This window comes from Aethina tumida, chromosome 2, assembly GCF_024364675.1.
Source record: "Aethina tumida isolate Nest 87 chromosome 2, icAetTumi1.1, whole genome shotgun sequence".
NCBI classification, from domain to species: domain Eukaryota; kingdom Metazoa; phylum Arthropoda; class Insecta; order Coleoptera; family Nitidulidae; genus Aethina; species Aethina tumida.
Window position 1 is genome coordinate 37260156 of NC_065436.1, and position 269763 is coordinate 37529918.

Here is a 269763-nt window from a genome sequence, read left to right on the forward strand (position 1 = left end):
AAATATTTCAAATCGTATCATTTTGTTTGAATTAATATTTTGAACTCCTTATATACAAGAAACCAGTCAGCAATATCGTTATAAGAAATGAAATTGACAATAAATTATGCTTAATAGTATCAAGTTAGGTAACTCATACTAATAGAACAAAATGTATTTAATATATGCATTAATTTATAAATAATAATTAATTTTTAAATAAAACGAAAATCGGTTTAATGTTAATGACTTTATTGTTTTGTCTGAATGTGATCAAGTACAATGATATATGATTAGGTAAGTCCACGTCCACATTTATAGTTTAAGTAAAAAATATGATTAAAAAATTAAAAACGATCGTTACATTTAAGATTAAAACGTATCAAATGAAAATTATAATTATTACACACATATATTTTTCGATGATTATTCTATTGTACAATCTACAACAACATCTATACATTTTCTTTTTGGAAACCATGAAAATTACACCTTGGGCTTTCTTGACCGCTTGTCGAAGACACTGTCATTGTACAAACGGTTAATCCTTCAAATATTCATGAAGGAGCGAATTTACATTTTTGAGGGACCCTCAGTGAAATTTCCATCGTAAGATAATGAAAGGGTGGTCAAGTTTCCTTTAATAGGGGGTAAGTTTCTTGTTTGAGGGGGTCTGTTTTAGGTTTTAGTTCAAATTGGCAGTGGCCCACATGGTTCGTTTCTTACTGACAAATGTCGCAATACAATTGTAATTCAGCTCAATCAATTACTATTATTCTAATTTCATCGATCACAACCTCGATTTTATTTCAAATTTTTACCATTATTTCAGTTGCGTTTGACGTTTGTCTGTAAGAATGCGTCGAATTTAGATTTTTATTTATTATAATGCTGGGTAAATGTGAAGATGAGTATCTATTATTAAGTTTTCATGAATTACTAGGTATTAGATGAAATATTATTCAAAACGATTTTTATCCTAACGTTGAGTTCTTCTTCTTCCTTTACTGCCTGTTGCGGCGAGCGGCTAAAAATAAACAGAAAACATTAATTAATAATAATACACAGTAATTAATTATATAAGTAAATAGAATATAAACAGCTGAAGTTGATTTCGATTCCAAAATTTGACAGGCGTTCAATTTCAGATTTAATTCAGCCTGAATTCCAAGTTTGATTAAATCCGAAATTCCCAAAAGCAGCAACTTCTGACGATTATCCGTTCCCATTAATTCAATAATCCGTCCCCCACATGTGAATATCCTTTACACGCATCAGGCACATTAACACGATGCGTGTTTGATGTAATTATAATATAAAATTATGTCGGTAAGAAACGAACATTTTGACGGTATTAGTGAAATTTCGCCACATAATACGGTTAGTTGAACCTTTGAAGTCCGGATACAGCTGTTTAATTGGCGACCCTATTAGCGGTCGACTTCAGTTAACTCATTAACTCAGACTTAACTTTAATTATTTCCAACCCCCAAATATGCCTTTGCGAGGCGCGCTTGTTTTATTAAGCGACTGCTTAAACGAGAGGCACGCTTTTATTATTTTTTTTCTCTGGTTAAGAGAAAAAATCCGGTAATTGCACGATAAACACCGCCGTTATGTTTGGGGGGGTGTTTTCTCTAATTAACGGAATCAACCAGATCCGAACTGACGCACATAAATTTATATTAATTGTTGTGTTAATTAAATGGCAGACGAAACAAATATTTTATTAAATCAAAATGCGGCCAATAAATCATGGATTTATTAATTTATTTAAATGGAAATGCTAATAAATGTGATCAAAGGTAAAAGTTGTGAAAATGTTTATTTAAATTTTATTAGTTTTGATTAAATATTGATTTTTGTTGGGCAAACAAATACATAAAAATTAAAATTTTATTATTAAAAATATATCATATGGAAAATGAAACGAGAAAGATTGATTGGAAAATAATATTTATTATGCATTTGCAATTATTTTATTATTTACTGAGAGTTGAATTAAAACAACAATAAATACTAGTAAAGTTGAATTAAAAGGGCCAACAGTGAATCACCTGTGATCGACGTAAAGTGTATTTTCGAATGGATTCACCGACAATGAGACGAATTTCAGCTGACGCTCCGAAAATGGAAGTTTCATTCACTCCGGTTACACAACATCTTAAATTAATTCCCATTCACTGAATAATTCCATCAAATCGACGCGATCCTATCCGATTGGATCGAATTCCGAATTCTACGACTGTCATAAATAACTTGGCCAAAACTCATTCATTCGACAGAAAACGAATTAATTACTACTGTTGGTAGATTCATGGGAATATTAATGGAACTGATTCTATAATTTAATTGTAAATAAACAAGTAGAAAATTGATCGTTTAATATTATACCGCGATGAACGGATAAATTATCGTCAATATAAATCTTATTGAATAGTCGTAGCAGAGAAGTGCTTTTTTGTATACTTATCATTTTTTTTAATATCTATAGTTGTTCGGATTTATTAGTCCGACGTTTGTTGGAATTATTTCCTAACGTTTCGTTGACATTTTCAGAAGTCTGATTTGGTATGTGTCACTTTGACATCTGATTGACATCTAAATGACAACTTAGACAATTGATGTTCTAGAAATTTCATTCTGTTTGTTGGCCGTTCTAATCTGCTAAGCGATTTTGGTGTTTTTGAGCACTGGTGTCCATATATTATCGAGCTTCAATGTTTCTTCTTTTCTGTTGAAGATGTTTCCCTGTTTATGGATTTCAGTTGCTTCCCTAATCATTCTCTTGTGATATACAGTTGTCGTGGCAAGTAATTGTGTATCTTGGAATTTTACCTTATGTTTTCCATCTAACAGTGCATGTTCAGCTACAGCAGACTTGTGTGTTTGTCCTAGGATGCAGTTCCTTTTGTTTTTGACTAGGATGATGGTTAGATACCGATCGCTGTGTGTAGATTTTCGGTAAACTGTATGGTTTAAATGTTCTCCCATTTTTTTAACAAAAAAGGTATTTGGTTCTCCTTTTCCAATTCCATTGTGAATTTGAAAGGTGGAAACGCTTCTAATTTGACTAATTGTTTTTGAATATCCGCTGGTATGGATGATTTCATTATTAGCAGATTGGTGTTTCTTAACTTTCTCTGTGTTGGATCTTTAGCCAGTTATCGATAGCTTTTCGAGTCCAGCAGATCTTCCCTCTTATTTTTGTAATCATCGGATTTTATTATAATTGTTGCATTTCCTTTATCTGCTCGGAGAACTATGATAGTTTTATTCATGTTCAGAGTTCAGATCTCTCCACCTTTTGCAAGTACAGACGTTTCTTCAGATGTCAAAGTATGATCTGTCATGTTTATGACTGTGCGAGATGTATATAAATTTTTCGAATTTCCTTTTTTGTTGTTCGGTCCTTCGTTGAAGCTCATTTTCTATACTTCTATATGTTGTAGAGGTTACTTTATCCCAGTCCGTGTATCTTATCAAAACATAACATCCATACTGTTGTTATACCAACAAGGAAGATTCAACTTAGTCTCAGGTCTGCCAAAGATAGGAGAGACCATCATTGCTCTTGCGTGAAAGTATACATCGGTAACATAAAGGATTAAAAAACACAGACGAAACTGCATTCTAGGACAAACATATAAGTCTGCTATAGCTGAACATGCACTGTTAGATGGAAATTATAAGCTAAAATTCCAAGATACACAATTGCCTGCTCTGACAACTGGATATCACAAGAGAATGATTAGGGAAGCAATTGAAAAGAAGAAGTTTTGAAGGTTGATAACATATGGACACCACTGCTTAAAAACATCAAAATCGTTAAGCAGATTAGAACAGCCAACGAACAGAACGAAATTTCTAGAACATCAACTGTTGTCCAAATCAAACCTCTGAAGATGCTAGCCACTCGTACTAGCGAAACGTTAGGAAATAATTCCAACAAACAAACCAATAAATCCGAACTACTATAGATATGGAAACAGTGGTCACGAAAGCCTCAGCATTTACATTTTTTAAAGATACATTTTATTTAATTTATTAATTGAAATTGAGATTTATGTGGTTATTGTTTTAAAAGGCCATTTAATAAACGAAATATGAAGTTTTAATTATAATAATTCTGCTTGTGTAACTACATGTAATAGAAGAAAAACAGATAAATTACCACCAGCACATTGGCATTAACAGAAATGTGGCAAACTGGGGTCGAATAATTTAATTAAAGACCGCATTACAAATAGTGGTATTCGTTGAATTATCCACTCGATGGTCAATACAACTGCCCGAGCTGCAAATACGGATTATGGCCAGACACTAAATACTGAAACTAGTATTAGGAACTTTCTCACAATTCCCACATCTGCAATTGCCAACCAAATAAATGGAATTATCTCAGAAACTACAGTTTTATGCACACTAAAAAGAAAAGAAGGAAAGGAAACCGAAGGACACTACATTACCTTTACCTTTCGTCGGTTTTGCGCCCTTGGGCTTGCACTTCTTCGTGATCTGTCTGTTTTGCTCGCAGGACGCGTCGCTGTTCGGCTTCAACTTGTCGTTCCTCGTCATCTGACTTTGGGCGTTGCACTCGCCCCACGCTCCCTTCTCGTATCGACACGCTGCAACGACAAAGCAAAAATGAATCACAGATGATTTATTCATCAAGAAACGTTTCGTCACATTGACCAAATTCCCAAAAGTCGAAACACGAGCCGAGGGAAAAGGTAAATAGCTCGCAACCACGTATTTTACATATTATTGGAATGAAATTTGACGTTGTGCACGGCAAATTTGACGACGTAATACGAATTTAACGACCCTTGAATTTCGCCATCGGCGCACGAGGAAAATTGCGCGCCGGAATGCTTCTTTGATACCTGTCTGCGATATAAATTTAATTTTAATATTGTCATCACCGATTCCAATTTCGCTTTATTCAATTATACACTCGCTCACTACGTTTTTTGCCACGTTGCGACGGTTTCGTCAATCGTAACTTCGTTTTCGATTTCGAATTGCGTTCTTCATTACACAAGAAATGACTGATGCATTTTTCCATTTTGCCTCTCCGATGTTAATAAACACGAGCACTAGTTTAGTGCACAAAATTATTATTTAATAAACAATAAAAATCGATTATCGTTTTATCAGGTGTGAATTTTATGAAAATATCTGTAGTGGCTTATCTAAATTGGGTTGTACAGCGGCGGGATCATTCATCTTTGAAAGTGCCAGATTATAATGCCCGTAATAAAAGTCCCGAATAAATAGGCTCCAACGTATTATACGCACGAACTCTTTTTTTACCTCGCATATGAAAATTGATGTTTCCAAGCTTTTCTGGACGTGCCTAAAATGTATATTTAATATACCAAGGAAAATTTAATATGTTTTAGATTAATCTTCCTTTCTTTTTTTTCTCTCTCTCTCTCCCTCTCTTCTTGTTCTTGATAAACACGAAAAATGATAGAAAACTTTAAAATCATCCGGGAATGGAATTTAATATTTAATTACGGTAGTAGTAGGACAAACATATTTACATTTTATGTGCCATAAATATGGATCAACTTTATTAAAGACTTGGGGGGGAAATCGAGATTCCCGATCCTGAGATGTTTAGAAACTTCCCTTAACTTTTGATGAATGCCTCCTACTAATTTACTTGCTTTTTAATCAAAATCTTTTAATTAATTACTCACACAACACGTGCAAACTACTTATTACTTTTTCAGTCGACGTCAAAGATAAAACAAATCTCAACTAGTTAAAACTTAAATTTTTGCTTAAAAACAATTTATAGAAAATAATGTGCTTCCGATCCACCACCATAAAAACATTGAAATTTGATCTCTTTGTTATTGTTCTTCGGTACAAAGGTTCATTTTATCATATCATTGAAAATCCAATATTCCTTAACTGCTTTTTCTCACTTTGTAACGCAACTTTTGCCCATTTTCCGTCGTAACAAGTGAAATAAATTTCTAGTGCGGCGCATCCGAACGATTTTAAATAATTCTAACCGCCGTTCGAGTCGCATATTTCATAATCAAACGAGTATCAATATTTATGAATCGAATTCATTATAATAGAATATAATGTCAAAGCCATTTAATTTATTGTGGACCCGGGGGTAATATAAAACGAACGTTAATCACACAAAAACGTTCATCCCGGTCTGGATGCAATATACCTAGTCCCGAATCGATAGTCCGATTCGTAACAAAGTTATAACAGAATTAGAAGGCATAAAAAGGCCGAGTGCGCTGCCATCACGTCCTTAAAATTGAATCGCCATAAATTTTACGAATTAATCAAGCCCCTCGTTCCCGGTTTTCGCTTTTATTTTTATTTCGCACTCGAACCCTTTTGTCACTCGAATTAACTTTCATTTTTACAAAAACCGTTTCGAATCGTTTGATTATTTGAGTATTTTTCTCTTAAATTCTTAAAAAAGTAAATTGAGGCTCAACGTTTTTGACATTGTGTTGTAAAACGGCTTCAAGGAAATGAAAACCCGAGCCGATTTAATGAGAAGAAATGAAAACGCCGAGTAAACTTTTGTGAAATATTTAAAAGTGGAATTATCATTAATTTTCTTAATTAACTGAATGTCTCAGGTATTTAATTAGGTTTCGTGGAACTTGAAAAATAACGGGGCAGAATTCGGGTTTGAATTTCCATTAAATGGTTTTTCCCTCATCCAACTTCGATGATCGTTAATCTTAATTAGTTGCCTTTTAATTCTGTTTACATTTTCTGCTAATTAATGCACTTTGTCTTTGTTTTTTTGTTGCGATGAATTTATTTTAGTAAAGTGGATTTAGCTGAGAATAAAATTCGAGTTGGTATTAAAATAATAACTCCCCCAGTTTAATTTAACATAATAAAGTTTGGCGAGTAAAGTTATTACTTTGATATAGGCACCTAACGTAGCATGCGGTGTCGATGTAAAGTTTTCCATTTCCTGGGAAATTTATTAGACTCAAACTTGACACAGTTCATATTAAATTCAACCAATTTTCCGAAACTGTTACTGGTTTTTGTGTCGAATTTTCTTAACCAATTCATACGAATAATTAACCTGCGGTTTGTGTAAAATCAAATTAAACTCCCACACCATTAAATGTGAAGTTATCAAGACAAGTAAATGGATCCAACAACATTAGCCAGCTTAACTGTTCCAGTTATTCAGGTTCGAAAATGAACTCGTGAGATGGTTCACTCCCCATTTGTCACTTAGGGAAAAGAGCAAAGAACAATTTCTAAACATGCAAGCCCACAAAAGAGTGGATGCAGGGAAATGTGTTAGAGAAACTTTCGAACGTGCATTAGAGCAAATGGTGCGGAAGCTGTCGATATAACATGGGAATTGCTAGTTACGCGGAACAAAGTGTGCTACTTGTTTAAGAACAACAATTTATCCAAAAATCGATCCAAACAGTCGTTTGTTCTTCCAGCACAAATTTAAAACAATATTTTCATAATAATAATGAAGAATGGGATGCAAATGAATGAAACGAGGGTAAAAAAGGGGGTGTAAAATGCGAATTGAAAATTCAATCAGCCACCACCTATGTGTCTTCGTTAACATATTTAATTTCCTATCAGTTTTTGAGTACGGTTAAGTGGAAATTTATGGATGTAATCCACAGCAAAAGCCATTTTCATTAATTTTTCGCCTGATCCCCCGCGGATTATACGGGAAAATTGAAATTGGCCAAGTTTCTTTCTTTACCTACCGAAAAACCAGTTCAATTAAAGTCTCGTTTTTTCCTTTTCATCGATCAAATTTTCAATGTTTGATGATGTATTTTAATCAAAACAACATTAATTCGTATTTATTAATTGAAATCAGCATGATAATGTAATTAGTTTTCGGCTGAAAGTACGGAACGTTAAATTAAATGTTAACGAAACGGAAAATTAATTATAATTATGAAATTGAAATTATTTATGTAAAACTGCAATTTATATTAAAACATTCAAGTGGTAACTACACAGTTTTATAATTTTATTCAGTTTATTAATTATCTCAGTTAATTACAATTGTTATTCAAGTTCGCCAATTTTAAGTTTATATTAGAAAAATTTTGCTGTTGTGAAACTTTTATTTTTAATCTGAAAATATTAAAACCAACGGGATAGTTTGTTAATGAGAAAAGTTTCAAATAATCCATTATGAGTTCATAAAACTTAATTTGATAAAAATAACTTGGAGGAATGTATACCTATTTAAGGGAAAATCCCACTTTTTCCAGAAATATAAAACTTTAATATTCAAATATATGTTATATTTTCTTTTGTCGATCGTATTAAATTTAGGTGAACTTAATTAACAGCAACAAGCAAAAAATCCGAAATAAAAATTCCTCTATTTTCCGACAATAATAAAACCATCGTGACGAATGGAATGTTGAGTAAATTAAAATGTTTTTACACACCCCAACATTTTTTATAAAATTAGCGAGATTCATAAAATGTTATGGGTTTTTAGAATTCGGTGCCACAATTTATGATAATTAAACGAATTTAAATTTAATTTTTGACTTCGTTTAATTTTCGGAGAAAGCCTGGTACATGTTTATCTATTAGAGATTAAAGTTTGGACATTTTCCTCTAAAAGTTGTCTGAAGAGACGTGCCCGAGAAGGCAAGACGGGCATGGAAATAAACTAAGACCAAGACACCGAAGTTAATCAACTCGGAATGCCGGACAAGGAACTTTAATTATTTCTCCATGCTGCTTCGGCATTAATTGAAAATATATTGCGACACTTTGAAAACAAACCCGACTCGAAATTGAAATTGTTTCCGTGTTTGTTCACTCGCGGCTCAATCTTGCCCGATTTACATTCACTCATTCGCTCGCTGTTAATTCCGAAACTTTTCGTAACGCCAACTCAATTTTAAACGGATGAACTTGATTAGACGATTTCTTTTCGGATGTGGAGTGTCAAAAGTGAACGTGAATGGGAATATCATCTTCCAGAGTCAAGTCGTGTTTGCTTTTTATTAGATAACACCGTATAAATTCATCCGGAGAATCGAGCCGTTCGAGGTAATGGGAAAAAATAACAACCTCGTTATTTTTCCGCACCATCTACCACCACACTTAAGACGTGTTGTCGTCCGACATTTCGCTCGTGGAATACTAAACTCGAATTAGCCGTTTGTTACCTTTCTTGCATTTCTTCTGTATGGTCTTGGTGGATTCGCACGTCGTCTGGTTGCCCTTCTTGAGGGTGAGCGTCCTCGATCTCTGGTTGGTCTTGGGGTCGCACTCAGACCATGCTCCCTTGCCGTATCTGCATTCCTCTGCGAACAGAAAACAAATTCAGAACAGCTAATACATTAAACAAGACAAAGTTATCAGTGCAAGAGTAAAATCTGGCGGTGGCAATCGCGAATGGCAAGAGCGGCGTGGAAATGGCGGCGGTGATTCGTTGAGCGTGAAGATTGTGTTGTAAGGGGGGTCCTAAAGAGCGCCAGAGCAATAACTTCCAAATAAATAACGACTAACCAGATGCTGGAGTTTGTGTGATGTGTTGGAGGGTTTGCGGTCTGTTTTTCTCTACACTGTGTCTCTGAGAAAATACTCTTTTTCAGTCGAGGCGAATCTGACTGAGCGACCTTGGTTTTATTAATTGTCTGTTAACGTTTTTTACTGCTGTATTTCTGAAAGATTCAAGTCTAAAAATAGTATGCCGCCTAATTAAATTTTCAAGAGCTAAATTTTAATTTCATGTAATGTTTATTGGAATGTTTTTATCTTGAGATATAGCAATATTATTATTGTTTTTCATATGATATTTTTTAAACGTCTATGTTCTAATTCAAATAAAGTTTTGTTGAATGATTTAATTTTTTTCTGTAACAGTTTCAATCGATTTTAATATAAATAATATATAATATATATATTATTTTTTGATTTAGATTAAAGGCTTAAATTAAATAAAATAGTGCTTTTCATTCTCAAGTTTGAATAATAATTATTTTTGATATTAATGTTTTAAGTACTGTAAGTCAAATTACAATAAAATAGTGTATCAAATGTTAAAAATAACGTTGATATTATTGTTATATTAATAAATATAAAAAACAATTTTGGTAGTAATATATGATGTGAACTATAGCAAATAGATGAAGGAATTTTTGGTATTAATTATTAATTTTTATTATATTTTTGTTTATAGGATATCAAATGTTAATTTATATATATATATATATATATATATATATATATATATATATACCGTACGAAAAATGCTCTTCGTGTCTGGATGTTGTAAGAGATGGATGCACGACAAAGAGAGAAAAGTTTTGCCCGGTAGTAAGAATCCCTACTCTCAGAGACAATGCGCCGTGCTGGTGCGCGCCGGCGCACAATGTAAATTAATCTTTGCGAATGCATTTAGTAACTCTCCGTATGCGTAGGGATGTAGTTCGAGTTCTTCGGATGCTCCATTTAAATTCCGTAACTTTGTATAATTTTCAATCTGTAAATTGAAATATTTTTTGAGGGTATATCAAAAACAAAAATAAGTATTCTAAAAATAAACTACTTTTTTCAAAATAAAAATGTATCCCAAAAATTAAATAAAATATACTAAAAACAACGTCTGCGGAGACGAACCGCATGCTAAACGCAGCAAACCCAAATGATCCCCTCCAGTCAGTTCGGCCCGCCCACATAATTGCATGTATATCTTTCCTTTTTGTTTACAAAGGGGTATTGATGTTCCGTCTCAATATGCGAGTAGACACGCTCATCATTTTTGATACGGTATATATATATATATATATATATATATATATATATATATATATATATATATAAATTTCTAAATTTTAATTTCATTGGAACGTTATTAAAAATTTTACCTTGGGATATATCATTATTGTTTTTCACATGATATTTTTAAACGTCTATTTTCTAATTCAATTAAAATTTTAATCGATTTTAATATAAATACTACAAATTATTTTTAGATTTAGTTTTTAGGGCTTAAAGTAAATAAAATAGTGCTTTTGTATTCATAAGTTTGAATAATAATTATTTTTTATGTTAAAATTTTTCAGTAAATATAAGTTGAATTACAAAAAAATGTTAAATAACGTTGATGTTATTGTTAAATTAATAAATAGAAAGCAACGATGTTGGTAGTAATATATAATATGGACCATAGTAAATAGATGAAATTTTTAGTATTAATTATTAATTTCCAGAGCTTTAGTCTACGTTGCCAGAATTGTTTCCTAATATCTAAGGTTTTGTTTTTTTGGTATAGTTTAAATGGAAATATCATTTATTGGTTTTGTTTTTGCAAGAATCTCTGCGAATAATTTAATTACGGTGCTTACATAAATTCGTATTGAGATTAGTAGGACTTTGGGCATGAATAATCTAGTAAAGTTGGAGTAACCAACGGACTTGGACTATCGATCGTTTCGTGTTGGTTTGGGGTACGTTAATAAACACTTTAAATTATTACTCTGTGCTGGTTTTACCTCCATAATTTCCAGTTTGACATCCACTAAGCTGTACAAACAGATTGTGTGCACTCGACAAGTTTGGACACCAAATTATCATGCAATCTTTCGACTTTCTTTAGTGAATATCTCCAAAAGATTTTATTACTTCACACCTTGGCATCCAAATTTTCAAACATTTTAAACTTATATCTATATTAAAATGATCTTTTTATATCCCTGACTTAAAGTAGAGCATAAACATTTGGAAAGTAAAACATTTTGTGAATAAAAGGATGTGAGGGATTGATGAAACAGACGAAACAGAATAGACAAAAAGGTCGGGTAAATTGATTCATGGAAATATAAATTATTTCCGGGGCGTTTGTGTTCTTATTGCAGCCAGTTTGGTAATAATCCGTCTTGAGCAAGTGGATGCAATTTGTTTTCGTACAGTCTGAGACAAAGCCATAAATCTTCCGATGCAAACTTCATTTGCAAATGTCTTAATAAAATCCAACGTCGTTCCGATAAATAACGGAAATTTCGCCGAAACTCGCTTATATCCGAATCTGTTGGACTTTAACATTTCTGCTTTATATCACAAACAATTTCTTTGCATTTTGTCGTAAACTGGCAAAATTATAAATCGCCCGTCCCAAATATCCATTCATGAAATTAGGAGAGTGGCGTTTTTCAGTGAACGGATAAATTTGAATGGACCGGATGATGTATGGTGTTAATTAATAAAATTAAATTGTTTTTGATAGTGCAATTACTCACCGAAAAGCGTCTGCGAAAGTTTTCTTTGTCTTTGCGTGGCTCGGGAAAGTTAATTAATAAAACGCCGTTCGGAATCGTTGTCATAAGTTTCCCCGCTGTTTAATAGTTCGTACAAACTTACTGTTTCAATAGATTTTAGAGCGGATACGGTTTACGCTGAACACACATTTTGTTGACCCACCTAAATTCACTCTGTTCCATTTAACGAACGCCGCTTCGTAAATTGAACATCAGTTGTGAAATGATTGTCCATTACTTTATTTCATTTTCAACAATCGCTCGTCAATACAAGCGCACAAACCGGACAAAGAAAAACCTTCTTCGAAGACGTCAAATCGATACGGAAATCTGACATGTCCACTTCGAAAACCGAAAACTTTTTAAACTGTCCGACAAAATTTATATCGGCGTGGTCATTCGAAAACGTTGTTTTTGCATTACCCGATACATTTGCCAAGACGGCTGAATTATTAAACCGAACCGAACGGCTTGTAAACTTTTTCGGCATGAATGATGAATGGACACGTCTCCATCGGATTCATGGTTAAGTAATTTTCCGCGTGTGTAAAACTTTTACGACGGCAAACTTCATGATGGCACATTTGCAGGTGTGTAAAGTTGCCCACCAAAAATCCCTTAATTGTACGTTGCATTTTGCATCAATCGGAAGATGCGGAATAATTAACGACGACATGATTCCATTGTTATCACACGTTCATGTTTCATGTCGGAGCCTCGCAGAAATTTATCCCAGCGGCGTCGACGAAACAATCGCTGCTCCTTGATTGATTGACGAAATTATTGCGGAACGAACTTCGACACAACAAGACTGCTAAAATTGCGGAAATTTATTTGTAAAGGAAAAATGAAATACACACATATACGTCAAAATTAATTGGATTCGTTGCGTCGGACACACAAATGAGTGTGTTAATAAATAACTAGAACACAATTTGGTTGAATGTTACATTTCGGTTATAAATTAGATTATAAACATACGGAATTGTTAATAATTTATTTTCGTACCAAATAGATTACATATTTGTTCGGGAAACACGAAAAAATAAAGTTTGGCATTACGTGCTGTTTTCAAACCGAATCGAACACTCCGATGTTTGCATTAATAATTTTGTGTAAATAATTTACCGTTGTAAAATATGTATGTGCATTTGTTTCTATTGTGTTTTTCTATTCTAAAATATTCAATATTAAATATGTTAAATTTGGGAGGAGTGAAACAATTGCTGCTTATTTGATTTAGATTTTTTATGATTGCAAAGTAGTTGTATTGAACCAAAAGCCAAACTAAATATTTTTCATTCAACATTAATTAGAATTTATTAATGTTGTTAGATTTTATGGCATTTGTTTTACGTTGATCAGATCAAATATTAAATTATTATACCATACATGAATAAATTGGGAAATAAATGATTCAAATAAAAAATAGAGCATTAACAGATGTAACTTATCTTTTATTGAGTATATTTATTGGCCTTTAATGTTATTATTATTATTATTATTATTACATTATATTATTTTGTAGCTTCTGAAAAGTTACAATTAAACAAAACTTAAGCATAATAATCAAAATGAGGAATAATTATTGCTTTATAAATTAATATCCTCTAATATTGAAAACCATTCTCTTAAATAAATAAATCTGTTGAATGAATAAGACTTCAAAAATGTTCCTTGTGGAACACCAATTTCATTTATTAATTTGAATAAAACAAATTTTAAGTTTGACTTTTTGATATCGGTTTGTTAAGTCATTTTAAAATTCAAATTTAATTCCACCAAAGCCACCCCTATTCAACTTATGTAACAATAATTTTGTCTAACATTTCAAAAGTTCTTTTAAATACAATGAAAATTGATAATATAATTTTATTATTTTTTATACAACTAAATCGGGAGTATCTTTTATGAAAACCAATTTGATTATTTTCAATTACGTAATTTTTGTCATAATATTTGATAAACTAGTTCTTTTTAATTCTATAAATAAGTTTCAGTACTTTAAGAATAATTATTTGTTTAATATTTATAAAGATTAAGACTTTCAACTTGTCTTTTATTGAGTATATTTAATGGTTTTTAATGTTATCCTCATTATTACATTATATTATTTTGTAGTTTGTGAAATTGATTAATTTATACAAGTTTCAAACAAACAAAACTTAAGCATAATAATCAAAATGAGGAATAAATATTGCTTTATAAATTGATATTTTCATGTTTAGGTTAGGTTTAAATCTAAAATTGTAAGCCATACTTCTAAATAAATAAATCTTTTTGGAAATTATATTTAAAACATAATGATAATCTTAAACATAAATTTAAATGTCTATATTAATACTTTATCAAAGATCCATTTAAAGATTATAAATAATTCCTGATTTACAGTCTCAAACATGTTATTAATATTTACTAACAATATGCAGTATTTTATTGTTTGGATATATTAAATGTATCTTACATATATATATATATATATATATATATATATATATGTGTGTCTTATATATGTTGAACAAATAAGACCCCAACAATGTTCCTTGTAGAACAACAATTTCATTTATTAATTTGGATAAAACACAGTTTTTAAATTTGACTTTTCAATATCGGTTTGTTAAATTATTTATTATTTTAAAACTCAAATTTAAATACAGTTCCACCAAAACCACTCCAATACAACTTTTGTAACAATAATTCTGTCTAACATTTCAAAAGTTCTTTTAAATACGATGAAAATTGATAATATAATTTTATTATTTTTTATACAACTAAATCAGGAATACCTTTTTTGAAAATCACGTTGTTATGATTATTTTCAATTATATTAATTTTGTCACAATATTTGATAAACTATTTCGTTTTAATTCTATAAAAAAGTTCCAGAATAATTATTTGTATTGTAAGCCATTCTCCTAAAAATATAAATCTTTTTGGAAATTATATTTAAAACATAATGATAATCATAAAGAAACAAATTTATACTAGGTCCATTTAAAGATTACAGATAATTCCTGATTTACAGTCTCAAACATATTATCAATATTTACTTGATAATAATATCTTATGTACAGTATTTTATTGTTTGGATATATTAAATATATCTTACAATATCATTTATATGTATGTTGAATAAATAAGACCGTCATACTGTTTCATGTGGAACACCAATTTCATTTATTAATTTGGATGAAACAGTAAATGGTTAAAATTAATTTTTTAGTATTTTGATTTTGCCCCTACTTAAAATAAACAAAATTTGTTACGAATTTTATAAAAAAATTAAGACTTTATTTATTATTTATCTTGTATGGGTGTATTTTATTTAGATTTATTTATAAAAAATTAAATAACATGTTTTTTTTTTAATTGTTCATTCGAGGAAATTGCCAATATAATTTTATTATTTTTTATGCAACTAAATCAGGAGTATCTTTTATGAAAACCACTTTGATTATTTTCAAATAATTTTTTTTTTTCAAATATAACATATGTAGTTCTATAATAATAGTATTCTAGTTTTATGGAAATTTCTTAGTTGTTTATATAATTCTTAATCTTCTTTTTTCATAAAAATAACTTTTATATCTAATAATATAATAATCTTTAGTAAGTTTCAAAGACTTATCATCATCCATTTTTCCATTTATTCTCAACGAGAATATTTATTCTGCGTAAAATCATCATTTAAAAATTCAATCAATTAGATTTTTATCGGGACACAATCATGACAAACTTGGATAATTTCTTGAATAATACAAAAAGTGTGGGTGCCTTCAAAATCGGGGCGAGACCATTAAAATCATTTTACTTGAAATTATATTAGGTAGGCCCGAAATTGATATTAAGCGAATCGACATGAAATGTTATTTTAGGAAATTGAAAATTCGGAGGGTTCCCTTTAATATGATTCGGATTCGATTTCAGAAATATTACTTCGGCAAGGAAATACATAAATTTGGACAACCATAAAAATTGACTCTCATCAACATCACATTTGTATTAATAAAATCGTATCTGTGCGTTTTGTTGCATAAAAAACGCATCAATGTTTGTTTGTTTGCATTTTATAAATAGCGGAATTATAAAATCCTTTCCGGACGGTCGGGAGGATAAGCCGTATGAATTTTACAGTAATGGGTTCGTTCAAATTGGCCATAACATCAAAAATTCTATTTCGGTTTACCACCTGCACCGTTGTCCGCCGCTCCGTGCTTTCAGCGTCACCAACTGAATCACGAATTAAATGTCAATAATCTGAACGACCTACCGTTTCAATATTTCAATTTCGACGCTGAATTGTCTCGTCTCGAATAAGGATAATTAATCTCCGTTATTGATTAATTCGATTAAAACGGGAGTAAACATTTAATGAACAACCAATAAAGCTTAATTTTGTCGCCAGAACGTAAAAAATATAATAAAAGCGCACTTAATCATTCCCTATTTTGTTGATTATCCTTTAATTCCCTTCCTCCAAAGGAAATAACCCAAACAAATTGATCGATCAATCAACATCACGTTTTTTTTGTGTTAGACATCGAAGTGGATACAGACGTAACACAATTTGAAAATATGACGTGTCTATCGATTTGACCGAAAGTTGTAGTTGAGCAAAACCGATATTGAAACCAAAGTTTAAGAAGAAATTTGTTTTCGTTTGTGCTCCAATGGAAGTTTGGAACATGAAAATTGTATTATTCTTGGCCGGGAACTCGGATAACATTGTAAAGAGTGAGGCGATTCTTTTTCTAACTGGTACGTGAAAATGTCAGTGTGTAGTTAAAAGTTACAAATTTAAATGTGCACATTCTTTGGTAACGCAACGACTGTGAAATTTCCATCAAAAGCGAATTATTTTATTTTACACAGCAGACAAATGAACGGTTATATTCGAGATGAAAATAATTAATTGGATGCAACTTTTTAATTTGGCGCTTGAATAATTACAAAATTCCGTTTGGTTTTCACCGGAATCAAAATCCATTCCATTTAACATTTCCATTAGTACTTAACGAGTGCATTCGATTTTTGAACGAACACAAAGTAAACTAATTTTCCCGTTAGTCACTTTTCAACCATCTGTTGCCACATCAAATGTTCATATTTAAATTTGTTTTGTTTAATCAGTTGATGTTATTTTCAGTTTCATCAAGTGCAAAATAAATACATGTTTAAAAATTCACCATGTTCAGTAAATTTATCAAACGAATCAAAGTGCACTGTAAATGCTTAAAATTGTAGTTAATTTAAAAATTAAAAATCTGCGAAATGAGGGAACTGCGCGAGTGTTTGAAGTGTAAATATGGAGGCATTTTGTAAAATTTTCGCTTTTATTTCGAATTCCATCGGGCAGAAAATAAATACACCTAGCGGAGGAAAATAGGGTCAATGAACATTTTCGTTGTAACACGGTTATGCTAATTTGAGCAAACACGAACCGGCTTTCAGTCGGACAAGTCCGCAACGTACCAAATTAGCTGAAATATTTATTTCGACTCCGGCTTGATTCCCATTCTTTATTTAAATGCAACGCGGAAAACGGCACAAATCAAGACACTCACGACTACATAAATACCATTTAGTCTCTCTTGCAACGTTTCATTAGCGTACGCTTATCTACTAGCGAATCTTTCCGAAACAACAAAGATTTATGTTTTCCAAATTAAACAACTTATCGAAATAGGAACGTCACTGGATCAAGGGGTTGATTATTCACGTTCCAAGCATAAAGGGGACTTTGTGATATGTGACGAAATCACGACGAACACGAAAATACCAGACGCATTCAGTTCGACAAAACACTGTGTCTGCTGGAATGGGAAAATTGCATTTCAACGGCGCGTAATTAGGACGTCGTCTAATTAGGTATTCCCATCACCGTAGACTTGATTGAATTATGCACCACGACACATTAATATCGCCCCGAGCCAAATATTCTAATTAATACTCGTTTCGCATAGGTTTCTCTCAGAGTTTACTTTAAATATTCTGTTCATATTTAAAACTATATCGACGTATTTGTATTTTACGAAGGCGTAGTAGATTCACGCTTCTTTTTTAATTATGAAATTCTTATAGCTGACTACTTCTTTTTCGGCTTTAACTATACAGAAATTTCAAGTCACATTTTAAAATTTTACCCAACAAACCAATTTATTATCGTATTTTAATGAGGAAATTATCCAACTAAAATATTGTAAAAGTCTATACAAGTTATGGAAGTAGAATGGGAAAAATTGTCACAGTACAGTCTTAACACATGGGCTGAAAAGTCCCGGGCCTAACAAAGAGAACAAAGTTTTTTTTGTTCAAAATTAGTTTTATTAATTAACATAATCTCCAGCAAGAGCAACGCAATCATTCCATCGCCGCTTTAACATTTCAAAACCACTGATGTAGAATGATTTATCTTTTGCCTCAAAATAGGCCTCTGTTTAAGCGATAACCTCTTCATTCGTGCGAAATTTCTTACCGGCGAGTTTTTTTTGAGGTCTGCGAACAGCCAGTTGTCGCTGGGAGCAGAATCTGGCGAATATGGTGGATGTAGGAGCTATTCGAAGTTCAATTCATGTAGTTTTGTTATTGTTTTAATTGACTTGTGACACGGTGCGTTGTCTTGATGAAACAAAACTTTTTTCTTAGCCATATGCGGTCGTTTCTTTGCAATTTCATGCATGGCGCTATATAATATTCACTATTAATGGTATTTTCCTTTTCAAGATAGTCGATCAATATTATAGCACGCACATCCCAAAATACGTTTTGATTTCGGAGTGAAGTGTTGGATCCATGTTTCATCCACTGTCACATATCTACGCAAAAATTCGGGTTTGTGACGTTAAAACATGGCCAAATACTGCTCAGAATCATCAACACGTTCTTATTTTTGGTCAACAATAAGCAAACGTGGCAGCCACTTTGAACTGAGTAATATAAAGCCAACACGTCCTTTTGATGTCATACCGCTGTCAGCTAACTCACACAACTTCACTTTTCTATCATTCAAAATGATTTTGTGGATTTTTTTATGTTTTCTGGTGTTACCGCCTCATTTGGACGTCCACTGCGTTCTGCATAATCGGTGTCTCTACGACCTCGTTTGAAATCAGAAAACCAACATTTTATTGTTGTTTCTGATGGAGCTGAGTCCTTATAACACTTTTCAAGCCATTACTTGAACGGTATTTTTCCCATCAAGGAAGCAGTATTAGCGATTAAAACACGAAATTATTTTTGATCCATTGTTTTGAAAATAACAAAAGTAGCACAATAACTCACAAACTAATTAATAGAATATCATGAAATTTTAACAGTGGTGAATGCTATAAAACTAGCATCATCTACAGTATTTGTTAGCCCTGGGACTCTTCAGCCCATGTGTTATATAGATGGAATCATTTATAATGTATACAAAGTAATTTAATAATAAGTCAAAAAGTTGTTTAAGAATTGTTAAAGTATTTATATCCAACAAATTCTAAAACCAAAGAGACTCCGTAGAAGAGAATACTTTAACAAAAGGCTCTATTATTTATGGCATGTTGATCCTTATAGCAAATTTAAGTAGTATGGAATATGTATAAATAAACAGGTCTAAGAATGATAATATGGAAAATATCACAACTCTTTGAACGAGTATTATAGTGTATCAATTTAAATCCATACACTTTTTGTGCGGAAGAATAACATAATGTCATAACCAAAGAATTGAAACTTGATAGCCTAATTTTAGATAAATTTATTTCAAATGCTTTATAAGAAGGAAAAGAACTTTTATAAAATTTAAGATCCATGTGTCCATAAGAACTATTGATTATCAAACTTATCAAACTGAGAATTTTATCAATTCATAGGATGAAACACATTCGATAATAGTTAATTTATTACTAAACTACTAAAGGCACTGCAATGTAAGACCTGTGAAAGTTGTTTCTTTGTTTATGGATTTCAATTGTTTCCCTAATCATTCTCTTGTGATATTCAGTTTGTCGAGGCAAGCAATTATGTATCTTGGAATTTTATCTTATGATTTCCATCTAACAGTTCATGTTCAGCTACATGAGACTTGTCTGATTGTCCTGGGATGCAGTTTCGTTTGTGTACCTTAATTCTAGTTCCTATTGAACGTTTTGTGGTACCGATGTATACTTTCCCGCAAAAGTAGGATATGCGGTATATCCCAGAAGCTGTTTGATGGTCTCTAATATCTTTAGCAGATCCGACACTGTGTTGAATCTTCCTTGTTGGTGTAAAAACAGTATGGATGTTGTTTTAATAAGATTTTTCCAATTCTATCGGTAACTTTACATATATATATATATATATATATATATATATATATATATATATATATATTGGAGAAAAGCTTTACCACAGGTGGGCACACTAGGTGGATCTTTATTATTAGTATGAGGTTTCATTGTACTTCTTATTTCTGAGCATTTGTGTCCATTGGCCTGTAGTTTTTTCCAAGTATTCTTGTAATTCAGCGAGGTGATGTGTGGCACATATCCCTTTGGCTCGTTCAGTTAGTGTTTTGACCCCTTGTTTTTGACTAGGATGATGGTTAGATTATGTAGACACCGATATATGTTTGTAGGTTTTCGGTGTACTGGTCTAAATGTTCACCCACATTTTTACTAGGACATCCAAAAAAGATATTTGGTTCTCCTTCTTCAATTACATTGCGAATTTGATATTGTTATGTTGAGGGTTTAGGTGTTTTGTCCATGTTTCCAAATGGGTTCGAATAATTATATAATTAGCAGATAAAGTAATAACTAGCTAGCTACTGAAGACAAAGTTAGAATTGAATTTAATCTAGGCAAATTATTTTAAAATCAGAATTCTTAGATAAGAGCTTAAAATTTAAAAATAAATTAAGTATGGAATATAAGGTTTAATGTAACAATATTCAAATAATAGTATTAACAATTCAATTTAAAAACAATATTCATATACTGAAGTGAGTAATTGCAGTTTTTGTGTATTGCAATGTTCCGAATAATCATGCTCGGAAATTCCAGTATGGTTTTTTTAACAGTGACATGACATGAATTCATGCAACTTGTGACATTTCGCTTTTGATACGGCGTCCAATTAGTCCAATATCCGAAACATCCGTATCATCCGGGATTATAGACATAAACGGGCCACCTTTGTCGTCCCATATCGACGCATATTTTCCCCGTATCTGGATTCATCCCCCGTCGTTCCCACGGGATATCCGGCCGTTCCTTCAATTCATTCCTGTATAATAGATAAATTACTATGTTAGATTTCGTGTAGGGGATGCTGCTTATCATTCACGTCAGATGATTTATGACCGTGTTAGTTATTATAATTATTTTCGCTTTACGGCTTTATATTCAGATATCGTTGACAAAAGAAAAGTTAATAACGTGTCAGAAAGTCTCGTTTATTTTATTAAACGTGGGGATCACTCGGATCGACCCGCTTCGCGTCTCGCTGTAATTAAGTGGCTCGTCTCGAAGAAACGTAGCAGCAAAGTTGCGGTCGAGGTGAGATTTACAAACCAATTAGAGCGGCGTTAGCAAAGTATTTTGGTCTTGTTGGCCCGACGGAATTTACTTCTTTGACATGAGCAGAGGAGGAAACGGCGGCCAACTATTCAGCAACAAACTAAACCGGAACGGGAAACGAACAAAGCCAACTGCATTTTAATTACACTGCAATTATTCTCCTCCCCTTCTCCTGTGGGACGCCAGTAACGTGGGGGGGGGGCGAAGGGGATGAGCGCAGTGGTGGAGCGCTCGGGGAGTAGTTTACCCGGTAATGTCTTGCCAGTGTGTTATTATATTCTCACTTGCGCCATACGTTTCGTGCGGGAGTCTGGGCCCGTAAATTTTAATTATTTTTCATTTTAATCGATTCGTTTGCTACATTTCTAATAAAACATTTCGCAAAGCGAATAAAAAATATTATTAAAAAATGCATTTTTTAATATGCCATTGTTGCAGAGCAAAAATTTTAATTAAACTGCCGAATGTAAAACAATTCGGACTGAAACTCGTTACCCACTGCCACTGTCGACTGTAACGTACCTGCAACAAAAAACACTTTATTGCACAGACATCAACATAGCGACAAACAATAAATTTTTCAAGATGCTATTGGAACCTGTTAGGAATTAAGGAAGGAACAACCAATTATAATATTTGAAAAGAAGAATGACAACGTGCAAAATAGGATAGGGTCGCAGGAATCGCCCCATTAAATGTCCCATAAGCTTCTTTTGGAATGGCTTCCTGTTTATTGGCTCCATGAAAAGCGAACCCCCGATAATTGGTATAACCATGAGACGAATTCAATTTCTTTGCAGGATTAAATTGAAGAAATATACAGATAGTTCTATTCACACTCTGGGAATTTGTATATTCTTTGAAACCTGGAGTCATTCCATATTAATCCTGAGTATTGTGGTTTAGTTTTAAATTTTTAAAACAATTTTGATAGTTAAATATAATTATGAATTTTTATATACAGCTGAGTATAAAACTTGCAATAAATATAATTGTTCAGTAACAAATGTATAGAAATACTGTAAATATCATAAGAATACATTTTAATAAATTTTTAACTGTATAACAACTATCGTAATTAAATAAAAAAATATATTAACGGCACTTAATTTGACGGTCCAAAAAAATAGTAGTTTTATCATACATATGAATGTAAAATAAAATGAATAATTTTTACATAAACATGGGGATCTATTATGCTCCTGATTCAATGTATTGAGCCTAACATATGCCATAATGATGTTTAAATTATAATGTTGAGTCCACTATGGTTTTTAAAGGGTACTATGGTCGAAATTCCACATTTCGTGATCGTCTTACATACTTTCTGGTACCAGGAGAACCATAAGATGCATAAGATGCAGGTTAGTCTAAATGGTTTCTAGCAAACTGAAGCCTTTTACGAATATGCCTCTTCTGAAGTAGTGGAACTTTTCTTGGTGTTCTGGCATGAAGATTTGCAGACGTCGTTTAATTGTACTAGTGCTAACAGAAAGTGTTAAATTCTTCTGAATTTGGGTTGCGAAGTAAACGGATCAACTTTAATTTGCCTGATTATTTGCCAATCTTGTGCTTCGGTAGTTTTTCGCTTTCTTCTACAAGTCTCTTTTGTTTGTTTTCATTTCAAGGCATTTCTAATGATTTTAGCAGAACATTAGAATGTTTTCTGAACAAACTTATAGGTTTCGATATTAATAATTTAATTTGTTCTCGTTTTTCTGGGGTACAATGTTTACTATGGCTCATTTTTTTGCAATAGACCATCAAATTTATTAAATTATTCAATTAATATAAATAAATTCACTTACTTTTTATGACTTACAAATATTTAAGGAAATTTATCAATTACAACGCGCACACTGCTGTTATTTTGGTCAGCTAAATAAGTCGAGTAAAATAAAATGTTTTTAAAAGTTTTTATTAGATATTAGAAATGGTTTTGTTTCTGTTAAATACAGGGAGTCTATCTAAGTATAAATATGAGTTATACAATCAAAAATTGTTCTTTCCAATATATTTTTTCAGGAATGTCGTTCTGAATTCAAAAATAAACAATTACAAAAAATCTAGAAGAAAAATTATCATCCATTATCAGAATAAACATTCAAATAAACCAATTTTGACGTTCTTTTAGTAATTAATGTAAATTTATAATTAATATAGACCTAAAAAGTAGCTCTTAAGAATATTTAAATATGAGTTACAAAAGCAAAAATTGTTCTTTTAAATATATTTTTTCCGAAATGTCGTCTTAAATTAAAAAATAATCAAATACAAGAAATCTAGTAGGAAAATTATCATCAATTATCAGAATAAACAGTCAAATAAATCAATTTTGACATTCTTGTGGTGATTAATGTAAACTTATAATTAATATTCCATAAAAATAGCTCTTAAGAATATTTAACTATGAATTATAAAATCAAAAATTGTACTCAATATATTTTTTCCAGAAAGTCCTCTTGAATTCAAAACTGAACAATTAAAAGAAATCTAAAAGGAAAATTATAATCGATTATCAGAATAAACAATTAAAAAATCCATTTTGACATTCTTGTAGTAATTAATGGAAATTTATAATTAATATAAAAGTAAAAAAGTAACTCTTAAGAATTTTTAATTGATTGCAACATAATGTTTGTTATGTTTACATGTTTACAGAATGTTTGTTTGATGTTCAAAGATTTCCATCAAAAGTTCTCCCTCGTGATGTACCAGCATTTATTTTATTTTAACGATGGTGTGTTTTGTTAAAAAGTTGTAGGAGAAGAAAACGTTGCGGCAAGTGAATAGATTTTTTTTTGTTCGAGGTTTGCGTTAATGAAGGTTTGATGGATCGCATTGTGGAACGTCCCCGTATTTTTCTCGCCCGCCACCTTATAATTTGTTATCGACGCGGTCGCAACGTTCCCCATTCACCCCCCATTTCATATTTCTCGCATTCGCCTATCGTTTTTTATTCCCGCATCGTTGCGATGACAAAAGGCCGAATTTTATAATGCAGCCGTTTATTATTTCGACAAAACAATATGAAATCAACACGAACAAATTGCGCTGCCATATTAATTTTATAAATCGACGATGCGCGTGGAACGGTCCCTTCTGTGATTTATTGTTGCTATTTGTTTAAACGACACAACTTTTATTTTTTAATCGACTCCGTGCTCTAATTAAACGTATTTCAATTAATTTTACTACAGCACTTTTGACATTTTATGGGACGAAATTTCGTTTAAGTGTTCCGTTCTTTCCAGTAAAAGTTGTACAATTAACAACAGCAATTGAGACATTCTATTATTCTGGAAAATGGACGTAAAACTAATAATACTCCTCATACATAATTCAACTTGAATCACGGTGGTAATAAAATAAAGCGAGTGCGTGGATAAGAGGGTAGTTTTTGTTAAAATTCAAATTCAAATTCCAGAAACAATGCACACGATTATTGACCCATTTCACATGGTCGGAATCTCGACGCGCGTGCCTTTTTCTCTCGCCCGGAATGTTTGCGGTCCGCTAAAAAACGTAAACTATGCAAATACGCTCAAGATGTCTAAACTCGGTTTTTGAACGGAGGGAAAAGAACAAGTGTGGCCGCCACGGCGCCAAATAAAATTTACATGCCTCTCCCAACTTTCGCACTTCGTATGCCAACATATTCTAGTCCTCGTCCGAAAATGATGTCCCACTTTTAATTAGAAAAGTGCATTTTACGCTGCGGAAGTCTCGCCCACACGTTTCCTTTGTTATTTATATGGAAACGTCGCGGATCCAGAAACTTTACTATTGTGAAGGGCGCTCCCATTCTTTTAATGTTAGTCCCCGTTGGAAATAAAACATTTGGAACAATTCTTGAACGTCGGAAAAACGGTGTTTTTACAAGCGCACCGGTTTGGCCAATCAAAGCGACGCCGAACTCTCATTCCTGCAAAAAATTGTAACAATGTTTCCTTTTTTAAATGGAGCGTGTTTTAAAACCGGATTTATTAGAGGTATAAACAACAACTTCAATCAACATTAACTTGGAAAATGTTGGAAATGCACTAACCCATTTATTGACGCATTCGCCATTTTTAATAAAAAACATACAAAAATGGCGAATGCGCGTTCTAATTTTAGTTCACTTTTAACTTCCAATTCCAATTTTTCCACTCTCGCTTTTTCACGGATGAACTGTTAAAACGGCGAGCAGATGCCAAAAAAGTATGATTGATTACAACTGGGGGGCTTAACTTGTCCCGAATACAGGTATAATTTTTGCATCAGAACTGCAATTTAATTTAATTGATTAATGATGTAAAATTGTACACAACAGTTTTGACCCATCGAGGGTGGAAAACAATGTGTAGCTTACTCGGGGATTATTTTATTCATTTACATTCGATCATTTGTTAAGTGCGGCATTTAATTCGAGGATTATTCTCACTCGCATCCATAAACAGTATAAACATTGCCCGTTATAAATATTTAATTATTCGATTCGAATTTTTGGGTATTAAAATGTCAGTTGAAAGTTTTCGGTGCGCATTAATAATGATCCGCGGGAGGGTTTTAAATTTTAATAACATAAGAGCGTTAACATGCGAAAATAGCGGCCGTGTTCGTTCAAAGTTCCCGAGTGCGGTTATTACCAATAAACACAAAACTTGAACGGCTTCGGAGAGTTGGATAACGCACATCCCACATTCAAGCACTCGTACACTCTGGTGCGTCTTTTTCCCCATCAAATTGATTAAGAAAATACCTCCACTATGGAGGAGGAGGAAAATGTTCTTGCTGCTTAACGGAATTAACCTCGAACAGTTTAGGTTCATATCAAGTGGCAATTAACAATGAGAACTCCCCACAATAAATCTGACAGGTATGCGCAATATCAAATTACGAAGTTATTTAACAAAACGTGCATTTCGGACCTCGAAGTTAATGCGGAAACTCGTTAGCGCCGGCACAATCATATCCACACCGGAAAATTTAGTTTCACCACCAATTTGCCAATTATGGAAATTATTATTCCGACTCGAAACTTTCCCTTTTACGTTTGATCGCGACTCGTAACCGTCACGTTCCGAAACCGCATCGAAACAGACAATACCGAATAGTGCGGATAGTTCTTCAGTTCGAGGGCGTGTCCGTTTTAATTGTTCCGACACAACATCACGTCCCTTTGTTAAACACACCCTTACGCCGACCGTATACGTCTTAATATTGTAACATTTGCCAAATTATTTCGTTTGACAAATTATGCACGATAAACAGAACGGAACAAATGTTGTTTCGAAAACTTTCCGACTTTGACTTATTTAGACTTTGAAATTTTGTTTTGTTTTGAGATTATTTTTACTACAAACAGAATTTTATTGGAAAGTTAATAAAGAAAACCAAAATAATAATTTAAAATATTTCAAATACTAAATTTTAGAAAATAATTAATCAACTGTAGTTTAAATGTATTTTTAAAATATAATTCATTGTAAGTGGAAAGGAATTTTTAAATTAAATGTATATTCTAACCGTATTCAATTTAAAATTTGAATTTCACGCCACTCAAACCGTGTCGGCGAAATAAGTGGTGCAGTATGTAATGTCTGTTTTTAAGTTGATTAGTAATTATTCATTATTTTTTCCCATTGAAATATATTTCAAAGGTTAGAGAAGAGTGTCATAATCAGTTGGTTATAGTAATCATCGTCAGTCATCAATTTAGAATAATAATAATTCACATGGTAATTTTGCAAAGTGGCGGGATTTTTAGTACATATGATTCCTTATAGTTTTTATTAACCACTTGGGGAAATTACATGTTCAGGGAGATTAAAACTCAATTCTGATGGAGGCATAATGTGAGTTAATTTATTTTATTCGTTTGTATGAAATAATATTTTAAATTATGACGTATAATTTATATTTATTATGAGATGATTCTCTTAAATGAGTTTACTAATGCAATTGTATAACATGTGTTTTGGCATTGCCCACTACTCCACCACACCATTTGATAAACACTTAAGTCAAACGTTTCGACTGGCCACAATTTCTTTCTGGCCTTTTATTCTAATTTTTACCCCTTCTCCAATTGTTGACTATATTACCTAATATCTATATTTGTTCGGGTTTATAGTTATATGTGTATTGGAATTATTTCCTGACCTTTCGCTGGCACGAGCCCTTGTTTTTGACTAGGATGATGGTTAGATAGTTTATGTAGATACCGATCAGTGTGTGAAGGTTTTCAGTATACTTTATGGTCTAAATGTTCAATCACCCTTTTTACTAGGACATCCAAAAAAGGTATTTAGTTCTCCTTCTCCAATTCCATTGTGAATTGATATTGTTATGTTGAGAGTTTAGGTGTTTTAGAAATTGATCTAGGTTTTCTTGTCCATGTTTTCATATCACGAAAGTATTATCCACGTAACGGTACCAAACAAAAGGTTTATGTTTGGAAGTCTCAAACGCTTTTTGTTCAAACTTTTCCATAAAGAAATTGGCGATCACTGGTCTGTTTATAGAATTTGTTGTTCAAAAAGAAATACCTTTCAGTAAGGCACGAACGGAAAAGATCCACTATATCTAGAGGGAATATTTCTGATATCATGTTTAAGGATTCATTGATAGGAACTTTAGTAAAAAGTGACACTACGTCGAAACTGACCAGTTTATCTTACATCAAGATGTAATTCTTTCAATATCTCAACAAAATGAGTGGAATTTTTAATAAAGGTTGGGATGTTTCCAACATGAGGTTGTAACAATCTGGTAAGATACTTAGCCAAGTTGTATGTAAGTGATCCAGAAGTACTAACGATGGGTCGAACTGGTACATTATCTTTATTTATTTTGGACAGACAATATAAACGAAAGTTTATAGAAAGTTATTAAAAATCATTACTTATTACAATAATTCTAAAAATATGTTATTGATTAATGATTATGAATTATAATTATGAACAAATTTTCTAATTTCGTGATTTTTTATATATAGAAATTGGATATTTAGAAGACATATAAATTAATTTTTATTTAAAAACAATGTGAAAAAACATGTGGTTGATCAAAAGTATGAATTGTTATACAATTTCTATAATTTATTTCTTCATCTTGGAAGGTGTCAAAGACTGATTTACTTTTATTCTTTTTTAATTAGCTAATTTATATATTTTTCCTGATTTTCTTAAGATAGTTATATAATATGGACTGTAATTCTGAAAGCTTTGTCAAAATTATGTTATTGATTAAAACTACGAACAATTTTACAAATTTCATGCATATATAGAAACTGAACATATCTGAAAGATTATTATTATTATTTTTTGGTATCAATTTAAAACCGATGTCAAAAAAGATATGGTCGATCAATAGTATGAACTGTCTTACATTTTTTTCTGGTTTATTTTTTATTCTTGGAAGATGTCAAAAACTGATTTGGAGAAACGCCAAAAAATCAGAAATATTCATTATTTATTAGTATCATTCTAAAAGCCTTGGCAAAAAGAAATATGATATTGATTAAAACTATGAACTATTCTACAAATTTCAAATTTAATTTAATAAGTAATATTCTTTTTATGATTTTGTTATGAAAATTAGTGATATCCAGAAGTCAAATAAATCCATTTTTCTTTGAAATCATACAAATTCTTCTTTTCTCCTTGGAAGATAGACCTTTCCTTCTTTACTATTGTTTAAAGTAAACTAAAACTTTCTTAAGATATTGAAATGGAAAGTATGAAGAAAATAGAAGAGTTCACTATTCTAAAAGTAGATTAACAGTACACCTAAACCTTTCTTTCTTTTCTTCACATAATAAGTAAGACATCAAACAAATGTTACATACATACATATTCGCTTGTAAGAAGAATTTTATATATTTTTGTTAAAATAACAGAAATTTCAAATAAATACCCTTTTTCTATTCTCCATGAATTCTCCAAGTCAAGAGAATCTTGTGTATGTGATGAATTATTAAGTTTTGTCCTGGTATGCAAAGTTTTGGACTGGGGTAACTAAATAGTGTTTGTAAGGTATTTCGCTGAATTCGAATCCGTAACTGTGTTTTGTCTATTAGGTCAGATTTGCGAAATATAAAAAAATAAAGAACATTTCAAAAGTGAATGGCAGTTCTCTGTGTCAATTACACAAATTAGATTCCAGTAATAATCTCCCAGTATATTTTGTCTCAAAATTCTTCATACTTTCTTTTACTTTCATTAAATCTTGATGAGGACGTTCTCCTTGTCCATTGCTCATCGCACCCAGGTTTTGTAGGAAAAAGTACAAATATGAATGCAAAAAATGCATTTTGAGTGACATCCTAGGTGTACCTAATTCAATAATTCAATAATTTTTCAATAATTCAGTAACAATATGTCTGTACTTATCAATTTTCTTTTTTCCAAGGAAAACATCTACGATGACTTTAAAAGATTGTCAGGCTGCAGCAGATTCTTTATCCAATAAACATTGTGAATAATAGTCAACATTCAATAACTTTGAATGAAATTTTTGTTTTCCAGGAGAACACTCACTTGTGGCCTCACTGTACTGATGTTCTGTGAAATCTTACATGCTAGTTAACAAACCAATGTCCTAAAACAATTTAATTTAATTAAAGCTTATATCTTCCATTTAAAAATAAATAGACCTGCAAAACCAACATTAGCACAATTTTAACGGTAAATTTGAATTCCACGCAAGCAAATTAAATCATCCACCTTTTTTCTAGTCAAAATTTTTTGTTAATTTGTGTAGATTAATTCATGTTTTTTTATGTGACTCAAAAATTGAGTGAAATGATCTGGATGTCTTTGCGGCGTCGAGATTCAAAAAAAAGTAATAATTTGCTTGAAGCAAGTTGGCGCACCGTTTTTAAAAGCGAGTTTTATGACCGAACTTTGCGTATAATTATTCATTTCACGTTTTAATACTTTAGGGCACTTTAATTTTTGCGGAATATTTTTGTATAATTTTAAGATTCTTTATTATCTTTCTTTCGCTTCGAGAGGACGTGACTGTTTAGCGACAAAAAGCCGAACCGTCTAGAATAAATACTTTCAATTAAGAATGTGCCTTTTTTTGCTTGGCAGTTGAATTTTAAACTTTCAAGCGTTTAAACACACAAAAATATCTGCCCGCATTCAAACTACTGCATAATTCCACGGAAATTACTTCCATAATTTTATTTCTACTTGTAATTATTTCACGTTGCCAGAATTGGAAAATTAATTTAAATTATTTGCCATTCGCATAATTATGTTACAGTTTCAACAATTAAATAATTTTTAATATACGGGAAATAATTTATGACTACAATTTACAAATTAATTTACAATGTACACAAACAACGCGGCTAATTACCCTCTAGTAAGAGTCTGTTTTCAGTGAGCCTTCCTTTCCTTTTCATCTTTTTGCTGTGTAATTTAATGAGTTTTTCTTGCCTTTAAAATAACACAAAAGCTTCATGAAAATATGTGAACATGTCAACAAGTTATTAAAAATTAATAACTGATTTTATTTTACCCATTTTTCTGCATAGACATGTAATTTTTATTGTCAAGTAGCTTTATTTGAATTTTTAATGCTGCATTGGCATGGAACAAGAGAAAAATACTATTTTATTTGGTAGCACATAGAGAGACATTCAAAGGAAAAAGCGAAAAATTGTCTCTTTTGATTCGGCTCGTTATTTCATATATTTTCGAGAGATTATATTTTAGAAATCCGGACTTTGCGTTGTAAACTGGAAATCTTGTACATTGGCAATAACTGCCTGTCCCTACTCACTAAATATAGAAAGACCCTTGTCATATTCAAATCTCCCGGATTACTTTACGGAGAAAGATGCTGGAGATGATGTAAATAGCATGAAAATATAAACCGAACGATATAAGCTGATTTTAGCTGTGCGCATAAAACCCGATAATTGACAACATTCAAATCTTTTATTCACTTTTCATTTTTGAATTTGAAATGCAAAATTTTTAAACAAAGCGAGTTTTTTTTTTTGCGAAATACCAGTCGGCATCACAATCACACCGATATAAAAGTAATTAAAACTGAACATGGCGAAACGATAAAGCAGACAATAAAATGAACGACGGACAATTATTCGAAACCTTTGGGTCATACAATACGGCAATGTCGGGCGCGATTGTTTTTTCCTCATTTCGAAATAAACCTTTTGCGATTTGGCACCAAGAAAATCAATAATCGAATCATGGAGTGAATAAATATAAAACAAAACAGACCATTAACGATCTCCAGAAGCGTTTGCCCATTAAAGCCGAAAACAAAACGAAAGACGCTTTTGTTTGGACAACGCCAATCGAATTATTGACTCTATAAAGCTCAGCTTTTCGCACGAAAATATTGAGGATCGTTCACAATAAATTGTATTAATAAAACTTAATTAACTACCGGATTTTCTTATTTGATGCTTGTGTTGAACTTTTATCTCTCCCTTTTATCTTATTAATTAATTAATCTAATAATGTTTATTAAATTTTAAATGTATTTTTATAAAAGTTTAACCATATTTGTCAATATTTTATTATTTTTGTACATCCATTCACACATGTGCAGGAATATCGTGTGAAATTCCCTGGTGATTAATGAATTGTGTAAAGGAATTACGTTGTTTATACGTTGATAGTGCTTATCTATCTCTAAGGACAAAGCTCCGTTTCGTATCGACAATACCCAGAAGCTTAATGGGATCCATTCTCGATAGAATAAAACAACGGAAACGATTCTATTAATGTTTCAAACTAAACTACACCTGTTTTTGCCCCGTCGCGAACAAAAGTTGCTTTTAATTTCAACAAACTTTTCAATGCCTCCTATAAAAAGGACGTTAATTGTTTCTTGTCGTGATTTTTTTCAGATTTTAATTTCACCATTCCCATTCAGAGCAAGTTTTTGCTTTTTTATGGACGAGGTGTCAACGGTCTGTGTTGTTAATAATAAAAAATTTAACACTCAGACTTTTTATATCTTGGAAAACAGACTGAGTGTTCACTTTTTGAAAAGCGGATAAGTGGATCAAGTTAAGTTGTTGAACAATACGGCATCAATGAAAAAGTTTTCGGCACAGATCTAACAAATAAAGTTGTATAATTGATCTTTGTCGGAGAAAATAGTCGGTCGGCATTTGAAGTTTAATCAGGCGAATAAAGTTGAGATGGTGGTGTGTCGGTGTTAAAAGTTCTCAGACGCTTCGAACGTTCGAATTAATTTTGGTTTACGAGTAAAAGTTTCGTAAATATTAAATACCCGCGTCGAAAAGTAATATTGTTAAGGCGAACACGTATCGGCGTAACTATAAGTACAAGTTTATGCTGAAACACTGCGAGAAATTAATTTCGACTTTGTTTGCTGTTGAATAATGTCGATCGATGCTGCGACGTGCTCGAACCAGTCAATTTAATTATTTACTTCTTAACATGTTTATCTTGTTCTCACTTAACAGCTCCACTTGTCATTTTAAACTGGTTATTATTAATTTTACTAACGGTATTTATTTTTTTTTCTCGATCATGAACTGAATTTTTTATTTCTTTAGGTTTTCTCGTAATTGTAAACAGAAATATGTCAACTATCACTTTTATTAATTAACATATAAAATCATTGATAATTTATAATTAATTTTCTTATTATTTTTATTAAAAATATTGATTGATATATGTATTCATAAAAAATTTAAATATAATTGTTGGTTTTAAAAATCATTTTTTATTTCTCCAGGTTTTCTCGCAATTGTATACAGAAATATGTCAATTATAATTAATTTTCTTATTGTTTTTATAAAAAATATTGATTGATATAAGTACTTGTAAGGAATATAAATGAAATTGTTGATTTTAAAAATAATTTTTTAATATAAAGTTTGTTGGTTCTGGGACGAATACATTTTTATTAATTAACATATAAAATCATTGATTATTTATAATTAATTTTCTTATTGTTTTTATTAAAAATATTGATTGATATATACTCATAAGAAATTTAAATATAATTGTTGATTCATCATTTTTTAATATAAAGTTTGATGGTTTCGGGTTGAATACATACAATAAATTGTTAATTTTTTATTTCTCCAGGATTTCTCCTAATTGTAAACAGATTAATTAATATATAAAATCACTGATTATTTAAAATTAATTTTCTTATTGTTTTTATAAAGTATATTGATTGATATATGTACTCAAAAGGAATTTAAATGAAATTGTTGATTTTAAAAGTAATTTTTTTAATATAAAGTTTGTTGGTTCTGGGCCGAATATACCTATTGTTTGTAAACGAAGTGAAATATATCATGGAAATGGGAATGTTCACGGATCACATAAAGAGAATATCAAATAGCAACCCTTAACTTGTAAATAATTTCATAGTATTAATTAAAGTTGAATGGGAACGTTAAAGTGGAGCTCTCGAGAGTATACATATTAATTTGGTGATGACAAATACAAAGGCTCAAATACATTTACAATTTGAGAGAATTATTGTTGTGCTTTCAGAATAAATTTTATTGGTTTTAGCATAAAACTGAAAATGCTCTGCCGGAGTTTGGTGAGAATTGTAGTTCGCAGACCAAATATTGTTTCAAGATTAGATGTACATAATATGTACGGTGTCCAATTCCAACATCAACATAATATAGAAGTTAGTTTTGTCCTGCGAGTCAAGTTAAATAAATTTGTTAATCCATTTTAATCCAACCAGATTTCAATATATAACAAAACATTCAAACTAACTAAAGTAGTACTTTATATGCAAGGAATTTAATATTTAGCAATATAATAAAACGATAAATTAAAAATTAACGTTTATACTGACAGTAGAGCGCATTTAATGCTTTGTATGTTTTATGTTCAATTATGGTGGGCAAACTATCAACATATTTTATTCATAACAATGAGCTTGATGAGTTTTGTTCCAAATTTAATAATACATTTCCATGTTTTTGCTTATTTCTATTGTAACATATTTTTACTGTTAAAATGAAACAATAATTTATAACTTTTGGTCGATTTTTGTGGAGGTATTAATTAATTTCGTTACCGGAACAGAAGGTTGTATAATGAGACGATAATAACACGAAGATCTCGATGAATTTCCGATAATTTACGTTTCATTTCGTGGCTTACGTTCCGGTTTAATAATTCGATATCCGCAAGTACGAAATGAAAGAACTCGACTCAACACAGACCTTGTACTTGTACTTTTATTTTCTTTCTCTCCGCCGACTTGAACGTTGTGTATCTCTCCAGATAGTAATCATTTTTCCTTCCATTTGCATTCCTGCTCGAGCACACAACGGAGCCCGCATCTGCATCGAACTTGTATCTGAAACGGGCGGTTTAGCCCGATCGATGATCGAGGGGCAAGAAACAGACCGTACGCCACTCAAACACTTATCAATCTGGGGTGAGGGAAGGAACGAAGGATGGGGGCGAAAATAAATGCGTTCAACTATAAAATGTCTGATCGAAATGAAACAAATGAAGAATTTCGCGTTGCTTACCACGGTTTTTGGCTCCTCGTTCGCTTCTGATCAGCACCTCGTGATCGTCCTCCTCCCAAATTTCGCCATCAGCCACTGCTAAGGTTATAAGGACGATCGCCAGGACGCACACGACCAGCCACTTCATCTGAAATCAAACAAAACAAACGTATGAAACGTATTTCCCAGGCGTAACTGGAGTTTATCGGCGTAGAAAAATCTGAGTTAATTAAGTTGGTCTGCGTTCCGGGAACGCTCGATCTCTATTTTACTTTTAACAAAAGAGAAACGAACAAAAAATTCGTACCTAAACTAATATGAATACGAATTTAATGGATGCATAGTGCATCGTGTCGTTAATCTGTGTTAAGGTTTTACCGTAGTGCAGCAAAAACTAAAGGAAAAATTACCTTCGAATGTTATGACTTTTGTTCACGCTCAATTAGTTTTATCAAGAAATATAGTGTCGGGAAAATTTGTTAAATCACAGTCTGTAACTTTGTGTAGCGAGATTAATCGGGATTCTGTTAATTGTGTGGCACGTCTGCACAAACTACCAGTTGAATTAAACAGGCAGTTTAGATGAACTCCTGTTATTCGATTTTAAGCGACAATTAGCCCTTTGACGATTACCCCATCTTTAGATTTAAACTTTAGTTACAAACTGCTTCACGATCGAAACTATTTCGCTTCTAATGGAAACATAATTCCGAAAGTTTATTCAGAAATAACGTGTTCCCTTTAATGGTTCGCGTCCCAAAAACAAAAACGTAGAAAAATGCAAATAAGCATTTAAGTTAACGAGTTACATTGTGAACGGGAAATGTTTCCATTTGCTCCGAATCCTCGTGCAAAAACAGTCGATAATAAAGCTTAGCGAAAACCGAAAATTTGCACTAACTGATGTTTACGTGTTTTGAAAATTGTGCATCTTCTTTATGGATAAATCGGTTTTAGCTGTGCCGTGCAACAATGAAGATATGAAGTTAAGTGTTTTATTAGCTGTAATACGTACAGGCCGTTGCTTTAATATTACTGCTGAAATCTTTTCGGGTTATATACTTTTATCATCAGCATCACTCACACACTTAACTTTTATCATGCGGGATAAAAGTCACACACTATATTACTTGCCAAGACCATAATAATGTTAACGTCCTATTAAAAATATCACCGAGTCCACAAAAAACAAGGATTACGTGTGGAAAATTCAATCATCAAAATCCAATCGAAAAATCAAATTCGACTGTTTGTTTGTGCCCATTGTAATGCAAAATCAATTTTTGTTCGATTGGTCTTTGGAGAAAATCGTAAAATTAAACATTACGTATTTACAAATCCAATTGCGGAAATATCGATTGTTTGTTCAGTTTTGTTTTGTTTAGTATAATTAGTTTTCTACAATTAATATCCTTGCATTTTTCAACAGCCATTATACCGATTGCTTTGTCCCATTTAAACAATAGAATTGGCAGATAATAAACTGAAATAAACCTGATTTGAATGCTGGAATTCAGGTCGAAACTAGTGAATTTACGTGGCAGTCGATGATGCCAAAATACACGATTAATGAACAAAAATCAAATGAGAATGAATATACAATATCAAACGTGGTAATTTTCCTATATTTATTGAGTCTATGTGCATATTTGGTTTCAAATATTGTTCACATAACGATTATAATTTTTTACTAATTATTTATAACTTTTTGTTTCAAATATAAAACAAAAAACCGCACATCCGCCATTTTTTGAAATACGAGTGCTACATATTAAATTTCCAGAAATATGATTATGAAACATGTTTTGTTTCAAATATAATATTTTTATTTCTAGCAATTAATCATCAATAAAGGATTTATTTATGTGTTTGATTTTCTATAAAACTCAATTACACCATAAATCATCATTACATTAAGTACATGTCAGAAATTCGAAAATCGCCTGAAATTTACGACTGCACATCGGCCAAAACAAGTCCGTCATAAATAATCAGATTAAAAAATAACATAATAACGTAAGGGGAAAAATAATTAAGGAAGCTGTTAGTGTGTGCTATGTTGGAGATTACAGCACCAGGTAACGATTACGGAGAAATTAATTAAAATTTTTGATGTCGCACTTTTTGTTTCTAGAGCTTATCTACTTTCTAAGGGAATCGCGAATTGCATTGCTAACGAGTGCCGAGGGTGCAAAGATGAAATGTCAGTTATTACTCGGGGATAATTATCTACTAAAAGATATTTTCCTTTTTTAATAAAGATTTTACTGTCTTAATATTTTTCGTAGAGAACAGTACATAAAATAAAAGTTTTTAATTAAACGTAACTGTGTTACCTATTGGGAAATAAAAAGATATTACTGAAATATTTGTTTGTTACATACAACTACGTGTTACTTACATGAAAGATTTATTTTTTAAATTTGTTGCAATATTGAAAAATATTGCATATAAAAATTAATTATTTAAAACACATTCTCAACGCATTCCATGTAGAAGAGTTTCTAATTAAAAACGGTGCAGTTAGAGGGTAGTTTGGACGTCCCGCAATCGATATTCGCTTACCTGATTGCTTCCATAATTCCTTAATTAAAGACCGAAACTAACTCTAATCTGACTTTGAAACCAGCCACAAACTAACTATCTCTTTTCCTTTCATCCAAATAAATTAAAGACGCCGCGTCGCACCGAGTTAATAAATCTTTCAAAACGTAAACTTACTGCCGGAAAATTCGCAACGTTGTTTCTGCAATTTATTCGGATTCCGTTTACCAAACGAAGCACTTAAACTCTTACGCTGAAATTCTCGTCGTCGCTACTTAATTACAAGGTATGATTCGAGTTGAGCGTTAGCCAGATCAAAAACAAAATATGCGACACCGAACAAAACTAACTAAACTTTGGTCATAATTAATTAACGTTTCTTTTGCCTTCGGCACATTAAACGTGACTGTAATTGATTATCGATCAGTGGTAAATGAGTCGAAGAAATGCGCAATATTTTCAGTCGACCAGGTAGAGATTTCGGTATTTGCGAGCGTTCAAGTCTGAGCTAATGAAATTTCCGTCTCTAATTAGAAATTATGACCGCAGCCTCATCCAGAATGTAAATTTATTTGCGCGGGGCGTCGACGACGGCGTTATTACCCCGGCCAGATACACCCGTAAATATTAAATATTGATATAATTGCATTCGCCACCGGGATTCCGAGACGCTCCGACGTTTTCATTACGATTTGCTTTAGTGGAAATTATTTCGCTTTCTTGTTCAATACAATTGATATTTATGCAGAAAATTGTTCTATGAGTGTTACTAAGAAAAAATGTTGCGGTTACAAAGTTTGGGCCAGTTTTTCAAGCACCAATTTGGCAAAAGTTAGTGAGTCGTTTCCAAGTTAATGAAATTAATGTTCGGATATAATCGCGGCGATAAATACAGGGAAAGTTGCACATCTCCAGCATGAAAACTTAGGAATTAGATAGTTGGAAGACAAGACCGATAAATCACAGATTACAAACGATCCACGGTGTGTTTTCGACGTTTCCAAAACAGAGACGCCTCGAAATGTTCCTTCACTCGTTCCCGTAGTTATTCAATGATGAATTGCACAAAACCCATTAGGATCAATTTAAATTATCGAAGTGTAAAGTGGGCCACGATTAAGTTTCAAACGGGATCTTCGGGATAATGCATGCGCCAGACTAATGGAATTACGGGTTCATAACTGTGGAAGGTGACTTGAATAACGTTAATTGCATCGTTTTTTATTCAGGACAATTATTAATCGTGTTCAAAACGAAATTTATCTGCGTGCGAGTACAAGAGGGGAGGCGGCGGGAGAGGCGCAGAACCAACAACCCTTATCCACTGTGGATAATAGAACGGGGCCACATTTGTTATTAACGTGTCGTATTTTCATGCAAGTTTATGTCCGTTATTAAAGCTCGATTGTTTTGCTTCTCAAAATCCCATTATTATTTACGCCGCTCACATTTGTTCCACAATTTATTTTGTTATATTTATTAAGTTATTATTGAATTTAATGTTAACGTAAACCGGATAAAGAATGTTTGCATTAATATTTGCATAAGGGTTGAAGTGAATGTGACAAATAAAATTTTTATGGTGCAAAATTTAAAGTAGCTTTACTCTAAATCACTTTTATGACTTATTTTACATAAATACATACTAAGGGTGTATCTAAACCGGTATGATATGAATTATTTATCTAAACCCAAATTTATTTATATTATACTTCAAGTTTGTGACGCGTTCGTTTGCGTATTTACTTTCACCAATTTTCAACATATTTTTAATACACTGCCATGATAACTTTTCCGGTTTTCTAGATTAAAAGCATTTGATGTTATTTCATGACCTTATCCGACAATAGAATAGTTTTGGGAGATTTCCTTTGTCTCCTCGGTCTTTAGCTAAAGGAATTGGTTCTCACTCGGTTTATGTGCGATATAAAAAGGCGAACAAACCACTAAAACCGGATATTAAATAGTCATGACCCATAAACAAAACCACCACTCGCTATTTAAAATAAAATTAGGTTGTGTTGAAAAATGGCTGATTTTTATCAACGGATATTCTAGAACATTTAATGTAATAAAACATTTATATTTGTTGGTTTTTCAAAATAAATGATAAAATATTTATGATATGCCTTGTTATATCTATCTTTAAATTCCTCTGATATTATAATTTCTTTCAGAAGTCTTGAATTGTTAATACTCGAAGCGAAGTACTGTTGTTTGAAATACCAGTATTGTGATGCTGGGGCATCGTGAATTTTAATCAAAATCACTGACGATAATTTTATCGGTTTTTCTCCCCATTAAAACAAACAAAAAGAGTGATAAAGATACGTATCTTTGTTATTAAAATCAGTGACACGTAGAAGAAAGGCAACTATCTGTTCGCAGGAATCTGGTCCGAACAATGACTTTTTAAGGGGTTTGTTAATGGAGCGTATTTTTTTCTTCCTGAAATATGAGAAAAAGTTTTCTGACAAAGCAGAAAATAATTCAATCGGGAAACCTATTTTAAAAATAAGCCGTTTAACTTACAACTCGAGTTATTGATTCTTCGCCTTTTAAAAAAAGTTGCTCTTAATAGGATGGCGAACCAGTTAAATGGTGTGTTTCTTGTAGATAAGAGTGCAGTTATATATCGGGAAATAAAACGTCTATTGGCGCATTTGATTTTTAAAAGGCACGATAAAATCGCCCCGTTCGAAAATTGAACTACCTCGAAATAAAGTTATTATCCGGTCTATGATTTAGACATTCGCATTCCCTAATTTCGTTTAGTTAGCTCGTAAATTAAGAACAAGACTGTTCGTTAAACCATTTAATATAATAATACCTTTTCTCCAAATTCAATTAATGAAAATATTAGTAGACCAGTCTTTTATTGGAATAAATGGTTTTAGGATAATAACCCTGTCTAGCTAATATAAATTTCTTTGTATTTTAAATATGAAAATTAAGCAGTGGATTCCACATTACAAAAATATCTAATAAAATTTATGTTTGTTTTAGTGGTTGGAAACATAAATTAAAGAAGTTTCGTAATCTGGTGCTTCGGTACGTAAAAGTTCGTTCTCCAATAAAAATATTATTATAAACTTATGTGAAGTTGCAAACCAGGTTCTTGGTCTTTTTTTCTTATTTTCTTTTATGGGAGTTTTACGAGTCCGATTGCCACTAAAATTGCCATCCATAAAAAACTCTTATATCTTCACTGTCTCTTTACTGAAACTAATTAGTTTTCGTTACATTATCTCCGTTAGCTAGTTAGTTTTGCCGTTTGAAAAACTTGAAAACTGCGTTCCAACTTTGAGCGATGTTCCGGTGGGTAAATTTTACTCTTAATGTTGTTTAATATGTGCAATAAAATAGATATGTGATCCCGGATGTGTATTTGAAATAAACATTTATTTATAACTGAATATGAGATAAAGCGGGACAAAGTAAAAATTGTGCAAAATGGGATTATGCGAGTTTTTATTGAATTTTTACGGTTTACTTAGAGGAACGTCGGAGAAATCGCGTACGGCTGACATAAAGTCATAATGTACCCCAGTAAAATCGTGGCAATTTTGCCAAAATGGCTTTATGAGCACTTTACATCAACATTGTTTCTGAATTTGCTGCATAAAATATACATTTGTGGATATGTGAGCGCCACGCACGATTGTTGCCATCAAAATTGTATCAATTTACATTTTCCATTATCCTAGCTAGCATCGTTAAATCTGCGAGGGCGATGTATCAATTTTGAATTTCCACTCGCTTCGTTTATCAACTGAATTATTAATTGTGAATTAACTGAAAAGGCTGGAAAACAATTCGCGACATTCCCGTGATCAAGTTGAAGTCGTAGGATTGGTTGTTGTCGGAAAACGATTATTTTTTAGTGCCGGTTCATCTCGGTATCAATTTTCATTTTCTGGTAATGCGCGTCCCGCATAAAACTAAGTTAAAAAATGGAGTGTTGAACTTTCGGGTCGGCATCATTATAAATTCTTTAAGGCCATACACGAAACAATATACACGAGTAATACCTGGTGCGGCACTCGAAAAAGTTGCGCGACGGTTTTAAGTGGAAAGTGCTGTTACATTATACCGAGTAAAATGTTTAGGTGTCGTGCAACTTTTATTTTCTCTTGTTTGTCTACATCTACAATGAAAAACGTGGTCCGTTTCAGCTTTTTTATGTTTAGGTTTTCCACTCACATTTTTTGTAACCGTTATGATGGATAGAAACGAACAATTTAATTAAAACGGAGACAAAATAAGTATTGCATATTCAGTATTGGCAGAAAGTAGACTTTTATAAAATTCAAATAATTTTTGTCCTGGATATTATGTTCAAAAAATGTATATTGAAAATTAACTTGCCTTTATAAATTTAACAATTACATAGTTAAGTTAAGAAATTTCGAACGATTATATTGAAAAGTTACTAAAACAATGAAGAAAATGTGTTTAGAAGTTATTAAAAATAATGGAAATGCTACTAGTTACTAAATAAAAGAAGGTTAAATGTACGTAAGGTTGTTTTATTTTAAAGTTGTTCTACATATGAGCGATAGTGTGAATAAGATATAAATATATATTATTTAACATTAATCAATTAACATAAAAAAATGTATTTAATAATACTATTGTTGATTATATCAGTTGAATAATGAGGCCATTATTTCAAGGATATTTGCTCATTTCATCCACCAAGTTTTAATTAAATTTCCCATTAGTATTCTATTATTTGTCAACTAATAAAAAGTATAAAAACTTTATGAGTTATAACAGACGGACTATTTTAGAGAAAAAATTAAACAATTATTTTTCTTTGCACTTAATATTTTATTATTGTGCCATTACTAAACAAAAAATTATAAAATTGTCAATTTACATATTCATAATATTTATAAGAGACATCAGTCAAATACTGAGAAATATTCACATTCATATTTTATTATTACAGGACATTACTTGATGGATTTAGAGCTTTACAGAATTGTATAATTAATATATAAACTGATATTTTATATTTTAGTTATCACAATTTTTCTTAATTTAAGTATTTCATATTAATATTTTATAGTAGCTATGTTTTAAACTTTTTAAAATATTATAAATTTAAAAAAATGCCATTTGCTTCTTTTTATTCATGTATAACTTAAATTAGTCGAATAGAGAAGTTATTACTAAACGCATTTGCAGATTTGTATTATAAAATTATAAACTGGTATTTTATGTTTTTCATATTTTGGAGCATTAAAAAAAGCAGAAAAATCAAAGAGCCAATTGAATAATGAGGTCATTGTTTAATGTAATTACAACTTTACTGAATTTATCCATCTACCATAATTAAAAAAAGTATTATTATTTAACTGTATTTTTAAATTGAACTGATATTTTATATCTTAATTATCACTCCGCTTCTTAATCATTTATGATTCTTACCTGTTGGATAATGAGGCCATTATCCAATAGATTTACTATTTTTATTAATTTATCTGTCTAATTTAAGTATTTCATATTGTCATTTTGTGGTACTTATATTTTAAACTTTTTAAAATACCTTACTGAATTTATCCATCTACCATGATTAAAAAAATATTATTAGTATTTAACTGTATTTGTAAACTGAACTGATATTTTATATCTTAATTATCACTCTGTTTCTTAATCATTTATGATTCTTACCTGTTTTTTGAGATATCAAAAAACTAGCACTTCGTCTGTTTCTTCCTAATCGTCACCAGTCGAATAAAGAGGTCATTACATTATCGATTTACAACACCGTAATAAAATTTTATGATATTTGTATTCTGAGCTTTCAGATATTATAGAAATTAAAATGTCACTTTCAATCTTTTATTCATATGTAACTTAAGTGTGTTGAATAATGAAGTCATTACTTATAAGTTGCTCTACTTTCTGCCAATACTGTATTTAAAGTACAAAGAGGTGATTTATCGTTGTTGTTTCCTGCAAATGTTGTGCGTATATTTCAGGGACGTGATCCGTTAATTATAAGGGGCCTGTTTGCCAATTTATCATCCGGAATTCACAACCTCAAATCCTCTTATTGTGGGGTAATTTTAATCTCCTCTTTCTTTAGTCGAATAGATCCCAGTTTCTTTAACGATTACATGACACATTTACATGGTTTTATTTTATCCATCTTTTAATGAAAGAAACTGAATTTTTATTGAAAACTATTGGTACTAGTTGGGGAATGTGCTCTCCTCTTTGATTTTATAAATATTTTTTTTTTTTCATCATAAAGGATCTGTTTATGCCAATTTATCATCGGGAATTCACAACCTCAAATCCTCTTATGGGGTAATTTTAATGTCCTCTTTCTTTAGTCGAATGGTTCCCAAGTGACGGTTACATGACACATTTATATGATTTTATTTTATCCATCTATTACTGAAAGAAACTGAATTTTTATTGAAAACTATTGTATACTAGTTGGGGAAAGTGTTCTTCGTCTTTGATTTCATAAATAAATTTATTTTCAGGCATTTAGAAACTAAATAAAACGAGATTTGGTTGCTCTCTCAGTAAGTAAAAATAGATCCGCTGGTCAGAATAATGTTTCCATAATCGGCAACCTGTGGGGTTCTAAGATGGAAGGTAGCAACACTGGTGGTGGCATGATTGCCAATTATAGTAGCAGGAGTTATTGCCCTTCCAATCCGGTTTATTTATTGGGACGTGATCGGGATTTATACAACTGAACGTTGCAGTCAATGCCGTTGTAATCTCCACGTCTTGTTTTGGCGTGGATGTGAAATTAATTAAAATGTTCTCATCTTAAATTTGATGGGTGTAATTTCAAAAAGTTCTGCAACGGCGATGTTTTCAGGTGAAACGCGATTCGGTCCGTGCAAATGTGTCTTGTTTTATCTGTTGAATTTTTTATGTCGCTTTGATGTCGTCTCGTTCCCCTTTTGTTCGATGTTTTCCATAAAAGCGCCGTTACTTCTGTTTTTTATCGGTATAAAAAATGCACGGATTAAATTACGTCATTAACAACGTACATTGCACGAGATTTATTTCAGACGTTTTTTATTATAGAAAAAAGAACGAAATCAACGGTTAAATTGTCGATAAATATTGGATAGTTCTCCTGTAATTGGAATCGATGCGATATAAATTGTGCTATATTTCTTTTGCACCGTATCCATTTTGGTATGATGCGAGATAAATCACGACATAAGGTAAAATCTGATCAATGAATTCCATCGGTGACCTTATTCCGTTCAAATATATGAGTCCACTTAATAATGTAATAAATTTGAAGGGCAAAAGATTATGGTCATTATTGTAGTTCGTGTAATAAAGTGCGGGCTTCCTTGATTGTGCAATAAATCCAACTCGCCTACAAGACGGTCAATTTGTAATATCTGATGTTATGACTATTCAAATTTATTGATGGATTTAATCGATGTTTAATTAAGTGTTGATCTATTGAACTATCAACCAATTTTAATTCTAACTGGGCATTTATTTATTTATGTCAGTTACACACTGGTACCGACAAAATTTATAGTTATTCAAGACAGAAACAGTAGAAACGATCGGGATAAAATATATGCGAGCAGACATTATTAATAACGGCGGTTCTACCTTCAAGTTTAGAATTTATGAAGACGTATTGTGCAGTATTAACAATTGCGCTACGAGAATTATTCACACACAACAACAAATAGACTTATGATTTACAATCTTTGTCCAGAATATGTCGGGACGGTAGTTGAGTTTACAAATTACGCCTCAAGCCGACCAAATAAATTTCACGTCAATTAAAATGAACTCATCAAAACAAATTCGAGTTAATTTATGGAATCTTGACGCAAATCAAAAGCGATTAATCAAGAAAATACTGCCGGCAAAAAGAGGGCAACAATTTAAAGTCGACTTATCACTCAAGCTGTCACTTCTACCCTCGAATGCTCTCTTTTAATTACTTGCAAGATCATTTTATAAATTCGATAAAGTTAACGAATATTCCTTAAGGTTTCTAATAAAGAAAAAGTGTCAAGGAAATATAAACGAACACAGGTTAATTAAGATCGAAGCCGGAAAGAACACTTTATGGAATAGAGATTTATTATGCGGCAATAAAACATCGCGGATAAAATTGGTCCGGACGACGATTTAGATCCGAGAAACAAATTGACAGGAATAAATAATGGGAGTAGCCAGTTTCCAATTACATTTAAAGAATCCGCGCAATTTCCTAAGTATTCCGAAAATGTCAGGTAACAAAACAAAAGTTTGTCGTGGTTCCTTTTTCACGACACGTTTACTTTACTTTCCTACATTTTTTATTGTATTATGTGTATGTGTACGTAATCCTGCAGGAGATGGGTAATTAAATTGGCCGCTTTGGCGGAAATTCGGGTTGCGGATAAAAGTTTCCCATACGGGCGACGAATTTACATTTTAGCACGCGTGAAAAATGAACTGGCGCACTAACAAAGATAAAAAGGTTCGGGATGTTCCTTGCCCTCATTAAGTGGAATCCTCGCGAGACGCTCCGAATATTTTTCTACAATAAATCGGCACATAACAATGAGAGGGAGCGGTTTTAACAAAATCCATTAGTGGAAATTAAGTTTCCGCAGTTATCTAAAATTCTTCGCGCTTTTCCTAGCTCTTTGCTACGAGTGGAACTGAAACGTTCCATTAAAATGCTTCAACAAACCACCACAAAAAATTTATACTGTTCCTTTTAATTAGTTCTATCTATTTCAATTATTAAATAAATCAAATGATTGATATATGAATAAAACGAGTAAAATATTTCATTCGATTTTAGAAATTTATTAGTTTATATATTCCATATCTATAGTTGTTCGAGTTTATTGGTCGACGTTTGTTGGAATTGTTGTTCTGTTCGTTGGCCGTTCTTATCTGTGTAGCAATTTTATTAAGCTTCAATGTTTCTTCTTTTCTATTGAAGTTGATTTCAATTGTTTCCCTAATCATTCTGTTGTGATATCCAATTGTTGAGGCAAGCAATTGTGTATCTTGGAATCTTATGATTTCCATATGTTCTTTAATCCTGGTCTCTATTGAACATTTTGTAGTACCGAAATATACTTTCCCGCAAGACCATGGTATAAGGTATATCCCAGAAACCGTTTGATAGTCTCTCCTATCTTTAGCAGATCTGAGACTGTGTTGAATCTTCCTTGTTGGTATGTAACATAACATCCATACTGTTTTTATACCAACAAGGAAGATTCAACACAGTCTCAGATCTGCTCACTAGCTTGATCTTTATTATTATTGGCCTCTAGTGTTTTTTCTAAGTGTTCTTGTTCTTCAATAAGGTGATCAGTGGTACATATCATTTTGGTTCATTCGGTTAGTGTTTTGATGGCCCCTTGTTTTCCACTAGGATGATGATTAGATGTAGATACCGATTGGATTGTGTAGGTATTCGATTTACAGTATGATCTAAAATGTTCTCCCACTCTTTTTATTAGGACATCCAAAAAGGTATTTGGTACACTTTCTCCAATTCCATTGAGAATTTGATACTGTTATGTTGAGAGTTTAGGTGTTTTAAAAACTGATCTAGTTTTTCTTGTCCATGTTTCCATATCACGAATGTATCAAACAAAAGGTTTGTGTTTGGAAGTCTCAATCGCATTTTGTTCAATCTTTTCCATAAAGAAATTGGTTATCAGTGGACTAAGAGGACCTTTTTGCCCTTTTTGAACTTAAGGGTAGGGTACTCATATTGCTCTGAAAATGTCTTATAGTACTCATATATTGTATTAACGTTAAGTAGGACTGTTTATGACAATACCTTAGAAGTGAGAGTGACTTCTTTCGAAAAAGATTATAAAGTAGTTGAATTAAATTTATAAACAAAAATTTTAAAAATACTCCAAAAAATCACTAATAATATTTCTGTGTATTTCATTGTGATGCTGAAATACAAAATACAATAAATTTAAGTTTAAGTTGCTATAATCATTACCATTTAACTGCATAATATACGTTGAAATGACAATTAATATAATAAATTGCTTGCTATTTTCAACGCAATTTTCGAGATGTTTAAAAATTTATAACTCGGATCCACAGTTTCCATAACTTCTCTGAAAATTTGAAACTAATCTAAGTTTCGACAAAATAGTTACAGTCATCTAAAAATAGTAATTTTTGAAAAATCGATCGGTTTTGGATGGCCATATAATCAACAGAACAGATCGCCACAAAAAATATCAGCAGTTATTTTACTCTGAAATTTGTAGATTTGAGAGCATTTTGAAAACAGGCAAAATTTTGCTAGTACAGTGGGTTAACACTAATATCTATTTTGTTCTTGAAAGTTGAGGGTTAATGAAGAAGACGACCCTTTGAACGGAATCTCTAAGTTACATAGAAGCTGAGATACAAATTTTTACTGTCTACTAAAAAATTTATTTTTTTCAAATGTCAAAAAATTCTCCTGTAGCCGGATTTGATCAAATCGTGTTCAAATTTTCAGGATCATCTTTATTTCTGATGTACTTTCAAGGAAAAAATTTGCATTTGCCCATATATATTTAATATAATTATGTTAATTGAATAAGTCTTACGTACGTAATATTTGATTGATAAAGGTAATTGACAAACAGATTATTATCAACTAATAGAGATAATATGTTTGCTAATTGACTAATTAACTAATTATCTAATCATACACGATTAGATAATAATCTAAAAAATCTAAACTGTATTAAAGCGCAATTTTAAGCAGGTTACAAAATTAATCAAACAATTCTCAAGGAGTTTATTATAGTTTTAATCTGAAGATGGAATACTGGATCGGATAGTCGGCTATTTTATTGCTAATGAAGGTAAAATAAAAAAAATTGCTGTTAAGGTTAAAATATATATTAAAAATAAAAAAGTTCCAAAAACATTTTTACTTTGAGTATAAACTCCATTTGGGATTTTAAATATTTAAAAGTTAAATTGGCCTAGACTAAAACCACTTTAAAAGGGTTGGATCTGAATTTAAATTTCAGGTAAAAATAATTCGCCATGTACACATGTAATCACGGTGCAATATAACTAAGTGCTCATTATTATTTAATTTGGATGAAGTAAAGACAAGACAGTAATGTATTATTATTATTATTATTATTATTATTTGAAAAGATGGGAAAGAAAACTAACGACATAAAATAGTCTGGTCAGGAATCCAATAAAGATGACGTGATAAACATAAATCTCAATATGCAAATTTAAACAGGTTCAATATCTCCGATGTTGCTGCATTGACCCACATTTTTGATGTATATTCTATAAAGATTTACTGCACTTTAATTCGCCGTAAAGTTGGAAAACGCGGAAAGTACGGTTCGCCATTTTTAATCGGATCTTTGCCAACCAAAAATAGACGATCCTCCAATTTGGCTTTCAGTCTCTTTGAAATGCAGGTATCCGTATCTGTTATGCATCCAGTTGCGCGTCGGATTTTGCTAAAAAATTACTTAAAAACTCGCACTGATTTGATAAAAGCACAAAGCTCGGGCTAATGGTCCGGAAAAACTTTTAAATTTGGCACATAATGCACCGTAAAAGGCACGAGGAAAAAGATTAGCGGGGAAGTTGGATGGCGCTGTTTTAAATTAGACATGCCGTACACGTTTCCATCGATTATTTATTAAAATGCAAAGTTAAGTTAATACGGCTCCGGCCATGCCACTCCGCAATATCATTAATACAGATTATTTATTGCGAACTGGGTCACAGAAATTGTTTTTTTCTCCCCGAACGAACAGTTGCCGCGTACAAAAAAGGGGACGATAAATTTAAATAACTTGCTGTTTTGTCTTGACATTTTTTAACTTGTGTATTAGCTCTTGTTTAGGGCCAGTCCTCCGAAAGTCTCGCGTTCTTTCTTTCGCGAATCGACTCCGGAATGCCTTTGTTTATAGATATTGGCAATTTCCTTCTTTTCCGGGGATGAAACGATATTACGGAAAAGGGTTTAATTAAAATGTATCGTGCCGTTTGGACTTGAGTGGATTGGATCGATTTAGTTTCCCCGCACATTTCATATCAATTTAATCCAGGGTTTTTATCTGTCATATTATTTAATAAATAGTAAAGAGAAAACTAAACCAATTGACTTGATTATAAACACTTAAAAATTGTGAATTTTTTATTTTGTTATTTTTCTGTTGTAATTATTCAAAAAAAATCTTGAAAATTAATCATGATGAAACATGTTTAATGGGGCTAATGTTAAAATTTGATTAATGAAAATGGATAGAAAGGCTCAGAGTTTGCATGTTTAATTTTCGGGATTGACATATTTTGGGAGAGGACACAGAAAAATATTCATGTCATCCGTTATCTATTAAAACTGAATTTCCAGACAACGCGAACTGGAAAATTCGACTGTGTCCGCCAAGTATTACCAGTCGGTTTTCCCCTCGAAATTTCCGAACCATTGACTGCCAAAAAACACTCTACCAAATATACCTTTTTATGGGTCATAAATCAGTAATCAAGAAACCATCGTTCTTTACTGATAAAATTTAGACAATATGTTAAGAAAATTTAAATATCAAGAATTTTCGTGTATATAAATTATTGTCTGTTTGTTTGTTGGCAACTGTAAACTGTGAAGGTTAGGGCTTTCGAGACCATTGTTTTCATATTTATAATTGTTCGGCTTTATTGGTCGACGTTTATTTGGAATTATTTCCTGACGTTTCGCTAGCACGAGTGGCTAGCATTTTCAGAGGTCTAATTTGGTTCGTGTCACTTTACCATTTGATTGACAACTAAATGACAACTTAAACAACTGATGTTCTAGAAATTTTGTTCTGTTCGTTGACCGTTCTTATCTGCTATCGATTTTGGTGTTTTTGAGCACGTGTTTATGGATTTCAATTGCTTCCCTCATCATTCTCTTGTGATATCCAGTTGTCGAGGTAAGCAATTGTGTATATTAGAATTTTATGATTTCCAACTAACAGTGCATGTTCAGCTACAGCAGACTTGTCTGTTTGTCCTAGGTTGCAGTTTCATTTGTGTTCCTTAATCCTAGTCCCTATTGAACGTTTTGTGGTTCCCATGAATACTGTCCCAGAAGCTGTTTGATTGTTTCTCCTATCTTTGGCAGATCTAAGACTGTGTTGAATTTTCCTTGTTGGTATAAAATATCACATATCATTCACGTAACGATCATCTATACCAGCGGATATCCAAAAACAATTAGTCAAATCAGAAGCGTTTCCATCTCCCTTATATGGTCTGCTCAAAATGCATAAGGACCCATCGTTAGTACTCCTGGGTCACCAACATATAACTTGGCTAGGTATCTTACCAGATTGCTACAGCCTCATGTTGGAAAAACCCCAACCTTTATCAAAGATTCCACTCATTTTGTTGAGATATTGAAAGGATTACATCTTTATGTAGAAGATAGACTGGTCAGTTTCGACGTGGTGTCACTTTTCACCAAATTTCCTGTCAGTGATTCCTTAAACATGATATTAGAAATATTCCCTCGAGATATAGTAGATCTTTTCCGCACATGCTTTACTAAAAGCTATTTCGTTTGGAACAACAAATACGAACAGACTGAAGGATTAGCAATGAGCAGCCGTCTTAGTTCAATGATCACTAATTTCTTTATGGAAAAGTTTGAACAAAAAGCAATTTAGACTTCTATTCACAAACCTTCTGTTCGGTATCGTTACGTGGATGATACTTTTGTGATATGGAAATATGGACAAGAAAAACTAGATTATTTTCTAAAACACCTAAACTCTCAATATAACAATATCAAATTCACAATGGAATTGGAGATGGAGAACCAAATATCTTTCTTAGATGTCCTAGTAAAAAGAGTGGAGAAACATACAGTATATCGAAAACCTATACACACCGATCGGTATCTACATAAACTATCTAACCATCATCCTAGTCAAAAACAAGGGGTCATCAAAACTAACTAACCGAACGAGCCAAAAGTATATGTGTCGCACATCATTTCGCTGAAGAACAAGAACACTTGGAAAAAACAATACAGGTCAACGGATCCAAACACTTAGAAATAAGACGTACAATGGGACTTTATGCTAATAATAAAAATCCACTTAGTGAGCCCACGATTGGTAAAACTTTTCTCCCATATATATGTAAAATTACCGATATAAATGAAAAAATCTTATTAAAACATGTCATACTGTTTTTACACCAACAAGGAAGATACTTGTCCTAGAACAAGTCTATTGTAGCTAAACATGCACTGTTAAATGGAAATCATAAGATAAAATTCCAAGATACACAATTGCTTACCTCCACAAGAGAATGATTAGAGAAGCAGTTGAAATCCATAAACACGGAAACAACTTCAACACAAAAGAAGGAGCATTGCAGCTTGATAAAATGTGGACAGCAGTGGTCAAAAACACCAAAATCGCCAAACAGATACGAACGGCCAACGAACAGAACGAAATTTCTAGAACATCAGTTGTCTAAGTTACCATTTAGTTGTCAATCAGATGTCAAAGTAACATGAACCATATCAGACCCCTGAAGATGCTAGCCACCCGTGGTAGCGAAATTTAGGAAATAGTTCCAACAAAACTTATTTTATTACCTGTAACAAACAAAAATGGCAATGTATATTATATTACCGCACGTGTTATTTTAAATAGTCGTACATTATTTTGCGATTGCAAACACACAAAATTGGAGTATTAGTTCCTGTTAAATTAGAAAATAGAGCAAAATTCCAGCCACACTCGGCTCTAATTTGCGTAACAACACGGCTCTAAACACGTATTGTGTAAACATAAGCATAAAGCGAGAATAACTCGGTTTCAAAATCACGTTTGCCATCCTTTATTTCGCCTCAAACGCACGACGTATCTTTATTTTTGCCGTTCCGTGAATTTGAATGCGGATTTCTTTTGCTTTACGATCGCACATTCAAAATTCCATTAAGCCCGTGTATTTCGCGGGCATAAATCAATGTTACTTATGTCTCCCGAATCTCGGGGATCACGTGATCCACGCAAATTCGCATTTCGAATGTTAAATCAACCCTACTATTTTTCCGTGCTTTAAATTTTTGCCGGATACGGACGGACACGATATATTTTCAGGTGGTTATTTTGATAACGTTACGAAAACTATAAAATAAAAATACTGATCTCACTTCACAGTTTCCTTTAAAACCTAAGACCCATAAAGAAAGACAATTGATATTTTCCCGCTTAAGTTTCCCTCCCCAGACTCGAAAATTGTCTAAAGGAAACAACTTATAACCGGGTCGAAATTAAATTCGGTAAAATTCCTCGCACAAAACGCCACTTGAAGCCGTAATTCCAAATTAAGAAACATAAAAGCCAGCATAAGTTGTATGGTTTAAATGCGTCATTTGTTTTGTTGACCGGCATTGGTAATTTAGCAATTAGCGTTCAAGAAAAATTTAATTTAATCCACCCGAATGATATTATTGTTAATTGGGTGGATAGTAGTAATTCGGGATTAAATTAATCCCGATTCTATTTCTGTTTGTTTGTCTCGTTTAATTCACAACTCACATAAACATTAATTGAATGTGCTTAAATTGACGTTTGAATTGTAAATTAAAAATCATCCCTTTTATTACTGTTTTAGTTAGCTCCAGACCTAATTACATAACATAATCAATCCACAGTCATGATTAAAAACCTTTGATAAATATTCGACAATTCGAATTTGCGTGTTCCACACTGATACAGTGGCAACATTAGCAAAGTGTTAATAATGGTTTGTTTAAAATTAATGAACTTATGCGCTGCATATTCACTAATACGATTATCGAGATTATAAATTTAATAACAAACATAGAAACATTAATATTAATCAAAGCAGTGTTCCATTGTGCCGCGATGTACCGATAAAATTTGGCCCGGCATTAGAGACCAACTGTAATATAATTTCAGCGATAATATTATGCGGCGCACAGCCCGAATCTGTTCAATAATATTCAAGCTGCACTGCCAAGATTCCGGCAACTCCGTTATATTTCTCTTAATTTCCTGCGAAACTTGGGATACATAATCAAACAGTGCTTAAATTATTTTAATCAAAACGGAATTTAATTGGAAGATGAATAATATTAATAAATATTTTAATTATTAAAAGTGTCTTTTGTATCGGATCATAATGCAGCATAATAACGATTAGTTTGTCGTCGGGAGACCAATTAACCATGTTCCAATTTAAAAATCTACCGCGAACCATCTCAAGTTTTAATTTAAATGCAAAAATGTTCACTTTTAATAGAAAATGAACGTGTGGGTTCAGAAACGTTGAGTAAATAAATCGGTGAAACGGATTAAGCTGTTGAACTACTCTTCTGTTCTGTTCATTTCTCGTTCTCTTCGCCATTTTTATTCAATTATATCCAAAATTACCGATAAAATAAGAGGTATAGAATTGAATTACAACTCCTAGTCCGTGAAAAAGCTTTCGGCTGCATTTTTATCTTTGCACCAAAAATTAATTGGACCAAATTTTTTTTCGATCACAATTTAAACGGAGATTTCGATTAAAATTTAAACAGCTTCCGTTCCCCAAGTCTGGAACACATCCTGGATGAATAATTAATCGGGTTAAAAACACAGAAATTACTACGTTCGACTTTGAACGGGGATTTCGTAGGAACCAGAAACAACGGGGTCAAATCAAATTGAATTAGATTTCTGTTGCGAATCAACGCGATCAACTGTAACATCTGCTTCAAATATTGATCCTAAATGATGCCGTTGTAAATTTAAATTAACCCGCTACCCAATTTTCGACTCAATCTAAATTTATGATAGATGTTTGTTTGTGCTAATTTAAAATATCTTCTATTCACAACAAGATGAAAAACGTTGATTATTTTTATTTGCATTTATCGCACAAATGAACACACGACCGAGCCAAATGGCCATAAATCTAACAGGTTTTGGACCAAAGAAACAGTAGCAGAATTCGTCGAAAAACAAACGTAATGAATCGGTGCGTTCCACAGCTGATTTATGCCTGGTGGTGGCGCATAAATCGAAATTATGAAGCATTTTATCTTAGGAACACACAGATCAATATTCGTGTCGTGAACAAACCGATTTATTAGTATCGTTCCGCATGAATATCTAACCAAGTGCACGAACGTCGTCCTGGTAAACAGGAGGACGAGTTCTGCAATCGCAAACACTAAGTAGGAGATAAGCACATAAACCGGGATAGATAAATTTGGATAGATTTAGGGAATGTGCTTCAGCTGGGGTAAATGTAATTTCTGGTTTATGGTCACATGTTGAATATCCATTAATTCGGCGCGAAATGATGGACTGCCGAGCAAACAGACGTCCATCCATCTTATCACACGCCTCAACATGTCCGAATGTGTTTGGTCGCGGAAAGATTACACCTACATAATTATATGGGGCGGAAATAAAAGCTTTTTCCGATAATTACAATTCGAACATTCGGATAAATAAAAGCAAAATTGTGTACAATTTGTTTGTGCACTTTTAAATTTATGAGAAAAACTAATTTGAAACTCGAATCATTAAACGATCCGACAAATTTGTTCGACAGCAAATAATCGTATTTAAACTTTTCAAATTATAATTGTCAACTATAGATATTAGTTTTTATTTCCATTCAGTTTTTGTTGTAATTATGCGCTTTGATTGTTCAAGAAAGTTGAAATGTAATGTAAAGCGTATGCAAACAGCATTGTATTTCATAGAACTCTTAGATGTAGAAACGTGAGTGTTGTCGCAGCATAAAGCACACAAATAAATAAATAAATAAATAAATAACGTTGAAGTAAATGGTGCAACGAGAAACCGATACGAAACGACTACGTGAAACCTGAATATCAATTATCTGGCGCAGGACTGTTTATCTCGGTAAATGTGGCTGATTATTTTCGAAAAATTTAAATTATTCCCAGATAAAAGCACTGCTTGTAACAACTGGGTTATAAATAGACTGTGCGGTTCGCCATTTCTGTCGATGCACAAACGGCCATAAATATCGAAAATTCCGCGATTTTACATCTTTGCAGTTTAATTCTAAACATGCTCGTTACTTTTTTATTTGTATTTTCAACATAATAAAAACGTTATTTGGACAGAACCTGATAACATAATAAACCAACCATTTAATGTCCGTTTTTATTAGCCTTTGGCAAAAATAAAAAGTTATATTTCTAGATGTATCGAAACATAAAAAATTAGATATTTTGCTGTAGACATGGAGATAAATTTTTAATTGGCTCATGTATGTTGGTTGCTTCCAATAGCCAAAAAAGTGGATCAAAGAAGCCGTAAGTAAATCTAATTCCAGAAAATACTTTGATGGACTGTTTGCTTTCAGGTTTTCTGTTTTAGCTATGTGTAGCTTTATGTACGAAAGTGCACACACATATCATTTCGCCCTCCGCATATGTATTCCAGCAGTGTCTTGTTTCATGATACACTTTTGTCCCCGTTTTTAAAGAGCGCCTCGACAAATCGTGGCAGATACTTTGTTGCGGTTCAAACTGAAAGCACCAACAATTTTATAGAGATAGTTTAGGTAAAATAAATTTTCATGAACAACATATTAGCCACGTTTTAGTGGAATTGCCGCTTGAATAAGGATATCTAATAGAAAAGGCAGTTAAGCTACATTTCCACGTAGAATCAAGCTCTTTTATATTGCTGCAGAACGTTCGGTTATGAGCTTCTCTATTATTATATTGCCTTTATTCAACAACCGCATTTCATCCTTAAAACGGTTTATTAACGTATTAACTTTACTACAACCTTATTAAATTTGATACGCTAGTTTATATTTTTAATCAATTTCTCTTTGTTCTTATGGTAATCGAAAATAGCCCCACAAAGGGGAGACATCATTCATTTCTCACAGCGACGTTTCTAATTTAGCATAAAATGTCATCGCATTGCAAACACACATAACAGTTTGTTTGCTCTTCAAATGGATATCGGGTTGCCCATTCATCTGGTCGCAACGTACAGAAACCACATACATAAATATGCACTTAATATTACTGCGCTGTGGGAAAATGACATGAAATATAATATTTTAATGTCGACTGGAAACGTGACACGAGTCCTTTAAAACGTTTATTACATGTCAATTAATTGTCGGAGGGACGCAACTTACGAAATTTAATTAAGTCGATTAATCCAAAGTGTAGATCTGAGAAGGAAAAAATAATTGTTTTGTTAAAACACTTTGAGGCGACCAGCAGAATCAGTGGGATATCGATTCGAAGTGGAATTTAGTAAACAGGGTGGCGGTAATAAATTGAGGGCAAATGAAAAGTTGGAATCGCCGAACGTTTAATCAATGGGATTGATATCGGACAAAGTGCTGATTCGTTGTGCGGATTGATTTTGCAAAATGAGGATTCAAACCGACATCGGCGCTTGTTTGATGGCAGCCGTTTATCTCCGTGCCGTCCCAGAAACGATGTACTTTAGATATCATCAAGGAAACGTTGCGGAGGACTTCGTGTGTGTATTTTTTTAGGTTACATAAATAAGCAACGTTCCGAAGGATAAAGACGCAGATAAATTTGCCAAATTGTTTGTATCAACGACGGCCGTAATAATGAATTTCACTGTTCGTTGGTCGTGCGGTTTATCCAAACAGATTTCGGATACCTTTGTTAAATCGCCTGTTCTTCCGTTCTTTCGGGCAAATGTAAACGTTGTCCTGAAATTTATAAATAGAACGCACTATTCGACCGCAAATTGGACCGAAATCTTCTACTTCGTTTCTGTAGGTTTGTTCTGAAATTCCTGAATTTTTTTTAAACACTTTTCCACAAACATACACGCGAACAAGGGGTGGAAATCGATGCCGCAATTCGGTTTTTTCATCTCATCCCGTTGAAAAGTTAAAGGGACTCCATCTCCATCTCATCCCCCAGTTTTCGCCCGCTTTCGTGTAATATGGTTTAAAACACAGTCGAATACTTTCCTTCATGGCGTTTGTAAATTTAGTTTTTTAAGAACTGATATTTTTATGGCCGTTACATCGTTTTATGGGAATAAAGTAGCATTGTTGTATATTATAACGTTCCTGTTGCTGTTGTTGAAACACTCGACACACTAGGTTTTGCAATGTAATGGATTTTCAGTATTTGTTTCGCTAACAATACAAAATGGTATAAATAAATAAATGAATATGCATGAGATTTCCACTTTGAATATTGCACCTAATGGCAATTTTCAATTTTATTAAAAACGATATGTTACTGTTGCATAAATGATTTTTAATTAAAATTATTTATATATTTATAAACAAACACAACCCCAACTAGTAACAGAGACCGACGACAAACGGTTAAACAAACACGCTTGTGGATATTAATCGCAGACCTGTGTTTTTCCCTTTTTTTACGATGGGTTTACATTTAAGATGCATCGAGGGTTCAACCGTACTTGTTTATGTTTCTCGGAGCCCATTTTATTATTCCTCGACAAGACAACATGTGTTTCGAGTACTCCAGGATCCTAAACAACCACCAGGTGGTTTGAATCTAGATTCAATGTGTTCCTGAAATATTGATTCAATCTAGAGGAACGAACATTGAGATGCTGATAATTCGGGAGCAACGTCCAAAACAAGTTTTAGTTGAGATAATTGCTCAGGAAATATTTAATTTAGGCGTGAGTCTGAAAACCACAAGTTTGTGTCGGTTGGTGACAGATAAAACTACATTTCCCGAGTTGATATTTATAGTGTACGTACAGAAATGTATGTTTATCAGTTAAAAGGGGTCATTACATTTAATTTGTCATCGACTTATCACTGTCAGCAGCGTTAATTAATGTTTGTGTTATTGTTTACCATTTCTATTTATACCATTTATTAGTTCAAGAGGGTTTTATGAAAATCTCTTGACCATTCCACCAATTTCATTGTGCAAAATTGAAAACAACGATGGAATAAATTTTAATTTTACATCGCCCGGGAGGAAATATGTGCCAGCAGTTTAAATACATAATGGAAAGCCAGCAGCAGCGCCATAAAGGTGGTGTTTAAATAGAACGTTTTCAGTTTTATTTTTGTCTGCTGGAATCCTTCATAGTTAAATGCCGCATGGAATGAATACATACCGAAGATAAATCCAAGAAGTCCAACCGAGAATATTTCACACTCGAGATGTTTATATTTTCCACGTCTGGACGACGAAATTAGTTATAATTGCTTATTGCGCCCCAATAAATCACTCTCCCAAATTAGAATTGTTTTTGAAACAAGATACATGTTTTATCGTTATTATTAAAAAAACTCATGTCTAACCTTACTTGTTAAGTGTTTTTTAAAATATTAAATATTATCAAAATACGTTTTGTTGTATGCGGAGGAAATAATATATTTTAAAATTATTGATTTCACTTTAATTTCTTTTTATTTATTTAAATGAATAGACAGTCAAATTAAATATGTTTAAATTATTTTTGTAGTCTTTAAAATTAAATAATATTACATGCACTAAGGTTAAAATTATTTAATTATTTAAATATTTTGATCTGCGATTCATTTTACCATTTAATAAATAAATATCTACTTATTCGACTTAATTATTTTACAAATTACAAATAATAATAATTTATATAATATTCAAAATAAAATTCAATAATATTTATGCAATGTAACAGAAAAAAAAAATAATTATAAATATTTTAAATTATATATTTAATCCTAAATCTAAAGAAAATATTATTTTTTTTACATAAAACAAAGTGAGAAATTAATAAAAAATGAATTACCTTGTCGAGGAGTTTGTTTTCCGGGGAAGAAACGGAGGAACGACCGGCCGACCGTACGAACGAACGAATGAAAATGATATTTGTGTGGCAGTTGAAGTTACCCCGGAGTGGCGAGTTGAGTGGCGACGACCAACACCGCACACGGTCTGAACGAACTGATGCCGATGCGTCGGTTCGGAGCACAGAGTGAGTCCGGAGCGATGCTGTGCGATGCTGTGCGAGCCGAACGAGACGCCACGAGAGATTATTTCAGCAGAACACTCAGAAGAGATGTCTATTGATCACTGTTGTCGGCCGGAGAGTGGAACAGCAACACGGCAGCAAACGCCTGCAGGGCACTGTTTCGCTCACTCCATCTCATCCCAGACCAGGCCGGGGCCAGGATTCATTCCCACTGCTCCGTGTTCGGCTCTCTTCTGCGCGGAAATGCTTTACGATCGGACAGACGGACTTTTAATGGACACGACCGCTTTTTTTATATTCCATGTACAATTTAAACGGCACCGGGATAAACAATGGCACCGGCGTTTCGTGCGTTACGTCCTCCAGGATCAATGCACCCTCTTTGCGCAGGATTTTAACCGGCAACTGTCGTCCTTTCTAGATGTTTTTAATTAGACAGCTTACGGTCAAAGTATGTAATTGCCAAAGTTGCGGGAATTTCCGTTATTGTCACTAAAATACACTTTCCAGATAGAGTCGAATCTCATTAATTCGAAACTCGGGGGACTCTTAAAATATTACGAATTATTAGTGTTTGAAATATAAAATTGTTCGAAATTTTTGAGAGAAAAAATATAAAACTTCGATTATTATTTTATCAATTATTATTTATTAACTGCTATTCTTTAAGAATGACGAAAGTTAAGAGGTACATTCATACATGTACATATTCATAATGTGAATTAATTAATCTTTCGAAAGAACTCTGTTATATTGGTTTGCTTCAAAGCACATTGCTGCTGCTTAGACTGCTCAATAACTATTTTTAAAAGAAAAAGTACTTGAAATCCTTTTTCATCATTTTCGTTTTGTAGACAGAAGATTTGTAAGGTGTCAAGTGAGGCTCTTGCCTCCTTACCTGACACTTCTGCCAAAGGTGCATCGTCCTCATCTTCATCCTTGATTTTTTCATTTGTATCTGTCGCAAATAAAATTTCGCCATTGGTTAGTGAAGCTGAGGCAGCAACATCTTTATCGACTTGAACAAAGTCAGAAAAACTCAGACCGCTGATGTCAACAAGTGGTTCTATTGCTGGTTCTTCATCATCCTTAATTATTGGAAGATTTTCCTGATCTTCTTTTATGAAACCGGATTTTTTGAAGCAGTCGAGAATCGTTTGGGGTGAACCGTTATATTCGCAGTTAGGTGCTTGTCGAGAGGTTGTAAAAAGGCTTAACAATTTTTTTGCAATAGAACGGTCTAATGGTTGCAATTTGGAAATTGTTTTTGGCGGAAAGAAGTAGAGTTCTACGTTGGACAATATAGGAGGACTGTTGTGGACAATGGAATTGTCTAAAAAGAGTAAAATTTTCCGCTTTTATGGTTTCATGTCCCCATTAACTGTTAAAAATCAATTGTTAAAAAGTTCTGTCGTCATCCAAGCTTTTTTGTTAGGACGATAATCAGTAGGAAACGATTTCACTCCTTTGAAACATCACGGTTTCATTGCTTTTACTTTCACTAAGGGTTTTAATTTTTCCAATCCGTCCACATTTACTGCAAATAAAACTATCAACCTCTCTTTATTAAAGTAAGCGTTTTGTCCGATACATTTGAAAAATAGGCCAGTTTCATCAGTATTAAAAATGCCTTGAGCATCATAGTTTTCAGTCAAAGTCTTCAATTTACCATGCCAATCTACGCAAACTGCATTATTAACACTTTCACCACAAACTTTTTTAAACACAACTCCATTTCTCTTTTTTAAATTTGTAAGCCACCCTTCACTTGCCGCAAAGTTTTTGATGCTTGGAGTAGACACGAACTCCTTCCTAATAGACACTTTTTGTCCTCTACACTATCTTATCCAAATGACCAGGCTTTCTTCCAGACAAGGAAATTCTCCTTTAGTAGTTCTTTTCCGTACTCCAGGAGCAGCATATATTTTCTCCTTGTGTTGAGAGAGTACTCAGAGGAATCTTAAATTCTTTTGTTACATCACTTTTCTTCTAACCTCCCTCTACTTTTTCGATTAACTTCGTTTTTTCAGCTATCGTCAAGCATTTATACTTTTTAGGACACATAATTAAAACAAATTTTATTTAATATTTATACAACCAACGGAAGAGTAACAGTAACTAAAATTTAACTAGATAAACCAATTCGTGAAGAAGTGTGTGTCAAACTAATCATTACAAAAACAAAGGCTCGTGCACGATGATACAAGTTTAAACTTGTCTTTCTCTTTCTCTCTGCATTGTCGAGTGTTTGACGCGTCATTTTGTTACGTAACGATGATTTTTTCATTCAAATTACCAAGTGCATAAAAATGTATTGATTTAGTTCGAAATATGAAGAGATTTTCTAGAGAACTCGATAACTTTGAATTATAGAGAGGTTTGAATTAACTGAGTCAACAGAATATCATTTTCCATTCCTCCACCGTTAATTTAAATAGTGTAATTTATCCAAATTATTCATCAAATGTGGCGTTCATTTAATTAACTCATGCGTTAATTAATGCTGATTGAATTTACAAATAATTATTAGACGTGAGAAATATCAACAAAACAGTTGATAAAAATGTAGGGTTATCATTATTTACACAATTTCAACTAAATTGTAAGTTTATTAGATCACATGTAACAAAATTAAACATCATGTTATTAATTTGCCATAATAAAACAACTAATCATTGTAATTAAATGCGGAATGATTGTATTTTAAATAATAAAATCAAATGAATTACATATGAATAGTCAAAGTTTTGGTAAAACAAATTAATTAACATAGCACAAAGGTGGAAATAGAAAATTGTTCCAGTCAGTTGACAAATAAAACGCAAAATCTCTATTTATGTGCATCCTCACTGTAAACAAGTGCACAAACTTTGAAATTTCGCAAAATCAGATTTTCTCAATCGCAATTTACATATAAATCGAACTTTTCTATCATAAATAGAATCGGGAACTGTGCAATTCGGTTCTGTAATTTAATATTTAAATAATGGAGGTAATTAATTTGCAAATTCTGTTTCGGACCGTTTATAAAAGTTTCGCTAACGACAATGGGGAATTTAATCCATACCGTACAATAAGAAATTTAATATTCGTGCATGTAAAATGCCTTTTGTTCCTGTATTGGTTAATATTCAATAATCATGCATTTCCAAACAAATCAACTTGCTTTTGGCATATTTATTTCGATTGAAACAGTAAACGTTGAATTATTAAAATGAAAGAGGGTAGTGCCGGTTTTTATGGTAATCTGACTAAGTTATAAAAGTCTTTACGTCCCGCTAATGTGTCTGTGTCCCATTGAAATCGAGACACGTAGGTTTTAATTTCCATCAGCGTTTCGCGTGTGCATGAGCGGAGTTGTTCGCAATTTTCCGGATGCTCGTTAAAAAGGATCGTAATGTGTTTGATTGAGACACGGGATTATGGGTGCGGGGTGCGTTTGTTGTGCGCTTTAAAATGGTGGAAAGCCATTTCGTTCGGTGCTCGAAAAGCGATGCGCACTAATGGTCACCGTAAAATGCTGCAGAAACAAAACCGTTCTGTTGTTTTTTATTCAATTAATTAATGCACTCACCGAAATGTGGATATCAAAAACGAACAAATATCAATCTTAACGGTGACGCTAATTGCCCAGTTTTCGTAATAAAATCGCCGTATCACAAGATTAATTACCACCGAAATTAAATTACGAAGTCAAAAATGAGTCCACGGTGTGTCACACTTCGGAATTGGCTGAAACGTGAACCCAGGGAGGGCTGAAACAATTGGCAATGTACAAGTTTATGTAACGGTGTGAATGGGAGACTGGGGTTAACTGGAGGTTATTCCGATATTTGATTTTCTAGGGTGAGTTATATTTGATGACTCTGGGTGTGTTCGTTGCAGGATCCATTGTCGACTTTCTAAAGGATTTTTAATTGCTCTATTAATATTACTCTTTGTCCAACAACCTTTCAGACTCCGACTTTCTTATAATGGGGGAAGAAAAGGGTGAAATAAGCACCGGGAACTTAGGTTTCGCAGCAACACAATCTGTTTTTGTTATTTTCGATTTGATTTCGTTAAAAACGGTTGTGTGTTTTTCAGGGTTTTGTGTAAACTGAAGTAGATTATCATCTTTATTAACACGTGTGTAGTGTAGGCACTTTTGGATAATTTAATATTGTATTTCCTGAGTCAACTGCGGATGACAAAACAGGGAAAATGCACGGCTCGTTGCACCACTTTTGTTTGTTCCAGCTCCGCGTTTTCTATACAACTTTAACAATTTATTTTGTGTGCTGTGCTCCCGCTCCCGTCCCTTTTTTTGTTCAACTTTACTTTAAATATAATTCAGAGATTTTAATTAATGGCCACAACTTTTGTTGCGGTGGATATATCAACTATTTTTCCGAAAACAAGAAACTTCAAAAAGTGTCGGAGCCCCTTTATACTCAAAATAATATACGGTTCCTACCAAAACACAACTATTATATAATTTTATTTATGTTCCCAATATTTCTATTAGTTCTTGTATTTGAAAGCACGTTAACATTATTAAAGCAAACACTAACATCAACTGAACAAATGTGACGGTAAAAAATGAAATATGAAAGTTCTGCTCCGGACTGTAAACCATCTTCATGCTCCTGAAGGAATGACATAGTGTTCCTTTTTTTTTCTGCATCGTCGTGATGAAGCGACGTCCGTCAACCTGTCACTCCGTTACTCCCATCGTCGCCACAAAGAAAATGACCCCGGTTTACACGCTGAATATCTTGATATAATCATTCAACGGAAACGCGTCGTGGATTAAGTCTTATCACGTCCCAGATAATATTTCATGCAAACGTTTATTTTCTCTGGTGGAGATACTTTTATTTTCAACGAAAATGGCCGAAAATTATATTCTTTCACAGATTAAAAACCGAAAAGAAAATGCTGGTGGAATTTAATCGAAGATTGTCGTCGTTTTACAAACAACGTTCCCAACTCAATAATTCATCATCATAAAAGCTTAAAAGACTGAAACAGTACTATCTTAAAAATGTTTGTATAAGTGAATATATTTAATTTTATTATATATATTTGTTTAACATAATATTAAATTAAATTAAAAATTACCTTATTTTATATTTAATTACGAGTTTATTCAAACTATGTAAACGAATGAATTTTAATTATATTTTAGTCGAATAAAACGCATAAATAATCTCGAAAATAGTTTAGAACAATTTTTTGTGTCGTTTGAAACGGACATTCCTATATCCTGTTTCCCGTATCGTCCTCTTTTCGGAATAAATTTAAGGACACTTCCTATTATGCAGTGGATTAAATGCAAATTTATGCAAACTAGGCGTGCAATTTCAAATTCAGATAATTTATGGACGCTTCAGTTTTATGTTATTATGATAAATTTTCTATAGGCTATTAAGCCACGTGTACTTAAACTTGAACCGAACGAAACGAATATTTAATTTAAACCTTCAATAATTCGAACCCCTTTGTAACTCAAAGTTATCACGGGTTCCCTAGAAAATATTTCGAACAAAATGAATACATTTTTAAGCACTTGGTAATTCGAACGAAATAATGTGACAAAACGAGGCGTCAAACAATCGACAATTCAAAGTTACAGAGAGGAAGATAAACTTGTATCATCGTGTACGAGTCTTTGTTTTTCTAATGATTAGTTTGACACATACTTCTTCACGAATTGGTTTGTTTAGTTAAGTTTCAGTTACTGTTACTCTTTCGTCGGTTGTATACAGATTAAATAAAAATTTGTATTAATTATGAGTTCCAAAAAGTATAAATGATTGACGATTACTAAAAAGAAGAAGTTAATTGAAAATGCAGAGGGGGGTTAGAAGAAAAGTGATGTTGCAAAAGAATTTAAGATTCCTCTGAACACTCTCTCAACCATAATAAACCACAAAAAGAAAATTTGTGCTGCTCAAACTGCTGGAGTACGGAAAAAAACTACTGAAGGTGAATTTCCTCGTCTGGAAGAAAGCCTGCTCATTTGGCTAAGACAGTGTGGAGGACAAAAAGTGTCTATTAGCGGAAACTTGTTAAAAGAGAAGGCAAAAGAGTTCGCGTCTACTCTAAGCATCAAAAACTTTGTGGCAAGTGAAGGGTTTTTTTTTAAATGTTTATTGGACAAGACGCTTACTTATAAAGATGAAAAATGTCATGAAGAAAAACATAGTAGTAACATTGCAGTAAATATGGACGGGTTGGAAAAACTTAAACCCTTAGTGATAGGAAAATCAATGAAAGCGTGGTATTTCTAAGGAGAGAAATCGTTTCGTACTGATGACGACATAATTTTTTAACAATTGGCTTTTAACAGTTAATTGGGACATGAAAAGACAAAAGTGGAAAATTTTACTCTTTTTAGACAATTGCACTGTCCACAACAGTCCTCCTACATTCCCCAACGTGGAACTCTACTTCTTTCCGCCGAATACAACTTTCAAATTGCAACCATTAAATCAAGGGATTATCCATAATTTTATGACGTTCTATCGCAAACAAATTTTTTTGCTCGTTTTACGCGAATATCACGGTAACACTCCTAACGATTCTCAATTGCTTCAAAAAAACCGGTTTTATAAAAGAAGATCAAAAAAATCTTCCAATAATTACGGATGTTCAAGTGGATGAAGATCATACTACGATGATCGATTATCGATCGATTATCCTCGACAGATACAAATGAAAAAAAGCAACGATGAAGATGAGGACGGTAATCAGAACCTTTGGCAGAAATGTCAGTTAAGGAATCAAGAGCCTCATTCGACACCTTACAAAGCTTCTGTCTACAAAACAAAAGTGATGAAAAAGCATTTCAGGCACTTTTTCTCTTTGATTCGAAGTTTTATATTTTTTCTCTAAAAATTTTCGAACCATTTGATATTCCATATACTCGATAATTCGCAATATTTTAAGAGTCGCTCGATTTTCGAATTAACGAGAGTCGACTGTATTATTAAATTTAGTTATATTTTTCTTTAACATTCTTACTTTATACTGTACTTATATTTTCTATTCCATAATTGAAGTTCGAATCGTAATATGTCACAGATTTCAACGTTCAAAGGGATTAACCATAAAAATCCGTATAATAAATGTACTTTACAAAGATTTTTAGGAGGCGTAAAGGAATGTAAATTTTTTGCGAACTCACCCTTTCTCCGAGCCCAAATATGTTTCGACAAAACGTAAAACTTTGGTTTTATGTGTGGCGGAAAAACAGATGACTAAGGCACAGAAAACGTTTTACAACCCTCCAACATTTGTTCAAAACGAACGTAGAAATGAACAATTTCATAATCACCCGCAGATGTGATGAATATTTTCAGTTGACGAGGTAAATCCCAGTTTAAAAGTGGTTAGCGGCGACTTGGAAGTAATCCGCACACTTAAAAATGAAATATTTCAGAATTAAAGGTACGAAACAACGGTTTAATGCACCACCGTGTCTTAAATTTCGGAGTTCGTGCAGAAACGTAATATATTCCCCAACACGTTCGAATGCAAATCATCGGTCCCTTTTCACAAATAAAGCAATATGTTGGATATGTCCGACAACTTTGCCATATTCGAATTGCATATTCCGGCCGAGAAATGTGCCACTACTGGTTATGACACTCCACTAATTTCCTTCCAAGTAAATCGACAATTAAGGTTCCCTGTTATTGGAATCAAACACAGTGTTTCACATTTTCCAAAGAGACTCTTCATCAACGTGATAAAAAGTAACGTGAGGTTTGGAATTGGATAATGAGAAGAGAAAAACGTTTTTATTCTAGTTGGATTTGGGAGCGAAAGGAATCTCCAGATTATTTGTTTGTGTGACGAGGGTTTTTGTAAAAACGGGACCAGTGCGAAAAGTACGGAGTTCGCATACTAAGTTATTGGCCGATGTTGTCGAGCACTTTAAAATGAAAACAGATTAAACTACTCAACTGCTTTTTAGGGCATTCGAATAAGTTGCTTTTACTTACTTATTCCTTTTTCAATATTCCGACGCGACGTCCCGAAACTTTGACGCTAAACCCGCTCTTTAAACATCTTATTTGAATTTTTATTTTACTAAATACATGATCAAGAAACCAGAATTTACAGTTACCAAAAAAGTACGACATCAGTCATGGAAAATTTATTTATAAAACGAATATTAAATAAACTAAGTGTTTTAATGTACTTTATACGAGATTTTAAAAACTTTCATAATCATATATTATGAATGTTTTTAAAATTATACTTTGACATCTGAAGAAACGTCTGTACTTGCAAAAGATGGAAACTTTGCCGTTACTCCTCATAAAATAATAAAATACCGGTAGAGGATATTATTAGCAACACTGAGGCTGCCATTAGAACTTTACCAAAAAATGTAGCCCAAGAAATCCGCATGGAAACTTATAACATTCTAATGAAAGCCACGCCACCGACAAGCAATCTTGGAGTGCCGAGCGATCAGATCTCTGAACATGGATAAAACTATCATAGTTGTCCATTCAGATAAAAGAAATACAACAGATGTAATGAAATCCGAGGATTACAAAAACAAAATGGAAGAAAGCTAAGAAACACCAATCTATTAATAAAGAAATCATCCATACCAGGGGATATCAAAAAAAAAAAAAAAAAATAGTCAAATCACAAGCGCTTCCACCTCGCTTATATGGTCTGCCCAAAATACATTAAGATAATGTACCACTCCGACCCATCGTTAGTACTCCTGGGTCACCAAGATATAACCTAACTAAGTATCTTACCAAACTGCTACAACCTCATGTTAGAAACACCCCAACCTTTATCAAAGATTCCACTTATTTTGTTGAGATATTGATGTGGAAAATAGACTGATCAGTTTCGATGTAGTGTCACTTTTCACTAAAGTTCCTGTCATGATATCAGAAATATTCCCTCCAGATATAGTGGATCTTTTCCGTACGTGCCTTACTGAAAGCAATTTCGTTTGAAACAACAAATTCTACAAACAGATTGAAGGATTAGCAATGAGCAGTCCTCTTAGTCCAGTGATCGCCAATTTCTTTATGGAAAAGTTTGAATAAAAAGCGATTGAGACTTCTATACACAAACCTTTTGTTTGGTATCGTTACGTGGATGATTCTTTCGGGAAATGGAAACATGGACAAAAAAAAAATTAGATTAGTTTCTAAAACTCCTAAACTCTTAACATAACACTATCAAATTCACAATGGAATTAGAGAAAGAGAATAAAATACCTCTTTTTAGATGTCCTAGTAAAAAGAGTGAACATTTGGACCATACAGTATACCAAAAACCTACACACACCGATTGGTATCTACATAAACTATCTAACCATTATTCTAGTCCAAAAACAAGGGGTCATCAGAACACTAACCGTACGAGTCAAAAGGATATGTGCCACACACCACCTCGCTGAAGAACAAGAACACTACGGCCATCGGATACAAACGCTGAAAAATAAGACGTACAATGAGACTTCATACTAATAATAAAGATCCACCTAGTAAGCCCACTATTGGTAAGCTTTTCCCCCATATGTATTTAAAGTTACCGATATAATTGAAAAAGTCTTATTAAAACGTAACATCGATACCGTTTATATACCAACAAGGAAGATTTAATACAGTTTCAGATCTGCCAAAGATAGGAGAGACCATCAAACAGCTTCTGGGATATACCGCATACCATGCCCTTGCGGAAAATATACATTGGTACCACAAAACTTTAAACTGGGACTAGGATTAAGGAACATAAACGAAACTGGAGCCTAGGACATTCAGACAAGTCCGCTGTAGCTAAACATGCACTGATTAGATGGAAGAATGGAAATCATAAGATATCACAAGAGAATTGAAATCCATAAACAAGGAAACAACTTCAACAGAAAAGAAGAAGCATTGAAGCTGGATAAAATGTGGACACCAGTGCTCAAAAACACCAAAATTGTTGCCGTTTAGTTGTTAATCAGATGTCAAAGTGACACGAACCAAATTAGACCACTGAAGATGCCAGCCACTCGTGGTAGCGAAACTTTAGGAAATAATTCCAACAAACGTCGACCAATAAACCCGAACAAATATAGATATTGAAACACTCACTTCATCTGTTAGTTATAAAATTTCATTTTATTTATGTTTACTCTAATGATGAACATTTCAATCTAATTATGAATAAAACAAAAAATTTTTGCATTTGTATTGAGTTGTGTAAACAAACAGATAAAATTTTAATTTTTATTGTGATCCCATATCCAAGTGTAAAAACATTTGCATCCAAAGTAAAAAAACGATTTCGAACCCTGGCGAAAATATCGATTAAATTTAATGCGTCGCCCCGTCGTTTCGTACCTTGGGGCATACATCATTCCGAAGGACGCAGATATTGCGAAAATGATTTATTTTTGATAATATTAGTTGGTGGGTGAATCTGGGCATTATGTAAATCAGTTCCGCATCCGAATTTAACATGGTGCACACGGGCACTTTGATAATCAACCGCAAGCCACATATTAACTCGATCCCACCTTGATTGGCGAACGTTTCCACTCGCTCTGCAATTAGGAGCAGCCGATGCGATACTGATTGCCCGGATTATCGCGAAATTTACACAGCCAGTTCCTTCCAAGATTTATTGTCGACGCACACATTTATTTCGGATTCATCGTTAACGTACATCAAAAAACCACTTTTGAAAATGTAGACGGAGAATTGATTTCAGATTGAGGGAACTGAATGCGAGATTTTATCGACCTAATTTACAATCATCGGAGTATTTTACAAGCATTTTTCTTCACTGATTGTGAACAGAACGAACGTCGACTTCACATCTCAATAATTTCAATAGGTAAAACGTTCTTTCATCGTGCGACGCACCCTCCAAGCGTTTTCCGAGGGAAAGGTGAGGGCACTTTGAGACCCCACTTCGCCACGCTACATATACGAAAACACATTAAACTTAATAGAAGAAAGGCATATTACCTTTATTGCGTGCGTTACCCTATTTCCAAGCGTCCGTCTCGGCCCAGAGACTAATGCCACAACGCGATATTTATTATTTATCGTTAAGGGAGACCATTACCTACCCCAGACATATTTTTCAGACTACATTTAAACTGCATTACACTTAATTAAATTTCGCTAACCTCCATGCAATTTTTCTTTTATTTTTATAGTCCGTTTATTACGCTATTAAATCATCTTTTCAATTAATTACACCAAAAAATATTCAATTTTTTATCATAAACTAATATAAGTAACACATGGACACCTGTCTTTCAGTTAGTGCAAACCTTTAAAAGACAGCTGTTAAATTTTCATGATATTCTATTAATTAGTTTGTGAGTTATTGTGCTAAGAGTGACGCTACTTTTGTTATTTTCAAAACAATGAATCAAAAACAATTTCGTGTTTTAATTTTACATTTCTTCTTGATGGGAAAAAATACCATTCAAGCGAAGTAATAGCTTGAAAACAACAATAAAACGTTGGTTTGCTGACTTCAAACGTGGTCGTAGAGTCACCGATGATGCAGAGCGCAGTGGACGAAAAAGTGAAGTTAGCTGACATTGTAAAGATATTAAAAGATCGTATTGTCTTTAAATTGCATAAGCATTGAGAGCACTATGAGAAAGCTCTGTTCAAAGTGGGTGCATCGTTTGCTCAATGTTGACCAAAAACAAGAACGTGTTGATGATTGTGGGCAGTGTTTGGCCATGTTTCTACGTCACGAACCGGAATTTTTGCGTGAATATGTAACAATGGATGAAACATGCATCCATCACTTCACTCCGGAATCAAAACGATCGTCATCTGAGTGGACGGCAACTGGTGAACCTCGTTCAAAGTACCCAAAAGGACAACAATCGGCTGAAAAGGTTATGCCATCGGTATTTCGGGATGAGCGTGGTGTGATATTCATGGACTATTTAGAGAAAGGAGATAGCATCAACAGTGAATATTATATAGCGTTATTGGACAACGCACCGTGTAACAAGTCAATCAAAACAATGGAAAAACTACAAGAATTGAACTTCGAATTGCTCCCACATCCACCGTATTCGCAATATTTGGCTCTCAGCATCTATTGGCTGTTCGCAGATCTCAAAAAGAATGCTCGTCGGTAATAAATTTCGCACGAATTATCGCTGAAACTGAGGCCTATTTTGAGGCAAAAGGTAAATCGTTCTACAAAAGTGGTATTGAAATCTTAGAGCGGCGCTGGAATGATTGCGTTGCTCTTGATGGAGATTATGTTGATGAATAAAGCTAATTTTCAACAAAAAAAAGTGTTTTCTTTGTTAGGGCCTGGGACATTTCAGTCCATGTGTTATTTGTGGATTAATTGTCTAAAAAATTAAATTTATTGAAGAAAATGATAATTTTAGGTAAAAATTTAATCTGAAAAATTTGTTGCCAAAAACTTTTTCACCCACTAACATAGATTAATTCTAGGCCAATAAGCCTGTGCATTTCTGCATAATTTTCGGCTTAATTATGACCGAATTCCCCGAAGATGAAAGGCAATTTACACCCTTCGTGGAAGGCGTAGAGAAGGTTCTCCTCGCCTTGCCTTCGAACTAAAACACCACATTTATATTTGATAAATGTGGAAGGATTTGACGCAAACAATTTTAGCATTTTTCCAGTTCAAAGTCGATTTGTGCGATTCAAAGGGAAATTTTAAATGGAATTAGGAACGTGCGACACACGTCCTTAATTCCGCAAAGGGATGATGCAGTTAGCTTTGCAGGTTTAATTTTGACAAAGCGTTTCCACCACCCATACGCTCTCTATTTATTGTTTTCGTTGTTGTTTTTCAAAGTTGCGTTACATTCGAAATCAATATCTAAAATAAATATTGTGCTGCGGTTGATATATGCATAACGTTGACAAATTCGAAATTAACAATTGATTGCGCATAACGCTTGTGATTATAAATCAAACCTGTCATGTTGGAGGGTTTCATTGATGACTACTATTGGTCTTGTAAACGCGCATTATTGCATATACGACTATTACTAATAATATAATATATGCATGAACAATATATTAATCCCTAATATGTTGTATGTATGTATGTATAATATTATCCATCAATATAATCTGGTGTTTTCTAAACAAACGAATGCGTCCACATAAATTTAATAATAATTTATGCAAATTCAGAACGTTGCTATTCATAAGCATTGATGAAAATATCTGCAAAACGCCTGACCAGATGTTAAAACCGTACTAATAAAGTAACATGCGACCATTAAATTGTTAATTAGACGTTTATGGCACCCATTCGAATTTACAACACCGATTTTATGACGGCCATTTGCGAATTGAGTGGGCCACCTTTAAATTCCAAAATTCGAAATTGGCGACGAGGAGAGAAATATGCCTAGGATTCGGTTTGATCCTTGCAATTTGTATCGAGCAGATAAACGTGCATTTCAATGGTGATTATTGCAACAATAGATCTTGAAGTGGAATGCGATGCGATCGCTTTGCAACGAACCGTGTACTGGAGATAAGATGCAGGATTCGTAGTCTGCGTCTGGATATCGTGCTCTTTGTTTGCGACTTATATAACCAATTATTTTTTTTTGTTTCTTTTGTGAAAATGGAAGACGTGAGTTTACCATTTACAAACTTTCGTGCTTTTCGATCTAATTATAATAAACTGAAAAATATTGAACACTAACAACTAATTTATAAATTATTATTATATAATAAGTAGTAATACTAATTATTTTTTGTGCTAGTTTCCAACAGGCATATTTATAAATATTAATAATAACAAGAAATTGCTAAAAATATAATGGCGAAATAAATTAATATTAAACTAAATTTTAATTTTAATTTAATAGTCAGGCAACCACGATCACAGTCATGTTATTAGTAAATCAATATAACTTTGAGACATTGGCAACATCTATTAAAATTTAAATTAAATAATAGATAAATAAATATTTTTACACATTTCTGTAAATTATTTTAACTGATTCACTTCTTCTACAATAGATGGCAGTTTTTCTATAATTCTAATTCCAGAGAATGAGGGATACATCTGGAGAATCAAAAATTGTTATTTTATATTAAATTTCAATCAAGAAAAATATAAAATATCAGTTATAATGGAAATTTTCACTTACTCTAAATACAAGATTATAAATATTATAACATATTACAATCCCCTGCGAAATTATAATAATAATTATTATTATTAAATTGTGTCGCTCATTTTTAAAATATGTTATTGTATTATTATTTGTTTTTGATGTAATTATTATTTTTGAAAAGTGATCTAGAAACGAATATGTTGATTACGAAATCCTACTATATCTTCATTGCAATATTTTAATGTTTCAGCGTATTCGCTTTAGATGGCGCTAGCGTTTTGTTAAAGATAAGTACTTCAGATACAGATTACAGTGCCGTATCACAGTAGTTTGCAAAAGAATATATTTTATTTGATAAAATATTTTATATCTTTAGGAGCAATTTCTGGTTAAAATAGAAGGAAAAATAAATTGTTAAACACTTGGACGTATATTTTTATTATCGTATATTCCTTACATTTATGTTGTTTTTTACATTCAAGCGCTGCCTATTAACAAATTTATACACATTTTTTTTGTTGCAAAAACAATAAAAAACTATACATTTAAAATTTTACTCTCATAAGTGTGCAAGTCCAAAAAGCGCACCAAAATTCTTGTGTGGAGTCCGACGCGTTCATTGGACCTTGCTGGGGTATACATTATTATAATTTTTTACTTTGAGCATTCACTTTTCGACTGTCTACCAAACCACCATCAAGACATAACTAATTGACAAATTACTTTTTGGATCTAAACAATCAACAAAAACAAGTCTTTTAACTGTAGCCACAGTTTTCCGGCGAACAAATTTCTCATCAAAAAGAATAATGCAATTGGTTCATCATCTGAATGAAATGTTTGGCGGATCAGTCGTTTTCGTAAAATGCCATTTACGTGGTGTGTCTCGGTAAATATTCTAATTCAGTCAGTAGTAACAATTTATTATTAATAGTAGTATTAAAACAATCACATTTATGTAAATCGCGGCTAAGGTGGTCCGTTTTTCGCCCGACTTCACGTCCTGGACGTTGTAGCCGCTGGCGTAGGTCATGTTCACGTGGAAGTTGCCCTCGGCGATGCCGTTCGACGAACGAACCAGAAACGTGTACTCTCCGATGTCGTCGTTGGTCACCTTCGTCAGGAACAAGACGGAGTTGTGGCAATTGGGGTCCGTGGCGTTCTGATAACGAAACAATAACTAGTTAATCTGACCTTATAGTCCAGTCATCTTAGTCAAAATGAGGTGAATATTTTGAAAATTGAGATACCCAGCTCTAAACTCGTATAAACTTATATTTTGATATCCCTAGCGTAAAACTCATTTTATATAAATCGGTTTTTGTGACTTTTGACTTCTGACTTTTTTAAGTTGCGACCATCCTGACATGTGTGAATTTTGAGACAAGTTTTGGGATGTCAAAATATAAGTTTAGAGCTGCGTATCTCGATTTTCGAAGTGAACTCCGTTTGTCCGTTTGTCTTTGAAACTTACGGTGATGCCGTAAGCGATGGCATTCTTATCGGCGTCTCCGGGTAGATAGACCTTCTTGTCCTTGGCGATCCAGAATACCTTGCTGTAGGGCGGATTCGCGCAGAATTCCATGCTTAAGGTCAACGGTTGTCCGTAAACTGCTGTTACACTCTTATTTGTGGGCGGCGTCACCATGGGCTTCCCTACAAAAGGACGAAACACAATCATACAAGTTTGTCTTGGTAATGGCGAAATGAAATGCAACTTTACTATTCGAAAGGTTTCATTGCGTTTAGTTCTCGCTGATATTTATATTATGGGGAGTGATAAATGGATTGTAATACTTGACAGATTTCATGTTACAAATTATCTTGTTCCTAACGATCCGATTTATTTTAGTAATGGATTGAAATGTTTTGAGTTATTCAACTTTGAATTATACGAGTATAATTGACACACGTTACTTGAATGAAAACAGGAAATATTTCCTGAGATATAAAAACATTCACCGAAATTTTCCTTCGAGTCTCTTGTTGGTTCGAGGCGCAGTGGAAGCGACAATAACGCGAAATTAATATGTAATAAACGGTTTTTTATGCGCGACCCTCAAAGCAAACAGCAGTCGTTCGGAAGCCTTAAACAACAGTTCCGAGTCTTTTGTTTGTCGAGGGTTTTGGTTTTTGGGGTGGGTCGTTTGCGCCCCGACTAAAGAATGACCACATAATCCACGGACGGCGAAAAGCCACAGAAAGAATTGTGCGCCCCCTTTTTCTCCATGAAATTATTAATTTTAAACCGTTGCGACCGCAGAACGCGATACGATAACACATGAATTATGTTGGGCCGGTATTAAAATTGGCTTATGTGGGTTTATCCCATGGTTTTCATTAGGGACATTCAAAACGGCGAACGTGAAAACGGTTTATCATTTTTAAAACTTTTGCTGAAAACATGATTATTTTGTTATTATGTTCTTAGTTAAACAGTGAGATTTTCATTAAAACTAGGATTTTATGAGATTTTGTTTATTCCCATTAAATTGTGGGCGTTTCTTAGACTTTGGATGGATGTTTTTTTGATTTCTCATTCGTTTGTTTTTATTTTTAACATTGTGAACATTCAATTTTTAGAATTCTCTTAACGTGTTATCTTTTGTTCTGTATCAAAAGCATTGATGTGACGTGAAAAGACAAGAGGGAAAATGTCGAACAATGGTTTTGTCTATTTTATCTATTTACGTTGTGTAAAGTAGTACAGTGCGCTAAAACAAAACGTAAAAGAAGGTCTAGACGCGACGATAATCAACTTGTACGAAATATTTCTGAAAATATAACATATATTTTTGGTGGAAAAAAAATTGATAACAAAAAACATAAAAGTAATACCTTGTTACATTTCGTGGTTATTATTATATCATACATGTATAAATTACGATAAATTTTTCACGTGTTTTAAGCAAAAGGCGATGTCATAAACGGTAATAAAGTTGAAAAAGGTGAAATTTTGGTTATAAATAAAAAGCATGTACAGAGTGTATTTTTTTTTTTTTAAAGTATCGATTTAATGTAGTTATTATACATTATATTTTTAGTGAACAAAAAACATTAAAAGTATGAGTATAAGCAATACTTGGTTACATTTCGTGGTTATTATTATATTATATAAAAATTAATGTTATTAAATATCATAATAAATAATTATTATTTTGTAGAGATCTCTACTAACTAATTATGACTATTTTTTTATAAATTACGATGAATTGGGATAAAAATTAAATTTTTCTCGTGGTTTATGCAAAAGGCGAGGTCATAAACGGTAATAAAGTTGAAAAATATGAAATTTACTTATAAATAAACAGCACATACAGAGTGTAATTCTCTTTTTTTTTAAGAAAAAGCATCGATTTAATATAGTTATTATATATAATATTTTTGGTGGAAAAAAAAAATTAAAACAAAAATCATTAAAAGTATGAAAATTGGCAATACCTAGTTACATTTCGTTGTTATCATTATAACATATAAATATTTGTGTTTTATTAACATTAAATGTTATTAAATATAATAATAAATAGTTATCAATATTTTGTAGAAATAAATTACGATGAGTTGAGATAAAAATTAAATTTTTCACATGCTTTATGCAAAAGGCGAGGTCATAAACGGTAATAAAGTTGAAAAAGATGAAAGGTTGGTAATAAATAAAAAGCACGTACAGAGTGTAATTTTTTTTAAAAAGCATCGATTTAATGTAGTTATAAATTTATAGAGCGGTAAAATGTGACCGTGGTCGGATTATTAAAAATCGGACGGCCAACAAAAAAAGTAAAGGGGTAAAAGGAAAACGTAAAAATAAATAAACGAACGGGGAGCGGACAGATAAATCAACCGCGCGAAATGAAATACGTTATGACGATAAACGAATTAGAAAACATTATCTGTTGCAAATTCGCATAGATATTTTTGAATAAAAGGGGAAGAATATTAAATTACGGTAACGCGGCGCGCGGTTTCACTCGGCGTCCTTGTTTATTTACGACTTTTGGGACTCAAATCCGTTGAATTGGTGCGGCCACTGAACATGCAGGAGGGAATTATAATTGTAAATCACCCGACTACCTACATATGTTCCCTGTATCTTTTTATTCCGGCTTCATTATTATTCATAAACAATTTCACCCGCGAGACGGACTTTTGCTACGCGTTTTCCGTTTATCATTGATTTTTACTTGATTTCGCCATTTACGGGACCCGCGAGTCCGTTTCGAATCCCGCGTCCGCAATTTATTACCGTAATTGTCCAACCAATAAAACTGACAATGCTGATAATAATAATATTATTCGATGCAGCGGAAATTTATTGTATTTATTTTTATACTCTCTATATTTGGGAAATGATACTGCGTCAGACTCATTCAGTCAGATCACACAATCTTGAAATCGTCCTATAAACATTATTTTTCATATCTATAGTTATTCAGGTTTTTTGGTCGACGTTTGTTGGATTTATTTCCTAACGTTTCGCTAGCACGAGTGGCTAGCATCTTCAGAGGTCTGATTAGGTTCGTCACTTTGACATCTGACTAAACGACAATTTTGATAACTAATGTTCTAGAAATTTCGTTCTTTTCGTTGGTCGTCTTTATCTGTTTAGCAATTTTGTTGTTTTTGAGCACTAGTGTCTATATTTTATCAAGCTTCAATGTTTCTTCTTTTCTGTTGAAGTTGTTTCCACGTTTATGGATTTCAATCACTTCCCTAATAATTCCCTTGTGATATCCAGTTGTCGAGACAAGTAATTGTGTATCTTGGAATTTTATCTTATGATTTCCAAGTAACAGTGAATGTTCAGCTACATCAGAAGCTGTTTGATGGTCTCTCCTATCTCTGGCAGTCCTCACACACCGCTAGATGCGATTCCAAAATAGGTTGTCGATTCAGTCAAAAGATAATATACACTTCAAACTGGATTATTATTTGAAAGTTCAAACACGTATGCTTATTGTCGTTCTAAATGAACAGGGAAAGAATAGATCACAAATGTCTAGAGAATTAAATATTTCGGTAAGAAATAAAATAAATAAATGGGGGAATATGTTTATAATTAACTAGCTGTACTCGTGTGTCTGTACACGTCCGACAGCGTGTTGAATACGATCGTTTTCTAGACGGTGATCTAGAGATTCCAAAGATTCTTGAGCCCTTAACAATGAATGACGCGTTCTATCTAATTGTAATTGTTCATTCCTCTCAGAACTACTCTCATTTGACCAAGACATGGACATCCGTAATCTACAATTTGTAAGACGACTTTCCCTATCTTGTTCAGATTCATTTTCACGTCGCAATCTTTGGCTTTTGACCTTTTTCATGTTTTTAGAGAGATTTGACTTTCTTTTAGGCATAACTAAATATTAGAAAAAAACTACGTTACGAACTAAATAAAATAACCTATAAATAATTTATCAATTTCAATGTAAATCTGAATATTGAACACAAATGTACTTAATTTATAATTATTTATAATTATTACTTAAAGGTAAAAAAGGAAAGCAGTAAAAATGTAACAAAATATTTTGAATTAAGATAAGATAAGATAAGATAAGAAAAACGGATCGGTGGAATTATAAAAGATACCTATCAATCAATTGTTGGTGGGAGGCGCCCGACGTGACGGCCGAGTGGTGGCATGCGCGTGAGCTGCGCGTGGTACTTGACAGTACTTGGACATTGCAACATTACTTTATTTTTCTAAAATAAAAGTAGCCTAAGTTACTCCTTATTACATCAGCTACTTGCCAACAAAAGTCCCGTCAAAATCGGTCCAGCCATTTCAGAGATTAGCCGGAACAAATAAACAGAGAGACAAAAATTGTAAAAAATGTTATTTTGGTGTATGTACCGTATTTATATTCATATGCATATAGTAAAGAACGGTTATTTCAATATTACAAACAGACACTCCAATTTTATTTATATGTATAGATTATGTAATGTTTTCCCTGTCACGAGTGTCGTATATCTTTGTTGTCATCAAAGTTTGGAGATGTTCTATTAGGTTTTCCATTGTCCGTTGTCAGTTTGTTACAACATTCGAGGGATCTCGAGTTATTTGCATTTTTACTTATTTTTTTTTTTATTTTTATTACTGTTAATGAATTATATATGTAGCGATGCTCTACATATAATTCAATGGTTTAGGTTTTTCATTATAATGTAATATTTGTTTTCAAGTATTTTAATTTTAAATTATTGCAATCTAGGAAGATCTAGATTTACTACGTTCAACATAATCGGTTTCCGAATCGAAATTTTAAAAATCTAGTCTATTTTTTTCTTTTTCTAGAACAATACTCTGATATTGGTATTGAAATGTTGCCATTGAGACTCTTTGGATTACTTTTTGTTTGAACATTTAAATAATACCATTTATAATACCAAAACATCTGTGAATTATTAAGATACAATAACAAATGGTGTTCAAACAACAAATGAAAAACAATTACAATATGTGTTTGAAGTTTGCTGAACAATACCGACTTCACCAGGATGAATCACAAATGAGTTATTTATTTAATATGATAATGCTCTTGCCCATAATTAGTAGAGGAATTTAGCCACCAAACTCCCCTGATGTAACTCCTTTGGAATACTTTTTTTGGACATTTAAATGATACCATTTATAATACCAAATCATATGTGAGTTATCTGTGAGTTCAAACAATAAATGAAAAACAATTAGAATATGTGGTTGAGAATTTGAGAAGATTTTTTTAATTCTATCGGTAAATTCCAAGATACACAATTGCTTGCCTCGACAACTGAATATCACAAGAGAACGATTAAGACAGCAATTGAAATCTATAAAGATTGAAGTTTGATAAAATATAGACATCTGTGTTCAAAATCATCAAAATCGTTAAGCAGATAAGGACATCCAATGAACAGAACGAAATTTCTAGAACATCAGTTGTATAAGTTGTCATTTATTTGTCAATTAGATGTCAAAGTGACACGAACCAAATCAGACCTTTGAAGATGCTAGTCATTCGTGCTAGCGAAACGTTAGGAAATAACTCCAACAAAACGTCGACCAATAACCCCGAACAAATATAGATATGGAAACGATGGTCACGAAATAATCAACCTTTACAATTATTATTTTCAACCCACGCGCTTCGGTGTTGTGTTAAATTAAGAACGGCATAAAAACGAGTATTCGATTTACTAGCGTCGTTCGAAAGCGACAGTGTTAAAAAGTGATTGACACTCGGAAGAAGATTTTTGGCTTTGGAGACCGTCCGAAATTTATAACACACATTGCGGCAATTCTGTACAATACAAATAACGTGGATTCATAAAGGCTCATGTGGGTCAGTTTTTATGGTACACATAATAAATCGTCGCGAAATACGACGTTTTGTAGTAGTCGCTAGATTTTCACAATCCCTTTTTTCCCACATACTTTTACAAGCTGTAACAGATTGGACTGATACGACTGCGACGTATTTTAACTTCATTTCACTCCTTTCCTCCCGTTTTATTTATTTATTTGTCGTCCTTCGGTTTCTCGTTCCAAGTAAACTGGACTTGATTGTCTCACGTTGTGGTTAATGACGAATATTTGTCGGCGATCAGATGTGCACATGTTGATACGGGGGCTTGTCAATATGCACATGTTGCTTGTTGCCAATTAAGCACGTGTTAAGCAGGTCGGCAATCTGCGATCGGTTAATTATGTGCATATATTTGAACTACGCCAGCGCTAAATGCGCCAGCTTGCCCTGATTGCTTCTCCGCTATATCTTCGATGGTAATTCATTTAGACAATCCATAATTGCGTTAATTAATGTCTATCACCTTCCCGAAAAAAATCCATTTGAATTATTGTCTATGGATTTCTCTGTTGCCCAAAATGTGGTCCTGTCTCGGTTCGTTATCTTACTCGAATTAAATAAAATTGTCCTTCCATCCCGAGGCGTCCGACAACAATGTCGCATGCAAAAGCGCAATTCTGGATTGTGTGGATCTTCTCCAGGGATGAAATTAGCCGGAGAAACAACACCGAGACCCGGATATTCCGTTATTGTTATGGTTTATTAGTAATTTCGGAGGCCAGATTAGAGTCAAGTCGTTTCGGAGTCCACTGGTCTCCCGGTTTTACCAGATAACTTTTATGTTCAAATACTGACTGACAAAGGCTCGTATCGTTCGGTCAATCTTCCGACTTGCTTCCGTATCCCGTCTTTCTCTTACCTCACTTTACTTTTAAAACTTTTTAAATAACTTCTAAAACTATTGTTTTAGGCGAATTATCTCGAAAACTAATCTAGTTTAATGTTTGTTAATACACGTATCATAAATTGATTTTTACCAACAGTATAAAAGATGGAAATTCAAAGTGAACGATAGATGAATAGAAAACACTGTAATATCTTATTTAATTACATTGATAAAAGGCCAAATTTTTATGTTGTTTTTTATAGTCCGATAGCAGACAGAGTTTCATGAATAAAAACAATGCTTACTCGAAAATATTTATCTTGGCTGTAAGTAAAAGGCCGGCAGACATTTGTCTTCGTTTTTATGTGCCGTCCAGTCGGAAAAAAAAACTAATTCTAATAATATAAAGTTCGATGGGAAAGCTCGCCGTAAATCTATCTGCATCCGTCAATAACACTAAATAAAAACGGAACCGAACGCGAAACTTTGCCATAACTTTCACAATAAAGTTGAATATTTACCGTAACTCTCGGACTAAATAATGCATCAAAGGACGTAAAAAACAGAAATCCATTATCATTCATTCCGTTTCATTTCAATGTCGGCAGTTTGGATCGAGTGGCCGATAACTTGTACAGGTCTCATCTGATATCTCGACGTTGGCTTTTTACAGGATCGGTCAGATTTTTATTTTTATTGACCACTTTTACCGGATATTGCGCATAATTTCAATCTCGTCCGATTTAATAACTGTGTTTTTATTGCCCACGAACATTTTCTCCGATTTTCTCTCTCTGTAGTTTATTTTGATACATTATTTTATTGGATTATAATAATTATAAAATGCTTTGAATTAAAACCGGGATATTTTTTGTTAAAGTCAACTAATTAAATTATTTATAATCCTGACGAGTTAATTGTGTTTTGATTGTATTACTCGAGATTACGGACAACGTATAATTCGTTGAAAGTGGCACAAAGCAACTGTCAAGATTTTTCGCCGAGTTTACTTTGCGAATTTGAATTGAAAGCGGTCTCAAAGGGGATTTTAACTAACACAATTAAGTGTAACGGATGCCCGGAAAAAGCGTCGGTGATTTAATGCGGCTGATATTAGCGAATATTTAATTGGATTGGCTTTTTTCGACCCGATCGAAAATAAACGTGTCATTTGTTTTGACCCGTTAATTCGATTGGTGCGTGAAAATAAAATTCGCTCGCGGTCCGACCGTCAAAAGCGCACCTGATTCGTTAGGCAAATTGTTATAATCAATTTTGCGGTGGTAATTTTGGCCTAAAAAGTTATGTTTTATTTTATTGTTCGCGGGAATAAATTCCTTTGCCGATCAAATTAATAATTCATTTACGCCCGAATTGACCTGAATCACTATGAATTTTTTCGTTTACGTTTACGTGACGCCGCCGACCCTTTTAATAAACCACCATAAATTCATGCGACGTCGATAAATTGGAAATTGGAGATTAAACCCATGCACATTACACATGGAAATTATGGTTTCGACTACGTTCAATTATCGCTACATTAGATTATTGTCAGTCGATGCTTCGGCGGTCGAAATCTGTTTAAATAACTGTTTGCGTCCAAATCCACGTGATGTTTCATTTAAATTTTAAAACGATGCGCGTTAATCGATCGTAAATTACGCTTTTGAGGATCGCACCTACGATTTATTACCTATTACGTTTTTTTACGAATTAATGTAAATCCGGATATCAATCTGGAAAAAATTGTTTGACTGCAATTTTAATTCGTTTCGGATTAATTTTGTTAATTATTATATTATTTATGCATGTGAAAAATATAATATGTATCGTGCTGTTAATTCCATGTGAATAATTCATGTTCATTTTGGGTGCTTTGAAAACATAGCCTTTTTAAATACGTGTATCAAATTAAGTTATTGAACGAAATGAACATAAATGAATAAAAAACTGCTCGAATAACTATGTACACTATTAAGGGTTTAATTGTAAAATATAACTATAAACGTGTATATGTATATGGATTTTATCGAATCATCGTTGGATTATTGCGTTTTGTGATTGTAAATCTTTATTATGTTCCTACTCATTTTTAATTTCCTCTTTCTCTTTTTATATGCGCATAAAGCATTTATATTATAGGCCACCACATAAAAACTAGTTCTGATTATTTTTTTTTTCATTATTAATAAAAGAACGTCGTTTAATTTAAACTTTGAATTTATACAAATTTATTGAATTTATTGCGAATGCGCAACATTTTGTTTGCTAAATTAAAAAAATGAGAGTTTTATAATGTTGGAATTATATTGCTTCATTATGAAACTACTTTATAAAGAAGAAAAAATCTTTAGTTACTACAGAATAACGGCACCGGAAGATTTGATTTACGATTATGTTTTTAATCTTGTGTATCGTTTTTTAAATAATGTATCATGTGAACGAATATTTTATTTAAAAATGGTGAATGCGTCGACAAAAAATATGTGGAATATTTTAAATGTACCTTATTATTGGATTATTGTGTTTTGTGATTGTAAATCTTTATTACGTTCCTACACATTTTTAATTTCCTCTTTCTCTTTTTATATGCGCATAAAGCTTTTATTTTATAGACCACCAAATAAAAACTAGTTCTGATTAATTTTAATTTGTCTTTTTTCATTATTAATAAAGTAACGTCGTTTAATTTCAACTTTGAATTTATACAAATTTATGGAATTTATGGCGAATGTGCAACATTTTATTTATAGAAATATATTAAAATGAGAGTTTTATGATGTTGGAGTTACATTCTTTTATTATGAAACTACGTTACAAAGAAGAAAATCTTTAGTTACTGCAGAATAACAGCACTGGAGGAATTGATTTAAAATTATTTTTTATCTTGTGTATCGTTTTTTAAATAATAAATAATAATTAAAATTTGAACGAATTTAGTTAAAAAAAATGGTGAATGCGCATCAAAATGTATATGAAAATATTTTAAATGTACCTTATTGAATGTAAAAGTTGAGGCTTTCGTGACCATTGTTTCCATATAAATATATATAGGATGTTCGGGTTTATTGGTCGACGTTTGTTGGAATTATTTCCTGGCGTTTCGCTAGCAGGAGTGGCTAGCATCTTCAGAAGTCTAATTTAGTTCGTATCACTTTGACATCTAATTAACAATTAAATGGCAACTTAGACAACTGATTTTCTAGAAATTTAGTTCTGTTCGTTGGCTGTTCTTATTTGCTTAGCGATTTTGGTGTTTCCCTAATCATTCTCTTGTGATATCCAGTTGTCGAGCCAAGCAATTGTGTATCTTGGAATTTTATCTTATGATTTCCATCTAACAGTGCATATTCAGCTACAGCTGACTTGTCTGATTGTCCTAGGATGCAGTTTTGTTTGTGTGCCTTAATCCTAGTCTCCGTTGAACGTTTTGTGGTACCGATGTATACTTTCCCGCAAGAGCATGGTGAGATCTAAGACAGTGTTGAATCTTCCTTATTGGCTTTACCAATCGTGTGCTCTCTAGGTGCATCTTTACTGTTAGTATGAGGAATCATTGTACGTTTTATTTCTGATCATCCACATAACGATACCAAACATAAGGTTTGTATTTGGAAGTCTCAATCGCTTTTTGTTCATAAAGAAATTGGTGATCACTAGACTAAGAGGATTGCCCATAGCTAATCCTTCAGTCTGTTCGTAGAATTTGTTGTTCCAAACAAAATAGCTTTCAGTAAAGCACGTATGGAAAAGATCCACTAATATTTCTGATATCATGTTTAAGGGATTCATTGACAGAAACATTGGAAATAATTCCCACAAACGTCTACCAATAAACCATACCTTATTAAATTTCAGATTCGAATCCTTTTTTAAATAGTAAGTTTGCATGTTTAAAATTTCAGCGTTTTTTATTTACTTTAAATTACAATTTAGTTCTTTAATTTTCAACAATTTAATATTAATATAATTTTAACTAGAAAAACTAGACAGATATTTATCTTTGTATTATTCCTTACCTCCAATAAAACCGATGTGAAATGTGCAGACGGGTGTTTGATAAAACAGTCTGGAGTTGTGCAAGCTCAGCGAGAAAACCAGAGTCACCGACTCAATGTCTCGTGTCATTTATATTCGCATCACAGAACTAGTCAGGCGACCAAATCAAATCTAAATCCGCCAATCACTGTTCAGGAATATTAAACAATCTCATTTTGGCCACCGGCCCTTTTATCTCCCCCCGCCACACTCTCGACCAAAGCTCTGGACCAGAATATCATAAACGGAATCACATTTATAAAATCTATTACCTACCTAGTGAACTATGATTAAACACAAGTTCGCTTTAATGACCTTTTATTTTTGGTAATTGTGTAAAGCAAAATAAAAAAAAAGAAAAAAAGAAACGCTAATGAGATGAGGATCCTGATGGTTCCATCGTAATGATAACTTTAGCAGATTACTCTCGGGTCTTTGTAACGTGAAATGTTGCACTTCCGTGATAAATTTACATACCTGGGTATGTCTAATTAAGGCGTCCTTTATTATGCTTTTACGCTCGGCGTCGGAAACAAAAGCATCTTCATAAACATTAAGAACAAGGACCCGCTTTGTACAATTAGCGAACTCCCCCGTCTTTTAGCTCACGCGTTGCAAATTGCGCACCGTTTTTATCTCGCGAATTTCGGGAGCCGGTGCACTTTGACGAACCGTTTCGATCCGCAAATATTGAATCGAGAACTTTTTGTGGCCGGCTCCATCGGGACCGAGTCCTCGAAAACTCGCTTAACGCACGCCGGAGTTTCACGTCGTCCGTTTGCCACCTTCTTGCCCGGCAAATCTTGTTACAAATCAATTTGGTTTATTAGCGGAAACTTAAGGAACTCTCTTTACAAGTTACACGTCCTCGGGGACGCCGTGTTTCGGTCTTGGAATTAGTGTGAATTGATCGAATATAAATAAGAGGAAAGTGCGCGACTAGTGTCTACATTAAATTGTAATTTCGTTGTCTAAAAAGTGGGTCACAATCGAGTCCGAATCGTGCCCAAAGTTCGAACCGACCTCGGAGGGTTTTAATAACATCTGGGCGTCGAGATATCTTTTAATGACCGTATAAATAAACCGAAAGTGGTTTTAGTTTGGGAATAGGAATAAGGATTTTCTAAGTGTAATGTAATTTCGTCGGGAAGGAGGACCAGTTCTCAGTTCTCGGCTCTGGCTGCGGCTGTGGCTTTCTAATGTGTACAAATAAACATTTCCGCAAGAGAGGCATCTCTTCTTTAGAGGAGGACGGATAATTAAGTTGCTGCAAAAAGACGCACTCAGCGCCTTTAAATTAAACGTCCCAATTGGGATTTATTTCTTAATATGGCGCGCCCGTTTTTCACTCTGTTTACATTTACTCCAAATCTCTGTTTGCCGGTTTAATATTATTTAGACGACGCCCGAGAGAACCACTCTATTTCTAACTCGACTTTAATGCAAATTTACATTGAATTTTTTTTACACTAACAACCGACACTGTTTGATTTTTCTCAAATGGCATGAACTGGTAAAATGCGCAGCAATCAAAAATAGATTAGCCATTGCTTGTTAGAGTTAGATTAAAAGGAAACAAACGATTCGGGGCCGTTGTAAAACATAAAACAGAGACCGGCCAAATTATAATTGGGCCATTAACAACGCAGCAAAGTGAAGGGAAATATTTATGTTTATCCAGTTTGGAGGAACGGTATAACAGAAGGCTTTAAAACTAAGTCACGATAATCGGATTTTTTTGGAGCAAACTCCACTCCACTCCCGGAAGGGAGCTCAGATTAAATTGCAATCAAGTCGACAATTTAAATGTAAATGCTCGAAATTATGAGAGAGCACCACCAACTACTCAACGGCACACACTAAATTTGAATCAAACTTGTTTAATGTCCGACTATTACGTATATTTCGAGGATCCAGATTATGCATGTTAATGGTAGTTTTAGTCGCCTGATTTTTATAAACGACCCCATTTACGGAGCTCCCCGGATTTGCATAGTTTACGAATTATACGGTGAATGTTTCTGGAGAATTGATATTTTCGTTTTTATGTGGATCGAATAACATTTTCGATTAACGTGCGACATCAAAGACCATATAATTGTGTATTTCTGCGTTGACAATTTAATTTGCCCCCTGCCGACATCAGAATTGCTGTTCCGTGGATTCTAGGAAACGAGGTAAATAGTTCCATCTCGGCCTAATAGATAGTAGACTATAATGATCCTCTTGGCAAGTTTCCGTGGAGTCAAGCAGTGGGCAAAGTTTGAGCTCAAGGTACATGAACACACGGAGTAATAAACAGAGGCGTACACATCCCGGGGGAGACGACGTAGCGCCGCGGCGCCGCCCCGTCGCCCCCCTCGCCCCGACTTCCACCTTGCAGGAGTCCGTACAACTTCGGGCCGAGACCTGCCGTGAATTACAACACCTCACGTATTACAATCATTGTTAACACTGGCTCAAACAAGAACTAAACTTGTCCTACTCCGCGGGAATTATAAATATTTCGACCCGCTCTCTCCAGCCTTAAAAGTTTTCTTAATTATCCTGCAACAGCCATCGGGATTTCCACGCTCTCTTCTCCAACACGGAGTACCGTTAAAGCGGTTTGTTTTCTGCGGGAAATAAAAATATAAGTTGTGCACATTTTGACGTCGACAATTCGTGGCGTTTTATCAATACAAAAGGCACACGTCCATAACGCGAGTTCACGTTCAATCATCTTAAAAAGAGGCCGTTAACTTCAAGAAAAATCGTTCTTTTTCACGGATAAATCAATTCAAGTTAGTCGCTTTTAATGTTATGACATTGACAACCAACTTTTTATCCCGCTTTTCTCTATTTTCGTGTCTATTCGCATTTTTACGGACTGATGAATTTAAACAACGATATCAACGGTTCAAATTGGAAACGAATCAAAAGTGAAATGCGTTGACACTGTTTTTATTATTGCAATTTTCGACAAACAGTCTCTTTTTATTTATTTTCTACTGTGTTTTGTTTGCTTACTCCAAATTTATTGACTACCAATTTCATTAAATCATTTTAAAATCACTGATTTCTTCCAACATTACTAACTGAAAAAAAAGTTAAAAAAGATTATTTCATTTTTAAAAAACAGATCCAAACAAATGTATAAAAACAAACCAATTATTTGAGTTCGGTACAAATTAAATACATAGATGAATGACGAAAAGGTAAAAGAGACTTTGCCATGTTTGAATAAGTAGGGTTTTTTGTGTATTGCAAAAACACGTGAGGTATTCCCCGGAGCTCGGCCATTAACAAATAATATCGGCTTAGTATCATTAAAATACCTTTGTTTGTGATCCAGTTGATTGCGTCATTCGGATTAATGTAAAACATACCGGATTAGTTGGGATGCGATGTTCAATAAAGAGCCATGACAATTACACGAGCCGAATCGTTGCGTCGCCCTGATTGATTTATTTCGGGGGATTTTTGCGATTAAATAAATGTCCCTGTACTGTCAGGTTTAATGCACACGAACAATGTCAAAAGTTATTCGCCGAAAATTCGGCGCCATTTAACGCCACTTTGTTCAATTCGACAAAAACAATCGGTATACAATTCTCAAACCAGTCAAGCCGGTTTAAATTATTATAACTGGAAATCTATAATAATTAATAAAAAGTATTTAAGTTAATTTGATATTAACAGAAACACTATTCCCTTTGTTCTCTTTGGTGATTTAGGCAATTCTCGTAAGCTATCGAAAAGTGGGAAAGGAGTTTCTTCCCCTCGATAAGCCGTAATTAATTGGACTGGTAATATTTTCCGTGTATAACTCTTACTTATCAGATCCAAGTCGGGTTTGTTACTCCCACGTGATGAACGTCCTATTTAGATAACCATCCTCTCGTTTTTATTACATATTTATTAAGAATTATTTACGGCTCCAATCTAAAATATATTGTTATCTTTTCAGGGAATCTTTAATTGATTGAAATTTATGTTGGATATTTTACAAGGAATTAATAATTAAATAACAAATTTATTACTCGTTATTTATGTTCAATTACATTTTAGCCATAATAATTGAACCCAAAAGTTAGTGACATTTAATTCGTTATTAATTCAACAAATAAAAGCGTTCCAACATCGAATTAGTTTAATTAATTCGCATAAACAGAATCGGATAGTATTTTGAAATGGTTTCGGGTGGTATCTCTGCGGATCCGCGTCAACTTAACGCGATAAAAGAGACCGGGATTAGGGATGATTTTTCCCGTGGGGCGACTTGTTACGATGCTCTTTGAACCGCACGCCGCCGCGTCCTTAACTTTATCTGCATCCTTGATGGGGAAACTTTCAATGGAACTCCACACCCACACATATTTTTTTTCTTTCCTGAACATGCATGTATACGTTATATCACTGTTTGAAAATATGTGCTTTAAATTAAAATTTTCATAATTAAAAACAAACAGAAACTTTAACAAATCAATGTGTCGAAATGAGATTTTATAGTATGGGGAAAAATTTGCACATCATCATCTATTGTTGAAAAAACTGCGGGGTGAGTTCGGAGTGGATTTTTTTATTCGAGTCACTTGATCGAGTGGAATTCGATACCGGATATCCGGGCAGTCGCATCCAATTACGACAGTTCGAAAACACGTAACACTGATGGGTGCCAGTTCCACGGAGAAAATCCATTCGGACATTTGTAAAATGGAGGGAGCCGCGGCGGGTGAAAACCGTGTATTAGAATTGTTTTTCGCTGCCATAATGCACTTTTGCAGTGCACAAAAAAGTCCACCCGTTTTGTGCTTCGATCTGAAACGGTGTACGTTGCCAGAAACAGTTTATCGGCCGGAACTTCCATTTTTAAAACACTGTCGGACACGATAAACACTAATTGGACACAGATTTTATGCGTTTATGTGAAGAGAAATGTTATCTTTAAATAATAAACAACAAATAATATATACTTTTTATTTATTCTTATTGTTGTTGTTTAATTTATTAGTTCAAAACACCCAGCACGCACTCAGATATTTTCATAAAATTTGGTATATAGATAGATACTTATTCAAATAAGAAATGATTAAAATTTGTCAATTGGAAAATGTATAGTCGGTTTTTTCTTCTTTTCTTCTCCATCTCTTAAACAAGCGTGTACTTAGTTTTTGTCACAATTTGTTTTAATTAGTAATTTATATTAGAGCAAGAGGTTCCTGTTTATTGACCCTAAGGGACAAGATGAGTTCATCGTGGATGATTGTTAATGAATTTTTTGCCGATGAAGGTATTGGTATTCGATCTGTTTACCTTCGTATAAGGTCTTTTGACCTATATATTTATCGCCACCAAACAATAGTCATGTATGACTGGTGTATGGAACGTCAACAGTGGGATGAAGAATAGAATCACATTGAATTTAGTAATGAATCACGCTTTTGCTTGGGTATGCGCGATAGTCATGTGTGGAGAAGGCAACGTGGAGAAAGACGAGATCCTCGCTTTGCTCTGGAGAGTCATATTCCTAACACTATGAGTTTAATGGTATGGGGTGCTTTTCATTAGTGGCAATATGACGTCTCAACGATATGTGGATGATGTTTTGGAGCCGAAACTTCCTCCAAGCCTCTCATATGAATTTACTGCCTTGGTCATCTCCATGTCTCCAGACCTTTACCCAATTGAAACATGTGGGAAATATGATGGGGCATCGCTTTACGAATTTACAACGACCTCCACGGACTAAGAGTCAGATTTCGTTAATTTAGGATGAGATACTACAAGAAAATGTCGATAATCTCATTAGATTAATTTATTAATCTATTATTATTATTATAATATTTAAAAAAATTAAAATTGACAGTTTAGAGACTACTTTCATTCATGTTTGAATTGAAATTATCAACATCAATCTGGTTTTCCCATCTATTAACACTCCGAGCAACAATTATATACATGTTTATATGGTTTTTTATTAATAATTAATTAATATAAATACAATTCAATTGAAATAACAATTAATATACAGTCATATTATTTATGTATAGAATTTGTATTTACTTAAATTTCAATGTACTGATTTTTAACATTACTTTAATTGTTTGCATCATTGTCATCATTAATTTCAACAATACATAGACTTTTTATACTTTCAATTATTTCATTTTGTTCTAAAAAAGGTATAATAGGCTTATGGTAACTAAAGTAAGAAATGAAAATAATTTTCTGTTGTTTATTTTTTTTATCTTAAAAATATAGTATATTTATTTAGTACCTACTATTGTACTGCACAATGATTCTCCAATTAAACGATTCAAATAATAATCAAACAAAAACACTAATTCAACATTGCACAGTATATACACATTGTACTTTTCTCTAAATTCATTCAATTTCAGTTATAAGATATACCCAGCACTATACGTCAGCTGTATAGTTACAGATATGCTACTTAAGCATGTTGGTGACGCGAACGCACGAGATTTCACCCATCCAAAAAGTGTCTAAGACGCACAGCACATTGCGCGTGCGTTAGCCATGAGCATGTCGGTGATACGAACCGATAAGATTATTCCCTATCAAAAAGTAGCCAACCAAAGAAATTTGCGCTTCAAAAATTTGGAATAAATCATGCAGTATAATTTAATATAATATACATATACAATGAATAAACAAGTAAGCGTTTTATGTAAATTATTACAATTATTAATTTTAACTTTCCATTTTTAATTAATCTTCCAGTTACCATAATTTTGAAGAGATTTATGTAGTGAAAATCCCTTGGATTTATTTTGTGCGTAGAAAGATCCTTTTCCTTATTATATCAGCCTTTAATTTTCGTTTAATTTAATAAATCCTATGGTCGTTTATTATCTGGCCCTTTTTTCCATGCTTCATTCCCCGGAGAAATTAAAAACATAAGAAAGTGTTCTTGACCATTAATAATGTCGCAAAATGTGTATTACTCGAATATTAAATTCCCTTTTTAATCTTGCCTCGTCTGACATTAACTTAATAAAATGTGATGAATTCGGTAAATGAAAAATGAAAACGAAAAAAAGGAAAAACAAAAAATTTCGACAGATAGAAAACGAAAAAGATTCCATTCAAGTTGCCGGTTTCTCATTAACCAAATGACTTTTAAAAACTTCTTCTAATTACAACAACCAATTACCTAAGAAAGAAAATTATGGGAAAAATTTAGATGCGTCATAAATCTACATCATTTATTTTGTCGGTGTCTAACAACGTAATCGGGGGAATTGTTATTGGAGACGAGAAGTGACAAAGCGAAAACGTCTCCATTGTGAGACTGCAGGTGGTTTAAAATTTTCGAACGGCTACAACATAATCGGACGGAATCCTTCATTTGCAACGACGTGGGATTATTTGTGAAGCAAGATACGGGAAGACAAATTCACGGCGGTTTTCCTTATTCGAATATCGATCCGGGTTTTAAACACAATGCTTAACGTCTCGAATAATTTTATGTCTCAGAACAACGGTACAAATATCGCATTTTAATCATAAATATGCGTTTGAGACGATTTGAATTGTTAAAAAGGAAAAGAAACGGAGAAAATTGTTTGATTGGTTGGAAAGAATTGAGTCCCCGGGAGTTGGACAAATAAAAAGGAGGAATTTGGAGAGCTAACTCATTATCGGTGGCTCCGTATTTACCTGGCAGTCAGGATTTTTGCTTGGCCCAAATGAAATATGATATCCGTGGAAGTGCGAAATAATTTATAGGCCCATTATTAAAATAGTGAACTAAAGAGGAGCGATTCCAATTTCCGATATCCGAGGCAGAAAAGATTCCGTAGACTGTTACCGTGTTATTGAAGTTCCGCCGTTATTAAAGTCGACTCCCATCTGATTTATTACGTCTTTTTACTCTAATAAATTTGTATTCAGATAAATTTCCAGACGCGGCCCTTTATATCGCAAGAATTACACGTGTACGATTCCATTTCTGAAAGGAAATCCGATTTGAATATATCGCACCGTTCTTAAATAAATAATCGGGCACGTTTTTAATACTAATCATATTTCCTTCCTCGATTGTGATTCCCGTGAAATTGTTTCGCATTCGTTACATTGAGTTAAGGCTTTTAATAACAACTACTTCTAGGGGTAGAAGGAAAAGAGAATCTTTTTACTTTATTATTTTTTATGCATGTAACTTTCAATTGTCAACGTCCTATATAAGTTAATAATATTCTCTATGGCACGTGGTAGTCACTTTAAGAAGACGGGATTATAAAACGGTGATGGAGGTGATATCGATATGTCTGAGGTTATTTCTCCCCGAAAAATTATCATATTAATTGGATGTGGGGATTTGTTTTGCGACCGGTGGCACAGACGTTGTAATTCTGTGCGGGATCCCGGATTCCTGACGGCTCCAAAACGCCCGTCTCGAATGGAGATAAGGAATGGAACTCATTAAAGTTACATCCGATATCTTTTTCCCACGTGCTTGTTGTCCAACTCCCCATACACACACACACACATTCACATCCATTTGCGTGGCCCGCATCATGGTGCTTGCACCAAAACCAACTTATTTTTCTCAAACCATCGCTTTCATATCACCAGTTCCAATTATATTAGTATAATTTGAATAATACCCATTTCTCTACTGTTTCCTTTATACAAATTGCTAAAACGATATTTGTAGTGAGAGGAATGGAGGAGGTGTCCCGAAGGAAAGTGCGGAACAATAAGATAATGTTATTAGGGGAGAAATGGTGAGAGAGTGACGGACACGAGTAACACATAATGGCAGTTTTGATGGCGATGTGCGCAACAATGTAAATTAAATTATTCGTTGCTCGTAGCGATGTTCTGTCACTTTTCGGACGCGGTCGCTTCGATAAATTATACAATTTACAACGTTGCGAATGGTCAAGAATTTCTACAGTCGTATCCATTAAGTAAACAATGTTACAATTTAACGTTTATTCCATATTTAATAGTTGTTCGGGTTTATTGGTCGACCTTTGATGGAATTATTTCTTAATGTTTCGCTAGCACGGGTGACTAGCATCTTCAGAGCTCTGATTTGTTTCGTGTCACTTTGACATCTGATTGACAACTACTTGATCACTGAAATTTTGTTCTGTTCGTTGGCAGTTCTTATCTGCTTATCGATTTTGGTGTTTTTGAGCACTGGTGTCCATATTTTATCAAGCTTTAACGTTTTTCTTTTCTGTTGAAGTTATTTCTGTGTTTATGGTAGTGCTAGAGCATGGTATGCGGTAGATCCCAGAAGCTGTTTGATTGTCTCTCCTACCTTTAGCAGATCTGAGACTATGTTGAATCTTCCTTGTTGATATGAAAACAGTATGGATATTATGTTTTAATAAGATTTTTCCAATTCTATCGGTAACTTTACATATATATGGGAGAAAAGATTTACCAATCGTGGGTTCACTGGATTTTTATTATTAGTATCAGGTCTCATTGTCTTAATTCTGAGCGTTTGTATCTGTTTATATTTCCGTATCACGAAAATATCATCTACGTAATGATACCAAACAGGAGGTTTGTGTTTGGAAGTCTCAATCGCTTTTTGTTCAAACTTTTCCATAAAGAAATTGGCGATAACTGGACTAAGAGACTGTTCGTAGAATTTGTTGTTTCAAACGAAATAGCTTTCAGTAAGGCACATACGGAAAAGATTCACTATATCTGGAGGGGATATTTCTGATATGTTTAAGGAATCATTGACAGGAGCTTTAGTGAAAAGTGACACTACGTCGAAAGTGACATCAAGATGTAATCCTTTCAATATTCCAACAAAATGAGTGGACTCTTTGATAAAGGTTGGGGTGTTTCCAATATGAGTTTGTAGCAATCTCGTAAAATACTTAACTAAGTTGTATGTTGGTGACCCAGAAGTACTAACGATGGATCGGAGTGATACATCCTTATGTACAGTCAGCGACAGATCTGCAGTTACACTTCGAAATTCGAATTCAAAATCGCTTGCGGTGCATTGTCGGCCCCTACCACATACTCCCCGCTCACTCCGCGTGTTTATGATAACTGAGGAAAAACAATTAATCTACCTTGCACTGTCGAAAGGTAAAGATGCCTCGAAACATTTCTGATGAAACGCGAATGCGAATTATATTTTTACAGGAACATGGGAACAATAATATGGAGATATGTCTAAATTTAAAATTCTAATTATCACTAATAATTACTATTTTGTTTTTCATTTTTTAAGAATCTTGTATATGAGAAACTGCTCATAATTATTTGATCGAATTCAATTTTAGTTATAATTTTAATATGGATCATAATATTTATAACATGAATTTTTGGGTGGTATTTAAACTTTTAAACAATAATAGATTTGAATTATTTATTAAATTAATTTATTTACAATATATTTCATGTTATCTTGATCAACAAAAATAAACGATATAAAATAAAAAATATAAAAAAGTAGAACTAAACCAATAATGAAAAATCAGCATTAGTTATTTCAAAATATTTTCAATACTTCTATGACTTGTGAGATTGTAGTTTTTTAATTCAAAATAGCTTGTCTTAATGGAACATTTTATTTAGTATATCCAACATCCAACCTCACTAAAATGTAAGATTTCTTTTTAATATTAAACAATACCAATTATATTTTATAATTTTGTATTTAAATATTATGTTTCATTTTAGTTGTTATTTATAGAAGTATTATACAATATATTTTGTTCAAATAGACATTTAATACTAATAATTTGTTTTATTAAATATATTCTTATTTTTGAATTTATTTGTTTATTTTAATTATACATTTAACTTTTAATACGAATACGATATGGTAAAAACTTTCGTATGATAGAGTATAATTCTTAATTACCAACATATTATATGATAATTGAGTAAAATACCTTTTAGAATAAATATATTAGAATTAAGACAACAATTATTATACGAATTAAACAATAAGAACTGTAACTATAAAAAAGTTGTATACATTAATATTCGATTCAAAATACATAACGTGAATAAGCAATATTCTTAATTTGTCAAAAATTAATGATGCGAATCTGTTGCAATGACACATCTGAAAACATTTATTTACTGTGTCACAATTAAACACTCGCACAGTTTTTATTACTATCCCCTCCAATCTCACAAACTTGCCGCAAACGAATAAAGCCTTTAAGGTGTAACTGCAGATCTGACGCCGACCGTACTTTGGGTAGACCATATACACGGAAACAACTTCAACAGAAAAGAAGAAGCACTGAAGCTTGATAAAATATGGAAACCAGTGCACAAAAACACCAAAATCATTAAGCAGGTAAGAACAGCCAACAAACAGAACGAAATTTCTACAACTAAATTGTTTAAGAACCAAATCACACCACTGCAAGCCAGTCGTGCTAGGGAAACGTTAGGAAATAATTCCAACAAACGTCGACCAATAAACCCGAACAACTATAGGTATGGAAACAATGATCACGAAAGCCTCAATCAATCATTTCATTAACGTTTATTGATATGAAAATGTTTAAATTTCTTGTAATCTATGTCGCTTTCTTTTAACAAAAAGTATCGGTTTTGCCGATCCTCTCTTATCTCTTTGTTAGTGGTTTTGAAGTATTTGCAGTTGAAACTCGAACTCAGCATTCTAAAAGTGTGTCGCCGTCGTCGCACCTCAAACATTTACGGGTTTAACTCTCAGAAAATTACCGGAAACCGCACACAAAATCTTGTTACCGTAAGCCCGAAATTCTCACGTTCGAAATAAAATAAGGAAAAAGGCGGGCGAAACGCGAGCAAAAGAGGCAAGTTTCGGGTAATCCGTAAAGTTAAAGACAATTTCCAGTACACATACGTTCAATTCCGCGACGAAGGTTTCAAGAATGCATCGGAATAATAAAAGGGGTGGCGTCGAAAGGGCAGCTTATTCGGTTCGTCGGAAAGCCGGAAAACTCAAGTCTCTAACAACCCGGAGCCGTGTCACTTTGAACTTTAAATAGGTGAGCATGCACACGGTTTGCAGATGGGATTTCCCCCACGTTGCACCTCAAATACGATTTCTCGACCCCGTTGACAGATGCACTCCTTTTTTCCACTCTTTTCATCGTTCCCGTGCATTTCCATCTCGTACAATTATTGCGGTCCGCCCGCAAACAGACACCTAGAATCGTTTTATTTCGTTAGAGAATGTTACCCGTGTTAATTCACCGGAAAATGTTACGAATATGACGTAAAAATGTCGACCTTCTCGGCAAGTGTCTGGAGAATATTTTGCTTGTGCAACATAATTCGAATATAATACTTGAATGAAAAAGGGAGAAGTTTATTCACTTAAATTATATACTAGTAGAAGCCTTCACGAAAGCTGAACAATTCACGCAGTGGTAGCTGATTCAAGAATTGCTTTCATATAACATATTTAGTGTTAGGGTCCTTGTGTGCGAATGTATAAAGATCTCGGGAAAGATTTACCGACTTCCCGATAGAAAACGTCAGTTTGTCCGGCAATCCGGGATTCGTGGACGCAGCTTCTTTCGCACCCGTAAAGCGTACATCTTTATTCGACCGAGAGTCCGGACCTTATTTATAAGTCTCGAAATTCCTCGGTTCTCGAATCCCGTCGGGAGCCTGTTACTTCATAAAATATTTACTCGGCGATAATCAAAATTGGCGCGAACGAAAAAAATATGGGATCGGCTTCATCGTTTTGATTAATGGCGTTCAGTGTTCACGTCGCGACCAATTTATTCACTGTCTCGCGGCTAATTTTAATCTGATACCGCAATTTGTCACTTTGGTTTTATTAAAAATTAGGCCGAAAAGATAAAATACCATTAAATATTCCATACACAGATGCATAAAATCGTGGTAAAAGATGGAAACATTATGCAGCGCAATAAATTACGAAATAATCTCGTGAAACGCGCGTCTCCTCTACATCCGACTTGAAACATTTCCCCAGATGATAATGTGACCCGGTGCCGGAATTATGTCCGTGCCGAGATACTTATCGCTCTGGACACACATTTTAAACTATCTCCCGATGTGACCCACATCATCTCTCCAAGTTACGCGCCTCCACTCCGATCCTGGGAGACGGATAAAGAAACAAGGACCTCCGCAACAGTCGTAAATTAGAGTCCGGACGAATCATTCCAATTCACTTCGCAAACTTATTTCCACTTTGATGATGGGATTTACTATACGATTTTTTTTTGATTCGGTATAATGTTGAAATCTGTGATTAATGGTAATTTTCACAATAAATGTTTCAATGATCAAAAGAATTCACATTTTCTTTATGTTTTATTTTATTTTTTTGTCTTTTGTAAATCACTTTGTTTTATAGGTATTAAAACGAGAAATACGGAGATCAGTTTTTGTTGTACCTTTAGAATTGAATTCTTATTGTAAAAGATTATTTTATAATTAGTTTAATTATTTACATTAAAATTTTAGCATTGGTTATTCAAGGAAACGATCCTTCATTTCATAAACAGCTTTTTTCTAATTTATATATGATGATCTCTGATCTTCCTTTTATTTGTCTTGTTCTTCCGAATTCAGTTGACAGGAGGCTGGCATATTTGCCTGCTTTCGTCCTCTGTTTTCTGTTTTCATAATTTTCCTTCATGTTTGTTGCATGTGAGAGGAATTGAAGGAGATTTTCAAATGCGATCGAACTAAATAAAGCACCGTTAATTAAGAACCAACGATAAAAAATACATAATTTGACCGATTAACAAACAAAAATGTACAAAAATCCTTATATTTATCATATTCTTATCTAAAGGAGGATTTTGTTGCAGATCGATGTTATTGCTTGACACCTGCAGGGCATACTCTCTATTAAATTATTAACACAGCCTTGAGCTATTTATTCCCATAATTGTGATAACAATACCCGAAGTTGCTGAAGAATCTCTGGAGGTGGTAAGTGATTCGTAGGCCTTCTTTGTAGAATGTCCCACGCATGCTCGATGCTATTAATCTTTCTCGCCGATGTCGATCAGTTAACGGTACTCTTCTCAAAAGACGCCGAGCTACCATACCAAAGGCTGGTAATCGTGGTCAGATGGTTCGAGTGAAAACAAGGGTATCAGTAGCATCATTAATCTGCTGGGACAATGCTCGTGCAATAATTAACGGCTACCTTCGCGTAATTAAGGAAACATATCGGTCATCTTAAGGGGTGGCAACTCTAAGTCGACATGTTGTTTGTCGGTCAACGACATTTCCCATGTTTTGAAACCTTGACGCAAGTCTAGAAAATGTTTGGATGTTTTTTAAATTATGTAAATGGCGGTTTAGGAATTAGGGTGCAATATTATTTATTGTATTATTATAGTTTATGCTTATATAATTATTTCTAATATTCACTATCACTAACATTTGTTTTGTTGGATAAATAATAGGAAAACAAAATAAAACGATTAAGATTATGAAACAATTCATAAGAATGGCAGAATAAATTGAACTTAAAACTTTGGTATATAAACGGTAAATGCTATGAATTTTTTATATTGAAGTACATATTTAATTATTTTATGTGTTATTTGGGCTTCTTATACAATATTTGATTTAGAACACGTTTAATTAAATTTAATTATACTTTATTGCCTTTGACAGAAGCCATAAAAAGAAAGAAATTAAATTGTATTCGACAAGAATTCACTACATTACATCTTAATTATTTCGGTCAAACAAAAATCCTCAGACAGTAAACTTGAGTAGAGATACCTGGTTCCAATATAAATGAACATATTGTATAGAAGGAGAAGACGCAAAAATAAGAGGATTTTACAGAAAGTAACTTTAAGCCTTCTTAAAAGACCAAATATACCATTCAAGACCAGACAATGTTTGTCAAATTACTTTTATATGGCAAAGTCAGCAGAAAATCTTAATTAATTAATTAGTTAACGAATCTGAAATCAGGAATCTCATCTCTTGCGTTTCATTGTAAATAATAAATGGGAGTTGAAAGTGAAAAAGTTATATTTCGTGAGGGAGTGGGTCAAAGGCAAACGCAAAAACGAAATCAGTGTAAATTTAAAAGTTTCCAAGTGGAAGTTGGCGGAGATTCCAAAGGATGATCTAAACACGGGGTTAATTAAATTAGGGCGGATCGCGTTTTTACGTTTTTACGTATGGCCCGGAACCAAGGACGAGTGCCACCCGATAATGTCCCAGCCGCGGGCACTCGAACTTTTATATTATTTAATGGCTGATTTTAATGGGAATAAAGTTGGAATGCATGCGGTTCATGCCGCACCACTTTTATCCCCCGTCCTTCTAATGAGTTCCACTCTTCCACCCTTCCTTCATGGAAACTTAACGGCGATTACACTTGAAAAACATTGTAATTACTTTTAACGAACAATCGTTGTCTTATTAAGGTGCAATTTCAAGCGCTCACCCCTGGTGGCCTTTTCGAAAGCTCCTTCACCGCAATGTAAATTGACACCGCTTTCGAAACGTACAGACATAATTATAACAAACTGAGTTCTGATCGAAATAAATATATGCGAGACATTCATGGATTTGCGAAACAAAGAGCGCAGAGCCAGGAATCGAAATCGTCCTCGGAGAGTCGAAGGATTCGAGGAAACAAAAACGGGAGTGTCGCCGTGATCGCGCATCGCAAATTTTATAGTGCAGAAACAAGAATTTTTCGAGTCCCGCAACAATTTTATGTCACTATTTGCATTTATGTCGTGTATCCCGATATTAGATGGGAGATGGGAGCAAAGTGTTTATTTGTGGCGTACGATTTTATGCCTGCGAGCGCAGAATCGCGTCCCTTATGACGACGTTGTAAAGATAAGTCATTTTATTATTGCTCTTTATCAGCACTCGTAAAGATACATGCACAGGTGGAAATGTCACTTTGTATATGATACACCTCGGGTTAAAAATTCAATTAGTTTACGTAACAGTTTACTTACGCGATTGTTTATTATTAACTTTGGGTATGTGACCTACATTTTTCTGACTTTTCTGTCTCCAATGTTTATCTTCTCTGGAGGCAGTTTATAAAATTACTTGTTATACGCTGTACATATTCCACAGAAAACAGAACACGTCTTGGAAATTAACAAACACATGATTTGAAATGTCCCGGGCCTAACACATAAATGGCGCTAGTTTTATTGCATTCACCTCTTTTTCAGTTAGTACTAACCCTGAAAAGACAGATGTTAAAATTTCATGATATTCTATTAATTATTTTCTGAGTTATTGTGCTAAGTGTGAGGCTACTTTTGTTATTTTCAAAACAAAGGGTCAAAAACAATTTCGTGTTTTAGTTTTACACTGCTTCTTGATGGGAAAAAATTACCGTTCAAGTGAATCAATGGCTTGAAAAGTGTTATGGAGACTCCGCTCCATCAGAAACAACAATAAAACGTTGGTTTGCTGACTTCAAGCGTGGTCGTAGAGACACCGATGATGCAGAACGCAGTGGACGTGCAAATGAGGCGGTAACAACGTAAAAATCAAAAAAAATCTACAAAATCGTTTTGAATGATCGAAAAGTGAAATTGCATGAGTTAGCTGACATCGTAAAAATATCAAAAGAACATGTGCCACGTTTGCTCACTGTTGACCAAAAACAAAAACGTGTAGATGATTCTGAGCAGTGTTTGGCCATGTTTCAACGTAACAAACCGGAATTTTTGCGTCGATATGTGACAATAAATGAAACATGGATCCATCACTTCACTCCGGAATCAAAACGATCTTCATCTGAGTGGCCGGCAACTGGTGAACCTCGTCCAAAGCGCCCGAAAGTTCAACAATCAGATGGACAGGGGCCTCGGTAATGCACGGTGTAATATTCATCGACTATCTTGAGAAGGGAAATACCATCAACAGCATTTTATAGCGTTATTGGAGCATTTGAAAGCCAAAGCAAAACTACATGAATTGATTTGGTTCCCAGCGACTACTGGCTGTTCGCAGACCTCAAAAAATGCTTGCTGGTAAGAAATTTCGCACGAATAAAGAGGTTATCGCTGAAACTGAGGTTATTACGTTGGTTTCAGCCTATATAAGTTAATCGAAATTTGTTTTGTAGCTCACCAACTTACATTTACTATTTCAAGAGACATATTTGTAATAAACTAAAACTATTATATAATAAGAAATTGTAGAATCCTTGTAAAACTTGATAGAAATGATGATTCCCTTAATGGGAAAAAAGTCGACAGCAACGGCATAAATTAACTGAAAAGATTGTATTTAGAGTGTTGATGAAAATCTCACACAGAATATAAATTACATCGGAATGAAAGCGGACTTTAACATCGATGTTGAACTTTAACAAATTAGCAATGCTATTCATAAAATATTTCTGAAAAGAATTTCACGAATAATTTTATTCCATTCATCGGACAAATTGTGACAAATTGATTTAGAACATAAATTATGAATTAAAATGTGCAATGCAAATGGTAAAATATTAATTAGCACATAATAATTAAATATACTATATTTGTAATTACTTTGGCCCTATTGATTTCTAATTACAAAGACATGTTTGTAATCAATGTGTAAATACGTTACACGTATATAACAGAATATAAATTGCACATTAATAGGATATTGATTATAAATTTCCATCAATTTTACGTAGTGATTAAATAAATATTTGTACATTTTTCCTGACCGAAAAACCGAAAAGCTAAATGTCAATACGTCGAATGTTTTATGCGGTTCGATCACAGTCGACCTAATCAAACCGACAATAAAACCTGTCTTAAAATCAAAAGCATAAACTGCCATGGCATGCCCTGGCAGCAACGTCTCGTTACCCCTCAAACCAAAACTATTGTTCGACGAAAGGTCCGCGTCTGTCCGGTCATTTCCCGTCGGTGATACGTCCCAATAAAATTTATCCTCCCGTTCGGTAGCCGGGGATAGTTGTCTGGAGATTTATCTTATCCGAACATCAAAACTGAACTGACAGCAGTAAAAGCGAACGGCACAAACAAAACTCGGCGAGTGTACGGAGCGAATTGTCGACCTGCCGATGCAGATTCCTCCTCCACGTTCGGTCCCCGGGTCCTCGGTTCGCCATCGTAAAATCATATTTTATGGAGGCATTAATTTAATCCCCGTCCCCGGGGAGCTGTTTACTTTGGATTTAACTCGTAAAAATAAGACATCAAATTTGCATTAATTTCTACGGCGGTGCGGTGCGCAACTCCACACCGACCGAACCGCATTTATTTGGTACCTGTCACTGTGGTGAATTTATCTTTACATCGAATTAAAGGCGACAACGTTCGAAAACTATGTGTTTGTAAAGAACCTCTGACGCTACGGTCGAGCTAAAACGGACATAACAAGCAAACAACTGTTAAAAAGCGTACGTGGCGTCCCGAAAGATAATTATTTCGACCGACATATAGGAAGTTTGCCAACGTGAAATATTTAACTAGTTCGAAAAGTGGAATTGAATTAAGTCCGAACTGTCAGGATAAAATGTCCGAGCCTAAACTAACGATAATTACCGTGGATGGTTTAACGTTATTAAAATCAATGTGACGGCTTTAATTAGCAACCCGTCCTTATGTCATACCCCACACGAACTGTTTTAATTAAAATTTTCATTTCGTCTTTTAATTTATATGAATTACTAACATGTTTACTATTTACGATAAATATGTTAGATTGGTTCACTATTTGAAACCCGAAAATGGAATGTGTTCATGGTTGAGTGTCCGTCACAATTAATCGGTATACAGTATTGGCAGGAAGTAAAGCAACTTTAAAAATATATAATTGCTACTGCCCTGTATATGCAAATCTAATATAATTTATGCCAATTATGAACACACTGTACACAAATATATCGGTGAATATTTCTTGTATTAAAAATAATTTTGTTAGCTACAAATCAAAAAACTTAACATTCGCCTAGTAAAAGGTAGAGCAACTTTTTAAACTAAAGCATTGGCTTTTAAGGGAAAAAATTAATATTATGAACTGACCATGTCAATTTCCCGATCTAAACTTAATTAAAAACTTATGGGAGACAGTGAACAACAAATTAAGATACAAAGAGTATAGTAATCAATAAAATTATTAAAATTTGTATACCAATTGATATTAGTTTATTAGGAAAAGAAACATAATTATATAATACAATTTTCAAAAAATGATTAGTACCAGCTAATATGTTGTATATATTGTATCATAATTTACGGAAATTAATTTAAAACTTCTTAATAGCAAAGTATAAATTAAGATTAGAAGAATTATGTTGAAAACACGAATCCTAAACAAAAGAAACTTAAAATATATATTAAGAAACAAAATGCAATGTCCAAAAAATAAATAGTACAAACAGATATGTTCAACTTGTTTGTTTTCAATGGTACTTCTTTTGTTTTAAAGAATGTTTCTTCTGTGATTAAGGTAAGTAAAATATCAAAAAGACTAGATTTTTTTTTTAATACAAATGATGTTTATAAATTTTTTTTTTTAAATATTTAATCAACAATTATAAGAAGTTTATTGAATACATCACACCTAAACAATAAAAACGTAAAATGTATATTAAGAAACATGAACAATGGATTAAAAATGAACAGTACCAACATATCCAACTTGTTGGTTTTCGATGGAACTTCTTTACTGTTAAAGAATGTTTCCTCCGTGATCAAGGTAAAAGAAACATCATAAATGTTAGCAAACTTATCACTTTTTAAAATACAAATCTTTATGAACTTTTTTCATTTTATGGTTATAGAAATTCTATAAAGCTTCTTTACTTTGACGGCAAAGTATCAGTTAATCAATGATTAGAAGAAGAAACATAATACAAAGTCCGAAAATTTTGTACTAACAAATAAGTCCAACTTCTTAACTTTCGGTGGTACTTCTTTTCTTTTAAATGGTGTATCGTATTCTGTAAGCAGAATTTAGTCAACGTAGAAGAATTTTATTGGAAACACGAAACCTAAAATGTATAAAGAAACATGACACATGCTCTAAAAATAAATAGTGTTCAATGTTATTTTTTTATTGTTTAATTATGTAATTGTTAAATTTATAAAGAGAAGTTAATTTTCAATATACATTTTTTTGAACATATAAACTAGGACAAAAAGTATTTGAATTTAAAAAAAAGCTCTATTTTCTGCCAGTACTGTAGCTAAAATGCAAAAAAATAAATAAATTTAATCACGTTTGGGTCGTTTTTCAAAAGTGATTAACAAACTAACGGTTAGCGTGAGAAGTAATTGCGTTATTTTATATTTTCACCAGCTAAAGCGTGTTTAATTATGGTTCCCGGCGCAATAACTTCTTGCGGATATAAAATTAGGCCAACCCATATTTTTGTTGATGTATTACGAGGGTTTGTGTCAGACATAATGAAGTTTTATTAACCAGTTTAATCTCACAATTTGATTATAAATGTCAATTCGGAATAAGTTAATATTTTATTAGGGTTTCCCATCTTTTCAAGTTGTGAGTTGATTTATCGAAATGTGTGGGAATGGTATTCCCCTGGATAAATAATTGAGACATAAACTGGATGGATAATAATAAAGGATATTAATGTCGGCATATACTAGTAGATAATATCGATTGGTGATCCGAAACGGAGAACGCGAACCTATTGTTTCATTAAGATTAATCTGTCTTTAACAGATAACAAATGACAAATACCGGGTTGTCGGCGGTGTGTTCGCCACCCCCTAAAATTTATCATTTGTCTGTGCGATATGAGCATTGTGTTTCGGCTTTGTTAGTCGAACCGGGTGTCACATCGTCGACACCCAATAAGATAATGGTGTTAAAGATCGCTAATGAATTCTAGGTGATTAGAATTAGTTCGCTGTTTCGTTGGAATTGAAATATCAAACATTGTTCCAATTTTGATGTCACGAACAACAAACAAAACACAATTAATTATATTAAAATAATTAATTAACTTTGTTGTTTTATTTCAAAAAGTGACTTCCATTAATTATGATTTATTTGTACAATATCTGTTTCGTCACAACAATATGTTATGAAGTTTTTAATTATTCATGTTGTCACACATGAGTATTTTAAAGCGCACCTTGAAAAAGTCCAACCCCGGTAACAGTTATTAATCGTGGTGAAGAGCGCACATTAAAAGGCGGACGGGGTCAAAATTAAAAAGGGGTGTTGAAGAGGTTAAATTAAAATATCGTCGCGGTTGCGTTCTTCTCACGACTTGAAAATCCAATTTTCACTGATAATAGAAAGCATTAAAGAAAGGTTTTTGTGGAGAGGGTTTTGCAAACCGGTTAAAAATATGCTTTACGATGTGTTGCGTCCAGAGGATCCAATTTTAAAACGATCGATTTACCGTTTGCGGCTTATAAAGAAGCAAAAGGTGCAAATTAGTGGCTTAAGTACCGAATAATGAAGTGGAACGAGATTAACAGCAAGGAAACCAGTAATTAGACGTTCGAATTCGTTGGCGCATGGCAAAGAATCCACTTTTGTACACAATTAACTCTTTGGCCTGCAGATTGTATTGAATAAGTCCTCGATTCTTTTTCTATTTGTTTACCATCAAGTCCTATTTCGTTAGTCGTTCCTCGCCTATTTCCTTCCTGTTTGCTCCGGCTGGAACAATTATAATTGAAGCGAATAAATTCTTAGCAAACTGGAAGAGGATTTCGAGTTGCGTGACTTCCCGTTCTGTTCGCCAGCCAATCTAAATTGTCTCTTAAAATGATCGTTTAGGAAAATAAGGTGCACTTTCATCAGCGTAATAACATTCCTCGTTAGTTGCGACGCGCCCGTTCTCCCGGATTTTCTTATCGTTTTTTCTCGTTCCCTCCTTCTCCAATCCGAATCGGAGCACGTTAACCGTGGTGATGACAATTATGTTTTCATGTCTTACTCTATATTATGTTGTACCTTTGAGCGGGTAAAGTTGACTCGATGTGGACTCGACATGATTGGTTAATTTGAACGTATTGATTAAATGGCATATCGTTTAATTAATGGATCCACAAGCAGCGGCGTAATATCATCTGGATCCGTTGAAATTTGATGAATGCATTGTCACCTATAGTCGGGCGGTGCGGGTGGCTTCACTCACTGAATATCACGTGTTATTATAACTGGGAATCGACTGCGCTCCGCCGAATGTAAATTGATATACCGTGTAACACTGGTCGCGTGTAATTTTCGGCAAACTCGACTCATTTGCATTAGATTTTTTAATTGGTCCCGAATCAACAGATAAAATGTCATTTGCATTCACTCGCCATTTTTGATTTATATGCCACAATCACCGGCACCGTTTCGTGTTTCTGTTTGCACCTAGTTGATCCCACTAAAAGTTCAACTACAATAAATAATTAGCACTGGTGTGGACCGATATTTCGTGAAATAACGATCGCGACGCCCGGAATAATTCATCCCGCAAACCAAAACCGTATGCCCGAACTTAATTCGAAACCCGTTGCGAAAATGAAATTACCAAAATTTCCACGAGACCCCTCGGATATTCTTTAATACGCAGATCGCAGAACGGGATTCATCTTTGGGGCATAATTAAGATTTATGCGCGGACCGTGCAAAGTCTGCCAAGACCGGGTCCAAAGATAAATGTAACAGTGGCTCCGATAATTTAATAGTGCGACCCGTTGTCTAATTAATAACACTTCCTTCTGGAGAAAGCACACTCGAATACCTTCGACGATCGGGTGGATGCCGGAGGAACAACAATTACAAACGATTTGCATGTCAAAAGCCCCATTTCCAATACTCGCAAATTCATAATCCGCCAGAGGCGATTTAAAATCCGGAAACATTCTCAGCCTCACTTTGACTACAATACTGTCTTTGATCGTCACCCTAATAATTAGAAGCTGAGGATTAATTATTCGGATTAAGCAGATCGGAATTTTTCGATAATAAATTAAGAAATATAAAGGTTGAGGCTTTTGTTTCTATATCTATAGTTGTTTAGCTTCAATGCTTTTTTTCTGTTGAAGTTGTTTCCGTGTATATGGATTGTATTGTCCTAGTTTGGAGTTACGTTCGTGTTCTTTAATCCTAGTGTCTATTGAACGTTTTGTGGTACCGATGTGTACTTTCCTGCGAGAGCATTGTATCTCATATCTTTAGCAGATCTAAGACTGTGTTGAATCTTCCTTGTTAGTATAAAAACAGTATGGATATTATGTTTTAATTAGATTTTTCCAATTCTATCGGTAACTTTACATATATATGGGAGAAAAGCTTTACCAATCGTGGGCTCACTAGGTGGATTTTTATTATTATGAGGTCTCATTGTATGACTTATTTCTGAACGTTTGTATCCGTTGACCTCTAGTGTTCTTGTTGTTGAATGAGGTGGTTTGTGACACATATCCCATTGGCTCGTTAGGTTAGTGTTTTGATGATCTCTTGTTTTCGACTAGGATGATGGTTAGATAGTTTATGTAGATACCGATCGATGTGTGCAAGTTTTCTGTATACTATATGGTCTACATATTCACCCACTCTTTTTATTATGACATCCAAAAAGTTTATTTGGTTCTCCTTCATCAAATCCATTGTGAATTTGATATTGTTATGTTGAGAGTTTAGGTGTTTTAGTAACTGATCTAGTTTTTCTTGTCCATGTTTCCATTATCTTATTAAAATATAACATCTATAAACCAACAAGAAAGATCCAACACACTCTGCCAGGATAGATCATCAAACACCTTCTGGGATATATCGCATACCATGCTCTTGCGGGAAAGTATACATCGGCTCCACAAAACGTTCACTAGGGACTAGGATTAAGGAACACAAACGAAACAGCATCCTAAAACAATCAGACATGTCTGCTGTAGCTGAACATGTACTGTTAGATGGAAATCATAAGATAAAATTTCAAATATACAATTGCCTGCCTCGACAGGTAGATATCACAACAGAATGATTAGGGAAGCAACTGAAATCCATAAATATGGAAACAACTTCAATAGAAAACAAGAAGCATTGAAGCCTGATAAAATATGGATACCAGTGCTCAAAAACACTAAAATAGCTAAGCGAACCAAATCAGCCACTGGTGCTAGCGAAACGTCAAGAAATAATTCCAAAAAACTTCGACCAACAAACCCGAAGAACTATAGGTATTGAAACTAAGAAATGTTGTTGCTTGAACATTTCATTGCATTCGTATTTTTATTGATTAGATCGAAACGATGTATGTGGATGTATTGTTAAATAGTTTTTTGCTAGTTTTCGGGTAAACATAATTCTATTCGATTAAAAGAACAAAACTAGTCGGCAAGCAATTTAGATAACCGAAACCGCCTTATCAACATGCGAACAAAACTTCTTGAAACGCACTCCGGCAATTTACAATTATAATCGCAAACAAAGATAAAACATAATAAACAAATTATACTTTTAATAAGACAAAAGAGAACAAACACTCGAGGTCTTATCTGCTAGACGGAGTACAAATGATGGGCTGTAATTTATTTCTGGCATTGTCTCTAGCAAAATTGCTACATCTTCTGCGGCTTCTTTGGGGTTTGCGTTTTGGGGGCGGCGTCCTCGTCCTCGGAATGAAAGCGAGACTTCACTTTGAATGCGCGTTAAACTAAATTAACGACAAACAAGATACATAATAATTAGCTTAACTGCGGATTTGTCGGCCGAAAACCGTGTTATGTTACACTTGGTTATGGTTCACGCATTCCATTAAAGCTGCGCACTTATCGTGATTTTTATACGTTTGACTGCATAAATTCACTTTTGGTTTAAGAAATTAATTATGTATTCAACGACTTGGACACTAGAAAAATAAAGGTCATAATTAAGTAAAGCCTTGACAATTCCTGGTGTAAAAGTCAAGTTCGTTTAACGTTTCCAGTTGTGTCACACCGGTACGATATAAACTCGTATATCTCATAAGATCTGACTAATCCCCGTTTTGCCCCCATCCTCATCCCTTAACCCACCGTCGACTTTATTCACGAAACGATGTTAGTCTGCGACTCGGTTACTAAATTAGCTTATTATTATAATTCGGGGACTGAATAATAGGATGCTCAACACGCTTAATGCGATACGTAATTTGTTACGGTTTACGCTGCCTCCACGTCAAATCGGGCGAAATCTACAACAGTCGCTAATTACCACCTTTATTAATAATCTTATCATAACTAAACGACTCACATTTGCCAAGAAATTATTTAATTTAATATGGACACGTATCGTTCTAACATTTAATATTAATTTGAGCAAAATTACATTGTATTGTGCATATATAATAATATACATTTAAAATAATAATTATTAATTACTTCATGTTTGGACATTAATCCGATCAATTAGGATCAAAATCGGACGATTCGCATTTCGTGAACGGATTTTGATAAATTTCGTAATTAATTCCGAATTCGTACAACTATTAAATTACTGAAACTAACGCAATACTTCACACTTTATTTTCGTTCCAATTAAAATCAATGCAATCGAAATAGATTCAATATGTTATTACCAGTGCGTTTGTTTATACATTCAAATTAATTAAATCCATATTAAATAGTTTATTTACAATAATGCAGAACATAAATTAATTTAGAGGAGCGTTATTTTGTCAACGCTGTAATAGTATTATGTTTCGCATTGAACCGTTTCCTCTCCATTACAATTTTTATGCGATGTTTTCCACTGATTTATTAACGCTGGCGCTGACAATATTATTTTCTATGTAAATTCGGTCGTAAATTTCCTATTTATGATTCGAAATAAAAATTTACGTGGACTCGTACAATTTACTTTGTTGTGTGCGTGTGTTTAATTAATAAATGGTACATACCGGCGACAATGACGTGCAGTGTCAAAGCGTTCCTGATGGAGTCGAGTCTCCTGGTGGAGTCCCTGGTCGGGGCGACGCACCTGTACTCGCCAGCCTCCTGATAGAGTACGTTGTCCAGTCGGAGTTCCTGCGACGCTCCCATGGGATCGAGACGACCGGAGCCCGGCTCCACCCTCGTCCAGCAGCCGGTCGTTCCTAAGGAACACTTAATCAGGATTTGTGTCGACGTGGCGATTCCCCCGTTCGGGCGTTCGGGGGTTCATTAACGCATATATTAGTTTTAGCTGATTTTTAGTATTCGAAATGAACGACGATTGAAATTTATACAAAACTAGAATCGCAATTCTAGTTTTGTATAAATTTCAAATGAGTAAATATGTTTCCGTTATTTTAGGCACATCGACGTCATTTATAATTAGGTAATGTCAACAAACAAATTATATTATGTTGACCAATAATTTGAAAACATCATACCGGTCGACCGGTGGAGCGATCATTCAAATTTTGTTGTACTCGTATTAATTTAAACAAAATTTTAGTTTGTGCGGCAATGGGATATTTAAATCGATATTGTTTACATAAATAGAGTTACACGTAATTAATTGATAGTTCAAACAACCACGGTAGAAATGGAAAGGTGGAATAATAAAAGTCGGTTTATGAATTTGATTTTTGGGCATCGTAATTTTATCGTAAGCGCATTTTGATTGGTCCGATATAAAATTCCGATGCAACAAAGTGTATTTTAACGAGTTTTCGATCGCAACGTAACATTGGTCGGTGTTGAATTGAACAAATCGACATTTGCGGATTTTCCAAGTTTTTCAACGCGACCGTCGGAAAGTTTCTTAACCTCCGATTCATTTCGGATCGGTTCTTGGGAACGTTTCCCGTTTTAGTGTCGGCTTTATTCAATATGAAATAAATTTTATTTTCGCAACTATACAAACTTTAACCGCACCACTTCATAAGCGTAAATAAACCGTTTACCGGAATTGAATGGGACTTTTCGAGCATTTATTTATTCAACGAATATTCACGGGATCGACTTCCAGATTTCATTTGCGATAGACTCTACATATCCGAGTGTGGATTTTTTGAAAGGGTTCGACTTTATCTCGCCCGTCCATCTTCCGAACGATGATTCCCCAAAGTCCTTTTCAGGATTAATATAACGAACAGAAGGAAGTGAAAGAGTGGGACTCGTTTAAAGCAAACCGACGAAATATTTATGGCGATGGCATTTAAACGTGCACGTCAGCGCGGAAGAACAATCCGAATATAATTCCGGAACATGAGAATTTTCCGGGAAAGCACTTAACTTTTTGCGATCGCATGCATATGTAAACAAGGTGAAGAACATTCGAGTGTTTATCGTGGCCCCGCTTTATTCCGATTCGTTCTTGCTCCCACGGTTACAAAAATTCTCATTCGATTATACGGGATTATATTTATTTTATCCGCGTATGAAAGAACGGTATGTTTGTAATGCAAACGATTTACCAGATATTAAAATTTAATAATAAAACTGTGTCGGCGCGCTCTGCTACAAATAAAATTCAATAAACTTTTTGCAACGTCTTTTAGTAACACAAGGGCTGAAAAGTCCCAGACCTAACACATAAATGGTGCTAGTTTTGTTGCATTCATGGCTTGAAAAGCGTTATGGGAACTCCGCCCAATCAGAAATAGCATTAAAACGTTAGTTTGTTGACTCAAACGTGGAGTTAGAGACACGGATGATGCAGAACGCAGTGGACGTCCGAATGAGGCGGTAACACCAGAAAACATCAACAAAAATCCACGAAATCGTTTTGAATGATCGAAAAGTGAAGTTGCAGGACTTAGCTGACTCATAAAGATATAAAAATATGATGTGTTGACGGTTTTGAACAGTGTTTGGCCATGTTTCAACGTAACAAACTAGAATTTTTGCGTCGAAATATGACAATGGATTAAACAGGGAGCCATCACTTTATTCTGGAATCAAAACTATCGTCATTTGAGTGGAAAGCAACTGGTGAACCTCGTCGAAAGCGCTCGAAAGCACAACAATCGGCTGGAAAGGTAATGGCCTCGGTATTTTAGAACATGCGTGGTGTAATATTCATCGATTATCTTGAGAAGGAAAATACCATCAAAAGTAAATATTATTACATGGACTGAAAAGTCCCGGGCCTAACACATATACGGTGCTAGTTTTATTTCAGTCACCTCTTTTTCAGTTAGTAATAACCTTCAAAAGACAGCTGTTAGAATTTCACGATATTCTATTAATTAGTTGGTGAGTTATTGTACTAAGAGTGACGCTACTTTTATTTTCAAAACAGTGGATTAAAGCAATTTCGTATTTTTTTTTTTTTTTTTTTTTTTGATGCAAAAAAATACCGTTCAAGCGAAGCAATGGCTTATGAGGACTCCGCTTCATCAAAAATAACAATAAATTGTTGGTTTGCTAACTTCAAACATGGTCGTGGAGACACCAATGATACACAACGTAGTGGACGACCAAATGAGACGGTAACACCAGAAAACGTCAATAAAAATCTACAAAATCGTTTTGAATGATCGAAAATTGAAGTTGCGTAAGTTAGCTAATATCGTAAAGATATCAAAAGAACGTGTTGGCTTTTTATTTCATGAGTATGAGCAAACAAGAATATGTTGCGTCGATATGTGACAATGGATGAAACATGAATCTATCACTTCACTTTGGAATCAAAACTGTCTTCAACTGAATGAACAGCATCTGGTGAGCCTCGTCCAAAGCGCCTGAAAACACAACAATTGGCTGGAAAAGTTATGGCCTCGGTATTTTGGGATGTGCGTGGTGTAATATTCATCTACTATTTTGAGAAGGGTAATACCATCAACAGTGAATATTATTTAGCGGTATTAGAGTATTTGAAGGCTGAAATTGCAAAGGGACGACCGAATACGTCAAGGAAAAAAATTTTGTTTCATCCAGAACACGCACCATGTCACAAGTCAATCAAAACAATGGCAACTATATGAATTGAATTTCGAATTGCTCCTACATCCACCGTATTCTCCAGATTTGGCTCCTAGCGACTACTGCCTATTCGCCGGTAAGAAATTTCACACAAATGAAGCGGTTATCGCTGAAACTGTTTTCATTGTTAGCCCCTGTGTTAAAACACACTGTTCCATCATCATTTCTTCCCCGTTTGTATAATTTTTAACGTCAACGGGAATCGGATAATTAAAATTCGTGCGTCGGTCGTAACGTGTCGGTGTGTCGGTGCAATGTGCCATCGGACCCATAATAAACGGCTTTTATTTCCATTAATGGCGGCGATAATTCTATTTTTAATTTAACTCTGTCGGTTTCCTCGTATCTGATCCGAACAAGTCGACTAAATAGCTTCCACATTCGGCCCGAGTTAATAATACTGTTCGCCGCAAATCGAAAAATTGTACACTTTTTTTTCACTGCGTCCGTTCCGCGCTCAGACGGTGATTAAAAACTTTCGCCGATCCGATTTTTAATCGAATAAATTAAAATCTGATCCCTTCGTTTTAATCAACTCTCCCTCCCAAACACGAATATTCCTAAGTAATCATTTCATTATTGTTCGTCGTATAAAGTTGGTAGATTGAAAGTACCGCGAAGCCGGGACGTAAACTGGTTCAAACTGGCAGTGAATATGAGGAAATACGATATGGAGCGGCGTTTGCAGTAAGTCACTCGTGTGTACGGAACAAACTTTCCAAAGGCTGCAATGATGTTACCTGAACATGCAACTTGGACTGAAACATTATTTACTCTTTATTCTACTAATGTGTGCATTATGGAAATGCGTTGTCCCATTTTCATTTTAATCGCGTATTTTACCTGGGGGACAGGCCAGTTGGACGGCTCCTCCCAAAGACACCTCCAGTTGGCGTCCGGTCGAACTGAGCTCTCCGATGTCGAAATCTGGCTCCTGGGTCACTTCCATGTCATCTGAAACAAAGTTAAATATCAAGAAAAAGACTGAACAAATATAATGATTATTATTCATATAACACCCAACAGGTAGGTACTGTTGAAAAAACAAGTTTCCAGTTGCAATTTCGAGTAACTTCATGAAACTATTACGTTGGAAACTTTGTAATCCTTTTAGAGTTTTATAAACAAGCGTGGAAAGTTTCGTTAAAACAGAGGACAATGATGTAGAACGTCGGGACGCTGTAAAATGCGTCTGTCCCGTTAATTAACTGTTCGCCGGCTTGCTCTAAAGCCGTATCTCATCCACGGAACTTCAACAACTAATCCACTCCCGGATCCGAGACCTATTTATACGAAACCATAACCGTTACTTACCTTTTATAACATGCCGGTAATTTCTTTTCTAAACGGGATATTGCCAAGAGTAAACCGCAAGAATCGAAAGACTGGCACAACAAAAAATAAACCACTCCTTTGTGTTCAGAAAATGCCTATAAATTTTCTATAAACATTTTTTCTGGGGATATAAATAAGATTCTCGGTTGGGGCTTATTTAAAGAGAATTTTGGTAATTGAGCAATTATTCAACTTTGAGCACACAAATGATTGGAAATAAAATGAAGGGGCGGTTAAATATTCATGTACAAGTTTTTTTTCTGGTTTACAAATAATCGAATTAATTTAATTAATTCACATGAAGGTGGTATTCACATGAAGGTGGTATTAATCACAACACACAACTCTACGGAAATAAATCATTAAACTAGCAACGTTTTACAAGCATCTCCGTGACTGGGTCGAATCACTCCGAATTAACTTATGCAAATTGGACTCGCACATTTCCCAATTCCTGTTTTTAGTGCTAATTTAGCAAAATAACCGGGAATATCCCTTTATATTGGAAGCTTAAGTGAATTAGACAATGAAACACTTTACTCAGTTTGCCATTAAAGTCGTAAGAACCTAGACCAATAAAAATCAACCAACTTATTTTCTTAAAAATAAATAACAATTGGACTGAAAAGTTCGTAGAAAAAAATCTTTTTTTTTGATAGAATTTGATTTTATTATTTAATATAGTTACCTTTGAGGGCGTCCTTTCAGATCGATACATTTATTTCAGCGATTTTTCAAATTTTTTATCCCGTCCGAAAATTAAAAAAATAAATACTCCTCCGCGAGCTGAATTTTTTATTGATGAGCCATCTCTTGAGATTTGGGAAGAGATAATAGTCCGATGCAGTTAAATCTGACGAATAAGGTGGATGGGAGCTTTAAATCGATGCTCTTGTGTGCCGGCCCATTGTCTTGCAAAAACAACATTTTTTTTCACTTTATGTAAGGCCGTTTCGCAACGATTCGCGGACTTTAATCGCTCCAATAATGCACAGTAATACTTGCTGTTGATGGTTTTTTTCTTTTTCGAGGTATTCCACAAAGAGTATGTCATGACCATCCCATGGGAGTAAATAACGCGACGGATCATCGGGAGTGGAGTTTTCGGCCACCATGAAACTCTTTAAACCAATATTTCACGGTGCAATCGAAGAAGCATTAGCCCCATAATATTTATTCAACTTTTCTTTTGATTCCTTGGTTCATTTGCCTCTCAAAAAATAATGAGACAACGAAAATTATGATGATAAACACGTAACCGAAAATCAGCTGTCAAAACAAAACTAAGGGCTGTATCCCGCTGAAATTTGACATCTCAGTCTAAATATGAATGGACTATAAGGCATCATAATCTTTTTCGCGATAGCAGCGCATTTCGGTGGTCAACATGGTTACTTTTCAGCCCACCTGTTATATTCATCATATCTATAGTTGCCCGGGTTTATTGGTCAACGTTTGTTGGAATTATTTCTAAACGTTTTGCTAGCATGAGTGGCTAGCATTTTCAGAGGTCTGATTTGGTTCGTGTCACTTTAACATCTGAATAACAACTAAATGACAACTTAGACAACTGATGTTCTAGAAATTTCATTCTGTTGGTTGGCCGTTCTTATCTGCTTAGCGATTTTGGTGTCTTTGAGCACTGGTGTTCATATTTTATTAAGCTTCAATGCTTCTTTTCAGTTGAAGTTGTTTCCGTTTTTATGGATTTCAATTGTTCCCTAATCATCTTGGAATTTTATCTTATGATTTCCATCTAACAGTGCATGTTCAACTACAGCACACTTATCTGATTGTCCTAGGATGCAGTTTCGTTTGTGTTCCTTAATCCCAGTCCCTATTGTTGTCATTGTTTTGTGGTAGCGATATATACTTTCTCGCAAGAGCATGGTATGCGCTATATCCCAGAAGCTATTTGGTGGTCTCACCTATCTTTGACTGATCTGAGACTGTGTTGAATCTTCCCTGTTGGTATAAAAACCGTATGGATGTTGTTTTAATAAGATTTGATCAATTCTATCCGTAACACAGAGAAAGCTAGAAACACCAACAGCGAACAATTAGTTAAATCAGAAGCGTTTCCACCTCGCTTATATAGTCTGTCCAAATACATAAGGATATGTACCATTTAGACAGTTGTCTAAGTTGTGATTTAGTTATCAATCAGATGTCAAAGTGCCGCGAACCAAATCAGACGTATGAACATACTTACCACTCGTTCTAGCGAAACGTTATGAAATAATTCCAACAAAAGTCGACCCATAAATCCGAATAACTACAGTAATCGAAACAGCTATAGAAATCGTGACAAAAGCCTCAACCTTTACAATAAATATATTGTTATATATTTTATGAAATTTATTTAATTAAAATATTCCATTTCACTTGGTTCTTAGTCTAATTTTAATACGATGAATAATCTAGGAGTCGACTAAAAATACACTGTTCGAAATATCGAGTTGAGAAAAGCGGTAAACTGCAAAATATATTGCTGTGTCGTCAGTAAAAAATTATTGTGAAACATGCAATGAAAGTCAAATTTAACTAATGGCATATCGAAGGAAATTATTACAGGGAACACTTTTACGGGCGCATAATATATTCATTAAAACGATATGAAACAGGTTAACTGCCTCGTATATTATTTAAAAGATTTATGCCCGAAATAAATTCATTCGCGTAGCAAGTAATGTAAGGTAAAAAATTGCCACCTTGGCACATTTACTCACATCTGACGTTCAGGAAGTATCCGATGCTGGAGAACCGTCCCAATCGATGGCGGGCGATGCACTTGTACCATCCGCTGTGCTCCCGCCGGATCTCGGTGAAATTCAAGAAGCCGTCAGGGGTTTGTTGGACGGGCGGGCTCGAGTCGTCCTTCTGCCAGACGGGAAGAGCCTTCGGGTTCGCGTCCACATCGCACTTCAGAGACACCGGCATTCCTTCGCGGATCGGAAAACCGAAACCCGGCTCTCTGGATATCGCGAACGAAGGCGTGTCTGAAATCAAAAAAAGACAATGGTATAGTTTGGCAAAGGACGCGTCGTCGGAAGTGTATCCAGTAATGAATTCTCGGTCGAACAACTGGTTACGCCGCCCCGAAATCTTCAAGGATCCACTAGACCGCAGAATAAACCGGACTTCCTGTAAATCCCTTGCCGTAATGGACTATGGACTACCATCGAACAGATCGCTTCCGATTACTAATGTACTGCTTAAGAAATTTAACGACCGGCTACCTCGACAAAGCCGCTCTTTATATGCATCTGGCATCCGATATAAATTCAAATTTTCCCTCTTAACTACCTCGACTAACGATAATTTTATACAACCATTCATGGTCCGCCGTAATATGGTGGAGGTAGAGGATCGAAAAGATCGAATAAAAGGCGAGACAAAAACAAATATATCGTAACAGACAAGTCGCATAGGAGCGGCTCACAATAAATCTCAAATTTCCTTTCGGGACGAGACTTTCCAATATCGAAAGTAACAACAAACTTCTCGATGTGACCGACTAGAACCGTAGGAAGCGACACACCCTTATATCGCACACAGCCTCCGACTCATACTGTACTATATGGCGGGACGAGATTGGATTTTCCTCAAGACTAAAAAACTAAAACTAAACTAAAATATATTTTATTTGTCTTTTTGTTAAAATACACATCATTGGCTCGTACAGCTCGAGACTCCTGTGGGCACTATATATAGTAGGCTCCGTTCTTGTGGGGGTGGGTTACCGAATGGAGTCCGGGGTTGTCCACCTTCTTGGAGATTGGCACGGCCAATTGCCGGTGTCGTGGCATCTCCGAGCGTCAGCAACGATGTTGAAAGCAAAATGGGTCCAAGACCCCCCTCACATGGTCGTTGCATTTCTGGGGGCATTTTGTCTCAATATGATTTAGATAATGGAACCTGTAGATGAAATTAGCGGAAACTGTTGCTGGATGGCCAGCTTTGCAATTTAGTGCGCTCGGGAAAAACTTAGTCAAAAAACCCGTTGAAGCATTTTTGGGGGAGGTTTCGCGTTGTTCGGATAATGTTTTATGGTTTAGTGGGCGTCTTTACGTTTTGCGTTTTAAGTGGAAAGTTTTGAGTGCGCGGCAGACATTATGGTGGGAGTTTGTGAAAAATTGGAAGTTTATGGTAGAGGGGAAAAAAAATCCAAAACTCTTCAGCTTCAACGACTAACCAAACAACTTTTATAGCCTGTGTTTACTTTCTATAAATTGACTGTACGCATAAAATCATTCTTCATGTGTTGACACGCTTATTAAAAGAATTCAAATATGTATAAGTTTTTGCCTTGGACACAATTATTATCTTGTTATCATTATAAACCAGTTCTATTATTATTTTTTAAAAAAGCTAATTGTTGTAGTTTTAAATACAACACGAGAAACATGCAAAACAGCAGTAAAACAATAGAAGAGAAAGAAAAAACTGTTTGATGTTCCGTGTTGATATCTACAATTCGCCGGCGCGTAAAAAATACCATTTTCCTCTATAAATAATTAATGCCCGGTTCATGTTGATGTCATAAATTAATGCGACATTTGAAACGTTCGCGCAGTTGTTTTTCCAAGCCATTTTTCAATTTTATAAAACCGACTGGTTTCGTGCACTTACGCATTTAGTCAGTTTTAATTTTCATTTTATTAACATTACCGGCAAATGGAATGCCATCGATACTGCGAAGTAAAAAATTGGAAACCCACGGGTAAGGATCTAAAATAATATTTTAAACAAATATAGATATAAAAATATTTTTAGGTAATATCTTATTTTATCAATAAAATTTGATTTAATTAACAATTTTTTATGTAACAATATTAAGAAGACTGAAAATCAAGCTTAATGGTTCTTATCTCATCAAGGAAGATTGAAAAGTTTAAATTTTTCCAACAAAAAATGGAATTTATACAAAAATTTATTTTAAACATTTTCTTGCTTTTAAATTATATATTTTTTTATCACTCTAAATATATAAATTTGACGTTTCTGTAATATTTAATTTAAACATTCTTCCTAATAAATTATATATTTTTTTATCACTGTAAATGTATAAATTTTATGTTTCTGTATTACTTAATTTATTCTTAGAGATAGTTTATTTATTTAAAAAAATAATATGTTATACATATATAGATAAAATATTTTATTTAATCAATAAAATTTGTTTTAATTAACTATTATTTCACAAAACAATAGTGAGTTGTTTGTTAATTTTTCCAACAAGAAGAGTTTATACAAAAATGTATTTTAAACATTTTCTTCTTTATAAATTATATTTTTTCAAAATGCTTAAATTTTATGTAATATGTAATATTTAATTTAATCATTTAGTTCAAAATTTACTTTTAGAGATAGTTTATTTAATTAAAATAATATTATTTTTTTAGGTAATATCTTATTTAATTAATAAAATTTGTTTTAATTAACTAATTTTTTTAATAACAATATTAAGAAATATGAAAAGTAAACTTAAATATTGTTATCTCATTAAGAAAGATTAAAAAGATTTAACTTTTCAAACAAGAAATGGAGTTTTTATGAAACTTATTTTAAACATTTTTTTCCTTATAAATTATATATTTTTTATCACTCTAAATATATAAATTTTATGATTCTGTAATATTTAATTTAATCATCTAATTCAAAATTTATTTTTAGAGTTTATTTATTTAAAATAATATTATGTTAAACAAATATAGATATAAAATTATTTATTTAGGTAATATCCTATTTATTCAATAAAATTTGTTTTGAGTTTTTTTTTCTGATAGGAAATAGAAATTATAAAAAATCTTAATCTAAAATTTTCTTGTTTATAAATTATACATTTTTATAATTGGTTTTTATTTTATTTAATACAAAAAATATATCTTAATTTAGGTAAAACATTTCATAAACAAAAATTCGGTTTTAGTTTATGTTGAACTCAATTAAATTTAATTCATTCTTGATTAATATAAATCCATCCACCTTATCTTTTTTCCAGGAAATTAGAATAAATATAAAAAATCTGGTCAAAATGAATGAACAAAATAATAATAATTTATTAATGACATTAATAAGGTGAAATTGGCGGTAAATTTTAAAACGTACAACACCATAATGAAAAGCAGAACGTATAGTGCAAACTGCTAAACCAATATTGATAACAGCACATACGCAAGTAGAGAACAGTGTCCCAGATGCATATAATCCGGGTCATAATTCAAGGGGGCATGTTTATGGCAGTAACAGGGTCCGGCTTGTGTTTGCCGAAGCATATTATCGGATCGATGCGGTCCAAATCTGAATGTGGATCCAAGATCGGGCGCATTGTAATTAGCGTTCCCTCTTAAATTCGTTGCTTGATGTTTGCACTGTGTTCCAGAGCGTACGTGTGCGGAGTCCGGTCAAGACTGTTCCAAGATGTATTGACCGAACAACTTAACCTCCGCTCCGGACGGAAATGCGCTGGTCACAACTTTAATATGCACGACAAATTACATATAAACTATAGTCGAAGTTCGTAAATTGTTTGTGTACTCTGCGGTCAGATTCCCATTAAGATTGTTGTTGTAACTGTCCCCTCAGTTGGCCGCAACCGCTCTTTTCCAAGATCCCGTACGACTACGTCAATTGCCTTTTATACCTCCGGGGTCGAACGTTCCGAAACTTTATGCTACTCAAGTGTTTGTTATGAATTGGATGTATTACTTTGGTCAATCGATGATGTAACGGTTGCATTGTTCAAATCGGATCGCAACATTTCAATTGTCCCCGCAAAATGATTTGTGACAAGTTGCCCCAACACGGGACCGCACAAATCATAAATTCGGTTCAACAACGGCACCTACCTTTCCCTTGATGCAATGCGACAACTACAAAAACGGTTTAATTAATATTCGGTGGAGATAGATTGTATGTGTGTGTGTGTGTGTGTGTGTTTTTTTAATAACGAGCGTAAACTTTTCGCAACATCTGCATATCCCATTACAATTTTTATTTCGGTTTAATTTGCTTTTTTGCATTCGCACTTTGTAATGGGTTTGTACTGTACGTGGTACGTGGGCAGGTTTCAAGATTCTCCTAATCGAAATCGATTGACAATATTTTGACTATAGATATTATTTCTTGTTTTACATTAACAATGGAAATAATTCAATATCATGTCAATGTGACTTACGTTTTTTCAACTAAATTATGAGTATGTAGAAGCAAATTCAAAAAGGATGAAAATTTCCACATTTAATCCTTGTCTTAAATCTGCTAGACACATTTTTGAAGACAATACAAGTGATCTCAGCCTAGTTTATACTTCCCTAAAACTACTCGGAGCAATTACATTTCTGATGATCGTTTCATTGGCCACTCACATTCTTTGGACGTATTGTTTAAGGTGTAGCCTCACTTCAAAAATGATCTATTAATACATTCACAAAAACAGTTAAAGTTTAACTAGTTTAAATTAGTGACAATACGTTTGTCAAAGTCAAAATTATTCAGTGTTACAATGCAAGACGAATTCGAACAAGAATACTGTTTCCATTGCCAAGAAAGTTGCAGTTACAACCAACGAAGGGTACCATGTCAAAAATGTCGAACTTTCGGTTTTCAATATATAAACACATCTTGTGTATGCAAAGATCCAAACATACCTGAAAAAGACATTCCGTACGACTACAGACCTAAAGCGAAAAAAACCGTCCGAATTTGCTCAAAGAACGTAATTTGTTGCATTTCCAGAGAACGTTTCAACTCTGGATATACCTCGAATCTTTCTTGGAGTTCAGACAGTGATATTTGTACTTGTCCCAGAACATCTACGCGAAACAATCACAGATTTTATAGTAGAAATACACCAAGAGCGATCGACGCCACCTCCTGGTTTGTCGATTCGACAATACAGACCGATCAGTATTACAAGGACGAAGAAATAAGTGTTCCCTACGAACCGGAATTTCAAAGCATTTATTTCAATGAAAACATGAAACCAACTAACGTGAACAATCCAAACCACAACGTGGTACTTGTTGAAGAAATGTTGCCGATGGTTATTAACTCCATTTTAGAAAACGAAATACAAAAAAATGCCCGCGTTAATCAGGACGAAAAATATGTTACCACTTGGGAACTGAGCTACGGGAAAAACCAAAATATCGGTAAAATTATTCCCAAAACTGCGGGTCCGGAAATTAAGTTAAATTTCCATGTGTCGAGACGTGCGAGTGATTCGGAAGAATCAAATAATGTGACAAACAAAAGGCGGAACAAAAGGCATAGGAATCGTAAGGCAAAATCTGAATCAGACAAGAGGTCATTCACAAAGGAAGAAAACTCTGTAGAGTGCCAATGTGTTCCCGAAATCGGATATAAATCTAATGACGATGAAAATGCTGACTTGGAGTATGTGGGTAAATCTTTGGCAGATATAAATAAATGTATAGTTCAACTTGAACAAACTGTGACTAAAAAAGTTAAGGAACAACGTAAACAAGCAATGGGAAAGGAAGATGATCAATGTATTGAAGAAGACGAAGAAATACCAGAAAATGTAATCAAGTCTTTAGGAGACATTGGCAAGTCAATGACAACTTTAGGGAAATCGATAGAAAACAAAGAGAGGGAAATTGTTTTAAGAGATGAATCAGTGGAGACTGGAAAATCCATTACACTTATAGGAAAATCAATGGTGTGTTTGGGAAAATCCTTGACAAAATTAAAGAAGAAGGACCGCAGATTATCGAAGATTGCTAAATCGATGGCATTTCTGGGAAAGTCTTTGTTAAAAATGGGAAATCAACAAGATTTAAAGGAAAAGGACGAAAAATTTACAAACGCAATGACAGTTATTGGAAAATCAATTGGAAGTTTAAGCAAAACTTTTGCTAAAATGTCTAAAATTCAGAAACCACAGCTCTTTACGAGTAGCTTAGAAAATACGATGCAAATTCTTCAAAAATCAGTAAAAATAATTAACAATAATTGCAGCGAACCCATAAATACAGATAAAGAGAAAGATGAAGATGATTTACAAGAAACTTCCTCTGTTACAGAATCTTCTTCTAGCGTGAGTCTTTCTCATGTAGATAAAGAAAGCAAAAAATGTTATTGTAATTTTTATTCTTGTACTGGAAATGACAATCCGCCTATTCCCTGTACATATTTTGCTATTTGTCCAAATAACAAATCTGAAATCCAAAAACGGATAATAAAGGAGAGTCAAGTTGAAGGAAAACATTTTAATCTAGAACTACATAATTCTGATGATGATATTTACTCACGTGTACACAACACACCAACTGAAATTTCCATCGGAGGAAACGAAAGTGAAAACTCGTTTTCAAGCACTATTATCAAAATATCAGTGAACAAAAACAAAAGTAAAAAGAAACGTTCTTCCGGACATGATACAGATGATACTAATCTTAAAAAAATTAACGATGATAATCAATCGAAAATAAAAGAGCAATTAATTAAAACTGATCCTAATTGTGAGGAAACAAATACAAACAAAATAGAAAATTTTAAAGAACACATAGATGTAGAAGCATCAAATGACGAAAAGAAGTATTCAGAAAATAATGTAGAAGCTGAGAAGCGTTCTTTCGGAGAACATGATGCAAACGATACTAATCATAAAAAAATTAACGATGATTATCAATCGAAAATAAAAGAGCAATTAATTAAAACTGATCCTAATTGTGAGGAAACAAATACAAACAAAAAAGAGAATTTTAAGGAACACGGGAATACTTTCATAGATATACTAGAAGCATCAAATGACGAAAAGAAGAATATTGAAAATAAAGTAGAAGTTGAAACTGATGCACAAAAAAATAAAATACCTACAGAAGTTTTGAAAAATGAAACTCACCCTAATGCCATAAATTCAAAAAAATCAATTGTAGAATCGCATGATTTAGAGCCGAAACACAGTAAGGATCCAAATGCAAAAACTATAGAATGTTGTGATTTAGCAAATGTAGATTTTGAAAACAAAGTAATAGATATACTTGAAACGATTAAACAACATCAAGCCAATTGTAAACCAAAATTGAACTCACAAAAGGACCAAGATATTCAAACTCCACCAGAAATTAACAAAAAATCTACGAAAATTGCAGAAAACGATGACAATAACAACAAACTATTAGAAGAAAAACATAAACGAGCTACACGAAGAAGTTTTAATCAAGTCGTCAATGTGTCAAAGTGTTTACCTGACACGAAACATTACAATAAAAAATTTAAAGTAACTCTGGCTTTTCCGAAGGAAAAAGACAATTTTATACAGAAAAAAGTTCCCGAAAATAACATCGAAATTGAGTTGAATTCCGTTAACGAACTCAGAAACTTGTTAAACAAAATCTCAATTTCCGGAAACCAAATGGAAGAAACATTGTTTCCTCATTTTTCCAAAGTGTATGACATTAAATTTCCTAAGGATCCTTGGCAAAGAAATGACTCGCAAAAAGCTAAAATATTTACAAAACTGTTAAACAGGTTACGTCTTGTACAAGTGAAACCTGTCGAATTGGAAAATAAAAAGTTGTCCAAAGTTGGAAGTGGAGATGAGAAAGAATCTACTTCGATTAAGAATAGAAAAAAAAGTTCGAAAAAGAAAACAACGGGACACATTTCCATAGTAGACATGACAGAAGGTCTGAAGAAAGACATTGATAAACTTCTTAAGGATATTGATGCTTCAACCGTTGAGAACAATCCGAAAAGGCGAGAACAAAAGAGCAGTTCCAAAGTACAATCAAGAGACATAAAACGACCGAGAAAATGTTCCTTGGGTAGGTTGTTTAATTTATTTTAACGTGTGGCAACAATTATTGTAGTTTGTGTCAAGATTATGACATTTAGTTTTAAAATGTGCGATACTTGTTATAAACAAAATTGAGCATGTCGTAGTACAATTTTTATAATTTATTAATTATTCTAGTTCCCTTCAGTAAGTCGAGAGACTCGGTAGAATTGATAGAAATACAGCCTTATCGCATTCAAAAAACAACATTAAGACTTGAACCGAGACACACATCCTGTAAGCAATTGGTCGAATTATATAGAAAAAAAGAGGTTAGTAGCATTTGTAAGGGAGAAAAACTACCAGAGCAACACGAAAAAAAAGAGAAAAAAACTGCAGTAAAAAATTTGAATGTTAAATACAGTTGGACTGAAGTATTAAAATCAATAGTCACAAAACATTCCAATAAGAAGGAAAAAAGAAGGTCCAGCGAACTTATGGTTAAAAATGAGCTGGCAATTATGAAGGAAGAACAGTCAAAACTAGAAATGGAATGTGTTGATTCCTCGAAGAAAGAATTGGTCAAAGTAATGTACGTAAATGACAAACCTAAGAAACGGAAACACCCATATTGTCTTGAAACACAATACACGGTCAATTTTGTTTTCGTTGGCGACCATTCTGACGTATTAGAAAGCTCCGAGACACCTTTCAGGTACACCACCTTGACAGACAACGACGAATCGTGTGGAGATTTCATTAGAACCGAAAAGTACGTTAAACCGGATCCGTTATACGTAAATTTGGGTATATACAATAAAACTGAATGCAATTTTATACCTCGGAAACCGGACGGTTTGGTGGAAGCGAAAAATTTGATGCAGATTATCAAGAATTTCGAAGTGTACAAGGCCAGGGAAATGGCAACGGAAAAACTAGTCAAAGATGATTTCAGAAAATCTCTTCTACAATATAGACCGTGAGTTATAATAGTTATTTTGCATTTGCAATTAGGTGAGATTTGAGTTTCAGATTTAAAAATTGCCGCAAAAAACGCAGCAAATATGTTGTAAGAAGGAGACAAAAATATGTCGTACGCCGACTGGTCATAAAGGAGATTAGTTTGTATCACATATCATCTGTGACGCTATTGTTTATTTCTATTTATTTAGTATTGTGCTTCTAAATAACTAATAAAAATGTTCGTTTTAATTGTGTACTCACATTGAACGTTTAAGAGAACGGACACTTTCAGTGGTTGATCGAGGGCGGTGTGGTTGACGAAGCAGGTCAAGGTGGCGTTGTGATGCGCCCTCAAAACTCTTCCGAGTCGTGCATCGTTCCTGGCTCCCACTTTTTGATCTCGAACTGTTTCCGTGAGATTCAGTACCTCCAGCGGTACTTCGGGTGCGTCCAAAAGAGCCAAAGAACCCAAGGTAAGGTTCCAAGTTAAAGACGGTTTCGGATTTCCGTCGTCCACGACACAGGACACTGTTAGGTCGGCGTTTTCTTTTACGGGAATGAACGGATTACCTGGGTCTAAAATTCTGTTGTCGATCATTAAATAGACCTTTTTCGGGGCATCTGAAACAACAGAACATTATCATTTCTTTTTCTAATATTGCAAGTGGTGAAACACGGTAACGGCGAAAGGTTAAAGCCATTTGTATGTAAATGCACAACAAAAATTACCATTCCACAACTCCTGATAAATATTTTTGTTGTAAATTTTAATCATCTAATGGCAGTTAAAAGCATTTTAGTTCGGTAAGTGGATAATGTTAATTACATTTGCGAAATTCTCTCCGGGCACGATGTTATACCTTTGAAATAATTTTAACTTTAACAGGAAACTTTACTTATGCTTCTTATGAATTTAATAAAAACAACCACGGAAAGGATTATTTCGGAAATAAGCGGGGAAGTTTTTAAGTAATATTACGGTCTGGTAAGCTATTCAATTAAAAATATATCATGAGCTTAAGTATCAACTTTTTTAATTGCCTGAAAATTAATTCCCACATTTAATCTTGTACAAAATATAATATGTACTCGATTTTTGAGTTTTGAATAGTTTAAAGTTGTTTCGTAATAGAAAATGTAAGAGAAAAATTCAATAAAATATGATGAACAAATAAAATGTATTCACTGTATCTGATTTCATCAATACTTCCTAGTACACAATAAATATGAGAATTTAAAAATTCATATCTATTTAAAAAGATTTACAAGTTCAAAAATTAATTTAGAAATTGCTCGTGTGCATAACTTTACCCTTGGAAAAGTCAATTTAAAATTGACGAGCCATTGGCTAAGAATCAAGCCTTAATCCAATAATGATAACGGGACACATGTTTAAATAAATTAGAGCATAATCCAGCGATGGAACCACTTAAAGTGAACTGTTTTGAAAATTTCATTGGCGGTGAAAGTTTTGTCAATTAAGAGTAAGTGATTAAGTTTGTCGAACGTCTAGAACTTAAATCTACGCGGCCGCAAACCCGTCAACCGAATCGGGACCGACCAGACCTCGATCCTCAATAAAATATGACGCGCCTTTATATCGCCACGTCGATTTTATCGCCCTCATTATGTTCGACGTTTCGCCCTATTTTTCTTACTTTACTTTTGAGAGATTGATGACACCACTCCCAAATTGACTCTCTACAAAATCCATTTTATTCATTTTTAACGGAAATTGACGACAAACTCATAAATGTAACATTTTCGTAAGAGTGAAACTAAAATGAAAACAATGCGAACCCTTTAGTCGAATATCGGTATCGAAATGTTTTCCGAATGTTGCGTTTGACATTTTAGAAAATTAGGGGAAAATTTGGGTTGTTTTATGTCAATTATTTAACCATCACATCGGATTGATTGTGACCGTTATTGGACTCGATGTCGCCGTCACTCAACATTCATTAAAAATTACTGTGAACTCTGTTCGATAAATAGCCAATCAAGGAAATAATAATTACATAAAGGCCATGGGACGATAAGAATACCGAATCGGCCCCAGACAGGTATCCGGCTCATAATTTCAATGTTTGTACTCAAAAGACACTTCGATGTTGCAAGTTTCAGATCTTTATCTGTTACCTTTTCTGAATAAATAAAAAAATACTGAAAATCAGTAAAAATTGTTATTCTCAGCACCTTGTGAAATTTATTGATCTAAATATCGGATATGTTTTGGGACATGATGGTAGCTTCTAGGAACAAAAATAACAGCTATATCTGTTCAGAAGAACCTTAAAAAAACAAGGTTTTTTTTTTGAATTCCTCATTCCATTTTCGATGAAGTTATGAGCTTCGGGATTTTTTTAAAACGGTACGTGACATTGAAAAACTTTTGCTATAACTGTATGAGTGAAAACAACAGTATAAAATAGGAACACTCATATAAAAATAAATGTTTCTAATCATTATTATAAACTTTATTTCTAACTATAATGATAAAATACTATTGTTTATATAATTCAACTACGTTTTAGCGAATTTAAACTTTCCTTTAATTTTAATGTTCTCTATTTTAACATTTCAAGAGTTAAAACATAAAAAGAAATCGATTTTTGAGCAAAAAATCGAGTTTTAATTTTTTTCAATGTGATGTACCGATTTAAAAAATTACCGAAGCTCATAATTTCATCGAAAAATGAATGAGGAATTAAAAAAAATAATTTCATTTTTTATCGTTATCGTAACATGGTTAAAAATCAAAATTAAGAAAATAACCTCGTTTTTTATAAGGTTCTTATGAACCTTAGTTTTTTTCCTAAAAGCTACCAACATGCCCTAAAACATATTCGGTATTTAGATAAATCGATTCATAAGGTGTTGAGAATAACAATTTTTACTAATTTTCAGTATTTTTTTTTCAGAAACAGTAATAGATAAAGATCTGAAACTTGCAGCATCGAAGTGTCTAATGAGTACCAACATTTTCTGAAATTCTTATCGTCCTAAATTCTTTATCTTAACTACTGCTCCTATTCAATAAAAATTTAATCAACATCCGATAAAACATATATTATTTATTATAATAATTAAATAAATTCCATATATTTTTCTTCTTTGGACTAGGTTATAGTTATAGAAATAATTTTGAAAGAATTGCTGGCTTCGGGAGCGTAAAACACGTTTAAAAATCGGCGAATGTCGAAGTGCTGAAAGTTTGTGCGCCCCGGAAATCGTCCAATAAACAAGGACAATGGTGCCGAAACGAGCAAAGGCCAAAACGTTTAGAGTAACGATAAGCGTCCCTTTCCGTGCCAGACGGAATTACCGGAAATATGTTATTATCCGCCAGGACCCACCTGTGATCCCGAATCTGCTTACATTTACGTACATTTTATTTTCGATTCCGTCAGTTCATCCTAATTATTAATTGGACAGGAACAGGTAAAAATCTACTCCATATAATAAAAGAAATCTCAATTAAAAAAACGTCAAACAAAGAACAGTAATTAATATTTAAATGGACGGAGCAAAATAAGAAAAATGTGACACATTCATAAACAAACAAGTAGTTGAAAATTTCGCTGGCAGTGGATTTATTCAAGTCTCAAGAAGTATAATAAATGGAGAAAATCTAGTATCTCTCAGGGTTCCTATTTATTTTCTTAATATAAACTTTTCGGATGAAAACAATACAGATAAGAATTAAATTGAGCTTTTTACCGATATGCGGGACTTGTGAGTCTTCCTTTTCCCTTTTGTTGTTCAGCATACGCAATCTGAATCACAATGGCATTTAAAACAATGCTCATATAAGGGACTTACGGAAAATGGAAAATGTTACAGATACGAACGACGTCCGGGAATCCTTATTATATTTATTCGTTTTCATTTTAAGGTTATTTGGGGTTGTTTTCGATGCAGATAAAGTTGTAAAATGCATCGTCAGTTTCGATTAATCTCCAGTGAAATATCTGCGGGGATATTTTTCCCCAGAAAGTAATTTCGTATGTTGGACGCAGTCGACAATGGACATAATCGTTTAGTTTAATGCCGTCGCCAAAGTACCTGTACTTTTAAAACAGGCCTTATAACGACGTCTTTTATCGTTGAATTGCGTTTTCGAAATGGCGCAACCCGAAATAACAACATTATTATAACGCCGCCTCTCCGATTGTTTTTCGCGGAAATTTATATCAATTTTCTGATTGTATTGGATCCGTAAACTTTTACGATTTTCTATGGGTCGTTACTTAACTGAAATATGGATCTTTTTAAATGTTGCCCGATGACATAATTGCAATGTTACATACATTTTTAAATCGTTGACGAGAACAAGGAAAATTCGAGGAAAAAAATGAACAGTTCGTTCCCAATTAAACACCAGACAAATATTCCAAGTGCACTTTTTCACCGGCTCTTCTCGTAAACAATACATCTGAAACACTTAAAGGCAAGTAGTCGTCGACGTAGTTTTTTCCCCGTTAGAAAATAACGAGTGTGCATTTTGTCGTCGAGTCTGGCATCGTTTTTTTCTTAATTAGCAAAAGTGTAATGTGCCTGCCAGACACACGGACACATTCAGACACCAAGAAGTGAACTAATGCGGCTTTAAAACAAAACATGACTCTCACTCTATCCGTGTGCTGCATAATGGATCGCGGTTTTAATTAAAAAGGGGATGGATGAAAGACCCTTAATTATCAATGAGAAATGTTACTTTTGTCGATTACAATGGCCTTCAAAACATGTAGATGCACTTTTTTCTAATTCTATTGCATAATTGTTAATGATCAAAGTTTAATTGTAAATGTAGTTCGGATTAGTTCGAGTGTCGAAAAATGGGTTAAAATTCATCTCGGCAACCGCACTACTAATTAGATTTTAACTAAATCATGCAGTTTTAATTAGAAGCCTTTACATTTCAGCGTTACACCACTAAATCTGTTCTATCTGAGTGTAAAAGTTTTCTGCCGATTTTTCCATACGGCCTTTTTCATTGTAATTATTGTGCCAGTAATTGTTACAATTAATTACCTGTTCCGCTTTCAATTAGACTGATTGCGTATTATTTTAATTAAAATAGGAACTTAATTAATTAAACGAGTGGTACCTATATTTACGTTCGGGTTTTACGGCACACAGCGAATTTTTGCACTTATCCAAAAACAAAATCAATTTGCATCATAAAAGCTCCACAAGCTAAAATAATTTATGGAGATTTATTCTAATGTTTTAATTAATGTCCAATAAATTTTGTGACCGAATAAATTTCAAAGGCAGGTTAACCGCGTTATCGCAACAAAACTGGGACGATTTTTTTGTTCGTCGCAAATATAATATTAAATTTTATTCCGACGGGCCAAAACAAATAATGAAATATTGCGGAGGTATAATAAATATGCAGGACACTGTGTTAAAATTTAATTTATTATAATTGTATTCGGCCGGATTGATTGGATAAAGCACGACTCGTTTTAGTTTATTTATTCGGATGCCGTTTATAATTATCATTTCGCACAGATTTATATTATCACACGGGAAATGTTTTATTTGTGCCCCAATTAAAGATTTTTGTCAGACGGAAACCCATGATTGGTAATGGTAGTAGTGCCCTATAAGCATATTAAGCAGGAAACATTGATAGTTAGAACAGAGGGCATAATTCGTACCTAAATCCCGTCTGATTTCCAGACAAATATTTGCCGAGTGCACAGAGAGCAAATGGATTTGCAACGCGCTCCGATTTAAACGTTTATGATTAGTTCTTCGACAAACATCGATCTAAGTCAAATCCATGTTATGCGATAATCAAACAAGCTAATTCCGATGCATTACAATTTTTCTCTTCTTCATACTTTTATTCTCGTATTTAAATTTTAAATTTAAATTCACATTTTTTAGAAAATATGAAAGTATTCAGTAAAAAAAGTTTTAAAACGCACTAAAACATTTACAAATAACGTATTTCGGGTAAAACTGCATTATAACTGCCTAAAATTAAGTTAGCAACTTTGGAATCTCGAAATTGAACTCAACGTTGCCTTTGTAAATTTTTATATTTTATAACATTTCATTTCAAACATGTGATCCATTTGTTTGTATAGTATTACTTACATTTATCTTTCATTTATTTCCGTGTTTATTAATTTTGTTGGTAAGTAAAAAATTAATTTATTTGTATATCATATTATTAATTTTATTTTAACTATTTAGGTTTATTTTAATTATCAATGTTTTTTTACGGGTTTGAATGATGATGGCGCTAACAGAATTTGTTGACCAAGTCCTCACAACTAAGGAAATAGAATTAGATAATCATGAATTACGAGATTTTCCTGATTTAAAAAAAGACATGGTGAAGTGGTTGGCTCGAAGGGGATTAATAGGGAACCAGTGGAACAAAAAAAAAAAAAATGGAAAGCTAACCTAATCTAACCTAAACTAACCTACATTTTTCGGAAAGTTCATCAAAAATAGATTATTTAAAAAAATTGTCAATAACGTTTTTATTCTTTATGAAATGAAATCTTAGAGAGAAAACGATTTTAAATTTGAAAAATACTGATTTTTTGAAGTTTTTTCTTGAAATTAACATATTTATTAATTCAAACTTTTTGGTTTTGTTCCAAATTTGTAATTATTTTAACAGTAATAAGATTTTCAAATATTTAAATAACAAAAACTTAATATTTGTTATATGTTATAATATTATTATATTATTATTAATTAAGCAATATATTAATATTATTATTGTTATTATTATATTATTCTAGACTTCGGTACATTAAAAAATATGTTTCGATCATATAAAAAAATTAAGATTAGACAAAAATTTATTTAAAATTAAAAAAAAAAATTCTGATAAATAATAATAATAATTGTTCCAAATTTGTAAATATTTTAACAATAATAAGTTTTTCAGATATTTATATAACAAAAATTTAATATTTTTATATATTATAATATTCAATTTTTGATGAATTACCTGAAAAAAAAATAGATTAGGTTAGGTTAGGTTTGGCTTTTTTTTGAAAATATTCTACTTTTGATGAGCTTTCTGAAAAAATATATATAAAATTATATAAATTTTTGATAAAAATGATGAAAAACGTCAAAAATCAGTATGTTCAAGTATAAAATAAATTTTTCTCTAAGAAATTTTGATTTATTTCAATTGACCAAGACATGTTCTTCATCATACCTAAAAATAGAATATTTTAAAACAAAATATTTGAAATGAATATTTGATCTTTTGGTTTTTTATTATATGAAACGAAACCTCAATTTAATAAAAATTCTTAAATTCTCAAATTTCTTAAAAAATTGAAAAACTATGTTACATATTATTATTATTATATTGAAAATATGCTACTTTTGATGAACTTTTTGAAGAAAATAGGCATATAGTAGAAACAAAAATTTCATAAAAATTTTTAGCAAAAACTGCAAAAATCGGCATTTTTTCAAATTTAATATTAATATTCCACTAAGAAATATTATTTTTTTTACTCGGTCATCAGAAGCTCTATTTATTTCGTTTTCGTTTGTTTGGCGAATTAAGTATAAAAATAGTCGAAATTTCTTTAATTCATTCTTAGTTTGTCTAAGGAAATATTATATTTTTAATTAATTAGAGCGTTTTATTTATTTGTAATGTACATTTTCTGATGTAATTATTCACAAATAACAAATTTGACTTGAACAAACGCACCATAATAAATTGAATTATGGAACCGCAATGGGCAAAATTAAATTTGTCGAAACTGTAAATTAAAAACATAATTTATATTGCCGAAAATGAAATGAGTGCATTAAATTGTGCATTAACAAGACAGATCGGTCGGAATAAATATGATATACCACAATTGGTATAATTGATCGTGTCAGTTTCAATTAATATAATTAATAAATGTAAATGACTGTTTCACTATTTATTGTTCACAATTAATAATAATTTATCAACGAAAATTGGGGCATAATTACACAGCTTCTTTAGTTTAAACAATTTTAAATTGAATACTTTTGTGTCTGCCACGGAATGACTATCAGCTCTTTAAACTTGACACTTTTTTAATTGTACGAGACAAGGGGCTGACGAAACAAACAGAATTCAATTAAAATTCAGGACATTGATTTGGGAAAAGCCGTCGTGCATTCTTCAGTGCGGCATGGGTCCGTAAAATGTTTTATTCCGCGTAATACAGTCGCTGTCAACTTCCGGCATCTGAAATATTAATTCGGCCTCGAAACATACACACACACTTGAACCCGGACAATCTTTCGCCGTCCCGGAACACGTACCCCATAAGAAGTTGAATAATAACGACGCTATTTGTTAGTGTGCACGACTTTAAAACTGCTCCTTTTTCTTTGCGTTCGTGTCGAAAATGTTTGGGATATCAATTTTTGTTGCGATCCTTAATGGATTTTGACACAGGAACTAGGAACAAGGAACAAATAGACAGACGAAAGGAGGAGCGTACTTGATTCATATTAAACGAGGTAGATAAAATTACCTGTGTAATAATGGGAAAGATAAAGGACTCCATTTATAAGTAACAAAATTAATTTGGCGTGTAGACAGTAAATTGAATCAGGCCAACGTCATCGGTGCTCGATAGAGCGGTTCGGCCAAAAATTATCGAACGTCCCATTTAATAGAGCGCCCATAGAATGTAATTGGCGAATCGTGAAATTCGCCATGTCAAATTATTCGCTGACGTGTACATAATAATAGGTTAACTCGGTATTATATTGATATTAACGTCATTTGTTCAAATATATTTTACATTTAGTACACACGCTGTTCCTGGTTAACGCCCAATAGCCGATATTATTAATAATGCTTTCACTATGATTCATTGTTTTTAATTGCCGTTTTGGAAATTTTAGTGGCTTTGTATTAATTTATAGTTTAATAGACTAAACAATTTAAATTGCCGCTGCACCAGATTAAATTATTTACAATAAGTTGCGGCACATGAAATATTACCAGGCCGACTCTAAATTGCCAACATCAATTCAATTGTTAATTCAAATATTATAGTACACAAATTTAAAAGTATAGTTAGTCGAAGGTCCGAAGAATTCATTGATTTTAATAATAGAGCTGATTTTTGAATCGCAGACATTAATTTAAGTGGATTATTCAATGGAAATGTTCATTAATAATTATACATTCAACGGTCTAATTCGCATAAAGTGTTTAAGAATTAGTGACCGAAGTGGATACGTCAAACGTGACATACAACAAGAAAATTCGTTTAACGACTGACTCAGTTAATGGAGTAGAGGATTAAAATTTAAGTTTTATGTTATGTGATTACCTATTCGCTGTCTTCCATTAGTGTCCTTAAAAGATCCGCTTTAAAATTCGGTGTTTCATTATTAAAACGAAATAAAAACTACAAACTAGACTCAACTAATTGTTAAAGTAGTTTATCAATACCAAAATTAAATCGGGAACGACTTTGCTTTTTTTTCTTTAAGCAAAACACGGATCGAATCAATCGGAACGACCGAGTGAAACGTGTCTCTTATACCTATGAGGATCCCTACAGTAGATTAAGTTCAGTTGAAAGACGACTAAATCAGAAATTATTGATGCGAAATAAACACATTTCAAAATATGTTACGGAACTCCTTTGTATCGTACTGAGCTTTGAACATCGAGTATTGAGTCAGTGTCGACATGAAATTTCAAGTTGTTTGTCTGATCTTGCAAAAAGTTCCGATTAATTTAATTTGTAACTTTTGTGTATGGGAAATATTAAACGAAAAGAGAAAAAATGACCTGGAAGGAAAACAAACAGTAATGAAATGCCTTGTTGCGGACGTCTTACGTTCACTAAATGAAAGTCGAGGTTTATTGGAAAATCGTACATGTAACGCAGTTTCTCATTACGGAAATAAAGAAATGGTCGTGCACATTGTTTTCCCAGATTTAAAACAACAAAACCGGGAATGATTACACGGAGCTTCGGCATAAAATCCGTTCAATGTAATGAAAACAAATCCGCGGAATTGATTCACATTGAAAGTTATTGAGAGAATCAGATTGTTTGAGTTCGAGTCTGGGAGCCACAGACAGACAGTGAGGCGGTGGGGGGAAAGAGAAAACTTCCGAATTAGATTTTCCCCTGCATATATCTGACAATTTAAGGCAACTCATTCGTTCAGACTGAAACTCCTCCATCCCCCAAAACTATCGATTCCCTCGTTCACAACTCCACCTAATTGATGCTCGATTATACCATGTTTTTAAATAATTTAAAATAATTTAGCCTGCATTTATTGTTTCGACATGAATGCTCCACTTTCCCGGAAGTTCTGATATTAGTTTTCCGTAAAAACGGTTTTATCAAAAGTTCTTGCTGTTGCTAATTTATTTACTCTTAAGTTTGCAATGGCTACAACTTTTGTAATTTTCATGATGAAATCGTAAACTGATTTAATAACCAGCTGGAATCAATAGAGCCCACGAAACTTTTAATAGAATGCTTTTCTTACTAGGAACTCGCAGTTCATATATAAAACTACACATTTCGATTTTCAATATTACTTATTTATGTTTCCTACCGGTTTATCCCGGAAAATAATCTTAGTCTTAAAACTAAATAATTAATCGAACACGTTTTATTCTATTTCTATAAGGAAGTAAAGAGTCAATTTCTTAATGTTGCCCCAAAGGGGATTTCTTATCGAGATGCTGGTATATGAATACAATTAAAATAATTAGTATTTAAAGTTGAAGTGAAGAGGCAATTAAAAAGTAATTAAACTTTTTAATTGGTTAAGTCTGTATTATGGCTGACACTCTCCTCTTTATCTTTGCATGTGGCCACGACTTTTAAATTTGGCGTTTACCAACTTCGAAATTATATATTACCCTGATAAAATATTATAAACACGTCTCGAGGTTAATCGAAAGAGTTTGGGAGATTAAAATTAAGCGACTGCCAAAACGAATGCGAAATGGAAAAGTTTTCCAAATTCCAATATAAGAAAAGCCAATAAAGAACAACGGAAAAGTTATGATTAATTCGGTACTTTGAAAAGTGTTATGACCGAGACGACATAATAACAATAGTTTAAACTTTTATCTGTTTGAAAGGCAATTCTCACAGAACAAAGAAGAATATGGTATATGGTAAAAGGCAATAAAACGAAGGTATCAAAATACGATGCACCATTTCAAATTTGTACGACGTAACTTTTCGCAAGTGTGCGATTTTCGAAAATGTTCCCAACTTTTCAAATTTCATTTGAAAAGACACAGGTTATTGAGTAGTTTGTGCTATTCATAAATTTAGGAGCGACATCCCATTTTTCCGGACTCCGTGACGTGATCTTATACACGAAAGGCTAAGATGGGGATATGCATCCAGAACCAGTTCAATCGACTTTCAAACATAGACAATAAAACGAAACAATTTTATGTGTATTGTAAATGTTTTCACTGTAAAAGTTACGAATTTAAAACGGCTCTATTATTAAGCAAATGACCACAAAAATTCCAATTTACGATCTGTTCTGATGGGAAAAGAATCAATGATGAACCGATTTGATTTCGTTCAATTGTTGGAATAGATGGGTGTCAAAATCTAATTCACCAGTTTTCTCTTCCCTTGTCAGTATAAAATGCCACAAATTTAAATTCAACAATATAACTAGCTCAATGTACGTCAAAGTCATTTACCTCCACTTCCATTTTATTTTTCTTACGAAATTGTTTCTAACGCGATTTCAAATGTGTGTTTAATGGTACTTTTGTCACTTCTGACGTGCATAAATTTCAATTGTGACTTAATAATTTTAGTGTAAGCGATTATAAAGTAATAATACACGCAAATACGCATTTAATAACACGATTCGAGTGGCCAAAACGGTTGTTAGTAACAGAGTAGCTTAATTTCCCCGAAATTTCTGCCTCAATTACCATCAGCATTGCAGTAAGCGTGAAGTTTTGACCGCACCGACCGGCAAACAGATTAAAGATTCGGTGCATAAATTTAGACGCCTTAGCGGTGGTTGTGTGCTTACGAGTGTGTAGTCGATGGGAAGGAAACAATCGAAGGCAGAGAGCTGTCTGGTGGCTTTATGGACCAAGAGCCCATTTCCTAATGGGCGCGCACATCCGTTCCCGATGTCTGAATGTCTGATTCAAATTTCGTCCGTTAAGCCCCATTCCCGTTTTCGACGTCATTGCGTAGGCTTAAGCTGTTCGGGCGACTTTAATTCCTCGATAGTTTTCGAGACGGTTTAACGTGAGACTTAATGTTTTGGAATGGCAATAAAATTAAAAATTTCATATCTTTACGACGACAATCGCATAAAACAATATCAGATGAATGTCTAGTTTACATATTTACGGAAAGTACAATACTGTGTCTGTGCTCTTAAAATTAAATTCCCAGATGGAAAATCCTATATTTAATATTTTGATAAACAACGAATGAAATGCATTCCTTTACCTTAACTTATACACTTACATACTTTTTAGTTGTTCTCTTTCCTGTATATTGTGACATCTTACTTAATAAAAATTTGACTAGCACTTACCTAAAATAGTGAGTTGGATGGGTTTTCCGGTGACAACGAAGCCGAAGGCATCTTCAGCTTCGCATTGCCACTTGCCGTCGTCCTCCAATCTGACGTTGTCAATGTATAAATTGCCACTGGCGTCCATCAAGAACCTGTGGCCGGTCACCCTCGAGTTGGTGTCCTTCAAAATGGTCTGGACGATTTGGCCATCCTTAAGCCAGATGCTGGTGCTGAAGTTGATGTTGACCGAGCACTCGAGCATCAGTTTGGTGTTCTGTTTCGAGTACATCTGGACATAATCCGACTCAGGCGATCCGGTCCTAGATTCGTAGCTCAGATTGGTTCTGGTATCAGCTCGGATCGTGCGATGATGTGCGGTACCTGTGTGCGGATGGCGCGTGTGCGATTTTGATTCTGCCTGGCCTGGAACAACGGGAAACAAACGTAGATTATAATTTAAGATGAAACAGTGCATTGAGGGGAACACCCCCGAATGAGTGAGGGAAACTTTTTAAAAGATTGATACCAGCATTTTTCGAAACAATCCAAATAAATCCGATCCTGTGCAAACAAGTCTCCCGGGGCCATATTATCTTCAATTTTATACATTTCTCTTCGCGCTCCGAGTCCGACGCGACGCGACGCGACGCCACATTCGATCAAATTTAAACGCACGGAAACTTGTGTTTGTCAGTCCACAATACGGTACGGCACAACTTTTTAATTGGCCCACTTTTTAACCCTCCTTTTCTACTCCCCATCCCATTTTACCAAATCATTTATTTTTCAAACGTTCTCTTTATTCTCTATTAATTTTGCAAATTGTGCGATTTAATTGTTCAAATTGTTTTGTAACACAAAAAATATTTTTAATTATATTCAGACATAATTAAAAATAAAAATTAGTTTGTATCGAAAATATAGAACTTTAATTTTATAATATCTATAATCTAATATGTGTATCGAGCACGGAAAAATTATATACTTTACTTACCAAAATTCATCCATCACTGATAATAATAAAACACAATTTAAAAAGAAATAAGTTAGGCGGGACACTTTTTGTCGACCCCGACTCAAATCGTCATTTACCCTACTTGAAGCATCGTTCCGTTGAAATGTTAACGTCTGCACTTTTCTATAAGCGTCTCAACTCTGACTAATATTAAAAACCTTTAAGACGATTGAATATTAAACGTGTACGGGTGGCAGTCGCACAACTCCCCGGCTCCCATTCAATATCCATCCGATTTTTTGTCGTGTCGACTTGATGGTGTAATGGTGTAAAATTTATTGAACCGGGCACCGCCTATGTGAATAGTAATGTGCAGGTAAGATAAAAGTGGCGTGAAGAGCATTTAGGTCTGAGATTCGTTCGGCACGTTTGATTTATTCAATCACGTGTAGTTATTTGTTTTTTATCCGGTCGCATGCATTATTCAAGACGTTGGTATTCTTTGTACGTGCATGTCGACAAGGCAATCAAAAAATATAAGAGCCGAGGCCAAAGCTGCTTTTCCATGCGCATTTGCCTGCCACCGTTTCTCCGGGCATTAGTCCGGGACTACACAACTCCAACTCCAACTCCAACTCCAACTCCAAGGATTCCAATTGCTTTCAGGAACGAAACGAAACGAAACGAATCCGTGCTGTATCGTTTTATTCTGCCGGGAAACGGCGACTCTTATTTTTCTACAGGACATTTACATTTAAATAATGGCATTGAGAGATTAGAACAGTCATCGCTTTAACTGTCTTTTAAAATAATGTCGGAAGGATACTTGGTCCTATTCATTCCCGTCACTCCTTTCGGTTCAAGGTCTTAACAGTCATTTGCATTTTACACTGGATAAAGTTTGCGACCAGTGCAAACGTTTTACGTTCACACAGATAACACCGTATTTCATCAAAAAAACTCTTAAAAAATAAAAAACCCTAATACTCATTAAATCTGTGCTAAAACAAAACATAATAATTGGAACAAAATTAATCAGTGTTATTATACAAATTAATAAACGCCCTCCGACAAGTATTTTATGGTCCGGCATAATTAATTTGTTTTGACACCTGCAAAACTAATTACACAACGCATTTGTTCAGCTACATTAATTAACGTTAATTAGTGGTTTTAGGAGGCCAATGTTGCGATATTATTTTGCTTACAAATGACCAGGAACACCGTTTTTGTCCGTAATTAAAAACTAACGCTCGAACGACTGTAAATTTCTATGAATTATTTGAATTAATGCAACGCGTTGCGACGTGATGGTTTTTGTGGTGCGGAACTATTCGTAAAGTTTATTGAATGTTCATTGGAGTTGCGTGCTGTTGGAGTTGCCTTTCCATTGAAAGCAAAACAATTTGTTTTAGTTTCGACTAAATGCGTCAAAACATACGTATATTGTTTTATGGGACTAGCTCGTTTTCGTATAAACGACAACGAACGATATTTAAAATCATTAATTTATGAATTATATTTCATTTATATTTAAAATTTCGAAATAATAAATTTGATAGGTTGGCTGTTCCAACGATACAATATATAATTACATTAAATATTTATAATAAATCCGTCATTAACATAATATCAATTTTATTTTACAATATTAATTGCTAAAAAACATCTATTACAAAAATATTAAACATAATATTTCAATTTTATTCCTTTTGTGTTGCAATAAATTTATACAAAAACATTTAATTTGTTTTATTACATTTTATTAAAATATTTATAATAATTTCGATAACAGTGTGTTTTATTGTTTACTAGAATACTCATATATTGTATCGGGATTGTATTATCGTACCAAAACCACTACGCTGCTCAATTATATCTAACTCTACTCAATCGGAATTTGAGAAACTGTATGAATAGATGGGTACTACGCTTGATGTTTTTCTCTCCTTTAATTCATACAAATTTTTAATTAAATTAATATTAATAAATACCTAAAAATAATATTGTACATCAGGAGAGATTTAACAAGAGGTGGTATGTACAAAAAATTTTCAAATTTGAAATGATTTACGATGAATTAGTTCTTAAATACATATATAAATTTACTACTAATAACAAAACTTATTATAGAATTAAATATAAAAATATCTTACTAATAAAACTTGTATGTAATACAGGTATCAAATTTGATGAAAGTAGTTGAAATAAGAAATAAGAATACTTATTTTGTGTAATAAGTAAAATATATTTTCATATTTTTTTCTTGTTTAATCATGCTTTTTTGATTTATTTAATTTAGTAATTTAATTAAACAGATTTAATTTCAATAAATTGAAATATGTATGCATTAATAAAATTATTATAAAAATTATTGCAAAATTTAGTTTAGACAAGAAAGTCATTACCAAATTGGAGAATGCGCCGGTTTACTATAAAATTATCTAATTTAAAGCTACATTTAGATATTTAACAATCTACATACTTCAATTAACTTATTTGATTGTTTCATATATTTAGTGGTAAGTAACGATAATAATTTGATTAATTTACTGCGAAACAGCTAAAAATGATTTTACACAAGTTAATATTATTTTTTGATACGCCCGAATATTTTATGTTATAACAAAAAGCTTTTTGTGTCTGGTAACCCAATCATTAATATTTGTTTTACAACACTTTTCAACTTATAATTTAAATCTGAAAGGTTGAAACAATGGATTGATGGAACACAACATATATTCCACAAATTCATTGTTTTGTATATCAGTTTACATCCAAGTGGTCAATATATTCGATGTTCCATTAACAAGTTATAACGAGCATCGAGCACCGAATGGTGAGTGGTGAGTGGAGAAGGATGAAATAACAACAAAACTTTCAAATGTGATACGTAATTGGGCAACAATGGGGAATACAGGCCAGTGAAAACTGACAAGAACCATGTTTGAAACAAAGCAGTCGAGTTACACGTTTCTTCTTGTCTTACACTTACTATCTGGAAATCAATTAACTGGTTAACAAACTACGAACTGCAACAATATATGTATTACAATATTGAGTTTCCTTATAACTTTTCAACTGCTAATAAGTTTTATTTCGAAAGCTTCAACTTTAATATTAACAACTTCTCCAACTCTAATAATGTAATACGTCCATCTGCCATTTAAACTCGTGCAAAAACTGAAAACATAAAATTAAATGTCGCAACTTGAACTCAACACATTGTTACGAAATTTTCTACTTTTAACACTAATGAAATTTTCTCTTCTTACTCATCAATCTTAAGACAATCGATACGACCGTAAAGCTGCAAAATTCCTTTTCCAATTTGATTATTAACAGTTGGTTAATTTATTTGTTTAATTAAGTCTTTGTGAAAGGTTTCGTTCCCCAAATACACATCACATGCAATAGGTTAATCTCTGATAAAGTAACGAGTCCGCACAATATATCTCGGTGTCTGGTTTGCAAAGGTCCAGCTTCGACTAATGCGTCCTTTTGTTTGGACAAAACCGCACGAAGGATTGAGCGATGAGCAAGGACAACTTACGAATAGTGCGGCTACGGTCTCTATGAAGAAGTTGTCGATCTGTTTGTGTAATAAAACGATTTTCTGGTCCGCACCGTCCGATCAATGGGTCCACCCTTATTTTTTGCTCCGCCCCGACTAATGGATGCTTTCAGGTTCCGGACCTGAGACGTTCCTCTATGGAAACGAGGGGATTTGCACTCCACACAATAAATGTCGTTTGTATCTCAATCATCTGCACAACGAACGAGACTAAACAACCCTTGTGTTGTGTTTGTTTCCCTGCAAGACTTCATTTTGAAATGGATCCGGTTAACAAGATCGGTAGATCGCGGTCGGCTAAATGAAAGGCCGTTCCGGCTCCGATTGTAGAATCGCGCAGATTTTCGATTAAGTTCGTGAATACAGTCACCCCGATCTGCTTTTATGCCGACTAATGGAAAATATGTTGCAAATCAGAAAATTGCACACAATCATCGCCGTTACTTGTACCTCGTTATATTCTCGTTTAATATGTCTCTGGTGATACGTGCATGCTGCATTACCGCGATGAGATTTAAGCCACGATTTCATGTCGCACCGCGTCGACGACAGCACCCATAGAATTTCTGATTCCGCAATACTTTCACAATTCCAGTCAAACGTAATAATATTAAAACCAATTACATTATGTACGAACGCCACATTCGAACCGAACAGGATTAATATCTAAACTTTATGCATTTACATGTCCGCACATACAAAGAGCGGGAGTCACTCAGGTATTCGATATTCGGAATGGAGTACAGTTCAATGGGTTTTCAATCAAGCTGGAGAGTCCTCGTTGACGGGGATGCTGAAAAGACAAGCTCTAAGATAACTTAGAGACGTCCTTTTAACCGTGATCAAGTAGCTACCAGCTGTCTGATGCGAGGATTTATTTATCCATGAACTCATCTTATCAACTAAATTAAAGAATAAGACCATTTCACTTTGGTAAACCTCTCGATTTCTCCCTTGGTAATTAAATGTTTAGAGGAAATAATTCCAAGGTAAACTTATACCTTTTTATGCATGCACAATATTTCTTTTGGATATCTAAACTATTGTAACGGTACCAACAGGGATATCATTAGGATTTATAAAAGTACGATGAAATGACCATGTAATCAACTAGAATAATTAGGAACCCTTGTTTTGTGTCATAAGAAAATAATTACGAAAATGTAGTAATCCTATTCTGAATGCGTACAACTGAATAATCAAGGAAGACCATAAATGTCAAACAAAAATAAATTAACAAATGTGTTGTATTTATATTTTCGATATTATATCTATATTTGTTCAATTTATTATGACTATGAATATTAATATTCAATAATAATAATTATTGTTTATAACTAATCTAATTAAATGATGTTAGTCATTGTTCATCATCATCTATACATTCTATTGAATACCAATTTCCTCCTGGTCTCAATTTTAGAAGAACATCAAAAGGAAGGTTTTTTAATCAGTTATCGGCAACAACACAAATACAATTTATCCAACACATTTTAACCATATACTCACTGTTGGATAACTAGAATGGAAAAAAGGTATTTATTTAAAATTTTTAAAGCAAACAAAATTTTATTTCCGGTTTCACCGGACGTGGTATCAACTTTTTTTTTTAATGAAACACCCAGTATATGTTGAATTGAAAATAGTTATACCTAAATCTAACCCCTATAGTTTTTAAGGCCATCAATTTTTATTGTGAAAAGTTTATTGATAAGTGAAAACAATCATGTAAGAAACCATTATTAGTACTCCCAAAATTTATACAGGATGTTCGTTATTTACGTTTAATTTTACGTATCTTAGAATATCAATAACATATTATTTTCATGGCATACCATGTATATTTTATCAAAATTAAATTGTGTTAAGCAAAAAATTAATATTAATATTAAATTTTACCAAAAATGTAAAAATATCATATCCTTATTTGTTAAAGATATATGCAACTTGACTTTACTATGATTATGAATATCAATACAATGTGTCTTGCAATAATTATTTTTCATAACAAATCAAATTAAATGAATTTAGATAATGTCCCTCGTCATGTAAACCCTCTATCGAATACTGAAGTCAATTTCCTCCTAGTCTCAATTTTAGAAGAACATCAAATGGAATGTTAATCAGTTACAACAACACAAATAAAATATATACATATACACAAACATAATAACAATCCCTTTGGAGTTATTTTCAAAACGTCCCATGAACAATAAAAATAAGTATATAAATAAATGCTTCAATAATTAAAGTAAAAACAACATTCAACGGACGGAAAATGACATAAGAAACAACAGTTATGAACAACAATTCTCACATAACAAATACATATATTATTACAATGGGATAATTTTTAAACAAGAAACATAATAAATATATATTTTCATACTCCGATTTTATTACTCCTCTCGACGTCTTATCAGTTCAACAGTTAAAACCCCCTTCCTATTACCAAGTTGCACAAAAGTGTGAAACAATAACAAAGAGGAGAAATATTACATTAATTAACTCGAATCCCTAAACAATATACAATAAAAATCAATTACATTTTAAATATATATGAATAATAGCAATTTAAATTTTAAATCTGGACCTATTACGAACAGTCACGTATGTTTAATGTTTGGCCAAGAAACTATTTCAATTAAATAAAATCCTTAATTAAATTTGAAACCATCTGAAACTCATACTCCACTAAAAGAGTGACAAATTAAAATGTACATTGCTTCGCAATTTACAATATTTAATTAGACATTTTTTATTTGACTATCCCCAGCAATTGATAGAGCTCCGCCACCATCTGGTGGATATCGGTCCAATTTGACATCGCATCGATTGCAAAGTTATTTGGTGTGCCTGAATCGGCTCGACCCTTCAACTAGTCGAACTTTGTCCACCTGAAGAGGCCGCACAGATTCATTTCAAGAAATTGCTTTTCCACTTAAACCCAATGTCTCTTACGGTAATTAAAACAGACGAGATTAATTCCCGTTTCTGTTTAACTGTTCAAAATCCAGGGCAAGATTTATAAACGCCTCAAATCCAAATCTGCTGTACGCACATGAAAAATAATTACTCCAGTGGAAATTAATTTGTTACGTTTCTTAATGAGAAATTTCCCAGACAGACGTGTGTAATTTCATGGCAACACTTTGTGCAATGCGGGAAATGCAATTATTTTCAAACCCTTTATTCCCGTTGTATTGTTCTTAAAGTAAAAGTAATTAAATAATTAAATAAACAAATGGACTAATGGAAAAAGGTTGAATAATGAATATGTGGTAGACGCAGAAACTAATTTCCTGACTTTTAATAACAACGCCGTCAAAAGTGCAGAAAAAAGTCGTGAGCCTTGGATAGTTAAAAAAGTTGAGTCCATAATTTTTTCCATAAAATCTGAAAAAGTTTAGTGAGGGCGAACGAGAAATGAAATTCGCTAATACACGGTTGGAAACGGGCGTTTTTTATTGTAACCGCAAGTCGTATCGGAAACAGATATTGTAAATTTTACAAAACCGCTGCTTTTATATAAAAAGGCCATAACTATATATCTCGCAGACGTTTGAATGAGATTCAATAAAGAAAAACGATTGCGAGACCAACGAATATCCATCCGGAGCCTTTTATGCAAAATTTATGCATTACTAATGTTTAAATTTCTACACATAAAACCCCCGTTGACGTTTCAATTATCACCGTCGAAAATGTTTATTGCACACCATAAAAAAATTAATTATTCCAAATACAATAGTACAAGTTTAGTGGCGCATTTAATTTACGGAATTATTAACCTTCGATTTATCCGATTAAAATTAATAACAGGCGCATTTTGTTAAACAATAAATCAGGGGAAAATGGCGCAGCTCTCTAATTTGCGCATTTAAATAGACCGGCGATTTATTATTTTGCTCGTACAATTTTATATGTAGGTATATTAATAAAACTAATAATTTATTCGTAATGGCAGAGAATTCAGTACAAAAACGAAAACATTCAATGTTGAATCACTTTGCAAATACTTTCTGTCTATTTTGCGATGGAAAATAAAATTTATTTGCATGCAATTCCAACACCTATTGTGTGTTTTGACATTGCAATATTTGTAATAGGTATAAATGGTTGAATTGCTGGCGTTTAATAAATATATTCCGTTCCGTCCGTTTAAAAAGCCATGGACTTTTATTGGAACATTTTTTAACGTTTTTACACATGTATTTTGTTTAAATCAAACAAAAACATTTTGTTTAGTATCAGTTATTTGTGAATATGTTTTTGGAATTTCCGAAGATTAACTGAATTTTTAACGTCAAAGTTTAAATGCACGACTTTTTATTTTTCAACCAACACAAATTCAAAACAAATAATTTAATGTATTTTCAGTAACGTAATACGACCAATAGGTATCATTGTGTGTTGCGACAATGTACATAACTAATTTATCAATATGGGATGAATTGTATGTTACAATGATTAAAACAACAACATTAACCGTGGAGGGTTGGGGAGGTGGAGAGAGAGAGAGAGAAAGCACTTAATCAATTTAATGTCAAATTTAATGCGAACTGGTCGTATATCACGGCCGTTGACAATTAATGCGTTAGACAGGACTTGAGCCATTGCGAACGTAATTTTATTATGTAAATTGGTCCGGAGGGATGATTATTCAAACGACACACTTTCCGAGGTTTCTTTTCCAATTAGTCCGCCGCTACTTTTTAAGGGCTCCCTTTTACCAATCCATCAAAACGTTGCCGAAAAAATTAAAATTAATTTGCCAAAGGCCCACGGAAAGAATTCTGTTTTGCCCGTTTGATGGTGGTGACGTTGTTGTTAATTAAAGGCGGGACTAAAACTACCACCACCAGCAAGTTGGATGTTCATCGGACGGGAAGTAATTGCCATCCAAAAATGTTTGTTTTTTCGATTTGTGTGTTGAGTGCATCGTCGTCGTGTGCGGTTCGACGGATAATCGGAGAGAGGGCCGCATCCTCCCCCGCCACCCATATTTAAGATTAACACAACTCGTATCCTGTGATAAAGGCCCGAAAGCATGATTAATACTGACCGGGTTTCTATGTGGACATTATTCATGCCCGAATGGACGGCATTCACCAAATACGATGGATGCGGCGTATAAATTTGCATGTTCACAATAAATACATGCGTGCACCTTTTTGTCCCCTTTTCACGTGCATTTTTCGCAATTATGAAAACCTGAAACCGTCCGTGAAACGATAGAGTTAAATTGGAGATGCGGGTGGGAAATCTTGAATGCATGCATTAAAATGAAGAGGCGCAGTTCCATGACGATTGCTCGACCGTTTTACTTCGAGTTAATGTCTATCGATTTCGAACAAAGTACCGCGATAAGCGGGGAAATGTTAATTTTCTACATAAAATATGCGATGTAATGCCCAGATATCAACCTCCTTATTCCACCCTCAAATTACATTTAATGTCGGCCATCAACTTTTTAATACGGACTGAATAATCATAAAGCCACGTTCATGTTCTTCAAATCGTCTATCGGATTGATAATTAGTTTTGTCATTTTATCAGTTGCTTCCTTTAAACCAACTTAATTAAGTGATTTTTTTTTTTTAATAAAATCTTCTTGGAAACCCTTAAAAAGGTATCGCTCCGGGTGCTAAGTATCCAAAAATTCCGAAGGAAAAAGAAAAGCCGATGAACAAACAACCACAAAAACAGGATTGGTAAAATTAAAGAATAACACGGTCGTTTTGTGGTACGGTAACAGCAACGAACGGATGATGTTGCAAATTTAAAAGCTGTAAAACTTAATAATTGCGTTATCCGGAGTTTCCTTGTTTGAAGTAACCGGATTCGTTATTTTCGAAAGACATTCCACTAACCAATTCAATTAACCACAGTTTCACAATATCCAAATACAATAGAATATTTCACTCTCTTTAAAAGGTTTCTCCATTTCTCTAAATGGCGCACGATACCAGCGGTTTATAATTTTTCCTTAAAATCAGAAATTGAAGCCGGCGAAATTGTAAATTTAATTAAATCGGCCCATTTGACTTTCCGAGATTGTTTTCGAGGCAGACGAAAACATTGTCAGACATCGAGTTCATTAAAATTGAACGGGTCACGATCAAAAATTCGTCCGGGATTAAAAAAAGCAATTTTAAATCGCAACGGAATTATTCCCTTGCGAGACCCCGGCCTGCCTACGTAAACGTCAATCAGGGAAGTTTTAACAGCGTTACGTTGTTGCGGTGAATTTAGTTTTTGTGAATAATTCAAATTTAATAACATTGCGTTTAGTCCTCTCACATTTATCTTCAGTCTTGTTTAGTTTCACGTGCATCGTAATGACCTAGTTAACAAAAGATTTATGTTGTGAGCAACCGTTGTTCCACATAAAACTAACCGACAACAAAGCGGTAGATTAAATTATTTCGGGGACAAATCTAATTAACTGGTATTTTAGTTTGCTTACAATATATCGTTTACGAAGTTTTTCTTGCATAGATGTATAAAACTGGAAATTGGATGGAGTTGATGGAACGTCTTGAATCTAGATAAACGTTCCCTATTTCCAAGAATTGCGCTTTATGTATCCCGTATAAAAATTTATTGTTCTAAAATTTTATCAATTTCCAATCTCCTTATATATACAATACAATTGTTCCATTTATATCTAGTCCCAATTTCCAAGTAATCAGATCGTAATTTCTTTATAAATATGTACGATACACTGGAACGAGTAAAATTTGCTATTTTCGTACAACATCCCGACAATTTCGATGTAAATTTTACCGGACAGCTTTTTTACGGCGCATGCAGATGAAATGAAATTTTACGGGAACGGCGAATTATTATTTAAATTTTTCGTGCAAGATATGCATTCTTAACATGCCGCCACGTATGAGTTATGTTTGTGTACGTTCAAAAGTTTTACATAAAGCTGCCGAGTGATAATGATAATAATTAGGGCACCGTTTTATCGCAACTCAAAATTGAAACATTCAACATTTTTATCTTCGCCGTAAATCTTTTCGATTCGAATGTGTACAAAACACATTCCGAGATAATAGCATATGAATAGAATAACAATAAATAACTCGAATAACTCGGATCGGAATGCAGAACACCATAACATTGCATATGTGGAAAGTCGCGAATAAATCTGAAAAAAATGCGAAGCAACATAAAGTTGATTCTTATCAAAATTTATCGTTTGCACTGCAAAGTCATCATTTTCGTTCCGCTCCGTCTCAACCGACCGGAAGGAGATTTTCCTTCCGAAATATAGTTATATCGCAGACGGAGACGCCCGCGGATCTCATTACCGAACCATCATTATCTTTATTTTTGTATATCGGTCCCAACTTTGACCATAAATTCCCAAAATATCTTTATTGTCCTTCCTTCTAATTGCGCATGTCGATTCACAACGCTTTTTGCACTTGTCGCAATTTCAAACATCGATTTGTAATAATACAATCGAGATTAAAAAGAAATTGTCGAAAAAATCGATGGTTTAATTAATTTTCCCGTTATTTTATGATCCCGTAATTAAAATAGTCATTGGGTTTTAATTTAATTATGTTTAATTAAAAATTAACAATAAATATTTTGTGTGTAAATATTGAAAATTGATTAGTTTTATTGTGCCGGTCATCGCCACATCTATTTTCGATTAATTACCTGTTTGCGCACGTGGATTTGCATACTAACCATGTTTGGTTCAATTTTTACGAACTTCTGAAATGCATTTATCTCATTCAAAAAGCAAATACGACCGTTTTCGTATGCACAATCGCCATTAATTAAACTTTCATTCGGAATTCTACAACAACTATTGATTATTTGCTTTAGCTGTTACACAAATTCAATTTAACAATAAATGTTTATTGCTTATAGAACAGCCAGTCCTTAAATAGTTGCATTGGATGTTTGTAACACATGGGCTTAAAAGTCCTGGGCCTAACACATTGATGACGCTAGTTTATTAAATTCACCTATTTTTCAGTTAGTACTAATATTCAAAAAACAGCTGTTAAAATTTCATGATATTCTATTAATTAGTAAGAGTTATTGTGCTAAGAATGACGCTTCTTTTGTTATTTTCAAAATAACGGATTAAAAACAATTTCGTGTTTTAAATTTTCACTGTTTATTGATGAAAAAATACCGTTCAAGCGAAGCAATGGCTTGAAAAGTGTTATGGCGACTCCGCTCCATCAGAAACAACAATAAAACGTTGGTTTGCTGACTTCAAATGTGGTCAGTGGACATCCAAATGAGGCGGTAACTCAGAAAACATAAAAAAAAATCCACAAAATCGTTTTGAATGATTGAAAAGTGAAGTTGCGTGAATTAGCTGACATGGTAAAGATAAAAAGAACGTGTTGGCTTTATATTGCATGAACATTTGACTATGAGAAAGCTCTGTTCAAAGTGGGTGCCGCGTTTGCTCACTGTTGACCAAAAACATGAACGTGTTGATGATTCTGAGCAGTCTTTAGCCATGTTTGAACACAACAAACCGGAATTTTTGCGTCGATGTGTCACAATGGAGAAACATGGATCCATTAGTTCATTCTGGAATCAAAACGATCGTCATCTGAGTGGACAGCAACTAGTGAACCTCGCCCAAAGCTCCCAAAAGCACAAAAAATCGGCTGAAAAGGTATTTTGGGATGTGCGTGGTGTAATATTCATCGACTATCTTGAGAAGGGAAATACCATCAACAGTCAATATTATATAGCTTTATTGGAGCATTTGAAGGCCGAAATTGCAAAGAAACGACAGTATATGGCAAAGAAAAATCGCCAGATTTGGCTCCCAGCGACTACTGGCTGTTCGCAGACCTCAAAAAAATTCTCGCCGGTAAGTAATTTCGCACGAATGAAGAGGTTATCGCTGAAACCGAGGTAAAAGATAAATCGTTCTACAAAAGTGATATTGAAATGTTAGAGCGGTGCTGGAATGATTGCGTTGCTCTTGATGGAGATTACGTTGATGAATGAAGTTAATTTTGAACAAAAAAACCGTGTTTTCTTTGTTAGGCCCAGGACTTTTCAGTGTGATGTACCATATTTGTTATTAGTGAAATCATTAATAAAAAAATAAATTTACAAGTCGACTTAAGTTCTGGAAACGTATGTAGATGGATGCATGAGTACCATTCTGTTAACATGTTGTTCAAACAAAAGTGGTGTTGACTGAAGCTATACCGTGGCGTGCTTTAGTTTTGTCAATTTGGTGGCTGTATACACGTAATTAAGTTAAATTTTCATTGAATGTCGCCGGTGTGCTTGTGCCTGTGCCGGTGCGACGCCAGAGAAAGTTTCCAGTTAATGTAAATTTACGTGCACCGCAAAGGAATGTCTGGAATATTCGAAATAAAGTTAACGCAACGCGGAGACGTATGGGTTGGGTTGTTTAACTGAAAATTTAGGCAACCACCGTCAGTAATAACGAATATATCAAGTTAAGACATAAATTAAGTTAGTTTGGAAGATAACTGGGCCTTTATGAGAGGTGTTCGGTTAAACAGCACTTTCGCAGTTAACGTCTGTTATATTACTCCAGTTTACGACTCGTGTACCATGTAACTACCAACCAGCCGAGCACACGACAGCGTTCACCCCGGTCGTTATTAAATATTTTCAATACTCCGCCAATATACTCCGGAATTTTGTAATAAACTTCATAGATACATGCTGTATTAGATAGTTTGCCATCTGTTTCGCAATTACGCATAGTTTCTTACACAAATAACTCTGTTAACCTAACATCAATATCTGATAATTAGTGCAAGGTAATGCACATTTCTAACAACCCTAGAACATTCATTATTATTATCCACAACAATTACATTGAACAACCAACGTTTTCGGTATGTCTGATAATAACATTGGTCCGGGCAAACTGCATAACAGGAAGGAAGTATCGTATAGTTGTTCCATCTACCGTTACACTCGATCATGTTGACATACTAACAGAGTTATGGCACCACAATATGTTAAATCCGGTTATAAACTGCCCTTCATATCATTCATCACAGTTCTGTTGAATGTGGTGTACCTTGCTGATAATTATATTTTTCACTAATTTTAAGTGTTGCAATTTGCATGTGGAACATGTTTAAGCGCCGGAATGTTTCAGCAACATGCCAAAACAGAAAGCATACTTGAAATTTTGCCGTGCAGGAATCCGAACACCGATAAATAACTAACCGTGCGAATTTTACGTATTATTCGAATATTTATTTTGGTTTCCTCTTTTTGTATCGAGTGTGACAAACGTTGATGGTGTGTTTTCATTGTCTGGTGATTCTGCGGTCTGTCACTGGACCCAGATTAGGATTAATGGGGTAGAAGTGCGCCAGTGGAGGAACGCATTCATCTTCTCCCCCGTCTTTCTTATCTCGACCCTTCCTTCAGCCTCTTTCCTGCCGCGAACTGTGCTCACTTGCAGCCGCACCGCAACACTTCCACTCTCTAATTAGTTTTCATGGATCGGCTATCGCCGAAAATTACTCTCTCAAGAAATATTTACTCTGTCTAGATGAGGGAGAGTCATCAAACACACTTAAGCCAATTACAGTGGTCAAGACTTGTTATTCCAGTTGGCAGCCAATTTTGCACATCACCAAACACACCGACATAATTTATTCGTTCTTTGATAAAAGTGAGATGATTATTTTAATATTAATTACAGATGTAATTAGGAAAATGGAAATGATTTAATACCGGAGTGTGGAACAATTACGTAAACTTTCATAAACAGACACGAGTCGTTTTGTTTTTTGGTGGCGGTTGAAAAATCGCCGTGGCTGCCGAAAAGAGGGAGGAAATTTGTAAACCAAATGAGAGCGAACGTGGCTGGTCCGGAGGAAGCTGTTGCGGAGCGACGAGTCGAAAAACGAGGAGGAAAACGGTTCGCGCCGCCATAAACAGATTTCCATATTTCTAAGTCTAATGTTTTCCGAACGAACATTTATAACGCCAAGTGGATACTTCCTGAAAGTTGGGGACTCGTTTCACCTCGGGGCCGAAAATAAAGCTAAAACTTCACGTCATGTTGTGATTCTGGATGAACGATATAAATACATAAACTTCTGGATAAGATTTTATTAAAATATTCTGACGTCGATTCGATTTTCGGCATTCTTATGCAAATCGAGATAACAATACCCACTCCAAAAAAATAAAAACTCTACGAGTACTATGGGAAAAATATAGAGAAACAGTTGTATTTGAATTTGAAAGTGCAACAAGGCAAAAAGCTGAAATTTAATGCTAGAATTAATTCATTATAACGTGAAAATAACATATTAACCGAAGAATTTAGGTTGACACAATATGAGACAGGTTGAGAGAGAAATTTCACAGCATGGTGCAGCAGGAGGTTTTGCGAGCGCTTAGGCGGATTTGGCGAGCGTTTTCAAAGAAGAAATAATTGAACAGAGCGACACCTCGGGCGCACACGGACCACATAATTCACGGGGAGCCGCAAACGCAATTTACCAGCAGAAATGACAACAAACACCAGAATGGATCTAGACCCGCAGTTGAATTATAAATGTTGGCGGCCAACCGTTTAACCGTCCGACATTAGTTTGTATAAGCAACAGTGGGTCCGAATGGTGGATACACAACTTGCATTTGAATTATTTATTATAGGATTACTCTCCGCTGAAACGGCGAGAACTGACGCAACCGAATTCTATTAAGCCTTTCTCCTTGGACAATTGAATGGTTGGCTGGAAGTTGGTCGAGCTAACTCAAACGTTGTTTGTCATACCAGGAACGCTTCATTTTATCCCAGCGATTGATACCACATGTTCAAAAGGTTGAATAGCCAAGAACGGAAAAGCGGAGAGGTTAATGAGCGAGTGTGAATTTTTAATGTCACAATTAACCTGAACGTTGTTTACTTTCATGTGGTTGGCTTTCTTTTACTCTGCTACCTTCAGACGAAATCATCTTTAAGGCATATGTGAACTACTGACTGTTTCTAATCTTGGATGACGCTTGAATAGAAATTTAAATTACATCCTTAAACCAAAGGATCGTCACTGGTTTTGTGGTTTTCGTGATTAACTTCACAAGCTGATATTAATTACGTTTGTTTCATCCACGAAAAATAATATTACTTCTCAATTCTAAATATAGTTCAACAAAAAGTAATAAAAAGTTCAATTAGGTTTGACAATTCGGTTTCAATTTGGAGCGGTGGCCGTGTTTGACCGAAACTTTCGAAGGGAACTGATAAATCACAGCAGAAATCGCCGAACGTCAAACATAATTAAGGTTGAAAAAATGTAGGGTCTGAAACTAATGAAAAATTTTTTCTCAGCTCTAATAAATCTGTAATGGCTACTACTATTGATCTTCTAAGATATGAAATTAAATTAAACACGTACGTGTGTAAAACAGTATTATAAGCATGTAGTTATGTGTAAAATGTACAACTTTGAGCAAAGTTTAAAACAAAATTTAACAACAGAGTCTTCTAACTAAACAATTAAAAAATAAAGTTAAAAGACGACCTGAAACACAAGTAAAGTTTTGTAATTTAGACGGGTCATTTCGCCATTTAACTGAAAATTTTCTAAATAATGGAATTAAGCCAACGTAATTGTCAACTTTATGAGTAGTTACTTGACTGGGCCAAAACTTTACTGCTGTTTTATTTGTAAAGTCGTTTGAGCGTGCGGTGCAAAAATTATTTTTCCACGCTAAACTCTTAAAACACACTAAAAATATAATTTTTATCCGCCATAAAAATGATTAGCATCCACCCCAACGGGGTTCAGCATTCAGACTTATTAAGGAAGGTTAATCAAGGTTTTTTTGTGATAAAGCAATTGCACCTGTCGGTTCAATATGTGTGTATCCGAGCCATCGATTCGTCCCCATTAATATTGAGATTGTGCGGAGTAGAGTGTAAATGTGTGTGGGCGTGTGCTACGAACAGAACAATAAAGCATCCCTCGTATCAGCCCCGGGGCGATATTAGCGGCCGGTGATTTATGGCGACCCATGACAAAGTGCGAATGAGAAAAGAAAATGATAAAACTAGGCTCTCGATGTCGGGACCAGTTGGCATCTTCCAAGAGTTAACAGATTAGTTTTCTATGGAGGCTCTCTCCTTCCTCCCACTTTCTTCGTCTTCTGCGTGACTTATTTTTAAACGAGGACACTTTAAGGGCTTTATAAAATGTCGCTTTAGACATATTCTTTCTCCATCAACTTTCTTACTAATTTCTAAATCGTTAATATCCACATGGCAACCGATATTTCGGAACATTTTCAATTATTTACGTCGAGAAACGAATTAAAACCGTTTCTATTGAATATTTTAAAAGGTTAAAGAGCGATTTTTCTTGGCAAACTGCAAAAATATTAATGCAACGACAAAAGGATATTCGGGGAGACTTTGAACTGTTTGTAGATGATTTCTCTTTCCGACGCGTCGGTACGAACAAATTTAATATATTCATGGCGTTTAATAAAATTTCACACGCTTTTGCTACTCCATTCATTCTACGATCGATAATAAATAATTATTACTTTAAACAGTTCATTTCATTCATACAAAAATATTTTAGTATGTAGAAATATTTTAAAGTGGCCAAAGATTAATTACGTAATGGAATGTGTGGGATTCAGTTGAGTGAAATGGGCAACTTTAATTATGAAGGAAGCGGAGACATGAACGTTTTTCTCCGTCTTAATTGCCGTAACACTAGTTTCACTTTTAAAGTTCCGTCTTAAATTTAAGTTGTAAGTGTTAGTTGGCTGCTTCTCAGCAGTTTTTTTACATCACAGAGATGTTCAAAGTTTAAGAGGCACTTTGCTGCAAAAAGTCCGACGCAAAAAGGCGCTATCGAATTAATTATCCTGTTAGAAAATTTAAGGACGTGTTAAATTCATTCAAATTTTTTTGGTACATCGTTATATAAATAAAGAAGAGTATATGGGGGCGAAAATAAAGAGGGTTTGACATTGACTCAGTCGGGAGAGTGGCGGGTCAAAAAGTAATAAAGTGAAAACAAGGAAACGTTTTGTCGGCGAATCCAGGCGCTTTGTTGGACCGATGTTAAGCGGACATAAAACACTATTAGTTAAGGTTTTCTGGCAAGAAGGCGCGACAAGGGGTCAACGTATCTTTCGCCAGCTGAGTCCCGAACGTCTACTCGAAAAATAAGAACGAAGTTTTCTCTTTTTCCTGATAAAAGTACCCAATGATCCTGCTAAGAAATTGCAATGTTTCTACGTTATTATTTGGGAGAACAACAAGGGAAAGACACAAAGTTTTATGGTGAACAATCTTGTCATATTATCAGACCTGATTTGTTATCGAACTCATTAGAGGCATGACAGGAGGAAAACAAATTTTTAAAACGGATATTATTCCCCTTGAATAAAATATGTGTCAGTCACGTTCATTAAACGGTCCTAACGACGCTCCCTTTGTTATGGAGTAAATTTATCGTTTCGTTAAACATAATACCAAAATCGATGATGGCTTAATAAATGTTACGGAAGCAATTAAAGAATGATGGAAAGATTATAGTGGAAATAAATTGTGAAAAAGGACGGACGAAGTGCAGATAAAACAGTGCCGGTTCGTCTACAGACTCGAAATATATTTATAACTCGTTTTTCCTACTACAATTTAACAATTCGTATTGCGTATTTGCCTTGTGTGGTATGATATTGAAAAGTTTCATAAAGTGGAAGTTCGTGATAGTTGAAAAGTTGAAAATAAAAATGCGGGCGGTGCGACACTGACTCAAGTTTTTATTAAGTCTATTAAAGGAAAATAGTAACCCTTCAGCTGGATATCGATTCCATCTGGTGGAAAACACGTGACTGGCGCGTCCCAAAAAGAAAAAGGATTAATCTCGAGAGGCGGACACAAACTGGGAAAGACGCTTCATCCCAGTAAAGACTAATCATCAACTTAATTTCGGTTTTAGATGAAAGAGCCTCGGTTTTATGCCGTATTAGACTGTGAATAATGCGGATAGTTATTTTGCATTAACGAGACGACTTTTTAAAACAAAGAAACAAACATTTTGAAATACTTTTAATTAAATTGAATTCTAAACAATTATTTTATTTCCGCACCACATTCGCAAACGAGTTGAATTAGAGTAATGAAAAATTCACACCCACCTGAAATAATATGAATTTCAAATTAGTTTGTCGATGGACATAAATTTACCGAAAGAATTCTCTCGAATCCCGTCCGTAAAATCAAATAAATAAGCGCGTCACCTGAATGAAATTCATTAAGTCGTAGGTCAGATGCATCGGAAAGTTGCACGGCGTAAAATATGCGCAACTCCGTACGTGATTCCGGCGCGAATGGTTCACATCCGGACGGGGGACTGGGGGAATGGTGCGAGGGTGCGATACAAGTTCTGGGGGGCCGTTCAGGATCCGGGATAATCCCGGATTCATTATGCAAGTATCTCGAGTACAGCTGGTCGTACACTAACGTCGTTACCAGTAACATAGTGCTTACACGCCAGCCGAATAAAATTAATTAGTTGAATTTATCGTCTCCGATCGTGACCCCGCAGCCCCGCGCACCGACCGGCCAACTTTAAATCTCTGTCTCTTTCATTACGTATTCCCAGCAGGTTCCATCTCTGCCCTTCTAATTCATTTACTTACCTACTCGACCTTCTCGACCCTCTTTCTTTTCTTTGATCGTCAAAGAAGTCCTCGATAATTCCAATTCTGTTTGGTTCGTTGTCTTTTTTTGAAAATTAGAGTCCGGATATTTGCGGCATCGGTAAATACACATTTTACATCGATTGATGCGGTTTGAGTGGTGACACAAATGTTCAAAAGCAGTGGATAATGCAACAGTAGTGGAATTTCTGTCCGCGACAATGTCACAAACTGTGTTAATAGTTCGCAAACACGGTCTCTCTTTCTGTCCCCATCCCTTTCTCTTTTCACAATTCGGTTTCGATTATGAGTGACAATGAGACTGGACGAATTAGATGCAGTAAAAGTAAATGTTTGTTTAAAGCCCCTACAATTTATGAGTACATCTTAAAACCTCTTTTGATTTAGTGTTCCGGTAGGTGGCACACCGTCTTAATGTGGCACATCCAGGAGATGAAAGGGCACAAAGCGTAAATTTCCAAGTTGGCACGTGTGTGTGTGTGTCTGGATATCCTCTTTCACGTCGGAATTGTAATCACCGAGTGGGAAAAAAAATTGTGTAGCCCGTGCGACAGTAATAGTGTCAGCTTAGAATGATTGAAGTTCCTGCGACGTTATCGTTAACGAGAAGACATCATCGCTTCTGTGAAATATCGATCGTGGCAACGTGTGTTGCTGTCGTTTCCCACCTTATTTCCCCACTGCATTTTCCATACTATTTGTCTCTGGGAATAGGATCGAGGAAAATCTGCTATTAACCTGGAAACGTTCAAGTCGATGCGAAAATATCAATTTGGTTTGTTGGAGAAATTTATTTAAAACATTCACAATTCGAATGTCTACTAAATGAATAATGTAAGATGTAACTTTTAAATATAATTAAAGCAATTTACATGAATCGAAATTCCTTAGAATAAACAACAAGGACGTAAATTGGCAAAACTCCCGATTATTTTCGTAATGGAAAGGCGGTTTTATTTCGTCCGTAACACAATTAAAACGAATCCAGAGTGGTTTTCATAACAAGTCTATTGTTGTGGTAAAACTTGCTTAACATTAGTGTAAGGGATCTGCATAAAATATGTGGTTTTCTGTTTTCGCGCTTAAAAGGATTTGCGGACACTACTTCCAACACCAAAAACCGCATGAACGAACTTTTAAAACATATTTAGCATATACTTTAAGCACGAATTCGAATACAAATTAATTAAAACGAATTATACGTCCCACCTTATAGGTAATCGAGACCTACCATCTTAAAAATAATAGTTTTATATTACGGGTTGAAAGTTCGAACGCGTTATTACCGACAAAATACCATGATACAAGTATAAACTTGCGGCCGGAAAGTTTATTAGTGCACGGGGTTACCTGGGGATGATTTCGGTTGCGTTTCAACCTATTTATTTTTCCGGTTTAGCTGTTTAAATAAACAGGCTCATACATCTGTAATTTTATTATATCGATAAATAAGTTGCGAATTGAATTTAAATATTCATCGAGATATTAACTTGAATGGAAAATCATATTTGAAAACCGCCCAGATGTGATATTGTTTTACTTGGTTATAAAAATGGAAACAACTGTTCGGTAATATTGTTTTAGTCTGATTAGATATGAATTGTACGTTTACTAGAGTTCCAGTTCGACGTGCATGTTTGAGATTTCATGTGTGAGATCGTAAATCATCTTATGTAATCTAGAATTTGACATCAAGTTGTTACAAGCATGAAATTTCCCAAGAGACAGTTTAACGGTACTCAAAACTTTATATAGTGATATTCTGAATATTGTGTGTTTAATAACCATTACATAAAACCATTAAAATAAGTTTCAGTTTAAAATATGTTAATGTCAATTTTATACCCTTCTCAACTCTCTAAAGCCAATAGGAGAATGTGCATAAAAGATACAAAATTATTCAAGTAAGTCAAAGCATTGAAAACCATCCGACTAATGTGCATTTGGCAAAAAACATAAAAGGCGAAAAAAATATTAATTAGAGATATAGAGTCGTCCACAAAGGTTGGTGGAATACGTTTTCGGGTCGAATAATGGAATAAAAGCGTATCTGCAGCATCCACCGGAGGGTTTCCTATTCCAATCCGACTATAACTCCTTTTCCAATGTAAATGGTCTGCTCGCTCCCCTTTTTTCTTGCTGATATCAGCTTTATGAATATGGTATAAATAAACCATAATATTTGTATTAATGCTTTTAACATTAATATTGTATGTATGTTAGTAATGCAGATGGAAAGAATAAAGCGGGATTAATTGTTTGAAAGCCCGTCAAATAATATCGACGTATGTATAATGTATTGGGTCCGGTGGAGATAATTTAAATGCAGATCGCCGCATGATCAAAGGCCCACTAATTTGCATTATAACGTTGTTATTACCTTGTTCGACAATAGATGCACTCCCTGATCGCCGATGCCATTACCATAAGGACCGAGGTTTATTAATACTGGATTTACGTGCACTTCCAACTACACCAATGTTATTTTCTCATCACTTTTATGACCGGAGTCGGATCGCCGACATGCATACCAAATTAAATGTGCATTAATAACAAATATTGACTCTAAAATGTGTTGACTTTTAATAATTAAAATGAATGCACGTTAAAAACAGATAAAGCTTGATTTTCGAATTCAATTAGGAAAGCGGGAGCGAATTCTAGTCGGATAGTCCGGATAGGTCGACCCAATTCACTTAGTTTTATGCGTTTCGAATGAATAAACCGGAAAACGTATGGGACAGAACCAGAATCCAGCGACGATATCTCTTTATTTGAATATAGAACTGAGTCCGGTCCGGTCGTTGTTATCATGATCGGAAGGACGTTCAGATAAAGAGACGAGACGTACGGACTTTTCTTACGACTGTACGGCTGCCTCTTTTACCCTATCTGTCAGGTGGGATGTGGAATTTCGAAAATCGAACTCTCTTATTTATGCCCGAACCAATTTTGGATAACTTCTTTTTCGGGATCATTGTTTTTAGCTCGTAAAATAACTGGGACGATCCTAAATCTTTTTAGATAAAACTCTCTGAATAAAAATCCACGAACGCTAAATGTAATCGGTCCCTGAGGCTCATATTTTCCTTACCTAAGTCTCGGGATGTTGTAAATTTAGGGCGATTTATTCAAACCAGACCAAAGTGGAAAATGGCAAAGAATGTTCAATATAAATTTTATCAAAATCTATAAGAACTCGGTACCTATGTGAACAGTTTCTTGTGTTTAATTGAAAATGATGAGTTCGTGTTTGAGACCGTATGAGGCAACAGAACAAATTTATGGACTAAAACTGGTATCAAGATTGGCAACAAAGAAGTAGCGAGGAGTTAGTCGATGTTGGTTTATGTAATATTTTATGTGCGAGATTTACAACCTACTATATTTCAGAGGCATAAAACAGGAAAAATTTTCCAATTCGCAAAAACGACTAAGACAATAAACGGCGATGTTTCGGAATTGCTTTTATCGCGATGCATTTGATTTAAGTCTTAATAGATAAAGTCGGCAGATCGTAATAATATGACCGAAAAATGTTTAGTTTATTATCATTTTTTACCCGGCAAGACAATCCCACCAATTCAAAACACAATAATAAAACAAATATTCGGAATCTTATATATTTATCTTTTATTTACCTCGGATGGCCAAATCAACAACAGTATTTGTTTTTTGTTCCGACTTTTTATACGAATTTTTCCAGAAAATTTAAGGGTAGCGATATATATTTTGTTTACAGATCATAGTTTTTTCGTTCAGTTCTTTTAAATAATAACAAAATGGTTTATGAGATGTTAATATATTTGATATTATTAAAATTGCGAGTAAATATTTGATCGAGTGTCCCCCATGAACAATTTGTAATTTGTTTGAGGCGTTACGTTCCGTTCTTTGTGCCGGTCGGACTCACCGGTGCATAGTAATATTTAATAATAAAACCTTTGATGGGCCAGGAAATCTTTGATCTTTTCCATTCCTATGAATATTATTATCTTTAATATCAAAGATCAGCAAAGGGAATTTTATCTTATCGATGGACTTTGTGTGTGAGCGCAGCACAAAATGAAATCGTCCGGCGTCGGTCTTCTGCAGACATGCCCGTCAAATTATTGCGAATTATGTGAAATATTTAATATAAAATCCAATTGGCCGTTCTAATCGAAAACCCTGCTGTTTGATCGTCTATAAGGATAAAGAACGTTTCCTTCCGCTTTAAAAGAGTGATTTGTAATTTACGTTTAATTATGTAGTTATGATTTAATTTTCATGTAGCTTAATTCTACAACAATACATACAGGCAACTGTATTTAAATTTGAAATTCATAAAATTATATTTATTATATTTAAATTCAAACACAATTAGAACTGAGTAATAAATAAATTTAAATATATTGCACAAAATAAATTCAAATATATTGAATAACAAAGAGAAATAAAGTGCGGATTATAATACGCTTTATTTGTGCACCGTTATAATAGTTTTGTAATTTTGTTTAATCCTGTCCAAATATTATTTTGCCATATAAATATTTTAAATAGCACCATGGTACTTTATACCTGTACAATTGGCAAATATTTTGAATTCTTCGTTAATTATGAGTTGTGTACCCGATTACCCGTCGAATTTTAATTACAATGTCGTGAATGTGTTGAATTTTAAACATGTTCATTAATTTATTGTTACGTGTTGGCAGTAAAATTCAAAATTTTAGATACAAAATAGTTTATTAATATTAACATTTAGAAAAATCATTTCCACCTACTTATTAAGTGTAACAGTATTTTATTTCGTTTGTTTATTTATTCATTCGTCCACCGCACCTCTCGTCGCCCATTAAGAATTTAGCAGGCTTAGCCGGTTCGGCCGTGCGACTGATGAAATATTGATGAAAATCGTAAAGTTTCGTTTTGTCACGATACGTCCTGAAACGAAGTAAAGAAGATAAAAGCCCGGAATCTGTTCGAAACAAGAACCTAATTACAGTGCGCTGGTTTGTCGGCAACTTCCACTTTTTGTTTGTACTCTCCCATTTCGTGTTGTTACACTTTCAGCGAGGAAAATTATAGACAAGTATGCCGGGAACTTTGTCAAAATTCTGTTTTAATTGGGTAATTGTCTTTTGATAAACCACTCAACCAACTGAAAACAGATGTAGATCAGTTCGTGAGAAATGCATACGGTTAATGGACGTATTGAATGTGTTTTGTATACTTCCCAAACTGGCGCAATCAATCTTCTGAGACCGCCTAATTCCGGTGTGTTACTTGGCTCAGACGTAATCTTCTTTGGAAATGATATTAGTGTCCACGAGTGATTCGCTTACAACAAAAGCGGCCATGCATGAATCGTTTCGTCCATCGAATAATTTAATCAATTAATTGCTCGTCACACAATCTGTCCAGTTTCAAAGTGCGTCTTTTGTCATTCCAATCAATCGATGTAATTAATTATGACCGTTCCTGTTTCCCCACAATGGAACAGGAACGATGAAGGAAATATGACGAAGATAAATTTCGGGCGTAGCTATCTAAACAGTCCTGAACCAGCAGGAAAAAAATAAAGACATGAAAACGTTTCCCTATTTTGTCTGGAGCGGTCTCAAGTGCGCCATAGAGTAAGTAAAAGGAAATGAACGTTGAGAAAGTCTATTACTTCGGTCTCGTGATACGATCTCTTAAATACTGAACATCACGTATTATACGTATTTCCAGCCATATTTCTCTACGTGGTTACTCCGCTAGGCTCTTATCGAGACTCGGATGCAACCGGATCAAATCTTCCCCCGTCCGAGAGAAACCTTTCATTTTATCTCGCCAAAAATTCCATTCTCTTTAAAAAATAGTCAATTTCTTTAGGTTGGATTTTCTAATTTAGGTCCGAAATATCGATACGAAATTGCCGTAATAAATTCACTGGAAAATTTATAGGAGAAAATTAAATATGTAGCGAATACACCGACGAATGGATTTCATGAACGACCGGGAAGCGAATTAAATTACAGTCAATTAATTTCTCATTTGCAGTTGATTAAAGCGTTTAGTCTAATAGGGAAATGAAAATACTTGTCTTGGGGCTATTTTAAATATTGTGCCTATTTATTACTGATCATCTATAATTGGACCAATTAAAAATATAAAATTGTTTATCGAAATCTTATGAAGTGTGCGGGATTAACATAGAAGCGACGTGTCGTTTTAGCTGACGTAGGTATCTGTTAGCGGGTTTTTCCAAGGTGTTATCGCGTTATCTGTAGAGACGGCGTCGTCGACGACGTCGCACAATTAAACACAACTGCCTTCATTACACTAAGTTATTGTTCCAGTATCGTTAATGCGAATACTAATGAACTGGTGGAGGAGCGAGCGAGGATTCGAACTAACCCCAGTCTACGGCACTAATTGCATTTTATTATTACATACCTAAATTTGAACTGTAGCTCTAGTGTCTTTAATTGGCGGGGCATTATAGGTAATTGGAAATGAATACAACCGGGTGCGGCTTAATGAAAAACCCCCGATGGATTTAATTAAGGATGTCTGTGTCTGTTGTGAGTGAGAGGGTGAGATTGAATAACCGCACAAAGGAGCATTAACATGCACTCCTTCTCCAAAATTCAGGCGCAAGGTATTTGTGATGGTCGTTTTACTAAATCGGATACTTACGCTCCATTTTCACTTTTCAATTGGAAATTATTGCGATTAATAGACTTAACTGCTTCTCTGTGTTTGGATGCGTTGTAAGCCTTAACTAACTAACTCAACTAGCCTAAACGTGTATTTAATCACAATCTCAACTGTTGTTGGAATTCTTTAATAATTTGAATTCAACTATCAATTAGTTTATGATATCGATGGTGAAATTCACGGTAGTCAAGATAATTTTCACGGAGTAGTGCGTCGGTAGAAACATCCTCATAATCTAATATCCTAATAATATTAGCAGGGTTGTGTAATTTAGAAAGTGCAAACACGTCCTGTTGGCTTTAGCGATAATAGTTTATGCACATATATTTGGCACATAGTTTACTAACTCAACAGATGCTCACAAACACTGGTTACAACCCGTACTTAAGGACAAATGGTCACTGTTTAGATACGATGCACATTGGTTTCTAACCTCCAGTTAAGTTATTCTACTGTTCCACAATGGGATTGACTAATTAAGTACCTAATGACAAACATTCATGATCACTCTAAAAATTAACTCAAGATTAGAGTAAACTTTCAATTAATTTAATTTTTATTTGTCATTATTATCGTTATTATCATTATTATAATTATCATTATCATTATTATCATTATTATCATTATCATTATCATTATTATCATTATTATCATTATTATCATTATTATCATTATTATCATTATTATCATTATTATCATTATTATCATTATTATCATTATTATCATTATTATCATTATTATCATTATTATCATTATTATCATTATCATTATCATTATTATCATTATTATCATTATTATCATTATTATCATTATTATCATTATTATCATTATTATCATTATTATCATTATTATCATTATTATCATTATTATCATTATTATCATTATTATCATTATTATCATTATTATCATTATTATCATTATTATCATTATTATCATTATTATCATTATTATCATTATTATCAGTATTAATGTTATTATTATTTCTTTAAACACGTAACAAAAATAATTAACAATAAATCAAAATTCCAATTTGGTCCATATTATTTGACAAAGTGACCAGACACTATTCATTCTGGTCGAACATTTTTTCAATGATCCTTCATGAAATAATTCAAATTTCCCCATAATGGAAGACCGATGCTGACAGGCAGGCGACAATCCATCCGAGATTACATTTCGCTCTCCCCCCATTACCGAAATGAAATATGTATATGCAATCGATACGACGGCAAATCGGACCAGACACCCCCGATTCCCTGTTTCCCTGTTTCACAATCGCCGAATTTTTCAATGCGACAAAACACTCGAGCCATCACGGAGAGTTGAATGCAAACTCTGCAAGTGTCAGGGAAGTTTTCAGCGCCCGGATGCAGAGGGATTATACCGACGACAACGGTGTCTATTACATAATGTTTTCGACATAAATTAACGCTATACGTGTAATCTGACTGACGATTATGTGCATTAAACGTTGAATAATGGCGTTCCACGGGTGGACACGGTCTACCCCGATGCTAAATTTTCCCATTACGCTTTATATAATCATCATCCCCAACCAAATGAATAGATTGTGGAAATCCAATAGATTTACATAGTGGCAGTTGCGAATATAAAGTCCAGAAGAAAATGCAGCCAGCAAGACAATAAACATATTAACCCGACAGCCGAGTGTTGTGCAGGCGCAATCTAAATTCAAATCGGATAGAAACGTTTCGATTTAAAATATTCGCCGCCTTCGACTTAATTGTGACATCAAAAATCACAGAACTTGATCCGATAAAGTTATGCGAGCGAAGCGGCAAGACTAACTAAACTGTAAACAGGACAATATTGGGCAAGTTTATGCACGTCGCGTTGGAGGGTATGAATATGGGGGATTTGCGCGAACGAACCGATGTGCAGCGCAAAGTTTCCATATAATGAAGAGAACATTCGCTGCAATAGTTCAGCTTCTGTCATTGCCATTGTGCTAATTAAACTTGGCACGATGTTGTAAATTTATTTAAATTATCCTTCAACCCATTCTACTTGAATTATCATCTAGTTTTTAGGTGATTTTGCCGCAATTAAAATACTTAATTTAAATTTAAATCATATGATCGTTCCGAAAGTGGAAATGTTATTTGAAATTTTGCTTTGACGTCTAACGCTCCCTTTTAACAACCTAGTGGAGTAGTTTTCGTGTGAGATCGTAATTTATGGCTTTTAAAACAATTACAACATTATTAAATAAACCATGCGAGGTCTAATAACCGTAAACTGCTTATAAATAAAGTTGTAGGTCAGTTAATTGGCAGCGTAAAGCGATTGAAGTTGGCGTGCGGTTAACATGTAAATTTACGTCGAGAAGTATGTATATGGAAACTATCCAACGTTCGCCGTGGCTAATACGAAAATATTTCTTAGTTACATGTTAAAGGGTCGTAAAAATGTTACACATGTACGCCGTATCTGTTTATCGTGCAAAACTGCTCCCTAAAAAGTTTATGTAAACGTTTCGCAGTCGCTTATGAAATAACAAAGTCGCTTTACGGTTTGATAATAATCTCGTCGCCCTGAAAATTGTTGCAGATATCACTTTTTCAAAATTTCAACCGCATACCGGAATGGAAACGATAAATAACGTACACTTTCGAACGGATGATGTTTATCGTCCCGGACGTACGTCCGTACATGAACCCTTGAAACCCGTTCGAAATCGATACACCTGAAAATAATTAATATCGACTTAGGTAATGAGCCAAAAGTTATACAATTAAATAAAGTTTTAAAGGGCGCCGTAATGAGGCCATTACAAACCCGTTTAATCTCCCAAATCCTCCAACTATGCCAGTTTATCTAGACCCTCCGACCCCTGCGCAACCCCTCCCGAACCCGGCCTCGAGACTCTCGAACGAACCCTTTTTCCAAAAGTTTCGCTCCGTTATTATATTATATCTGCATTAATGTTTGCGCTCGTCGGGGATTTACAAAATCAAATTGGCAAATTATCAGGCCCAGGACAAAACAACGTTTATTCTTTTTAATCGCACACCAACGCGATGTTGAAAAAGAAACAACGGAACGAAATTTTGTAACAGGATGACGATCAACGGTCCATGATAACGCAATTAATTATAACACTTCACGAACTATTTTCTAACTGCTTCTTTGGTAATTTTAGTGCCCGGAGCCAACTAAATTTCATTTTATGTCATCCTTAATTTTATTTACGTTTTATTACTAGTTTCAATTAAAGCGAAATTCAAAAGGAAAACGTCTCAAATTGGTTTTAGTAAACGTCGTTTTTGGTTTTATGATTCGCCACAATCTATAACAAGATTTTCTACGTGTGGTTTAGTGTTTGTGACCTTGTATCGTCGGATCCAGTCTAAGGCGTACATTTGTGTTAGTAAAATGGCAGAGAAATCGATATGGAGACAAGCAAGGACGGTTGGTAAATATGCATTAAAAGTGCACAGGATCGCGGTGCCAAGTGCATTTGCCGCAAAACCGATGCCGCATAATAAACACTGCTCAATCCGCGGCGGCGAATAATAAAATACCGGGAATTGTTACACGTTTCGAATAAATAGTTTTGCACCGTTTGACAATCGGTCGAATCGGGCGAAGAGTGGCCGGCTTTACGGCCCTTTTCACACAGACAGATACACAATGTTATTTACGGCCGACAGCTCACTGTTTAAGTGCTTCCACGATTCCCCGTCCCGACAAATATTCCATGAGAAATTTTAGCGCCGATGCAGAGGTTGATTACATTAAAAAAAAAATTTTTATTATTTCAATGTTTTTATTGTGCGTAAACCTCTTGTGAAATAATATTTATTTTATTGCGCATTCGCCAATTTTCTAAACTCGCATCCACCAAAATTGTAATCAGTTAAACGTACAATATTGACAAAAAACAATTGGAGCAACTTTAAAAATATATATAAATTGTTTCCGCCCTGTATATGCAAATCTAATATAATTTATACCAATTATGCATTACATTACACATGGTATACAAATATATCGGTGAATTTTCTTGTGTTAAAAATAATTCACGATAATTTTTTGTTGTATAATATGCACCAAATTAAACAATACCTCGTGAAAAGAAAATGCTTTCCAAATTAAAATAACAGATTGTATAGTTCTTTCAATCCGATGAGAAATTTGGCAATGTGGAAGCAAAAATAAAACTGGAAGACTAAGAAATACCAATAGGCTTTAGGATAAACAAATTTTATCGTAATCCAAAGAGCATTTTCTGACTTTCAGCAAAAGAAAAGATCTACTTGAGACACAACTTGGAATTCATGTTTCTTCAAGAACTGTAAGAGATAGATTATTATAAGGGGGTCTTCATGTGAGAAGACCAGACTAAAAAACCACTACTATTAGAGAAGAACAGACGAGCTAGAGTTGAGTTTACCAGGTCCCTTTTACACTGGAATTTAAATGATTGGAAACGAGCGATCTGGAGTGATGAAGCCAAGTTTGATCTGGTTAGCAGTGATGGGATTTTATATGTAAGGCAACCTACTCATGAAAAGTTTAACCCAAAGTTTACCACACCCACTATTAAACACGGCGACAGGTCGATAATGGTATGGGACTCCTTTTCGGCATTTTGAATGGGAACTCTCCTTTGAATAGGGAGTACCATAGATCGTTTTATATGTAAAGAAATATTGAAGAACAATATGGTACCATATTCACATAAAAATATGCCACTAAAACTTTATTTTCAACAAGACCTGAAGCACACTTAAATATTTCAAGTAGTGGCTTTTAAGGGACAAAATTAATGTAATGAGCTGGCCATCTCAAACGCCCGCCTAAACTTCATTGAAAACTTATGGGAGATAGGGAAGAACAAAAAAAGACACAAAGAGTATAGTAATCAACAAGATTTATTAACGGTTCTGCAAGAGTTCTGGCAAAATATGGATCCAAATATTATTAACCATCTATTGTTTTCCGTTTAAGTTGTTCATAATAATGGAAATTTTGCAATATATTAGTGTAGAATTAATTAAAATACTAATTACAAATTATTTGTAGTAATAAAACATTAAATAGAATAAGTTGCTCTACTTTTTGCCAGTCCAAAACAAATAATCATCAGTAAAATTAAATTTATAAAGGGAAGTTAATTTTCAATATACATTTTTTTAACATAATAACCAGGACAAAAATTATTTGAATTTTAAAAATGTTTCTCTATTTTCTGCCAATACTGTACATACATGTAAAAAAATTAATAAAGAGTAAAATGATTCAATTTTAATTAAAAATATTTTTAATAGATATGCAATGTTTAAAATGAAATAATTTTAAAATAATTAAAATAAACCAATTTATTAAATGAGAATTAAACCGACGTTTTTATAATAAAAATAAAATAAATAAATAAAAATTAAAATGTCTCTGGTCTAAATTATTAACCAGTATTTAAATGAGTGAGCAGAATTTGCATGTGTTTGCATGTAAAATGAACTGGAGCAAATAGGAGCGTCCCAAGCGAAAAATTAAGAATTTCACTTGCAAATAATTGGGTGCTCCTTCCGACCTCGTTCCATACTCGAAGGACTCCGGGACTGACCACAGATAAACGGTAACTGCTTCACCCTAATTAAATTAAATTTAAATTGGTAATTGAGCGGACTCCGTCGAATATATATACGATTTTTATCAGGTGATCGACGACATTAAAGCAACACTTTATCGGGGAAATTAGGCGACCTCCGGTGTCCAATGGCGATAAATCGCGCTGCCGATACAATTGCTCTGGACCAGATAATTCTGTCGAGGACCCGAAACAATGACCAATTGTTGTAAGTTGACGCCATTACGGGCCCGAATGCCACCGCACCATTGTAAAACGATACACCTGTTTGTCTCTCTATTATTATTACAACCGCTCTCGCGATAATTGCACGCCACTCATCTCAAACTCTGAAATATTCCAAATATTATAATTTCGCTTCAAAATTAATCTTCCAAACATGATCAAATACGGCGGGTAGCTGGCTGACTGTGAAGAGAATAATGTAAGAAGGAAAAAACTATTTGTTCATGCCGTTTACATAAAATGGAAGTTTTTGTTAGTCTGCCACGTAATGTAAATAAACTAAATTAGTACAAGTAAAACACAATTGTCTGCTGTTTTATTCGGCAACACAAATATTAGACAATTCTTTAATTAAATCTATGTTAGAATATCATAGTTATTGAAGTTACAGTTTTTAATTAAATTAAATTTTGGCATTTCCAAGCAGTAAACGAGAGTGATTCAGGTGGTGATAGAAATATTATTCCGAGTTAATTAGTTATTGCCCGGCTCGTGAATTGTTATTTGTTCGATCGAGTATAGAAATTCGTGAAATTCATTCGTCACATTTTAATACAAATAGTAAAAAAACAAGCAGGATAAATTTGCGTGGCGAAACGACAAGGATTGACTGCAAACAAGATTTTCCCTGTGAATTTGTCTCCGGGAAGGCGTAAAAAATCCCTGCAAATGCAAATCCAACATCAATACGCGACGACCACATCTCAAAAATAGAAAATAAGGAAGCCTTTTGTCTTTGACGCATAATCTTACGAGTCTCGGGAAATATGTATGCCAACAGGGACGAATCCAGGAATGTCATATCCAGCAGGTTTTGTAGGAATCATTTTAAAATGGTGACTAATTAAGAATTAATATGAAAAAGTTAAAGAAAACCAAGGTATCTGTAACAATTATATCTTATCATTGTGTAAAATTGTATTTTTTATAAGAAAGGAAGAAAGGAACAACCTTTCATTTTAATCTACTCTAGAGTCTATTTATAAACAACTACTGACAAAAGGAAAACGGGAAAAGAAAATGCATTCATTAGATGATATTGAAGATCTCAAGATTTTAAATAGATATAATTTGAAAATCGTTTAATTGTTCGAATCCGTATTACATTAGAAAGTTATGAATGAAATGAAATAAAATAAAAAAGTGTTTGAATACGATCCTGTGTGGAGCAAAGAAAATAGCAGAGGACAAATGTAGCGGGCTCTCGTTCCGTATTCAAAAGACATCCGCGTTTAAAAAAGTGTTTTTTATTCCGCCTTTAAGTCATAAGTAAGACGGGTCTGAAGTTCTTAGACGCTTATAAAACGTGGAAGCGTGAACGAACAGATATAAACTTGTAAAATGTTGGCGGCGCATTCCTGCCGCACTTATCAACCGCTCGTCGCTCCGGGCCAGCTTCTAAAATATGCTCGCGACCTTCGATAACGATTTTATTCGATGAGATTGTCAGTTTTATGTACCGTAATGATTTTTTTAGTTACCGTAAACATCCGAGCGAGAGAAGAGACGTTTTGAATCGCTAATCCCCGAAGTAATAGTTCGGTCGGAGAAACCTATGATTGAATATCGATTATTCCGGTATGAAGGGAGGCCGGATTTCAAAAGCCGAAGAAATTTGCCACACAAATCTCCATTGCGCGAAGGTGTAGCGTCAGAAATCGACAACTCGACAAATGCCATTTTCGTCTCGTCTGTTGGGAAATTCCTGATTTTGTCACGGTTTAATTTATGCACCGAAATTTTTCTCTCGCATAAAATATGTAGATTGTCTGAGTCTGATGCATAATTACACACAATTTGAAAATAAGATTCGCTCAAAAATAGACCGGTTATAATCAAATAATTATACAATTTTAATAAATTATTCAATCTTAATAAATGAAAATATAAAAGTACTTATTGGAAAGAATTATTTATTTCTATAAAAATAATGATCAACATAAAGATTTTATAAAAGGAAGGAAACTAGAAAACAATTATTTCTACTTCATTGAAACACAAACAATGTAGAAAATTACAGACAATTACGGTTTTTGCATTCTGAATTATTCACTTTAAAGTATTGAAAGTAATATGAATTGATGGCTTGTGGTATTGATTAAGGAACGGTATAAATTAATTAGTTGGTCCGCAAATTTCCAAGATAACACAAACACAAAATCTGAATTGCCATCAATCAAAGTGCAATTATCGTGGCCAGTATTAATGTATAATTTGGCTGGACAGATTATATAGGCATTGACTTACGTGTTCGGGTTAATAATAATATTGATTGTATATAATATGGATCGTAATAATACACCGAACCATTAGGCGTAATGTTCTCGCGAATAATCACATAAAGGTCGGTTATAATTATCATTATTGATAACAATCCCACAATATATTTAATATTCGAGACATTCCTATTTAATATTTATAGCATTGTTTACGTACGTACAGTTATGGTGTCGTTAAAGTCATACCTGAAATGAAATATCGAATTAAATTAAATTAAAAATTAGTTTAATTTATAAATTATTAAAAATAACATAACCAAAAGAAAATACTGTATAATATATTTTTGAATGCAAAGAATAATGTTATTTTTTCTATTTATCGCATTTCTAGGTACTCTAAAACGGTACAATTTAGTATATTTTGTGTTATTATGTAAAGGCACCATCTATGTGACAAACAAAAATTAAGAACAATTATGATGGTAGAGTGTGGATCATCACAACATGAAGAGGCTCGTTAAATGAACACATCTGTGAGTGTTACGTTACAATGAGTATAAGACGTAAAAGAAGGACATTCAGGCCACAGAATAGGTAGATCTGAGACTGTGTTGAATCTTCCTTTTTGTTATAAAAACTGTATATATGTTATGATTTAATAAGATTTTTCCAATTCTATTGGTGTCTTTACATATACATGAGAGAAAAACTTTACCAATCGAGGGCTCATTATTATTAGTACGAGGTCTCATTGAACATCTTATCCGTTGGCCTGTATCGTTTTTTCCAATCCTTTTGTCTCGATCGGTTAGTGTTTTGATGATCTCTTGTTATTGACCAGGATGATGGTTAGATAGTTTATCTAGTTAGATACCGATCGGTGTGGGTAGGTTTTCGGTATACTGTATGGTCTAAATGTTCATTCACTTTTTTACTACGACATCCAAAAAAGGTATTTGGTTCTCCTTCTCCAATTCCATTGCGAATTTGATATTATGTTGTGAGTTTAGGTGTTTTAGAAACTGATCTAGTTTTTCTTGTCCATGTTTCCATATCACAAAAATATCATCCATGTAACGATACCAAACAGAAGGTGTGGAAACAATGGTCATCAAAGCCTGAACCTTTATATTAGAAGATTTGTGTTTGAAACTCTCAATCGCTTTTTGTTCATACTTTTCCGTAAATAAATTGGCGATCACTGGCCCATTGCTAATCCTTCGTAGAATTTGTTGTTCCAAACGAAATAGCTTTCAATAAGGCATCCACGGAAAACATCTGCTATATCTGAAGGGAATATTTTTGAAATCATGCTTAAGAAATCATTGACAGGAACTTTAGTGAAATGTGACACTACGTCGAAACTGACCAGTCCATCTTCTACATCAAGATGTAATCCTTTCAATATCTCAACAAAATGAATGGAATCTTTGATAAAGGTTCGGGTGTTTCCAACATGAGGTTGTAGCAATCTGGTAAGATACTTAGCTAAGTTATATGTTGGTGACCTAGGGGTACTAACGATGGGTGGGAGTAGTGCATTATCCTTATGTATTTTGGGCAGACCATTTAAGCGAGGTGGAAGCGCTTCTGATTTGGCTAATTGTTTTTGGATATCCGCTGGTATGGATGATTTATTTGGAGATTGGTGTTTCTTAGCTTTCTTTGTGTTACCGATAGAAGTGAAAAAATCTTATTAAAACATAACATCCATACTGTTTTTATACCAACAAGGAAGATTCAACACAGTCTCAAACCTGCCAAATATAGGAGAGACCATATAACAGCTGCTGAGATATACCGCATATCATGCTTTTTCGAGAAAGTATACATCGGTATCACAAAACGTTCAATAGGGTCTAGGATTAAAACAAACGAAACTGCAAACTAGGTCAGTCAGACAAGTGTGCTATAGCTGAACATGCACTGTTAGATGAAAATCATAAGATAAAATTCCAAGATACACAATTTCTTGCCTCGACAACTGGATATCACAACAAAATGATTAGAGTAGCAATAGAAATCCATAAACACGGAAACATCTTCAACAGAAAGGAAGACACAGCTAAGCAGATAAGAACGGCTAACAAACAGAACCAATTTTTTAGAACATCAATTGTCTAAGTTGTCAATTAGTTGTCAGTCAGATGTCAAAGTCAAACCGAAACGTCAGGAAATAATTCCAACAAACGTCGATCAATAAACCGGAACAACTATGATAACAATAAATATTTGGGTATTCGATTGATGTTATTATTTTAATTTTTTAACGGGTTGTAACATCACTTTTCAATATATTTTTTATTTAATTAGTAAAAAACTTTTATTTAGATTAAATTACATAAAACGTTTATAGACGTGTCGTGGCGCTTAATTTAATGTCTGGGCATGAAGTTGGGCTTTGATTTAAGCGAACGCGCTCCTTTCGCCTCATCCAACATAATACAGTGACTATTCCAGAACGTACAATTTACACAGCACCCGAATTGTTTATTCTAATTATAAGCGCGGCCTAATTGATTTCGACAGATTTCGGTCACCGAAAATTGCGATTCGTGACTAAAACGAACGAAACTCATTTGTTTTATGGCCGTTTAATAGTTTACGTTGGCTTTATCGAGGGATATTAGGGTGAATTAAATTGTTGCTTTTTGAGTGAGTGACTCCGAAAACCTGTCAATTTTAATCAATAACTTTGCGAACCAAATAAACCACCGACCGTCGGCATTGATATGCAGGAGCGAACCGGACGCCACAAACTGTTAGATGGGCCAATAAATTTAATAAAACGATCCGCCACAAAATAAAATCGCCAATGGTAAATCTCCCGTAACAGTTTTTTTCTCGCGTTGAGGGCTTTAAATGAGTTTGACGCTGCCGGTGAATCGAATTAACTGGTCGCACCGTAGATATTTTATTTCGGGCCTTTGCTGGAACTGAACGTAACTAAGTTTCGTTGTTATCAGGTGAAATTCAAGGATGCACGTAAACTTAGTTTTCGTCCGCGGCCTGAAAAGGATATAGTACGTGGCCGGTCCAGGAAATTGTCCGATGTTAAAGGAATTTTTTATCCTCTAAACTAAGAGGACATTTGTAATCGATACGGAGACGAAACTTCAGCCGGTGCCTGAGTTTGTCTGCAGCGTGCCGCACAAAAGAACTTCACAACGTACGTTCTTGTGTTCCCTCTAAGTGCCATACAAAACTTCTGGTCCGGTACAAGCCGAAAATGAATATCCGATGATCGATTGGGCTTTTCAGATTTAGAACAGTTTACAAAGACAATAATGAATTAATCCGGATCGATTGGAACAGCATCTGGGACATGAGTTCGTGTCTCATCGCAGCCAATGGTTTCGAAACAAACGGCGTGTTTACCGAAACGTGCCGGCAACAACAATAAACAGACATCGTCATACTTTGCTAAAATCACTTGCAACTCCCCGAGAAATCCGACTTGACGGAAGGGGATTGAATGGGTACTTTCAGGAGAGAGGTTCATTAGAATTTTATGATTTGATCATAAAATATCCTGTGGAAGAGAAGTTCGGCACTTTGAAGTATTTTGGTAACCGGGCAACAATTATGAGAGCGCCTAATTCGCCACATGCACGATTAACTAATACGTTGAATATTTGACTCTCCGGCAGGCTTATTGAATAAGTATCTGGTTGTGGGGCAACGTAGCGGGCTACGGCGGCAGATTTCACCTTAAATCAAACCTCGCGCGACCTCAAAACGCTCCTCGGATGACGTTAAGTGTAACCGAGTTAGAGAGTCTGCAACATCTGCGGTTTCGAGCCACTGTCGACATGATTATTTGCGTAAACAGTTGCCTGGATACGGAGCCATGAATATGGAAAAGGTTTCATAGAGATCTGCTTTCCGTTCTTGTCAGAAACACTATCGAATCGCGGATACGGTTGTGCCACGTGCAACGCCATTGTTCTTTCCGGCTTGCGATCGATGTTAATTACGGTACCTTTTGGCAAATCAGAACTAATTGCTGCAGATTCAAATGTTATGGTCTCTGTTTAATTCTGGAATGGACATGTAAATATTAAAGTTCAGAAAGCAGTAATAGCAGCAACAGCAGATAACACATAGGTGGAAAAGTCTCGGGCCTAACAAAAATAACACGTTTTTTTCGTCCAAAATTAGCTCATCATACCACTTTTGAAGTCACCAAACCAACGTTTTATTGTTGTTACTGATTGAGCGGAGTCCCCATAACACTTTTCAAGTCATTGCTTCGTTTGAACGGTATTTTTGCTCATCAAGAAGCAGTGTAAAAAGTAAAATTACACTGCTTCTTAAATTAAAACACGAAATTGTTTTGTTCCATTCCATTCCATTCCATTCCATTCCATTCCAATTAACAAAAGTAGCGTCACTCTTAGCACAACTTAGCAACCAAGTAATTAATAGAATATCATGAAATTTTAACAGCTGCCTTTTGAAGGTTAGTACTAACTAAAAAAGAGGTGAATGCAATAAAACGAGCACCATCCAGCCTGGGACTTTTCAGTCCACGTGTTATGTGTTATGATCATAATGATAACAAGTTTGAAAGTGTCCAGGTAGAAAACCGAGACGTAATTGCAGGAAAGGTGGTCTGGAAGTGATGTTTGTGGTTTCTCGGTCGGACAGGATGGACCATTGAAATTCTAATTAGAATTGGTCGGAGGCGTCGGAAACCGACTCCAAGACACTGACATTCGATTTAAACTATTTCCCACGGAACTTCGGCAATGACCAAAACTTCTTGTACGTGGCGGCCGACACGAATTTTCCGAATCCACAACTTCTGATTAATACCAGACCGAATTCAATTTCAACTTTGTCCTGTGCTGGTTCAAAAGTAAGCAACTACTAATAGAAGAATTGGACAGTAAATTCATGAGTGAAGGATTAAAAGCCGTGTGAAATATGGGTGCGTTTATCTCCGTGCAGCATTGATTCGATTGGATGGTTGTTGTTGTAAGTTTTAGTGTTTGATCCGACCGACATCAACAGTATCGGTGGTGTGTATTTAGGTTTGAGAGCGGAGGCATTAACGACACTATAAATTGAGCGGGGTTTTACGGCGATCCATTAAAATCGAAATCCAGTAGTGACATTGTTATTTAATCGAGTCCGGCCATTCCGGATCCATAAAACGGGATGCGCCGTACGTGATATTTCATAAGTTCGGTATCTGTGCAGCGGACGAGTTCGAACGGCGCGGCGTCGCGTCCCTTCTCCACGTTAAACCTCAATTTCGAAATAAATTGCGTTTGTTGAGGGAGTAATGCTGAAAAATGCGACCGAGTTATTATCACTTTCAGACACCGCAGACCATTTACCCAACGGCCGGACTGTATCTGTCTTTCATGTTTTCGGCCTCGGTGCACAAACATCAAGCATTAATGACCACTAATTTTCTCAAATAAACTCCCAAATGTATTTTCATACTTATTTTTGTGTTAAAACTGTAATAAAATGTGATTAAATCTGAAATCAAAATAGTGTTGCCAATAATTAGATAAAATTTTGCTTTCAGCTAAACAAACAGTGCGGGATAAAGAAATAAACAAAAGAAAGGGACCAGCAGTACGTGACCCACATATATGTAATTGGAATGTAGTAAGAAGAAAGCAAGTTCTTATTACGATTTCGAATCAGTAGTGTTCTTTAATTAACGGCAAGGCGGCGAATTTTTTTCCCAGATTGGCCTTTTAATTAAAGACATTAGCTCCTAACAAATAAAGTGCAAAAGTGTTCCTGCAACTTTATGCAGTATAAATTTTAAGAATGGACGTAAAAATAGAATAATATTATCGGCACCGCTGTGAATAATAACACATATTAGAAATAAATTTGGAAGTTGGAACCCATATGTGTGCGACGAACACCCCGGTTTTACTTGAATTAAGACAAAGAAAATTTGAATCCATAAATTCCGCATTTAAGCTTGCGAGCAGGGAAAACTTTATCATAAATTAACCGTACCAAACATGACGATAAATTCTGACGGTGCCGTTTTTACATAGAAATGAAATACGTTGCGGATCGCGATTTATTGAGTTTAATTTGAGACTTTTGAGGTTTTGCGCCGCAGATAACCAATATTCCGGTTTGACGATATTAAAGACATTAATCACGGAAAACGATTCGGCTGCAGGTCCATCCTTTTATGCCATCCAGACGATTTCCTCGACTCCTGTTGTTCATCTCACGATACAAAATTCATAAACAGGCATTTTTATCCGTCCGAACAACTCCCTGATTTTTTTGTTTAACGACCGAGGCAACCGGGAAGGGTCAATTGACTCCGTAAATCTTGGCCTGGTGGAGATTCGGACGTTTAAAGGCCAGTTTCACTTTTGTGACGCATCGATCTCGTTTGATGAAATTGCCGCACTCTTTAATGGGACAGCTTCGAAATTTATTACCTCATTTATGCGACGGCATTGAATCAGCAATTAATTGTTCTTGTCTTTTGAAAAATCATTTTCAATAGGGTTGATTAAATAATTCGGCGAAACGAATTCGAATTGCAATTTAAGAAGTGGCCGGCAGTTAGTTTCTGTAGCCGAGACCGTTTTCCATTACACGATGAAGTAGTGAAATTTATTCAAATGTATTCGTGGATTTTTTCCTCGGCTTTAATCGAGTTTTAACTTTATGAAAGTGTTTAAAATTTGGCGTGAATGCACCTGAACGAACCGAGAGACACGGTTTTTACAATTTCCTCAACTCTTCGAGGGATTATCTTGCAACTTTCGACTCCGAACTTCTTGCACAAATCTATTATACGTTCCTGCTATATAAATATTCCAGAAACGGATGCGTTTTTATCTTTTCTCGAAACTTTTAGATCGATCAAGCTTTTATTTACATTCTTTTATCGGCAATACTCCTTTATTCGCCCTTATTTATTCTTTCAATAGAAAAATAATTGAAACGTGCCTACGTGCACAACAAAAACACACAAAATGTGCTAATTTGACGGAAGGAAGTCGAGTCGAAAATCTCGTATGGAGCGGCGGCATTTTTTGGTCTAATATTTTATAATAATTTATAAGTAAATATGTAAGAAAATGTAAATGCAGAAGAGTAAAGGAAATAGTTTTCAATCTAATTTCGTGGAGTTAAGTCGGCAAGCATCTCGAACCCGTCCGTTTTATTGTACGACCGTAAGTTATGAGTTCGTCCCTGATTTGGCGTGTCAAGTGTGGAAAATGCGGAGGCTTCGTGTCTCGGTAACCGGCATTCAAACAACTGGAACTGGAAAATGCTCTCGAACTCTAAAAACCTAGTTTTACAGCCGTTTTTATTGTCGCTGCGTACTGCTTTTATTTCCTTTTTATGTCATTGTCTCTCCAAGGATATGTGCATTTCCACGTTAGCACTTGTATAAATTTCACTGCTTCATTTTACGTTCCTGCGAAATAACTATTAATCCATACATCGCTAAAATTGACCCGAATAGCCACGGTTAAAATATTAAAGTCATGCTAATGTATTCGAGAGAAAAAATATCCACAATCCGGCACAACATAAATTACCGCATTCCCGTAATCTTGGCGCGGATTGAAGGAAAACTTGTAGCCAGTTTTCACATAAAAAACGCATTTAAAACGGGCGATCATGAAAGCACTGCTGATTTATGAGGATAAACGAATGGAAGGAGGCCTCGAAAAGAGGGGAAACACTCCCGTGCTTCAACTCATTTAGAGCCACTCTCATCGCACGTGAGTTTGTTTAATAGATTTCGAGGGGATAAATTCAAACATGCATTACTCCAATTTAAAAACGTAGCTACATTTTTTTATGGCCAAATCCAACGACGGCATCAGATTTTATGAGCATCAAAATTCCAATCGTGATTCGTCCACCATTTATCCCGTACGATCAGTCAGCAGTTCTTGAGTTGAGCCCAATAAATACATGTCCGCCAAGAAATTGTCTCTATTACGTGTAATGGCCGATTTTTGACTCGTTAACGCACGTAACTTTCCTAATATCAGCATTTCGTGTAGCCCCGTAATAATTTACTAATTTAAAATAATCAATTTCATTTTATCCACGTACGTTTGAATTTGGATGTGACGTAAAAAACAATAAACAACAATGATTGATATGTTAGAATATGTCAGAGGCAGAAAGAGCGAACGTTTCGTCGTGGACTTGATAAATTCAGTGTCCCCAATAACAAAGGAAAATAATTAACGATCGTCGACTGTAACCCACTAATGTTGCTGTTAACTGAATGAATGAGCGCTAGTTGACTTCCAGTGTTTGCATTCAAGGAGCCGCATTGTTTCGTCAGTTTAGAGTGATTCTCCAACCTGAAATTTCAACCGATCACTTTACCTCCTCCTAGTTTACACAACAATCCTACAAATTAATTTGTCTGTCCGGGATTACTTTTTTCCATTCGCTCTACCAAGAATCACTTGTGCATTCACAACGTTAAATACGTACAACTTATTTTCTCTTTCTTTATAGTTCCACTTCCAATTAGGATACATAATAATTATTTACCGAGAGAAACATTGTTAAAAATTCCTTTTATAACTTAAGATAAACCAGCAAAAAATAAAAAAGTTGATCGTTTAGTATAAATATATATATATATATATATAAATATATTGCTAATCTGGCCTGTATTATTTTCTTGAAAATCTGAGCTAAAGTTTAAATTAAATGTAGTAGTCACAAATCTCGTCAATCACAATGATGAATAGTCCTTCCATAAAATTATCTTCCGGCATCAAACTGAAACAGCTTCGATTATTTATTAAAAGTAATTAAGCTCCAGAAATTCGTTCTTAGGTGCACAATCAAAGTTTTATTCAGAGTTATTATTTAGTTTACGTGATATAATAACGATTTCGTAACGTTCTAATAGAAAAAAATGGGATCGAGATCAAATTGATAGGTTCCTACTTCATATCAATCTGTCCTTATTGGAATTCCATCACTGTCAGCTTGCAGATGAGATGTTTAATAAAGAGCGGCACTTTTTATGTGTTGGGTCGACGTAAACTTACTTTTTATGCTTTCAAGCCTCCAATTTCCACACTCGTCTTCCTTTTCTGACGCATTTTAAATGGCGTTTTACCTATAAAAATCCTAAATCTGATATGGTTTATGTTTTGAAATTGAAAATAAGTATGTTTAAATATTTACAGAAAATTTTTAGCCCACTTTCAACACACACAGTTTGTTGTTGAAAGATAATATCAATGTATATACAATCTATATATTCTAAAATTATTGTTCTTGTCCAAAAACTTCGCATGCATGCAACTAAAATTATCGCAAACTTCCACGAAGTATCCATACATGAATGTGAATTAGAATATTCAAATATTGAACTAATTAAATATGTATTCCGGTGTAGACAAGTTCTCGGTAGTTTACCTAAACAAGCTGTTGTTTACGTAAGGGGTAACATTGTTGTTTCGGTCGGAGTTTGATTCTGATGTTGGCTTATCTGTGTCATTGTTCCATCGCTCAAAGTTCATCTTCTAGTTACCGGCGGAACACAGAAATCTATTGATAGAACACTTGACACCGTGCAATTATGATTAATAAGTTTGATTGGATTCAGTCGGCAAAGTTCAATTGTGAGAGAAGACTACAAAATTGTATCGATTGCAGTTGAATTTTTAATATTGAGACAGTATAATGAAAATGTCGTTGACCCAGTCTGGGTTTAATGGTCATAATGACGATTGATGCTACTAATTTGATTACCGAACAACTTTTATAATGCAATTAAATCTCTGCCAATCGATTGACAGCGGACACACTAATTTGAATTCACCCTCTAGAATTGTGATTAAATATAAATTGTGAAAGTCTAGATAACGAACACTGTATAGAAAAACAGTTTTAAATACCATTGTCAAACAATTTTCAGGACAAATGACAATTTCATGGCAAACAAAGATCGGAAAGACTATTTTAAAGGATTCAGAAAAGGAAGACACCATTCCACAAATTAGAGGGAAAAGAAAATTTTAACAGTTTACTAAAAGTGACAAAAACAGAACTTTGTGAATTTGTCAATTAAATTAAAACCGTGTTTTGATAAAAAATAACCTACAACACATATAAAAAAAATTATCGGTGATCAAGGAAAGTGAAAATCAATTCTGATACAGGATAAAGAAAAGGACGATCGCTTAATTTATTTAAAAATATAATTTTGTTAAATATTATTATTTTATTTTATTTTATATATTTTCTAGTTTGTTGTTGTTTAAATAAATTTCTAAATATTATAATAGATATTTATAAATATTATAATCAAATAAACTAGTTCAACTGTCAAGTGTCAAGTGTTGTTTACGAGAATATTTCATTAAAATTTAACTTGAAAGTATTTTCTTGTCTTATTTTGTTAATTTTGCTAATTTTACGAGTATCGTGGAAATAGGATAAATTTATTATTTATATTGAAAATATTTATTTGTTATGACAATCGAAAAAGCTTTGGTTGATGTTGAAATTGAGACTTGAGTATTAAAACCCGAGGTTTCGGTATGGCAGTCTGAAATTAGATCAGATAATGGCACAAAGGAAAAGAATGTTTAATCAAACTTAAAACATATTTCGAAGGAAAGATCAAAGCGTCGTGTTGCTTTAAGGTCATCCATCAATATAAATTGTAAAAGTGCTAAAAAGCAAAGAGGAAAGTGATCGACAAAGAAATCAAATGATCCATTGAAGATTACCACGAAGTGGAAAATGTAATTCATCGGTCTCAGCGACGGATGAACCCTTGAAGTAATCCGCAACAAGACAAATACAAGGGGTGAATTACCCTTATAAAACTTAATGAGATGTATTGAGTTTTGGCAGGACAAATCAAAAAGTTTCCGGTCCTTTAGGTAAACATGTTGTCGTATTGTTTTTATGTCCCCTCTGTAAAGTTCAGACTTTACAAAGGGTCATTTATTAGTTTCAAGTGTGAAAGTTCGGAGCAAAACTTTTTAATGTGAAACTTGCGACGAAACTGTCAATGAATCTGTTCGAGGCATGGAAAGTTTCATTTACGATTATCCTAAAATCTCCGTAAACACAATTTACTGATCCGTGATGGTAAAAGTGGTGATCCCATTAGAGGATAACTCAAAATCGTCAGGTGGATATAAAAATGATAATTAGTTCTGGATGTAAGTTTATGAAGCGGGCCAACGTAACGAGTAATCCTGGGTTGCGGCGGCGCTGGACCGTTCTGAACCATCAGAAAGCAGTTTTTATTAAAGTTTCATTATAGTTTTATAGCTTTGCATGGATAAAACCTAGCTCGTACATAATGGCCTCTACAAATATCACCTCGACGCGCTCATTTTGCCGCAACCGCAATTTTTAATAAACTCTTCCATTGCCTCAACTTTTAATCGGGGTGGTCTCACTGACCTACGAAAACTCTTCACGAATTATCTAATAAAGGTTTGCAATAATAAACCTAAAGCGATTATGAGTGAAACATGCTTTTATTTTGTCATTTACGAAAACGAATTACTAAATGTATAATTCTTATGTTTTGTTTTTAATCACTTGTTTTCCTTTTAAAAAACACAATTAGCAGTCCAACAATGCGAGCTAATTCTCTTTATTTTCTACTTCGACAGGGGAAAAACAAAAACATATTTCCAATTGTTGTTGTTAAAACTTAATTCAGTTAATTAAATTCCTATCTTCCTTCATTATTCGTGAACGAGAACATTTGCAAATTAATTATTAATAAATGATGTAATGTTTACAAAAAATCAAATAGAAATAATTACTGTGTGCAGAATATTCAATTTTCAGGTCTGCTGTCGTTTTGTCGAATAAATTTATTTTTAATATTTAATTCGCATCCACCATTTTTACAAAAGGGATACAATTTGTTTAAATTTCAACTTATTGTTCGTGTTACTTTTCAACGTAAATTTAAAACGCTCCGAAAAGATAAAATGCGGCAAAAAATAGTGAAGCGAAATGTTCCGTCTTGTGCATTTCAGCTTCGGGCGGAATTTTTGTTGAACGAAGCAAATTTCCTATAGAAATACATAATTGCCATTAAAGTAAGTTTTTGCGTCGAGCGTGAATATCCCCGTGGTCGGGCAAAAAGTGGCCATTTAGTCCTTGAAAATGAATACAATAATGGTTCCGGTCGGACACAAAGAAGCCAGACGCAACGAGAACCAGACTGAATCTAGCGTAGGAAAATGCATCAAATAATTTACATAAAACCGCATCCCTTTTAATTGAGACAATGGCGCAGTAATTGCGAAAACAGAGACAATTTTTATTTTCGTTTCATTATCCACGTCTCCTCTCCTTCGCAGACTGAACGGCAAACGAGAGCGGATCCGATGATTGGATTAAACTATGCCTCGGACGGTTTTGCTGCAATTAAATTGAGTAAATCGTCTCTGGTTTTACGGTAAAGAGTAGGTACTTAAAACGCTCGAAAAAATATGCAAATATTAAACACTTTGCTGTATTTCACATAATATCCCCTCGTCCTGGTCGAAATTAAATTTAACGACGTGCAATTTTTATCCAGGTACTTAATCTACTTCGAAAGAATTGATTTTGTGGAGGGTTCAAACAAAACAATTTGATAGTTGATTAATTGAGGTTTAAAGAGTAAATTTACAGTGTAGCATGCAATTTTGAGAGGAGCCAAGTTGAAATATGTGTGCGGGGTCGAAACATAAATTTTCCATTTTCCTGTAGTACACCGGCCACTGTTTATTGTGTTGAGCAATGTCTATAATTTTATTTTCCAATGATTTATTTAGACCGACGCGAAATATTTGCGTTGCATTGGTCATTCATTATTTTCAATATATTTTGCGCCATTCTCCGTTGACACGTCGATAATGGATCGAAACAAAAATGATTTCGTGTCCAACGCACATGTTTGACGTGAAGTCGATCGATGGCGTAACTCATGTTCAAATTAAAAATAACGACGCATAAATCGCCTAATAAACATAAAGGCCCGGGTCAAAATTTGAATATGGACGTCGTATCTGCAAAGCCGGCAATAAACGCGGCATTTTCCCCCGGTTCACGAGAGAAAGTCACAAAGGCCGTAAAATATTAGTATCGGAACGCGTTTCTGGGCGTTTTTCGCATCTCCTCCTTCCGACAATCTGTCGTGGGCCGGGGACCTGCGACCGTAAAGGGGGATTCGCTGAAATTGACGGATTTTGATGGTCCTCAATCACGGCGAGTCGCGGGGACACTTTTCCACCGAATGCCGGACCTTCCGAACCGAAATATTATGGCCTCGTTCCTAACCGAACCAGTCTAAACTAATGGCGTTTCACTTTACGACCTAATCATGGAGATTGCTCCACGTGGACCGCACACATTCCACACTTTTTATTTTGTTTTATGGACGGAATATCTGCCAGATGCAATAAAACTAATTGAAATTGTGCACTAAGAAATACACTGGAGGCCTTCCAACTTGTTTTATGTTTCTTACAGCCCTTACAAAATGTTTACAAACTATTACGGCCATATTTTAACTAGCTGTATTCATAATTAGACAATTTATACTTCCAAAGTATAGGGAAAATAAAAATGTGCAAATTCACTTGACTTGACATCATTTTTATTTTATTAGACCGTGTAAAAATTCACTTAAAAACTTCAACTTAATTATCTCGAATTGTTTGGCTTTGAAGCCGCAGATAATTAATTGATAACGTCTGACAAAAAGTCTGGACCGAACGAGGCAAACAGATACACAAAGACCGTCACAAAAGGTGCAAAAGAGTGATTATAAAGTTTTTGTACGGCGATGCCTTTAAGGTGCTTAATAATTATTACACCGTTCCGAAAAGAAAAAATTCTTTTCGATCGAGGTGCGGACGAACAAAAAGCCCTCAGACACGTAAAAAGCGCAGCTTTAATCAGAGTGTCTCCCTCGTAACGAAAAATGCTCTAATTAAAATAATTAGCCCCATTGAACTTTCCCTTGTGCTCGAATCACTTTTATTAGACGAAAGAAAAAGGAAATTATGTTTTACTGTTCGGACTTGTTTTTTTCATCAGTGACAATTAAATGTTGAAAAGACTTTTGTGCGCTTCCCAATTTATTTTTGTTTCGTATGTAGATATGAACAAAACGGCGAAATCCACCTGCACCGTAAAATATGGTTAATTAAAGTGGGTGTGCGGGAAAAAACACGCGTCGAACTTTGAAAGTGGGTAAAATAATTGCGTTGAAAACAAAGAGTACAATAGAGGAGAATGAACGAGGTCGTACTCAAACAAACACATTGATGAGAACAGATTTTCGATTACGCCTACAATGACTAGTTTATACAGCACGGATAATGCCTCATTCAACTCGTGTTTTTTATGGTGTGCAGTTCTTATCGGGGAAAAAACACTGGAGTGCCGAACAAAGAATAATAATTTCCCCATTTCCTATTTTTTCACACTCGCATTTTGGTTTAGTGCACTACAAATTCTCATTACAAGTACCCAATTGTGTTGTAACTATTTATTTGACTGCCGACTTTTTCAATAAAGGTAAATAAATGTGCTTTCGTGCAACGTACCTTTGTTACGTGAAATATTGTAAAATTTCGAAGTCCCACTTTGATTTTCAATATGTTTTTTGAGCTCTAAAAATCAGTCTGTCACAAAACTTGAAAAGTTCTTTATCAATTATTTGCCGTCTGGATTCACTAATCAAATATTTTTGTGCCGGAAACTAGCCAGACATTTTATTGACATACGTTCGTTGTAACTCGGACACGAGCATTGTGCTTTTCGTTCCGTTCCCGGTTTCTATTGGGAATAGGGGGAAAAAAGTTCCCTTTACCTTTTATTAAGTCGAAAGTTTCGGTATTCGCGACACAACAAAGTCCTACAAATAAATAAATCCGGTGTAACGAAATTAATTGGATTCCGACAAACTCTTTTCTATGTTTGCCAAATTATATGTTCCCGCTTATTAGAGACGCGAGACGAAGTTTGGAAACGTGACCGAGACTAATTGACCCAATTCGCATTTAAATGGTACAATTATGTTAATTCCAAAATCCAAAAATGTGTTTCAAAAATAACGAGCGAAGCAACCGACGAATATTAATGTGTACGCATTCGTATAACATAAAAATCAATTGACCCGTTCCTGTTGAATAATGAATTGCAAGTTTGACACCGTCACCCCTAAATAATTAAATTTATAAATAGCCGAAGGGAGGCAGGCTGACGCGCTGACATTCTTTATGGAAATCCCAACTTTCGAACGAACGCAATATCGTCAACAAAGACATCAAACTATTCGCATGAGCGCGTCCGTTGTTCGACACCATTGTCTCTCATTTTTATTATTTAGAGCGAACCTCTTAAAGAATCACGCCGACTTCGACACCGTCAAATCCACAAACGAACAATCGCCCGAAAGCTCCGCAATTATGTTCGACCTCTCCTCCTTTAATGTCGTTTAAACTAGAAGCGTTTGAAGTTGTACAATCAATCACCATCGCATGAAGAGGTGACTTCAAGTCGCGGATGCCCGATAAAAAATTCAATGCCTGTATTAGATCCAAATTGAATTAAGCCCGTCTAGTGTTATAACGTTATAACGTAACAACGGCACCGAACAAACACGACAAAACGAAAAAACACATAAATTGACATCTAGCCGCCGTTCGCCGTTTTTCTGTGTATTTTTTGAATCCATTATGTGTTGGAAAAAGTGACATTCGCCACAGTCGATACGACCATAATCCATAAAGATGTATAAGCAGATATGAATTATTCAGACATAAAATCCATGATGCAAATGGGAATGTATCACGTGTGTTTTTCACGAAGAATTGTTTTTACATTTGTCCGTCTGATTTGACATTTGAATATACATGAACACACAAAAGGATTATTTGTATTCCTATTATAATAGAATGGCGTTAAAAATTATTTCGGCCGTTACGATTTTGCCCGTTAATGTAGAAAAAATTAGAAAGGATGCAAGAGAATAGAAAAAGTAGCTGGGTTTGTCGTGGAAAAACGATTCCCAGGAATTGTAAGTAGTTTATTTATCTTGTCACAATGAAATACAACACTATTTAGTAGATCGTTTTTCTCTGGATCGGATAAAATGCAGTTCATCCGTCTTCCTGACACACTTCAACATACTGTAACTTTGATTTTACCGAAACATCGATCCGTTTTGCATCAGTCCTTTAATGTCGAGACTTTTTCCTTGTTGAAATTACTTTCTGAATTTTATTTTAGTTTCCTTATTATGGAAAAGTTGTACGTACGATCTGTATGTTCTCGGATTACTCCTACAGTTATTTATGATGCGACTTTAATGCGGAATAAAATTGTTTATCTGCTGGTCATGAGAAGTAATACTCAATTTGATTTATTACAAAACTTTCGGAAGGCCTTTGTTATTAATCATTTCATGTTACAAATAATACAGTTCTGTACTGCAACGCACTTTCCATTATTTTATCCCACATCACATAATTTCTTAATTACCCTTCAAACATCGTAATTAACCTGTCGCTAATGCAACTACAATAATTGCTCATTTGTTTGTAACTTCGACAGTAAGACGAGAGGAACGAACGAGCGAACGAGCGAACGAACGCGGGAGGATAAAAGGCAGAGGCAAAAATGTAAATCCCTTTTTTGATGGGTCGGCGCGTAACCATGACAAATACGTAACGGGGCAATTTTTCCTCCGGGATCATAATAAAAAACATATCCATAATTTTTCAAAGAGAAACAAGTGCGCGCCACAGGCGAAATAAATAACGCGGCAGCGGCAGGGTATAAATGAGGCAGCGCGACCCCGAAATTTTATTATTGGGCGGCAGAAACCGCCAACAAATTCCTGCATCTCGTCGACATATTCACCGAGCCAAAGGATAAGACGTCGGGAAAGAATAATTTTCACGGTGGATCGCTTCATATTTGAATAACCGAATGCTCACTTCAGGAGCGGACTCACGAATCTTTTTCCGCCTGTTGTAAAGGTTTAGGCTTTTGTGACCATTGTTTCCATATCTTTAGTTGTTCGAATTTATTGTTCGACGTTTAGTAGGAATTATTTTCTGACGTTTCGCTAGCACGAGTGGTTAGCATCTTCAGAGGTCTGATTTGTCACTTTAACATCTGATTCACAAGTAAATGGCAACTTAGACAACTGATTTTCTAGAAATTTCGTTCTGTTTGTTGGTCGTTCTTATCTGCTTAGCGATTTTGATGATGTTTATGGATTTCAATATATTTCCTATTCATTCTGTTGTGATATCCAGTTGTTCAGGCAAGCAATTGTGTATCTTGGAATTTAAACTTATCATTTCCTTCTAACAGTGCATGTTCAGCTACAGCAAACTTGTTTTATTGTCCTAGGATACAGTTTCGTTTGTGTTCCTTAATCCTTGTCCCTATTGAACGTTTTGTGGTACCGATGTATACTTTCCCGCAAAAGCATGGTATGCGGTATATCCCAGAAGCTGTTTGATGATCTTACCTATCTTTGCCAGATCTGAGACTGTGTTGAATCTTCCTTGTTAGTATAAAAACAGTATGGATGTTATGTTTTAATAAGATTTTGTGGCACATATCCTTTTGACTCATTCGGTTAGTATTTTGATGACCCCTTGTTTTTGACTAGGATGATAGTTAGATAGTTTATGTAGATAACCATCGGTGTATGTAGGTTTTCTATAAACTGTATGGTCTAAATGTTCACCCACTCTTTTTACTAGGACATCCAAAAAAGGTATTTGGTTCTCCTTCTCCAATTCCATTGTGAATTTGATATGGCTATGTTAAGAGTTTAGGTGCTTTAGAAACTGATCTAGTTTTTCTTGTCCATGTTTCCATATCACGAAAGTATCATCCACGTAACGATACCAAACAGAAGGTGTTGGAACTCTCAATCGCTTTTACTTCAAACTTTTCCATATATATGTAAAGTTTCCGATAGAATTGGAAAAATATTAATAAAACAACATCCATACTGTTATTATACCAACAAGGAAGATTCAAGACAGTCTCAGATCTGCCAAAGACAGAAGAGACTATCCAACAGCTTCTGGGATATACCGCATCGGTACCACAAATCGTTTAATAGGGACAAGGATTAAGGAACACAAACCAAACTGCATCCTAGGACAATCAGACAAGCACTGTAGCTGCACATGCACTGTTAGATGGAAATCATGAGATAAAATTCAAAGATACACAATTGTTTGCCTCGACAACTGGATATCAGAAGAGAATTATAAGGAATTGAAATCCATAAACAGAAAAGAAGAAGCATTGAAGCATGATGAAATATGGACATCATTGCTCAAAAACACCAAAATCGCTAAACAGATAAGAACGACCAATCAACAGAACGAAATTTCCAGAAATTTCTAAGTTGTCTAAGTTGTCATTTAGTTGTCAATCAGATGTCAGTGACACAAACTAAATCAGAGCTCTGAAGATGCTAGTAGCCACTCGTGCTAGCGAATCATCAGGAAATAATTCCAACAAACGTCGACCAAACAACTATAGATATTTTTCCATCTATGTTTTGTTTTTTTAAACATCAACAATTGAGCGGGGGGACAATTAAAATCCATTTGGCTTCCCTAAACTTTTTCCCATGTGCCTTGTTTACAGCGGTTCATCTCCATTAAGAAAATTTTAATGACATCCGCAGCATGAAAAAGCGAGAAAATGAAAAACAGTTTTCCTTTTGAAAAGAAAGTCATGAGGGTAGGTTGGCTGAAATGAATAGGGTAGTGGAAAGCTTACGCATTAGTTCGTACAAGTTTCTTTCACTCTGCCAAGTTATTTATAGCTAATTAACTCGCAACGATTAACTCGTCTTAAGTTCCAGACGCGAGTCGCAAGAAGGGAAGAATGCTGGATGTATTTAATATACGGCAACTTTTAATTCGTTTAATTATACAGGAGATCTTAAGGTCTCCCGACGCAAAATGTCAGGATAAGTTTTCCACAATTTACAACAAGGTTTTAATTAAGATGTAATTGCAGAAATTTCAACAAATTCCATTAATAATTGTCGGTGGAATCTAAACGAAATTTCTAAGTCTTAAGACTTTGATAAATTTCGTTTGAGCAAGTTTTATTCACATTTTCATATAATTACACGCTAATCGAATAAGTAACAAAATGTTTCATTCAAAATTAATCATTACACATTCAGCTAAAATTAATTAGACGTTGACTAATTCAACACCATTTGATATACATATATTATAAAATATAACTACAGAATCATACGTCGTTAATTAAAATATGACGGTTTAAACAATTCGTAAAGGGTCAAAGAAACGACAGCATTAACAAGTGACTAATTTGGAAAAGTTTGTTCAAGTCTCCTCGCAACATTTAACCCATACCATAACAGTAATAACTCGGAAGGAAACACCAATCCGATTAAACAAAAGCAATAAATCTGTTCGAAATTGCAAAGCACTTAATTTTTATGATCGCCTTGCGAACCGGTCTTAAAATAAACTGGACAAAGTTAAAAAGTGTCTCCATTACTTTGTTGGGCTGCGTTTTGAGCGACAAAAGGGATAAATGATCATTGAAATTTATAAAGTTTATCGGACTACGGTTATCGTCACGGAAAAGTGGATGAAAATTTGCATCCCTTTTGCCCCAGTCCACAAAGATAAACGACCACTTTTTTAAAACTTTAAACAAAGCACACCATTTGCTTTTTGTTAAGATTAAGTCCAAATTCTGGTTTTTATTTCAATTTATGTTGATTGATGTTTTCCTTTCTGTCCGGACCCGCGTTTCACCTAATGTATTGTCCTGATAATGGTCTATTAAAAACCAGAGGTCAACATTTTAACTGTTAATCAACGCCTTTTTATCTCGAAAGGTTTAAATTTAGCGCCGAGTAAAACCTGCAATGTAGGTAATTTAAGTTTAAATTTTTATAGAAATCTGTAAATTGTACTATTCATAATCTAGAAGTCTGTAATAAAAACGTCTCCTGTATTAGTGTCAATCGCATATGTCCACAGAGGTTAATTTCTAAACAAATTTAGTGATTAAGGTGCTTCTTATTTGCTTAAACAATTTCGGCTCTCACATCGGTAAGTAAACAAAACGGTTGCATAGTTCTAATTTACTTAAAACCTTCGGAGTCAAAGTTAGGTTATGTTATGTCATTTGAAAACATTTTTTACTTTTTTTAGATAAATAATGGCGATGAATTTCCTAAAACCGAATATGCTACCTAAGGTGTCGTGTAGATATCCATCAATCCACCATTTCGAACCATCGAATCTAATTAGTTCGGACTACGGACCGAAAATGCGCGGTTTCATCGCGTCGAAAAGTGTGTTATCGCCGATTGACGTCGAATTTGAATTCGTATGCGTAATAAACGTCGAATACATTGTAATTACCACAACGAACAGGGCACAAAAATCTTCAGCCATCGAAATCAGTATGAGGAGTCCCATGTCGAGGTACGGAGTCGTCGGACGAACAGAACTCAGTGGAGATGGCGTGGTGTTTTGCAACAGCAGTTTGTATTCCACAGAGAGTCCACCCCGTGTCATCGAAGGCCACCACGTCACGTATTTCAATGAAAAAAAGAAAGACTTGTTCAGAAACGCGAACGGCTTAAAGGTGAGAATCTTCACTATGAAATCGATTCCCAGTTTGAAGGATGTGGAGGTTTGGGGACAGGTCGCCAAATCCTGTTCGCCAGCCACCAAACAAACCGTATCGAAATTATACAAAGGGGGCAACATCCCCAACAAATTTAGGGACGCTTTAACTCAGGAACTGATGTACATTCCGATAAAACTTCCCTGCGGCAAAACAATAGACCACGATACGTTCGAGGCTCACATGAAAAAAGATGTGGATTCGGGAAATCCCCCGGCTGATCCTATTACACATTTGCCATACACCGAGACTTCAGTCCCAGTTTTGGATACTGACTTGAGGATTGCCATTAACATGTATATGGTCAAAACGATGGACCAACCTGGAAAATTTGATTTGACACGTCTTTTAAATCGATGGTGGAAACATGAAGACGACACATCAAAAATATTAGACGATGGCATTAAATTGGACGAGGCAATAAAGAATAGTGGAATTTATGTTGACAAACAATACACAAATGCATCCGAGACACAAACAAAAAAGGAAAAAGAAACAAAAGATTCTTCAGAAATTTATCGGAAATCACCGATAATATAATATTACTTACTAAGTTTACTTTAAAATTTGTAATACTTATTTATGTTGTTAATGTGCTGCAAAATAAAATTGTACTACATTTATAGCTATTAAATTTAATGACCCAGTTTCCACCTTAATTGAGTCATAGCTAGCTTTTTTAAAGATCGTTATTTGAGGAGATATTAGTTTCAAAGGTTTCTTGGAATTGTTAAAACGAAGGCACATCCAAATGCAATCAATTTAATAGATGTACTTACTATAGAGGTAACGTTAATGATATAAAAGTCCTTGAAACAACACAAAAACGGCAATGCTGAATAATGGCCTTTAAGCCGAAGGGCTCGTTATTTTTAATTGTCAAATGCTATGGATTATTATATGTGAAATGTTTTAAACTGGTTAAAGGCCAGATTATATGAAAATCTCGTGGATTAACTGCTCAGATTTATTTTGCGTTGCACTTGAAATTGCTAATTTTATTTTGTATTTGTTGTTTAGAAGTTTTAAGTAAACATAGTTCATATGAAATATCGTCTGTCGGTGTCGGTGTCTCATTAAAATCATGTGGCGAAGAGCGAGATAACGGTAAGTAAAAACGAAATAAGTGGGAAAGGGACGGATGGAGTGTTTGAAAAAAGTCTTAAATTTGATTTGGGCTTGGCTCCCTCTAATTAGCGAGGCGTTTTTGTCGGCATCTTAGCCGAAATAGCAAATTGGCATTTGTTTAAACAAGAGAGGTACGAATTTAAATAATTTTGCGTTGAGATGAAAGGACAAACGAACCAAGACACGAAACTGTAATAAGGTCGCGAATGAAAGATCAAAGCCGCGGATAATGAAGTCCTTATTTCTTTTGAAATGATGTTAGGCCAAACAACAATCGCTGATTACTTCAAAAAGGCCGCTCTCGAAATTCTATTGTTGCCTAAGAACTCACGGGGAAAGTAACGTCGGTGTTCCGACTCGAAAAATGCATTACTAAAATTGATTTAGCATCGACCAAACTTAATTAATATCATAACGAATTTTGAAAACAGCATTCCATTAAGTTCGAGTTTGGACGAACAAATTGTTTAAAGAAAACTGGTTGAGAAGCCGAGCAACTGGAATATATCTGGGATAATCTTCTTCCGGAGCAGATGGCGTTATTTAGTTAATAATTCATCACCTTTTCCCATTCCCTTTGTAGTTTGGTGCTCTTTCTGCAGCCGCTACACCGTGATTAAGATACATCGGATCGGAGTTTCTGGGTTTTATAAGCGCCCCTCGTTCGTACCGACTAAAAAATTCAAACGAGATCCGCACCAGATGACAGTAATGTCTAATACATTGTTGTCTTAACACATTTCATCTTCCTCTTTTTTGTTATAGAAAATGTTTTTGTTTATTTCTAGTTTAATCTTTGAAACACGAATTATCGAGGTGACGGAATTAAGTAAAAATTTTAAAAAATTTGTTGCATAAAATATTATTGATATTTTTTGACTTTGAGAAAACAGGTGGAGCTAGTATCGTACATAACATTTTGTAATTACTCGTTTACTACCTGTCCTTCACTCACATCGATTGTCGTTGTTGTCATTAATTGTCATAAATAAGATGTCAGAATCTGCATTAAAATCCTTAAATTTATATGAAGGTTCAGAGAACGGTACTGATAGCGGCGAGGATACTATGGACCAAAATGAAGTAAAACCAACAGGCACCAAAAGAAAAGTAAGACAGAGAAAATCGTCCTCGAAAGTGTTGTCTTTGGTTTCCTATCAAAACAATAGCAGTTCCTCATCAGATAACGAAAGAGACAATGAAAAAATATTGAAGGAATGCCCAGTCGTAAAAGAAATGAATGAAGAAAATATCATGGAAGATTACGATTTAATCCCACAGGAACCGGCCGGAGACTGCAGTCAAGATTTACAAGATAAAATTGTTAAGCTCGGAAAGAAAATGGAAACAGAAAGCATAAATCCGAACGATTTAATTCAGATGCGCAAGGACTTCAGGAACCCAAGTATTTATAGCAAACTAGTTAGTTTTTGTAATATTGACGAAATGGGGTCGAATTTTGACAACTACGATCCGCAAAAATGGAAGGAAGAACCGGACTATTTGGAACTGAGGAAGCGGCAAAATTGCGCCATGGACAAGCTGGAACGTGAAAGGAGAACCAAAGACGAGATGACGATTAAAAAATCGGGGGAAAGAGGAAAGAAGAAGTCTCAATGGAACCAAAGTGGTACTAGGATGTTAAATAGAAAAAAATATTGACAAAGAAACAAAATAAATTATTTTATTAGAATTGCTTGTTTAATTTTTATAAATTAGGTATGAAACATCCGAAAGTGAACATTCTTATCGCAAATCTTAAATACGTCTGAGAAGTTTAAACCTCAACCTTTCGGGATCGAGTCTGAAAAGTCTCTTTTATGTGTTTCCCTCTCGCATTCGCTTTGTTGTTCATTCATCTCATAATTCCATTTATAACCGCATGTTCTTTCATTTTTCACATTTATTCGTAGGCAACTTTTATATATCTTTCTTTTGCGCCTTCGTTATTGAAATATGGCTTCTTATATGTGTCAACGTAATTATTATTTATGAATACTGCTTTATGAATACCAACAAAGTCTAGACTATAAAACACCTTCAGGGTCAGCACTAAAAAGGACCTATTGGTAAACAGTTTCGTTTTTTTCCTGTCTTTCAAACTATTGTTCAATTTCTTTTATTATTATTATTATTATTATTATTATTATTCGAATAATTTTAATTAACTGCTGAAATTGATCGGAGTTGAAGATGACAGTTGGAATAATGGGATCACGCCCACAGGATATTTATGGGGAAAGTGGTGCAATAAACTTGGGGGATGTTTAAAATTTCTTTTCGAGCAAATCGAGGGTGGAGAGTGACTCAATGAAGCGGTGGGATATAAATAGAGACACGTACCGAAACTGAATTGCGCTCGTGGAATCCTTCACGAATCTTCGAAAGATCTGATGAATATTTCTTTTTAAATAAATATATATATATATATATATATATATATATATATATATATTTAAATGCTAACCCTAGTAGCTTTAAATTATTAATATAATTAATTAATTAATTCTTTTTTTATTGTGATTCCATAAGTACTCAATGGGATTAAAATCCGACGAACAAGAAGACCACACTTCCCATTTCCAAATAATTTTTACCAACTCTGTTGGTATGTGGAGGAGCATTATCCTACATAAATAGGAAAGAATCCCCGACAACACCTCTCTAGTGATTTACTACAGGTTGTAGCACTAATTTCAAATTGTCACGGTAAGAACAATTATACCATGCATTTATATTTTTTATCAAAAACACATTCTCTTTCTATTCACGAATAATTTTGTTTCATGAAAAACAATTCTTTCTTGTGAATACTGGCTGACTTCATATAAGTTTGGTTGTGTGGATATACGGCATTCTTCTCTCTGAACCCTCTACTTTCAAAACGCACATAGATATTAGGGTTAAAAACATTTCCAGCTTAGCTGGAAGCTTTCAACGAAACTACTGTATTATCAAAATTTTATTTGTTTTAAAAATACTCTCAAATTTACAGCTTCCAATGTATAGGGTTAAATAACTGCTGATATTTTTTGTGGGGTTGTATTCTGTTGATATCTGCCCATTTTTTCTTTAATTGTCTCAATTAAGATTTTTTCAAAAATTGCTATTTTAACAAAAAATAGTTATATTTAGATGGCTGTAACTTTTTTCTCGGGACTACGATTTGTTTCAAAAATTTTCAGGGAAGTTAGCTTATTATGTCTCCATACATTTTCAAACATCTCGAAAATTGCCAGTTAAATGAAACAATTAATTTATATAAAAGTCTCTCTCACTTCTAAGGTATTGTCATTAATTAATCCAACTGAATTTTGAGAAAGACATCATCCACGACAGAGACAGTGGGGAACTATTACTGTCACAGTCAAGCTCTCAAAATTCAGTCGGATCAAACTCTTTTCTATAGGTATATATAAAACATTACTGAAATTAGTATGAAATATAAATGCGTGAATTTAATGAGATACACGTGATAAAATACAAATTAGAATTTATGGTTTGTTTAGTAGGAAGTTGAACGGTAATAATGGAAGTTAAACACGGCGTAAATAAACGTGTAAATATAAAATAATAGTTGAATAAAGTTTATTTAGCACCGGTAAATTTGACTTGGACTTTAACGGGTTTTATTTGCGTCTCGGCTCGTCTCGTCTTGTCTAGATATTTAAAGGGCCACTTTCTAGTAATAAATTTATGTGAAAGTGCCTGAAAGTTTGCCTTATCGGAAACGAAGACCTTCGCCGTTATAAATAGCCTCTCGACATGCACGGTTATGTGGTAAGTGTATTCACAGTTTCCAACAAAACACAAACAACCACACTTGACTAGTTTGTTTATTACAACCGTTCATTTTTTGTGTGACAAAAGAATTAAAGCCATCGATCGAAAAAGTGAAACAAAATAGGCGTAGTTCCGAAAAATGGGGCACGCTGCAACGTGGCCCGTCAATAATTTATCCAGCGTTGGACAGACGGATGTCGGAGGCGGCGAACTCGGCGAATATATCGTTTGTGGTCAGCGTGTTGTAAAAACATAAACCCGTGGCCGTCAAAACTTGAAAAATCGCAACGGACCGAAAACAGCGTCGAAAACCGCAGGAAATGTAAATTCACGCTCTCCGAAACGGACAAAGGGAAATTCAGATGTGTATTGTGTCGACTTTATCGAGGATGTAAGAAATATTAATATGGCTACCTTTTTCCAAAAGGATTTTTCTCGGGGAGAACCGACGCGTCGGTTTTGTTATAATGTATGATATGACGGTTGTGTTTTCATCCCTTCGGCTCTTAATGCTGTGCCGCAGTCCGAAATGTCAATATCTAAACGGATTTTAGTACTCACAGCACTGTACTTAAAGGTCTCTTACGACATTTTGAATGTGTTTGAAAATGATTTTACATACACATATTTCAAAATTATTTTATATCTAATAGTGTTTCCTTTCTGTTGTATATTAGTAACAGTGTAGATGTTTCAAATCGGAAGTCGTAAAATCTCAAATGTAACGGGTAGGAGTGGAGTTATTAATCAAACATTCTGGTAATGATTAGGGGTTAAATTCATCATCGTATTGATCGGAAGTGACGGAACGTGGACCCCTCGCGAAACGTCTTGATGGGGATTGAAATCGGGGTGCCATTGATGTTGCTTCTGCTGCCGAAATGTTTCTGAGCTTCAGTTTCCGAAACATCAATTAGTTCTTTGTACGCACTGTGTCTCATTTAGATATTTTAATTTTGAAAATGTGCAACAGTAATAAGTAATTGGAATATTGAAATAATTTTCATTTTCCATAAATACAAATACATATAATTTAATTGAAAATAGGTGACTTTAATCAATTTAAACCAACGTTCGTTTTATAAAATGTTTGAAGGGATTTGTTTGTATTATAACGTTAATAATAGTAAAGTAAATGAAAACATATTTTTATTATTTATTGCTGGTTTTTACTTTTCGATTTATGACACAAATAAATATTTGATAATACAATTTAATTCGATTTAATTAAAAAATATACTTTTTTGCTATTAATTTATTATTCCCACTAGATGTTTTAGAATTGGTGAATGCGCAGAATAGTTGAGAAAGCAAAGTAAGATAAGTGATATTCCATTCTCTGTCCTTATTTGGTGCCCTGATCAATTTGACATTTTTTCCAATCAACAATTTTGGCAAGTCCCTACATATTTAAAATAATTTCTAGTTAAATAGTAAAATTCAGTACATGTCCGACAGTTCTGCGATAAGACAAAGGACCTGTTGACTTTGAGTGTGACATTGTCGTCGAGAAGAGTCGCATGTGAAGTAGATCGTGAAGCGGCGCAACGGATAATGTGGAGATGATAAATTAAATTTGCATCCGACATCAAAATTCCGGGTAGTACATTAACGCCGACGCCAATATCAATAAATCTCCGCGTATAACTTTCTTATTACCACATTGACATGTTCGTTCGTTCCAGCGCAGACTTTCTTACGGTGGTGGAAAGTGCGAAACATCTGCGTCAGTTTCGACACCGGTCGATCCGGCTACGGGGTTGCACGGAAACGTGTCCTCCGGCGAAACGAATGTCTCGTCAAGCAGCTGAGTAACTCTAATTTGGAAGAGTGCCTCGGAATATATCGTGTTGCAGGAAGTGGTAATGTGTGCGACATAAATTTCAAATTTTATAGCGCCAGGCCCGAAGCGAGGATACATAACATACGCTCTATCTACGTTCGATGGTGTAAAAAATTGTGGCACCGACAAACGCTTATTTATTTATTTATTTATTTATTTATTTATTTGTATGGAGATGGTGGAAACAGCGCAACTTTATATGCGCTGACCGTCTTCATTTTACAACAAATACGAAAACCCAATTATTTATTTTGCATTTTATGCTTTATTAAAGCGGTAATTTAGCAACAAAGTGCAACGTAATATAAAAGGGAATTCGTGCGACGCAAAGCCTGAAATTTTCTACGGACTTCAAACGGCTCTCGTGCAAACTTCGATGATGGTTGAAATTCAAATAGTGCTCAATTACAGAGCGGCCATTTTCCTTATTGATATATGGCAAATATGCGAAATTGTTTTATTCATCCGACGAGGTAAACATGGAAAACATTTTTTTATACAATTCTGAATGCATTTGGGCAAAATTATTAATATCTATACAAAAAAGTATTTATGGAGTTACTAAAATGTATTATTAACAAGTCATTGAGTTTTTAACGATTATTAGTGAATTTGTACGACTCAATTGAGGATTCTTCCAACCATAATAATATTTTATGCTTTATTGAACAACATTTATTAATTGTAACTCATAATATTTTCGAAATTCTTTTGTAAAATATGAATAAAATGAGTTACACAGAAAACAAAGTATTTTTTTAACTAATAATAAACCAATATAAATGTTACAATACTTAAAACAATACGGGAAAACATAAACAAATCGGAATTTGATTTTGTACTGTGTTTTTATTTGTCGTCAAATATCGATAAAAAGTAGCTCGCTCGCTTCGTTTTTGTTTTACATTTTTGAACAGCCCATCAACTCCGCGCGGAAGGAAAAAAATATGAAACCAGTTTGAGTTAATGCGGAAACAATGTAGAACAGATCACGTGGATACAAAGTACGGTTATTTCCTGCATGAAACGTCGTCGAACAAGGTAATAATTTTTATGAAAGATCTCGGTCCGTTCATTAGAGCAGTCGCAAGTAGTTTCGCGCCAAACACATAAACTTTCTTTACGCCACGGCGAGTTCCAGGACGTTAGACGTTCGAAGGCCATTTCAGAAGAACACACACCTCCCGAAAGCGTTGACGAGCTTTTTAAAGGAGCGACGAACAAAAATAAATTTGATGGCGAAGTTTGCCATTGTGTCTGTATTCGCGTATCCTTATAAGGAAACAACAGCATTAAGGAATCACAATGCTGCAAATGTTCTTGTACTAATTCCGAGACAACTTATCTCACCGCTAATGGCCACAAAAGTGTTATGATACTACAACAAAAATTTGCATTGTGTAATTAATTTTTCTCTTTCCAAACTTTAATGACACCTCCAATTTAAATATATTCAAAATGAGTCCTAAATATGCAGATTAATTTGGAAGTATTTAGGGCGGTTCATCTAATGTTTACTAAAGAGATTTCTTGACGCTAAAAGTTAATTTATAAATAAATGAATTTGAATGTCGCCTGGCGGCCAAGTTTTTGTTCCTAAGGGCATTTCCTTAATAATTTGCGTTTAACTTTTGAACTCCATGTCGCGTCGATGAGGTTTTATAATCAAGATATCCATATACGTCTTGTTAGTTTTATCCACGTTCAAACTAGTAAAGTATGCATTTGATGTGAGAAACTTTACTCCAAAGACGGAATTTTCTAGTTACTTTATTAGTTTGATGAATTAACTTTAACAAGTTTTGAATTGCCCCACCACAATAGCATACATGGTTAATTAAGTAATCTGAAGTGGTTGTAAAAATAATAAAACAATTATGAATATAAAGAGGGAAACGTAGCGAATAATTTGGTTGGGCCGCGTCGCCGACGGCACGTAAACGTTGGGTATTCGGATATTCGGGTATTTAGAGTTGGCAGAACGAAAGTCCCGAACTGCGGGGCGCATAAATCAAAATGTCAAATACTTAGTAAATACTTAACCTGTGCTGAAAGAGCGGAGTCGGCGAACCGGGCGCTTCATAATTGGCGGAATGTACTCGAACATTTGTTATTGTCCTTGTCTCGTCCCGCGTTTGTTTCGTTATTTATCGCCCCATAAAGGCCCATTTAATGTTCTCCTCATTGCCCGGAATTTCTCTATCACTCATTCGGCGATAAAAAGAATCCGGGGTTTGATTAACGAAATGAAAAACACCGCTCCCGCCCGTCCGACCATTTTCTACTGTTACGCCGACTCCCAAAATTCGACTATAAATTAAATTCCGGGCTGAAAATACAAAATGTATAGACACGGCTTATTTACTTCCCGTGTGTTTGATTTATATCCTCAAGTTATCGATTTGCTTCGGCGGGATATTAAAAATGTATTGGCAATCTCGGGCGGTAAAAAGTGCACGATCAGTATGCATACATGGGCCAAGGCAACGACTACACCCGAGGCTGTAGCTTAACTGTTGTACGAAACTAGGAAACTTATGTCGGACTGCGACGATAGACGATCAACTAAAAAGAACGGGGCCGATCGAGGGAAGAATAAAAAAATCCCGAGCCGTAATCGAGTGAAGGTTTTGCCGACTCGTCGCCGGGGACAATGTCAGATTTCCCCGGGGACGTAAACCCGAACGGCGAGTACTTTTTCCAGTTGTTCGACTTCTATCCGAAATACGGAGAAATTTAGAGCGCACCGTGTCAACTTAATTGCAACAAACGACGTGGACGAGTGGCCTTTGTCGTACCGACACTTTTATTGCGGTTTGGGCCGCCCGCGGCGTGGTGCCACCCTCCAAAGAGCCAAATTAGGAGCACAATAATCGTCTTCTAGCTGCACACGATTGATGCTCCTTTGTGTGTGCACACACACAATGGATTTATTTATAAACAAACCGTTCCCATTGAGGACAGCAAACAGAAATGCATTGTAATCGGGCGGGCAAGTTTAAAAACGCGGCCGGCCAGAAATAATTACGTTTTCAGTTTGGATAAGTTTTTATTGTTGCAAAAACAAACAAAGAACAAATTGAAATTTATAGGCGCGACGCCTTGTTTAGTGTTCAGCGTTCAGCGTTCAGCGTTCACGGCGCTTTTTGTTCTGTGTTCTGTATACGTTGCTCATAACACTAGGCTGAACCGAAAACCGACTCACAACTCCGGGTCGCATTATCGGTAATTTACTGCGAGACCTACCATAAAACGAAACAAAACGGAATGAATACGCTCCTCCGCATACATTCGTAACTTAAAAATTTACCACTCACCTATTGCGGAAGAGACGAGGCCGGCGAGCAGGGTGAACTTTATCCATGGCAGTATTCCAATCAGTGGTGATCTCATGACGTCACAAATACCATGTCTGTTTTTCACCGGTCCTATTTTCAGGCACATTCACAACCAACACTAACTACTTCACCAAATTACATTACGACCTGCAACAGAGAAGGAATTTCAATTAAGGGCCCTTTGTTGATTAAACCGTCCGGCTTTTTTTGCCTTCTGCTCTTGCTCTTACTCTTGGTCGACGACCGTTTATCTCAACCGTTCAGAGCCAAAATGGACCGTTTAATCATTCGCCGATACCTTATTTCCAATGTTGAAACGTTTTTATCGGACCGAAACCGCTGTGAAAAATTGCCTTTTCATCACGGAAAATGGATATACATAAGCAATGCTCTCGTTATCATTCAAAAGGATGAACATTGTGGTGGCAACTTCTTTAATTAAGATAGAGAAATTTATTGGCAATAGAATCCCATTAGAAAAGTCATTCGAACATCCACGACCCCTCATCTAAACGGAAATAATTATTTTTTCCTTCCCCACAACATCTCTTGGCTTCCAGTAATTTATCTCCGCGATAAGGAAAACGTTTTTCCACACACACATTCCCATTATTGTGTTTGTCTACCACACTCGTATTTCCATATTTCTAATGTGGTTGGGTATCGCACGAACGATATTGATTAACTGACAAAGCAACTAGTTTAACACAACGAATTGTTTGCATGTTAAATTTTAATAAACATTTGTCAAACACCCAATGTTCATTTTTATTAAAGGCAATATTCAACAAGTAAAAAGTTGTTCGTGTTCATTGATTCGGCGATAATTATTTCTACATTAGTACAACTATTGCTTTTTACGGTTAAACATAATATTGAACCACTTTAGACACACGACTTTACCACTAACGATGCTAATTCTTTTATTATTGATTATGTGTTAACTCACAAAGTGTTATTTTATTTCGACAATCTGATTTTCTTACTCTATTATTTAAATTAGAAACTGTAATTTTAGAAAAAATCACGGAAACGATTGATAAATAATATGTGTATTAAATTTAATTTTGTACTTTAATAAAAAATTAAATCATTGAGCTTTCTATATCTAAATCATACACTTTTGTAATCCGCATCAATTAAATGAGGATTTCTAAAGATTTCGATCAGTACAAAGAGGTCAACAACATTTGTGTTGTTGAGTCTGAGAATCGTGCCTCGAATGTTATCGACGGGGTTTAGTTAGGCATCCATTGGCCATGTGGGTTTACTTTGTGATTTGTTCACCCCACAGATGAAGCGACACGCTCCGAGGGCAACAATAATACCCTTCGTACCTTGTTAATCTTTTATAAATGACCCATGGAACCCCCACGTCCTTTTCCCATTTCCCTTTATGTTTATTAAGTTCTTTTCTTCTCTCCGATTCAGACACTCCAATCGTGTTTGTTTGTCTGTATCATATTGTCAATAAGGTAATAAATTTATAGGATTTCGTACTGGGGGAAAACATGCATTTTTTCGATCGTAATAATCAGTATTTTCTTGGAAAACTGAGAAATAATTTTTGTATTTTAGACTAGAGTTAATTTATTGATATAATTAATAATTCAATGTACAGTAGGGTGAAAAGGAAGGGTTTAATGCTCTAGAATAAAGAGGGGAAATCTTTATAGTTTTTAGGGTTGATTAATCTCGTACTTGTTTCTTGTTGTACAAACCGAACAAATACAGACTTCAATAAAAAATATTGACAAGGAACAAATGAATTTTGGAGCAGTCGGTTTGCGTTAGTTATACGACATGAATACAAATTGTATCTGCAACATTAATCATGACTAAAGTGAACAGTAATTACAATAAATACATAAACAAATTGACATGTTTCTCGCATTACTGATGCCAACTAAAGTTCGTCATGTTTGCACAAAACACAAAACGCGTTATTTGTTTCAAATAATGGATGTTAATTGACAATACGATAAACATAAATAAATTGTAAAAATATAATTTGAATAAATGTAAAAATATTTATTACACATTGTAAATAAAATAAATGTTTTAAGAGTAAATTTTCTCATTATTCGTTCAAGATTCACTTTCTCCTAAAAGTACATATAATTTTCGCCGAGTATCCCTTAAGTAAACTTTTGTAGAATATTCTAAAGGGGTGCATTGAAAATTAAAGTTTATCAGATCGTTCCTATATTAAATATTTGAAGGAGAAAAAGTAACTTCCAATTGTTAAATTAGTCTCCCCTTTTATTTTTACAAACTTTCTCACTTAAATGATCCCTAAAATTTTTTGCATTACTTTTATTATAATAAAATAATTATAATTTAAAAGATACACAAAATAATACCGTAAAAATTCTAAAATTTTATACAGTTGTTCGTTAATTTGATAAATTAATTCACGTTCAGCGTATTTCCGCGACGGCGGGATTTTTACGGCTCTCCGGACAGTCTAATGAAGTAATTAAATTATGTAATAAAAAACCGTCCCGAAACATGTGAACACACGAACTGTCACAAACTTAGCCAACTTCCACCCCCGAAATATCACATTACGCGGGCTGTAATTAATTTAAATTGGACTCTGGCGGCGGGTCACTTTTCGCGGGAATTAAAACGCATTTTTTAACAAACATTTTACGACACGACCGGAACCGCCCCATTGTGTGATAAGTTTTGCACCCCTCGAACACGTTACACGCTGTTACAACCAGATGGTGCTCTATTATAATAATAATTATTATTATTATTATTATTATTATTATAGTTTGCTGTTAGATATTTGCAATGGATACAATCACGTTGTTAAGCGTTGTTATGGTTAATGTTTTTTAATACCGAATCTATTTGTTAATAGTAAACGCATCTCGTCAATTTATTTTGCGACACATAAAAGTGAATTAAAAAGTTTATTAACAATTTCGGGTTGTTTAATTAGACATTTCAGAGGTCGCAGAACGACGAATAAAACTTTATAACTTTTACGACCGCACGATATAAAAGTTTATTGTCACTCGAAAATCCGATTGAAGAAGATGCATTTGTTGAATTTCATAAAAGTGGCTCCGGTTGTTGTTTTTTTTTGCTTGTACATCGTAAAATTGTTAATTATGGTGCCGGTAGTAAACTAGAAATATATATCATATTCAGGCAGACTGAATGGAACTTAATACATTTTTAGGTGCACTTGCCCAAGTTTTATTGTCTGCGAAACGACTCCGCAAAAGATTTTCACTGGCATTGTTTGACTGTGCACGTTATCTTGAATAACAATAATTTGTTAATATGCAGATTCTTGAGCGCAGCTCGTAGAATACACCACTGCACGATCGCATAATTGCTGTTTGTCATTTTGATTTCATTTCTTTTCCTTCTGTTAAGCTGGTAAAAATTTCTTGTCTCTAACTATATTTAGCAAGCACTAATACAATACAAAATACACATAACCAAACTTACATGGAATCAACTAGTATTTTCTAGAAAAAATTGTTTTTCATGAAAAAAAATTAGTCCTCAATATAAAGTGAATGTTTTTTGATAAAAACTGTAAATGCGTGGTAAGGTTTGTTTCTGCAGAGTCAATTTCACTGTTCCCATGTAATAGTGAAGTGAATTTTAATTCAAATGCCTTATGTGGGGTTATCAGATGAGTCATCAGAGTCCAGATGGGAAGAATATTGCGCTGTCGGAAGAAGAGATGTCGCAGACAGAAATTGCACATAAAGTGTAGTTTCGAAAACCTATTCAAGGTTTCTGGAGTTTGAAACTATAAAAAATAGGCCCTGAAGAAGTCGTGGAAAAGCCACTACAAAACGTCAGGACCGTTTTTTAGTTCACATACAAAAAGAAATCCCATTATATCCCATTAAAGTTTCAAAGGCAACTTGTGAAAACTACAGGTGTTAATCTTTCGGTTAAAGGTTCCACAATTATTAATATAAAATAGAATTGGCCGCTTTTAAAATTGAGGGGACCAAAATAGGCCTACAATTAGTTGATCAACGAATCCATGTTTCAAGAGGCTTCGTACTCCCGTTCAGTCCCCAAATATAAAAAAGAATTATGATTGGTGAAAAGACTCCTTGGTCTCGCATTAGACAATCACTAACCGGTCAAAGGTCTACTACTACCTGTAGTAAGCCTCTGAAGATGTGCTTTCGGGGATTATTTCCATTATGCAGAATAAAGCTCCTCAACATAGAAGCAGAGTTGTCAAAAATTGTTTGGAAGGGGAAGGTTTGAACAACTTATACCGGCAGCTTTAGAAGAATGGGGAATGTTCCCTAAGAATATATAAATACTTTGCATTGTTGCTAATGGTGGTTAACTATTATATCAGATTATTAGACCTTTTATTTTTTTTAACATAAAAATGCAGTTGAGTACACTTCTACCAAAGCCAATCTTATTCAACTTCTGTAACAATAATGTTGTGTCTAACATTTGAAAATCACTCTTGAACACCAAGAAAACTGCTTATATAATTTTATTATTTTCTATTATTTGCATACAACAGAATATTTTTACAGAAGTCTCTATTTTTGTTCTCATCAGTAAATGTTGATATTTTTAAGAAAGATATGATATTGTTTAATTCTAAGATTATTGTCAAATCACGTATTAAACTCTGCTTTAAAAGAAATATTCTCTAAAATGTAACGTCTATTTTCACTTCTATCAACAATATTTTGTATTTGTTCAATTCTCTCAATAAAATATTCATTAAATTTATATGTTACACTCGCAAAATTATTTATTATATTTATATTTTGCTTTTTAAGCTCCTTCCACAGTTCAACACTTTTTTATTCTTTAATATACAATTTAAATGTTGTATATTTATTTTATTTAATATGTATAAGTATTGTCATTACATTTTATTTAACAATTCTTTTCACAATTGACAAATTTATCAAGTACTTAGTAATCCGGAAAATGTCTGAGTGTGAGATCAATATGAAATGAAATTGCTTCCACTTCTACTTTATGTTGAATCCATTTTATTTCATTTCTTTTACATGCACAAAGTTGAAATTTTATATAATAAAACAATATTAGTTATTTATGAATGAACTGATTTATTCAACCATAACAAATTATGTTTATTGTTACTTGAAATGCCTTCACACAATAATGAACGAGTTCAAAACCGTTCTATTTTATCGTTCGTGTCCAGCGAATCAATAAACAACAAAGTGCACTATAATTTATATTAATCCGATATATTTTACAATAATACTTCTCACAACAAGTTAACGCATGAAGCCAATAATTTAGTAAATGCACAGATTCATTTCAAACTCATTAGTTTTAATAATTTATAATATCCGAGCACTATATAAGTGCGATCGGATTAATTGTTAATTTATATATTACAATTGCACAAATCCATCATGAATTTATGATTAATATAGGCAAATACACCATTACTAGTGTTACTAGAAATAATCCACTTCAAATTATGTATGAATTCTTTTATTTTCTATTTCACTCTTACTTTTCATCGAAAACACATTTGAAAAAGACAGAAAGACAAAAGAGTAGTAAAACTGCAAAAGTTCTATTCTACTCTATCCTACCATCTGTTACTTCAACTTTTATTGAGCTTCCTGAAGATCAATTTGAATGTGTGTGCCCATTTTTTTATTAAAACTTCCCAAGTTTCACCTTAAAAAAATACACAAGTAACAAAATGAATGAACTTGAAACTAAACGAAAATTTATGTATCACAATATAATAGTAACAATGAAATAAACAAACGAATGAGTCGGACGAAAAATGATGCGGTCCAACATCATACGAGTGCGTTTAATTCAATAAAACTTTTTATGGGGGATCTAATGGGATTAATCAAGACCTTATTTACTTCCATCGTCGGTCACAAATTAAGTTATTCAGCTGCATGGCAGACTGTCCGGAGCCAAGGAACTCTATCAAGACTTACTCGACATATTCATTCTTAATTTCTATCTATAAACCATCGAAACTTTTGCTCCAGTTTCTGAAACAATAATTGCTTCCAATAATTCCATCAGTCCGCTATGATAATATTTTTAATAAAAGAAAAAACTGATTCCTATATTCCATGAATTGGTTAATTTTTGGCGAAAATTAAGTTCCATCAAAAACAGTCGGATAAACGTTTGAACGAACCTACATCGAAAAGGGAAATACTGTTTTAGGGTTTCGTCCCCAGAATGAATAAAGACTGGGGATGAAGGGGACGGATGCATATCGAGTATCGGGAGGGCGTAAAACCGTTCAGTATTCTCTTACCGTATGTTCTATGCATCATAAATATCAAACGGTGGGGAAAATGCGAATCGGCCCGAAAAAAATTGTCCCGCGTCCAAATACATTTTTAACGTGAATTGTAACATTCATCATGTCGGATGAGACTGGAAAACTGTTCCGCATCCGTAATGTTTTATCGTTTTCAATTAAATTGGGCAAGATATTAAAATAATTGTCGAGTTATTTAATTGTGAACAGAATGCATCGCGCAAAATTTCACAATTACAATTAACATTACATGGATAGGACGTGGGGTCAAACCGCCATAATTGGAATACTAGGAAACTGTCTTTTCTCCCCTTTTGTTGAAACAAACGTCGGCTTGGAATGTGAGGGTTGCGCCCGCAAAAACCTTTTTAATTAACGTGAGGGATTTGCAAATATCAACGAAAAAACTTAACTCTCAAGCTGTTTCGTGAATTAATAGATTTACAAGATTTACGATCTTTTCAGATTATATTCTCGGTTGTACTTTATTTAAAGAAAAACTCGAACCCCACAAAACGAATTCAAATCGATTCTGGACGCAAGGAAGAGTTTTTATAATTATGGCTCTTAAAAAGTAATTTTTTGCAGGACATTCGAGTTGGGGAAGCGGAAACGTGGAACAAAAACGTAATGTTCACCAGCAGTGAACGCGTGTCATTTCAGTGCTGTAATGACCGATTAAGCCTCGAACAGACCAATTAGTCATAATGAAGCACCTTAATTAATCGAATGGGACTAATAAACGATTTAATTTCGCGAAACAGTCCGCCAACACGGACATATTTTAATGTGGTGTGCTCACTTAAATTCGACTTTAATTAAAAGCATGTCGGTCCAATCATCAATTTAATACTAGCCCGCAATGATCGAAATATTAAACAAATCTTAATGATGCCGAAATAAATATATTTTTTAATTAAAAGATGCAAATTCGGACCGATTAAAAAAACGATTAAAGTTGAAATGAGTGGGAGAAAGTAAATATTTGATGGAATTTGGTGTGTAGCCGTATCTTGAACGAAAATGTTCGCTGACAACTTTTTAAGCATGAAATTGTCTCGTCTGAAATATAATATGGGGCTCATATGAACGAGATAATATATTCAAAGGAAATTTACACAGGATGATGGGACAATTCTGACGTTTCCTCTATGAATTTATGAATTCCATTTTGAGCTAAAATTGACGACTTGCAAATTATGTCCTATCAGATTTTTTATTAATTATATTGATTTTTATGTCTCTTATAACAATAAAACAATAAAAATTAAAAATGCAATGAAAATTAGAAGACAATATTGAAAGATAAGTTCAAGTAATAAAATTATAGATCCATAAAATAATAAGTAATAGAATATGAGAATGAAAAGTTGAACACGCGATGACACACCATTTCCGATATTCTATTATAAACTTGATGCAACCACCTTTTGTAATTGGAAAATTTATCAACAAATTAGACAATTTTAAAAAATAAACAGAGTTACAACGAATTGCCATTTTTCATTATTTTATGATTTTTGTAAAGTTATGAAATATTGTTCGCAGAGTAAAATTTAGGGTTAAAAAACGCATTTTCCATTTTAATGGACTTGTTAACGAACATTAAACATTATACATGCAATGTTTACAAAACAAAAAGTGAACGCATTAGATTTTAGTGTAGTTTATACCAAATTATATTTATTATAAAATTAAGTGTAAAATAAATTAAAATTTGTAATATATTATAATAAGAATTTGAAGAATTTTGGAAAAATTATAAATACAAAAATTCACAGTTAACTTAATTATTAAGTAATCGATTTTTAAAAACCCCATCTTCAACAACGTAGAGTACATTAAAACTTATGCGGGTACAAACTCACTGTTTACATTACTATTAAGATAATAAAGTTCTATTGTAAGATATTGACAAATTAAGTTACATTTAGAAAATAAGTTTTAAAATATGAATTTAAAACGATGCAATAAAGAGGGAACAATATTCATTTGTGGTAAGAGATAAGTTGATGTGTTGAAAATCAGATTTAGTATGAACGCACACAAAAAAAATATTGTTGTGTCGGTTGGTGACGAAGGGAAAACAGAATGGATAGAGTAGAATAGAATAGAATGGAACAGAAGAGGGAAAATAACACACATACACATACCGGCGATAAATAATCCATTTCCCGGTCAGTCATCGGGAGACGGGAGACGGGAGACGGGAGACGGGAAGAAGCAACAATACCTTTGCGTGTCCTCCACCACCGAGATTAACACAAAAAAGTGGCGGAGGCGAAAGGGCTTTTCTCCACCGGCGGGGGGAACAACAACAGACACAAAAACCGATCGCAATCACAATGACGGCATTGTCAGCACGTCAACGCGACGCCGCGTGATTCGCATCCACACCGACCAGCAAGTATTGTTTTCCTGCGGCTGCAGCGGCTGACTGGCTGTTTCACTGTTCGGGCGCGAGATCAAGCTCGACGGTCGGCGTCTCGACGGCGAGTGCGAACGACGGTGAACGGCGGCGTCCGCGACTGACTGACTGACGCGATCCGCGCACGCCGTGCTCGATTCCGGCGGCGGTGGCGGCCGCTTCTCGGGGATGGGGGATGCGAGATGCGAGATGCGCCTCGGGGATGACACTCGCGATTTCGCTCTTTCCACCTTTCCACGATACATTTTTCATTAACCGCAGTCATAAACTCATTAACAAATATTATATAGATATATGTACCATATACAGTGCGATCCAATTAACTCGCTTTTAATGAATAAAACAAAGCATAACATAATAATTATTTTTTATATCAACCCTTTGTGTTTATTCACTTAATAATTTCTGAAATTATATATATATACCAGATATTTTAAATAAACAATATAAATATATTAGACTGTTTCAAAAAAATCGGCAATTTTTTTTTTATTTATATCGAAAATCTTGTTGGAAATGGTAAAAAAATACTGTGAAAGTTACAGCTCTTAATATTAATATTAAGAGGTGCCGCATCGTAAATTTTAATTTCCCGTTTAAATAACACGGGAACGGTGTTCTCCTGGATTTTGAAATTTTTTAATTCTCGTTAGAGATAATATTTCAAAATGATCAAAACAGATTTTTATAGAAAACTTAACGCTCTACAAAAAATGTCTCTTACAGTTTTTTATATTCATTTTTTCAAAAGTTATTTAACATTAAAGTTGGATTGATTTAAAATTTTGACATTTTTCTCATTTTCTGACGCAACCATCAACTTTATGGAAAAATTTTATATGACATTTTTTGTAGAGAATTCAATTTCCTATAATTTATCTCCGAAAAAGTTTTTGATATTTTTTACAGATCATAAGTTAACTGCTGAAAACTAAAAATTTGATTACATCAAACACATCACTTCACATCAAACATATCAAACCCATCACATCACATCATTCACATCATACCACATCACATTACATCATATCACATCACTTCACATCACATCCACATTACATCACGTCACGTCACAGCACAATTATTATTATTTAGTAAAACAACCATAATAAGATATTGATTTTTTATATGGTAAGTTGACAATGTTAGGGTTTTTAATAATTATATTAAAAACCTTATAATATTTTCCATCTATTTATTCAAATTATTTGTTTTATACATATCGATAAGGCCATCTGGTGTATATGAAATACGCGTAAATTAATTAATTTTGTGTAAATGCACTATTAAACATATTATCGAATATTAATGTTTTTAAATAAACAATATAAATGATTAGAGTTTATTTAAATATCAATAATAATATAATTAATTAAATTATTTTGTTCAAACAACATAAAAAGCAAAGTATAATGAAATTTAAACATTCATAAAATTACTTAAATTCTATTTTATCTTAAAGTAAATTCGAGATTACATTATGTTTGTATGTTTATTTGTATGTCAAAGAAACATGTCTTCAGTTTAAGTTTAAGTGATTTTAATTTTATTTTTAAATTTTAACACTTAACTTTATTAATATTATTTACAGTTTGTCAGTTTTTATTGTTATTATCAAAATAAGTTTGTCAAGTTTTTTTACTAATTTTTGTTGAGAGCTGTGTTTAATCAATTATTCAAATTGTTATGTTAGAGGGATAAATAATTATTTGGTCTCTTTATAATTTTAAGAGGTTTGCCTTTGATATTATACAAGGTGGAGACTTTAACTGGAATCAATTCGTTACAAACGAGATGAAAAACTTTTCGAAAAATTCCCGAGAGTAGTCAACGTTTGAATGTGTTTATCGACCTCTTTCACACAAAATTTCAAATGTTGCCTTTAAGGAGAACGGAAACCCTATGGCGTGTGACCCCTCATTGAGAAAGTGACAATTGTTGCAAATTTGTGAAAATGTCTTATTTAAATGAATCGCTTAAAATCGAAATTTTGATGATGGCTGGGTATGGTTAAAGAGAACGAACTCAAAACGATTTCAAAAGAAACATCCCGACTTGCCAATTAAGGGACGATTAATAAAATAGAGGCACGATATAGAGAGATACACCATATCAGAAATATATCAGGGCAAAAGCAGACTGTGGTTGATGACGATGACGATGACGATATCGAACATTTTATTTTTGGAATGGATACATTTCTAAATGGGATCACCGCCAAAATTGTCGATATGGGCTGCAAAAAATTCTCCATTGGAAGAAGAAAATTCATACACAGCGTCCTCAGAAAACTAATGTGTGTGTCGGTATAAAACAAATTATTATAGCAGGACCTTTTTTCTTTTATTAGATGCCAGCTATTTCCAAATCCATTGGACCGTAACTTGACCGACGGGGGGCTATGGTTTCAATAAGATGGAGACCTCCACACAACGCTATTAACGTCCATCAATATCTGGTCAGAATTTATTCCGGTAGGTAGGAGGACGAGGTAGCATTAACTGGCCAGCATGGTCTCCACATTTTATGCCACTTAATTTTTTTGTAGGGACATCTTAAAAGTGAGGTTTACATTAAAAACCCGAAAAATATGAATAGGCTTAGGGAAAGAATAAGATATGAAATTAGGGCAATAACACCGGAGACGTTACGTAATGTAAGGGACGAAATCTATAGTAGATTAGGATATTGCAAATGGCATACATTTTAAGCAATGATTGCGTTAAAAACTTATTGAACTTAATTCGCCTTTTTATCACCGTTTCACACGTCATAGGGTTGCATTTGAAAAAAAAAAGTGGCCGTAATTTTTCGAAAATTTATTCAGCTCCCTGATAACGAATTTATTCCAGTTAAAGTCTTCACTCTGTAATGATATAATCACTTATTTATTACAATGACATTAATTGATTCTAATAGAAAATATTTTTCTTGAATTTGTAATTAGTGTTTATGCATCAAGAGAAAACACGGGAAAAAATCGAGTTTGAGGTAAATAATTGATTGATTAAATCGATAGTTGACAGTGTTATCAACATTAAAAATACATTTTTCAAAACACGACATGTTACTAAATTATCGACATGGTTATTCAGCGTTTCCAACTAAATATTTAATAAATACAAATGTTTCGGTTACTTGCATTGAATCAGAATTCACAAAAGTGCATTTTAAAAATTTCTATTTTATTGGAGGAATTGATGTTTATACATTATACATTCACCTATCAGCACAGAATAGCAAGAGGATGGAGCTACAGAAAAGGATCTTAAAGGTAATAAATAATTTTATATTTTGCAATATGTAAAGTACCTTATTGACTGAATTTTATTACTGGGTGGGTTCAAAACGAGACTAGTTAACCAATCAACTGGCATCTAAAGTAGGTAAGGTTCTACTTCCTTCTTTAAAATATTACATAACATAAACGAGCTGAAGTACAGTTAATCTTTAATGTCTGCGTATAATAATTATACCGGAAACGAAATATCATGTGCATTTGAATTTTCATAAAACTCTTAGTAAGAATTATAAACGGAATTTCCATGAAACCATTTGTTAAGGCGCACTTGCAATATCGCAGTTCGGTTCTTGGCGTTTCTACAAGTGATTTATGCTCTATACGTGGCTCAACGGTTTCAAGACGGGCATGTTAGCAATTAAATTCCTAATTAAATCCAACTTACGAGTAATTAGGTTATTTTGTAAATTTATCCACATTTTACCCAACTTTGGACGATTTAAATCCGTTCGCGAATGCAATTCTCACAGATTTTGTTACCGCTTGCTTATTTTTTAAAAAACGGCATTTTCTTAATTAATAGGCCAAATTTGTCTTTAAATAACTTAACTTTTTCACTTATTTTTGGGTAAGGACTGTGTATATCCGTGAGAAGTGGCTTAATCAGAGATAAGTGAATCAGTGCTTCAAGTACTCTAGAGGCACTTTCAAATATTCCTCTACGCACCAAAAAGGATTATACACGTGCATAAAAGAGAGAGGTAAACGGGTGCGCCACAAATTAACGAGGTAGTTCCAATCAAAGGAATATATTTGTTCTAATTACCGAGGAATGGAAGGTTATCCAGCTACATTTCTTGCTTGTTGCGACTCTGTCCGGTGGTTTTTACTAAAAAAAATTATATATATATATTTTGCCTAATCAAACTTAAATACCACGAGGTTCCACTGATATCAGTTATCCGCATATGTGTACTTGTGTAACCGGCAAATGCAGCAACATTCATCATCACCTGTGTTTTTTGTGTACTCAACAGACACATTTACATATAGCGTTTTAGTGGTTGGTGGTTGCGTCTGAACAACCCACACTCCAAGACACCAAGTTTATGGGTTCGTCTGTCGGGACGTTGTAATCATATTCGGACAATAAAATCAGAACTGAACTGTCGTTGCGGAATAAGCAAATCGCAACAATTATTGACTTGGGAAGGTCCGACTACCCGAACTCGAGTTTATTTGACCCCTAACCCATAAATTTACTTAACTATTTACCTTTGGGATTACTACAAACGTTTTATAATATTAATGTAAAAAAATTAATAAAAATTTATTTCGGTGATTATTTATCCTCAATATCATGAAAATAAACATTTACAGATATTGAGACACCAGACACCACCAAAAACAATTTTATAATGTGATAATGTTAATAATGAAATGAATATATATTCAAAAAATTATGGTGTATAAAGAAAATAAAAAGAAACAAAATAGAAACACGGTGAAAATTTTTTTGTTTTAAAATTGTGTGTGTACGTACATTTGATTTATTTGCTAATTTAAGTTTACAACGGCATTTTAAAAAAATAATGAGTAATTTAACACCTGAACAAGCAGTCCAAATCGGGACCCTAATTGAAGATGGCATGTCGCAGCAATATGTGGCAGATTTGCTGGGAATCAACCAATCCAAGGGTTAAATGATTTAGAAAAGAGGGATTGGAATTCTTGTTTTAGATTGGCCAACAAATAGTCCAGATCTAAATTCAATCGAACATATTTGAGACCACCTACAGAAATGCATAAGAACCCGAATTAATATAAAACTTTAATTTGAACATGCAATTATCTTGGAAAATTGAAAGAATTTTAGTCGAAAGGATTTTTAAATAGTCCATTGCCTTGAAGTTGTAACGCGCGAAATTCGTAATTATTCAAACTACCCAAAGTTAAATCCGCTAAAATTGCGGTTATTACTTACCATTACAGTAGTAAACTTGACACATATGGTATACGCGTTTCGTATCTTATAAATCGCGTTAATAACTTAATAAAGATGGCTTGTGAATCTGGATAATATTTTCTCAATATTACATCGTTAATTACCGTTTTACGAATAGAAAAATAATTTTTACAGGTGTGGAATTTCCTTTCACAATATTTTTTTAAGTTTTTAAAAACTATTTTTGGTAAATAATTATTAATTGATATTATTGATTATTAAAGTTATTGCTTTTTTTAATATTGAGAGACAACGTTTCAGTTGATAATAAATCAACTGAACCGAAAATTTTAACTTAATCAATTCCGAATCTCTAGACAGTATCTACCTAACTAAAAAAATTACATTTTTAAACAATCTTCAGTAACAAATTGGACAAATTAGTTAAGTGCCTTTTGTAAGTAACATGATATTTCTAGTCACGCGATACAATTTGGTGTTTTTTTATTAAAGAGAATATTCTTTCGGTGTTTACCAATCAATCATGAACAAATACATTTTTCATGTTGATGTCTTTCGAGGAATTTACTCCAATGTCCATTTATTGTGTTATAAATTTAAAAAATCAATCTATGAGTGACTATGATTTTTAATTAACACGTGGTTTATTAAACAATATGTGAAAAGTATTTGAAAAATGTGGTAACTCGATTGAAAAATAATAAAATTACGTTCGGTATGGATAATTTGACATAGGAATTTAATGGATGTCGAATAATAAATCGGGAAATTAATTGACAAAGTTCAATCCACAATTGTTTCGTTCGATCCACTGGTGAAATTATATTTATTAGTGTCGAGGGTGTCGTAAAATTTATCGGGCGAAAAACACACTTTTTCCACGATTTTTCTTTTGTCTAGTTGACAACGCTTTATTAGAAAATCAATATTGTATTTCAGATAATGGCATCTCTTTTATTGTATCACCTCAAACATCAGCTTAACGATAAATCTAATTAACACAATTTAAATCGGGGACCGAAGCAGAAACTGAAAAAGATAAATTCCCCATTTTTCGCGGTCTCGCACCTCGATGATGAATGCTTTTTAAAAGCCGGCCTCTTCTCACATCTCCACGTATATATCACTTTCGTCCCCCCATTACCGCTATGATTTATGTTGAACGAGTCCAGCCTGCTGCACCCCCCCGACGCAAAGTTGCCGAATTTGGTTTTTTCTTTCTTTGTACGACCCGCCAAATATTTTCTTTACTACCTACAAAAATGTTATGAAATACTGATGGATGTCAAAAAATTTTGTAGATTGAAAAATCAATATTCGATGTACAACTTAGACGAGCAGTCAAAGTAACTTATCTTGACGTAAAAGTGCAGAAAATCACCCTAAATATTTGATGTTCAACTATAACTTTTTGAGGTTCATCTCCTCCACCGAAACATGTGGCAACGTCCCTGCATCAGACGCCGTTTCCACGGCAACAGACGCCCAGAACCGTACTCGACGTCCCGACGCTTATCTGTTTGGACTAGGTTAGGAAAAATGCTGATTACACAGTACACTGTTGATGCGTCCGAATCGCAGTCTTAACGACCGTTTTTAACTTAACGTGTGCAACAAATACAGTTAGTTTTCACTTGATTACTATGATTGCATCGAAAGTGTGCAAGGAAAATGTCGGGGTGAAATTTAAATTTAAAATGTAATTCGCCGTTCGAAATTAAAATTGAATCGAACGGGCAGCGATCCGCGAAATCCAATTCGAGAAGTCGGAATCGTTTTCCCGTTGGGTTTGCATGTCCCACGGATCACGTGAGTGTTGTTGGATGGCGGTTGCGTTTCGGCCACTTAACTAATTTGCTCGAACACTTACTTTCTGCTCGCGATTAGCCGCCCCCGCAACCGCCACTTTTCAAAACAACCACCCCAGGTTAATTACCCTAAATGGATTTCTTTCTCTGCTCAACGACACGTGCGAAATTATTTAATTAAATACTTGCGTCATGTTTTAAAATTGGATCTTGTTTCGTCCGTTTATCTATCCATAACACTTACGATTATTATCATTATTCTACAGACGACTCTCGTTAATTTGAAACTCGAAGGAATATTACGAATTATCTAGTATTTGAGTATTATTATTGAGTGTTGATAATCAATTATTATTTATTAACTGTCATTCTTTAAGGATAACAAAAGTTAAGAGGTACATACATACATGTACATATTCATAATGTGAATTAATCAATCTTTCGAAAGAACTCTTTTATATTGGTTTGATTCAAAACACATTGCTGCTGCTCAGACTGCTCAATAACTTTTTTAAGAGAAAAAGTCATTTTCGTTTTGTAGATACAAGCTTTGTAAAATGTCGAATGGGGCTCTTACTTCCTTAACTGACACCTCTGCCAAAGGTTCTGATTTATCGTCCTCATCTTCATCGTTGCTTTTTTCATTTGTATTTGTCGCAAATAAAATTTCGCCATTGGTTTGTGCTCAGTGAACCTGAGAGAGCAACCTCTTCATCCACTTGAACAAAGTCAGAAAAACTCACACCGCTGATGTCAACTAGTGGTTCTATTGGTGGTTCTTCATCTTCCGTAATTGATGGAAAATTTTCCTGATCTTCTTCTAAGAAACAAATGAAGCAAATGAGAATCGCTAGAGGTGTTACAGCTCTCCATGCCTTGTCAATCAGTAAAATACCCGTCAGAACCGTGATATTCGCAGTTAGCTGCTTGTCGAGAAGTTGTAAAACGATCTTAACATTTTTTTGTGATAGAACGTCTTAAAATTATGGATGATTCCTTGGTCCAATGGTTGAAATTTGGAAGTTGTATTCTACGTTGGACAATGTAGGAGGACTGTTGTGGACTATGCAATTGTCTAAAAAGAGTAAAATTTTCTACTTTTGTCGTTTCATGTCCCCATTAACTGTTAAAAACCAATTATTAAAACGTTATGTCGTCATCCAAGTTTTTTTGTTAGCACGATAATCAGTTGGAAACGATTATCATCATCAGCGGTTTCATTGCTTTTCCTATCACTAAGAGATTAAGTTTGTCCGATCCCTCCATATTTACTGCAAGTAGTGCAACCTCTCTTTACTATGTTTTCCCCCATGACATTTTTCATCTTTAAAAGTAAACGTCTTGTCCGGTAAACATTTGAAAAATAGGCCAGTTTCATCAGTATTAAAAATGCCTCGGACATCATAGTTTTCAAAGTCTTCAATTTACCATGCAAATCTAAGCAAATTGAATCATTAAGACTTTCACTTTCCCCACAAACTTTTTTAAACATAACTCCATTTCTCTCTTTGAAATTTGTAAGCCACCTTTCACTTGCCGCAAAATTCTTTATGCTTAGAGTAGACACGAACTCTTTTGCTTTTTCCCTTAACAAGTTTCCGCTAAAATACACTTTTTGTCCTCTACACTGTCTTAACCAAATGACCAAGCTTTCTTCCAGACGAGGAAATTTACCTTTAGTAGGTCTTTTCCGTCCTCCAGCACTTTGAGCAGCTTAAATTTTCTCCTTGTGCTTTATTATGGATGGGAGAGTACTCAGAGAAATCTTAAATTCTTTTCCATCACTTTTCTTGACACCTCTCTCTACTTTTTCGATTAACTTTTCAGTAATTATCAAGCATTTATACTTTTTAGGACTCATAATTAACACAAACTTTTATTTAATATATGTAGAAACAACGAACTGAACAAACCAATTCGTGAAGAAGTGTGTGTCAAACTAATCATTACAAAAACAAAGACTCGTGCACGACGATACAAGTTTGAAATTGTTTCTCTCTTTCTCTCTACAACTTGAATTGTCGAGTGTTTGACGCGTCGTTTTGTTACGTAACGATGATTTTTTCGTTCGAACTACCAAGTGCATAAAAATGTAATGATTTAGTTCGAAATATAAAGAGATTTTCTAGGAAACTCGTGATAACTTTGAATTATAGAGAGGTTCGAATTATCGAAAGTTTGAATTAACAAGAATCGACTGTAAATGAATTAATTGTGAATTAATAGATTAGAGAAAATTATGAAGCAACAATGCAAGTGATTAATCCAAATTTGTAACTGGCCCATTACCAACAAAATCAATGTCTTCCTTCCTCGAAGTTCCCGAATTTATGTTACGTTCGGGTTGTAAATTTGTTTACACAAAGGGTTATAAATTAACCATATTTATATGACCGTTTATTTGTGTGGCAATCCAAAACAGGAAGGTGTTTCGTGATTTGTCCATTAAATATTCAAAACCAGTCGACAAAATTATGTCTGAAGTTTAGTCAATAATCGTTTCGACATGTTTCTCTCACCTCGATGTTATTCTGTTGTCAGAATTTAAAAATTAACGCATTGAAAACTTCGATACGAATTTATCTCGATTAATCCTTTCTAATTGACACGAATAAGAAATTAATGAAAGGTGAAGTGAAAATAATTTTCCTCACACAAACGACCAATAAATAAATTAATAAGGCGTTTTCTTTCAACATGAAAGTTCAGCTCCGTATTCTAATAAGCATGCAACATTAATTAACCATAAAGACGATCGTAAATTTGTTGAAATAACGCTGAACAAAACACCAAGAAAGCACTTAATTATCATTAGTAAACAGAGTATGATTATTTATTATGTTTTTTAAGTTAATTGGATGACGAAATTTGTTGAACTTCTTTTTTTAAACCTTTAGAATATTTTATTGATTAATTAATGTTTTATACTTATTGTAAAATAAATGTTTGTATTTTACATTGAATAATGTTATTTTCGTTTTGATACTATGATTTTCCCTTTGAAAAGCAATGAATAACTCTTGATTAGACATGATGTATAGATTGATAATACTCGGTGAATGCAGCAGTTGTGTCGACAAACAAAATTTAAAATCAACATTTGTCGATTCACGATAACAAATATTTCCAATCCGCGCGAATTGAAAATAATTGAGGTTTGCAATTTTGTCAGGAAGTTAATTGCTGATTTATTGGCCTTTGATCTACTCGTTATTGTCGATAATAAAATAGTGTATTTGATTTTTAAACAATGCATGCTTAACAATATAAATTATTTATTATATTATTAGAGTGTAAAAATGCATTGTGCCTCTTTTTTATTTGTATTGTTATGTTGATTTTACACACAGAATATATAAATATGAGGGGCGAATTTCATCAATACATATATTAAAACAGGGAGGAATTTTAAGGGTTGCAATAAATTACACATATTACACAAACTAAAATGCATTTTCTCTAATCTCATTTACAGTATGCCTGTAACTTCGACTAGAAATATATGTCAACATTAATAAAACAAAATAAAAGTTTTCTTTAGAATTTCTCATTATTTTACCATATTAAATATAGAAACCTATTTGAAATATAATCAAAACCTCCAAAATTGCCGCCATATAGTTTCCAGTAGATGAAGTAATAGAAACATCAAATATATGACAATATTAATAAAATAAAATAAAAGTTTTCTTCAAAGTTTGTCATTATTTTACCAATTACCAATATCACCAAAAATGGCGCTGTCTAGTTTCCAGTAGATGAAGTAATATAAAGAAACTTAATAAATTACAGAATTCGTTTTATTTAAATAACTAAATTTTTGAAAAATTTAAAACATTCCAAAATGTAACTTTTTTTTTTTGGGACAGAGAGGGGAAAGTGTAAACCCCTCTCCGGGTGCCGATCCGGAGATCATGACCAAATGTTTCACATATGTGGAATGCACATATGGGGGAAAAGGGCGTATATTTGACATATACGGGTGAATTAAACCAGAAGACGGGACTGACAAAGATGCCAGCCCCCTGTCAACTGGTTCCGGAAGAACAAGCCCAATCTGAGGAAGGTCCTAGGACCTTCCTGAGTGAGGATTGGGGTTGCAGTTTGATCCGTTGGCTTCCCGCCACCACTGGCTTGTGGAGCGGTACTGCCCGATGATAAAATGTAACATGGAGACTAATTAAATAAGAACTATTTGTATATAATGGAAGTAGGATTTAAAATTGGGCGAATGAAATCTCCAACAGGTAGAAATAAAATTAATTTATTAATTTGACGGATTAATGTGCAGAGTTTAAACTAAACTTTGTACTCGGTAGTTTAAAAATAAAACACAAGTGCTTGTTCAAACTACATTTCTAAATTTTGCTTCTATGTTTAAAACCTACCGTTATACAATTCTAATTTCTATGGTTTGATATTATATTATAATATAGTATAAGTCATGTTCGGAATTGAATTCAATAAATTATTATAAATAAACAACAAGTCAATATAATTCTCTGATAGAATTGAAATAAACTCTAACATTTATACAATAATATACAATATTAAAATATATTAACTATATATGTATAGTATATATTTAAGATTGTTAGCATTTGAAACAATTTAATTTTAACTTTAATTTTAGTAACACTGCTTACAGTAATGGATAGACAGTTTTTAAAACAATCATTACACAAAGTAAGTTTTTAAACTTTGTCACTTTCTAATATTCATATATGAAGTTTATACATTAGATATATTATTTAGAAGCTTACAATACTTTGTTCGTAATGCAAAGATCACTTAATTCTGGGGTGTTTGTCATACATTATCTAGACAATATAAGCAAAACGATAAAAAATCATATCTATTAAAATAAAAATGTTATATATGTATAAATATTGTGTTTGTTTATGGTTAAAATCATCCTAGACTTGTAAAAGCCGTTCTATTATAATTTGCCTTGCGTTCCACTACTATAACTTCAGTCTTGAAGGAGAAACCGAATTATGTACACACCCTCAAAATAAATTGACCAACTAAAATGAAAAGAAACACAATTTCAATTTGCCGGTATACAATTTATTTTGAATATATGTGTACATATAGCTATATTAATTCCAATTTCAGTTATTTTTCAATTAAACAAACAAAAATGATGACTCTAAAATATGATATGAGATGTTATTGTTGAAGCAGCAAAGCGATGCTAAAAACGTATTTTTCACCGTGCAATGGATTATTTACGTGTCATTCTGTTAATATTATAATTGACCTGGATAAATTCCTTAATTTACCCTTAATTAAATAGACATTTGGACCGATCACTTTGCGGCTTCACATACAAAAATATATATGTCAGTTCCTTTGTTAATTGGCTGGATGGAATTAACAAAAGAAAACGTACGTCACAAATGGTTAAAGCTGAGATTGATGAAGAAAAATCATGGTTGGAAAACTTGGTCGCGTTCATTTCTTTTCGTCACCGTTGGCGACTTTGACCGGTGGAGTTTGAGCTGGTGTCGGATCGTCTTGGAACATCGGGTTCTTCACCTCCATCTCTCCAGTCTAAAAATAAATTCCAAAAATTATTTTTTATAGTTCGCATATAATTATGGGAGAAAAATACGAGTGTGGAAGAGAAACCGTAATGAGTTGGGGATGCGGTTTTTTCACGCTCGAGTCTCTTATGTATAATGCAAGAACGCCCGAAGCATTATTGAGATTGATCTCGTAGTCTGAACTTGGAACAGCTTCGTGATTCGTCAATGACCACTTAAATTAATGGGCCTCTATGGATCCTTGTCCCACTTTAGGAATTCGGTATTCTTCCACGATTTGTAACCGTTCTCACAAATAAAATACTGCAAACATTCGTTGTAAAAGTGCACAACAAGCGACCAACAAAAGCAAACGGTTATGAAACAGTTTCGTAACAAAATGTAACTAATTTAATGGCAAGAAAGAAGCATTCAGGCACTAAACGAGTTAAAAATTTAATTAAGGAAATGGAAGAAAATTGTGCCATTTCATACAAATGCTTATTTCAATTAAGTGGGATTCGACAAAGTTAATTGAAACATTGTTTTATTGAAAATTCTCTTAATTACCTAAGTCAAAGTTTGACAACTATAAAATTATCAAGTTATTTTCTAAAAATCAACTAAAATATATGCATTATTAATTATACTCTTGTACATTTTTTATAAATTATAAATACAGTCGACTATCGTTAATTCGAAACTTAGTCAGTTAAAGAAGCAAGAGTGAGGCTCTTGCTTCCTTAACTGACACCTCTACCAAAGGTTCTGATTTATCATCCTCATCTTCATCGTTGCTTTTTTCATTTGTATTTGTCGCAAATAAAATTTCGCCATCGGTTAGTGAACCTGAGACAGCAACATCAAAAAAACAAAATCAGAAAAACTCACACTGCTGAGTCAACTAGTGGTTCTATTGCTGGTTCTTTATCTTCCGTAATTATTGGAAGATTTTCCTGATCTTTTATGAAACCGGATTTTTTGAAGCAATTGAGAATCGTTAGGGGTGTTACACCTCTCCATACCTTGTCAATCAGTAAAATAGCCGTCAGAGCCGTGATATTCGCAGTTAGCTGCTTATCGAGAAGTTGTACAACGGTCTTAACATTTTTTTACGATAGATCGTCTTAAAATTATGGATGATCCCTTGGTCCAATGGTTGCAATTTGGAAGAGGTATTCGGCGGAAAGAAATAGAGTTCTACCTTGGACAATATAGGGGAACTGTTATGAATAGTGCAATTGTCTAAAAAGAGTAAAATTTTCCACTTTTGTCGTTTCACGTCCCCATTAACCGTTAAAAGCCAATTATTAAAACGTTATGTCGTCCTCCGCTTTGTTAACAAGATAATCAGTAGGAAACGATTTCACTCCTTTGAAACAACAAAACTGTCAACCTCTCTTTTCTATGTTTTCCTCCACGACATTTTTCATCTTTAAAAGTAAGCGTCTTGTCCGGTAAACATTTGAAAAATAAGCCACTTTCATCCGTATTAAAAATACCTCGGGTATCATAGTTTTCAATCAAAGTCTTCAATTTACCATGCGAATCTAAACAAACTGCATCATTAACACTTTCACTTTCCCCACAAACTTTTTTAAACACAACTCCATTTCTCTTTTTGAAATTTGTAAGCCACCTTGCACTTGCCGCAATGTTTTTGATGCTTAGAGTAGACGCTAACTCTTTTGCTTTTTCCTTTAACAAATTTCCGCTAATAGACACTTTTTGTCCTCTACACTGTCATAGCCAAATGACTAGGCATTCTTCCAGACGAGGAAATTCACTTTTAGTAGTTCTGTTCCGTACTGCAGCAGTTAGAACAGCATAAATTTTCTCCTTGTGCTTTATTATGGTTTTGAGAGTACTCAGAGGAATCTTAAATTCTTTTGCAACATCACTTTTCTTTTCACCTCTCTCTACTTTTTCGATTTACTTCTTTTCAGCAATCGTCAAGCATGTATACTTTTTAAGGCTCATAACTAACACGAACTTTTATTTAATCTGTATACAAGCAACGAAAGAGTAACAGTAACTGAAACTTAACTAAACAAACCACTTCGTGTGTCAAACTAATCATTACAAAAACAAAGGCTTTCTTTCTGTAACTTTGAATTGTCGAGTTTTTGACACGTCGTTTTGTTACGTAGCGATGATCTAGTTCGAAATATAAAGAGATTTTCTATGGAACTCGTGATAAATTTTAATTATAGAGAGGTTCGAATTATCGAAGGTTTGAATTAACAAGAGTCGACTGTAGTATATTACATAATTAGAAAAATTCACTATTTTATTTTATAATGAACCCAATAATGAAATGTCTCACTCATAAATATTTACAAGAAAATATTGGAAAAACATAAACTTGTTTATGGACAACAGTCCATCAAAATTTTATTTTTACCGTAAACTTTATAGCGTGCCAAACAAACCTTTTTGATTATTATCAACATTAATGCGTGTTTTCGTGTTTTAAATTTTACGTTAATTCGAATCCATCGAATTCTGAATGTAAACGTATTTTACATACCGGCGCCAAACCGGGACATTCGTAAACGGTGTAATCTCCCTCCTCGTTTTCTTCCTCGCTGTCCGCCTCCGAAACTGAACCGTGTCGATCTACTGCAGTTACTCTACTGCAAAAAAACAACATTTTAACAATTTTGTTTCAAAACATATATTTTTAGTATACGATGTTCTAGAATAGCATATGAAGGAAATGTTTAATTATTTAATGAAAGGTTTATTATTATTATTCATAAGTTCGGATACAGCTCATCAAATATTTATCTATGGTGTAAATTTATGTTTCGGAAGTCGAACTTCATATCTTAAAGTTGGAACAAGAGAACATGATGAAATAATAATTAATAATTTAAGTTAGAAACAGGTGTGAGAAAAAACGACGTGATAAAATGAATGAACAACGACACATCGTAATAAATCATTGATGTCTTCGACAAATTGCCTAAACCTTCCATTCAAGCGCAAATGAAACGCCAAACGAAAATTCCGGAACTTATTATTGCAAACATGAAATAAATGGACTCGTTTAAATGTTCTCATCCATTCTTCTCGGCAACAATGGAACTCTTCCGCCGTCATATTTCCACTATTATTTTCTAATTTATGGGGTTTGTTTCGGATGTTTGGTTTATTCAATTGGCACGCTTGTTTTGTTTTCCTTCGACTTAAACTGAGCCTAACATATATGGATAAATGGATAAATGTATAATATCTATCCAATTAGAAACGTCTACGTCAAACCTGGAATGAAATATGTAAATACGGTCATTTTCACCGTGTTTGGTCCGGTGTTAATAAAATTTTTAGTTTCGTCCCAGATGGAACTCGAGGATTCTCCCAAGGGATGTACATAATGTATGGATGTTCGGCGTTGTTTCAACGACGACTTTAGGACTTCGTGACGTTCGATTTATCTTTCCATGAACCCAAAACTCAATCTTAATTCTGATCTATCTCGAGATTTATTACTTTTCCAATTAAAAACTTCTTTTATTCTTCCTACTTAAATAACGTTTAAAATTTAAATTAAAATATATTGAAATAGCCAAGAAATTCTTAGAAAAATATAAAGATGTTTTCTTTAATTTTATTTGATAATGGAAAATGGGTCGGATATATTAAAAGCATATTTATATACGTGCAAAACTAAACACTGAACTCTAATATAAAATCTTTTATGCACGAACAACACACCATTATTGTTTTATTTTCGTATGCATTTTAACTTTAAACGTGACACCATCGCAAACCGCTTTTACGATGCCAATATTATCTTATTGAACAACTACTATTAATATATCAGTGAGAACTTATTACTTTTCCATTGCTAGAATTTGCTGTTTCTGATGCTGGTAATGGTACATCTGGGCGGATTGAGCCAACCTACGATCTCCGGATGGGGATGTATCTTTGTTCGGACCGGTGACACCGTAAGCCGGATATTCCACGTCCGACGCGTTTTTTACATGTTTCTGTAAGCTGGAACAAACAAGAAATTGTCATTACAACAAACCTTACGTTTATATAAATTTTTGTAATAAAAATCTAAAGAAATTAATTTAAAATATGTGCACGGAGATTTACTCATAAATGGAAACAAAGGGAAGGTCTTTAATAAAAATTACGATCCTTCACAACATACAAAGCGTAAAATATGGCTTAGCAAAATGAATAATCGTAATTTAAGTTTTTTAACGAAAAAATCGACAAATTCAACAGATTATTGCTTCGGATATGCATGACCGTTGCAAATAAATATTATTGGCGACTGATTTTAATCTTCTTGTCAGAGAAATGTGCTTTTATTAGTTCAGTTATTGATCATCCGTGTCTTCATCGTAGTATTTTTGTTTGTTCATATTTTTAAAGAGTCGCGAGATAGACAAGAGCACTTACAAATAATTTCTTTGTATCTGCCGGTTACTTTTGAGACGTACCGAGATTTCAAAAGGAAAAATGGAGCTTGTAAAGAAATTATATTTTGCGCCGTTATCTCCCTTTATTCCTTTGATTCTTGTTAGCACATGAAACTGAAACTCAATGACTGGAAAATTGCTGGTCATTTATTTGAGTAGTTCGCATCAAGTGATTTGATTTATGTGAAGTGGAGATCGTGTAATTCCTTTTAAAATTCAAAGATTTACTCCTTGTTTTCTTTCACATCCAAACCTTTCATCATTACTTTTGTGTTGTTTCGTGTGCATTTTTCAGCATAGGAAACATATTTCAAACATAATATTTCAGCAAAAACGATATAAATCAATAAAGATTTATAGACAGTAACAATTGGAGGAAAATGGATTTATATTAAGTCCAAATGTGAATTGGGTAGTTAATTTAATTACACTACTAACCATTATTACATATTTTTCTATAAAGCTGCCCTTTTAAATTAGTATAATCTCTTTTGTGACTTTTACCAGAGCAAAAACAGCACTGAAACATAATTTAGAGGCATTAAAATAAACTTTCAAACAAAACAAAAAATATAATTTATCATATAACTTTAAAAACTTTTCGTATTAAAAAAGTTAATTTTATTTGAGGCACAAAAAATTTTGTTTTGTGAAGAAAAAATGCTTCTAATTTGTATCTATCGATTTTTATATTAGTGACTTTTATTTAAGTTAATAATTTTTAATATGAACGTGTATTTTTCAATTTTTTAAAAATTATTATTCAACTTGTCCAGAGTGAAATAATAATTTCAATCCATCGAATGACATAAAATCGAAACAAAACTCGAATTAAAAGTAATAACGACTGAGGAAAATAAAAGAGCAAATCTCTAAGGTCCAAATGAATCCTAAATGCATCAAAGTAATTTCGAAACTTTTCTATTTATTTCCAAAACTTAATATTGAATTCGCGTACAAAAAAAAAAAACAACGAAAACTTATGGAACGTTACGTACATTCAATATTCAAACAGACTTATCGATTTAATAATTAAGACCATAATTGAATGCATATCTCTTTCTAGACGTAATTATTCAATTGGTTTGACCCGCGTTAATTAGTTACTTCTGCACAATGTACACATAAGAAAATCGATGGCTTTCTAAACACATTTAAATCCAACAAATTCCGATTTGTATGAACAACCCGAAGCGTCTCTTTGCGTTAATAAATTTTGTATTTTATGTGTTGTATTTCCACATCCATTTATAAATCGATAACCGATAGAGTTAATATTATTTTAAGCACCACTCAAACGATACCCAATGTTAGTTTAATTAATAACGAAACCCAAACATTGATAATGCGCCCTTGGTCAGAATCACTTCAACAAGGAATAATTTTTAAGATCGTACATAAAAAACAGGAAATACGAGATATTTCCAGATGTACACTACATAATTCAGAAATGAGTGTTACGCGATTTTCGGCTCCAGATATTAAATTCCTGTTTTACGATGCTCCCGAATTACCCCGGAATTATTTATCAACTCCCGAATGGGTTTTTACGAAATTATTTTCCACATTTTTCACTGCTACACTCTCCCTAAATATCTGTAAACTTTACCTTTTTATTACCCATTAAATTTATTTCTAGAATCACGTACGATGATAATTGTGAACAAGTTTTAATTTAATTGTTTTAACTGAACACACGGATCTAGTTGCGAACTAATAAATTAGATTGGGCTAAATATGTTAATACTTGAATTCGAGATCCATACATGCATGTGAAATTATATCAGGCTTTCGAATTCGTTTCGAAACTCCCAGTTTGTTTTCAGGATGATCTAAACATTTAGTTAACGAGTTTAGACAACTTTTTGGAGAGAATTTCAATTATAATTAAGTAGATTGATCTTTGGAAAAATTCGCACTGTACATCTAATGTGTACGTACATTTAATTTCATAAAATTCATTCATAAAAATCAGAGGAGATTGGATTCTTAATGAAATTTTACATCAGTCTTCGATAGAAAAAATATTTTAGATTACAAATTAAATTATGTCTGTCAATGCTTATTTCATTATTTAAAATAACAGAGACATTACCTTACTTTTTAACTGGTTCAAGAGAGGTGTTTTAGCTACTAATGACTTGAGGAGCTCCCAAAATAATTTAATTACTATGAAGTATGAGGAATACAAGAAGCTATTAATAAAATTAACATTTCGTTTAAATTAAATTTACTGTTTCAGCATTAAAAATCTAGGGAGAAATTGACCTTCAGTAAAATGAATCGTTCTTTTAATTATTGCGGGTTTTTCCTCGGTTTGCTTTTCTAGGAAAAAATTAATTAAATTCAATTAAGAGGGACACTTTAAAAGACGAATTTTATTTGGTTTTTAAACCATTCGAAATGAACGAGAACGTAATGAAATCGATGTTAGAGGACAGGAGAATGTGTATTTTGGTTTTATTGTTAAAATTTGAAAAAATTTTTTTAACGTCGAATATTGAATCACATATTAAGCTTTGTATTATTTTACTTAATGTATATTTAGAAGCATTCAATGTGAAACATTATAAAATTTAATTAAAAAGTATTTAGTATTCCTTTAGTTTTGGTAATAAAAATAATTGAAAGGAATTTTAATTTTAATTCTGGAGAGCACACATTTAAAGATGTGAAACGGATAAGATGATTTAGTCTTACATGTCGTGCGTCATGTGGTAGAGATTGCTCTTCATGCATGTCAGGAACTCGATCACATTCTGAAACATGGGAGTTCGGACAAGTTCCGGACGCGTTTCTCGTCTCCCATGAGCTCACTTCGACCGTTCGCGACCGACTGTTCGCGCCATCGCCGTCAAATCCTTCACCGCTCTTCCTGATGCTTTTGCCGTCGCCGTCGTCGACACCACCACCCTCACCGACCCCATCTTTTTAGTTTAGACACTTTATGAACGGATTTTAATTGTCAGCTCTTCAAATCCCTTCCAATATCCTTATAAAAGTTTATTAAATTGTTATTATACTTATTCAATAAAAAAATAGTTATATTCCTAAACATTGTACATTTTAGACAACACGTTCAACGTTAGAAATGAGTGACAGCCGCATTCTCTTGGAGGATGATCGATGAGGATGACGATAACCCGAACAAGACATTTAAAACTTGCATATCGCCTCTTCCGAGGCTCTTTCAAGCCTATGGCGATTTACAGACTGGATATGTTCAATTCAAACTTTCTTTACATGAGAACTTTTTAGAAAGTGAAAAAGATTTAATATTTTTGAAATTTGCTGCACGCAAGTGTTTCATAATGAAATATGTCAACATTCGTTAACTAGATAAAGAAAGATTTTTTAAAGAAGAAATTAAAACAGACAATTGGATTAAAATTCGTTTTTAATTGTAAATTTTCAACTTTATAAATTCTAATTTATAATATTGTTGAAAACCTTTAAGGTATTATATTTTATTTATAAAAAAAAACTTATTTGGTCCCTCTTTTTCTTTGAAAATTATTTTTATATTATCAAGAAAAAGAAATTGAATCAAGGTTTGAACATGTGACAAACTCCGAAATAAGTATTGTTCCATCAATTTGAAAGCGAAAAATCAATAACAAAGAAAATCGAATATCTCTTTTTAGTTTATCTATTAAATATAATACTTGATATTTAATGTTGTTCAATTTACTAGTTTTTGAATTAAATTTAATCCCTGGAAACACTATTAATGCAGTTAATAAGTTTATTAAACTCATTAAACGAAATTATTCTCTGGAAAATTATTTGAACAGTTTCTCTATTTAGGTTATATTTCCAATTAGATACAAAACTTCAGTATTGTCATTTAATTTAGTACGAATCCCTAAAGAAACAACAATCAAAGGTGGCTCTTAACCGTACGTACCAGGATCGCGGGTGGAGCGATAAAGGGACACGCGCACACCCCAAACGAACCATCCAGATCCGAATTGCTCGAGACGTATTCTCGTATTGTTCCCGTGGCGAAACGGAACGAAATCCCGAACGTCCCCCCGAATTTCTAACACAATAGACACGATTGACCAAGATAATGCTGAATTAGCGCCAGTATTCCCCTTTTCAAAGCGAAATATCCTCGTTGTCTTCTAAAGGGATTCATTCCTGTATGTTTTGTGTGCTTGACTTTCGAAACATACTTTTTCAATTTCTGGTCGGTCCATTAACAGTGATATTTTTTTTATTAAACCGGAAAAGAAGAGTAAATTTGAACCCTTGAAAGTGGTTCGAAGCACTCAACTTGAATTTATTCTTTTTGAACAATATTTTAAATTAATAAATTAATCCGAAAAATAAATATTTCACCGAATCAATAAATACGCTGCGTTTCCTTCCAAAATGAGGAAAAAACAAATAGTAAAATTGAATAATTCTATATAAATAAATAAAATTGAATAATTTGCGTTCACATGTTCATCCAATTTAGAAGGATCCAATTTAAATTTCAACTTTAGGTCGGCTGTGAATATAATTGCGGTTTGTTATTTTAATTTTATAATGTAATATTTGATCGATTTTATGAAATTATTATTATGATTAAAATTGAATGTAGCTTTATTTCATTGTTGAATTGTGAAAAATAGGTGAGGCGCCCACAGGGGATCCAAATATGTCAAATAAATTATGGAAATGTTTTCCCTAAACATATATTTACAAATTTAAAGGACGTTTAAACTTACCGTAAAATGACAAAGACGAATTGAAACGAAAACTTGAACGTGAAATGCTATATAAATTTTAACCGTCTTATTTCATTTTACACCTTCAAAATATTTTTAAAACCACAAGAAAACACACAGAGAAAAGGAGAATAAGAACTTCATTTGTCTTAAAGAGAATTAGCAACTATAAGTTTGTCTACGTTAAAAATATATGGCTAATTTGTATGCTAATGAAAAACATGGATTACTTTTACACCCGAATAACAAAGTTAAGTGTGTAAGTGTTGCATTAATTAATTCCTTTGCACTTAGATCCTGAAATAAACAACGATTATTTGTTGTATAAATTATATATAATAAAGGAGACATACAATTATTTCATGATTTCATGAAATCCATAAAATATCAAAATATCAGTTGATAATCTCTTTAAAACAAAGTAAATTCGTAAATTCCGGTGTAGTCGTAAATCAACTGAGGAAATTCTGTTTGTAAGAGGCAATACGGCTTAATATATTTAAGCATTAGTATCACATCAACTTACGTGGGTCTCGGTTCTAGTGCGGACCTGTTTAATAATTTGCCCGGGAATTATTGCTGACGAAATAATTAATTGGCAGGCTCCGTAATTCCTTAATTAGCAAAGGAGCAAGTCCAATAGTCTTAAGCTTTATTATCTACGTTCACTTTATCGTAAATAATCACGTTAATGAATCGCCAAAGTGGAAAAATTTATTGAGAATTAACTGTTTATTATGATTTGTCTCTTTCGTCCATTAAGTGGTGATGCAAAATGTTTAAACACCAATTAACTTTCAATTTTCTAATAACATAGAATGGTTTAATTGGAAACGAAAAATATATGCACCATAAAGTGGATTAAAAAATTGAGCAAACGTTTCAATGTTTATATTAATATTATTTTATTATTTACTAAGCCGATTAATTGTCAGACATTGACGCAGTTAAATCGTTTCCAACAAAATAAACCCAATACATCAAACAATTCAAAACGTGAAGGCTATAAAAGCTCGAACAAAAATTTATACCTGTCATAAATCAAGATGAAAATAATATATTTTCGCCGGATAATTCGTTGCATTGGCGAAAAACTCGAAAATTCGACTATAAATTTTCAAATCGTATACTTTTTTGTACAATAATTTCAATGTGAACAAAAAATTAAATAAATTTTCGTTATAACTAATTGAAGTATGAATTAGCGGATGTACCTTTGAAAATTAACTGGAATCTGCAAACAGTTACACAAGTCTTAATTAGTAACTTATCCTTTTAGTAAGTCCAGAAATTGGGTTGCACCAATTACTTGTTCCAAACAACCTAAAGGAATATGAGAACGTTTATGTGACACGAATTCTCATATCAAAACTTATCCAATTATGAAACTCCACTTCTAAAACATATTTTTCTGTTCATATTCTTATAATTTGAATTATTGCACTCTTTAAAATTGATAAAGTTTAAATTACGAGATACTTTTAGGACATATCGTTTCTGAATAATAATTATATCAAGAGGCACTGATTAATTTCAGTTTATTGCATTCTTTTCTCATAGTTACTCAGGAATTTGGACGGAAACTGAAATTTACTACGAATTTCTGAATACCATTCCCGGAGGCAATTCGATTATTAACTATCGCATATTTTTAATTTATGACAGAAATTAGAATATCATCAATGCACATATTTCATTTGCGTAAATCAATTTACTGAGAATTAATTGTAACACGCATCATGTTTAAAATATAGATATATATTACATGTTTCAATAACGATAATTCAAACGATTTTTAATATGAAATAAAAGAAATATTTGTACAAATATTATATAACATACTTTTAGGACATATCATGTCAGAATATTAATTATATCAAGAGGCACTGATTAATTTCAGTTTATTGCATTCTTGTCTCATAGTTACTCAGGAATTTGGACGGAAATTGAAATTTACTACGAATTTCTGAACACCATTCCCGAAGGGACTACCATATATTTTTAATTTGTGACTCCAATTAGAGTATCATTAACTATTTTTTGTTCAAAAAGAGTACACTTTGCTAGTACTTCATAGGTGAAAAAAAAAGAAGAAAAAACGATAAAAACTTTATTTTCTTTTAAAAACATATTTTTCTTCGGAGTGGATTTTTTTTTGCTAGATGAGGATGTTCGTCTAATAATGTAGCCACATCCGAAAAACTTTCATTTTGCATATTAAATTTGACTGTTAAGATGACGGATAATGTTTTTACAGAAAGTTGCGACTTCTCACTACTTCAATAATTATTACCTAGTGAAAATACCGTTTCAACAGCAGCATTAGTGCCTGGACAACATAAGGAAATTTCTATTAAAACTTTTAAATTTTTATGTGGGATATGTTCTACTCTAACACATGGATCAATAAGTTCCGAGACTAACCCAGAAATGGTCCTGGTAGTACCAAACTGTCCACGTTTCCCTAGAGTACAAACCTTTACATGAAACGTGTAAAAATTTCACGTCGATCGGACCATAAACAGCAGAGTTATCGAGATTAGAGTAAAGTCACTTTGTAATTTGTTTCAAAAATGGAGAAAAGTGAGTTTCGCGTGTTGATAAAACATTGTTTTTTAATGGGTGAAAACACCGTAGAAGCCCAGCAATAGCTTGAAAAACATTACCCGGACTCCTCTACATCCAAACCAACGATTTTTGGTGGTATTCTGAGTTAAAACGTGGTCGTACGGACACAAACAATGCGGAACGTTCGGGTAGGCCATTGGAAGCCCTTACACCGGAAAATGTGAGTGAAATGTTAAAAATCATAATGAAAAATCGCAAAGGGAATGTCCATGAGATTGCAGAAATGACACAGATATCTTCTGGAAGCTTATTTACAGTCCTTCATGAAAAATTGAGCATGAAAAAGGTTTTTTCCAAGAGGGTGCCGCGATTGCTTTCAGTGGAACAAAACAGCAAGCCACAAGTCCATGAAAACAAAGGCAAAATTGAACGAGTTGGGCTTTGATTTTAATCCCCATCCCCCGTATTCGCCAGATTTAGCCCCCAGCGACTACTGGCTCTTTGCTGATTTCAAAAAAATGCTCCAGGGAAAAAAATGGCTCGAATAAGGAGGTCATTGCCTAAACTGAATCCTATTTTGAAACATAGGATAAATCCTTTTATAAACATCACTCTAAAAGGAGATTATATTGATGAATAAAAATGATTTTGAAAATTAAATGCTGTTTTCGTTGTTAGTCTCGGGACTTATTGATCCATGTGTTAAAATGCCGAAAGATTTCTACCCATCTTTTGTCAAGTCATTTTCTCATCGCTCCATTTCTTCAATTTTTCTTCATTTAAATATAAATTCACTCTTCAAATTTCTTCAAAGAGAAAATTGTCATGAATAACAATATCTTAACTCGTGTCTAGTGTTTGCCCTGTCCTCTGACGTGCCGGAAACGGCAAACAATATGCGCGCGTGAAATTCAAATCACTGTCAAAATAATTTTAAATATTTATATAATAAAATTGAAATAAAATTATCTAAAAAAATGTTTTAGAAATACAAACGAGTATACAATTATACAAATGAGTACTTTCAGAGTACAGGATTTGAAAAGAGTACGATTTGCGAAAAAAGAGTAAAAAACTCAGTAGTGAGTGAGTGAGTATAGTAGGTCACAAAAGGCACCGATTAATTTCACTTTATTGCATTCTAGTCTCTAGTTACTCAGGAATTCGGAGGGAAATTGAAATTTACTACGAATTTTTGAACACCATTCCCGAAGGGAATTCGATTATTGACTATCATATATATTTAATTTGTGACACATCCACATATTTCATCTGCGCCAATCAATTCACTTAGAATTAATTGTAACACGCATTATGTTTAAAATATATTACATATTTCAATAACGATAATTCAAACGATTTTTAATATAAAATAAAAGAAATATTTATACAAATATTGATAACATCTAATAATGAAATGCTAATGCTCTCGTAATATTTTGTGAACACGTGCTAAATTAATGTATTCTGGTAAACAACAATTAAATATTATTTATTGTCGAGTATTTTAATTAAATTTAAATATTATTTAATAATGTATATAGGAATACCTAGATAAATCTACCCAATTGACCATTAACATATATTATATTAAATAATTAGAATTATACCTGTTAGTAAATAATTCCAACTTTTAAATAAACCGCTGGAATTTATACACGTGACAGAGATAAAGTAAATCGACTGTTGCGCACACTGTACTTAAGCATAGTTAAGCATTCTCAGTTCGTTCGTTGTTTGTGATACTGGTGAATCAATCGTTTTGTTTTATACAAACCGATTATCTTGTTTATTATGGCATTTAATCCGAACGGTATGAAATTCACTTCGTTTTTATTATTTTTACAAATATGATCTTAGTTAATTAATAATTATTACTTTTTTAATAAATTTTATATTAATACATTATACTTTGGCTTGAGTGTTTTGTAAACATTGATATCAGTTTAATATTCAAAATATTTATTTGAAAATCAAATTTTAAATTTTTATTAAATTTACTGATAATAAAGTATTTTATAACTGTAATGTCAATAAATTATCTAACGTATATATTAAGATTAAATAACAATTCTGTTTAAACTACAAAAACAAATATTTCAGAACACCAACATTTACGTTTTAACCCCCTGAAAGGGGAATGGGTATTAGTCTCCCCGCACAGAGCCCTCCGCCCCTGGAGTGGGCAAACTGAGACTCCATCAACCGTCAAAGTACCTAAATTCGACCCCACCAACCCTCTCTGTCCGGGTGTGAAACGCTCCTCAGGCATCACCACTCCCGACTACAAGTCGACATACGTGTTCACCAACGACTTTCCGGCGCTCCTCGAAGAGGGACCGGAGCCGGAGGAGTCTGACGATCCGTTGTTTCAAACTAAAACTGCAAAAGGAACCTGCAGGGTGATCTGTTATCACCCGCATTCGGATGTTTACTTTAATAACATGACACAGCAGGACGTTCTGAACATCATTCAGGAATGGATCAATCAGACCGAAGAATTAGGGAAGAAATATTTATGGGTGCAATTGTTCGAGAATCGAGGCGCGATGATGGGCTGTTCCAATCCCCATCCACATTGTCAGATTTGGGCCAGTTCCTTTTTACCGAACGAAGCCAAAGCCAAGGACGAAAACCAACTGGCGTATTACCAGAAATACAAGCGACCATTACTTATCGATTACGTACACAAAGAAATGCAAAAGAAGGAGAGAATTGTGGTTGAGAATGACGAGTGGCTGATTGTTGTTCCTTACTGGGCAATATGGCCGTTTGAGACGATGGTTTTGCCCAAACGACCAGTACAGAAATTCTCCGATTTGGACCAAAAACAAAAGGAATGTCTAGCAGACGCTTTGAAGAAAATAGTGGCAAAGTATGACAATCTTTTCAACTGCACTTTTCCATATTCGATGGGATGGCATGGGGCACCGACGGGCGAGAAATTGAACCAGGATCAACCCCACTGGACGTTCCACGGTGGTTTCTATCCTCCTTTGTTGAGGTCGGCCACTGTTAGAAAGTTTCTGGTGGGATATGAGTTATTTGCACAAGCTCAGAGAGATTTGACTTCTGAAACTGCGGCGGCCATGTTAAGGAAACAATCAGATATTAGGAATGAATAATTTATATTTTTTAAAATTATATTTTAAGAAAAGGGAGTTAATATAAATTATTCTATTTTAAATTGTATAAAAATAACTTTATATTTTGTCGTCTTGAGGTTCAAAAATTAATAGATGAACTTTTCAGACGATGTCTGATCAAATTGAAATATATATTAAAAATATCATAATGAGTTATAATTATTAAAAAAAAATATAACCCTCATAAACTTTCATAGAAAAATGAATTTCCTTGCTTAGTTCTCAGTGTGGGCTAACACCAATTTGATAATCATGATATGATACGTCATATCTTAATTTTGACTTTTGTTCAGTCATTAGTAAAGTTGACGTGAAATAATTAGTAAGTAAAATTAAATATATAATAACAAACTAAAACATGAGCACGAGAGGCAAGAAATCGCATATCGCAAAAAGGTCCCCCCTTAAATGTGAAATAGGTTCATCGATCTTGCGCACAGATTTATCAAGTATTTACCAGGAATGTCAGAAATTATTGAAGTTTGGATCAGATTTTTTGCATTTAGACGTGATGGATGGAAGTTTTGTGCCTTGCATAACTTTCGGACATCCTGTGATCAAATGTCTAAGGGATAAGTTGAGAGACACGTTCATCGAGGTACATATGATGGTGCAAGACCCGGAGAAATGGATTGAACACATGTCAGCGGTCAATGTGGATAGATACGTGTTTCACGTGGAATCTGTTGATGACGACATTCCTTCTTTGTGCCGCAAAATTAGAGACAACGAGATGCAAGTTGGAGTGGCCTTGGCACCGGAAACGAATGTCCAAGTTGTCGAGTCGTTCATCAACCTGGTGGATGTGATATTGATAATGGCAATGGAACCAGGTACCGGAATAAATGAAGAAGGGTACGACGAGTCGGTGTTGGAGAAGATCAGATTTTTGAGGAGTCTCGATTCCGAGATAAATATCGAAATTGAAGGAGGAGTTGATTTGACTAACATCAGCGAGTGCGCGATGGCCGGAGCTAACATTATCGTGCCTGGTCCAGAAGTTTACGCCTCCGTCGATCCGTCCGCTGTGTTGAGGAGTTTTCGTGACACTGTACAAAGTACTCTTCACACATGTGAAGATATCAATGACTAACTATTTATATATAATATTACTGTTGTCCTATTATTAAACTTTTTACATGATCACTTACTTATACCATCCAATTCCGACAGCAATCAACCCTACAGTAGCGGCAGCACTAATCCCTGCGACGATAGCGATGATGTAAACTCTTGGTGATTCGTCCGAGGGTCTAATCACCACATCCGGTTGCCGGTCGATCAAATTCAGTTGATTGGTAGTTGGGTAGTTTTCAGAACTGCCTTGTTTTTCGCTTCTCTGTTTAACTTTCACCTCGTTTTCGGGACTGTTAATTTTTAGTTTGCCTATGGTTTCTTCGCTACCTTCGTACAATGTTCTCGAACGAATGGAAGGATCTTAAATTGAAAATAGACTTAATAGACAATAATTCTTTTATAATTATCTGTGTACCTTTGAAATGGCGAGCCTTTTGTGGATGATCATAAAACCGAGGATCGGAAGGAGCGTAAGCAAACTCTGTGGGATCCTCCGCAAACTGGACGTTCTTCAGCGTTTCTGGTGTGAAATTCGCCTCAGGAGTTGCATCTGTGTCATCTTCCTCCATTGCTACCCCGTGAGTTATCTCGTGATTCATTTCATCATCCCGAAAAGTTTTGTCGAGCATTTGCTTTAAGTATTTTCTGGTGTTGGTCTCGCCCAGCCTGTCGGTGTTAAATAGTTCGTCGTCGTCCTCCTCCTTGAAGTTGAAATCGTCGTCTTGAGGATACATGCGCACCTCATCCAGATTGGCGGGTACGCGTCGATATTGTCCATAATCGTCGTCAACCGATTCTAAATTTTTGTATGGGTTGTAAGGATTTCGAACTCTTTGAAGGGAGCGATACCTAAAAAATTCAATTGGGATTGATATAATCAAAATAGGGATGTTAAAACTTACTTTTTATCGCCGAGAAGAAACTTTTTCAGAGCGAGGTCAATATTTTGAAACTTCCGTACGTCGTCACCGTCACCGTCACCGTAGACATTAACTTTTTTCCCGGGCCAACTCCAATAATGGTCCGGGTAGTCGGTCGAATCATCTTCGGGATTAGCAAAAATTGCTCTTCTAATTTGCCGTCCATATTTCAAGCCTGAGACATAATATGAAATAAATAGTTAATGTCTGTTTTTTAAAAAATTAAGATTTGGAGTTTTTAACATAAAATTATTCTGTTGACAGTCTGTTTAGAAAATTTCATTTCGATTTGATTATCGCAAAATTACTGAACAATACACAATTAAAAAAGTAATCTGCCATATGTTCATGACTTGTTTCCACTTTGTCTCCATTTGCTATTCAGATATTCATTTATATTTATTGATTTTCCACACAATTACTTTTTACCTAATGAAAATTAATTGTCCTATTATTATTTATTAATTCACCAACATTATTGCTTTTCCTGAACGTTCCTCTTTCATTATATCTTGAATGGATTGAGTAAACAAATTGTATTTTACTGCGAAACTGTCAACACATTTGCCTGTCAGTTTCAATAAGTATTTAGGGTACATAAAACGATCACACGTTTATAAAGAGTGCAGTTGAAGTAGGAAACTTGCGACGATAAATGAAATTAGTTTTATCACATGTGATAATTCCAATTATGAAAGATAAATTGAGAGTTTAATCAAAACTCAATAACTAATTTAAAAGTTATTAAACTAGAATAACGTCTGTTCCAGATTGGTTAAGGGCAAGTCGAGCAAACTTTAATAATTTGTTTGTGAAACTCCTTAACACATTATTTTAAATCCATTATCTCATCACAACAGACGTAAATTCTCCACGTGAACTTTGCAATTTTTTGGGTAGTTGAAAATGGAATTAGCATCTGGTTTCGAAACGTTTCCATTTCATTAGTGCCATTACCAGATTGCAATCTGCATTTGACTAGATTTGTGAGAGTCTTGCAATTGCAAAAGTATAATTAAATTATTTTCGCGGCTAAATATTTTCCAAATTTACAGCTCAAGCACTATTGTCTGTTACAATGTATTCGTCGTCATTACACAGTAATTTTTTCGTGACAAATCAATTCGATTATGTTTTTCAATTATCCTTGATGAAAGAAAATTACACGATCAATTCAACAAATCACAATTTATTAGTTTCGTTTGATTTGTGGAAAAGCTTTTGTATTGATTCCTCGATTTTATTGAGAGTTGAATGTAAATGTTTCAATGTGAACAAATGTTTAATAATTTAAGTAACACGACATCAGTAAGTTAAACATCATTTTGAGAGTTTACTTAACCTCGACAATATAATTTTGGGCCCTCGACAATTTAAATTATACCAGGTAGAAACATTAATGATTACAACACGTTTAATCACGATCCAACTACGAAATTAGAAATTCAAATTGTAACAACACTCACCAAGTATAATATAAATATCGGTTCGAATACATTATTTATTAGATTGTACAGTTTTTTTCTATCTTGGCCGGATGGTAATTTTAAGATAAAAATTATTTTGGTCGAGTGTAAACACGCACTTGAAATTCTATTTCCAGTTTCGATTATTCTGTATCAAACTGCTATAAAATTACAAAAAGAACAAACGACGTGCTTGTTTATGTAGGACACGTCTTGCAGGACGAAATTCTTTGGAAACATGCCAAAGTTTGTTCAATTTAAAGTACTATAATACAAAGTGATTTGACCCAAAAACTGCTAGTTTTTCTGATGTTTTAATAGCTTCTATAAATTTGTTCATTTAATGTTTAGAAGTTATCGTAGTCAATAATAAATAAAAATTTTAACTCTAAATGAAATCCATGCAACAAATAATAGACGATAGTTTATTTGGAATTGTCCCAAATTTTTTAACAGATATATAACGTTGATATTAACATTAATTTAAGTAATCGACGCACTAAAAAGAATATTAAAGTAGTTGAAATATTAGGTTTCTTTATAATATGTTTATTCACGTTATGAAATAAAAGTTAAGACAATAAGCAATTTCGTTCTTTAATATGCTTTTACAACCTTTTATTGCTGTCAGAAAAACCGCTGCAGGAACATTTCGCCAGTTATACATAATGTAGGTAGGAAATACAAAATTTAAATCCCTTTGAATTTTATCAACAATACTAAATAAGGAACACATTTTTTATATTAACTTACTTATATTTTTACATTCTAGATACATTCAAGTTTAAATAAAATAAAATATATTTATATAAATTCGTCTTAATTTTTTGTCATAGTTTATAAATTCAATAGAATCAACTGAGAAGAAATTTTAACTGTATTTAAATTTAGAACAGTCGCACTTTTTTAATATTGAAAATGATTGTGAAAAAATTAAACGAAGCTTTTTTTCGGTAAGCAGCAGTAAAAAACGGTCAGTAAAATATTCAGGCCGCGTTTCATATGTGGTATCCGAAATATGAATGAAATCTCATTTCTAGACGAAAATACGACCGGGAAAAAAATCTGTATTGCTTCGATTATACTCAAGTAAATATATTCTTTCGACGTTAAAGCAATTTCGCAGAAGTTTATACTCCCTTCTTTGATGTTATATCTCATTACGAGTATTTCATGTGCAAAGTCTGCACCTATCCATATAGAATCATTTATGTCATTCAAATTTCACATTTGAAACCAAAAGCAATCCAAAACGGATTTCTCTCAGTGAAATAGTAATAGTAGTAAATGAAAAAGCGAAAACAAAGGGAGAATAGAAATAGTGACGTAAGTTTCAATAACTGACACGAGCTTTCATATATCAAATTTGTTTGCTGATTTATTGTTTGGATACACAATGTTTCTGTTTGGTCCACAGATAATTTTTCTCTCAATCAATATAATGATGTCATAAAACATTTATATTTATTTATCTTTAATTATACTCGCCCAGAATGACTTAAATTTAAAATGGAATGAATATATTAGTTTTTCCTTCAGTATAAACCAAACAAAATCGTAAGATGTACTTCAATATTCAAATGAAGTAACTGAAACAAACTAATATATTTTTTCAGGAAAATTAATATTCCACACTTGTATTCACAACCTTGGTATTTTCGTGCAAAGAAATAATGGAATAATTTCCATTTTAAAGAAGAAACATAATGTTATATATCGATTTTGATATATATGGACCTATAAAATATTATTTATTTCATTCTATTGAACGGTTAAAATAAGAGCAGACGAACGAATAATATTAGGTTTAATTACAAATGGAATTGTGGGTGTAAGATTTTATTTTCTGAAAGTTATACACGTGTATTTGCGCTTCGAAAAAAATATCTAACAATGCTATGTTCGTGTGCAACACCGTGTTTATCAGACATTTTATGATAAGTGCTCGTCGTTTCTACACTAATAACTACCTGGATGAATATTTTTTTCTAAATGTTATTATAGCAACACTATTTTATGCTCAAACAAATTAACAGATTATTCGATCGGCGCATTCGCCATTAAATGTTAAATTGGATTAGTGAGAATCCAGATATTCAATATTTTTAATTTGAATATTTGTATTTATTTCATATTCAGCTTTTACAATTTAGATCTGTTACTTCTTTGTATAAATTTTATACAAAAAATACATATTTATTTTCAAAAGAAGATCAAATAACTTAAACACAACCTGTGCAATAAATAATTTAAAATTATTATTAACATTAATAAATGAAACAATTTAACATGTGCATAAATAATGCAATATGGAAAAATGGAATTAGAGTTGTTTATCGACTTTCGTTTAAATTATGCATTCGTAATTGTAGTGTAGTAAAAAGGATCAATTCTGGCAATTTTTGCTAACAAATTTGAAGAAATCTAATAATTTTTAAAATATACCTAATAAGCCTTTTTTACTGGAATAATTCAGTTTGTGAATCAAGCGACGCAGAAATCTAAAGAGGCCATATTAAAGTTGGAATAAATTTGTTCATGGAAAATGACCTGCATTTCAATTAAATGGATTCGTTAGTATTGTACATAAAAAACCAATTTACTGATTTACAATCATCAACTTGTCTATGAATAAAATACCTCAGAGATTTTTAAATGTTTTATTAAACTGATTTAGTGACCAAAATTATATCTGAAACCATAATTGTTGATTAGTCATAGATAAAATTAATAATTTATTTTATTATTAATATTAAAGTGATTGAATTAAATTAAAATCAATGCACAAAAAGTCCAAACTCGGCCCCTGACCTAGTCTAGCCTAACATTACTCGAGCCTCACCCCTAAAGACCATATTGATAATCGCCACTCTTAGGTAAAAATATCAATTATTTGTTAGATCTAATTTATTAATTGTTAAAATATAGTTTGACGTATATTTTGTCTATTGTTAAAAACTGTATATAACATAACATATAATTAAGTATTTGTACTTCTAATCAGCAGGGTTTGGATTGTTTGTGTCGTTGTCGTGAATGTATTAAATATTTATTAACATATTGTCTGTTTTTGCCAGCTAAAAAATTCAGTTTTCTACAGTTTTGACTGCGTTTTCCAATTTTGTGTAGTAAATACAATAAATATGTTTCTATAAAACATTAATAAATATTTATTTAATCCCCAAACCGCGATTGTTGACATTGGTTAAGGATGCATTGAACGCAATGTTATTTATATATAGAACATTAAAATCTGGGTTGCGATATAATTTAAACGGTTTTTGTAAATGACTACATGCCAAGAAAAATAACGATGGAGGGGAAAAAACAAAAACAAAGTTTGGCGCTTTTTTCCGTTCGGGTCGTCGGGATGAATATGCGAGATTGGCGACTTACCAGGATAGATGTCGATCGCGCCTTCGACACAAACACTACATGATATGACTGTGACAATGCATATGAAAGCGAATTTCATATTGCAAACTTCCAATGCGTTCACTCCATATGGTTTCAGTCGTCGACCATTTTTCCGAATAATCAATAGGAAAGCGAGCATGCCATTGGGGCGCAACGCCTACGTCACTTTGAGCCTACCCGACTTTTCCCAGCCGCACTTACAGTTACACAGTACGGTTTTCATTGACTGATTCCCTTCGTGTTGTCGACGGACGATTCTCCACTCTAATCGGGGAACATGCGCCGTGGAACGTTCCTGCTGATAAACCAAAACTTTCGGGTTTAATTAAAACCATTGTGGTTATTATAAAATAATTTCTATGAATTTTTATTATCTGTAAATTTATGTACAAAATAATTATTTCTTCATACACAACAATTTAAACAACTGATTTCTCTAATAAGACTCAACAAATTAGCACCAACAAAATCCTATTATATATTAATAAAACTGTCAAAACAAAATGCAACTGAACAATATAAAAATAATAAATAGCAGACATCCTTATAATTAATAATAAATAATAGTTATTCTTATTAATATAGTTAATTGTCCATGTCATCAGTGGATTCTCCTTCTAGAGTTAGTCTGGGTTCGTCCTTCTTTTTGCCAGACATGTTCTTCTTTTTCCTGCGATTTATCACACCGTCTTCTTCGTCCATCATTCTAATAATCAAGACTTGATCTGATGTGTCCAAAGGTGCGACCGAAATGTCTCTCACGGCTCTAAATTTACCGCAGTTATTCAGATGTTCGTTCTCAAGTCGGAAAAAGTTCCAAACGAATCTCCTAAAGACACCATGGAATAAGTTAATAAATAAAAAAAGCATAGTAAGATGAATATCACCTGAACACTTCAAGCGGCGCCAAAACTGTAACGATTGTGTTTTCTATGAACATGCCAGTTTCGGTCAAGGAAATTAAGAATGCCCAACCAAACCGTAGAATTAAATCTTCTATTATTGCAAAGTAGTAGAACCACTGAAAATATAGTTGACGGTTGAATTTCACTAATACGTGTGTGACACCTTATTGGATAAAAATTACCGTGGACGAGTATACGATTTCTTCTCTGAGGAACTTGTTATCGCCCGCTTTGGCGTCGAATAGTCCCCAATCCAGTTTGATGTCCCACGTGTAAGCGTAACACGAGCTGATTAACGAAGCCGTGATCCACAAATAGAAAAACGGATTCTCCACCGAACTCCAATCTCCTGAAAAAAAAAACATCATTCATCAAATGACACTGACATTTAGCGCGATTCAAAATCGATCGAAAGAAAACATGAAATGGCTGTTATAGAAAAATTCAAGAGTTACGTGAATCTGAGATGCAATCAACTGCTGGTGATTCGGATACGTCCCTACGTTCATTTTATTGTGTTTGGAGTGATTTGTCCCGTGGTTTTTCAAGAGTTCCTCAACACAGCCATTTACTCTTTGACCATGCACTTTTGGCCGGCACATATTGTAAATTTCGACGACATTTATCGGAACCTCATGTACAAAAGTAATGTAATTATTAGCAAATTCATGTCATAATATAAACAGTTGTCATTTTAAACCTGTATAAAAATAAATAAACGTGCAGGTGTGGCCTTTTATTGTTTCGCTCTCCACGAAGTTCAAGGATCCCCGCCCGCATTTGCGGTTACTTTAATTAAACGACGTTCGCGACCAATTTGTATTCAGCGACGCCCTTTCAGTCCCATTTGATAAATTACGTCTGTCTACAAAGCCACGTTGTTTTTTACCTCATACCATCTCCAGCAGACAACGATAATTATTTTAAACGCGGCTGCTCAAGCATAATACGAACCTGCGTACTTCTTGTACAAAGTCGAAAAGACGACAACGAAGAATGACGTGGCATATTTGGCAGCGTTCACGATATGGGGGAACGCTTCTTTCGTATCTCTGTATCTTCGGATGCACTGCGCGAACCTAAACCAGGGCGGAAGACACGCCACGAAAGCACGCACGTACAGAAAATTATCCACGCAATAATTCGCATCTGAAAAGTCACATATTGGTCTCTTTTTTTTATTACAGTCTAGCTATTTATTTTACCTTTCCCCTCTGACCAACTCGGATTGGTTAAGTAGAAGCAAAAGAAAAATTGCATATCTGTAAACAACGTCACCAGGCTGTTCAATTGATCGGCCACCCAGAAATCCGCGAAGGAAACGTAACAAAACGGAGCCATAAGCACTTTCCCCTACGATAAAACACAATTTTACCCTTTATTCCAAAGTATATTCTAATAAAAATAATAAAACAAAATAAATTTTAAAAATACACACATTAATGTGTACACACCAAAACTCTGAGGGCCCAAAACCTTGCTTCGTGTCTAAAAGTCTTCGTTGGATTTATAATGAACGCCAACATGACAACCAGTAAAGCCAACGGATTAATGTAAGCTGGAATGCTAAGCTCGTCGCTAAACAAAAACGACAGAACGGAAATGGACCAGATCACACCGAAAACCGATGCCATTTCGATTATGTGCTGTTCGGACAAGTGATTCCTTGGATCCATTTCAAAGATCAGTACGTGATTTACGCCCGACGATCGCCATCCATATATGTTGATGCCCCACAAGAAGAGGAACTCTATTATCAAGAACGGTCCCCTATACAATCTCGTAACTATTCTCCAATCATCTCGGCTCTTGTGGAAGATTCCTGCACGCAACAAAAAATATAAATACACCATTAAGCGATTGGTTTCGTCTAATTTACCGGATAATATGACGGCCACGAGGAGTACGATTAAAGAACCTGAAAACAGACCGACTTTGAAGGTAGTCCAGGGACTTTGTTGTTCGCCGAGGGGCGGAACTCGCAACCTCTTCATGGCCCTTTGTCTGTCTCCGCCTTCCAAATCCTGTGTGACGGTAGCCTCCGTTTCCCTTATTAGTCGGTCTATGTCTTTGTTCGTGTAGAAATGTGAACTTTCTACATGATCCACTCTCCATTTCGCTCCGCCATCAGTTAACAATAACTAAAAATTAATAATTATTTACAGGGTAATATTAAAGTCGTCGAACGACGATACTTTATCGTGCTTCTTCAGGATCTTCCTGAAGCCTGTGAAGTTTAAGTTTTGGTAGTTTTGTAGTAAGATAAGACTAAGGTAGAATTCGCTGAATGCGAGTTTGAGCTCTTGCATTTTCCTGGCGGGCACGTTTCTTTTTCTTAGTATATTGTTTTTGATCGACGACGTATTAGCTTTGACCGTGTATTCCACATCTTGCGCTTCGCTCAGGTCGCTCTTTAGACCCGCGTATTTCCTTGTCGCCTCTGCTAATTTTTCTAAAATATTAAATTGTCATTTCACACTCCTATCGCGGATAATTATTTTTTTCACCGAATTTTTAAATGTTAAATTTTAATAAATAAAACCATTTCTTAATTCATTTATTTATATCTAATTTATTAATTTCAATTATCTGATATTTCATAAAATTTATACAAATATTACATAACAAATAAAGAAGAAATTTAATAATTTTACCTGAATAAAATGTATTAATTTTGGTAAGTTCTTTATCTGAAAAACTGAAAAATCTCTCGTCGAATTTGGCGAAATATCGCGTCAATATTTCAGGCTCGATAAGTTCAGCGGACGGCGCCTGTTCCACCGCCGCGTACAACATAGATTTCATTTCCTAAAAATAATTAATAAATCAACACGAATAATTAACACAATTTTAAATTATCCTCACCTCATAATTAATATATTGTTTACGCCATTCCGGCGTTATATGCGCGGACAAGTGTTCTGCGAACTTCATTATTTAATTTTCAAGTCATTTGGTATAACATAAAATGTGTTTTTATTCGTCTATTGGTATTATTTTGATGTGGACGTCAAAACGACGACTGACGTCGCTCTCCCCGCATGCGGCGTCGAAAACTGTGGTAATACAGAACACTGCACTCTTTAACTTTACATACGGTGATGTCAGATTGTAACGTATTTTTCAACTTTGGTGATTAAATATTTTCTCTAGATTAATTAATAAATATTTTTGTGTTAATTGAGTTAAACTATATTAATTAATTTTGTTCATTTTAAGTTTTATTAGTTCAGTAGTGTATTTAGTAAATATTTTCACAAAAAAAATATTAAATTATAATATTGGACGGGCGTTTAAAATTGAATTGTGACAACATAGCTGAATGACCTAACCTACAAACACAAACTGTCACTGAGATATAACCTACTTTAACCTAAACATGGTACAAAAATAAACAAAAAAAATGAATTTCAAAAATATACTGCGATTCAATGGACAATTGACTAAAAAGGTGAAATTATATGAAAAATTGGTATAAAATTGTATAATCTTTTCTATATAATTTTTTAGTTTAGTACAAAAGCTCAAATAAAAGTAATACCTGACGAAGAAGTGATTTACAAAATAGATAACAAAACTATAAAGCTTCGGGATCATCCTGGTATAAATAAACCGAGGGCCATAATAATTCCAAATGCTTTCATTAAAGCAGTAGTTAATGTTACACAAGACCAACCATTGAATCAACTCATTGCTAAAAGTATTGAATTAAATAGCCATTTAAAACATAAAAATCCTCCATTAGAACATGAAGAACTCAAAATGATTGCACGGAAAACGCAGAACAAGGTGTTGTCCCAATGTCAGAACATTGAAATAAACTCTGAGAGTGATGAAATGAGGTTCAGGCAAATTGTGCAAAATAAAGTAAATGATTCATTAAGAAAAAAGGTTTATAATTGGAAACCCGTAATTTATGATGATTTTAAAGCACTGGTTTATCTAATAGGTAGATCGGCTCCTGAATATGGTGTTTTAGTGAGAATATTTTCTGAAATTCATAGAAGAGATCAGGAATTTAAACCTAGGAGCTTTTTCGATTTTGGCTCTGGTGTTGGAACTGCACTATGGTAAATGATTATGAAATTTGTAAATTTATAATGATATATTATTATTATTATTATTATTATTATTTAATTAAGTGATTGTCAAAAAATTTTAGGGCGGCAAATACGTTTTGGAATCAACACATATTTGAATATTTCAATGTTGATTCCTCACCTTCAATGAATGATTTATCTCAAATTTTGTTACAAGGTGGAAGAGGCAATAGTGCATCCTTAATTAAAGGCATTTTTTATAGACAGTTTTTACCAGCAAACAACGTAAACATTTTCCTTATTTTAGTATATTTCCAATATTTTACAATGATAATGTTTTAGACTTCTTATGATTTGGTAGTTTCTGCTTATTCACTTATGGAACTGCCTTCACAAGAGGCCAGGCTAAAAACCATATTGAATCTATGGAATAAAACTGAAAAATATTTAGTTCTTGTTGAACAAGGTACCAATGCTGGTTTTAAGGTAAATTCATCCATGACTTTTTTAAAATAGTATCCTCATAATTATCTTTTAAAGGTGATAAATGAAGCTAGAGATTTTATATTGCAAATAGATACAGAATCAAGTAAAGGCCATGTTTTTGCACCAGTAAGTTTTACATGTTTATTCTGCTTTACATATATGTTTAATTAAAAAACGGTTTAACTAATATTCTAGTGCCCTCATGATCTGATTTGTCCACGTTATACATTAAATGACGGTACACCATGTAATTTTGAAGTGACATATTTCTCTTTGCCAATATCTGGAGCAGCATCTGCAGCTAAAAAGGAACTTTTTTCTTATGTTGTTCTTAAAAAAGGTGAATATAATCTCCAAATTTATTTACAATTTGTTTTAAACATCAATTCAATTTCAATTAGGTAAAAAAGATGAGTGTGATCCTCAATGGCCAAGAGTGGTTCGTTCTCCTTTGATACGATCAAAACATACAATTTGTAGGATGTGCACTTCAGAAGGCAAATTATCTGAAGTCATCTTCACTGCTTCAAAACACGGAAAGTATATCATCAAAAATAATAAATTTATATAAGCAATTAATTGATTGATTGCTTTTAGAACAACATATCAATGTGCAAGAGCTACCAGTTGGGGTGATTTAGTTCCTATTAAATTACAAACCATTGACGCGGATAATAATGTTGAAGATATTAATAAAATAGATTAGTTTTTTGTTACAATTGTTTTTATCTTTGTGTTTTATTAAACATTTATTTTATTTTCCACCCTTTGATGTTACATTTACTCTATAGACGTATTCTGAGTTGCCTGATTTCAAACGTTAAAGTAGATGCTATTCCTACTTATAGTAGACTAAGAGTGTATTTATTGTCTTTGAAGTAAATGACTTAATATTATTTTGATGTTATAAATATGTATGAACGTGAATATTCGTATAAAACATTAAAAGGTAATTAGTAACCAGATCGGTGATTAATTTCTCTTTTCGCGCAGTCCGAAATGGCGAATTGAAAGAACGGCATTGAACTTGCACTTGTATTTTCTCATCCGATTGAAATTCCAGACAAATCGGAATCCGCCGAAAGTCGTTTATGGTAATGAGCAAGTGATCACGAAAGTTTTTTTTATGATCGTTCCTGATAACAATAATGATGAGATGCCGTCTAAATAGTAAATTGTATACATACTGTTACACTTTCAGCAAATGTAAATTCGTGTCGGCTTATAAATACAATAGGACATTAATTTCGTGGTCGCAGTCGAAAACTTGGAGCACAACAGAACAGTGATTATTTATTTGTGGATTTTAAGTGAAAGATGAAAATATTTGTGAGTGGACAGTGCAATTTTATGTGTTGAAAACTAATCAGTCGGATTTTAGGTGCTCATTTTACTCGCTATAGTTTTACTTGAACAGTGTGATTCACATCAAACACAAACAAGGTTTGCAAAACAAAATATAAAAATGTTGATTTAGTCAGCTAAAGTCAAAATTTTGCAGCATTTTTAATTTTAAAGAGGGCGAAGGACTTGGTGGAGTATGGAAATCCAGGGTGGAATGGAAGGTTCAATGGGTCAAAGATTGGGAAACAAAAAAGGTATATTAAATTAAAATTAATTAAAAATTCATATAACTCGTATCGGAATTGTTAATCGATTGATTGTCTAGATTTACGTGCCAGTGTGGAAAAAAGTATGGTCTCCGGTAAATATTCGCGAATGGTTCCCGCTTCCAAAACCTCCGAAAGATTGGGATCCACATCCGCCGCATCATCCTGTACAACCCTCAACAGTCAAGTTATATTGAACAGAATTACGTTGTACAACCACACTTTGTGCGCTTTATTGTCTACTATTGGATCACATTGATTTTTTTATTTATAGTAATTTATTTTATTTATTAATAAAAATTCTTTAAAAACTGGCGAATGTGATTTATTTAATTTTAAGTTTTGTTTGTTTATATGTTGTACATGATGCTGCAGTGAAAAATATCTTACAAAGATCATATTTGCTGAACTAAAAAATTTTTGAATAAATCTTATATGAATTCGTTTGTATTACATATTTACATTAAATACGTTTGTAAATTTATTGTTGTTGTACTAACAATAGTCAAATATGGATCAGTGGTTTTCCCATTAATGACAACGCCCAAACTTTGCTGTCTTATTTTTATTGCTTCCAACCCACATGGTGAAAGTAATTTCTGTTCAACTATTAAAATAGACGATATTGTCATATCTGTAGTTGTTCAGGTTTATTGGTCGACGTTTGTTGGAATTATTTCCTGACCTTTCGCTAGCAGGAGGGGCTAGCATCTTCAGAGGTCTGATTTGGTTCGTGTCACTTCTGATTAACAATTAAATGGCAACTTAAACAACTAATGTTTTAGAAATTTCGTTCTGTTCGTTGACGTTCTTATCTGTTTAGCGATTTTGGTGTTTTTGAGCACTGGTTTTATCAAACTTCAATGCTTCTTCTTTTCTGTTGAAGTTGTTTCCGTGTTTACGAATATTGTTAAGTTGAGAGTTTAGGTGTTTTAGAAACTGATCTAGTTTTTCTTGTCCATGGAATTCCATATCACGAATGTATCATCCACATAACGATACTAAACAGTAGATTTGTGTTGGGAAGTCTCAATCGTTGTTCAAACTTTTCCATTAAGAAATTGGCGATTACTGGACTAAGAGGACTGCCCATTGCTAATCCTTCAGTCTGTTCGTAATATATCTGGAGAGAATATTTTTGATATCATGTTTAAGGAATCATTGACAGGAACTATTATCTCTACAAAATGAATGGAATCTTTGATAAAGATTGAGGTGTTTTCAACATGAGGTTATAGGAAACTGGTTAGATACGATAAGCTAAGTTATATGTTAGTGACCCAGGAGTACTAACATCTGCACTCCATACTTGTAAGATTGCTTGTCGGTGGCTTGGCTTTAATTAGAATGTTATAGGTTTCCATGCGGATTTCTTGGGCAACATTTTCTGGTAAAGTTCTAATGGCCGCCTCAGTGTTGTTGTATGCACTGTTAGATGGAAATCACAAGATAAAATTCTAAGATACACAATTGTTTGCCTCAAGAACTGGATATAGCAAGAGAATGATTAGGAAAGCAATTGAAATCCATATACACGGAAACAACTTCAACAGAAAAGAAGAAGCATTGAAGCTTGATAAAATATGGACACCAGTGCTCAAAAACATCAAAATCGCTAAGCAGACAAGAACGTCAACGAACAGAATGAAATTTCTAGAACATCAGTTGTTTAAGTTGTCATTTAGTTGTCGATCAGATGTTAGAAAATTGAAAATATTTTTTTAATTTTATTTCTTGTCATAAAATTTAAGGAGGCTTAAATAAAATGTTGAATATTTGTTAAAATATATTTACAAGATTAATAAAATTATTAACAAAAAATCAACAAATCGCAAACAAAAAATGCATACGCACAGTTAATGTAAACTTAAATCAGTCGTCGCATCATGCATTAAAGCTACATCTGAACTAAACCTAATATTTACAAAGGTACAGGGATGATAATCTCGCAACCACAACGAACTACGAAGTTGGGAACGACAGGCTCCCCGTCTTCTCTTGTCCCTCAATTTTGGTTTGAGTGTTTTGTGCTAGTGTACTTTCGTTGGCGTTCCTTTTGTAAATTTTGTTGCTGTCTACGTTCGCAACTTTCTTGTCATCTTTCCTATCCCAGCCGTGATGGTGGTGGTCGTGGTGGTCTGGGGTCGGGAACCATTCGTTGATGATCACCGGTCTCCAGATCATTTTCCAACCTGGCACCCAAATTTGTTTCCAATCCGGCACCCAGATCTGCTTCCACGCCTCTTTCCATTCGAGTTTTTTATCCGGCAGCCAGATCTGTTTCTTCTCCGTCCTCCAGACCTGTTTCCATGCTTCCTTCCATTCAAGTTTTTTGTCGGCAACCCAGATTTGTTTTTTCTCAGTTCTCCAGACTTGTTTCCACGCCTCTTTCCACTCCAACTTCTTATCGGCGACCCAGATTTGTTTTTTCTCCGTTCTCCAAATTTGTTTCCAGGCTGGCACCCATTTCAGTTTTTTGTCGGGGATCCAGACTTGCTTTTTGGCTGGTTTCCAGTACTTCTTCCATATCGGCTTCCAAACTAACTTCTTCTTCCAGATGTCGTGGGCTGTGTACTCGTTTCCGTGGTGATCTTTACCTAAGTAATGTTCTCCGTGGATGCCTTCCTTAACCCAGACAGGAATCCAATGTTTCTTCCAAGCCGGCACTTGGATTTCTTTCCATGCGGGTACTTGGACTTCAACCCAGACCGGTTTCCAGATCTGCTTCCAATCGGGTAATTGCACTTCCTTCCATGCTGGTACTTGAATTTGTTTCCAAACTGGTTTCCAGATCTTCTTCCAATCTGGTACTTGGATGTCTTTCCACGCTGGCACCTGGATGGGTTTCCATACTGGCTTCCAAATCTTTTTCCAATCCGGCACTTGAATTTCTTTCCATCCCGGTTTCTTCGTCGGTATCCAAATTGGTTTCCAGTACTTCTTCCACTCCGGTTTCCAAATTTGTTTCTTCGCCGGCTTCCAAATCTTTTTCCAACCCTTCTTCCAAATTAGCTTTTTCTTCCAGTAACCAGGATCGTGATGATCGTGATGATCGTGATGATCATGATGATCATCGTGATGTACTACATGATGTTCGGTATGGTGCACGTCGTGGTGTTCATCATACACGTGCACCTCCCCACCGTTGATTCCGGGAGCAGTTCCTCCAAACGCTGGGCCTGCAGCACCAGCGGCATGTCCAGCATCATATCCGCCACCGGAGGCATGACCTCCTCCCAGATCGTGACCGCCTGCTAAAGCCCCTAAATCGTGACCTCCGGTCAATCCGAGGGCGCCTCCGCCTCCTCCTCCACTAGCTCCAAAACCATGGCCTCCTCCTCCGGCACTACCACCGAAAGCGTGACCTCCGGCACTGGCGCCGAAATCGTGGCCGCCACCGCTGCCGCCGCCACCGCCTCCGCTTGCGGCGTAATCGTGACCGGCGGCACTACCACCTCCAAAACCTCCAGATTGGTCTAAACCGGAGCCGCTGTGACCTAAGTCGCCGCCTCCGCTCGCTGGAACCGGGTAGTCGTATCCCACTCGTTTATTTATGTTCCTGATGGTTATTAGTTTTAAATTATTGAATATCTTGTGTATTAGATGAATAACTGTTTTACTTACTGTTGCTCTGCAGTTTTCGGTTTCGCAGTCTCAATTGCTTTCCCTTGCGCCCACGTAACTTGTAGTATTACCCAAAGGGTAATCTGAAACAGAAGTTTAATTTTGAAATTTAATTTAAAAAAAAATAAGTATATGAAGCGTTTCATCAATTTCCAACTAATACCGTTTACTAATTAACAGGTATCAATATGTTAAATGCAACATGTAATCCTCACGTTGTTTATTTTAAATAGTATTTATGCGTCGTATTAGTATTAATGTAACCGTAAATATTCAATTGAGATAACAGCAAAAATAAATAAGCTTTCACTAGTGAAACACAAACGATTTATGCATGTGTAAATGTCTTCTGAATCAATTACTTTTGTTAATTAATTAGGAACATTTTTCAGTATTTAAAATTCATCCATTAATTTTTTCATTTAAATGCTTTTAAATAATTATTAGAGTTATTTCAGTTTTAAATGTATTGAATAATTAGAATTATATTAATAAAAATCTTGACATATAATAAATGGTAAATGTTCATTTAATACTAATTAGTTAAGGAAGATTTACCGCTTAACATATTGAAAGCAAATGAAGAAATTCGCTTTTTCCATCTAACCGTTTCTATGCATGCAACTAACTTAAACAAGACACAATGTTTAATCGCGTTTAAGAAAGTGATTCGAAGAAAATGCACGTGATTTGTTTACAACGAAATTATCAGAACACATTTTGAACTTTCATCCAATGTTAAAAATATGTATATATCGTTAGTAAAATATCAATATTAAAGTTCCATTAAAATAGTTAATTATTGTTTAAATATAAGAAAATTATAAAACTTTAAATTATCAATAAATTAAATTAAATGAGAATAACAAATAAAAACTATAATTAATTGGTGTAATGTGACATATAATTCATTTAACGCTTAATTTAATAAACCAATAAAAATATTTTAAATTTATTAATTTGTAATAAATTTAAAAATCATAACTGTGTTCCTTCAACAAAACTAAATTGAATTTTTTAAAACGCTACTGATGTTGACAATCCAATTAAAAATATACATTGATAATCGCGTCCAAAAATCGTATGTCACATCACGCACAATCGCTTAAACCACAACACATTTATCCCTTGAGTGAATCACTGATTTAAAAGTCCGAAAAAAGCAGCGACACAAAAAATAATGTAAATAATCACTGACCACTAGGCTCCGGTGGACCCTCATGTCGATTGGGAGCCACAGAACCGCTTCGGTGAAGTTCTTCGCAACGGAAAAACTATAAACTCATACCGATGTCCGATTTCGCCGCCGGTTTTATAGACTCTTCAATCGGTGGGTTCGGCTGGTGGGGTGGGTCACTTTCCCTCGCACCCTCCGACTGATAGCCGCACAAGGCCAAGGCACAAGATCAGCGGTCTGACCAATCACCGCCTCTGGGCCACACGAAAACATATCAATTTTATTTAGCTAGTATGATAATGTAAATAAGAATACCATATAAATACTTTACAGGCTCGGAACTCTTCTTAGGGTACATTACTGCCCAACAACACAGTTTGCAAATTTACATCTGAGAACGATTAAAATATTAATACTTTTTGACTAAGATAACACACACATTTTACAAATTTCTTATAAATTGAGATAACATAATTTAACATAAAATTGACTAAAAAATTAGGAGACTTAATTATCGATTATATTATGTTTATATTCTAAATAGTTTATGTAAAATTAAATTAAACTTTCTGACAATCATTTTATAAAAATATGTACATCGATTATAAAGATATTTCTGATAGTTACGTGCCATTTTTTAATATGTAGTAACTTAAAACATGTAGTTTTTGAATAATCAAGAGGAGAAACTATTTTTTCATTCAATCAATAATTTATTCATTTTGCTTTCAAACTAACCATAGACAAAAATTAATGACACATTTTTATTATGCACACAATCTTTTAAAAATACAAAACTGAAAAGATGAAAGAGTTGACGTAATTCAACAATGTGTACTTTCTTCTCGACATGGAAAAATACATTTACAAACGTCGAATAGCTAGTGTCAAACAGGAGAATCGCCGACTGTTGTTTCTATTAATATGCGTATGTGTGTTTTCTAGTTTTTACTGTTTAATTTATTAATTATAGATCACTTTCACTGAATGACACATTCTTACATAAGTCGATCCGGAGAGCCACAAGGATGCGTTATTGGGCTTTTTTTCTATGGTAATTTTTGTGTCTTAACGATTAATTTCATTGATTTTGTAAAGATTTCAACGACGATCAAAAAGGAAACCTCGAATAGCGTCAATTAATAAAATTAATGCCCAATCGATTGGTCAATTAATTCAAAGAACGTTCCCGCAACGATCATAACAATAACTGATGTAACACGAATGGGAAACAATGGCGATTCCAAGTTTGAGTTGGACGCAGTCCTGCTTACACTTCCGACACGTGTCCATGGACTTTCTTTGGTGAAAAGTGCGGCAATATTGCGTGAGAAAGGACACTTACACATAAGAACCCGTATACCGCTTTCACATTAATCCGAACCATTTTGTGAATCACTCATTAACGAAAACCCAAATTTGTCCAATAGGATTTATTTTTATTTAGGTCTTCTCTCTTTCAAATTATTTTCGTTTAAATACTTGACAAACTTAATGATTAATTGTATGTCGCATGTATCCAATTAATGTTTCAATAAGATATTAGAATAGGTAGGTAAGCAATTATGTTACACTTAAATAAGAGAAAATAGTTTTTATTTATGTATGTCCTATTGACAAGATGATTACAGAAAATGCATAAATCTTTACTATTACTTTCTCGTTGTAATAATCGTTTGTGCATTTGTTGAAATGACTAAAATATTTGGCAGTTGTCCTTAATTTTAAAAACAAATTCCATAAACACTGATCCTAATTCTACTTTCTTTACAAATAGTCAACGTGATAATGCAAGTCACCGGTGTGAAATCATTTAACAGATTCAATCGAAATTATGTAACGCCATCAAGTAAACAGGATAATACAATACTTTCTACGATTCATCACCCACACAAGAAAGAAAGTTTCCAGAAAGTCATAAATCCTATCTCGATGCAAAACTCGTTCTGCTACATAAAACCAGAATCTGCATTTCATCTGGGCCACACAAACAATTCTTTTAAACCGGAATCGCGTTTGTTTTGACAGATTAATTAATCAGTGGAAAATATTCTCTCTCATATAAATAAATAAAATGTAAATTTGGGATTAGCGGTGTGTTTGATGGCGCCGAGAATACAAATGTCGAATCAAATAAATATTAATCGGTGCGAAAAAGGAAATGGGTTGCGAAAATTCGGCAGGTTTATTATTCAACGACCGTTATTATCGAACCCATGGTTCTAGCTTCTCAAATAAATTCGTAGAAAGTGCAGTCAGTCAGTGGTATGCTTTCGTATGAGATCATGAATTTCACTCTGGTCGAATGTTGTAAAAATATATATACATATATTACCTATCTTGACGATCCGGATTAATATCGTAAACACTCTGCCAACGTTAATTAGACAATTAAGAGTTCAACTCTTTGCTCGAAAGTCGTGTTTTGATTTGATACGCTCCGATTATTAAAATTTGATCTTGATGTCTGGTAATTAAACTAAAAATTAAGTCAATTGTTATGTTACTAGTAAATTTTGAAATATTATCATAAACACCGAATTTTGAAAACAATTTATTAATTTAAAAATATTTAGTTAGTAAAAACCATGCCAAGTTATTTTTATGATTGTTCTTCATGTAGATTTTCACATCTAACAATAATCACAGTAATTCACGTAAAATGTTTTAATAGTCTAGACACAATAACAACACAAAAACGAATGAAAGTTAGAAAATTATTATAATAGTTAACGTTGATGTGGTAATCGATTATTATTGTAATTAGAATTTTTTTAAATAAATTTTTGTGATACAACTTAATGCGACAAATAACTTCCCAATTATTCATATCATTCGTCATAATAGTTATATAAGCGTTAAACAAGCATTTATAACTGATAATCGTATGAATAATTAATGAGAGATATTTATACTTGAAAGAATAAATTTAGTCCTCAATAATTTGATATACGGATTATTTTTTTTTTTTTCACTTACTTGACAATTCTTTCGCATTTCCATCTGTTTTAATTAACAATGGTGATATTAATGTATGTTAATTGTAGTGTACAATATTATTAATTTTCTCTTATGCAATTGATATGGAAATTTGTAATAGTTGATTATCAGTTTATGCTTAAAAGATTTTGATCTATTTATCTCCTTATCTATACCTTTTTATATTTGTGATCCTTACTAAAACTTTTTTATATTTGTGTATTATTTCCTTTAGATAAATATAAATCACCATTTTAAATTATCCGATTTAAAGAAAATATAAAAAACAAAACAACAAAACAGAAAAATTTTATCTTTATTTTAAAATTGTTTGTGTATAGTACATTTGATTTATTTGCTAATTAATGGCATATTAAAGAAATATGTTAATAAGCAATTTAAAACCCGAACAAGCAGCTCGAATCGGGGCCCTAACTGTAGATGACAGGTCGCAGTAATATGTGACAGATTTGATGTAAATCAACAAATCCGGGATTTCAAGGGTTGTAAAAGTATTTATAGAAACGGGAGAGTACACTAGGTCAGTTCCCCGTCGTCCAAGTTGTACTATGCCTGTAGTTGAACGGTAATTACGTATACAAATATTGCGTCTGCGGCATGTTACAGCTCGGCAACTGCAAAACGATTTGACCAGGGTCCGTAATGTTCAGATATCCGTTAAAACCGTTAGGAATAGGTTAAGAGAATTTTTAGTCAGACCCAGAATGCCTGTTACTGCACCATTGTTATTCAAAGAACACCGAGTGGCACGAATAAGTTTTGTAAGGGAACACTTTAATTGAGATGTTCAGAACTGAGTTAATATCTTTTTCTCGGATGAGTCCAGATTTTCATTTTTCGGATCTGACACACGCACTCCAGTATACAGATGCGAAGGTGAATTTAGTCCAGACCTAAATCCAATTGAGCATGTTTGGGACCACCTACAGAGAAGCATAAGAACCCATAATATCGCTCCAGACAGTTATGATAACGTGAGACGTTTTAAATGAAATATGGATATGGACTGAGCTAAAAATATCTTCCTACAAAAAATGAGGGATCTCATTAGTGCCAAAGGCTCAACTGGCGTTAGAAGGATTTTTTTGTCATTCTGATTTTTCTTATTTTTGGTGATTTACTATTATTATTGTTGTATTTTGCTGGTTTTTCTTTAATTTTTAATTTGTATGCAATAAACCTTTCTTAACTATTCCTATGTTGTGTTACTTGCCACTTCCGACCAGTTTTAAAAGGTAAAAATATTAATTTTTAGTCAAAAATCAATTATGCGATACTTTTTGAGACGAGTGTATTTGCATTTCATTCTTTGAAATTCAATAGATATTTAAGGTACATTTTTGTTAAAAATTAATTGTTAACGTTTCACTTTCCTACTTTACACAAACTTGCAACTAACACATTTTGTTCGTGAGAAATGAAAAAGACGAGAGAAAACCATTCAAAAAATCTAACGAAACTATAAAATGTTGAGTGAGGTCAAGTTTGCCATATCGGATAAAGATCCTTTCTCTCATTGTTTAAAAATTACTTTTTAAAAAACTCTGATTTACAATTACAATGTCAAAGAGAAAATGGAAGATTTAACAGAGAGCTTGTGTTTTATTTACTACTTTTTGAAAACATTCCTTATATTGAATGGAAGTGATTTACAGTTGATTCTCGTTAATTCGAAACTCGAGGGACTCTTAAAATATTACGAATTATCGAGTGTTTGAAATATCAAATACTTCGAAATTTTTGAGAAAAAATATATAAAACTTCGAATTACTGAATGTTGATAATCAAATATTATTTATTGACTGCTATTCTTTAGGAATGACAAAAGTTAAGAGGTACATACATACATGTACTTATTGATAATGTGAATTAATTAATCTTTCGAAAGAAATCTGTTATAATGGTTTGCTTCAAAGAATATTGTTGCTCAAACTGCTCAATAACTTTTTTTAAGAGAAAAAATGCTTTTTCTTCACTTTCATTTTGTAGACAGAAGCTTTGTAAGGTATCGAATGAGGCTCTTGCTTCCTTAACTGACATCTCCGTCAAAGGTTCTGATGTATCGTCCTTTTGTCGCAGATAAAATTTCACCATCGGTTAGTGAATCTGAGACAGCAACATCTTCATCCATTTGAACAAAGTCATTGCTGGTTCTTCATTTTTCGTAATTATTGGAAGATTTTCCTAATCTTCTCTTATGAAACCGAATTTTTTAAGCAGTTGACAATCGTTAGGGGTGTTACAGCTCTTCATGCCTTGTTAATCAGTAAAATAGCCGTCAGAACCGTGATATTCGCAGTTAACATTTTTTGCGATAGAATGTCTTAAAATTATAGATAGTCTCTTGGTCTAGTGGTTGCAATTTGGAAGTTGTATTCGGTGGAAAGAAGCAGAGTTCTACGTTGGAGAATAACAACAAGGTCTGTTGAGGGCAGTGCAATTGTCGTTTCATGCCCCCATTAACTGTTAAAAGCCAATTGTTAAAAAATTTTGTCGTCATCCAAGCTTTTTTGTAAACACGGTAATCAGTAGGAAACGATTTCACTCCTTTGAAACATCACGGTTTCATTGCTAAGGGTTTAAGTTTTTCCTATCCGTCCATATTTACTGCAAATAAAACTGTCAACCTCTCTTTACTATGTTTTCCTCCATGACATTTTTTTTCTTTAAACCTTCTCCACCTCCCTCTAATTTTTCGATTAATTTTCTTTTCAGCAATCGTCAAACATTTATACTTTTTAGGACTCGTATAACTAACACAAACTTTTATTTAATCTGTATAAAACCAACTAAAGAGTGACAGTAACTGAAATTTAACTAAACAGACCAATTCGTGAAAAAGTGTGTGTTAAACTAATCATTACAAAAACAAAGGCCGTGCACGATGATACAAATTTGAACTTATCTCTCTCTTTTTCTTTGCAATTTTAAATTGTTTGACGCATCGTTGACGTTGAGTATTTTCAGTGTAGTTCAGATTATTTAGTCGATTTTCAAAATCCATAACGCACGAAGATTGCACGAGTGAAAACATTAGTACTAGTAAAAGCGGTAAATCAAGGAGCGAAGCGTTGTCCTGTAAAAGGACAATGGCACAATGTGTCATCGTATACGGAATAGTCAGGTTTTTCTACTGTTACTTTCCCCGGTTTCCTTACAAGTCTCACTCTCGTTGCGACATTTGTACTTTCCTCGACGCAATTCAATAATCCAATTATAATTCTTAGTAATATTACTCAAAATTATGATACGTGACTTTTGACATAATTACGTTAACCGACTTCTATTTTACGTACGTAATTATTGGTGGCTCAAAATCTGTTTCGTTAAAAATTATATAATTTGTTAACAGTTTCTATATATAATTATTTTTATTATAATAATGCACAAGTGTTAATTAGAGGTAATTGTATATGCTCGCGATAACGCCGTTGTAGAAATTTGTGAAAAGGCATCTTGTTAGTTATTCTAAGCATTTCAAACAGAATATTGTTAATTAATTTGTCTAATTAAATATAAACATGATAGTTTACTAGTCACATAACAGACATTTTTTCTGATTAGAAATGAAATTAAAATTCTAATTCAATAAATTGGCAGATTCAATTCCAAACGCGAAATTTAAATCGACAATTTAGTTTCCTCGCACATTTCCACTTTTACTGATTTCCACAATCACTCACACACACACATGCACACGGGATGGTGTGTAGGTGAAAGTGTACCACCGTCCATTAAATTGATAAGTTTCATTTATCCGAAATTACTCTCGTCGTTGTCTATCGATGTTGATACCGTATATGTGTAGTAAAGTCAACCTTGAAAGTAAAAGTAATTCAGTGTGGCGTTTTCATGGTCTATGGCACGTTTAAATGCCGGCCCATTTGAACTTTACCGAGTCCGTTTTAATATCTATTATGCAAACGTTCGCTTGTACTCAACTTATTTATTGCACCATTAATTCCTAATTTATCATCGACAGTAGGTTTAATGCCTTTTAACATTTTTTATTGGCTGCCACTGGAGGAAAGTCTATTTATTGGAATTATCGGCGAAACTTGCGCAAAATGCATTTTATTAATTGTATTATGCATGTGATTTAATTTTATTTTTTATAGGTACGTTGTACTTGTCTTGATGTCAGGTTGGGTCACTTTCTTCTGTGGTTCAATAACTTTTTTATGCATAATTTCACTAAACCATTTCCGGGTTTTAATTTCTTAGACGATTATCCGCTAATCGGTCTCTGATGTTTAAAATTGAATCGGAGTAACGAGAAAGTGCGTAGATTATAAATGAGTTAAGCCGAAGTCGACTTCGCGTTATACACCTGGCTAAATTAATTAACATGCCATTTTTTGCGCCTTAAATTCCTTGTTTTGTTTACCTCTTTATTTATTAGTGCATAATCATATAAATTCGATGTTCAAATTTATTTGCATTTAATTACCCTAATCTATGAATAATTTATTCGTCCATGATTATTTATGAAACTAAATACATATATTAACATTTTTAACGCACTAAAATGCACAATAATTGTTTTAACATTTAGATTAAAAATTTAATTCTACAATTTTTACTTTGTTGAAATACATCAATATAAAACCAAGAATACATCATATTTTTAAAATTCGTTAACACCAGTGTGGCCATTCAGCAAACCGACTTTCTGTGAACTGATTATTTTAGTTAGACACGTTCGACACCTTTGGACTCGGCACAGTTCGGTTTCTTATAGCATTACATAAACTTGGGGATATAAAATCGGTGCGAATCCTCAACATTGTTTTTGATATATAATTTTAAATTAATATATAAATGTACAAATCGCGAAATTTACACTCGTTGATATTTTTGTTATTAAAAATAATTTTATAATGTAACCTTTCTATTAATCAGATCAATTTTCAGACTCTAAATAAATTATTTGAATTATTCTTAATAAAAATTTTGTTTTAAGAAACTAATATCCATAAAATGTTAATTTATATATATTACAAAGGTTTAAAGTTATTCAAGAAAAAGGAGGAATTATACAAAGTAGTTTATTATTAATAATATAAAAGGTACCTGAATACTAAGATTAAAACTAACTCTACATATACAGTAGGAAAAGCGTTTGACCCGTCTGAATTTAGAGAGGGACATCATGCATGACAGAGACAGTAGAAGTCTTTCCCATGGTGGGAGACTTACAGTTTCTATTGCACATGATGTCTCTTTCAGAATTCAGATGGATCAAACTCTTTTTGTACTGTATGTAGTATTTAGAATATTCTTATTGCAAATACATCAATTAATATAAACACTGTAAAAATGCTATCGAAGAATTGGACAAATATGATAACTAATTTCTATATATATTAGGGAGGACCAAAATAATCGACTATTTTTGTTTAACTTCCGACACTGAAAAATTGGTCCCTAGGCATCATTAAAAAATGCTCTTCAAAGATGAGGTCTTAATTTTAATAGCATGGTCCTCCTCATCTCAGTTTTCCATATGAAAAAATCCATATCTCGACATTATTTGATTGTACAGAAAATTTCTATAGGAAATTGAATGCTTTACAAA

General features: G+C 33.7%; 10 protein-coding genes and 1 long non-coding RNA gene across 15 annotated transcripts; 5 read left to right on the forward strand and 6 right to left on the reverse strand.

Annotated features, from left to right (window-relative positions):
- Positions 1-214: 214 nt before the first annotated feature.
- On the reverse strand, positions 215-59971 carry LOC109599021 (pleiotrophin). 3 transcript variants are annotated; one of them, XM_020014952.2, is made up of 5 exons: positions 59639-59971; positions 35322-35448; positions 9165-9302; positions 4449-4607; positions 215-1006 (listed from the first exon to the last, which is right to left on the reverse strand). In XM_020014952.2, exons 2-5 carry the CDS (start codon positions 35446-35448, stop codon positions 984-986), a joined length of 447 nt encoding a protein of 148 aa, XP_019870511.1. In that variant the 5' UTR covers positions 59639-59971; the 3' UTR covers positions 215-983. The 3 variants fall into 3 exon arrangements, with proteins under 3 accessions (XP_019870511.1, XP_019870514.1, XP_019870513.1); XM_020014955.2 differs by having other exon boundaries at positions 4455-4607; positions 59639-59970; XM_020014954.2 differs by having other exon boundaries at positions 35325-35448; positions 59639-59963.
- A 14380-nt stretch (positions 59972-74351) lies between these two features.
- On the reverse strand, positions 74352-215100 carry LOC109599020 (CD166 antigen homolog A). Of its 2 annotated transcripts, none has more exons than XM_049962608.1 (9): positions 214852-215100; positions 206300-206467; positions 140583-140987; positions 128283-128642; positions 119041-119310; positions 115820-115930; positions 111964-112158; positions 75409-75590; positions 74352-75096 (listed from the first exon to the last, which is right to left on the reverse strand). In XM_049962608.1, the coding sequence occupies exons 2-9, from the start codon at positions 206424-206426 to the stop codon at positions 74842-74844; spliced, it is 1905 nt and encodes a 634-aa protein (XP_049818565.1). In that variant the 5' UTR covers positions 206427-206467; positions 214852-215100; the 3' UTR covers positions 74352-74841. The 2 variants fall into 2 exon arrangements, with proteins under 2 accessions (XP_049818565.1, XP_049818564.1); XM_049962607.1 differs by lacking the exon at positions 214852-215100 and adding an exon at positions 214772-214830.
- Positions 89004-89992, reverse strand: LOC126264473 (uncharacterized). 2 transcript variants are annotated; one of them, XR_007547177.1, is made up of 3 exons: positions 89966-89992; positions 89519-89785; positions 89004-89227 (listed from the first exon to the last, which is right to left on the reverse strand). It is a non-coding gene; the product is annotated as an uncharacterized LOC126264473 (long non-coding RNA). The 2 variants fall into 2 exon arrangements; XR_007547178.1 differs by having other exon boundaries at positions 89468-89785.
- On the forward strand, positions 123528-128270 carry LOC109599034 (uncharacterized). Its single transcript, XM_020014968.2, has 3 exons — positions 123528-127107; positions 127257-128037; positions 128091-128270. The coding sequence occupies exons 1-3, from the start codon at positions 123819-123821 to the stop codon at positions 128242-128244; spliced, it is 4224 nt and encodes a 1407-aa protein (XP_019870527.2). The 5' UTR covers positions 123528-123818; the 3' UTR covers positions 128245-128270.
- LOC126264472 (uncharacterized) lies at positions 195537-196851 on the forward strand. The gene is made up of 2 exons (XM_049962614.1): positions 195537-195645; positions 195748-196851. Exon 2 carries the CDS (start codon positions 195755-195757, stop codon positions 196766-196768), a length of 1014 nt encoding a protein of 337 aa, XP_049818571.1. The 5' UTR covers positions 195537-195645; positions 195748-195754; the 3' UTR covers positions 196769-196851.
- An 11209-nt stretch (positions 215101-226309) lies between the features above and the next one.
- On the reverse strand, positions 226310-249528 carry LOC109595233 (uncharacterized). Its single transcript, XM_020010545.2, has 7 exons — positions 249323-249528; positions 244443-244635; positions 243956-244389; positions 243615-243900; positions 231433-231594; positions 230120-230225; positions 226310-227617 (listed from the first exon to the last, which is right to left on the reverse strand). Exons 1-7 carry the CDS (start codon positions 249480-249482, stop codon positions 227519-227521), a joined length of 1440 nt encoding a protein of 479 aa, XP_019866104.2. The 5' UTR covers positions 249483-249528; the 3' UTR covers positions 226310-227518.
- Positions 240996-242612, forward strand: LOC109595232 (probable galactose-1-phosphate uridylyltransferase). Its single transcript, XM_020010544.2, has 2 exons — positions 240996-241130; positions 241421-242612. The coding sequence occupies exons 1-2, from the start codon at positions 241112-241114 to the stop codon at positions 242440-242442; spliced, it is 1041 nt and encodes a 346-aa protein (XP_019866103.1). The 5' UTR covers positions 240996-241111; the 3' UTR covers positions 242443-242612.
- A 269-nt stretch (positions 249529-249797) lies between the features above and the next one.
- On the reverse strand, positions 249798-253462 carry LOC109595231 (xenotropic and polytropic retrovirus receptor 1). The gene is made up of 10 exons (XM_020010543.2): positions 253114-253462; positions 252903-253056; positions 252444-252700; positions 252128-252389; positions 251703-252070; positions 251454-251601; positions 251203-251397; positions 250431-250597; positions 250231-250364; positions 249798-250172 (listed from the first exon to the last, which is right to left on the reverse strand). Exons 1-10 carry the CDS (start codon positions 253180-253182, stop codon positions 249929-249931), a joined length of 1998 nt encoding a protein of 665 aa, XP_019866102.1. The 5' UTR covers positions 253183-253462; the 3' UTR covers positions 249798-249928.
- A 123-nt stretch (positions 253463-253585) lies between these two features.
- LOC109595205 (methyltransferase-like protein 17, mitochondrial) lies at positions 253586-255538 on the forward strand. Its single transcript, XM_020010510.2, has 8 exons — positions 253586-253699; positions 253759-254318; positions 254411-254573; positions 254631-254774; positions 254829-254900; positions 254970-255114; positions 255176-255314; positions 255372-255538. Exons 1-8 carry the CDS (start codon positions 253652-253654, stop codon positions 255478-255480), a joined length of 1380 nt encoding a protein of 459 aa, XP_019866069.1. The 5' UTR covers positions 253586-253651; the 3' UTR covers positions 255481-255538.
- A 93-nt stretch (positions 255539-255631) lies between these two features.
- LOC109595219 (uncharacterized) lies at positions 255632-256699 on the forward strand. The gene is made up of 4 exons (XM_020010524.2): positions 255632-256103; positions 256156-256217; positions 256276-256372; positions 256444-256699. Exons 1-4 carry the CDS (start codon positions 256092-256094, stop codon positions 256579-256581), a joined length of 309 nt encoding a protein of 102 aa, XP_019866083.1. The 5' UTR covers positions 255632-256091; the 3' UTR covers positions 256582-256699.
- A 1458-nt stretch (positions 256700-258157) lies between these two features.
- Positions 258158-261305, reverse strand: LOC109595199 (uncharacterized). Its single transcript, XM_020010503.2, has 3 exons — positions 261207-261305; positions 260009-260091; positions 258158-259943 (listed from the first exon to the last, which is right to left on the reverse strand). The coding sequence occupies exons 1-3, from the start codon at positions 261228-261230 to the stop codon at positions 258347-258349; spliced, it is 1704 nt and encodes a 567-aa protein (XP_019866062.2). The 5' UTR covers positions 261231-261305; the 3' UTR covers positions 258158-258346.
- Positions 261306-269763: the final 8458 nt, after the last annotated feature.

Coding starts and splice junctions, on each gene's coding strand:
- LOC109599021 (XM_020014952.2), bottom strand. CDS start 35,448: ATGAAGTGGCTGGTCGTGTGCGTCCTGGCGATCGTCCTTATAACCTTA. Junction 9,303..35,321: donor ACGAGGAGCCAAAAACCGTG/GTAAGCAACGCG, acceptor TTCTGTTCGCAG/AGGAATGCAGATACGGCAAG. Junction 1,007..4,448: donor AAAACCGACGAAAGGTAAAG/GTAATGTAGTGT, acceptor GTTTATTTTTAG/CCGCTCGCCGCAACAGGCAG.
- LOC109599034 (XM_020014968.2), top strand. CDS start 123,819: ATGCAAGACGAATTCGAACAAGAATACTGTTTCCATTGCCAAGAAAGT. Junction 127,108..127,256: donor ACCGAGAAAATGTTCCTTGG/GTAGGTTGTTTA, acceptor TAATTATTCTAG/TTCCCTTCAGTAAGTCGAGA. Junction 128,038..128,090: donor TCTCTTCTACAATATAGACC/GTGAGTTATAAT, acceptor TTTGAGTTTCAG/ATTTAAAAATTGCCGCAAAA.
- LOC126264472 (XM_049962614.1), top strand. CDS start 195,755: ATGGCGATGAATTTCCTAAAACCGAATATGCTACCTAAGGTGTCGTGT.
- LOC109599020 (XM_049962608.1), bottom strand. CDS start 206,426: ATGTGCCTGAAAATAGGACCGGTGAAAAACAGACATGGTATTTGTGAC. Junction 140,988..206,299: donor CCTCGTCTCTTCCGCAATAG/GTGAGTGGTAAA, acceptor CCGTTGTTCCAG/GCCAGGCAGAATCAAAATCG. Junction 115,931..119,040: donor ATACTTCCTGAACGTCAGAT/GTGAGTAAATGT, acceptor ACTTTGTTTCAG/ATGACATGGAAGTGACCCAG.
- LOC109595233 (XM_020010545.2), bottom strand. CDS start 249,482: ATGCTCGCTTTCCTATTGATTATTCGGAAAAATGGTCGACGACTGAAA. Junction 244,636..249,322: donor CGCGATCGACATCTATCCTG/GTAAGTCGCCAA, acceptor ATTATGTCTCAG/GCTTGAAATATGGACGGCAA. Junction 227,618..230,119: donor AATGTCCCGGTTTGGCGCCG/GTATGTAAAATA, acceptor ATTTATTTTTAG/ACTGGAGAGATGGAGGTGAA.
- LOC109595231 (XM_020010543.2), bottom strand. CDS start 253,182: ATGAAGTTCGCAGAACACTTGTCCGCGCATATAACGCCGGAATGGCGT. Junction 251,398..251,453: donor GAGTTGGTCAGAGGGGAAAG/GTAAAATAAATA, acceptor GTGACTTTTCAG/ATGCGAATTATTGCGTGGAT. Junction 250,365..250,430: donor AAATCGTATACTCGTCCACG/GTAATTTTTATC, acceptor CTATATTTTCAG/TGGTTCTACTACTTTGCAAT.
- LOC109595205 (XM_020010510.2), top strand. CDS start 253,652: ATGAATTTCAAAAATATACTGCGATTCAATGGACAATTGACTAAAAAG. Junction 254,574..254,630: donor AGTTTTTACCAGCAAACAAC/GTAAACATTTTC, acceptor ATAATGTTTTAG/ACTTCTTATGATTTGGTAGT. Junction 255,115..255,175: donor TTATGTTGTTCTTAAAAAAG/GTGAATATAATC, acceptor AATTTCAATTAG/GTAAAAAAGATGAGTGTGAT.
- LOC109595219 (XM_020010524.2), top strand. Junction 256,218..256,275: donor TCACATCAAACACAAACAAG/GTTTGCAAAACA, acceptor AAAATTTTGCAG/CATTTTTAATTTTAAAGAGG. Junction 256,373..256,443: donor AAGATTGGGAAACAAAAAAG/GTATATTAAATT, acceptor TTGATTGTCTAG/ATTTACGTGCCAGTGTGGAA.
- LOC109595199 (XM_020010503.2), bottom strand. CDS start 261,230: ATGAGGGTCCACCGGAGCCTAGTG. Junction 260,092..261,206: donor GGGTCCACCGGAGCCTAGTG/GTCAGTGATTAT, acceptor CTTCTGTTTCAG/ATTACCCTTTGGGTAATACT. Junction 259,944..260,008: donor CCGAAAACTGCAGAGCAACA/GTAAGTAAAACA, acceptor AATAACCATCAG/GAACATAAATAAACGAGTGG.